Below are 288,358 nucleotides of genomic sequence, written 5' to 3' on the forward strand. Positions count from 1 at the left end.
CAAACCCTGCCTGCAAAGAGCTCGGGAAACGTGGTTTTTAGCCTTTCAGCCTCTACACAGTAGAAGGAAAGTGGAGTAGATGCTGGGTGCCAATTTCTCACACCCATATGGTCTCCCCCTTCCTACCCAAATGCAATGCCTGCCACTTAGCAAAGCAGTTTTGAAACTGAGAAATGCAACTGATGAAGTGGAGTTTTTAGGTGACACAGTCAGATGCAGCTACCCTCTGAGTGATGAAGGGCTGCATTAGCAGCTTCCTGTGGGAGAGGCTTCTTGGGCCTATGTGATGCTTCTGTCCTCAAAGAGAAAAGAACTGAGGACTTAGATTATGCCCTGGGAGGTCCTCAGAAGAACACAGTGTGATTTCAGCTCCCATGATTTTGTGATAATCTTGCCAAATGTTTAATCAAGCTTGCAAGCCTCTGTGGACGGTGGGCTTTTAAGAAGCCTGAGATTGTGGGTCTTAGCCAGCCTCTCACTAACCACTGGCTCTGGCTTTGAGAGAGTGGAGGATGCCCCAGGGCCTTTCCTGAGCATCACATCTTATTTACACTAGAAGTTTATTTGCAGAGTTGACTCAACATGAAACTTAGATTAGCCAAGCACCATGTGGGTCCTAATTGATTCTTAAGAAGTTTGAGTGGAGAAATTTGAGAGCTTTCTGTGCCAGCTGAGGACATGACCCTTCTCCTTGAATCCTCACAGAAAGACTGGCTTGACTAGTGGCTTTAAACATGGATGTTTATTAATTTATTCTTATTCAACAAATATTTCAGGTATGTGGTCATCACCAATCTGATGTCCTCATGTTTCTTGAATAAGAGTGAATGCCAGAAGGTCTCTAAGCCACAGATTCCTTGTCTGTAATGTGGGGTTTAAAAATAGCCACATCGCAGGGAATTGGAAGAGTGCATGAGAGCATGCATTAAAGCACTCAGCCCGTTCCCTGGCATGTATTTAGCACTCCGTAAATGGAAGCCTTCACTGCCTAGCCACATGATTCTCCTACTGATGGAATCTGTGGTGGGCAGATCTGTGTGGCCACCCCGTATGCTGCCTCAATCTGTGCCTGCACCTTTCTGTCCATTTCTTTTGAGGAACTGAGGCAATTTAACAATTTAATCAGTAATGATGAATGTCCATACCACTGGGAGGAGATTGAATCGTTTAGTGTAATTTGTTTTAGAAGGCAGGAAATACTTTCACATGAAATAGTTAAGGTAAAGAAACTAGTATTTTCAGGAACTCTTTTAGTTGTATGGGAGATTTATGATACTAATAAGGAAGACCCTCTCTGTGATAATAGCTGCTCCTGCCTTTTTTCTTTCTTGCCTTCAGTCTAAGACGATGCCTTAGAGACAGCAGGGCAGAGTCGGCATGGCCCAGTGGAACGTGCCTGGATGAAGAGTTAGAAAATCTGGTTTCTATATTTGCCTCCAACATTTATTAACTCTGTGACCTTCACACAATTACTGAATGTCTGTAAATTCAGTTTCTTCATCTGTAAGACAGAGAGAAAAATACCCATTTTGCCTGTTTCCAAGAATCCTGCTGAGTGTCAGTAGCACCTCACGTCCCTGCTCTGGAATTACCCTGCTCTGAGACTTTATCTTGGCCTGTTTCCCCAAGAACAGCCCCCCTTCTTCAGACCCAACTTAACCCATGTTCCAATTCCACAGGGCCTTGCTATGGAATAGAGTGAAACATAAAATATGTGTGAATTTTCCTGGCTTGCTACAGGATCCCTCCCAATTAAACAGATCTAAACCTACTCAGAAAATTGAATAATAGTAAAACTTCAGGAAAATTTGAGCTAAAGGGGGTTAGGGGTGTTTATTAGTTTTCTAGAGCTGCTATTACAAAGTACCACAAACCAAGTGGCTTAAAACAACAGAAATTTGTTGTCTTACAGATCTGGAGGCCAGAAGTCTGAAATCAAGATGTAGGTGAGCCATGCTCTCTCTGAAAGCTCTAGGGAACTGTCTTTCCTTGCCCCTTCCTGGCTGTTGGTGGCTCCTGACAATCCTTTGCTTATAGCCACACCACTCCATTCCATGCAGGTGTCTTCATATGGGCTTCTGCTCAGTGCCTCTGTGAGTCCTCTCTTCTGTCTCATAAGAACAGCAGTCTTTGGATTTAGGGCTCACCCTAACCCGGTATGACCTCATTTTAACTACATCTGTAAGATCCGGTTTCCAAATAAGGTCCTATTCTGGGTAGACATGTATTTTGGAAAGACACTATTCATACCACCACAGGGACTCTTTAAATTGTGGACTATGTGGGCAAATCTATGCTTTTTTCGTAAAATAAACCTTAGGTCCAGTACATGTCACCATTTTCCCACCCCCTTCTTACTTCCTAATTCAATCCTTTTCAATATTCTTTGTTCCTGTAGTGGCTGTCTACCCTGACCATAACTCTGGGTGTGCCCTCGGACTCATTCTGTGCCCTCATGGCTACCTCTAACCCCTCATTTCAACCAGTTCTTCTCTCTCCTAAGTCCCAGTTAAAGCTCTCCCCACGTCTTAGGCTGCCACAGCAAGTGCCAGCTCCTGCACGTCTGCCTTAGACACTGCATGAGCCTCAAAGCTAGGCTTCATGGTGCTGGTCTTGCTCCCCTGTTCTTATCTTCACATGGCTCCAGATCTGGTCAACTCACATCCTCACTAACTACCCCTCAGGGACTCCATCTGACCCCTCAGCTGCCTTCCACCTCATCCCCTCTCTCACATCCTCACACATATGCTTCACTCCAGCCACACTAACTCTTGTGGGTCCCTAGCTCACCATGTTCTTCCTCACCTCCACTCTGGCACGACATGCTCCATCAAGCCTGTCTGTCTCACACCTGATCACCCTTGCAGAATTATCTCAAGTTCACTTTTATTTTTGAAGCCATGTCTGCTGACTCCCAAGCTGGGTTAGACATTCTCTTCTTCTGTACACATCTTATCCTCCTCATCTGTAAGCACGGGTAATGTAATCCTTGATTTCCTTGTCTGTCTCTCACACTAGGTTCCTCCATGGTATGCACCTTTCTTCTCCATGTTCCAGATATCTACATCCTAGATATCAACACAATACCAGCAAATAGTAGGTGTATTGTTTGTTGAATGAGTGAAATGAGGTTTTCCCAACAGAGTTTAAGATTAGTAATTGGCCAAATTAAGGTCAATGTATGGTGCATTTATATGCAATATGTGACTCGTTGAGATTTTTAATTTCTACACTATAATATTGAACATGTGATTCTTCAGGGCATACTAAAATTATAACATCCTTTTGTTTGACAATGATTATATATGTAGTTATGGAAGTATAAGCATTACTCAAAATATTTTTTATTTTTATGGCTGTATTTTTCTAACAGAAAAACCTTTTTGGCTGGTTCAGTTTCCCAAGGAAAGGAATGGAATCAGAGCTCAGATCATTTTAACAATGGAAGAATCTAGAAAGCACCTCCAGCTGAGCAGAGGGATTGCTAAGAAACAAGTTGGTGTACTTCTCAGGAATTGCCTCAAAATTCTAGATTTGATTTTTGCTGCACTGCACCCTTGAAGTTCCAGACATATTTGCAATCTGGGTCACTTTATTTTCGTTTTATTGAGGTGTAATTGAAATAACATGATGTTAGTTTCAGGTGTACAACATAATGGTTCAATGTTTGTACATATGTATTTCAAAATGATCCCCACAACAGGTCCAGTTGACCTCCATCACCATAATAGTTATAATTTTTTTTCTTCTGAGGACAACTTTCAAATCTACTCTTCTAGCTACTTTTAAATATGCAATACAGTATTTAACTACAGTTATCGCACTGTACCTTACATATCCATGATTTGTTCATTGAAACCACCAATCTGTTCTCTATGTCCATGAACTTGATTTTTAGGTTTTGTGTTTTTTTTTAACTTTTTTAGATTCCACGTCAGTGACATCACACAGTATTTATCTTCTGTCTGACTTATTTTGCTTAGCATCATGCCCTCGAGATCTATCCGTGTTGTTGCAGATGTCTCACTTTCTTTATGGGAGTGTGAACGAACTTGGGAGGGGTGCAGTGTGCAGCATGGTGCAGCAGCTCTGTGCCAAGGTTTCCCATGTGGAATCGCTATGTGCATTCGCTGCACGGGTGCTTCCATTCACAGACTCTACAATGGCACTTACACAATGCCTGTCCCTTTCCTTGTGGTCAGTCCAGGACTTTGCTTACCTGTAGATTCAGGCACAGGATATTTATTTAGTGTTGAAAGTGATGATTCCAATGTCAATCTTATGTTGAAGATGCCAGTGATTCCCTGGTGTTTTTTTTTAAATTTAATTTAATTTTTTTTGGTCATTTAACATATATTATCGTATCAGCCCCAAATCTCTGACTTTACAGCCCTTAAAAAGAAAAATATAATGGCCCTGGATGGGTGGCTCAGTTGGGTAGAGTGTGGTCTCATACACTAAAAGGCTGTGGGTTTGATTCCCAGTCAGGGCCCATACCTAGGTCACGAGTTTGATGCCTGGTTCAGGCGCATATGGGAGGAAACCAGTCAATGTTTCTCTCTCACATAGATGTTTATCTCTCACTCTCTCCCTTCTTTTCTCCCTAAAATCAATAAAAATGTATCTTTGAGTGAGGATAAAAAAGAAGATGGATGTAATACTACATGGATGACATGGAACAATGTCTCATATACAGTATTAAGTGAAAAAAGCAAGTTTCAGAATAGTACACATAATATGTACATACAGTATAAGATCATTTGAATTTTTGAAATACTGGTGAAATTTTTTTCTGGGACCAACAGCATCAGCACTACTCAGGAACTTGTTAGAAATGAAAATTTTTAGGTCTCACCCTGACCTGCCGAACCAGAAACTCTGGGCGTGGGGCCGCAGCATGCCCCGCAGGTGGTTCTGAAGCACTCACTCTCGGGTTGGAGAACCTCTGCGTTGGTTCATGCTGCCCTGGGGTAGTTTGCCACAGCATGTAGTGTCCTAGGGTATAGTAAGGTTTGTCACACCTTTAGAATTTGCATATTGCCCTAGTAAATGAATTATTTATGTTTTGTACAGGATTCTGATTACATAGTTTCTGATTTGTTGCATTCATCTATGTCTTTTCTTTACAAAATCAGTAAAATGAAAAGCCAAAAAATTACATGTACAAAATAATTCTGGTGACTATATAAAAAAATAATCTCTGGAGGACTATAACTTTAGTTAGCTCTTTTCAGACTTCGATCCAGACTTTAACACAGATTACTTGGGGTCCTTGTTAAAATGCAAGACTAGGTTGAGACCTGAGGTTCTGCATTTGTAATCAGCTCCAGGCCAAGGCTTCTGGGCCGTGAATAACGAACCACTACAGTGTTATCCATGGCTATTTCTGGAAGGCAAAATGATGGGGAAGTTTCACTTTGTATATTTCACCTTTATGCATTATTTGAATTTTTTAATGAAAGGTGTAGTCAGAGTGAAGAGTAAAGAATTTAAAAATCTTTCAGCAGAATTTGCCTTACTTTCATATCTCTCTGCAATGTAGGCTTAGCCTTTAATTTTTTTCTAAGAGTGTATCAAAAAGAAACCAATTTTTTGGCCTTATGCATTCCCATGTCATCCATATTATTGTGGATATGAATGTTAAAAAGCAGTAGTAGCGTTTGGTGTAGAGGACAGTTGGAAGGGATTCATATGAGCTAGAACTTTTTCAGTAGCAAGCATCAGAAAGCTAAATGAAACAGGCTTGAGGGGCTAAATGAAGTGTTTAAAAAAATCTAAGGGAAATGCTATTTCAACCATGGATGAATCTAAGTCTTCTAATGACATTCTTAGGAACTGGTTTCTAAGCTTTGCTTTCCTCTGCAATGGCTTTATTGCCAGGCAGTCCTCTTCCCCTAGAATAGCCACCAGCTATTCCAGAGAGAAGCACTAGCCTCTCTTCCATCGGATTGGCCACCACAGCAAGACGAGATTGCCTTGCCATAGAAAAGTCCTGGCAATGACTCCTGTTGGCATGAACCCATCTCTCAATCTATTAGTCATGTCCATTGGCTGGACTTGGCCACATATGCACTTCTGAAGAAGTCTGGGGATGGTATCAACCCCAATAAAATGAGCTGAGAGCAAGGGTTGACTCCTCACAAGGAAACCAGATGGTTGATAAAAGAACAAGGTAGACTAGATGCATAAGGCCTGTCCAGAAGGTATCAAGCCAACTACTATGAAAAATAGAGACATTTATTGAAGAAGATACAAGATACAAGAAACATTGTACATAGGACAATGATGCCTCAGTCCCTTTTCAAGTAGGCACCTTGGGACCTCATACAGTTCTCCCAATCACCATCAGCTGCCCCATCATATTTTCCTGAATTTCATTGATGGTCTGTAATCTCTTCCCAATGGTCTGTCAGTCATCTGGGTGATTTGATGTTTTGCAAAAACACTCTGCACTACATGTGATGTGTGAGCAGGTGTGTTGTTGTGATGAAGTTGCCAATCACCAGATGCCCATAGCTGTGCCCTTCTGAATCATCCAAATAGTTTTCAAGGAGGAATGTTCAAACTTAACGCAAAATTCGATGCAGATTTGTTGCTGTACTCACTCAGTCATTTTAAATGCAATGGCTACACAGTCCATGTGCTCACTCAATGGTGTCTATTGCCTCCACTGACTAGTACAGGGAAGTCATCACTGTTCACACATGAGCGTTCCAGTCCACTCTCCTTGGCTGCCAGGTTACATCAATGTGGCACAAACCATTCTTGTTATATTAACAATGGCTGGACTTTTTCTGGACAGACCTCATAAAAGTGAGAAATGGTGTACAGATGTTCCAGCTCAATCTTTTTTATTTTACTTATTTGGAAACAGGTTAAGTCATTTATCCAAGGTCTCAATAATAAACAGCAGAGCCAGGGTTTCCCAATTTCTGCTCTATTTCTTTATTCTCTCTACTGTGTTATCTCTACCTTCTTGGAAACCAGCAATGAATCAAACATGAAGCCTATATAACATGCTTATCATGGAAATGTCTTCTTAAACACTTTATTTCATGATATTAAACTTAAAGAAATTATCATTGTACATTTATCATCTTTGACACTCCTACCTTGACTGCCCAGAGTAAGAAAACCACATTCCTTCTGTGATAGTAATCCTTGCTACTCCTTTCCTTTTGGGGGAGACAAGTTGAAGCTTAACTAAGTGTAGCTGCTGCTCTACTTGGAAGAAGTTCAAGCCCTAACCAGGTGATCCCAATAGTGAGGTGGATGCCTGATGAACAGAGTGGCTCACAGAAGCCTCAGATCTTTTGTGGCGTATTTTATCCCAAGACCTTGATTAAAAGCCTAGACTAGGTCCTCCCTTTGGGCGGGCTTGTTGCCCTCCCAATTTTCCCAGGCTCAGCAATATCTCTGCGGACAGGTAGAGGCATGCATCAGAAATCTGGAGGCTCGCCCAAAAAGTATGTTTGCTGTTGTTGAAGGGGCAATGTAGTAATTACTTGTGAGTAATGCAGTGGCAAACCTTCTATGGGAAATTAAAGCTGGAAGAGGGCTTTCCTCTCCTCGAAGGCAGGGTATTGGATGAACTAACTCTTGCCTTGGGAACTCTTTCTTTTCTTTCCCTCCAAACTCAATCCCGTTCTCCCCAGGCCCCCTTTCGTAAGCGCCCTACTCTGGCACTCAGCAAGCCATGGGAATGAGAAAGCATTGGCTGGGAGTAAACAATCTGCTTGCTTGTAGCAATTGAAAGCTTTCTTTTGGTGTTCTGGTTCCGGGGGAGGGAGCTGAAGATTAAATGCTGGAGTCTGCCCCAGTCGGAGAGCAGCAGCCTGGCTTCTGGTGGCTGTAGCAGCAGGTAGGAAAAGAATGATTGTTCTTCCTTTGGTTTTTCATTAAATACAATTTGAAGTCAAATTTCATGTGGATGTAAGTATATTGGACACAGTGGAATCACCAAATGATTTAAATAGTATGATTTCTGTCTATAAACCACCCAGACAAATGAGAGAATTGGTTCCATGTTGCAGAACCTGTCCCATGATTTCTTTCGGGGGGAGGGGTGTGCCTTATTGTCCTGTGTAACAGCCATTGCTCTCAGAGCCAGGAGGAAACTCGTGTCTTGATGAATTAGACAGCGTCTGTGTTCTGTGGATTTTCACTTGTAGTGTGTATGTTTACACATGTGTATGCCTCACACTCCAGACTCACAATCACGTTTGTTAAGAACACAGAAACATAGATGATGATCTGCCCAGAAGACAGGCCCCCTTGAGGCACTGTTTTATTTGATATTTCAAGAGCCCATCAGTTGACTTCTTGTACCACAGGGGACGTGACTTGGGGTGGTGAACACACAATACAATATCCAGATGATGTATTATAGAATTGTACACCTGAAACCTATATCATTTTATTAACCAATGTCATTCCAATAAATTCACCACAGGCTTTCTAAAGGTAAGTTACTAGAAGTCTGACAAATATTGAGTAGATATCTGTTAAATTAGCATTGGTTACATGTGCAGTGTCTGGGTTGCAAAGGGCACTTTTATGTATTTGGGGGTCATGTACTTCTTTATAAGAGATATAACTTAGTGAGAAGACACAAGAAATCATAAAATGAATAGGATGAGCTGTTAGAATTTGTTATAGCCAGATCCCAAATGTTATAAAAGTAAAATATGATGCATACAGGATAGAAGGAAGTAATAAAGGGAATATGGAAAAGGACAAAATGAAGTTTTATGAAAATTTTTAGGTCTACTTTTTAAGGCAAACTAAGTTTGTGAACCAAGGAATCAATTCTCAGAAAAAATATTTGTGAATTGTGTCACTATAAAATTACTTTTTTACAATGACTATATAGTAAGGTTCTATTGTTTGCCATTGTATATCTTTGTGTATTGTGTGTGTGTGTATGAAAGAGAGACAGACAGACAGACAGACAGATCCCTTCTGTGTTCCAGGTGCTGCACTGGGCCCTGGACTGTTTATCACACTGAATTTCTTCTTCAGTAACACTTGCCTACCTCTTATTAGTGTTAAATAGTACCTCCCAAGCTTCCTTAAAATCCAGTTCTCTGAGTTCAAAGAATAGCCTGGTCAGTTTGGGTCCTGTTTGTGGGTCCCAAGTCCCCTGGGCAGTGAGGGCTTGGTCCTGGACTGGAAGCTTGGCTGGGAGCCACCCAGGCTCTCAGGCAGGTGCAATGCCTTCTCTGCTGGCTGTCTCCCTGAAACCCTGTGGGAGTGACAGGCAGTGGGACCCTCTCCTCTTTGGAAGACTCTTCTGTGGGTGTCTTCTAGGGAACTTCTGCAATTTTTTAAAGATTGTATTTATTTATTTTTAGAGAGGGGAAGAGAAGGAGAAAGAGGGCGAAACACAATGAAACAAATGATCAGTTGCCTCTTGCACATCCTCAACGGGGGGACCTGACCTATAACCCAGGCACGTGCCCTGACTGGGAATCAGACCAGTGACCTTTTGGTTTACAGGCTGGCGCTCAATCCACTGAGCCACACTAGCCAGGGCTTCTTCTTTGTTTTGTATCAGGTGTGAGTGGGCTGTCAGCAAACATGATCAAACCTCCTTACAGGCTAGTCCTGGGCCCCCTCCTGCCTTTAGAGGCTGGCTTTTCAGCTGATTTGAGGCAGACCAGATGCAAGGTTAATAGAAACATCACCTCATTACCAGCACACACTCTCCCTTTTCACTTTTCCCCTACAACTACTTCTTCTTCTGGTTTCTATAAATAACACCATTCTCCACTCTGCAAAAATGTCTGAGTTTGTCATGATGGTCCCCTAGTTCTGCATGTCTCCCAGATGGGTAAAACAACAAAGTGGAAGATGAAATACACAACAACACTTTTACAGATATAAGAATAGCCCTGCCCTGGCTGGCATAGCTCGGGATTGAACGCAGTCTGTGAACCAAAGTGTCGCAGGTTCAATTCCCAGTCAGGACACATGCCTGGGTTGCAGGCCACGGCCCCCAGCAACCACACGTTGATGTTTCTCTCTCTCTCTCTTTCTCCCTCCCTTCCCTCTCTAAAAATAAAAAATAAAATCTTTTTAAAAAGTTATAAAAAAATAGAAAGGAAAAAAAAAAAAAGAATAGCCCCTAGCATTTGTGACAGCTGGCTATGTGCCAGGCTCTGTGCTACAAGCTTCCATAAATGATCTTGTTTACTGCTTAAAGATGCCTATGAGGTAGGAACTACTAGTACTCTCATTATACAGACAAAGAAACTGAGCCTTAGCCATTTACCTGCTGCTGGCGATTCACATCTAAGTGCCTGACTACAGAGCATTCAACCACAGCCTGTGATGAGAGTGGCAATCAAGTTTAGCTTGAACACTGGCTAGAAGAGTGTATGGACCTATGAGGTAGGTGTTCAGAGGAATGCCCTTCTGGCTTTCTTAGCTTTCTGTGCTGCTTCTGGAAATGTCTGCCAGAGACCACCAGGGAGACCAAAGGGCTGGCCCTGCTGCCTGTGGATTCTCTCTACAAGTGGCCTGTCATACCTCCCTTTGAGGTCTGGCAGCCGAAGTTTATACTGGTCTTTGTTTACAAATAAGAGTCCTGCATCCTGTTCTTTCCTTGCTGTTTGGGGCTGGCTTTAACTCTAAAAAAGCTTATTATCTACTTCCACTGTGCTGGTGTTTTAGAGACAGACTCTAGCCTTCAGAGGAGTCAGGGAGCATCCATAACCTGTTCTTTGCTTTTCCTTAACTTTCAGCTAATCTCAGAGCTGAGATTGGAAACAGAGGAGTTCCCCTTTAGAGATGGTCTCTATTTTATCAATCACCACTCCTAGTACCTGTATGAAACTACTGTGAGGAAGAGTTTAGAAAGTTTCCAGGCTGTTTACCCTTGGGCTCCATATTTGATAATTTATGTCATAGGCTCATTCCTGAGGGGTACTCTCACATCTTGAACTCCTTCCTGTTTTCAACCTAAGGCAAACTCTTCTGTAATGTAGATCTTGTCTCACAAGACTAAGGAAGAACTCAGATCAGCCCCCATATCAAGACCATTGGATGGTCCTTGGTTAGCTTGAACAATGCATTAAGCCCATCCCCTTAGATTTATAGACTTAGGATATATTTTTATTGTGTGACTTGGCAACAAATTAGTGAAGTATCACCTTCTTTGAAATTTGGCCTTAACTTGCTTATTTCCAGTTTTAAAAGCTTTCTCTTGTTTTGCATTTTATTTAGAGAGAATAAAAGAGTTGGAGGTTTGAGGCAACTAAGTGGAAGGGGACTAATATTATTTGAGCAGCTGCTGTGTGCTGGGTATTCTACTAGCCTCTTTACACAGATGCCACATTTAATCCTGACAGAACCTGGCAAGGTAGAAAGGCCCATTTACAGCTGAAGAAGCTGAGGTTCAGAAGAAGTTCAACTACAAAGTGTGGTGAAGGTGGAATACAAACATGGGACAGAATTCAAAGCATAGGTTGCCTCCCTTACTCTACGCTGTCCTCACTACGTCACCTTGGTTATAAATCTCTTCCCAGTAGACAGAATGTCTTCAGTGGTTCCTTTCACTTATTCAATGGATGAGGAAACCTATTCAATGGATGAGGAAACCAAGACTCACAGGGTGCTGCTTGGATTAATGAAATCAGGTCTTACAAAGTCTTGATAGTTTGCTACTCAACTCAAAGACAGCTGACTTCCTGGAGAAGTGATGAAAAAATTTAACCCCCAAAATCCTAATTCCTAATCAAGAGTAATCTATTTGTATCATTTCTGATTTTTCAAACCCTGATCTTACAATACGTGTTTATTTGCATATGCCCTACTTAATGTTTCTCATATAATTTTATTTTAGTTTAGTTTTTGAATATTGGTACATTTCAGTATACATTTATTTTTTTATTGAGTAAACCATAATACAAAATTACAGCAATCAAGTGTCCTTTTACCCACAATGTCACGAAAGCAAACTCTAAACTACAGTTTTTAGAGTATTCAGTTTACCCCAAGTCCAAGCTGCATCTTCCTAGGCCACTGTTCCCATCACAGTAGTCATTTTAAGCCAATCTTCCTTTTACACATGGGTAGTTTCTGTAGAAAACACTTTTCTCAGGAAGAAAATGCATTAAGCATGCATAAGGAAAATATATATATATATATGCGCAATGTAATTTTATTTTATAGACACAGGTCTGTGTCAATAAAATGGCATACTGACCAATTATGCTGATACAGTCTTTGGTCCTGTTACTCAGGCCAATTCCTTATTACTGAGAATTTGAAATAGTTCAAAGGATACAGCTTTATTTTTCTTTTTGGTTTTTATTTTTGAGGGAATAGTCTCCAAAAAGGAAATCCCTGAATCAAATAGTATAACAAATTTTAGAGCTCTTATAACAAATTTTCAGATTGCTTTCCTCAGAAACCTCACATTGTCACCAGCAACAAATATAAGGACTTGTCTCGTATAATTCAGGAAGGCCTGCTCTTTATCAAGCTGAATTCATTTAGAGTTCCCTCCAAAATTTGGGGGTTACACATCTTAGTGTGCTCTCTTCCATATTCTATCACTGTTGGTCTGTGTGTCCAGTAGAATACCAGAAAAGTGATGGTCCTTGTATGTTGCTTCTGATAATTAGCTTATAAAAGATGTGCTGGCTTCCATTTTGTTCACTTTCTCCCTTTCCTGGGTCCCCTGCTCTGGGTGAAGCCTGCTGCCACGCTGTGGCACCGAGAGACCGATAGTGAAGGACATGGTGGTAACAGTGTCCCAACTGCAGTGGAATCTCAAGTCACACCTCTGTCCCATCTGCTCAACTCTTGTTCCCTATTAGGTCATGGATAGATATCAGTTATCTGCCGCTGCAGAGCAAACCACTCCAAAACTAGTGGCTGAAAATGACAATGACTTATTATTTATCACAGTTATATGTGCTGTGTAGTTCTTAACACTGGTTTTTCCTGAGCCAACTTGTGTGACTGCAGTCAGCTGCAGATTTAAGAGGGTGACACTCTCATGTCTGGGACCTCAGTGGGAATGGATGGAACAGCTGGAATGGCTAGGACTTGCCCTATGGGCTTTATCACAGCATGGTATTCTCAGAGTACCAGGGACAGAAGCTGTAAGGCCTCTCCAGGTCTAGGCTTGAAAGTTGCAAAACACTACTTCTGCCATTCTATTGAACAAAGCATGTTAAAAGGCTAGCCCTATTCAAAGGGTGATAGAAATAAGCTCTACCTTATAAAAAGAGGATTTTTAAATAGTGTGTGGTCATTTTTAATCTATCAAGTCTACCTTCTGGCCATAATTATTTAAATTTCTTCCATATGTACAACATACTCCTTCCTCCCAAGACCTCTGAAGTCTCATCCAGTGACCAAATCAGGCTGGAAATCTGTGATCTTGTGATCTGAATCTGGTTCAGACATATATTGGGTTTCTACAGTATAGCTCCTCTTCATCCAGAGTTCTGGTTTGCCTTTCCACCTAGAAAGTCCTGGGTTTTATTTAGTTCCTTGAAATCCTGCTTGTAAACTGAATCCCATACCCAACATACAAGCTTGAAATAGCAATATGGTAACCCCAGTACATATCTCCAGTCAAAAATTGAGAAATGAGAGGTAATAGCAGTAATTCTGAAATACTGTCTGGTTCCTGTACTCAGGCAAACAAAGTTCCTTTATCAGGGTCTTGTACTGCTCTTGATTCAACCCTCTTGGTTCTTGGTTCCATCTTTTGAGATGTCTTTTCTTTTTTAAAATAAATGGCCTATGTTCACAGCTAAGTAGCTTTATCAGAAAATTGGGGGCCTGAAGGTCTTCTATCATTTTAAACTGTTACTTCAATCTGATAAAACTCCTTTAAAAATTATGTGGGGTTTCTGTCTGTCTCATTATTCTTCACTGCATTAGACAAAATCTATACCCACAATTCTTTTTTTGGACTGGCCTCTCTCTACACTAGTGCCTTCTAATAGAAATACAAGACAAGGCACAAATGTGAATCACATATGTATTTTTCTTAAATTTTAAGAGCCACAATTTAAATAATAGTAAAAAGAAACAGGTGAAAGTAATTTTAGTAATATATTTTGTTTAACTCAATATATCCAAATTTTATCATTTCAACGTGTAATCAATATAAACTTATTAATAAGTTATTTTCATTTTTTTCATACTAGGTGTTTGAAACCTAGTGTATATCTCCATTCAGACTAGTCACTTTTCAAGTCCCCAAGAGCTACGTGTCGAGTGTATTGGGCAGCCCAGCTCATTACTGAGAACTATTTTCATTAGGCTTCCGTGAATCTTAGAAGCCCTTTTGTCCAGTTGAAAGGGTCTACTCAGCACTTCCTAAAGCCTTTTGGAAGTCTTGATACAGCATCTTACACCCACATCCTTGATTAATCTGCACCCTGAGACCATTTTTACCTTAAGAATCCTTTGCCAGTTGGAGAGAATGGATGTGAGGAGCAGTTTTACTTTACCACCCAACAAATCCTGAGCCCTCCTCATTTCCTCTAAGTTCTACTTGCAGAGTCAACGGTTCCTGCTTTAACTCATCTGTCTCTCTTCTTGCACCTTATTATACAAAGCTAGAAAAAAAAATTCATTGGAGCTTTCAGCATTCTGCCCAGAAATCTTTAGCAAGACCCACAAATTGATTAGATATATTATTTACCTGACAAGTTACTACAGACGACAGTTTTGCTTATTGTTTCGGCAATACATTGCCTTTCCTCTGGCCTCCAAGAACAACTTCCTTACTGCCCTTCCAGCCTGTGCCCGCCATCTGGGCCCAAAGGCAATGCCACATGTGTTAAGTTTTTGTTATGGCAGCACCTTCTCACCAGTTTCTTTTAGCTTCTCATTAGAGACTAACAAATACCCTCATACTTCATGACATAAAACAATTTATTATTTCTCATGATTCTGTGAGTTGACAGGCTAATCACTGGTTAATCGCTGGTATTGCATGGGCTCATCCATGCTGCTTCCTCTCTTTCCATGGGCTCTTTCATCTTTAAGGGGTCTAGACTTTCTTGCATGGTGGTGGTAGCAATCTAAGGACACAAGCTTTATCATGCAAGCACTTTGAAGCCTCTGCTAATCTCACATTTGCTGATCTTGTTGGTCAAAGTAAGAAACATGGCCAAGCCTAGAGTCAGTGTGGGAGGAAACCACACAAGGGCATGGACCCTAGGAGATATATTTGGTTAAAGAATAACTAGAGTAAATCTATCACAATATCTCCTATAAGTGTCTTATGTATCACATAAGCTGATTTATACATAAACCACTTTCTAGTAACACTGCTCCACATCTGCTCTAAGTCCCACCAGCAGTTACTGGAATTCAGTTCTAGAGTTGATTTTACTTTACCTTTAGAAAGATCTATCCATGCTTTCTCTAGTCATGGTCTAACAGGGAACAAAGAGTTGAGCAGATGGAACAGGTTATATTACATGTCAGAAACTGTAAAAAAAGCTGCAGCTATGTCATCTCATTTAATCTTCAACCCAGTCAGAGAAACTAGCTAATGGCCCAAGGTCACACAGCAAATAAGAGGTGGAGCCAGGGTTTGAGCTCAGGTAGTGCTCATAATCATTGTCCCATGGCTTTCTACACACAGGGAAGGCCGGAAAGACAATGAAGGTGGGGCAGCATTCCAGAGTCTGTGTATGCTCTTTTTAGGTGCTTGGTCCTTGGGGTTTCTGTATAAATTGTTCTTCTAGAACCCTTTGTCTGGTGACCAGCTTTGCCAATCAGGGTAGATGTGTGGGGAGGCATTTAATTTCCAGTTATTCTCACTTGATTCTCATACATGAACTGAGCTTGTTAATTGAAAATATTCTGATATGTTGTGGGAATAATGGCTTGGTGGCCCTGAATGCTGGCCAGAGAGCACGCTGTGCCTCAGAAGACCTTGGCAGGGCTCCGGCCACACTGGTGGTGCATGCACAGGTCCCATCAGAAAACAGTCACTCTGGTTCTGCTGCTGCTACATGGAGATTTATGATATGTGAAGGTGCCAGCTTTGCAGGGTGAGAAGAAGGAGCTCATATTCACAACTCTGTCTTTTAAAATCTGTACTCTAAAAGGTTTTGGCTGGCACACATTTTGGGAAGTGATGTGGAAATGTTAAAGATATAACCTAAGATGGAAGTAGTATAAGGTAGTGTGCATAGAAAGAGAAAAGTTTTGACTGGAGAAAGATACATGCTACTCAGTTGGTTTCAGATTAGTTTTTGTTTGTGTGAACATGGAAACACCTAGGTAATTAATGTGGTTTCAGTTAACAGAGGAAGATTTCTGAGGTTGAAGAAATATGGAGGCCATAGAAGGTGCTGCCTATACATAGATGGGTGTGAGTCCCATAGCTTCAGTAGCATGACTGGAAGCCCGCCCAGTGCGCAGTGAGGTGAAATGTTGCTGGGTTAATTCCTACTGCAGGTGTCAGTCGTTGCAGGGTGTTAGCCTAAGTTAGGAGGCCATTTTGATCTTTGAGGTTGCAGGTGTTTTTTACATAAATCTTTATGGAAATCTTGCCAGCTTATCGGGGTGGTTTGTTATTAAGGAAGCTGGTACTCCAGAGAGTTTCCTCCTTCATGGTATAAATTATTTCCCCGGCTCAGAAACTCTAACAATTTGGGCTTAGAATCATGCTATGTACTCAAAAGAAATTGGAAACAAATTCAGAATCTCTCTATGCCTTGTTCCCTCCTGCCTTGCCTCCTTATTTGGGGTGTTTACATCATTTTACATAAGCAGCCTTTTGGACATCTCCAGCCGGAAATATTCTAGAGCATTTGCTGTGATTTATCGTGTGTAATTTCAATACTCGCACTTGATAGGAGCCGTTTATTCCCACATCCCACATTGTTGGTTCTGTGATGGTGCACATAGGACCAGGATGCTTTCTGTGCTATCTTTCTATACCTCAGATTCCCAGTGTACCTAAGAAACCTTTCATTTTTTTTGACTTGTAGATAATTATGTCCATATTTGTAAAGGGGAAAGTCATGCAGCCTGAGAAAGTGATACTTATCACGAGCAAAATACTGTTTTTAATTCAATGACCTCCTTTCCAGTCAAGTTTTTATTACTGAAATAGGAGAGGTTCTGTTTGTTCATTCCTCGGCTGTGGTGAGTGAGGTGCCTCCGTTGCAAACTCGTTCCTGATGTACCACCAAATGGAATGTGGCTGTTTTGAAGCAGCGTGTGGTTGACGGTACCTGTCTGATCCTGTGGGCCCAGCCAGAGGCGTGTTACCAGATATCAGTCTCTGACTTGGCACACCAGGAAAAGAGGAGCCAGGGAGAACAGTAGACAGCGTTAATAGGAAAAAAGGGCAGTTTCCAGCCGGGTCAGGGTAAGGTTTTCCTGAGCTGGAATGTTGGCTGCCGGAAAGTGAACCCGAGAACTGACACTCACTCACACTTCCTTCTCAGCGTGACTCTCAAAAGCACTTTTTGTTTTTCTAAAAGATTAAGATGCTGAAGAGCACAGAATAGGCTAAAATTACCCATATTTGTTTTAGAATGTTTCTATTTAAACTTAAACAGCAGCAGCCTGTTCTTTTAATTGAACTGTTTCAAGTCATAGCTGAGAAGCCAAACAGCCAATGGCAGGGTGCCGCACCCCTGTTTCTCTTCTGGTCCTGGGACTTGAACCTGGCTCCTGGGAGCAGGTCTCAGGCTGAGCTCTGTCTCAAGGCAAACTCTGCTATCTATCATTCCTTCAGTAGCTGACAGAGCCTCTGGGTTTCAAATCTCTAACAGAGACACAGAGACCCCTGCACAGAGGCAGGGTCGGAGGGCGCTTTATTGGGTATATCTTGAGAGAGCTCAGAAAGGCTTTTTGTGCATAACTTGCCATACCATTAAGGAGTTATTTCTTTGTGCTAATAAATATGTTTATGTTTTTGAAAAAATTGCTTATTGTTTGCACCATAAGACAAAGAGCTTATTTTTCCAGTTTTTACATGAATTGCCTACATGAAGTGTTTTCTTTCTCATAACAAATGGGGCACCTCTGAGAGAAGGGAAAAGGGCTCACAGGTCAAGGGTAAGGACACAGAGGTTATCAAGAATACAGGGTATCAGGCCTGGGTGTGGGTAGAGGAAGGACTCCTGGCGATCAATGTGTGGATTCTGAGTGCCATTGACCCCCAAATCTACACACAGCCACAGCCTGTCTCCAGAGTCCCAAAATTAATATTTGCAATGTCCCTTTGCATGATATTTCCATCTAAAGTCCAATAAGCACTTTGTTTGTTTGTTTGCTTATTTATTTATCCTCACCCAAAGACATGCTTAGAGGGGAAGAGAAGGACAGACAGAGGGAGAGAAACATTAATGTGAGAGAGAAACATTAGTCGGTTGCCTCTCCTAGGAGCTCCCACCGGAGAACTGAACCTGCAACCCAGGCATATGTCCTGACTAGAAATCCAACCCACGACCTTTCAGTTTAGGGGGTGACACTCCAACCAACTGAGCCACACTGACCTGGGCAACATCTTTTCCTCTTTTCTGTCCATACTCACACCTTGTCTTCTGCCCCAGTCTTACTGAACTTCCCTCCCACTTCCCCGACCCTGTCACCAGTCCTGAAAATTTCCGCTCACCCATTTCTCTGCGCCATGTCTCTGCTGTGCCTGACTTCTTCCCAACTCTCAGTGTCTTCACACAGACTTCAGCTACAGTTGTTTTATTGGTCTGTCTCCATACTTTATTTCCCCTTACTTTATTTCTTCCTTCACACTACTACCAAAATTAGTTTTCTAAATGCGAATTTGGTCCTTATTCTCCCCTAAAAACCTTTCCTTTAACTACCAGCCATGGCTACAGAGTAAAATCTGAACTCCACAGCAGAGTACGCAGAGCCCATCTCAGTGTCAGTCAGACCATCCTGCCATCCCACCTTCTGGCCATACTTTCCTCTCATTACATGACCTTTTTCTATCCACCCTGCCCTCACCATTCCATCAAACCTAGCGTGAATATCACCTCCTCTGCTAAGCTCTCTCCAGCTCCCCCATGCCGCCCCCGAGCGCTGCAGACAGAGCTGCTCCTGTAGCACTGAAGTTTAGCGCCCAGGAAATGCCCACACACAGGAAGTGCTCCATTAATGTTTATTGTCGAATGAGGGGGATGCTGGTGAAAAAAGAAATGACAGAAGGTGTGGGAGAGAGAGAGAACACTGAATACCAAATTAAAACAGCAAATGAAAGATCTTGTTTACAATCATCAGATTGGAAAAAATGAAAGACTCACAATGCCCAGTATTGAGAGTCAGGGCACAAGATGGGTAGTTTCATTTAATGCTGGAAGGATGGAGTATTGCCAGAGAACTGATGGAGGCAAATTTTGACAGGATGCATGAAAACCTTTAAAAAGATGATGGGATTTTATATATCTTTTTTTTTAAAAGATTTTATTTTTATTTATTTTTAAAGAGGGAAGGGAGGGAGAAAGAGAGAGAGAGAGAAACATCAATGTGTGGTTGCTGGGGGTCATGGCCTGCAATCCAGGCATGTACCCTGACTGGGAATCGAACCTGCGACACTTTGGTTCACAGGCCACGCTCAATCCACTGAGCTATGCCAGCCAGGGCTGGGATTTTATATATCTTTGTATTAACCTTGGTTATCTTGTCTTGCTAAAAAAAATAAATAATGGGATTTGACCCAGAAATTCCATTTTGAAGAATTCATCTTAAGGGAATGATCTCACAAGATTCAGTGATGGTTATATAAAGATCTGTGTTTCTATCAGCAATAACCTAGTGATATCTGAAATCTCTATCTATGGGCAATGGTTTATTAAGTAAACCATAGCACATTTTATCCTGGAATATTAAACAACCATTAAAAATGATAATCTGTTTCCAGGATTTTTTCAAGTTAAGTTTTTTGTTTCTTATTTTGTTTACAGTGTAGTTTTGCTATCTTTGGAGCCCATAGAAGAGGAAAATAGTTTTACTTACTAAAATAAATGATTATCTGATCTATACTTAAACATGAAAGTATAATCTGTGATCTATTATAGAATGAAAAAGTCAGTTCTAAAAATACATACATACTATAATCTCACTTCAAAATGTTAGCACAGAAAAAGTGAGGAATGTGTACTACTGTGTCAATTGTGGTTATTCCCAGTTCGTGATATTCTTTACTATATCCTGCATTTTCTGAATTTTTTGAACCCATCAGGAATTAGTTGTGTAATGAGACACACATGCACACAAAGGCTATTTCATTAGGGGAAAGAGCAGAGTGAGCAGAAAACAGTGGGCCAGCCAGCTCACCCTGACTCCCAGTTCCCAGCTTCATAGTAGCCTCGGGGCAGCCTGGCCAGTGGACATTTAAGGCAACAGAGAGGCAAAGGTGTCCTGTTACCTTTTCTGTTAATACCCAAGGCAGCCAAGAATCCCTTTGAGGATATCTGGAAAATACTGGGGGCTTAAATCAGCTAGTGGCCCTGAATAATTCATGGCCATAGACCTTTTCAAAATTCTGCTATAGGGGAAAATCATTTTTAAATGCCTCCCTATGAGGAATCCCAGTCTGGCTGAGCTAAAACCTAGCAGGGAAGTTGGCAGTAGCTCCAAAAGCTGACAGCCTTGGCCCTCTTCCCCCCTCCTTTCCCCACCATCACATTTTAGTTCATAGAGTGCCTGCTGATTTCCAGTTCAATTAGAAGTACTCCAGAGTGAGTGTTTGTTGAAAACACCACCCAGGGGAAGCTGAAAAGGGTAGGCTGGGCATTGCTGTGGTGACAATGCTGAATGCAGTATCCAGGGGGTCTAGTAGCAACATTTGCTTCTGGATTATTTCCTAAACCCTCATGATGACTTGGCCAGTCCCCTGGGCTGAGCAGGAAGTCAGGAGACACTACTCAATTGGTACTGGAGGGCAGGGTTACTCTGCCCTCCACGCTGCTGCTTTGTGTAGCTTGAAACAGCCTGAGCCCTTGGCCAAGCCATGAAGACCCCCTCGTTTTAACCCTACCTAGTGACCACTCAGGCTCCTCCATCTTGGACCCTGGAGCCAGCTGCTCCCTTCTTCAGCCCCTCTGCCCTTCCTGTAGTGTTTCGGAGGCCAGGGAGGTGGATGGCAGAGCACCCAGCCTGCTCTCTGCTCACAGCTGCATCTCCTGTGTCGTCTGACCCAAGTCAGCCCTGCCTGGTGCTCCCCACAGAGGCATCAACCCCCTCTGTCTCTTGAGTGCTCTCTCTCCATGGCCGCCCAAACTCATCAATCTGGGAGCCCCCTGTGGCCGGCACTGGCAGCAGTTTAGCCCGAGTCTGTTCCCAGAGCAAATTGTCTGGGAGCTCTGCCAGTTTCTGAAGAAAATCTGCTTTCTGAACAGAAGAAGATTCTTTTATACAATACTTTCTGCTAATCACGTTATTCATATAGAAAGCTCTGGTGTTTCCTTCCTTTCCCACAGGTCCCATCCTCAAGCCCCTGCTTGTCTGGGAGCTTTGAGGAGACAAGAGCAAAGGAGTGAACAGGTGGAGTACGATTGTCCAAAATGTCATGGAAAAAGTAAAATAAATGTCCTAAAAAACATTTCAGTTTTTCAAAAGGCTAAGGTATTTCACTAAACATATTTTCTCAGAGCAGAAGGAAAAAATAATCTAGACTTGACTGGATGGTTTATTGAAGCTCATTACAAGCACTCCCCCCACCCCTCACAAAACAAATAGTAGGATGAGTTATGTCTTAAAAAGCAAACTATAATTAACGTCTCTTGCCCACAAAGTTGATTTCTCTGTGATGTTTCTAAGCTGGTTTGATTTTCTCTGCCTCAACTTGTCCTTTCACTTTCGGCCTTTCTCTGTCCTCCCGCTCCCCCTCTTCGCCCCTCGGTCTTTTCTTCTTTTTTTTCTTCCCAGTGTTTCCCATCCCAGAAGTGAATCAAGGCCAACAGTTCAAATATGACTATGGAAAAATGAGGCTTGTTTGTTTAAAAAAAATCATATTAAAAAGTCAAGCTTAGATGTGAGACATCCTTCAAAGGAATGGCCCCTCTTGATTATGTTCCTTTTTCAGCAGATTTGACTCCAAATGACAAATTCTAAATTTAAAAAAATCTCTCTAGAAGGACCAAGATTTGCCACCAACAATACACATTTGTGTATATGTTTTAAATAAGCCCTGAGGACATTCCCAATGGGGACGGTCCAAAAGCATCTTGAGGAAACAGTGATGTTGGCATCAGGCACGGCACACAGAGGGGCCACTTTGGAAGCGAATGCTTCAGGTGGTTACGTCCATTCAGAGAAGGAGGATGTCCTTCATTTTCAATCAGTCGTGCTGCTGTGTCGGGAGGCTGTGGTGACGTGTGATGAGCGTTAGCGTTTATTGAATGTGTTCTATGTTGTTCTGGGCTCCGTGCTGAGCACTCATTGTGCGTTATCTCTAATTCTCCAACAACGCAGTGAGAAAGCTGCAGCTTTGAAAGGCAAGTGACTGACCAATGTCACATAGCTAAGGAGTAGCAGACTCAGGATTTGGACTTGTTTTGCTCACCCCAGGATGCTTCCAGGCCTTTCCTTCAGGGAGCATACCTCCCTGGCTGACAACAGAAGAATCCATCTTTACCGCCTTCTTTATTTTCCCCTTTTCCACAGCCCTTTGTGGTGACAGGATCCTCTCTGACCTTTCTGTGTTCACACCCTGCTCTACTATGCCTCTTCCCCTCTCTGCTCTGCATCCTCCTGAGGTCATGACTGCATCTCCTCTTTCTTTAGTCTCCTGCATGTCCCGCCACCCAGAGTGAGCCTGGAGGGTTGGCGACAAAGACTTAACTTAGCTGCTGTTTTTAACTGCAACTTTGTCTCCAGTACCTCTTAGTAGCCCCACTATTTTCCAACCTACTCTCAGGTGGCCACCTCTATGTATGCATATTAAATGAGAAACTGATGTTCCTCAAACAGAATGGAGGCAGAGACGGTTCTTAGAATCACTAACAATGTCTGGTCTTAACTACAGTTTTTCACTTATAACCTGGTAGTATTTCTAGCACCTGATTTTTGAAAAAAAGAAGGATGCAACTGACTCAGACAAGTATCATCCAGGCCAGTAGCCTTCAACTAATATGAAGAGGAAGGAAATTCTGAGCATGAATAACAGCTTTGATCATGAAAATTTTTCAGGGTTAGGTGATGTATTAGGGCAATCACTTTCAAGCTGTGAGGGTATCTGTTGTTACAGGGAAACGTGAACACCTTTTATAGGTTATAGAAGCCCCCACTCGACAAGCCATCAGTGTTTATGTTGGGGTAATGTAAGAGATTAAGGAACCCCATTATGACATCATTTTATAGATGGGAAAACTGAAACAGATGTTTAGTTTCTTGGGAGGGATAAGATTGGTTAAAAGGTAGGATTAATATAGTAGTTCTTACAATTAAATGAATCCAATATACATATTTTATTTTTCTTTCTTCTAACTCTCCTAATAGTACTTTATGCTGTATATAAATGTAGGAATTGTATGAGCTTTTCCAACACTTTTCTCTTCTTCAGTATGAGACTAGAGTAAAAAACATTGAATTTTGGGTTTTGCTTCTATGATAAACTCAGCCACTGAAATCTAGCCATGTTATCCTTCAAGTTCCTCATTTTTAAGGAGTTGGCATGGGGCTGGGGGTGATGGATGGATAATAATTAAACATACTTAGGTGTTGTAGCAATTTAATTAACATTTATAAAGCACTTGAGAGCCTGAGATGAATGGTGATCAGCTACAGAACAATTTTTATACAGTCCCGCCCACATTCCCGCTCCAGATTTTTGGGCCAAAGTGAAAGGGGTTAACCTAGAGTCTGGGAAGCTCTGCCACCAGAATTATGATGAAGAGTGTAGACATTAAGCTTGTCACCCCTCGTGCAGAGTGATGGTTTATTTTGGGTTGCTGAAATGCTGCTGCAAATCACTGTGTCCCCAGGAGACAATGTCTTATCATCCATCAAGCCTGCCATGGGGGAATTTTCTACCTCAGCAAATCCTTGTCCTCAAAGCTGGCCCACACAAGGAAGTCACAACCAGCTTCTGATGGTTAAAAAGCACTAAACCTTCAGGATACAGCACAAACTGGTGGGTTCTAGTAGCCACAGAGGAGAGAAATTGGGAGAAAGAATAGCCTTTATGTCTCCCCTTTTTGTCCCTCATTTCTGGAACCTACCCAGCTCCAGTCATGTGACCAGAATAGACGAAAAGCAAAGACTGGGCTCAGGGATGAGGCAGCTATAGCTGGTGTTGAGAGACCACCTCTCCTTGTGGCCACAGTGTCTTCTGGGATTGACCACAGTGCTGTTGACCACTGAGGCACCACAAGGACCTGCTGCTCCTCAGGACTGGGAGCTGTTGTGTATAGGGAAGGTGGCCATTCACAGGCTGATGGGGAGGCCCTCTACCTGCACCCTCTCAAAGTCAGGAGTGTCCAGTCCAGTTTGGCTTCAGCAAACACCGTGGATGGGTGGGGGAAACTCTATGCAGGAGTTTCCCAAAGTGTCTCTGCAGGACCATCTGTATCAGAACCACCTGAAGGATGTCCTGAATCTGGGGACCTGGGATTGTGCATTTTAACAAGCATCCTGAGTTTCTTTAAATTGGCACAATTCCCTGACCCCCACTCCTTATTAAGACCAGTCTTGACTGAAAGTTTGATCCCAATGACCAAAACAGGTAAGATATTCTCATTTTCTGAGATGAGAGGAGCCATCCCCATCAGCTGGCCCATTAGGTAGCTGCCATGTCTTTTGAGAAAATATATAAATTATTGATCACAGAATATGGAGGAACTGATCAGGCCATTCCTCTCAGCCCAAACCCTCAATTCCGCTGAATAATCAGCACCTACTATCTGCTTTGGTTCTACAACGTAAAGTCTGGATGTTAGAGACTCTGGCAAAAGTCCTTACATTCGGAGGGAAACTGGTCCTCATTTAATCAGTGTTCTTAGCTACTTCATGAATTTGTAGTTTTAAACGAAGGATGATTTATCTATCATTAAGAGCTTCACTAATGATCCAGAGTCAGATCTAGGTACCAGTCAGCTAAAATAGTTTGGTCTTTTACCTGGGTTCGGCCTATGTGAAGCTCTATGTTGCTACCCTTTAGTTCATCTCCTTCCATTCTCCTTTATTCACATCTGGGCCCTGGCATCTTCCCAGCTGAGACTGGCCTCTTCTCTGTAATCCTGTTAGGAGGCAAAAGGTATTTAAGCTTTCTAAGCTACCATGTCAGGGGGGAGCTTAGGCTGATGGAGCACTAACCAACTATGCAATATCAGGGAAGTTATACAGCCTCTTTAGCCGCAATGGCTTTATTTGTGTATGTAAGTCTTAGCTTGCCATGATTAAGTTAGATGATGCTACTGTGTTCTACCTTGTACCTGGTGTATAGTATGTGCTCAATACATGAAATCATGTCACTATTGTCATCTCTGGGCTCTTGGATCACCTCCTGCACATGTCTCTCCCTGCTCTTCTCACCCCGGATGCAGCCAGTACTGACAAGCAGAAGGTAGATGGGTACAGGTGGGAATATTTCTCAAAGTTCTCCCCTATTCTAGCACATTTTTCAAAAGTGATCCCTCTCAACAATTTTTCAGATAATATGTTAATAAGAATAGTTATAAAACTATGATGACAAGAGGAGGAAGGAAGCAATCTGACACACAATATAGGTAGAAAAGGTATAACTTTTTAGAAAACTTGCTTTCTCTCTCATCAACCAATAGCAGAATATTCACACATGTCCTGAGTCCCCAGCCCTCTGCTACAACCACAGTTGTTTGCCTACCCCCACGCAAGAGCCTTCTTATGCCTCTTTTTCTAGATTGTGCTACAATTAGAAATAGAGCCACACTGCACACTTCCTCTCATTCTCTTCATGTGGTCCAGTGGTCTAGTTCTGATGATGAAACTCTGCCCTTTGGTCCCAAATTCCAAGGTATTCCATCGCACCCCTGTTCCATCACCCGGATCTTAGTTCTGTCTTTGTCCCTGTTTCTGAGTGTTGGTTTCAGGGCATGCCTCAGCCCCCTTCTACCAGCAGACCTGCCTCTCTCTAGGTAGGTTCTTTGCCCAGAAGCAGGACCTCTGTTCTCCACCTTTCAACGCACCACAGCCTGAACTACAACATATCTGCTGCCCAAATTCCCCATGGCTGGACTCCACCTACCTGTTGGGCACCCACTTATAGAACAACAGGTGTCCCCATTTGGTGGGATCCTGTAGGGAGCTATTCATATTCCCTGGTCAGTTTCTTGGTCTGGCAGAACCTTCATTGTCACCTGGGCCTACCTCCCACCACTGTCCTGCCCCTTGGCAATATATTTACTCCTCCTTACTGCATGGCCTTCATAGTGTCCAGCTTCAGTCAGGACGCCAACTGCTTGAAGTAGGGACTCTGCATTTTAACAAGCTCCCCAATGACACAGAGAGATTGTCTGCAGGACACAGGGCAACAGAGTTGCTACTGATGTTTCCAAGGAGACCCATCCACTGGCTACTTGAATAGCTATATTAAGGAAAACTTTTCAGGAGGCTGAATTTTTATTACTAAATAGCATAACATCTCTTTACTTAGACTCTATCCAATAAAGTCTGGGTCTGAACAAAGCCAGTTGCTAATGCAATAGACTGTGAGAAGCTTTAGACAAGCAGAGCTTTAAGCATTAGGAGGCTGAGATGCTGCAAAGCAGTTACTATTATAAGGCAAAGGGATGCAGGTGGGAAGGGGGCACTTTCTAACCCTCTGGGAGGTTACTGTTCTAATCACCACTCCTAAACAGCTGGGCAGGTTGGCTGCTGTGCATCTTCATCTCCTGTGCAGGGCTGTGCTGGCGAGAGGGGAGTATGGGGGAACCTGGAAGATTTTCTCCCTGCCAAAATTTGCCACTAGTCAGCCTTGTGCCTTGAATTCTCTCCACAAAGCACTAACCTCATCTATCCCAAGACACTCTCTTAAAAGGCAAAATGTGTTCCACTTGAGGTAGTAATAGATTCTCCATGTACCGAGACTGTTTTTTAGGTCCATCCAGGCAATTAGACTTAAGTCAGGTCCATTTGCAATGGGGACCAGTAGGAAAAAGGAGTGCAGGTGTGCGTTAATATAAGCACCCACTGGGGAATACAGCTTTGGAGCAGAAGACACGAGAGACCCACAGGGAGCCGGAGCAGAGCAGTCACAAACAGAATGGCACCTCCGGACGCCTTCAGACAGGAGCAGAGTGAGGGTGTGCATGCGTGTGTATGTGTGTCTTTTAAAGTGGGATAAACAAGCTGAAATACTAGTGTGCATTTGTCTATAGTCACAGATGAGAAAGTGCCTCTCTAAATATAGGAACAATGGACTGATTCTTTATCTCAGATAAACACGAAAAGCTGTAGGCTTAGAACTCTGTGTATTTATTTTTGATGGCACTTAGAATAAAATATTCCAAATTTAACCTTTAAAGAGGAACAAAATAACCCATTATGCAAATGGTGTTATGGGATGGAGAATGCCTGGGTAAAGGAAGATAAATGGATTTATAATTGCATTTTAATTTTCTCCACTGAAAACAATTCTTTGTTTATTTTAATCCGATGCCAATCTCTGAGTCAAGAGATGGTGATTTCAATCTAGAACTTGGTCAAGATAGCTAATCAATTGCCTTAACTATAAATGATCTTGTAATTTTCTCTTCAGATCGTAATGTCATTTACAGTCCTCTTTGTTGTTACAGATAGATGGTGTGTTATAAAAGGCCGAATGATGAGCTTTGTTATATGCTATAATTATTAATTTTGTTATGAAAAATGCCTAAAATTTGGAACCGAGAAATGACAGGCAATTAAGGAAACAATCTGTAATTGATATACTCCTCCTTCTAAATTACATTTTCCAATGGTTTATTTAGGCAAGTTGGCCAATCCAGTATGACTGTTTCTATACATTATCAGGCCATATCTGTCCCCTGAGGAGTTTGCTGGCAGTCAGAACAGGCGCAGTAATGAGTTTTCCAATCCAGACCAGCTGGATTCAAAGCTGCAAGTACTTTACTCTGTGCAAAGAATGCGCCACTTGTCACAAAGCTATGAAAATTTGTAATGAAGCATTAATAAAGAGAGCTGTTTATCCCTCGTGTAGTTATTATAGAGGCCAGTAAGGATGTAGAAATATAGCTGCTTGAGAGAGATTAAGTTGTGTTTTTCTCTGTTTTAGTTTCAACTGTTATGGAAATGTAGAATCTCAGATTTTGTTGAGTTACCCAGTGCTGATCCTGAACAAAGCTGACCCAGTTACAGAGCCTACTGTTACACCATGGTCACCGAGGCAGAAGCAAACACACTTCATCTTTTGGAAAGCAGTGGCCAGCAATGTAATCCTGCTACAAGATTAATGTGAATCTGTTACTGGCCATGAGTAATGGCCATGTTTGCAATTGAAGACCATCCTCCAAATGCAAGCTTGTTTCCAGAACATTCTGATGTGATAGCTCACAGATAATACTGCCCCGTAGAGGGCTGAATAGGGGTGATAAGTAGCTCTCCAGTCTTTTCTCCCAAATTCCTGTCTACCACTATCAAGCCCTATTGTTCTTCCAAGCATTTCAAGGCAATGAAATTCCTGAATAAATGTGTCTAAGCTAAGGAGCTCCTCCTGGGCAAGTATAACATAAAACAATTAAGGACATTTCATCTGTTTAAGAGAAAAGGTCACTTCAGCATGTTCTAACTAACAACTTATAAAATAGGGTTTTCAAAGAAAAAGGAATTTGAGGGTTCACAGAGTCATGGCTTCTGTGGGGCTCTCCCCTGTGGAGTTAGATGAAGCATTGTGTCAAAGCTTTATTTGAAAACTAAGCTTTCTTTAATGCTATGCCTAGTAGTGCACCATAAAGATACACTGTAGTAAGAATGGCTTATCTCTTCTCATGGCACAACAAAGGGATATTATTTAAAACCAAGAGGAGGAGAGAAAGGTAGGCTTGATGTAGACTACCATCCATGGCCCCCATCAGTAAGAGGGTCATCCTTTTAGGACAGCAAAGAAGAACACCAGAGTCCAGCTAGTCCACTGTGCTGTTAAGTATCTGAAAAAGCTTGGGCAAGAAGTCTACATTCTCTGAGGCTCATTTCCAGCTCTGTATAATGGAGACAAGTATACCAATACTCTCTGTGGCTATTTCCCAGGGGTGTTGTAAGGATTCAATGAGAAAAAGTATATAAAACCACTTTACAAACTGTACTAAACAGCATTTGTAATAGTCTATCTTCTTTTTATTGTTAATCTTTTCTCTGATATACTGTAAGAAGAAGGTAATTCTCTGATGACCCTCCCCATTTCTGATATCAAGTGCATTGCATCTTAGTTTGGGAAATCTTAACCATTAGGAACCAAAATGGCACAGGCCTATTCTAAGTATTAACCGACTTCCTGGCTGAGATGCTGCTAAGAGATCTTATTGCTGGCATAGCATGGTTTTTTCTTGAGTGGCTATGGCTATTAGGTTAGAGCTCTCCCATCACAGAAAATACCCGCATCTAAGAAAACAGAAAACTCAAGGCAGCGAACTCATGCTGACACTTCATTCACACACACGTGCATACAATCGTTCATAAATTAACTGGGTTTGGTAAATTCCTGTGTGCCAGCACTCAGCACAAGAAAATGCATTCAAGAGTCCTGTTCTCAAACTGCTTATTGTTCCAGTAACAATAAACTAAAATATTTGACACGTGGTACCATAGGTATTTCTTTTTTGACACAATGCTTGGAATATGGTACATTTTAACAAATATTTGCAATTTGTTGCAAATAAGAAATAAACAAAATGTAGGCCACCAGTTTTCCTAGAAGAAAAGACAAACTCACAGGGTTCTGATTTTGAGAGTCAAGGAGAAGCTTGAGTATTAAGTCAAATATATCAGAGATTTCTGTTCTTCTTTAAATCTAGAACAAACCCAACTTTTAAATTACTTTTGATGTTTTTTTAAATAAAAATGTTCTAAAATTGAAAAATAAGTTACTTTCTAATGCAACTGAAAGGTCATGGTGACCCTTACACTGTAAGAAAATAGTATTTGCACTCATTGATGACACCTCCTGGGCAGCGAGGAAGACCTTCTGTGGGCGAGAAAGATTGCAGAGAAAGGAAGGAAAGGGAGGTGGGCACTGAGGCAGAAGCTTCCGGGAGCACAAAACTGGGGGAGATATATCACTGGTGAGTCTTGTGCTTGATGAGCTCTGGGGCTCTGCCACGGGTACATTATTAACCACCGAGAAACAGGCGATGTGGTTCACCTTGGCAATGCATTTTAAGAGATATTGACTGTGCTCATTAGCAAAGGTGTTTTTGTAAACAGATGTGCCCACTCTGTCCTAAGGAATGTTCAAAACTTCTGCTCTGTGGAAGACAGCATTAAGAAAATGGGAAGGCAAACCACAGAATGGGGAAAACATAGTCACAATACATATATCTGCCAAAGGGTTTGCCTCCACATACATAAAGAACTTTTATAACTAAATAATAAAAAGAAAAACAACCTAATGAGCAAATGCTTTGATAAAGAAGATGTATGAATGACTGATAAACACATAAAAAAATGTTCAACCTCCTTAGTCATCAGGGAAATACAAATGACATGCCACAACGAAACAGCACTACTTACCCCCTGGAATGGCTCAAGCTAGGAAAGAGGGGAAGCAGCTAGTGCTCTCATGCACTGCTGATGGGGACGTACAATGGCGTAGCCCCTTTGGAAGAGAGTTAGGCAGTTCCTTAAATAAAACTTAGTCAAATCGTACTCTGTCACCCAACAAGTCCACTCTTAGGTATTTTACTCCATGTAAATGAAAACCTATTTCTACACAGATACTTATGAATATCCGCAGCTCTATTCTCATAGCCCCAAACTGGAAACAACCCAAATGTCTGTCAGGAGGTAAATAGATACACAAAGTGTGATATAGTCATACAATGGAATTAAACCCAACTTTTTAAATGAGTAAATTATTCATATGTGCAACAGTGTGGATAAATTGCAAAAACACTATGCTGATCAAAAAAAGATAGACAGCCCTGGCTAGTGTAGCTCAGTGGATTGAGCACTGGCTACGAACCAAAGTGTCGCAGGTTCAATTCCCAGTAGGGCACATGCCTGGGCTGCAGGCCATGACCTCCAGCAACTGCACATTGATGTTTCTCTCTCTCTCTCTCTCTCTCCCTCCCTTCCCTCTCTAAAAATAAATAAATAAAATCTTTTAAAAAAATGGGACAATTCTAATTGAACAATAAAAAATAAATAAAATTAAAAATTAAAAAAAAGATAGACACAAAAGAATACACATTTTATGGTGCCAAAAAAGACAGATCTAATCAATAGTGACAGAAAGCAGATCAGTGGTTGTCGAAGGCTCGGAGTGAGGAGATGGTGCTACAGAGGGACTTGCGGGAACTTGTTGAGGTGATGGAGATGCTCTGTATCTCGACTGTGGAGATGGTTACAGAGATGTATACACTTGACAAAACTACACTAACACAGGTGCACTTTTTCTGTGTAAGTTATGGTTCCATAAGGTTGATTTTAAAAACTGACTTAAAGAATGGCGTATATAAAGTGTACTAAAGTAAAACTATGATAAGATGTATTTCTATTACATGCAGTTTGTGGTCAAGCCAATATTTTTAACATAGTGGAATGTAAACAGCTGAAATGAGATCGGAGTACATAAATTAAGATGTTATCTATACATTCTTTTAAAAGCCATACTGTGGATGTCTCAGAGAAGATGAAACACAGTATACTGGAATCTTCAATAAACATTTACATACTTATGTCTTTTATCTTCCAATAGAGAATCTATAGCATTAACAATTAGAACTGGTGTCATTTTTTATTAAATTTGTGGAAGAGAAGAATTGCTTTGCTGATAGAGGTGGACAGATTAAGAAACTAAATGTGAAAACACTGGCTAAGAAGTAGGTCTTAACCTCAAGAAGAAAGAGGAGGAGGAGAGAAAGGAGGAGGAGAAGAAGAAAGAAAAAAAGGAGGCAGAAGGAGGAGGAGGAGAAAGTAGAGGTGGGGGAAGCCTTGCAGGGGCCGTCTGTTGTGAAATTATAAATATTTGCTAAAGAGATGCTGGATATGAGGGACTGGTCTCTCAGGAATGCCAAGACTCAATGAATTTCTCTGAGTACCTTGTAGACACAAATACCAGTCTTGGTCCCACCTATTCCTTTTCTTTTCCCAGCAGTACATCGTGGGTCCATTCTCATTTCTGCTCTGTAGAAGGCACTGGGACTCCTCCATTCAGACATTAGCTAGTCCAAACTAGAGGCCCGTGGATCATCCACCTGCCGCCCTGGGGCCCTGGTGTTGTCACTGGCATGTGGGAAGCTTAATATATATTGTGAAATGATCGGGTCTATTTTAACCCTAAAATTTTTTTTTCTATTTTTCTTTAACTCATCAAGATAAATTTGTGAAGAGCAGAAATGATATTTATATGCCATAATCTTTATCTTCATACAGATGATATTTTTGGTTGCCTCTGGTTGAAGCCTACTTATTTACGTAGACTTTTCTCTGAGCAACGCAGAGAACTCACTTAACACGCAATTGAAAATGTGGAGTATACAATGACTACTTTTCAGTGTAGCAATCATTTTAACTGTACCAGAACTAAAGGCCATTTGAATGACTCATTTGTGGAAATATAAAGTGAAAAGATGACATTCTTAATTTAGCTGTTCCTTCCCTAGGTTTGTTTTTAACAGAATTTTAAAAGTGGCTTAAATATACTTTACACCAATTTATCCAAGACCACCCATCCAATCAAAAGTGGATACTTATATAAAATGTCTTATTTCTAAACTCCAGAAAATAATCTGGTCTTAACCCCCAAATTTTTAGGTTATGAGTGACATGCCAACAGTATCATTTTTAGTTGCATATTATGCATGTGGTTATTTTTATATGAAGACATAAATTCAGAGAGCAGAGAAAGGACTGAAATAACAAAATGACAGGTAACTTACCAGTAAACTTAGCCTTTGCAAATAGACTTTATAGCTTCAATCAGCTTTGTTGCTTGGATTTCTGTCCATCACACTGCTGTCATGAAAGCCTGCAGCACCAAGGAGTAATAAGCATGCCTGTTTTCCCTTCTACCTTTTTAGAAAGGCCTCTAGGAAATGAAGCATGAATTTAAAATCCAGCCACATGTATCTGCACCTCAGCATTATCATCATCAAGACATGGGTCTGACAAATTTGCACAGGTGTGCCCGTTTGGGAATTAGGAGAGGGAATGTTGCACTTCCCCGTGGATTGAAACGACTGTCAATGCTGGAAATTTCTCCCACAACTAGAGAAAGTTAGATTTGGCCTGGAGGATTCAGACTCAAAAGATAGCCTGCTTTGGGCAAAGTTAAAAATATAATAGAAATTGAAAATGCAACACATAAAATTTTATGTACTCAGCAGCCTGTCTACTCAAATTAGAACAATATGGGGAGATTAGCATGGCACCTGTGCAAGGACTGCATGCAAATTCTTGTGTGCTTCTCATTTCACAAAAATGGATGTTATCAACATGATCTGGGTAGATAAAGACTATGCAGAATATAATACAATGTAAACAATAATTATCTTGGGGAATGTGACTGCAATTTTTAAACCTGTATTTTTTAATTTTCAACAGTAGGGGTATAAAAATTCATAATCAGAAAAAAATAAAATAAGCATTTAAGCATAAAATGATATGTTTTCATTTATCATTTCAAAATGGAAAATGGAAAAGAATGTAAAATGAATGATGGTTCATTCAAGCTATTTGACAACCTAAAGACAAAAGCAGAATTGACATAGTGATTAAAAAAATGTATTTACTTTAAACCCTAAAATATTAGGGAAATGATTTATAAGCTATTCTGAGCAGTAAAAGGCTTTATAAATATAAAATGTTATCCAGGAACCTAGCCAACAAAACAAACAAACAAGCAAAATATAACCAAAGACACTGAAATTGAGAACAGGCTGACAGTGACCAGAGGGGAGAGAGAAGGGAATTTCAGGGGAAAAGGGTGAAGGGTTTGCAGAAACAAGCATAAAGGACACATGGACAACAACGGAGAGGAGGGGATGGAAACAGGGGAAGGTGGTAGGGAAGGCTGGGGTGTTGGGCTGGGGTGGGGAAAAAGGCAGAAAACTGTACTTGAACAACGATAAAAAAATAAAAAATAAATGTTATGCTGACTCGCAGCACATAAAATAAGGCAGGAGAGGAACTGCTCTGGTTGGGCAGGGTAGGAGCAAGGGGCCAGCTGTGGCCCTGGAAGGCACCTACACTGAACATGGGGCACTCCAGCCTACAGCTTGGAGACCATTTTCTGGGGCTATGGATTGTGGACTAGGTGATTAACTCTCAAAGAGAGCAACTTACACAGCTGATGCCTCCTCATCCTAGAATACCACAGTATTCTAGGCACAGTTGGTCCTCAATAAATGTTTATTGCATGGCTCCTGGCCAGCTTATTTTCATTGGCCATCTGATTTTTGTGGTGCAGATTAGAATGATGATGACTTCAAGGTCCTTCCAAAATGGTTTGTTTGGGGACTCGGTTAGCACCTGGTAACTTCTCTGTGGATCAAGGAGGTATGGAGAGCCTTAAGTCTTGCTTAAGCATTGAATCACAGAACACGTGCACACCTGTAATTTAGGCTTCACGTAAATGTAAAAGCAGACTCAGCTAAAGTTTCCTGTGTTCAGTGTTTGCATTCTGGAAGTGTGTTATGTAACAGTGTTGTTGACTGGATTGTGCACAATAAAATGCGTGTGATGGGAAGCAGATGGATATTACAAATCAGATGGAAATGTACTTTGCAGATTCTTTTGTGCTGGCAGGGTCAGAGATCAGTCTCCAGAAAGATGTGGAGTCAGGGAGAGGGCCCAGCTACTTAGACCATGCATGTTTCTGTCCGTTTATTTTATTTTTGTATTTTTAAGTATATTTTATTGATTATGCTATTACAGTTTTTTCAATTTCCCTCCTTTTATCCCCCTCTGCCCTGCACCCCCAACCCTCCAGCATTCCCCCCATAGGAAATACAGAATTCAAAGAACTTACATGTTTTTGTCATTTTATAGTTGCCTATTTTTGTACATATATTCCCAGTTATCTACTAAAATGTACAAATCAATGAATGTGATTTGCATAATAGTGTAGTGGTTAAGATCCGACTCCAAATTCAGACATCTTGAGTTCAAATCTTGCCTTCCCCTCTAACCTGGCATGTCACTTTGGGCAAGTGAATTTACTTTTCTGTGCCTCAGTTCCTTCTGTTATAAATTGGAAATGAAAATATGCTTCTTGGGGAACCCAAATTAAGGCTCATGAATAAAACACCTTTGCAAACAAACAAACAAAGCATTACTCCCTACCCTCTTCATCTGGCTACTCTCCCTCTGTGCATGTTTGGATCTATCACAGCGCTTAGTTTACCACTGGCTCACCGCTCAGCCTTGTCTTTGAATTGTAAGGTCTTTGAGAGCATGTCTTCAGCCTTGGTATCTCCAGGACTTCAACAGATACTTGATAACTGGATTTCCTATGGGCTCTGCCATCCTCCAGGGAGAATGCCTCAGCTCACAATGTTTTACAAAATGCCCAGCAAGAGGTACCAGGAAGATGAGTCTGGGGAATGATGTTCCGGTTCCAGAAGAGAAGCAACTCTGATAACTTTTCCACAGTAAAAATGTGCCCCCTGTTCATGGGTAAAGCACATGCATTAGTGTGCTTCAACTTCTCTGTCTCTAGAGTGAGGATTAGATAACACTCACCAGGATTTAGTTTTGGAAAAGTGCTTTGAAACTTGAGCGAGACACTATGTAATTAAAATAGTAGCCACTGTTCCATCATTTAAATAATCTCATTGGCAAAGAGTATGCATTAATCATCACATCAGAATATTTTTATATCCACTGAACATCTTTTATCTGAGAACATCATCATGGTTTATAAACATTAACCCAATGAAGTCCTCCTGACAACACCCAGCCTGGTCCTTTACATGAATTAATGAACCAGGGCCTGAGATGGCTAAACAGCTTGTTCTAAAATAGCCAGACCTGGGGGCAAGAAACAGGTTACCACTAGGCGAGTGGGTAATCAACAGATAGCCTGTGTAAATATTTGGGCAGATGAGACAGATAGATCAGATAGGCAGACTCCAAAGGAGAGTAGCGCTCTCTTCTTTCCCTGCTCCTCGTGGAAGCAGTCTGAGGTTCACAGTGGGGTCTCTAATACAACCTCCACTGAGAAAACAGGTTTCATGAATTATGAAAACCCTACAAAATATTTAACAGTTGCTTTGTACTCAGCAGCTAGCCTCTGTTGCATTCCAAAGAAGCCCATTCAAGTGGCCCTATATATTTTATGTTCCTGACGATAAAAATAATTGTATCTTTCAGCCAGATAAAGACAGAAGGCACAGCACCTTTATGGAAGACAGATGGGTGAGGCATACATTAAAATGGCTTTCATTACAGTAAAATACGATCCCTCTGTCTCCGCATCTGTTCTGCAAACATAGCTGGAACCTTTCATCAAGACTCGGGGGCAGACCCACTTGGTTGGCCATTGCCAGTTTCTCTTGCTTATTCCCTGGTATTAATGAGTCACTTCCCACTTTGACTAGTGGGTCACAGACAAGAGGTATGAGTGACTTTGTGGCTCAAAGACACAAGTGTTGTCTCTCCCTGGCTGGTACCCAGAAAGCATCAAAGTTGTAACAACACAATGTGATGCACAAAGTACTAGGAGCACTAGGAAGTGGGAGACCCTCAGCCCTGGTAGTACCTGCTATAAGATAGCCCAGGTCCTAAGCTATAAGATAGGGATCTTATAATTTTCCATCTGTACCACAAACCACCTGTATTTCAGAAGATTTCTCAGGAGTCACTAAAAGGTCCCAAAAGGCAGGACACTCAGGGCCTCAACTGAGGTGCCTCACTTTTTTTTGTCTTTATATATAGGCTGGGGCAAAGGTAGGTTTATAGTTGTGAGTATGGGGAACACAGAGTTCATTCTTGTATTACTGTTTATTAATTATTGTATTACTTTTCCACACAAACAACTGTAAACCCACTTTTGCCCACCCTGTATTGTGTGAGTGTAAGATTGCATTTGGAAAAAGGCTTCTTATTGTTCCAAAAAAGGTGTATGAAGAAATTACTGCTCCTGGTACCTGCCTTGCCTAACTTTGAAAACAGAAAGGATATCATTTGATTGTCCTGATGTCCTATGATTCTCTTATATCAGAGCAGACTGGAACTGAATCACACACCAGTGCAGAGAGACCTTCCACAAAACTAGTCAGTCAGCAGAGAGCAACCGAGAAGCTGTGTAGAATAAGCCCTCCCATCACCACCAGGCCCCGTTCGCCATCAAGGGCTCAGCAGAGCTTTGCCAGCAAATGGAGCATTGTTCTCGAGCTCTTCCATTACCTTCTTTGCGAAGGCTCTCCCAGTCCACAAGTCCAAGTGCCTCCTCTCAAATCCAGACACTCACTGTGACAATAGATCACAGTCATTCTTCCTGAGGCGCACAGAATTAATAGTCTGCCTTGCAGGACATGCTGGCAGAACAGCCCATGGACCTAGAAATGGGGTGTATTGTGTTTCTATTTCATGCCTTTGCTCTAAATGAGAAAGAAAACTAACATTTTATAGTGTCTGAAAGCACATATCAATTATAATGCTAGACATCTTGGGCTTCTATGCTAGCTACTATAATTCTTCTTAGTTTTTTGGCCCTGGGCAAGTTACCTAATTTCCCTATGTTAGTTTACACAAAGGGATAACAATTTATGACAATTAAATGAGTTAACATATGTGAATGCATATAAAGAACCTGCCATTAAAGAATCAACACCAAAGTATTTGCTAAGTAAAAAATATCAATGCATGCCAACATACATATACAACATATATGTGTGTCAGTATATATATAATATATGCAGTTATAACTTTTATTTTTATACATAAAGTTTATATATGAAATGTATTTATACACATACAGATATAGACATATTTGTATGTCAGTATATATAATATATATAAAATATATAATCTATAAACACACACATGCACATAGAACCTACTGATGTCTGGTATTGGGCCATGCATTTTATCAATATCGTTTGTGTTTATATATTTATTATATAATTGCTAGCAACCATCTCACCTTATGGATGAGAAAAAAGGACTGAACTTTCTCCCCAAGTAAATAGTAGGTATAAAAGTGGAGGTTTTGTTTCCTGGTCCCAACCTCTCACCATGGATCACTGTGCATTGAGAGACGCTCACTTAAACATCTCACCTGGCAAAGGCTCCTGGCAGCCACGTCATGTAATGGAGAACCCACACAACAATTTCTGCTCTTTCCTATAGGTGAAATACACATTTCCTGTGATTGGGGCAAATGCCAGACCACAAGGATCTAAGAGACTCAGCTGCTTATTTCCGGCTTTGTGACAGGACGCCCAAATGGCCACCTGGTTACAGGCAATAGTGCCTGCAAGGAGGTGCTGCATTCACCTCCTAGCAGCTCTTCAGAGCCGACTGTTATATGCTCAGGAATTTTGTGAGGCAGCTGTTAAATACAGCTACTATGAAACATTAAATTATATAAACTTACAGTTAAATAAATGATATTCTAAACAAATATAAAAATATTAAACTCATCACTTCTTAATTATTTTACTAGGTTTTACTATAATCTATACTCTTGAGGTTACATACATTTATTGTATCTGGATCAGGGGCATACTATATGCCCCTGCACCGTGTATCTCTTCCCAACTCCATCCTTAGTGGTATCATATTGGAAGCTTCATATAGCCAAGGTGGGAGTATTTACACCACAGATACAGGCAAACATTGCAAGTCAGGGTTTGACTTATTGTTTCGTTGATTATGTAGACTTAATAATGGAACCATGATAATAATGTGGATTAAATTTAAAAGTGTGTTACACATACCTCAAGATATTTATTAATTTTTCTAACCCTGTAGTGTTGAGGCCTGGAGAACACCTTAACAAAGAGATCAAAGTTAATATCACCAGTAATATGATATTGAACCTCGTTTACCCTTTGATGTTGTCAGTTTGACCCAGGCTACTTTTCCAGGCACAGTGGCCACCACTTGCATTTCCTCCCGCTTTGCCATGGCTAGTCTGTTGGATACATATTTGCCAGGACCTACTTTGTGACCTTCTTGTCTCTTATGCCTGGCCATCACTGTACTCCTATCTCCAGATGGACTAACCTCTCCATTCTGTTCTCAGATAAATCTTGCTTCTTTACCAGATGCCATGTCAGTTCTTTCTCCCTCCTACATGAAGTGCTCCATGAAGATATCTGCACTCTTCATTCTTGCTACATTGCTATTGTTATTTATTCCATATTACTTCCTATACAAATTACTCCCCACTGTACCACTCATGCGGAGATTCCATGATACAATAGACTGTTGGTTTTTTTGTGTTCATTTATGTTTATGTGTTATTTTCCAACATGACTTTAACCCCCTAACAGCAGAGACTGTTTCCTATACTTCTAGAAATCTTTTCAGAACTTTAGTATATTCAGTAAATATTTGTTGACTTTAAAAAACAAATATTGAAGTTCTAGGTTTTCTTACTTTCTTCAACATTAACCTTTAATCTTTAAGCAAATTGCTTGTCTCTGGGAACTGTTTACTACTGAGTCTTCCATATAGAAGCACTGACATAATTATAGTCCATATTTGCACAGAACCTGTTATCCATTGGTTTCAATGCTGAAAACACAATCAACTTCTGATGGCAGTAAGAAGACAGAGCTCAGCACTAGGTTGTATAAAATCCACTCAACCTCATGTAAATCTTTATCAACCCAGCACCTTGCACACTGCCTGGCTCATAGTCCTAAGTAAATATCAAAAATATTTCTCAGCCTTTTGAGGGTTAAAGCACAGCCATTAGGTCACTCTGAAGAACATTTCCCTAGGACAGTTTGGAAACTGGTGTATCCTACCAACAGTAAGTGTTCCTGCGCCCTTTGTGTCTGCAAAATGCTTGGGTACACCTTTTGCAGCTCTCTCTCTCGTTTACCTCAGTATAACCCAATAATGGAGTTATACATTTAGAGGAATTGCAATGTCAGGTGAACAAAGACAAGAGCCACTTAGATTTTGACACAGAAGCAGCCCAAGTGCCCATCAGTAGATAAGTGGATAAAACAACAATGGGACATGCACACAAGGGAATACTACTCGGCCATAAAAAGAAGAAAAATTTACACTTTGTAACAGCATGGAAGGACCTGGAGAATACTATGTTAAGTAAAATAGGCCAGTCAGAGAAAGACAAATACCATATGATTTCACTTACATGTGGAATCTAATGAACAAACTGAACTAATAAGCAAAATACAGACAGACTCATAGATGGAGGGCAGGATGACAGCTGTTGGAGTGGGGAGGTTAGAGAGTGGAGGAATTGAGCAAAAAGGAAAAAGGACTCATGGACATGGACAACAGTGTGGTGATTGCAGGGGGTAAGAGGTGTAATGGGGTTAAATGGAAATGGAAAAAATACAATAAAATTGAAACAAATAAACAAACAAAGCCAGAAGTTCTTTCTGGGCAAGGGCAGGTTAATGATGGAGAACTGCTCTACTTAGGCCAGTTACTCAGCAGTGTTTACAGGATTTCTTTCTTTTTTTTTTTTTAAGATTTTATTTATTTATTTTTTAGGGAGAGAGAGAGAGACAGACAGACAGACACACACACACACATCAATGTGTGGTTGCTGGGGGTTATGGCCTGCAACCCAGGAATGTACCCTGGCTGGGAATCGAACCTGGGACACTTTGGTTCCCAGCCCGCGCTCAATCCACTGAGCTACGCCAGCCAGGGCTAGGATTTATTTCTTAGGGTAGTTTGATTTACATAAAAGTTGCCTTAAAAAAAGAAGCTGGATAAAAACAGTTTCCATGCTACGTTTGTATGAGTTGTCCTGAATGGCATAAATGATTTTTCTAGAGGCTCCTGGCTCAGAGTGACTGAGTAAGACACTGGTATTATATGGCTGCCTCTCTATTCTGTACGATGCCTGACTTACTCCTGAGTCTCACCAAATGTTGATGATCTTCAACCCGCTCACCAAATGGGAGACCTTGACATAATCCTTGTCAGATATTTCTACCCAGTTTGTCATACCTACTAATTCCATTTTTTTTAAAAAGGAACCTCCCCTTGAACTCTATCAATAAACGTTATGGTCTCAGAATGGCATTACTAGGTCCCCAGGTCCAGGTTTCCTGCTCTTTCCTAGGGAGTCATCTACCTCCTCTCCTCAATGTTCAGAGAGCAGCTCTGGGTCCTCACTGGGGTCGTGTCCCATGAGTCCGTGTCACCACACACGGGCACAACTCCCTCGATGCCGATCCGTTTATCTCTGTGTCGTGAGACCAGCGGGAGTAGAGTGTTATGAGGAACAACAGGATTACTATTTCCGGGTGGGCAGGGAGAAAACCTAATTGGCAGCAGTGGTTTGACTGGTGTAGTACTTGAATGAGGCAATTCTGCCAACCCCTTGCACAACCAAGGAGGCGAGTTAGTGGAGGGTGGGGGCACACAAAGAATGCACCCCATTCCTGTCTGCCTGCAGGGACTTGTTCACACAGTGCACATGGCTGTAGATCAGTTCATTCCAACGGCTGCTAACTAGTTTTTTTTTCCCCGAACTACATGCTTAAACTAACTTCCTTTATGTAGGCAGCCATTACCCATTCAGTCTTGCTGCTGAAGAAAGGAAGGATTATCTCACCCTACCCATGGCTGTATATGATTTAGTCACCAGGATTCAAATCTGAGTCACAGCAGTACCGGCTGGTTGGAGAGTGAGTTCTTGGATTGTGCTGGTTGGATTTTTATTGGAAAAGTACCTAGAGCCTGGCTACAGGGAATTTCTTCCCTGGAGAACAATCTGAGATGCTTGCTTTTTTAAAACCTTCTTTCTACCTTTCCTATTTCAAATCCCTGTCAGGTCTACGTAAATATCCCTGTCTCTCCTCTGCCCAGAGAGCAGCCACTTTATTGATCTTTTCCTTCTGTAAGATTCTGCTTAAAGGTTTTATCAGTGTCACTATCCTACCCCTAAAACTGAAGGTTAAAATGCTCAACTTTCCAGAATGGGTGAACACTTGCTTTTTCATGAGAAAAATTAGTATCTGCCACTACAGGATGTAGGTCAGGGAGCAACTGGACAAAGGTCTGCACTTCAGCTGAGTGGCAAGGTCATTTGCGTGACCCAAAAGCTTATGTTTTCCTGCTTGTTTTACAAAAAACTGATGAGCCGGATACAGGAACAAGAGCCCAGATAAGACGAGAAGCATGTGCCAGGTACTCTCCAGTGAAGGGCACAGCCCTGGAGCAGTCATCCAGCAGGGTGTAATACAGCTGACCCAGGACAGTCCCGAGAGGAAATAAAGGTCCCACTTCCGGGGAAGGGAAGAGCAGCGAGCTGTTCATCCACAGGCAGTGGAAACCCAGCCATCCCCACCAGACATGATCTATGAAGTTAGATATTCTGGAAAGTTTTTTCCCCAAGGCTCAGGGGGCTGAAAGGACATTTTAAGCCTGTTCAGTCATCTTTTGATTGAGGCTGGGAACCTGGATACCTTTGTGGCTCATGAGGCCTGAAAAGGTTTGGTATCTGCTACCCACCTTTCTAACTCCACTTAAAAAAAAAAAAAACAAAACCAAGGTACAATTTATATATATATATATATATATATATATATGTCATTGCTTTAAAGTATGTAGCACAGTGGTTTTTAGTATATTTGCAGATACCTTCAGCCACCACGGTAGCTGATTTTAGAACACTTTCATCACTTCAAAAAGAACCCCGTACTGGTTGCTGGCTATCACAACCCTCCTCCAGCTCAGCCTCAGCTCCAGGCAACCACTAATCTACCAATGGATTTGCTTATTCTGGGCATTCCATATAAGTGGAATTATATAATTTGTGGTTATATGATTACAACTGTCTTTCGTAACTAACTTCTTTCATTTAGCATAATGTTTTCAAGGGTCGTCGACACTGTAGCACGTGTCAGTAGTTCAGTCCTTCTTAGGCTAAATGACATTCCACTGTGTGGACACGATGCCTTTTGTTTATCCATTCATCCGGTGATGGACATTTTAGCTGTTTTCAATGTTTGTCTATTGTGAATAATGTTGCTGTAAACATTATTGTTGCTGTACATGTCTTTATGTGAGTATAACTTTTCATTTCTCTTGGAGTGAAATTGCTGGTAACTCTGTGTTTTACTTTTCAAGGAAGCATCCAAGTGTTTTCCAAAGCGGTGGCATCATTTAAAAATACTACCAGCAAGGCATAGGGTTTCTAATTTCTCCACATCCCTCTCAACACTTATTACCTGTCCTTTTAAATTTTAGCCATTCAAGTCGATGTGAAGTGGTATCACATTGTGGTTTTGATTGGCTTTCCTTTGTCAAGTATCTTTTCCTGTGTTTATTGCCCATTAGTATATCATCTCAGAAGAAATGTTTATTTATATCCTTGGTCATATTTTTTATGCTTTTGGAAAATATTTTATTTTCCAAATAACTAAACTAAATAAATAAATAAAAATTTATTTAGTTTCTAGTTTTGATCACTCATAAACCAGACTGGCAGTTCTGGGAGAATATTTTGCCTATTCTCCCTAAAACTTTGCCATGGTGGAGTGATATAGGTAATGGTGTTTCTTATCTATTGGGGCGAGTTTTTTTCAATATAGGCCTTTTTTTTAGAGCAGTTTTAAGTTCACGGAGTGTTCCTATGTGCACCTCTTGCCCCTACACGTGCACATCCTCTCTTGTTCACAACACCCCTCACCAGGGTGCACATTTGTCATAACTGATGAACCTACATTGACACATCATCATCACCCTCAGTCCCTAGTTTATACTAGGGTTCACTCCTGGTGCTACGTGTTCTGTTGGTTTGGATAAATATATCGTGAGGTGTATCCACCATTAGAGTATGAAACAGAATAATTTCACTGCCCTAAAAATACCCTGTGCTTCACCCATTCATTCATCCCTCCCCCAAACCCTGGCAACTACTGGTCTTTTTACTGTCTCAATAGTTTTGCCTTTTCCAGAATGTCATGTAATTGGAATCATATAGTATGTAGACTTTTAAGATTGGCTTCTTTTCCTTAGTAATATGCATTTAGGCGTCCTCCGTGTCTTTTTATGGCTTGACAGCTAATTTCATGCTAACTCATACTCTGTTGTGTGGCTGTACCTCAGTTCATTCACCTGCTCACTTACTGCAGGGCACCTTGTTTGCCTCCAAGTTGGGGCTGTTATAAATAAAGCTGCTGCAAACATTCATGAGCAGGTTTTCATATGAACATAAGTTTTCAACTTATTTGAATATATATGAAGAAGTGTGATTGCTGTATCATGTGGTAAGAGTATGCTTAGTTTTGTAAGAAATTACCAAATTGTTTTCCAAAGTGTCTGCCCCATTGTACAGTCCCACCAGCAACCCGTTGCTCCACAGCCTTGCAGCATTCGGTGTGTCCGTGTTCTGGATCCTGGCCATTCCAACAGATGTGCAGTAGTGTCCCACTGTTGTTTTAATTTGCAATTCTCCAGTGGCTGATAGGGTAAAGCATGTTTTCATATGCTTATTTGCCATCTGTACACCTTCTTTGTTGAGGTGTCCATTCAGGTCTTTGGCCCAGTTTTTAATGGAGTTGTTCATTTTTTTACTGTTGAGTTTTAAGAGTTCTTTGTGTATTTTAGATAACAATCCTTTACCAGCTATATTTTTTGCAAATATTTTCTTTCAAGCTGTGGCTTGTTTTCTCATTTTCTTGACAGTGTCTTTCACAGAGCAGAAGTTTCTAATTTTAATCAAGTTCAGTTTATCAATTATTTTTTCCCATAGATCATGGCTTTGTGTTGTGTCTAAAAAGTCACTGTGATACCCAAGGTCATTTTCAATGTCATCTTCCAGGAGTTTCATAGGTTTATGATACAATTTTAATTAATTTTTGTGAAGGGTAATAGGTCTTTGTCTACATTTATTTTTTAGTATTGACTGTGCCCATCTTTAAACTAGGTTGAGTGTCTTTTTATTGTTGCATTATAAGAGTACTTTGTGTATTCTAAATATAAGTCATCTGACCTATGATTTGAAAACATTTTCTCCTATTCTGTGAGCTGTCTTTTTACTTTTTTTGGTGATATATTTTGAAGCACAAGTGTTTTAACTTTAGTGAAGTCCAATTTGACTATTTTTTTTTCTTTTGTCACTTATGAATCTGGTGTCATATCTAAGAAACCACTGCCTATTCCGAGGTCAAGAAGATTTACTCCCATGTTTTCTTTAGTAGTTTCACAGTTTTAGCTCATTCATTTAGTTTGATGATGTATTTTGAGTTAATTTTTGTATATGGTATGAGGTAGGGTTCTAACTCTGCCTCATACCATGAGGTAGGGTCATTCTTTTGCATGTGGATATCTGCTTGTCTGGCACAACTTACTGAAAAGACTATTTTTCGACATAAACGGTCTTTTCTTTTGTCAAATATCAATTAACCATAAAGGTATGAGGGTTTATTTTTGGACTCTAAATTTCATTCCATTGATCTGTATGTGTATCTTCATACTAGTACCACACTTTTGATTACTATAGCTTTGTAATAAATTTTTAATTTGGGAAAACATGTCTTTCAACTTTATATTTTTTCTATTGTTTTGGCTACTTTGAGTTTCTTGAAATTTTGTATAAACCTTAGGATCTGCTTATCAATTTCTGCAAAGAAATCATCTGAGATATTAGTAGGGACTGTGATGAATCTCTAGGTTGATTTGGATCCTAACAATACTAAATCTTCCAGTTTGTTAACATGAGATACTATTTCATTTACTTAGGCCTTCTTTAATTTCTTTCAATAGTTTTTGTAGTTGTCAATGTACAAGACTTAAACTTCTTTTGTTAAATTTATTCCTAAGTATTTTATTATTTTTGATGATGTTATATAAATGGTTTTCTTCATTTCACTTTCAGATTGTTCATTGCTAGTGTGTAGAAATACAATCAACCTTTATACATTGCTTTTATATCCTGAAACCTGACCAAACTCACTTATTAATTCTAGTAGGTTTCTCTCTCTTCTCTTTTTCTTTTCTTTTGTTTTTTGGTGGATCTAGTTCCACTTTGAACTTTTCTCTCCCTTGTTCTCTGAATTCCACCCTCTAACTTGCCAAGTTCCCTCTTGTCGCAGGACCTTGGCACGTGCTGTTCCCTCAGCCTCACTTTTCTCCTGCATTTTCCTTGAGCTGCTCCCAGCTCAGGCTATGTTCAGTCCTTTTTGCAAGCCACCATAACATTGTGTTTTTCTCAGCATTTATCCCAGCTTATGTTCTCATTTGTGTTACATCTTGACTATGTCATTCTTCCCCAGCAGACTATAAACCCCTGTTTGATCTTTCTTTTGAGTATAATTCTCATCACTATGCCTGGCACACAGTGAATGGCTTAACAAGTACTTGTTGAATGAAAGACTGACTAAATGGTTAGCATTGGAGAAATATGGCCATCACTAAGAACCTGGGCAGGGGGTGGGTATGGTGGAGGAATGAAATGAAGATGGGGTGTATACCATCTGTATAACTGATCTGGCCTCCTTCTGGGGAATTAAATTCTGAAATGGAATGTGGTTGTCTTGGGAGAGCAGAAGCATTGAGTCTGTAAACAGTAACGTTTTTTTTTTCCTTCTTCCCATTAAATGTCCTTACTTGGTGGTGGGACACCCAGAAAGGAAGGCCTACCCGTCTGAGTCATTTATAGATGAATAACCACAGTCTGACTTCTGTTTTTGCTTCTTACCTTTCCTGAGGTACAGCTGACTTGTGTGCTGGGAGGAGGAGAGGAGTTGAAAAGATTCATCTATTTTTTTTTCCAAATTAATTCACTCTAACAAAAATAGGGAAATCCCCAACCAGCTGTTCCAGTGACTAGCAAGAAAACTATTTCCTTGGAACACTGCAACAGAAAACAAACTTCATGGGCTGGCCCTCCTGAAAGAGTTCTCTGGAGCCTTTCAATTATTGCCCACTCTTGAATACTTCATATATCTGTGGTAATAGAACAGGTTTTGCTTTTTTATTTTTTTCCTTAATTGGAATTCTCTTAAAAGTCTGGGTTCAACTCTGGTGCTTCAGGTGGAAGTATTAAGGTTAAGAGTGGTAGAGAACATTTTCCAGGGGTCCGGAAAATGCAGCAAAGATGAGATGGGCCTGCAACTTTGTTGGTGTGTACGCAACTTCTTGTTCTGTAATTGGCATCCATGTTTCATGTGTCAGGCCAGACAGAAGCTAAATGTTTGCATGTGGTGAAAGAAGGTTGGGAAGTAGAGTTTTCACTTTCAGCTATATTTTAGATGATCCTGGCACATCTGAAATGGGATTTTAAGATATTTTTAGATATAGTGAAACTTTACATTATGACACTACAAGATTGTCACAGTAGGGAGCTCTCTGGTTCATCTGTGAGTCTGTGAGGCTCATTTAGCACAATGCTTGGCCCAAAATGTAGGTTCAATGAAAATTGGACAGAGCATCTTAAAGAAGATGATGCAAGCCAAACTAATTTTGCAAATTAGATTTTGCAGTCTGGTGAACTAAACTGATTTCCTACTCTTTTTGTTTCATCCTGATGCTGATCCCTCCATTCTGTCTCCTATGCCAGAGTGCAAATAGGTGAAGTATTTAATTTTTAGTTATTTAGGATAGGTAATTAATTATGATTAACTTCTATGAGTAAAAAATCATTGTTTTACTGTCCATAAAGTTCACAAAAATGTATTCAAAAGTGAAAAATATATCTTACTAGATGTGGTTTTTAAATATCTTATCAGAAGATATTTTATAATACTAGGCATTTTATTTGAAACAAGAATGGGAGAGGAACTTTATAAAAACACAACGCTCAAACACTTTGCTGTATTAGACAGATATGTTAAGGTAAACACCATGCAAAAGCTACCCTCTCTTATGTTCCCAAATGCCTCCTATTTCAAAATGTCTCTCTAATAAAAGAACAAAATCACAACTTGGAGCCCTTTCTTCTGAACACTTGCAATCTGTCAGTGATGTAGAAGTGAGGTATCTTAGACCAGAGGTTTCCAAGTGTCCATGGGCAAGTTTCCAGTTGCTGCCTAATGAAATTCCCTGGGACAAAGTGGTGGCAGTCCTCCAAGTCAGGATGACTTTACTTGAGTTTATAATTTGCAAACTGTTATATCTCTAAATTGGTTGAGATCGTTGGACTTCGATATTTTTACTTAGATTTTCTCTACTCTTAAAGCTTTGCCTATCATTTATATGCTGTTTTGATGCCATAAATATTCATGGAGCACTGACTAAGATGCTCTTCTAGGTTCAGGGAAAAGAGCAGTATTCACTGTTTTTTGTTCGTTTGTTTCATTCAAGGCACATCACCCCTGTTCTCATGGAACTTATATTTTTTCATAATTTATTATAATCTCAATCTACTTAAGAGTTTGAGATCTAGAGATTGAGTTTGATTATTTTTCTTTAACATTTACCATTTGAATGACCTTGAACAAATCACTTAACCACCCTAAGACTCCTTTTCTTCATAGTAGAATGAAATAAAAATAGTATGTATCTCCTAGACTCATTCTGAGGATTAAATTGGGATTGGAGTGGAAAGTAGAAGGCAGAGGGAAGTTGAGAGAAAATACCCACTGGCTTTTCAAGAGTCTTGGCTATGTATGGATTTTAGCAGAGGTCGAAGGAGGTCCTTTGTTAGGACATAGAAATGTGTGCGTGGTTTTAACCTTTGAGGAAAGAAGCAGAAGAAAGAAAACACACTGGAAACATGAACAAGAGGAGAAGGATGATTTCAAGGACATAGGACAGATGAGCCTTGGTCAAGTAAGAGGATCGTGACTCCAGATGTCTTGGGGAAAAGTTCTGAGTGAGGAGACTGTACACATGTTTATGCACCAGGCCCTGGAGAAGCATCATTGAAGCTGTTAACAGATTTCCATCTTAAGAGGTCATAGGGACTTGGAAGGGTAATATGTGATACCTCTGATACATCTCCTTGCTGGATTATGACATCTGAGGCTTTTATCATGAAAGTAATTTAAATACTTATAGAAACACTATATCAGTGTTGCTCAAAGAATTTTTTCCAAAACCACACACATCAAAATCACCTGGGTAGTTGTTAAAACTGCATACTCCTGGGTCCTATACCAGCTGCCTCACAGTACAATCTCTGAAAGTTGGACTTGGAAAACATCATTTTTTTTATTTCGGTAAAATACAAATAACAAAAAATTTACCATTTTGACCATTTTGAAGTGTAAATGCAGTAACGTTTAGTACATTCACAATGTTGTGCAACTGTACCCGCTATCTAGTTCTGAGACATTTTCATCCCTCCTGAGGAAATCCTGCATCCATTAAGCAGTCACTCCACATTCCTCCCTCTGTCCAGCCCCTGACAACCACTAATCTGCTTTCTGTTTCTATGGATTTGCTTATTCTGGATAAATCCTATAAGTAGAATTATATAATATGTGACCTCTGGTGTCTGGCTTCTTTCACTTAGCATAATGTTCTCAAATTGTAGCACATATCAGTACTTAAATTCTTTTTGTGGTTGAATAATGTTCTGTTGTACGATACACCACATTTGTTTATCCAGGCATCAGTTGATAGCCATTTGGGTTGCTTCCTCCATTGGCACAGTGTCTGTATAAACATTTGGGTACATATGTATTTGAGCACTTGTTTATAATTCTTTTGGGTATAGAATTGCTGCATCATGTGGTGATTCTGTGTTAACTTTTTAAGGAACATGCAAACTCTTATGCACAGTGGCTGAACTATTCTACATTCCTAGTAGCAACATATGCATGTTCTAATTTCTCCACATCCTCATCAATACATATTTTGTTCTGTATTATTATTATTATTATTATCATTTTCATTAACAACTATTATAGCCATACTAGTAGGCATGAAGTGGTGTTTCATCGTGGTTTTAATTTGCATTTCCCTGACTAATGTAATTGAGCGTCTTTCATGTACTTGCTGGCCATTCATATATGTTCTTTGGAAAAGTCTATTTGGGTCCTGTGCTCATTTTCTAATTGGGTTGTTTGACTTACTGTTGTTGAGTTGTAGACATTCTTTATATTTTCTATACACTCAACCCTTGTCAGAAATGTGACTTGCAAATAGTCTCCCATTCTGTGAGTTGTCTTTTTACTCCCCAGATAGCATTTTTTAATGAACAATAATTTATAATTATGATGAAGTCCAATTTATCTATTTCTTTCTTTTGTTGTTTGTCAGAAAGAATCCAAGTTGAATATGACTTTTATCATTACTGTTAAATATAAGGCAATACAACCTTGTATGGGGAATATTACCAGGGTACTATGTGTTGAGCATAGTATATTCCTAATGGTTGGATTTTCTTTAGCTGGATACATCTAAAATTAGCAAAGAAATTATATCTGTTTTATTAACCTGTGCCTTTTTCAATTAAAAGATAATTAAATATCTTTTGCATAAATACTGTTTCACCTTTAAGTTTGATTATAAATAACTTCCATGCATTATTTAGAAGGGTTAGAGCCAAAACAATAACAAACAGCTAACTGTCTAGTCATCATTAACTGTTTTGGTTCTATTGTTCTAAACATTTGCTTTTGTATGATCAGTTTGTATTTCACTTTTGTTTTATTCGCCAAAAATTTATTGAGCATTTACCATATCTCAAAGATAGAAAGATGAAAAGCTATCTTCTCTGTGGATCTCATAGTCTTGCAGGAGATAAAAACATGGGACCTGAAAAAGATCATAGCACAGGGGAGGCTTCTGTAACAGAGTAAGACCAAAGTGCTGTGAGCTTACAAAAGAAAGAGTCACTAACTCTAACCTGTAGGCAATGGGGTCTCAAAAGAGGTCTTGTGAGCGAGGCAATTCCATAAGCTAATTTAAATTTTTAGAAACATAATTTGGCACCACTTTGAAAGTGGACTGGAATGGAATGAACAAAAACAGTAATATCAACAACAATGGGTGTTTGGGCAATGAATCCTCCTCATATCCTTTTAGGCAGGCCTTAGAAATGCTCCACAAAGTTTAAATTGAAGTGAGGTGGGTTTTCTTAAACTTTGATTATAGAAAGCATCAAGCATATAAAAACTCTTTGTCTATAAACAAACTCCACATACCCATCAGCACAGATTCAGGTACTGTCAACACATAGCCTATCTATTCTGCCCAATTCTCCCTTTCCGGATATTTTGAACCAAATCTCACACTATATTATTTCATCCATAAATATTTTATCATGTAACTCCACCAGATAAGACCTTTATCCTACCAAAATAAAGTTAATTTCTTGGTATAAGGTTTTAAACTCTAGAATTTACATAAACATCTCCATATAACATTCTATCTTATTTTCTACAGACAATTATTTTTTTAATATGTTTGGTAGGGGATGGAAGGAGGTAATCAACTTTCCTAAAAACGAAAATGATGCTTCTTAAAGTATACCTGAAATATATAGCTCCAAGAGCCATATGTGTTATTAGGTCTTTTATTATGTGTATTTAGTAGGAGAATTTCTACTTTGTTATAAATATATAGTTTAAAAATAATATGTATTAATTGAACTGTTGAGGAAACTTACCCTTGAGATTTTTTACCCAAAAATAATTCCTTACATTTGTGTAATGCCTTGAATTTTCCAAAGTGCTTTTATGCCCATTATCTAGTAAACTCTTAGATGCCTGCTTTGCAAAGTTGTCTATTATCTAATGTTTATAATTGTTATCAATTTAACTTTGTTGTAGCTTTTAGACTTCATTGGAAATAATAAACAATGTATGCAAAACCCTTTACTTGTGAGCCAAGAAAGACTTTGTAGTCAAGCCTGCACAGGCAATGGAAGGAAATAATTATGAGTAATATCTTGTCAGTTATAATTTACTTAATTTTCTGTAGTATGAAAATATTTGGTATTTATGCACACATGCAATGACTTTATATTCTTGGTCATAATTCAGCATTTTTTTATGGGCTCAAAACCCACACATAAATTTCTGGTAACTTCTTGGGAAGGCTTATAGTAAGGTTAAGAAACATGGAATTAGGACAGGGTTTAGGGCTGAAATATGCTGATAGATCACCCTTAACTGGTGCTCCATTCTTTTTAATCATTTTTCAGTTTTCATTAACATTCCCAGACATATCAGATGTAGAAAGATTATCTCCCAAACATTCTGTAGCAGAAGACCTCGTGACTGTTCATCAAAGATATTGATACAAGTGTCATCTAATATATATGTGTGATCCTTAGCCATAACATACAGAAAATTCAAATGCTCTTTAAATACTCTCCCTATATAGAATTTATCTGAATGCAAAGGATATTTGAGACACCTTTAGCTTCCCACATGCTTTTTTCAAATAGGTGGTGAAAAACTGCCCATGATTAGAAAGGAGTGGGAGATGGAGAGTGTGGGCCCCAAAGCAGGACAAGCCTGGTATACAAGGGCTGGATTCAGGCAACTCTATGACCCAGGTTCCTCTGCTGATGTGCTGGCGTCTGTTAGATAGGAAAGGGTTTCCCCAGCCAGTGTTCAAACCACTGGCTGCTTGAAATTAGCCCTGGTGGTAGTATTTATACCACAGGAATTGGTGAACTCTGTAAATTAGGGTTCCCTCCCCATTTCTCAGAGCTGTCTTGCCAGCACACCACTGCCTATCAGGTAGGCTTAAGGATTAAGGGAGTTAGTTTGTGTCAAGCACTTTGCCTAGTGTTTCCCATACAGATAGCATTCAATAAGTGCTAACTGCTACTATGAATACTACCGCCACCATCCTATTAAAAACAAATGCAACCAACTCTCAGTCGTTGACTTGTCAAACTGGTAAATCATCGATGATTTACCACTAGCAGCACACCAGGGAATATGCTCAGACACAGAAAAAAAAGTAGTGAAAACTTAATCAACTCATTGTGGTGATCATTAACACTTCATCCTTTATCTTCACAAAACATTTGATGAGAGAAAGAAAAGGATGGAGGTTGTGGAGAAAAATGAAAACAGCAAATTATATCTAAATTAAAAATATTCACCCTACTTTTGTCTTGAGATAGTTCGTTGACATTTTATTATAAATACCAGATGACAAAATAATGAACAATACTAATAATTGGTTTAAAAACAATCTGACAATTCTGGATTTCTGTAACAAATAGCAGAATCCCTGACCTAAATTGCCTTCACTCAAAAGGCAAATTATTGGTTCTGGAAATAAAAATCCAGGGATACGTCTTTTTTTGAACACTAATTGCTACAGGCTCACTTAGTCCTGAGTGTTCAGTTTCTCTGCCTTCCACTGTGTTAGTCTGTTCCCAGATTCCACTTGGCAGCCCCAGCAGCTCCAAACTCCACCTGGGAGGCAGAGAAGTCTTTTCAAAATCATGTCTACCATGAAAGAGAAAATGGCTTCTCTTAGCATTCCCACAAAACTCCTGAAGTTCACTCTGATTGAATTGTTGCATGCCTAAGTCTAGTTTCAGAGCACTAACAGACTAATGGGGTGAAGATAATTCACCCTCCAAAATATCGGGGTGCTATGAGATGGAAGTTAGGCAACCAAAATAATTGTCTACTATAAATCATCTTCATCATAATTTAATAGATATTGATAACAACTCCTGTGCATATACACAGCATATAAGCCCACAGCTTGACAATAACTTTCTAAGGTGGGTTTCAGCCCTGAGCACTTCTGTTGCTTTTAATGACCTTATGCATGAAGAAGCATAAGTCAAGATGGTATCTTTACAGGGAACTGATTTTGAGAAACCCAGGTAAAAGACAGTTCAAAAGCAAATGCTGGAAACAACATTTATAATACCATTGGCCAGGCAGATTTTAAATGGACAGTTTGACTAATAGGTGAATATTCCTGGAATTGGAATGCCATCCTTGCTCAGCTGGAACCAGAGTGCAATGACCTTAAGGGTTTGGGAAGCAGTGAAAATTGAGTGAGATAAAGCCTTTTGTGTGTTCTGTAATGGAAACAAACCTGTTGGCAGGTAGAAATTCCACCAAGTGTTTGGATGTCAATTTGTTTTAGAATTTCATTCCAGAAAAGTAGGTCATAACTCTAATGTTATGGGGGAGTTTAAATATTTACACCAGGAAAAAAAAAGCATAAAACCATCTTCCCTTAGTGTGTATCTCCCACTGACAGGTTACATAATTCTATCTTGGGTAACGGATGGTGCTCAGTGCTTTGTGGTCTCTGTCGAGAAGGTGATGCTTCTGTTGCTCTTGGCTGCAAGTTTGCTCCGCCTGTGCCCGGTGTCATCTTGACTCCTAACCCTCTCTTGAAGCCACAGGCTGTAACGCATGAATCACAGAGGTTAAACTGCAGCCCTTTCTGGTTTATATCATATCCCATTCTGTAATAGTCTTGGAGTGGCTTTCCATGATTCATATCCTAGCCCGGTGTGGCCTGACCCTACTCTTCTTCTGGCGATGCATGCAGAGAGCCTGATAGTGCCTGTTAGTGTGAAGCTATTTAATAAGTGAACCAGTTTCCTATCCCCTGAATTCTTTCTTTCTAGGGCTTTCTATCCTAATGTGATTTGTTTTTAACCATTGTGATGTTCACCTTTATCTTTACCATTAAATGACATGCTAGTGAAGGTGCCAAGGACATGCCACATATAAGAAGAGTATTTTATCAAAAAGAGGTGTATCTGTGAGAATTTTAGGGGGTGGGCATATTCCACAAAGACTTCAGGGTTGGATGGATGTTGACAATCTGTGTGGCCCTGAAAAAAATATTGTGTGTCTTTTTTAATTGAAAGTCACGCAATCCAGAGTTTGTAAACAATAGCATAAAACATACACAGAAATGTTAATAGGGTGTTGCCACAAAACCATCTTTCACTATTAAACAGTGTGCCTAACATGAAACAGTGGGGTAATTATCAATTTCTTTTCTCTTATGAAGGAATAACACCCAAAGACTTCTGGGTCTTAGAAGGAAAGCAATTTCCATCATTTGCGAAAGTATCATTAAGGCTGTGCAACAGTGGCACCAAAGAACAAGTGCCACTTAAAAATGTAGAAAAAAATAAAAAGAAACATTGCCAGAAAATAAATGAGAGTGTTCGTGATTGCTGAGCTCTACAAGTAATGTAAACACATCTGGCATCTGTCCCCATTTTTTTCCTTTTAAATGAAAGATTAGTAATTCATTCTTAATCACCCACAAGCTCTTAGGTGCCCCGTGGCTGGTAGCCATCAGGATTAATTGCGGGTGCCTCTGCGGGTCTGCAACACTGGGTAAACGTGATCATGATGGATTCCTAACACAACCTGGCAGGCTCGGGGTAATTAGCTCTGCATCATCTCACCTTGTTCTGCACTGCTACGTCCTCAGTGGATTTCTAAAGCCACAGTTAGCCATTCTTGAGAGAAAATTGAAGAAGCTCTGTGAAATAGAATAAGTTGGACTGAATTCTTAATTTTTGGAAGGGGAAGTGTAGGGGAAGATAGGGGAGACAGGAGTTAAAGCCTAAAGCACTCCTGTAACACTGTTTCCTGAGTCCAAAAAAGTGAATTTGCTGGTGGTATGTTTACCCTTGGATTTATGAAGTGTGACTCTTTCTGGTGTTCAAAAGGCCAGACTCATCAATGTCACCTTGATGTGCAATAAAATCTTGCCCTTCAAAGAGTGGTCCAAGGACCAGCAACATCAGCATCATCTGGGAGCCAACAAGACATGTGAAATCTGGCCACACCAGACCTGAATCAGAACTGCAGTTTATCAAGAACACCAGGTGATTTGTATTGACATTATCATTTGAGAACCACTGATGTAGTACATGCCTGTGATGCTTAATCCATTTAGTGAGCTTATTATTCTGTCCAGGAGGCATTTATATCCCAGGTATGATTGCCAAGCAACCCTGAAGGTAGCAGGTGCAATGTCGTTCCCTGACAGAGCATGCTCTGAAGGCAGGCACCGTGCCCCCCTGGTCTTTGGACTCTTGGCACCCAGTTCAGTGTATGACATATTGAGGTGGGTGGATGGATGGGTGGATAAATAGGGAGATGGAGAGTGAGGAGTATGGTATCCCTCCTGTCCCCTCCCCTCCAAAAAACCTTAGAAGAAGTCAACATAGAAAATCAACTCAAAGCAAAATTTGGTTTTAGTTATTACTGAGTCAGGAAAGCCTTGCTTAATATTATGGTCATAGCACAGTATCACATGTCAGCCCAATTTCAAAACTGTTGGAAATTAGAGCCACATGATATAAATAGTGGGTGGCTCCTGTTTCTCTGACACATGATGTAAATGGCATTTGTGCCTATAAGTCGGCCCTACCCTCAGGTGGGTGTTCTCTCTGAGCTGCATCACCAGTGCCAACCTCATCAGAGAGCAGCTTAGGAGGAGACACTCCATGACTCCCAACTCAGATGGATTTCTGAGATGATATTTCAGGATGTGGAGGTAGAAGCAAAGTGGTGAAGTAAGGAGATACAGCACTGGATGTGAAAACAGAAAACCTGGATTTGAATTTCTACTCTCCCACTTACTACTGGTGTGACCTTGGACATGATACAATGCCTGGCAGGGAGGGATTGTTCATCAAATGCTAACTTCCTTTGCCTCTCTGAGCTTACATGTTGTGATTTTACATGAGAAGTGGACTGTCATGATGCAGATGTAAACCTCCTGTAGTCACTCTGCCAAACTGAACTGCCCACTCCCTTCCAAAGGGTGGCCACTACTGAACCCCATTCATGTGCCAATATGGGGTCCGATAGTGCCAGACTTCTGATTTTTTTTCAAAATAAGCCAAAATTTAAATATTTATGGGAATTTCTAATTCCAAAATAATGACAACTCATTTGATTTACTTATAATTTTTAAAGCACTTCATTGAGGTATGACTGACATATAAAAACTACACAAATTGAATATATGCAATTTGTGAGTTTGGAGATAAGTATATATTCATGAAACCCTTACAAAATTATGCCATGAAGATATCCATCACCTCCAAAAGTTTCCTCCCACCCTCCATATTTCTTTTTCTTACTTTGTTTCTGTGAGGTAACACTTAACATATACATGTCAAACAATATCCACCTGGAAACTGTAAGCCCCTGGATTAGGTTAGGGAGGTGTTTAAATTGCCTGAAAGTTCTCAGATACAAAGGCTGGCTGTGCCTGCCATCAACAAGGGGCACAATGTGTCTTTCCCGTAAACCAGACCTAGATTCTCAGTGGCTCCTGCAGGAAGTCATAAGCAGCTGGAAGGGATCCAGAGATGACAGTTCTGCTGGGCAATTACCGTAGGTAATGTCAGTCCAAATAGAGGAGGCTGCCAACATCTTTGACCTGGCTCAGTGAATTGGCAAGTAGATCAGAGAAAGTTCTTAATGTATTGTGAATAAGCTCTTCTTGTTTCTGAAAAGATCTCTGGGTCTAAATTATAAAAACCTCTCAGGTTTACCTTCTCCTGGAGGTCTACTGCAGTTAAAAGTCTGTACAGTATTTTTAAAAGGAAGCAAATGTCAAAAACAGACAAATCCCAGCCAAGTGATGGGAAATATCATTCAAAATAATAGCCTTAATAGCATTTGCACAGTGGTCGTTAAAAGATATGCTATTCTATAAACGCCCTTAACTCTGCAGCATGGAGACTTGGTTTTTATCAGATATGTTCTCCGATCAGGTTACGTCAAGATACAAACATGGGATTATATGCTATCTGATAACATGGGAAAGAAATCCAGAACCTTTTATAGTTAAAGTGTTTTATGAAGGAAGTGGATAGTCATCTTTATTATTTAGCATCTACACATATTAGAGTTGATTAAAAAATGAAGGTTGACACAGTTGCTATCCTAGAAATTGTGAACTTAATTTCAAAGGACAAAGGGTCATAAATCCAAAATCGTAAGAAAGACACACCACCGAGTAGAGTGATAATGGAATGGCCACTTTGGGGTCACCAAGCACGCCTGCCTCTGCTCCTCATCTTGAAGTGGACAGGGGCTCTCTGAGACTATCGGGGTTCAAGTCAGACTAGGTGGCCACCTTATGCACCATAATCTATGACTCCTTGGTGGGCCAGGTCAACACTAGATTGATCCCACAGGACTGACTGAGGAAACCTCAGGAACTGACCTCCCACATACCTAGGAGATACTAAAAGTTACTCTACAGAAAATGCACCTGAATGAGAACTCCTGTGTATCCTGCAGACCTACACCAAATGCATGCTGGAATGAGGCAGGAGATGCCTTCCTTTAGGTAGGTAGCCTCCAAACCAATCACTAGTTAGGATCTGACCTAGCCTATTCCTAAACCAACCCCTCAAAGGCCTCAGAACCTATGGAATCCCAGATGATTTGGTTCCTTACTTGGGCCAGGTTGGGTTGATTTTTAGTTTATTATTAGCGATTTGCTCTTTGAAATGATGGGTCCGGAAATCGGGTTCCTTTCTTCTTCTTTTTGTTACATCCATCCATCTATTCTTCTATCCATTCATTCATCTATCCGTTATACTTTTAGTGAATGGCTGCAATGTACCAGGCACTGTGATAGGTGACAAGGATAGGGAAAAGTAACCCAGACACACAATTCTTGTCCTGGTAGAGCTTGTTGTCTGGTAGAGGAGGTTTATATTAAATACTCCCACAAATGATGAATAATTATAATCAGTATAAATGCTATGCATTGAACACTTCTTTTACACATTTTTCACATCCTCTCAGCCCCACCTCTTATCCAACCACTGCTGTGGTAACAAGTACAAGACAGCCTTTAAGCAGCTTCACAGAGGTGTAATTTGATGGTGCCTGTTCTCAGCCCATGGATACTTCTTGCTTCTTGCCCCAGGGCTTCTCTGATGCTAAGGTGTGGAAACTGGCTCAGAACTCACAATTATCCAGCCTGGAGGGGGGTGATAAGTTAACACCCATGGAGCCACCTTTAATTACTGGGAGACTAAGGTAAATAAATTAATTCCTCCCGTTTTAATCCCATGGATAGGCAGTTCTAAGATGTTTTTCATGGAGCTTCTCAAAATGTATCAGAAGCATCAAGCATCAGTCGCCCGCCGCAGTGGCCAAGTCTGTAATATTATATCCTTGTACTGGCTTTTCTCCTCTGTTTCATTCTTCTAGTCCCTCACTTCTGTTTTCTGTTTCTGAGTTTATTTGAGGAAATAAACTATCTTCATGTAAACTTTTCTACAGCATTGCTTTCAAGGTTAAGATGTGCTATGAAGAAGTACAGTATGGGGCAAAAATGGGTTTACAGTTGTTCATGTGGTAAATAATACAATAATTAATAATAATACAAAAATAAACTCTGTTTCACGTATTCACACTTGTAAACCTACTTTTGCCTCACCTGTATAAAGACTTCATGTGTTCCTGTGTGTGTAGTAAAAGAACCCAACTTAATCTGGATTATAAAGGAATGTAATAATCCTTTACCTGCTCTACTACACATTTTTAGTGGCCAAATAGTCATCTTCCTCTTTTTTCACTCCTAATAAAACTCTGATTTTATTCAGGTCACTGCCCCTCAGGGAAAAGGAAGGATATATTCTACTTGGTCTAAACCAAATAATCCTATTTACATTACTAATCATTGGTCTAGAGATGAACATATGACCCAGCTTGGGCCTGTGAAACATAAGCAGGGGTCTGCTGAGAGCGCTGAGAATTTTTTCTCATATTCCAAAAGCAAGAAGTAGACTTTCCCTGTATCTGGATGTGACACCTAGACCTGTGTCAATTGTCTTGTGGAAATGAGGGTATCTAGCCTAAGGACAAGGGCTAAGCATGCCAGAAAGCTCAGAAAACCTTGGGTTTTTAACGACCTTGCTGGAACACTGGCCTAGCTAACAATTTCCTTACTTTAGCTATTGTTTAGCTACTTTAAGATGAATTCTCCATTAGTAAGAGAAGGTCATCTACCCTAAGGGGTAGATATCTGATGCTACAGCCAAAAGTATCAGAACCAAAACACCTGCCTAATGGTAGAATGAGTAAGATTTTCTCTGGGGATAAGTAGCAACTAGTTCAAAGAGATACAATCTCTGTTCCTGGTGGTTCTTTCTAACGCTGCTTTGGCCCTGAAGGACTGACTGACTGACAATGCCCAACTAAAAGAAGAAAAGGAGTGAGGTTTTTCAAGAGGAACAGGAGCTGGCTCTGACCCTAGACAGTGGGAAAAGAGAGGAAGGACTGTAAGAATCTCTAGGAAGATGAAGTCAAGCTTCCACCTGAACATCAAAATAGCATCCTAAAAGCCCATCAACAATGAGCTTATCTAGTGCCCAGATGTAGGTTTAAGACCATTCTTCAATAAGGAGATCCTTGCAGTAATGGATGATTTTAGGACTGGGGCAAAAAATATATGTTTAGCCTGGAGCCTCTCATAGAGCCAAAAGTAAGGAAGTGCTGAAATAAACCAAACCAAACCAAAACCTTGCAGTGATGAGGGATGTCAAAGGAAGTAGCTGAAAGCTGGAACAATTTGAACATCAAAATAAATAAAGTACTATTTAGATTATAACACAAAATATAAATACCCATGAGTCCATACTGATATAAATAAATGAATGAATGGATAAGTAACTAGGGGAGGAGAAACAAATTCCTGTACTGAAAAATTCCATGTGTTCTGTATATCAGCCTCAAGGAGATGAATCATAACTCTCCATTCCTTAAATGGGTGCTGTGAGTAGTGACTCTTACAAAGAGTACAGTATGGAAAGAGGGGGCAAGAGTAACTTCACAGGGGAGTTGCAAACACCTCAACCAAGCGATCAGGATCAACATCAACAGTGACCAATCATGTTGATACTTTCCATATGTATCCTTGATGTGATATGATGAAAATGGCACCACATCTGTGGTATTCTTGTCAAAAACCAACAACCACAGCCAGCTCATGAGAAAAACATCAGACAAGACCCAATAAAGGAGCAAAATGACTGTCAATGTCATTAAAAATAAGGAAAGTCTGAGGAACTGCCACAGCCAAGAGGAGCCTAAAGAGGCATGATATGAAATGTGATATGCTGTCCTGGGTGGGGTGCTGGGACAGGAAAATAACATTAGGTAAGAAACTAAGGAAATATGAATAAAACATGGTCTTTAGTTAATAATAATACATCAGTATTGGCTCATTAGTTATGATAAATATATCATACTCATGTCGGATGTTAATAATAGGGGAAACTGAGCATAGAATAGATGGGAAGTCTCTGAACTATTTTCACAATTTTTTTGTAAATCTAAAACTGTTCTAAAAAATAAAATTTATTTTAAAAGCACCCAGGTTTGCACTGGGAAACACTAACACTAATACATACTGTGGACTCTTCTCTCTAGTGCAAGTTTTCTCAGGTAGCTTTCTTGGTTAAAGGGGCAATGATGTGAACACTTGGGTTTTGTTTTAACGAAGGGCCACTGAATGGCTGTCAAGGGCAAGGGCATGCTACTCTGACTGCCCGCTTGCATGCATGGTCTTCAGATAAATGTTGGGGAGTGTTTAACTTTCAACAAAGAGTACTGCTGATTATGTGATTATGTCTCTCTATATAGTGTGATAAATTTAACATTTTCAAGGGGTGGCAATTAATGTACATCATAAATGTGCAACATTTCATAGCAAATGTAAACCAATGTTTGTTCTAACCATTATTCATTCAACAAGTAAATAGTGATTGCCTCTTATGTGCCAGGCAATATTTATGTATTATTATAAATTTGTATTTTTAGATTTACATATATAAATAAATATACTTGTAAATATGCATTTATTACATTATATATAACAAATGTATAAATAAATATAAATGCATAAACATTTAAAATAAATAATCTGTATTTTCTTATTTTATATATCTCATATATAATATATATATTCTGTGTGTGTGTGTTTGTATATATACTATGTCTTTGATTTTTACAACTGGGTCATGTAGAAATTGCCTTTGGAACTGATTAATTCTGAGTACTTGTAAATTTGTAGTTTTAATGAGATACTGATGTGGTCTGCTCCTGGTTCCAAAGGCAGCCAATAAATAGTAACAATATTTTAAAGAAAAGACCATAGTATTAGACTTGCTGTTAATTGCATGTTGGGTTCATTTTGCCTTCTGTGTAAGGTCTGAAATTCTGTGGATGATTTGTTCAAAGGTTGAAACAAGAGATATGCAAAGCCACTTCATAATCACCCCTGCCTTCTGATGTAGTCATTTGTAAGTACCTCAGCTACTCATAAGCTCCTTCAAAGCCAAGACAAAACATTATCCACCTTTGATCTCCCACATAAATACCAAAGGGACATGCATATAGTAGCTGTTATATACATTTTGTTGAATGAATTGAAAAAGTTTACCTCTGCTGTGATAGGAAATTACAGCAAACTCAGAATATACCATCTTGACCTCCACTTTCTTCCTACTGACAAACATCAAGGATAAAATTTAGAAAAGCCTTTGTTTGCTCAGCTTAACAGATTGATGTATTTTAATGCACTATACATTGTCTTGTAATGCATTTTTATTCACTTTTCATATCAGCCACCGAGTAACTAGAAGGTATTTATTTTTCTTAAGATGTGCCAAAACATTTCACAGCACCAACTTATTTTGCAGAATTTGCATTGTGAGTAGGTGAATGCCTTAATGATCAGTCAAACATTAAGTGCTGAAATTTGTTCTGTGGTGACATTTGCTTAATTGCTTTACCAGACAGAGGCTCAATCAATCTTGCCATTCTCAGCAACTTTTTTTATGCTATTATGCATTTAGATCAAGTCCTTCATGGACAGGGAGGTGAGGAGGAACATTAGACATGGTTTCTGTTCCGAAGGAGATTTAGTCCCTAATTATGTCCCAGTTTCCCAAATCATAATCCATCCTACTTGTTAAGAGGTTTAATACGCATCTTCTATGTAACATAGGAATGCCGTATTTGTCACTGGAGATTGAGGCAATCACCTATTTTCATCCTGAGCTTTCTCCTTCTCTACCCTCTGCACTGTACTCACAGCTTCAACTGAAACTGCTGCACAAGTCACTCCTCAGATTCAGATGTAGACCTCTGACCTTTATTCTAAACCCCAGACACATGAATTTCAAGACTCTCACATTTTGGTTTTTGAGGTACCTTATTATTTTCTCCACACACTTAACACAGTGCTTTGCATGCTATAAAGAAGGTAACAAGCCCTGGCTGATGTGGGTTAGTTGGCTGGAGTGTTGGGTCATGGGGTACACCCCTAGTCAGGGCACAAGCCTGAACTGCAGGTTCAAGCCTAGTCAGGGCGCAGGTGTGAGGCAACTGATCGATGTTTCTCACATCAATGTTTCTCTTCCCCTCTCTCCTTCCCTCCCTTTCTCTCTAAAATTGATAACCATGTCTTTGGTTGAGGATTTAAAAAAAGAAAGAAACTAACAAACAAATGAGCAAATGAATAACTGCATGTGTAATATGGAAAACCAAAGCTGACTCTTTTAAGAGTTAAAAATCTTAGTCATTTTAAATAGGAAACTTTTGATTAAGAAGTACTAATTTGTTGTTACAGAACAGTCATGGGGATGTCAAGTATGGCATAGGGAATATAGTCAATAATATTCTAATAGCTTTGTATGGTGTCACATGGGTACAAGATTTAATAGGATGATCACTTAGTAAGTTATGTAATATCTAATCACTGGGGTATACACCTGAAACTGGTATAATAATGTATGTCAGCTGTAACTGAAAGATAAAAATGAGTAAATAAATAAATAAATAGGAACTCTTTAACAATGTTATAATTGCTGCCTTTGAAAACAAAATAGACTCAACATAATTTAACCACTTAAAAAAAATTATTTTTAACCCTTACCTGAGGACATGTTCACTGATTTTTGGAGAGAAAGGGAAACATTGATTGGCTGCCTCTCGTACCTGCCCTAACTGGGGATCAAACCCACAGTTTGGGTATGTGCCCTGACTGGGAATGCAACCAAGAATCTTTCTGGTGCACGGAATAACACACTAACCAACTGAGACACCTGCCAGGGCTAACCTTTTTTCAACTGAGAGATCACCATTGTGAGTATCAGTTTCTATAACATAGAGTAACACCATAGGCCTCAAGTGTTATTAATCATTTGAGAAAATTTGCCCCTCCTCTAAATGAGTTCCTTTGTCTGTTTTCCATCTTCATCGCTATCAGGATGTCAGCTGTCATTCTTGCTGCTGCCCGTATCTGCGACTCCAGCATCAGTCCCCAACCCCTCGATCCTGTACTGCATCTCTCCTTTAAAAATATCATGATTTTAAATGCTAGGAGTTAGGCAAACCAATAGCTAAACTTTTAGACATTTCTTTTTAAAAATAAATAAGCTTAAAGCAAAACCCTGGGAAGTTATTTTATGAGAAGTGCGTGGATTTGCCTGTCAGTTTTGTCCACACTGAGGCACTTTTTATCTGAATGTTTTAGAGTAGCGGTGTTCTGCACAAGTGAGTTTGCTAGCTTAGAGAAGGCCGTACATGAACATGGCATAGAAAACTGCACTTCATTTAGTTTGTTGCCTACTCTCTGATCCCAGAGAATATCCCACTTAGAAAACAAATGAGATCTGTAAATTCACTAAGAAAATATTAGTTATCCCCCATCTCTTTCTGTTTAAAGGCTGTAATTCTGCCCTCTTCTGCAAGACTTCATCATCCTTGACAGTGTTTCTGAAAGTGTGGTCTTTGGACCTCCCGTGCCAGGCACACTTGGACAAAATGTCATCGTGCAGAATCTTGGGCTCTAGTCCTGACAATTCATTCAGAATCATGTGGTAGTGGGTGCCAAGTATTTGCTTAAAAGAAAAATCCTCCCTAGGTGATTGGTTCTCAGGCACACTAAACTTTAGGTCCCTAGGCCATTTACGTCTCCTCTGGCCCACTTCACAGTTCTCCCCCAGCAACCTTCCTCCTGCCTCTGTGCATTCCTGTTCCATGCATTTTGCTTACCCACTTTACCTTGAATTTTCTGCTCTTCAGAACCTCTGCTGTCATATTCTTCAACTACCTTCCACTGAACATTTTCTGTCTCCTGGACTGATCTTCCTCTAACCAAGAATGAATAACGTAATCATTTTCTTTTGCACATGTAATTCCTGCCATCTGCTTGACCACTTTCCTGAGTCTGCGTGTGTAAGTGGGTTACACAAAGGGTTGAAAACTACCTTTTGTGGAAGATTTTATGAAGTGAGTTTAAGCACATTTATGTTTATAGGTAGAAAGTACTAGATGACTTATAAAGCCACTTCCAGGGTTGTCTAAAGTCTTCATATTGTAAATAGTAATCTATTATTTCTCTGTTCTCTCTCCATTATGACATTTCTGTTAGTGTTCTATCTATTGTAGAACTAGGACAAGACTGTGTTTTATTGCCATTTTACAGTTCCCATTATAGCAGACACTGGCAACCTGTGTTACATTTATTAACATGGAACAAACACATGATCTATATTTTGCATCATTGTTATCTCTATCCCAATCTAAGTGTAAGAAAACAGAGACTTGCCTATTATAATGAAATGAACATAATCCAACACAAAATATTCTATGATAAGAGGCACTTAAAAAGCTTTCCTATTAGTGCCCTATATATTTATGTAGCAAACTACACCTTGAATGGAATGGTGATAGTCAGAAATGTAGTGATGTTTGTGTAGGCGGTGTGTTAGAAGCAGTATGGGAGAGAGTTTCCAACCCTGATGGGTTTGGTATACTGGCCAAGTGGTAAGGTGATCACTGAAGAATCCCACTGCTTTGCACTGATCCCTCTTCTCTTTAGGGCCCCTTTGGGGGTCCTTCCTATATTTAGGCCCCACCCTGACTTGTATGCCCATAAATTTCTCCACACTCCAAAATCACTCTTGGTTCCTCCTTAATAAAAGCTCTAAATTCATCTTCTCAGTAGGAGAGAAAAAGTAATATGATGTTTGTACTTTGAAAGTTTATTGAGTGAAAGTAATCTTGGATTGTTGACAACTTTGAAGACCATATTCTTAAGCACCATTCCCCACCACCAGAAGACTGGGTTAGCAACTTTCCATACTACTTGGGAAGGTCACAGTTTGGGGGAAGACTGAACTACATTCTGAGTATAGAATATATTTTTTAAAGATTTTATTTATTTATTTTTAGAGAGGGAAGGTAGAGAGAAAGAGAGAGAAAAACATCAATGTGCGGTTGCTGGGGGCCATGGCCTGCAACCTAGGCATGTGCCCTGACTGGGAATCGAACCTGCAATGCCTGGTTTGCAGCCCGCGCTCAATCCACTGAGCTACACCAGCCAGGGCCTGAGTACAGAATATTTGTCCTCTAAATCTAGATAACTTTTCAGATGCTATTCTTTTGCAAGAACCATACACACCAGCTGCCTTCCAAGAGTGGGTCAGGAGGGTTCAGGTGAATCTTCCCATGCATGACTACAGAGGGGAGAAATTACTGTGGCCATGATTCTTTTGTGTCAATGTCAACATTAATTTCTTAGGCTATCAATATGGTCTTTCTTGTGGCCTCTAACCCTAACCCTGTTACAAGGTAGGCATGTTTAATCATTGAGGGCTACTATGTAAAATTGAGTGAAAGCAAATAATTCAATTTGAAGGTCCCTTCAATATTGGAAGGAACATCCTTTGTGTTAGCCTGCTGTGGCCCAGCACTGAGAATGTGTTGTAAACCACCAGTGCTTAGAGAACAGGGGAAAAAAAAACCTATCTTTTGTAGGCAACAGAGTCTGAAGCTGTGAATCGTGCATTTAAGTAACAGAGCTATATGCAAATAACAGTAGATTTGTAAACAAAGATTATATTGAATTTGACAACAGGCTTGGGTAGCTTCTTAATGACTTCAACCTAATATTGCCTTGCTTCAGAAAAATAGACTTGAACCGAAGAGCAGTCACTTCCCAGAAGGTGAGGTCTCCGTGTTAATGGATATGCCAAATGTGTTCAGTTAAAATAAGGCCAAAGGCTTCTAAATGATGCCAATGATCCTTTTGGGGTATTTTAATTGAGCTTTTCACTATCATGATTCATTGGAAAGAAAAAGGAAGAAACTAGCCTTATCCCAATTGAAAAAATTAGTAATATGTTTAGTTCATATTTTCTAGGAAATCTGATCCTGGAGAAAGATCCTGCTGTTAAACCATTTTATGAAACTATGTTTTCAGCATTTCCAACTTGCTTTAGTTTTTTATTCTGTACAATTCGGCCAAAATCAAAGCTTCCCACTTTGATCTGTTTTATTGGCCCTCCAGGGCCTACGTCTGGCACCAATTCCTCCTTCAATTTCAAGATGAGAAACAGCAGTGGAGAAGCACAAACCACTGTAAAGTACACATCCATCACTCACTTTCACATCTATGACCCTGCTCCATCTCCACAAGCGTGGGTTCTACAATCTAAAAATGAATGCCTTGCTTTCTCGATCAGGGATTGCCTGGATCTGGGACTAAGGGAAATAGTTCAGGAGATTAGATGTAGATCACTCCCAGGTGGACAAATGCATCTCTGTCCTGGTGCGATGCATGGTGGCATTCATCAGGTAGTGGAAGATAGCAGGGGCATTGTTCAGGCCACCTGGCACTCTGGGACATTCAAGCTGGTCCAGGTATGTGCACTCTCTAAGCACCGATGCTTTATGACATGTGAAAATGCTGGTGCCAGAGTAGTTCATAATAAGTAGGAGTGCAAGCCAATCATACATGGTGACTAAGTTAGCCCCCTGGAGTGTTAGCCTAGATAAAACTTCTCCATTTTACTTCTTATAAAAGGACATCCAAATCATCCTCTCCCTCCACCCCCTGCAACCCAAATGTAATTTCTGTGCAGTGGCTAAATCATAATAGGTTGGGAAAACATACTACCGAGAAGATTTAAATCAGTACAGGGTTTTCTTCAGCATAAGATTTTATAACCTGAATTGACTTAAACATGTTGGATTAACTAAGCAATGCAGTTTGAGTTAGTAAGTATGAATTGTTCTAATTACTATTGCTGCATAAAAAAACCATGCCAAAACTTAGGGGCATAGAACAACCACTTATTGGATTCTGTGGGTCAGGAATTCAGACAGAACACGGTACAGATAGCTTGCCTCTGTCCACATTGTCTGGAACTTCAGCCAGGGGGACTCAAGAGCTGAGGGCAACTTGATGACTTGGAGCTGAAATGATTGTGAGGCTTCTTCCTGACACATCTGGTAGTTGACATTGACTATAGGCTAGGAGCTTAGTAGGGCTGCTGACTAAAGTGCCAACAAGTAGCCCCTCCAGCATGACAGCCTCAGAATAGCCAGACTTCTCATACGGTGGCTAGCTTCCACAACAACCAGGAAGATGCTGCGTGGCCTTTCTGTTCCTGCCTTGTACAGTATCATTTCCACAGGAATAGAATTGTTGCTTATAGCCCAAGACTCAATGGGAGAAGTCAATGACCCCACCTCTCAATGTGTCAAAGAATTTCTATATATTCTTCATATATGTTTAGCAATCACTTCATTTGTATAAAATTGTAACTATCAAGAACTCGGGCACTGTATAAAAGATTATAGTGGTGGCAGTAAACTTTGATCATCACAGTGACAATAGGTCAGGAAGATGAAGAAAGTACATGAGGAGGTCTGTGATAATACTGATGACATTTGAAAATTCTTGGCATGGTCAAGCTTGGAAAAGTCCAGGTTTGTTCACCAATATTCAGGTTATATAATTGTACACTTAGAAATATTTAAAAAACAACTCTATTTTCAGAATTCCTACAAGATAAATAACTTGCAGCTGCAAGTTGTAAACTTTCTAGACTCTAACAGCCTTTGGTTCTTGAAAACAATTATTTTATACCACTTACTCACTATTACTTTATACTCTGATTCCTCTACAAGCCTCCTTCAAGTTTGACACTCTATTTTGTTGAGCCTCTCTGCCCTGTGCTCATATTCATCATCACTTTGAAACATTTAAATTCCTAAGCCTGGATAGTCTTCTCATTAGAGAAATGTATTCATGTTGGTGTCTTTGATCTTTGAAGAACTACACGATTTCAATTTTTCTCAGCTCCTCAGTTTCTGCTCTACAATAGTGACTTTGGGAAGGAACGTGTATAACCTTGTTGTAGATCAAAATTTCTATGGTTTTTAAGTGATCAGGTGATGAAATGAAAAAGCAATTGTCCCCTTTAAGAAGAGAGGACATAAAATGTTAGAATGACCTGCCAGGATCCGAGGAGACTAATCAGCTTGCATTTTGAGCATGGAGTTCTGGGGTTCAAGAGAGCTGACCAAGAGAAGCTTTGACAGAGAGATTAAGGACAGCAGTTGCTCAGAATAATAGGTGGTTTAAAGGATATAACCGACAACCTCCCTCTGAAGAGCAAAACAACAGCCTTAGAAAAAAGGGTCAAGGGCCCTATTGGAAAAGCCCTAGGGCAACAACCTTCCAAGCAGAAGGGAAAGCAAATATTGACCTAAGCAGTTCACCTATGAGTTACAGAGGAACTTCACTTACACGTAGAGTTTCTATTTGCTAAAATCAGGTACCATGTCACTTATAGAAACATATTAAGTAATGCATGTGATATCTTCCAAATTAAAAACATAGGGGGAAAATTGTAGGCATGTCCCCTATGTGTGTATTTGTGGAGAATTAAAAACACAGAGAAGTTGTCTTTCCTGGGAGGAACCACTACAGACCTGTAGTTGTCACTGAGTTCCAACAGCGTACTGCACAGCTTGGGTTCATTTCTACTTGTAAAGTCAATAAAAGTCTTGAGTGAAAGCTTCCATGGAAGAGCTTTTATAATTCAAAAGTCATCATTCCTTCAAAGCCAGGACCTCTGTTTGGCTGTTCAGATGGCACTGCCTTGGGCCTCCTCCCTTTGTTCTGCTCTGCACACAGGAGAGGGGGTGGAGCCAAGGAAGATGAAAGTTCTTGACACTAATGCCTGGCAGGACAAGTCTGGTAACTCTCAGAACAATGCAAATTAAGTGGCCAAATTACACATTTTTCCCTAACTGAAATAACTTCTTCACCAGAAGTAGTTCTACTTGGTGTAAACTTGCCAAATATGGTTGTAACCCATTGGGGAGCTGCTATAGTTGGACTCTATTAGGCATCCATATGCGTCTGGAACCATATCAGATTAGCCTGCTGGGCCCAAGAATGGATGGCATGAGGCAAGATATACTCTTGTAGGCTTTCTGCTCCAAGGTAGTTGGGGGTTTATTTTAATATTTTGAAAGAAACAGCCCTTCTTGTTTTCAGTCTTCAGAAATGGACAGAGTTGGAGGTTTCTTTTTTTGTTGTTGTTTTTGGTGGTGGATGTGGGGGTGGTAGTGGTAAAGACTGTCCATATTTTGTTTGAATGTCACCAACAGCCAGAGAATGGCATGGCAGGAAGGGACCCTGAGGACCTAGCCCAACCCCTGTGTCAACAATGAAGGGAGGGGAGTCTTGGGGAGCCCTGACAGATCTGGAAGTAGCAAGGCCAGTATTAAAATTGTCCATTTCCTGATGGAAAAGCTGGTAAAACCATAAAAATAAGGTCTTTAGGGGCGCCTATTCCAGCATAATTCTTCAACTATGTCTTTTAGGACACACGGCTTTCCAATAGTATGTCCAGACTATTTTTCTCTTTGAATCTCATCTTATTTCCACATATGCTCTCATTTGTTGAGATACAGAAGGAATTCATAGAGAAAATCATTAAGCAACAGCACTTGAAGAATAGACTCAAGAATTCAGAAATTTCATTTCACACTTCAAACCAGCAGTCCTTGAACTCTTCTAGGAGGAGCTACATGGGGACTCTTGGAACTCTCCCATTCCAAGTCTGTCTCCTCCAACCTCTGTACCCCATACCGCCTCTCAAACCAAGCATGGGGCAGCTAGTTCTCCACTTAGGCCTCTCAGGGAAGAGGTCTGCCAGAGATGGAGAGGCTGTGCCAAGCCTGTTACAACTCCTGGCAAATTGCCTAAGCCCAGAAAAGAAAGGAAACATGAAGAAAAGCAGAGGTGTATACCAAAATAGTTCCAGATGGATCCAAAGAGGTAAATATAAAAGGTGTAACCACAAATGTACTGGAAGAAAATATGAATAGGGTTTTTTTTTTTGTTAAAATTCTTGAAAGGTAAAAAATAATGACACCAGCAAAAAATAAAACAATGAAAAGTCATAAAAGAAAAGTTCAGTAAATTCAACTACTCAAAAATAAAAAATTTCTACCTAAATTAAATATACCTAAACAATGCCAAAAAGCAAACTAGGAAAAATGTCTGCTAGACATTATATAGTAAAAGGACTAATTTCTATACAATATAAAGAACTCCTGTGAATCAAAAGGAAACAATAATCCAATAAAAAATTAACAAATAGAACAAATAAATGGGAATTAAAGGTGTTTTAACTGTATTATATTTCACTTAAAATAAGAAAATGCATATTAAAATGGGATAGAGATTTTCAGTTATTGGATGGGTTAACTGAAGATTAAAAATTTTGACTAAGATGTAAGGAAGGCAGTACTCTCATCCATGTGTAGTGGGTGTGCAAACTGGTACAACCTCTATGGATGGTAATTTACCAATATCAAAATTAAAAATATACAACGCAACTCTGAAATTCTACTTCTAGTTATCTTATCAGATAGATATATTTGCACATAATCAAGAGGCTTATGTCCAAGACCATTATAAAACTGTGTGTTTCAAAAAAGAGGAAACCACCTTAATTTCCATTAAAAAGAATCTGGCTGAATAAATTATATATATTCATTTGCACTGGATTACATATACAGTCATTGGACAGCTCCATGTTTACTAATATGAAACAACTGTTGCTGAGGTGTGCTAAGTGAGAAAAGCAGCAGCAAACCCTTTGTAGGGTATGCTACTGTTTGTGGAAACACAGGGACAGGCTCTTTATGCACACCCGCTGCGTATGCTTTGAACACCTAGAAGAGGTGCAGCTAAACAGCTTCCATTGACTCTAAGAGCAAGCAGTCACTGGTAGATTTGAGTGGGCATGAATTACTCTAGTTTCCATGTCCTTTTGTGACTTTTGAATTTTGTACAATGCGAATGGACCGTCTAATGACAAGTTATTTGATTTTTGTTAAAAGAAAGGAGAAAACAAAAAGAAGAGAAAATGACCAAGAGAAAAAGTATGAGGAAGAATGATCTAGAGAAGTACATGAATTTGACTTCTAAACTGGAAATTGAAAATTCATTTCAAAAATCGAATTTAGTCAACAAACATGCAAAGATTTTCATTTTAGCATTGTGTTTGCTGTTGAGGTGTATCCAAACATTCCAGGCTGATGAAGCCGTTCTGACTTTAGTATTTATTTATTTTTTCATATTTTTTAAATTTTATTTTAATTGTTGTTGCAGTACAATTTTCTATCTTTTAGTCCATGGCCATACCACCCTGAATGCACCCAATCTCGTCTGACTTTAGTATTTACATGGAACGACTTCAGTCCTCCTCCCCACGTAGAGAAGGAAGCTCAGCATTCCTCACTCCCAGCATTCTTGGACGGGTAACATCTACTATAGACCTCTTACTCTGTTGCCTGATGGCACCAAACCCCATGTTTTACTTACATAGTTCATCCTTCAGTTTTGTGTCTAGTCACGTCACAGCATGGCACGATAAATGGCTGAATATGAGATATGGCCTGGTTTTAAATTCCCCTTGGGAATTTCTTAGAAACTTATTTTCTTCTAACATGCAGATGCCTGCCTTATCTCGGGCCCTCTCGAAAGAAGATCCTCCCCAGCACCCCTTCTTTTCTGACTGTCCCCACCACCTCAGACTGGCTGCTCCTTTAGTGTGGAAGGCAATCCATTTTTATCACTTCTGCCTTGTGGAATTCTGCCAGCAGCTTTAAAAAATCTTTTTCCCCAAGCACACTATACTGGTAATGGGAAAAAAAGTTAAAATGTTCAATTATAGGGTACTGGTTAAGAAAATTATATGCCAATATAATGGAGAATTATACAGTCATTACAAGTTATCTGAAGTTGAATATTTACTGGAGTAGAAAAACTTTTATAACAGTTCGTAAACTAGTTTACAAATAAGCACATATATGTATGTGTACTGACAATATGTATACACATGTATGTATGTACCTATACATATATATATGTATACATAGTATATATGGAATACATATGGCGTTTATGTATATATAAATGTATGTTGATGTATATGCATATATATTAATATTTATTGTACAATCCCATTTAAAAAACTGTATATAATATACATGTTTATATTGGCTGAAAGTATTTACATCAAAAAATTTTTTTAACTGTATAACTCTCTGATTGGTAGAAATGTGGAGCATTTACCTATGTTTTAAATACATTATAATTATAATTGAATATGTTACAATTTATATTTTGAATATTTTAGAATCCACTACTTTTGGGGAAAACAAAAGAGTAGAAGAAAAGGCCCAGGGACCGGGGGGACGGGGTGGCACTGCCAACACCTCCCTCGGGCCTGACCAGGGCGGCCTCCTGCTCTACATAATAGGCTGATTCAGTTACCATCGGCTGCCCCGTCCCCAGATTCTTACTCAATAAAAATGCCCTCTCCTCTCAGGTTCTCTTCCTCAACACTGTTTCACCATAGAATCTCTCTCTGTGCTCTGTTAAGATAAACTTTGAAGAGAAGAAAAGTGAAAACTCAAATATTTTATGTAATGTTTTCTACAACTTTTCCATCTTATGGTGTGACACAAGTAGGCCCCTCTTCTCTTCCAAGGACCCTGAACAGATAGGGTAACATCTCACCTGTTAAACCAGCAAGAGGAGATTAGAACTAAAAAGAGAAAAAAAGACTTCTTGGGGGATCATGAGCAGTGGTGATGAAGTATTAACAACTAGAAAGCCCTGGGAATCTACTAATGAATTGCAGGACTCATCCTAAAGGGATGCCAGGCGTGAAAAACCATAGTAGTCTTACTGGCGCCTGCAAGCTAAGTATCAGCCTTGCCTGTGGCCTGCACACAGAACGGGCTGGGCAGAGATATCTAAAGCCAAAGTGTTGCAGCCCTGGCTGGTGTGGCTCAGTAGACTGAGCACCGGCCTGCTAACTGAAAGGTTGCTGGTTCTATTCCCAGGAAGGGCACAGGCCTGGGTTATAGGCCAAGGTTCCAGTTGGGGGTGTCTGAGAGGCAACTAATTAATGTTTCTCCCTCTCTCTTCCTCCCTCCTTTCCCCTCTCTCTAAAAAATAATTAAATAAAATATTTTAAAGAATAAAATAAAGTCAAAGTATTGAAAATCTATTCCTAAGCCAGCTCTCTTTATGCCTGGCACTTTTGTCTGAAAACATGTCATGTTACAAGGGAAGTTAGAGATAATTTAATATGACTCCCTCTGGACTAAATACATACATTTGGGATGGCTGGATGAACAAATGAATGACTCTTCCAATATGAGCATGAAACTCATTTCAAAACTGACACATGTTGCTTGTACCGCTGATAGGCTGGATGTGCCACACATTTCCTCAGAACAGACCATAAGGAATTGATGGTGCACAGTAAATACTCATGCTTTATAGGGTATACGTGACTACTTTACAGGTAGATTTGGCTATACTTCAAATTTTTGAGAACAATTCTGTTAAAATAGAAATCTTTGTAAAGTAGGTAAATTTTCTGAAAAAAAAAATAGAATAATTAACCTCAACTTACTTGCTACATCATCCAAAATTCAGAAGAGTCACTGAAACACCCGTCCACGCACACACGCAGCCTGCCAAACCCCACCCCACCACGTGCGTTTTGCGTCGTGATCACCGATGCGCTTGTAGAATCAAAGCACGACTCTGCATGTGTGGTCCATGATATTTTCCCCTCTAGGCTGAGAACAGTATTTTTTAAAGTAGCCCCCTGTGTGTAAATTGCTTTATCTTTCAAAAGGGAGGCTGAGAGGACATAAATCATCTGTTTTGATTAAATTAGTTGGAGTGGAACATTTGTCCGCGCCTCCCAACCCCCACCCGGTGCAGGATGACCTGTGAATGCGCAGCAGGGATTACAAGTTCAAATGCCCAGAGGGGCCAGGTAGAAGGGGTACGTGAGCAAAGCGGGTTAGGTGAGAGAGGCGCTTGGTGTAGGTGGTGGAGACTGGAGAGCTAATGCTCCATCCAAGTGGGGAGGTTTTACTCAGCTCCATTATAGCACAGAAATGTAGGCTAGGTTTTAACAGAAAATATACAGTAAATCATATCTTTAATGTAAAATCTTTGAAGTTATTCTCGTTGGCAACTAATTCGAATTTGTTTTAAAACATTGAATGTGATTGTAGAATAAAAAAGCTCTATAAACTAGTACATAAACTTTCTCAGCAATATGCAAAGAAAGACCATCTATCTTTTTATATAAATCATATATATCTTTTAATCTTTACCTTAATCCCTTCTTTCCTAAAGTTGTCTCCAGTTCTCTGTGTGGTCTGTACTGCATAGTTCATGCTTAACTTGATCCATTTTTCATTGTTTCTAATTATTTCATATGTGCCAGTCTTATATTTAGACTTAATTGTAAACACTTCTAGCACAAGAACCACATCTATTACTTCTTTTATGCCAACCTCAAAATGCAGTGTTTGAAGTTGATTTTTTTTTCAGTAATAAAGGGAAACGAGAATGGCCTTTGCTGACACACAAATACATAGTGATACTAGAAATGAGTTCAGTGTCTTGAAGTTCCTGAGTTTCTGGCCCAGACAAGCTCACAAGTTCAAGTCTGTGGGCACCTTGCCCTGTTGAGCTGAGAAGCACTTGCTTGCCATAAAAACTTAAGAAGAAAGCACTTGGCAAAACAGCTATGAGTTCATCATGATTTTTTCTGGAATAATATTGTAGGATGCATTTAGCCAATGAAGGTGATGTGGTTCTTTACTAGTCTTGACTTTGAGAATTTTTCTAAGCCAACTTGTGTCTGTAGGAAACCCTCCACTGATTTAATTATTAAGAGGTCAAGCTCAGATTTTTGCATTTATAAGTCAGAAGTCTCTGGGGCATATTGGAGAGATTTGGAGGAGCAGAAGTATGAGCTGTAATCAGTTTGAATCCAGAAATGGGTGTGGAGGGAAGAGAAATGGAGCAAGTGTTGAAGCTCCAGAAATAACTGGCCACTGTCTTTGTGCCTATGTGGAGATGAGAATGGGGGTGCTGAGAAGTGGCACACACTGGAAATGATCTCTACACCACCAAGCACAGGCTGTGAAGGGAGAACAGCTGGGCATGAGTGCCAGGCTGCCAATGAATGTGTCTGGGCAAGAACCTAGCATTTGGTGTAAACTGGCCAGCACCAGTTGAAGATAAAGTATGAAAACATTAGTTCTACGGATCCCTAAGTCCACTCAGCCAGATGTGATGGGGAACCTGAAGACAGAGGTGAAGGGACTAGCTCTGATATGAACTGACTCCCTAACCAAAAGGAAAAAAAAACATTGTATTCACTTCCTTACTTGGAAATACTGATAAAATACGGAAAGCGGTTTTATTGAAAAAGCACTGTCTCCATTCTCCTTATCCTCACAAACATCCCATCAGACACTTCTTTACTGTGCTCATAATTTCCCCCACATTATTTGGTAATCCAAAAAAAGAAATAAATCATCAAATAAACAAACTACTTCATTGCATTAGGAGGCAGACATTGGAATGCAAAAAAAATTTTTAATGCTTTGGTTACTCAAAATAGTGCCTTAACTTAGTCAAATAATTCTTGAGTCAAAGTAAACATTAATTAACATTGTTTAGAGTATTTAGTTGTAACTCTGATGTTGCTACTTTCTATAGAATTTATTGCTAAATTGTGAAATTTCCTTTTTCACTAATCCCTATGCTTATCCGATTGCATTTTCTTCATCTACAAATTTAAATTACTAATAAAAGTGATGTAAGTAATACAACTCATACACTGTTGAGATAAAAGTGTTTACTCTGTCCAAGAGTTAATATTAATTATGATAGAGTAATTTCTATTTCCTTTCTTGATTGCCTCTTATCTTTCTCTTAACAGTGTTCCCACCAATTTTTTTTCTCATGAAGCTTCTTCTGGTTGGAAACTTACTAAATTTCATCAGGTAAGAAGTGCTAAATTTGAACCTATAAACCTTTTCCAAAAGAGCACAAGTTTAGAAAATCCAAAGATGGTGTCAGTTTGGGGCAAATATTTAGAGTGTAAACTGGGAAAGGTCCAACAGAATCTCCAATTATTTTGGAGAAGTTGCTCTGAAAGTGTGGTCCACAGGCCAACAGCATCAGCACCACCTAGGAACTTGTTAGAAATGCAAATTCTTGGGCCCTCTGTTGTGCTTTACTAAACCTTCTAGATGATTCTGATGTATGCTCTAATTTGAGAAACACTATTTTAAATAGCCTTCATGGACCAAAGGGACAGAAAATGTCTCACAGGGATTGATGAAATCTGATGGATTATTTGATGTTTCTTCTTCCTTTCTCTTCTCCCTTGCCCTTTTTCTCCTTCCTACAAGTTTATCCATTCCTGTTACCATGCTAAAGTTTGCCTCAGAAAATCTTACTTCATTACAAACATACTGTCTTTATGACAATTTAAATGCTACTTAATACGGGACTCATCAAAACTGGGTGTTCAGTAGAAGGTGTCAATTAACTAACTAATTTAAATATCTTTTTAGCTTTGAGAAGGAAGTCTTCCATAGGTACAGGGGGTACACCTATAAAAGAGTGCCCAATTTCTAAAATGGTTGCCTTTTAAACCTAATATCTGTAGATTGTTTTCTTCACAAGTGAACGTAATATTTTTATGTAGTCTGGAAGCATTGAACTGTCCCTCTGAAGTCATTTGCAAAAAAAATTGTGTTGTCCAAAAGGAGCTCTTGTATTCCTGTAGTGTTTAACTATGTTTGAGGTCTCTACAGTATCTAGTATTTCCAATTCTGGAAGCCAGCCTACCTGCCATTTCACCTCCAACCTTACTATGATTTAATGTAACCCTGAGAATACCTGTGAAGTATCTGCTAAACCTATAAAAGGGATATATATAAGGATGCTGTCATTCTAAAATAATGGCTAAATGCTGCCTACAAAATGCCTTTGCTTAAGATGCCTTTCATTTGCTAAGATATACATGATTTCTTTTCTTTTTAGATTTTATTTGTTTTATATTTAGAGAGGGTAAGGGAGGGAGAAAGAAAGAGAGGAACATCAATGTGTGGTTGCCTCTTGTGCACCCCCTACTGGGTACCTGAGTTGGCCAGAAACCCAGGCATGTGCCCCAACTGGGAATCAAACTAGCGACCCTTTGGTTCATAGGCCTGTGCTCAATCCACTGAGCTACACCAGCAGGGGTTTATTTTCTGCATAGCATGCATATTTGTCAAGCAAGTAAGTATCAGGGTCTCTAAAACTCAGTCTCATTTTGAAAATGGAGATAATAGAATCTACTTGTTAGTATTGTAAGAAATAATAGAGAATATCCAGGAGCACTTAACACAGTGCCTATCTCAATAAATATTCACCATGATTAATGATAATTTTATTAGTATAATTGTGAATTCAAAAATACCACATTAGACCTCATCCCATTAAAAACAAGCACATAGAGAAGAGATCAAGTCTCTTGCCCTTGCATTGCCCACCACTATTACATTGTATTTTCCATGAAGACTTGTCGTTGTTGTTAGTTCCCTGCTCTCTGCTCTCCTGGTTCCTTGGCCACTCCCACACTCCAGAACAGGGTCAGGCAGAAAAAGGGACATGATGAAGTATGTAAATCCATCATCTATAGCCCATCTCTAGTGCTAGGAGGGCATAGAATAGTTCTGTTAATCGTTCCTCTAATACCCACAAGCCTTAGGAGCAAAATCCAAAAGGCCAGCTCTGTGACCCAAGTACAGGCATCTGCAGGACCTGAAAAGGACCTTGACAGGTGATTTACCTCTTTAACCTCTATTCAGTCTACCAAAAAAAAAAGCATGTATTCAATTTTTAAAGATTTCAGAAGAAGGGAATTTCCATACCTTCTTATATTAACACTAATACAAATAGATAAAAGTTATATATCATTATGAAATCTCATTTTGGCATGAAGTTTAAATACTTCTGCAAGAGACTAAGCTGGAAAGGTCCAGTTCCATCTATGACAAATTACCCCATAGACGGCTTTGGCGGACTAAGGGATGGAGGGATGGGAAAGGAGATTCTTGGAATAGAGGTATGAAAAACATTAGGATTAAATACATGTCCAATAAACAAGAGGTTTCTGAGTTTGAATTAGTGACATGGAAAAATGAGAACCATCTGGAATCTGTACTTATTTTGCTGGTCAGAAACACAGTTCTTGAGGGCCTTTGTTGGATTGTTTACTTTGTAAAAACTTAATAAAAACAAATGCCTAAGGTGGCTGAGAGAAAACTTCTTCGAATTCATAACACCATGGCCTCTGAGGGAACCATTTCAAAGTGTTTTACTCTCTCTCCACTGAGCTTAATGCCATCTCCTCAAACAAGGCTTTTTGTTTTATTTCAGTACACCCTTGTAGAGACACAAACTTATATGCCCATTTGAAATTTAATAGTAAAATTTGGGGGAGAGAGAGAGGAAACTGATTTCTTCATTTTTTAAGTTTTTTATATGGTTCTTCTATAGCCAACCCCACCCCACCTCACCCCACCCCCCCAAAAAAAAAATCAGCTAAGAGGAGGGGATCTACCAAGATGCAACTGGGATACAACTGGGTACAACTTACTTACTTTTATAATGGATACAACTGGGATACTCAGATGAGGTTGTTTCCCTTTTTCGTTTCTGAGGAAGATTCAGTTGTCCTTTGTAGTTCAAAGGATAGGCTTCTAGCCAAGAGGGACTGCTGAGTACGGAGAGGGGTTATGCCTTACTAAACCCCACCGTGTTCTCGGTCGGCGCTTTCACACGCCCTGTCTGGGGCCCATAACCAGTCACTCGCTAGAAAGAAAACCGACGTTAGAGGCCAATGAGGTGACCCAGTGTTGAAAATCTGATGGGACCTCAGAATTATTTCATGCTGATGTTCTGCTGCATGCCCTTTATCATCCCTACGCCTGTGTGAGAGGCCAGGGTGGAGGAGGGAGGGAGGCTGGGAAGGAAGGAATGGTGCAAAGGGACAGAGGAAATGTCTTGAGGTGAAATAGATATTCCAGGAGCACTCTCCCCCATCGTCAATTTGCTATTCATCTTAAGTACTTTATAAGAAAGTAAGTATTGTGAGAAGCCAGACCTCAGGGAAGCCACAGAATAAAACTGTACATTATGCACAAACTGCATTAGTGAAATTCTGGTGGCATGCTGAATTCCCATCATGCTACTGCTGAGCCAGCCTCACACTGGCCTTTTGTATTCAAGTTTTGATAAAGAAGAAAGCCCCGTGTCTTGTATTTTTTATGCTCAAGTTATTCAGTTCAGGAGTGTGGACCCCCATACCTTACAGGAGGCAAAGTGGAGGGCAGATGATGACTTGCCAAGACTGTCATTCTCATAAATTCTCATAAACCAAAGAATCGCCATTGATGGCTCAAACCACAAACCTGGCTGTCTCTCTAACCGAGTAACCTGACCCTAAAATGACAACTAGTTATAATAGTTTGGAAGACAAGGTTGCTTTCTGTGAGGCATTCCCAGAGTCCCATAATAATTACTTATTATTAAATTCATCATCCTCTTCAACCTATGTTTTTATTTTCTAATGGAAACACATCTTTGAGTAACAGTTTCCATAGAATTACTAGCCATGGTATGACTTCATGCTTTCTTTTGTTTGTGCAAAAGCTACTTCTGACTAATCTTTGAGGATGTTCACCTTGCCCTGTCATCTCTGGTTCATAAATGTCAGTCCTCTCTGCCGTCAGCCTTCCTCTGTTCAGACTGAAGGTGCTATGGGCCTCCCCTTATCGCTCAGTTTCTCTATCTTCTGGATACTCCCTGGAGTTTATTGGCCTAAAGTATTCTAAACATAGAACAGGATACACACAAAAATTAAGTATAAATATTCATTGTTTTGTTATTTAGGTTCCTGTTAAAGGTGAGATCATATGGTATTTGTCTTTCACTGCCTGGTTTGTTTCGCTAAGCATAATGTTTTCCAGCTCCATCCACGCTGTTGCAAAGGGTAGGAGCTCCTTCTTTTTTTCTGCTGCATAGAATTCCATTGTGTAAATGTACCATAGTTTTTTGATCCATTCATTTACTCACAGGAACAAACTTAAAGGGCACATGGTCATAAACTAAGGGGAGGGTGGTAATGGGAGAGAAGTGGGGAGGGTGGGAGGGGGGAAAGGATTGGGATTGAAAAGGAGAAAACTGTATTTGAACAATGATTAAAATATAATAAAAAAAGAAAAAAATATAAATATTCACGGAGCCTTTAAAACTACTGTAGAGAAAGATCTCTTTTTTGAGATCTACATGCATTTTGCATTATGAAAATAAAGTATGAACCTGCTGCTTTTATATGAGATAAATTTGGCCTCTTTCTTCATGCTGTAAAGCCCATGGAAATGTCTCTATTTTGCCTCAAGAGAGGATGCCTCATCAGTCACTCCAAACAGCTACAGGAATGTTTTTATTCATTCTTTTTTTATTGCTGAGAATGACTTAAATTTTAACATTCATTTAATGTTAAGATCCAGAGACAGTCTAAAGTAAAAATTTAGAGGAAAATAATTAAGGCCAATAAGTGATTCTATCTTATCTATGGACATGATTGAAATGATTTTTTAAATGACAGGCTGTAACTATGAAGACAGCTTCCTCTGCCCTCCTTGCACATCAAGCCTTTTGGTCTTACCTCAGCTGGTGGGCCGGGGAGCTTGCACCTGGCCTTGGCTCCTTCCTGCAGATGCTCCCTTGCTGAGGGAAGTGGAATTGCCCTTTGGGGGCCTCCCTAGGTGGGAGCTATGCTAAAGTGTCCTTCATGGACTTTCTGGGTGCCTATCAAACCGTTTCAATTCGCACGAGATTTTATAGAACGTTATGCGTTAAAATGTTTTCTTTGTGAAACCCTCAGAGATTTGCTTTTCCTCTTCATCACAATGGCAGGAATACAGAACTTTCTAGTGATTTTTAATGGGATTCAGCTGCCCAAACTGCAGCGCCTTCAGCTGTACTTTGGAATTCCCTATGTCTGCCTTGTTTTTCATTTGCAGAAGCCTGAAACTAACTAACTTACTCTCTCTCTCTCTCCCCCTCTCTCTCTTTCACCCTCCCCAACCCTCCTCCTCTGTCACATCAGCAAGAACTCATGAACATGAGCTGCATGTTTATGAACATGAACCTATCAGTAGATGTTACCAAATAGAGCAGATACCACCTTATTTCAGACACTTTCTGTTGTGGTCACACATTCTCGAGGAAGTAGATGTACATTGGAGACCCCTGTCATCACGTCAGCTGGCAGCAGATAGTGGGCCATGTGCCAGAGCAGGGTAGCTTCGGCCCGGTTGTCAGTGGTGGGGAGAGGAGGAGCCAACAGACAAAAGGGAGTCAGAACAAGCCAAGAATCAGAGCAGGACTGGCCACTGAGACCAGGCAAGTGGTCCACAAGGAGAATATCTAAGACCAGGCAGGACCCACAGTCTGCAGGAACCAGAGGGACTATGTATGAGGAAGCACCAAGCAAGCTTGTGTGCCAACATCAAAGAAGCCACTCTAATTACTTCCTGCCTCTGGATTTGTCCGCGTTCCTGTAGTGCAGAGTAAGCCCAGTGTGGGCAGGAACAGGGAACAGGGAACTGAGACAGAGAGCACAGGCCCAAGGGATCTGATGTGCCTCTTAGCGAGATCATAGCGACACAGGAAAAAGGTTTTTAAAACCACACATGAACATTAAATGTAATATAGTTTTCCTAGTCAATTCACTCTGACGGAAAAATCCTATAGCCTCAACGATGTTTGTCTCATCTCTTCTCCAAAGCAGAATGCATTTTAAGTTTTGTTATCCTGTAAAATTTAATGCATGACCTCCTATGATAGAGCTTCTTTTTGGGTCTCCATAGGTGAGTAACCACCCCTATACTCATGTCCTCCACTTTTTTTTTCTCTCAGCGTGTTGTCCCCTGGGTCAGTGCTCAGCGTTTCCATTTCCCATCACCTGCAAAAGCTTCCCTGTCTTCATAGCCCTTATGAGTCCAGATCTGTGTCTTCTGGGAACAGGATGCTGTCAATATCAAAATAGTTATTCTGATCATCCTGTATGGCATGTTATGTAAATGTGTGGAAAACAGGTACCTCTTGCTGACATGCATGTTGGGCAAATCTCTCCCTCTCCTTCAGCTTCTCCTGCCTACTCCAATGAGCTGTTGAATAAGAATCAGATGAAATAATGGGAGGGAGAGAATTATAAATTAAAGCAGTATACAAATGGAAGGCATTGTTATAATAAAATACAGATCCTTGGCTCATGTTGAGGTGGGGCTGAAATTCCTTCATTCACTCTTTCAGCTTGTTTGTGTAAGGTCTGGTGAAATATTCATCATTATTGCTAAGTGGCATAGGTCTCAGCATACCTTTTGTCTCTTCTGTGGTTTTCAGAGGATGATCACATCTGCCCCAAACTGATGCTTCTTAGAAGGGATAGGGTGGAAAGACAAGTATCCAAAAAGGAAGGACTCAGGGGCTCTGATTAAATGGGACATCTTAGGTAGGTTCATTTTAGTTACCTCAAGTCAGAAAAGAACAACAAAAACAAGAATATTACAAAACCCATAGTACAAACACCCATGTTCCAACTCTTGCCGCCACCAATTAAATCTAAACATGTATTTTTGCCTAACAGGTATGTGCCAAGCCCTATGCTAAGTACACAACAATGAGTAATTTATAGACTCTTCCTTAAGAAACTCACATACAGATAAATACACATGTTAAAAAATGTGTTCAATGTAATCATCACTATAGGGGATGTATATTCAAAGTGCCATGGGAGTACAGAAGATGGAATAAATTAACTAACTCTGTATGGAGAGTGGAAGAGGGGGTAATGTGTGAATCGGGCCCTCAACAGCATCAATATGAGTTGGTTGGAGGGTGAGTATAGTGTTCGTGCAAGAGCTATAGTGTCAGCCCAACTGGTTCAAATCCTGATCCTGCTACTTCCCAACTGTGTAACTTGTCTAGTTATTTATTTTTTGATGCCTCAGTTTCCTCATCTCCACAATAGAGATGACACTAATACAGTCTACCTCAAGGGCTATCATGAACAAATTCTGTCACGTGGTTCTCAGCACTCAATGAGTAGTCGTCACCATTATTGTTGTTGTTCTTCACTAAGTCAACAAGCAAGAAAGAGATTCCTGGAATTCTTAGAGACCTGCTCTCTAAATTTAAGAGACTTATAAGATCAAAGCTAAAATTCTTGTGCCAGGTACTAGACACTTTATATATGTATGTAACTTAATTATCATAACAATTCTGAAAATCCAAAACTTTACATTGAGATGTCAAGGATGCCACAAAGAATGTGAAGTAAGTGAAAAAAAGTGGCGGAGATGTGGGTGAAAGAATTTCTCATGGAAGAGCATGTACAACCTGAAAGAAAGAGGCAAAAGTCAAAGCAGTTTCAAAGTGATGGACTTAAGCTAGATGAGGCCCCAGACATGTTTTTTGTTTGTTTGTTTTCATTTTTGTTTTTTGTTTCTTTAGCTTTCAGTTTTGTTTCTTTGCAAACTCCTTGGTATGTCCTTTCCAACTGGCTCCTGTTCCCACCACCACTTGTCTCCTACCCAGCCCTGAAAACACTTGAGTCTCGAAGTTTGTAACGTATGGAGGATCTAGAACCTGAGTCTGGCAGCTGCTCACATTTGTTAAGTGAAGTTTTTATGTCAGGCAACGTGCTAATTACTTTCAGACACATCATCCACATGACATCTTGAATAAGGTATTATTATCCCCAATTTATGAATGAGAAAACTGAGTCTGAGAAAGGCTAAGCCTTTAAAGAAGGACAGGAGCAGAGGCACCAAAGCCAGGATGACTGTGACATGTCCCGACACGTGTCTGACCAGAAGGGAGGACCCATCACGGGAGTAGTAGGAGTTCAGGTGGAAGAGCTTAGAGGACCTTGAAGGCCAGGCTTAGGAACTTGAACAAGGCTACAGGAAGCTAATAAATGATAGGTTTCCTTCTCTTCTTTACAGCTTCATGGAAATTCAGCCACAGCAAGCTGTATAGACTGCCACAAAGTTTACTCTAAGGAGTGAGAGGTGCTGAAGGTAGGGCTGAAAATGATCCCTTCTCTTCAGAGAATGCCCAGCCATAGGCAAGGACAGCCCTTCATCTCTTGTGACAATACAAGGGAGAGGTGACCATCCAATAAATATTCTCAGCTGAATTTTCTTCATATATATGGTATCATTGTCAAGAAAATGGTCACCTAGTTTCTCTCCCTGGATTCCAGTCCTTGAGATAAATGACATTTCAGTCTTTCACTACAGAGTGCCCTCAAAGTAAAAAACAAATTCCTCAATCTTTGATCTTAAGCACTTCTTCATGATTTTGTCCCTGTTTACCTCTCGAACCTCATCTCTCTGCACTCCCATGATGCACCTCAGACATTCTGATATGATTGCTCTTCTCAGAAGCCACCAAATTTTCTCCAAAATATTTCATCAGACCACACACACCCTGTAACCTCCATAATGCTTGTATTTGCTTCTGAGTGAAAGGTATAACCTTTCACTGAGGATGCTATTTTGTCTACATGAGACCACAAGCTCCAGGAGAGTAGAGACAATTGTTCTCCACCAAGTCCTTGCATCTAACACATCCCAGCACCTGCTCAATAACAATTTTTCAAATTAATGTATAAATGATTAAATGAGAAAATACATTCTGATTGCCTGGTCTTTACTCTTTGTTGGACCCTGATCTTCAATTTGCCAGTGGGTTTTCCCCAATGCCCACCTGACTCTGGACTCCTACCCCCAACTCAGTCATTGATTTTCATCCATGTCCTTCTCCAGATCTAACATGTTCCCCACCCCCACTCACAATCTGACACATGCACATGGCCACAACCACCAAAAACAACAACAAAACGTGTCTTCTCTCTCCTTTCTTGTCAGCATTTACAAAAACCATTGTTCCTTGCCAGAGTTCCATTGCTATGACCCATGGAATGTTCCTGGGTCTTACGACTTCCATTTCCCTCCCAAATCCAACAGGTGGATTTGAATGGACTTGACTAGAAAAAGAGACAGGGCGGGGAGCCCTACCGACATCTTAAGTTTATAGCATGTTGTTGATGATTCCTGGAATAAGGGCAAGTGTGTGTGTACATGTAGTTTGTGTGTGTGTGTGTTTGTGGTTTATCAGCCGACAGATTCAGGTGGTCTGGCTAACTCGCATGGAACGAACAGCCTGGGAAGAATGTGGATATCTGCCTGCTCAGCAGAAAGGGGTGGGCCCTGGGTGGGCCAGCCCAGCTGCAGGGGCTCAGGAGGAGTTCTGCTTAGCAGAACAAACTTGGAAGTCTAGTACTAGCATAACAATTATGTTTCCAGTCTAATTGGTACCACCTATGAGCACTCCCTCTGTTCCCATCACTGTGCTAAGCACTTTACATAGGTTATTTCAATTATTCCTTACATGACCCTCTAAGATGAGAGTTCATATTACTCCTGTTTTAGGAAACTGAGACACAGAGAAGCTAAGTAGCTTGCACAAGATCACACAGCGGGGGAGCCAGGATTTGAACCCCTGCATTCAGACATTAGAACCTCATTCAATTTGGTATGGTTCAAAGTAGGTAACCAAAGTAGATAACTGAGAATCACACACAACCCACATTTGTTTTTACAATGTAAGTCTGACAACTAGGGAAAATGGAAGAATCATTAGACCTTAAAGAGTATGTAATGGGTAAAGAGGAAAGATAGTTAAAAGTGTCTTCCAACATGTTGCATTTCTCAGCATGTGTATAAATTTGTGAATGTATCCCATCACTACTGACAGGGAGATCAAGGGCCTCCAGGGCCACACACGGTGCTGCGTGTGGGAGTGCTCCCTGGAACTGTGCGGCATCCAGCAGCGCCCAGTGTTACATGATGGCCCAAAAGGCAAGCTTTTTATACACATAAATTAACATAGGTGCCAAACGGATACCTGTTACTGGGGTTCAAACTAGTGTGGCCTTTTAAAACTAAATGAAAGAAAATGTGCCCATGATAAACTGGCCGTCACGGTGCCCTGGAAAGTGCCGTCGTTCCCAGGGTGGCTGCAGAGTCTCTGTGTAGCCTCTACGCCCTGCACCTTCCCCATTCAGCTCTCCCAGCATCACTGAACTTGCCACCAGTCCTTGTGCACACGTTCTCCTATGCTTCCCAGACTGCATAAGTGCCTCTCTCTCTTCCCCAACTCTTTCTTTTTCTCTTGCTATTTCCTCTTTTAAGACCTCAACATTCATCCATCCTCATTCATACATTCAACAAAACTTTCTGGAGCACCAGAGTGCTTTCTGGAGCATGCAGAGTGACACAGACAAGCTGGGCATTCCCCACTTCAAGTGGCTCACAGTCTAGAGTGGGAATTAGGCAAATAAAGTGATTCCTCTTCAGGAAGTTTTACAGTCATTCTCTTTTTATTTTCCCCAGATAGAGGAGTTCTCATGTTTTGGAAGCATTTATAGTGCATGTCCTTATCAAAACAAATACATTGTAGAGAAACATAGGAAATATTTTGAATGCTGTAAATTAGTAAGTTTATATGTCTCTATCTCTTCTGGGTTCATTTTGTGAGGAGGCAATAAAGTGCTAAGTCTAAGCTCAGTTGATTTTTTCTAAATACTTGCCCTCAATATTTCCAGATTCTGGACATTACATTCTACTGTGTTTCCAGGATTCAGAGAGTATATGCAGTGCTTGTGAAAAGCTCAGTTGAGCAAAAAGGAACTTGTATTTCATTCTAGCCTGGAAGTGATTTTTTTTTTTCATTAAGTGTGTGAGGCTTGAACAAGACAGCTATGCATAGTGCAAAAACAGTTTTATCCCAGAGACATCAAGTAGCAAATTATCTCTTGGGAATCACAGAAGGTGAAAGACTTTTGAAAAAAAATCCTCTGTAAAAAAGAGAAAAATTTTCTGGTATAAATATCAAGTCCCAGCTGGCCATTCGTGTTCCATCTGAGGCATGGAGGCCTTGCTTAGACTGTATGCTCCCTTACTGCAGGAGCTGGGTCTGTTTATTTGTCTCGCCCAAGCACCCTGCAAAGAGCTCAATGAGTATTTGTGAATAGGATATGCTGCTGATCAGAGTGGAAGTCTGCATCACCCCCTGATGTATCGCTCTCTGATGGCTTGTCATACTCCCTAATGTTCTGGAGAGTGGAGCTCATTTCTGTTTTGTTTTGCTTCTTTGTTTGGGTGGGGAGCAGAAGGGAATTGATTTGCTTCGTTTTTGAGATACGTCTTAAGCCAGTAGAGACCATGATGAAATCAATGACTTTGTTTATCAGGAGAGCTTAGGTACTGACCCACTGATCATCCCACTTGATGAATACAGCTATTAGAATCTAATTAGATGATCCTATCATCCCTGTGATCAGCACTTAAGAAAATAATTGTATTCCCAGCTTTAGTATACTTGTTACTTTGAAGTTTTGCTACATTTTCACCTCAAGAATTGTAACCAGCCCGTTCTGAGGCTCGAGACCTCGGATCTCTCCCGGAGGCTGTCCTGAGGCCTTGGGAAGCTGCAGGCCTTCCCACCACCCCACACTGCCACCGCAGCCTGCTCCGGTCTGGGTCACCTGTGAGATCAACTGACAAACAGGAAGTGGCTTATGAAGCCATGCCTGGTCTGAAAAACACAATACATGTGTCATGGAATGTAATATTTAATGTCACGACCTTCTTCCTGCTCAACCTGGTATTAGCATTCGGTTTGACTTGGTGGTGAGAAATATAAAAAAGTATGAGAAATTTTCCTTCCAGAGCACCTCTTAAGGAATCCTGGTTGCTTTACAGGAAATTTGCATTCCTAGCATGTACGAAATGCCCCTCCCTTTGTTACATTAGCAAGAAGGTTTAAAGCAAAATAAATGCATTTATCTTGACCATATTTAAAAATTACAATAAAAAAGGAATAAAAAGGACAAGTTGATGAAATAGGATTGTTTAAAAATTTTATTCTACACATATTTTTTACTTTCTCCCTTTCCTGTAATAATTTCCCCTCAACATAATGGGTCTCATACATTTTCAGATAATTTCATTTTTATTATGTATTGAATTATGTAGTGTCAGTAAATTGATTAGAAATCCTCATTCTAAACTCTTAAAATGTGGTTATAAAGATTCAGAAAGAAACCAAGGGCTTAAGGAAAAGTCAGTGGCTACAGCTGCAGGGTCTTGATTACATTCATTTATGTTCTGAAGTTCTTCGCCAAACCAAAAGGTTCGAAGCTGTGTTGCCTCACGCAGGTCCCACTGCCTGCCTTCAGGTATTCGTTTGGAAGAAGAGCTGTGGTGCCGCGGCGTTGAGTTCCCTGGCCCACCCCAGTACCAAACCCTCCGTGTTTTACTGTCCTGTTACCCACAGTGACAAAGGGGCCCTTTCTGATCTGAAACAGACTTCTGGGTTTTAAAGGTAGGCATTATTGGTAAAGAAATTGGAAAAGAAATTTCTAAAAATCCTGACCAAAGGAAATGTTTATTAATTTGAGAGAGAGAGACCGAAAAAAAACATTGATTTGAGAGAGAAACATTGAACTGTTGCCTCCCATATATGCCCCAACCGGGGATCAAACCTACCACCTAGGTAGGTGGCCTGACCAGGAAATGAACCCACAGGCTGCTGGTGTATGAGATGAGGCTCGAACCAACTGAGCCACCTAGCCAAGGCAAGAAAAGCATATTTTTAAAAAAATGTATGTTGTTGAACTATGCCAGATGGCCAAAAAAAAGTAATTTTAAAATTCCTGCTGTGCATTGTTGTTGTTCTTTTCCTGTCTTTTGGTCGATTACAGTGAATAAAAGTGGTTCTTATTTCTGAAGAGCTAGAGAAATGTACTATCCATTCTGAGAGTCATAGTTAGGCACCTGCTATGAACGACTTCTTCCTAAAAGCGGAAAATTCCCATAGATATGGGTCAATATTGCACTGACTTTTGTGCTCATTTTGTTTTTCCTGGTCCAGTACCCTCTTGAAAAACAAGTGACAGTACAATATGCACCCTGAGAAACGAAGTGAATTGACACGGGGCACACAAAGAAGTCGGGTGTGTGTGGCCTCTTCCCTCCAGGATTATGTACAATTGGTCTTTACACCTGCTCCTCCCTCCTGTTGAGGCTAGATGGTACCTCATGCATTTATTCACTCATTAACTTAATTTATACATTCATTCATAGCATTTATTAAGAACCAACTGTTTGCCAGAAGATAAAAGAAAAAGAAAATACTGAAGAACCTTGGTATTACTTGGGGAGACATACATAAAACAATTTAACTAAGATTTATTTAAAGTGTGTAAAATTTAGTTGAAATAATACTATCAGATCTTTTCATAGCATTTACTATGTGCCTGAAACTGTTCTACATGTTTTACATATATTAACATATATATTAATCCTCACAACAATTTTACCAAAAAGCCATTATTATGATCCCATTAACATGTGGTAAAGCTGAGGCGAGAAGTTAACTAAGTAGCAGCTAGGAAGCAGCAGAACCAGGATTTGAATCCAGGCAGTCTGGTTCCAGAGTCCAGACTCTTTGGCCATTGCATACCATGTACATGTATTTTATGTGGAATTTAAATACTGCAGCCTGAAGTCACTCAGGGAAGCTGTTGGTAGAAGACACAGTTCTTGAGCAGAACCTTAAATGATGGTCTAATGTTTAGACTGTGAAAATGGTGCAATTGGACTTTCTGGGAAGCAAGAATAGCATAAAGAAAAGAGGGATTTGGAAATGAATATATGATGTGATAGGAGGAATGACTGCCTTGTAAAATGGTGTGAGAAAATTTTTATAGAGGGTCTGGAGTACCAGGTTTAAAAGTGCAAACAGAAATCCGTGAGCAAGTGTGTAAACAAAGAATTGACTCATTCATGCATTCCCATCCTGATAGCACTGGAAGGAACCTTAGAAAGCATCAACTCCAACTTGTTTTATAATTGTGGAATCTAAAGGTCCAGAGGGTTGAAACTCCCTGAGTCACTTACCTGGTGGCAGAGCTAGAACAGAACACAACTATCTACCCTGATGCTATTTCCAATGTTTCCAGACACTCTGGAAGATTCACCTGGCAGAGGCATTTGGTTCAGCTTGGAAGGCAGAGACAGAGGCAGGATGACCTATGAGGCTTAACTCTAAAATCCAGATGCAGCACTGGAGGTCTGGGCTCAGTGGGAATGGTAGAATTTCCAAGGAAGGACTGAGAGAGCTTGCCTGGATAACAATAACAAAGGAAAGGAAGGAGCCAAGGTGCCTCCAAGTTGACATAGCTTTGATAGAAATAGGGAAATTGGACAAAGGTCCCTCTTGGGCGTAGAGATCATTAGTTCAGGCTTAGTACCTATGAGAGATGGGGGGGGCTTATTTTACTCAGTCCATGTGGTACGTAATGTAACATGATGTTCAGATTCCAAGGCCCTTTGTAGTTTTTCCATGAAGCAGTTGCCACCATCATGAGTGTGTGAACAAGTCCTTGCCAAGACTGAGAGATGAACTTCAACTCAGATTTGCTTTGATAGCCATTGCTTCCTCCACCCTGCTCTTGTTTGGCTGTTCCTTCTACTGCCAATCAGCCTCATGTGTGCCCTCCTCCTTCAGAGACTGAACCGAATGGTGGCAAAGGGTGTAACCTCTGAATGCAAATGGCCTGAGTTTGAAGCCTGCTCTACAACTCTTGTGAGATTTGAACAAATCACTTAACTTCTTTGTGCTTCAGTTTTCTCACCCATAAAAAGACACTGTGCTCAGTCCTTACTTTCTAGCAATGAGTATTAAACGAATTAATACATGGTAAGCACTTAGCATAATACTTACACTCAGCAAACAGAGTAAATGGTAGCTCTGATTGTTGCTATCCCATGATTCCACTCTGCTTCGTTATGATTACAGGGTTTTTTTCTCTATGGCAGCCTGGAGAGGTGGAGTTCTTCCTGCCCGGGCACCCTGTTCCCTGTGGCTGCTGTTGTAACTTGAGTGTATTTTGTTGCCATGGGAAGCCCCCTCTGCTTCTCAGCAAAGGTCATCCTGAGCCCCCCTGGGCTCCTCACATCTGAATCCCTGCCCAGTAAACCATCAATCACCTTCACACATACACGCACACACAACCCTGGTTTGTTCCCAGGGTGGAAAATGACTCCTTTCCCCATTTTCATGTAATCTGCATAACAACATAAAACTGCTCCAAGGCCATCCAACTTTCATTACCCAAGAACTCTCAGAGTAAGCAGATTACCCTGTTCTGGAGTCTGTCTAGAGAAATTCAAAAAGTAAGTTTTCTTCTGCTTCTGAAGCAGGGCTGATAAGGGATTAAAAATAAATACTTGAGAGGCAGCTGGACTTAGATTCAAATCCAGTCTTCACATTTACCAGCTACATGACATTGGATCATAGAGAACCTCTGAGTCTTGGTTTCCTCACTTGTATAGAGGAAGATTAATACCTGTCAGGCCTGTTGTGAAGATTAAAGGTCATAAACCTTTGGGAAGCATAGTGCCTGGCACAGTGCTCAATAAATTCTGACTGTTACTGTCACTGACATGACTTCATCATCCTCCAAGTTATAACAGGTATATGTATTTCTGTATTACTAAAGAAATGACTACAAAGCCAGCCCCAATTATGAGTATACCTAAGGTTTGAAATGTAAACGTTTTTAAACAAAGTGATATCTTGGTTTTGGCTTTAATAAATCAACCTAGTTGTTGCTGGTGATGACAGGTGATGGTCAACATTAGAAGCTATCAGAGTGAAGTGGTAGCCAAACCATAATCTCCTTGCTTTGATTTGATTTTGAGTGTTGGCTCCTTAGGCTGCAGATGCCAATGGCAGGGCCACCAGCTGAAAATATCAGTCATTTCTTTAAGGCCTGAGGATATCAGTGCCACAGGTTGCTGAGTTATTGCCAAAAGAGCTCTTTGAAGAGACTTACCACTATTCCAAGGTCCCAAGTTGATACGCTAATGTGATGCTACTGTCTGCCTTATATTTCCATATTCTTGATAAAGATATCATCAGCTACTTAGCAGTTTTGGGCTTCTTTGATAGCTCCCTGAGGTATGGGAATAAGCTGGGCATGAAAATGTACAGCTGTTGGTTTTATCTGAAGCTAATTCTTAAAAGTAGAATGAGTTGGCTTCTCTGGAAATACAGTTGAGGTGGCAGTTATACCCTCAAATCCCTAAGGAGTCCTATGTACAATATATGGCATCAGATTCATGCCTGTCCCTGTCCATGAAGGTAACCTTGAGGGTCCTTCCAGCTGAGTTTAGCTACAGTGACGTTTTCACTCCCCCTCTGTGCATGCAACAGAACAAGGTGAGGCTCAGGTTTGCATCAAGATGGACATTAATCCCCAGGTCCCCAGCAGGGGAAAGGTTGGAGAACCAGGTGCAGAACCCGGATGGGGAGCAAAGGAAACCCACAGCCCAGCTCTCAAGCCACATAAAGAGCTCGGCTCAAGCACTGCCATCTCTGGGGACTACGTGCCATGGCTGGCACCATTACCACTGAACAGTAGATGCTGCTGCCACCAAAATGAGCCCTGAACTGGCTTTTCCATGTCACTCATTCCAATACTAAAGCTCCCAATGGGACCACCACTTTGGCCTCCTGCCAAACACACAAGTGGTGATGTCTATAAACACGGGGGAGTGGGAGTGTTCAGACAATAGGCAGCCCAAAACTGACATAGGCTCCCTTTCCCTTCCATCCTCCACTTGCTCCCATTCTACCTTAAATTTAGACCAAGCTTTTGTTTTGTTTTCCAAAAATTCCTTTTAATTCTTATAATATTATTATTCCCATTTCACAAATGGGGAAACCAAATGTCTTAGTCAGTTTGGGCTGTAACAAAATACCATAGACCAGGTGGCTTAAGCACCAGGCAAAGTGTTCTGAAGGCTAGGTGTGAAGTCCAAGGTCAAGGTGCCAGGAGATTTAGTGTTTAGTGTGGGCCTGCTTCCTGGTTTGCAGATGGCTACCTTCTTGCTGTATCCTCATGAGAGAGAATTCTGGTGTCTTCATCTTCCAATAAGGGTGCTAGTCCTCAGTACCTCATCTAACCCTAATTACCTTCCTGAGGCCCTGCCTCCAAAAACCATCACTGTGGGGAAGGCCTTAAAATATTTTTTCAGTTTTTGTTTGGGTTTTTTTTTTAGTTTTTTAGATTTTGGAGGGGAAACAAACATTCAATTCATAACACCAAGTCTTAGAGAGGTTAAATGATTCTACAAGGTAGTAGAAAGCATTTTAATACTTCTAGATTTTTGCTTCATGTATGCATTTTAAAACACTATTAATTAATTGTTGGTTTAAAACATTGTTTTGTTTTGGTAATGGAATCTCCTATTTGTCTAGTGAAACCTCACAAGGAACTTCAAAATCTAGGGCAGATAAAAGCAGAGCTGCTCTGGCTGAAGAGTAAGGGAGAACAGAGCCCCATCTGCTCGGCCCCACACTCCTCGTTTCAAACACGCAAAACCCCACCGAGATTTGAAAACTGCTTTTGCTTCCCTCAGCAAGAGGGGTCTGCCATTCCAGGTCCATTTTCTATCACTACGCTCTAGCCCTGGGCTCAGGGACAGGAAGTAGCTCTGATTTTAAATTAAAAAATTAACTATTCATACCCAAGTTTGTTCGTGGCCATGCTTCCATAAAATGCTAGTTCCTCAGGATATCAGTAAATGATAAATGAGAAAAGTAAAGAAGGTTTTGTTAATGTTGAATTTTTCACCTCAGCTAAAAATGCAGAAAACAATAGGTTCATAAAAATGAAGGACTCTCAGAGAGCACTGTGACACCCCAAAGAAGAGGGATGGTAGAGTTTTCCAAATATTTGACCAGAGACCTATATTTCAAGTAGCATTTCAAGGGCCCACTAACCATTTGGCTAGTCTTGGTAGCAGGATGAGTTGGTTTTTACCCAGCCATTTTTCTTACAAGAATTCTTATTAAACTTATAGAACCCAGGAGAAATGCTGAATGCTGAAGGATCTGGTTTATGCAGCAGCATTTCTCTGTAAGGTAAAGGTACATATAGACCGTGTGGCTCAGAAATACTGAGCAAAATCCCAGGCTGGATACTCGAAAGATGATAACATTAATTACAACTCTCTAATTCAAAAAGGTCTATAAAGTTCAATTATGAAAGTCAGTGAGGTAAAGGGAAATTTGCTTTCACACTCACTCTTTTTAAATGCTAGTGCTTATATATTTATCCCTGCAGGGAAGTTGAGTTGTCTCCAAAGCAGGATCCAAATGCAGGAAGGAACCAAAATTCTGGAGAAGAAATGATTAAGCCAGGTGGAAGGCATCAAGCTGCCCAGGGCAATCTATTTCAGGTGGACAGCCATAACTTACCACTTGACTCTGTCCAAGTCGAAAGTGTAGCCTGATTTATAAATGTCTCACAATCCTCAACTGCCTTTTGCCTCAAATCAAAGCTGCTCAGCCTGGAATCCAATCCCATCCTCAGCTGCATCTTTATCTCACTAATGCATTTCTCACCTTAGATCAATTGCTTACCGATGTGAGCCTCGGGGTTTTATTTTTGGTATAAAATTGGAGTAATCCTTACTGCTCTGTCAATTCTGAGGGTTGTGGTGAGAATTAATCTTTGTGGTCGGGACCATGCGCAGCCCACACTGCACCTCTGTGCTCACTAGAAGAAGGCAGTCACTTCCGTAAGCATGCCGCCTGCTGGCTCAGGCTCGGCTAGTGGCATGGGCTGGATTTCAGCCCCAGACATTTCAGAAGCCTGGTGTCACCTGACCAGATGCACATTTGGTATCAGTACAAAAAACTAGCTGAACTGAAAAGTGGTTTCATAAGGCAGCATGTTGTGGAGCATTCTGGGACAGCACCGCGTATATCTGGGTTCTGATGCTGCTTCTGCCACAACAGCTGCATGACCTGGCCAAACTCAGTGACCTCTCTGAACTCCAGCATGCTCATGTGAAAGAGGGGAATGACAGCAACTAAAATTTGAAGATTAAGTGAGATAATACCTGAAAAGTACCCAGAATAAATTAAGAGCTAATATAAATGTTAGCTGTTATTATTATTATATTTAATGCATGGAAAATGAATTTTTTACATTAGTGCCATTTTTATTCTAACATAGATCCTATGTTCCAGTCAAGTTAATCTTGACACAACAACGCATGTCTGTGACTTTCCCTGTGCTACTTCTCACTAGGAAGCAGCGTGCTCTTTGCCAGTCATACCTCTCACTTTACCATTCCCCTGGTGCTTTTTCCGATCACATATATTATACCATAATATTACTGGAAACTAGTTAATACCTTATGATAAAAATGCTAAATTAAAAAAAAACAAGGTACATATATTGAATATTCATGACCTCAGCTTTGTAAATAAATAATTTTTTATTCTTTTTTATTGTTGTTCAATTACAGTTGTCTGTTTTTCCCCCATTACTCTCCCTTGCCCTACCCACCCCCACCTCCCACATTCAATCCACCCCCCCAGTTGCCTTTACAAATAATTTGTAAAGTACATATGTTCAGTCAGTCCAGGCTTTGCACAGGCTTGATATGTGTGAATTTCAGTTATCATGGGTTATTTAAACAACAGAAGTCACTCGACAACAACGGTTCAAATTTCAATTACCCTAATATTAACTATGAGTAATTGCATCAAGTAAAACTTTATTGCTAGCAATTCAGTCCACAAATCACTATGTAAATGACAGATGCATATCACAATCAGTAGCCAATCACATTACTTCTTTCCAAGTCTGTCTGTCATTGGTCACTGAACTCAGTAACAGATGTTATTCACAAATGGCAAACACACTCACGTGGCATTTTTAAAAACTTGAAAGAGGAAATTGGTTGATGATAATTAAAGTGCAGCAAAGAAGTGGTAATGGTTGAAGTAAGACTTGAATTGATATAAATGAAATTGTAGAAGAAATAGTTTAGCATGGGATATTGACATTGTTGCCCTTTGAGGGACTCCAGATATGAAACTAGAGGAATCTGGGAAAGGTGAAACTGACATACATGAGGAAAGTGGTTATGATGAAAAGTATAGAAATGTCCCAGAGGAAGTGATTCTAGCAAAACAAACAAACAAACAAACAAACAAACCCTTTACATTAAATGTAAAATGACCTCTCAGAGATATTTCACATCATTGAAAGTACAAAGAATAAAATGTCAGAAGCTGATTTAAACTTAGAAAGGAGTGTGATAGTTTGCCAAGGTCTAGAAGAAAATGATTGCTCTATATTATAATGTACACAAGGAAAAATAGACAAACATCATTCAAAATACTTTTAAGTTTTTACAAAGAAATGAAACACTTTAATTCTTAGTGTTCCCAATATTTTAAATTACAGAGTGCTAAATATTAATTTTATTATTCCTTGTTTCCCTACATATTTATAACCAACAGTAAGGGAGTTTTTAATGTTTTGACAAAAAACTTTAAAGGTCACAGAACAATTGAATTTTCCCCATCAATTAGTCAAATAGCTTGGTGCAGTTCCAACATGCATGGTCACCTTTACAGTGACCTTGCAAAGGTCCCTATATGCAAAGTGACAACCGCCGGTCCCTATATCACCCTAGAAAAAAACGATTAGATGAAAATACACCAAAAAGTTAACATGGGTATTAGAATTACAGCTGATTTTAATATTCTCCTCTGAAATTTTCAATATTTTCAGATTGTTCTGCAGCTAGTACACATTACATTTATAATCAGAGAGGAAATTATTTACCAAAACAAACCCTGGTTTAAAATTCAGTCCCGTGGGGAGTGTGAGACCTCTGGGATGGGCCCTCTTTGTTCTTGGCTCAGAGCCCCGCCACCAAAATAGAATTAAGGTGCCTCATTGCTGGTATATAATTCTGTAAAGCCCTCTGGGTTATTGGCTGTGATTTTTTTTAACAATCCCAACTCGATAGAAATTTCTTATATGCAGAGATATAGTGTATTTAATGTGTTATGCCTCCCAACCCCCTGGAGTACCTCTTATCACATTAGATGATATTTGAACACATTTGAAGAAACTTCAAATAAAATTATTTAGGTGCTCTACTCATTTCATTAAAAATTCAATTTCTTCCAACAACACATTGTTAAGAATGTACAGCCCCCTCAGTCATGATGGTTACATTTTTGGTTTCCATAGTAACTATAATTCAACCTTAGAGTCTCAACACATCTCTTTGGATTACAACAAATGAGGTTAATTTTTAAAATCTAGCATATAAAAGCAAAGTTGTTATTGTTATAGAAACTACAATTTCTATTTTTTAAATGTTTGTGAAAAATTAACAAGATCTCACAAACAATATTTTAAAAATATGTTAAATATTTCTGAAGTGCAATAAAAGACAAAACCTGTGCCTTCCTTGTCACAGCACTGGGCATTTTCACAGGTTCACTCTCCACGTCAGCTTAGGCTGTTATGCGGGAGCTGAGGGGTGCAGGCAGAGATGGCAGGTGTATATTCTCATTTTTGTCATTTAGTTTAGCACCCACTGCATTTGGCAGTTTTTACCTAAACCACTCTCTTGTTTTTCATGATATACTGATAAGTTACATTTCACTGCATTGTGATCAGCTTATGGGGACACAGCTGAGGCCTGTGTCACCACAGCTCAGCCTCCAGAGGGAGGTGACCCCAGCAGAGGACAGCAGGCACAGGGGCTCCCTCAGGCTGCTGGCTAACAGCTCTGGATTTTCCCTTTTGACAGAGAGAAGGTTTTTGTAGTATAGCCATTAAGTCAGCCAAAGAAAAACTCTGTCTTCCTTCTGAGACTTTATCATTTGTCTTTCCTGGAAGAATGTGAACAAGTGAAAGTAGAGACACATAAATTATAATTTCAAAATATACCTGGAATGTTTAGCCCCCACCGTTACCCCTGGCCTTTTTAATAAAAATCGCCCTCCTTGCAGGCTTACTAAATTGTACCTATCAAAACTGGGAATTGAATGACTGTGTACAGAACTGTGTCAGTGAGTACCTACTGACAGTTGGCTGCTGCCCATGAACTCAGGTGCCTCTCGGGGGTCTGTCTGCAGGTCCCTGTCCTCAGCCAGGGGAGGCTGCAAGCAGCACACAGACGTCCCAGACAGGGTGAACTCCTGCTTTCTAACCGCAAATCCGGTGGTTCTGATTCTATCTGCCCTGCTGGGACTTGTGGGCTCCATTCCCAACAAGAATAATCGAGGTGAAACCTGGCTCCCACTTCTGGGTACCAGAATGCTTGTTTGATATTTTAAGTACAAAACTAAGGACAGCAATTTGAAATGTTTCATGTACATTTGTAAAGCCTACCCCTCCGCCTCTATGAAATTTGCATTCCTTCTTCCAGAGAACCAAATCCCCATTCTTTCTGAACCAAAGATTGAGCCAAATGGCCTGGCATACGCAAATATGCTTTGGGGGAGAGAAAAATAGGGTACGTGAAATAGAAACACCAGAGTGAATTGGTGATGAGACCTAGGTGAACTCAGGGCGTTTTTTGGACCTCTTCCAGGGACTTACTAAAAACAGGAAATGAGTCCATGTTTTAACCCTCCTCCTCAACAGGAATCCAACTTCCCATAACACTTGAAACTGGGAAATAGGACAGGAAGGGTCTCTGCTATATACACGTGGCAGGACTTTGGTCAGAGCTGTAAGCCAAAGCAAAATTGACTGCTTTGAATTTTCATTCCTTCCTTTAGAGAAAGTGCTGTCAGGGAAACTGAGCTGAATGACACGCCATTGGGTTCAGTCTGAGTAATGCAGCCTCAACAGAAGAGGAAGGGAGTGGGACTGTGTGGGGGACCATCAGAGGGAGTTTGGGGATATTCTTGCAGCCTTGGTATGTCCATCCGCATTTTCTCTGCAGAGTCCACATGGACCAATGAACCGGGATCCTTGGAATAGGCAGACTGGGTAGATACTTATAAACTACGACTTGAGAGTTTCAAAAAGACCTGTCTTGCCAAAGCTACATCAGTTTCCTCACTCTGAGTGCCTGAGGCTCTACCTTTCAAGTTCTAGTGTTAGGCTCAGGCGCTCTCCTTTAGCACTCAAATTTCTTCTTTGGAAATGTCATGTATATTATTAGATCCCATTTCTTCAAATTAATTTATAGAATACTTTAACTTCCCCTTACGAGAAACTAGGGAATAGAATACTCTAGAAAAATGGAACATGAGACTGCTAAATTTTGATATTAGAAAGGACGAGAACAAAACCTGTTTCCAGGGTGAACAGAAAAATGAAAAGACTTTCTTTCACCAGTGTCAAGATTCACCCTGGAGTAAACTGTCAGAAGAAAAAGAGTGTTCAGAGAGGAGGCCGTGGGGTGTGCCCTGACAGCGTCCAATCCAGCTGCATCTGCCAAATCAGAGCCGACAGGAGGAAGGGTCTCCGTTCTGTAGAGAAGACAATTAATCAGGGTGAGTTGGGGATAATACTGTAGATCGGTTACATGCTATAAAACAGAGAGCACTAACTTTTCCATTGGGTTTAGACTCCGGTTCACAAAATCTTTTCAATAAACCACTTACTTTCCTTGTGGTCTAAAGCAATCATGGGTCTTCACCATTCTGACTTTTTTTAATACTAAGACATTGTCAATAATTAATTAATGGCACTTGAATGTGAATGAAATATAATTTCCACAAACTTGAATTTATAATTCCCCTATTTTAGAGTTTGAACAATTCTATATGTATTTTGGTTTATACTTGTGAAAAATGTTTTACTTCTGGTGTTGAAATCAGAACCACCCACTGTTTTCTGTAGCTATGAAATATTATCTCTTGTTGCTTGCAGAACTAATGTTCTTACTGATGCTCCTCTCTCGCCCTTTTGATTAAAAGACAACGATGGCAAAAGACAAGGCTTGTAACTGAGAGCTGCCCATTATTTTTATGCCTTCTTTTGTCACAGTAATTTTCAACCCAGACTTCACATTTCACATCAGACTGAACTATGCAAATTGTGGACTTCTCAGGGAGAGAGCCTGTGTGTGTGTGTGTGTGTGTGTGTGTGTGTGTGTGAGTGAGAGAGAGAGAGAGAGAAATTCTACAGAGAATCTGATGCATAGCCAGAATCAAAAACTCTCACTTTTTTAACTTCAGGGAATATTTACAAATAGTTTAAGTCTGGGGTTGGGAGGTGATTTCACCCACTTAAACTGACACTTCCTATGTGTAAGATCCTGCCAATTTAGCAGACCAAAATATTTTAGGCACACTCCTCTCTGCCTGAAGTGAGGAGGAGATGTGGATTCCTCGATACTGACTTTTTTAAATGCATTACTTCATACAAGGGTGGAATTGTTTTGCATCCTGAGGGTGGTGTCCTGAGCTGTGGCTGAACCCAAGGCTCATGGTTAAGCAGTGACGCTTTTGTGGTCTGTGAACACCACTTGCCATGTGGGCACATTGGAGGATGGGAGAGTCACCCTGAGCAGAGCCCCGCTGCCCTGGTTCAAAAGTTCACGGGCCCAGAAAGGGTGATGGTAGAGTAGAGGCCAGACTGAAATGGTTTCTTTCACACAAGAGAATGCAGAGAAGCAATGAGACTCCCAGTTCTAGTCAGACTGCACCCTGTGTGTATTCATGGGGGTCCTCAGACTTCTCGCTCTGTTGTTGCAGGTTTGTGTGCTACACAGGTACTTTCCACCTCAGGAAAAACCACACAGCCTTTGACTGACATGTAAATATTCCTTTTCAGAATATGCATTTAATATGGCCAATGAGCCTAATTGCATTCTGTAAAAGGGGGCATTGGTTCGTGAAGTAACGTAACTTATAGTGTGCATTCAGGACTTTTTCTGACAACAGATATTGCCTACTGTGTGCCATGTGCTAGGTGATGCTGGAGCACAGAGAGAAATCAGACATGCGTCATACCTTAAAGTGCTGACCTTATGTTTTTAAAGACAGGGCAGAACATGCATAGTACATGCCACACAGCACAAATAAAGTACTTTGCTGTTTCCAAATGAGGAGATTGACTCTAGCTCAAGGCAATTGGAAGAGGCTCTCTGGAGGAGATGCGTGTGTCCTGGACCAGGAGGGGTTGGTAGGACTTAGATCATATCAAGCTCGGGGAAAGGGCCAGGTGGGGTGGATTTCCAGGCAAAGGGAATAGGGGAGAGCGGAAGCATAAGAAAAAAGACCTAGGGTGTAGACAGCAAATAAGCTAGGATGTGGAATATGTAAAAAGGAATGGCACCCTCTGACACCTTCCTGAGGGCCATCTTGGCTAAGTTACTGAACCTCCCCTTGCCTCAGTTTCTTCATCTGTGAAATGAGGATAATAGTGCCTGCTTCCCAAGGCTGTGTGAGAAGCAAATGATGCAAGTATTTTAATATATGTAAAATACTTAGAACACTCCTTGGTACATAACGAATGTTCTATAAGTGTTAGATCTGAGTTATTAGTAATGAAAGGAGTAAAAGAAGAGACTTAAAGACTTGAACTCTAAGATCCTTCTGATGCTAAGGACCCAGCATGCAAGGCTGTCGTGAGTTGTGTGTGGTCTCTGAGGGAGGCCGCCAGCTTCCCAAAGCCCCTGCACCATTGAACCTGGGGACAGTTGTGCAGAACAGTGTGGGAGAAGACAGAGGCCTGGAAACAAATGTGGCTCTGCAAACAGACAGCTGCTGCTCCTAACTGGTGCTGTTAATAGTGATGCAGAGTTTGAAGAAGAGGAAAGAAGCCCGTATGTCACCACCTTCCCTCCCAGTCGAAAACTTCCTATTCTGAATTTCCTACCACTCTTCTGTGTCTTCCTCGGCAAATAAAGGATTTTAAAGAGAGTGAAAAAATACGTAGCTTTGCTGTAAAGAGGAGAGAAAGTAAAAAGAAAAACAAACCAAAACAAACAGAAATCAATGTTATAATCTGTAACCCAAGAAAGTGAGCCCAAGAGCCCCGCCTTCGTCTGTCCCTCCGTGCTGACCCCCGAAGCACATGGAGTCTGACTGAGAACCAGTGAGGAAGGTTGTCTGGGTGTGACGCGGAAGTCAGCATCACCGGCTTGTTGTCATATCTCATCATCTTACTTTTTTTGTTATTGTGGGAAAATTGGTGTACAAGGTCATATATATTTTGGGTGGGCATCATTGTAATTCACTCTTTGTATATTCTACACAGTGACTGCCACTGTAAGCCTAGTCACAATGCATCACCATGCAATTCATCCCCTTCGCCCATTTTCCCCTTCGCATGCAGGCTGGCGCAGGCTTCCTCTGGCTCTCTGTTCTTCAAGGTTGCTAGCCAGGTTCTGAAAGATAAACAACCTTTCACATAAAATACCCTTGGTTAAATCTGAAAGCAATGCCCTTGAAAACCTCTTCCTTCTCTGTGCACGCTTCTCTTTGGAGTCTAGTTTCATCCCTGAGTGACTCCTGGGTCCTCAGGCTTGGGAGTGGGAGTCAGGAGTCGTGGTGACCAATTTGGCTCTGCGGGCTAGCCTAATCTCCAGCCATCACCCAGATTCCCGACTACTTTCACTTAAAAAAAAAAAAGTTGTCAGAAAACTTCAAATCTGAAACCCTTGCACTTCATAAATTCAAAATGATATTGTTACTATTCTGTTTTGTAAAAACTATAGCCCCCTCACTTTTTCTCCAGGACAGGTATAATAAATGAGATAGTTTGGTTGTAATTTTCTCCCTTTCTTACCAATTCAGAGCTCTCCTTTGAATTTTCAAAGGGGATGAGTTACTTGGACACAGAGTTATTATAGTGGATAGCAAAATAAAATATCTGAAGCTCAGGGGCTTGATTTTTTGCTTCACTCAGTAACATACAGGGTCAGGCAAAAGTACATTTATGGTTGTTTGTATGGAAAACAAAATAATTAATAAAAAATGATATAAGAAAAAACTCTGTGTTTCATGTACTCACAACTGTAAACCTCCTTTTCCCCACCCTGAATTTTGGAAGCACACCAGTAATTGGGATATTTACTTATCAGTAGGGATCTGGACTTTACTTGTTGATATCTGAAATCCATTTGGCTCTTGCAGAGCACTATAACCAAGGTGAGAAAGGCTAGAAACAGTTGTAGAATTACAATTACCAAAGGGAGAAGAGTTCACTGTGGATATTTAACCACATTGGCATTTGGCTACCAAACTGGGTCTTTCTTCACAGTTCCTGACACATCCATTTGTAAAGGAGGTTAACAATAGCATCATGCCTACAGTCCCACCCCTGGTTACAGCTAACTAATAATTTCCATGATAAGCTTTATTTTTATATAATTAAGAATTTAAGATAGCAATTCTGTCTATAATGTCTAAGCCCCCGAATTTATATTTGGCTTTCTCAAAGAAAGTCGTACCCATTTAACTTTATCTGACAATACGAGAGAAACATGTCTTTAGGAGTACAGATTTTAATTAGCTAGGCCCTTTGTCTTTCTCTGAACCATCAAACCCTGGCCATTGTCAAAGGCAGGGAGCCAAATGAAGTCGAACTGTGGTCAGATACAGGAAGGTGATACCAGGGCTTGCAGCAAGCAGCAGTGCCAATAGCTTGCATTAGTAATATGCACATTATTTTGACCAATTAACACTTGTCATTGAAATAAAAATTGAGTGATTTAAAGAAATATATCTGGGCAACAATTTTTAGAACTTAGAAGGAAAGTGTATTTTTCACCAGTAACTTTTAGAATCAATCTGATGCTTAGATGTTGACCTTCAAGCTACCTCTCCTGGCCCTGGGGCTTTTGCTGGCATTTCCTGGGTAGACCCTCTTACTAGCCTCCCCTGTGCCCGGGGTCGAGCTGAGCTCCAGCTTGTGGAGCCTTTGTCTAGGGTTGGGTGGATGGCAATCAAACCATACTGCAGGGGGGAAACCACTGCCTTATGGCTCAGCTGAGCTTGTTTTTTAGCATCTTTCAGGAACAAAGATTCTCGTGTCTTAAGTCTGGGAAATCTGCCTTCCACCACCTCTTTGGTGAGAAGAGACCTATGTTGGAAATACGTTCTCATCAACACATGTTAACCTATTTCCCTTTACTTACTTAATGGTAGCCTTACATTTAGTGGTGAAACTCCCAGGCTCAGCCACTAAAAGACCCACACATGCATTTGTTTGGAGTTTTACAAATTTCTGGAAATTTAGTGGAAAGTTCAAGAATGGCCTCCAAGCTTGGATTGCTGCTTCATAAAAAAAATACTTAAAAAATTTCTGTATGTGTACAACAGCACACGTAAAACCAGAAAGTAGAGAGTCTGGCCCCTGAGGATGTTGTGAAGCCATTTTCTACTAAAGGCAAAGGGTAAGGTCCTGTGTCCACCAATATACAGAGAAATGCCCCCAAATGCCTGGGTTTAATGCCACTGGGCAATTTTAATAATCTTCAACATAGCTTTGCCATTTAATTTATTTACCACTTTCTTGACAGTTGATAGCTTCTGATTTGAAGCTTTAATTTTCTTTGTCCTGCCTCCCCAATTAGAGAGTAAACACCCTGTAAACAACTCATCTCAGCCTTCCTGCCAAGCTTCATAACACCAAAAGCAACTTCCTGAATGAAGAATATGCTATCCCACTACTCAAAAATGTCTTCCTCTACGTCCATTTAGCTCCATTTGTGCATGTTCTTTTACATGGAAATTCCCTGGGGGGAGACTGGTTTCGGCCAATCACTCCTAATGTGAATTACTTTGGTTAGATAAGGGATGCTCCCAGAAAGAGAATGAACTGAGGGAGATGGAAGTAACATTTGAACCTGTGGAACACTGAGAGAGGGTGGCCAGCAGAAGGAAGGCTTGGAAAGGGAATTCTCACTGACTCTGTGACTAGGTTTCTGGCTTTTGTGACGTGTTCTAAGCATGAATGGATGATTGGGAGCAAGGGTGGGCAAACTATAGCCCGTCATCTGTTTTTGTTTGGTTCTCAGGCAAAGGGTAGTTTTTACATTTAAATGGTTGAAAAAAAGGCCAAAGAAAAATATGAATTTGGATTTTTAATTGAATTTATTAGGGTGACATATTAATAAAATTATATAGGTTTCAGGTGTATAGCTCTATAATACATCACCTGTATATTGAAAAATACTATTTTCTGACACATGGAAATTATATAAAATTGAACTTGCAGTGTCTATAAAAAGCCTTGTTGACACACAGCCATGCCGGTTCACTTACGGAGCAGCAGCAGCTGCTTGTTCGCTGAGATGGCAGAGGGCATCAGCTTCAGTGGGGGCCATGTGGCTTGCAGAGCCAAATATTTATTTCCTGCCCCTTTACAAGCAAAGTCTGTAGACCCCTGATTTAGAGTAAAGGGTTTTTTGTTTGTTTGTTTCTTTTTAGCTTTAGTAATTTTGGACTAACAGCTTTTTACTATTCATAAAATTAGCAAACACTATTTCTTGGTTTTAGAAAAATATTAGCACATACGGTTAGTTACAGAGGTGCTTGTCTCAAAATTGTTAAAACACATGCACGTGTGCACACACGCCATGAGGTGTTAATTGGATTCTGTAGAACCATGTATTGGCATAGAAGTATGTCTTCAGTATGAGCTTTTTATACAGCATAAACCCACAAAAATGTCCCAATCAAAAATATCTTCAAAGATTCATAAAAACAATTAGACATGTTTATCTGAGTGGTGGAATTCCAAGTAATTTTTTTCTTATTTTTGCTTCTATTTCCTAAATGGTTTTCAGTGAATAAATACTACTTTTATTTTATATATATATGTATGTATATATATTTATATGTATATATACATGCATATATTATATTTATATATCTATATATATATTTATATAGAGATATATATAAAATGAAAAACTGTTGTTCCTCTGATACTAGACATGGATAGGGAAATAGAACGAAAGTATAATACATTAGTTATATTTTCATCCTCCTCTAGGGGAAGAAAAGAGAGATTCCCCTGGGAGACAGTGGAACAAAGGCCTCAACCGGAAACTGCTTATTGGGGTTGGAAACCAAGCCCACCAGACACTGGTTATATCACCTGGAGTGAATTTCTTACTCTCTCTGAGCCTCTGTTTTCCACGTTCTCGAGTGAGGAAAAGAACACCCTCTTAGGACTGTTTCAAGCATTAAATAAGGTAATGCATATAAAACAACTAACAACTCATGTGGTGACAGGCATATAAGCATTAAAAAACTACCAGTTTCCAACATATTTTATGAAGAGTACTTGCTACAAAGATGTTCTGCCTTCTGTAGCAATTTCCCTTGTGGAAAAATAGTCTGTAAATGGGAATGGGTGGGGAGAGGAGCAGAGGAAAGGAGTGAGTGAACAGCAGGGCAGTAAGGGGTGAGAATGCCAACACCCCGAAGGCCAGGGAAATGGAGCGGTTTGTTCATTGGTTTTGTTCTTTGATCGGGAAACTTCCATTACTACCGAAGTGGCTGGGGGCAGCTAGGTGGCTGGGGACAGGGCAGTGGGGTGGGCTGGGCAGAATGTCTGTATATGTGTGATGGCGTAGATCTTAGAAGGAAATTGTTTCAACAGGTCATAATTGAGTTCAACAGTTTTGAGTGCCTGTTGTATGAAAAGTGCTGGGCATCCCAAGTTGCACGAGATACAGTGAGCTCCAGAGTGAGTTATATCCCCCCACGGAGGGGGGGGGGGCGGGTTAGAGCGATGACTTTGGGGAGAGGCACTGTGTGTCTGTCACAGTTTCCAGCTTGGGTAATCAGCTTTCACAGAATGCTTGCACACTAAGGGGTGGCAAGAAGGAAGATTATTACTAAAATACTGTTAAAATAATCATGTTTTGAGGAAGTGGCTAGATACAATTGGGCCAGGATAAAAAGAGTCATTAAAAATTCTAAAGATAAGTTAGGGGACTAGGAACTAAGAGCTTAAGAAGAGGGGAAGAAAAGATTCGATGGCTCTTTGTATGTCTTTCAACAAACACCAAGGAGTAGCCCTTGGGTAGGATAATGCTACGTACAAACTACAGTGTGCCGTAATCTCTTTTAACTTGTCCTCCAGGCTTTCCAGGGCACACTGCTCTGAAAGTTTGTTTTTCACCTGTACGCTATCCTAGGTCATCTCCATGTTCATACAGTTCCAACCTCCTAGATGTGCTTACTGTTAACACTGGCTGGTGAATACGGTTCAGTACTTGAGATTATGACCTTGAAGTGTCAGTGGCCTGTGTGAGCTGCCGTCTCAAGCTAGATGAGGGGTAAAATAAAACAGAAACCAACCCAAAACACAACCATTTCCTCATGAAGTTCATTATGTCTCCACCCTGGCCCTACCTTGCCACCCATCTAATACATTACACAGTCATTGCTTTTTCTATGCTGTTTATTTCTATGCTGGTTTCTTTACATCAATTTGCATGTGTTATTTATCTTGATTGTAGAATAGATTTGCATAGGCAGGCCTTTGCTACATCAAATAAGAGATGTAAGTCATTTCCTCTTAATGTGTTCATGTCTGAAGTGTTTAGTCTGTATAATAACATTGCTCATGTCTCAACCCAAAACATGTATGTTCTATTTGAATACATGTTCCCTTTCTGAATCTCCAGGATGCAGAAAGAGCATATATAATGTCATAAAAGGCAATACAGCCCTGGCTGGTGTGGCTCTGTGGATTAGCATCGGCCTATGAACTGAAAGTTTGCTGGTTCATTTCCCAGGCACAGCACATGCCTGGGTTGCGGGCCAGGCCCACAGCTGGGAGTGTGGCACAGTCGATGTTTCTCTCCCTCTCTTTCTCCTTCCTTCCCCTCTCTCTAAAATAAGTAAATAAATAATATCTTTTTTAAAAAAGCACTCCAGTGAGGTGCCATACTTCCACTGGTAGGAAAGGCACCCTGTTACCCAAGACTACAGAATTCACTTTCTATGGGATCTGAGACAGGGCTCTTTCTATAGCTGGGCCCCTCTGCGATTGGAGGTGGTACGTGGACCTGGCACTGATCGGTAATGTGATGCGGTTTATTTATAATTTTGGAGACCTATTAAAAAGGGAAGGCACCTAAAATCACAAAAGAATTTATTCATCTATAAAGGGAATTAGAGTGGGTGGGTCAGGAGGAGCTAGAACCTCTCAATCTCAGAACTTGTGTTCTTCCCTTTGCTGAAGCTGGGTACTCTAGGATGATTATTAATGAGCCAGTTCTATGCTGTTGTCAGCAGAGGGTCAGATAAATTGATCTTAATTGAAAATTGGCACTATAGCCAGAAGTGAGATGGGCCAGTTGCCACAGGCTAGGGAAAGTGTGTCCCCTCCAGGGTAGCAGCATAAGGACCATCCTCTGCCACAGTCTTGATTTATAGTGAGGTGCCTGGAAGTCCTCTGCAGAGGAGTCAGAAATGTGGCATCAGGTTTTCAAGTACCTGGAAAAACCTCCTTGGGTTCCTGGCTTGCACAAAGAAGATCCTCCCATTCCACACACACACTCACACTCACACGTGCACATGCAGACTCTCACCCAATCAGTAATGCACACTTATAAATATTCACAAATGCACATATACACATTCACAGCCTTATACACATAAAAGACACACATGTGCACACATATAAACACACATGCCCACAAAAACACTTGCACACACCAGCTGGGTACTGTGCAGACCCTTTCCAAAGAACCATCTCTAGCCCCTGGCCCTCTTCTACTGACTTTGCCCCAATGATATGCTGGTTTGGAGCTAATATCTATGTGACCCTGGCTCTCCTGGGCTCGGTCCATGAATTATTCCTGTGCCAACAGCTCTAGGATTCAGTCTCTGAAAGGAGTGATGAAAACCAGGAAGGCTGCCACTAGAGGAGTTGGGGAGGACAAAGGCAAGGAATAACTTCCCTTTCTTCATTTATAAAATTGTTGGACCAAATCATCTCTTGTCTCTTCAGGCTCAAAACAAATGATGAAACTATCAATATCTTGTAGGCACCTTGTGATGGGAGGTGTACTATGCATTTGATTTAAAATGGGGAGGGGGGCCAACTGGGGCGTGGTCGTAACAATCAAAGAAGGAATTGGAGCGATCACGGAAGCGCTGATTCTAATCCTGACAGAGTTCCTCTTTCACTTTCTCTTTAAACCTACTTATTTTTATTTGTTCTACTCTTTTTTATTACCTGATAACACATGGCTATCATAGTATTGTGAAAAACATAGGTTAAGCCAGCGTCCCCCCACCCCCCTGCACACGGCCTGACCATCAGGGACAACCTCTGTTAGCAGGGCATGTATGCTCTTCCAGACTGTAGATGGTCTGGTGGAGTTTTTTCCCAACAGATTTACTATGTGGATTGTCTTACAACTTGCCATGTTCCCCTGTTCATCATATGTCTTCGTGGTCTCCTTATTAAGTGATTTTATAAGAAACAAGTCAGTGACCTTCAAGGGAGGCCTTTTCCCATTTCTGCCAAGTGCCACGCTGTGCTTGTGGTTCCATCGGATTCCTGGTCACGGCTCCTGCCTTTTCCCCTCTTACAGTTATAGCACTCACCCGGCAGTGTCTCTGGGCTCCCGCCTGTCTGCTGTGGCCACGTGAAGGAAGCAGAGTCGTCTTACTGTAATTATTTGAGGTTCTGGGCATTTTTCTGTGTATCACATCCAGTAACACGAAACAGAGGAAAACCATTATGCCCCAAACCCAGCTATTTACTCTCTCCTACACAGTGTTTTCTGGGAAAGGGAGACTGCGGTAACCTGGGGAAGGGGCTGGTCACGATCCTTAGATAGGTCCAAGAGCTCGATGTCCACAGAGCTCGCCAGGCTCCCAGCGAGGCCAACCCAGGAACGTGGGAATGTTTGCCTAGTGACTAAAACAGCACAGATGTGTTCATATTTTTTTCTCATATCCTGGTTCCATCACTTACTATCTCTGGAACTTTGGTTCAGACACTTATTATCTGTACACCTTATTCTACTGATGTAGAAAACTGATGTAGTAAAAATTATAGCTATTTTATGAGACATTTGTTAAGTCCAAGTGAGAGAACACATGAAAAGTCCTTGACACAGTGCCTGCCATGTAGTAATTCCTGAAGAAATATAAACCTCTGGGTGAGCTTTTGCCTCTTCTTCCTTCTCCAAGAATTCTTCTTGGTGGTTCCACCCCCTTGTGTTTACCCAGAGAGCCACCCTTTTCCGGCTCTGGCAAGCTTGCAATAGATGGGGGCCTGCCTGCTGCCCCCAGCCTGTCTCTTTCTGAACAGGCACTCCCTGGGATTTGCCCTCACTCCCCTTTTCTATGAACCTCAGAGCTAGTTGTTACAGAGCTTTCTCCTTACCCCAGGCTCAACTGATGCTTACCTTCAGTCATTCATGTATTCATCATTCATTCTTTCACTACAGATGCATGCCAGTGCCTGCTATGTGCCAAGCACTGTGATAGGTGATGGGATAGAAAGAGACAGTTCCGTCTCTGAAAGAGCCCAGCCTGTTGGGGGTCAGAGATTGGTGACCTGGCTATTACAACTCAGGGTGACAAAGATGTGCGCTGGTGAGACGGGACGTCCAGGATGCCTCAAGGAGGGACATGCACACCAGCCTGGCAGTGGTTTCTCTATTTTCTAGATTTCTCTAACTCTCTCTTTCAAAATTCCTATTGATTTTTTTAATGTCATCAATTACATTTTTAATTTCTAAGCCACCTTTATTCTGATTCTTCTTCTTTTTTTTTATAGTGGTTCTTAAAAAGTATATAGAAATCAGCCAGGAAGGTACTACCTTTGGACCAGGAGAGATTGTAACAACCTGAGTAGGAAACCTACACATGAACATCCCAGCCTCTCAGGGGCAGATTCACTGTAAGATCTAGGGATGACTGGCCGAGCTAATAAACAGTCGTTCATCCTCTCACTCGTGACATCAGTATTATTATTGTCTACTGTTACAGGTTATGGTTTGGGGTGGTGAGGGGCATGGTCTGAACTTTCAGGGTTTCACTGATGCATGGAAGAAACCAGCACATGAACGATGAATGACAACACCAAGGAGTAAGCTCCACCAGCATCGATGTATGGAGTGATCAGGAAACCACTGAGGGAGAAACCTCAAAGAAGAAGGGAAAAATGGCACCATAGAAAAGGTTATTTTATGACTGAGTCTTTAAGGATAAGAGGTAATTTCCCAGGCAGAGATGGGGCCAAGGAAGTGGCAAAGGGAATAGCATTCCTGGCAGAGAGAAAGGCATGTATTAAATCAAAGAGGTATTAAAAGGCTTACGGCGTGTTTGAGACTGGTGAGAAGTTCCGTGACTGGAACTTAGAGCTGGCTGAGCAGGGAGGCTGGGGAGAGGCTGCTGGCAGGAGGCGGGGCTCCGGAGAGGCGGATTAGTCTGGATGGTGCAGGGCCTCACCTGTCATGTTGAGGATTAAGACTTTGTGTTTGTGATTCTTAAACACTTAACATGGACCCTTTTGAAAATATGATGAACATGATGGCCCTTCTCACCCCTTCACATGTGAAGTTTTAGGGCTTAAAGGATCTGAAGCCCATTCCTCTTCCTCGAGCAAGGCAGTGGAGAACCCCCTGAGAGTTTTAAGCAGGAATGTCACGTTCAGATGGAAAGCTGAGTTCTGGCTCATCCATGTCCTGATGTATGTGGCTATAGCGTCACCTCTGGTGCCACCTTCACATCCCCACAGCCCATCCCAGATTTCAGTGGCAGTGGAGGTGGACAGTGCTGTGCACGCCCTGACACATCTCACGTTGGCGGTCACATGCTCCATGGCCTGCACACAGGCTCTGTCCCAGGGCGGCCCCCCACCTAGGGGACCAGGGGAGAGGGTGTCAGTGCACAAATGCCCCAGCCTCCCCTTCTCCGGGTCACTCTTTCTCTAACCACTGTCTGTCTTCTAGAAAATTTCAGAATCTCTCTGAAGATAGCTGATATAAGCTGATAGCCCCCATCTCATTCTCTTTTTATATACCATTATTTTTTTTAATCTTTAATCTGAAGTGGCTGTCAAGAGGAAAAAGAGGTAAGTGCTTGTACTAGTTGTCAATTACTAGCAGCACACCTGCTTAAATTTTTTGTACTGAGAGTAAAAAGTTTAAAATATAAATTTTCAAAACAAATTTTAAGTTATTACACCAATTGTGGTGATCACATTTTTTACTTTTTTAAAATTTAATCTTCATTGTATTTTTTTTACTATTCCCTTTACTTCCCTTATACCCCCTCCCTCCAGCAATCACCACACTGTTGTCCATGTGCACGAGTCATTTTTCTTTTTTGCTCAATCCTTCCACCTCCTAACCTCCCTCTGCATTAGCTATCATCTGCTCTCTGTGAGTATGCCTGTTTTGCCTGTTAGTTAAGTTTGTTCATTAGGTTCCACATATGAGTAAAATCATATAGTATTTGTCTGTCTTATTGTTTTCCTCTGTTTTTGTTTTATCCTTTTCTTCTTCTTCTTCTTCTTCAAGCAAGCCCTTTAACATTTGTTGCAATATTGGTTTGGTGTTAAACTCCTTTAGCTTTTTCTCATCTGGGGAAGCTCCTTATTTCTCCTTTGATTTTATTTTTTATTTTTTTAAATTTTATTTTAATTGTTGTTGCATGGTGAACACTTTTAAGGTACATAAATGTTGAATCACTTGTTGTACACCCGAAACCAATATAATATTGTTTAACTATAACTAAAAATAATAAAATAAAATATTGTAAATTTTAAAACAAACACTAAATTGGGGTTAAATATTGAAAGAAATTAGAAACAGAATGGCTAAAGTCCCTAAAGCTAGGATTAAAGATTAAAGAATTTAAAAATCACTTTTAATTAATCAGGTGTAATGCCATGTGCCCAGTGCTCCACTATAACATTATGTCCAAAGGTCAAAATATTCGGGGTATGTGCTGTGATCCTAATTTATGTAAAAAAGGGAAACAAGTATCGAGTCCTACTTTTGAAAAAGTGTAACTCCTTCTGGTCCCAGGTTTGAAAATGGTTAAATGTTCTGCAGGACTAGGAGACCAAAGGCCTCCAAGTTAACTCAGGTGTTTATTTTTCAAGTGGTTAATTCTTTTTTTAAGTTAAATGTATTGGGGTGACCTTGGTTAATAAGATTATATAGGTTTGATGTGTGCTTCCATGATACATAATGCATTGTGTTCCCACCACCCAAGGTCAAATCATCTTCCATCAGCATGTATTTGGCTCCCTTTGTCCTTTAATTAAGTGTTTAATTCACTGAAAAGAAAATTAGGAAAACAATGCATGGCTATGACTTCAGCTTTTCTGTCAACCTACGGTTGTGACATTATATAGATAGAGCCAGGGTTTCAAAATCCATGGACCTGCTTAAATACAGGCATACAACAGAAATTAAATTTAGGGCTCGAAAGTAGGAGAATGTGCCAAGACAAATAAAATTATTGAGAAGAAATCTAGTATTCTTTCTATTGCTTTTTGACTCTGTGATACAAGAAACCCACTTTTTGTGGTCTCTGCACATCTCCAGAGAGTATCACAGCCAGGAATATCTTGGGGGAGGGGGAAAATGGAGAAGGAGGTCAGGGAGGGGCAAAAAGGAAAAAGCAAATGGAACATTTAAAGAAATTTTTTAATTTAATATTTTTAAAAAGCATTGTTGGATCTTATTTTGTTTTCATAGTCGTTGTTCTGTTTTTCTTTTGTTTTGTCTTATTTTATGAGACTTTCTCATACACATTTATATAATGACTTTGTAAAAAGAACTCCAGCACCAGAGAGAAAGGCTGCATAAACAAACATCTAATCAGTTTGTGGCAGGGACCCAGTTCCTTTGTTTGTGGCTTTTGAGCACATTGGAATCCGGAGGGCGGTGCTGTAAAAGATTGATTCTTGGGTCTCCCTCCTATAGATTCTGTCTTAGTCTTGAGCGTAACTTGGAAATCAGGGCACAGGTGGCAAACACTAGGCCCATGGACTGAATCCGGCCCTCCACCTTCTTTTATCCAGCCCAGCACCTTGTTTCTACCCGGCGGCAGCACCAAGCTCCTTGTCCCTAGTTACGGAGTAGTTACATTTATACAATCCTAAAATTACATTCAGTCATTTGAAGGCAACCTCAAGGCTGATGTGGCCCCTGGAGAAAATGAGTTTGACACCCTTGGCATAGGACATATAGTCAATAATATTGTAATGACCTTAGATAGTTATTACAATGTTATTGACTGTATATGTGTGAGTACTAGACTTATGTCGATGACCACTTAGTAAGTTATATAATGTCTGTTCACTGGGTTGTACATCTGAAATTAATATAATATTCTATGTCAACTGTAATTGAAAAAATTATTTAAGGTAAAAAAATGTCATCTTTGTGTGTGTTAAATAACTCAGGGAGCACATCAGATTGTAAGTAGTCATGGGAAACAAGGGAAAGATGGGTAGGCCAAGTACAAGGAGACTGGAATTCTTGTCTAAACTTGCCAGGTAATGAACTATGTGACCTTGGGCACATTACTTAAATTCTCTGAGGCCTCAGTTTTCTTTTGTAAAATGGGTAATAATAGAAATGCCTACTTTGTAGGTCATGATGAAGATGAAATGAGATAGCAGGCACTAAACCTGTGATAACCTGTGTAACCTCTGAAGGTTTTGACTTGCTCATCAAGGAATTAGAGAGTTGTCTAGAATGGAGAGCCCCAACCTCCAGGGCCACAGCTCAGTACCGGTCCTGACCTGTTAGCAATGGGGCTGCAGAGCAGGACATGAGCTTGAGTATAATGTGCTGAAATCATCCCCCAACCCCAGCCCATGGAAAATTTGTCTTCCACAAAACTAGTCCCTGGTGCCAAAATGGTTGGGGACTGCTGGTCTGCAAGATCTCTAAGAAGCCTTCAAACTCTAACTTGTGAGGTTAGAGAACTGTACTTTTTAGAAGATTTCTTAGAATTTCTCTGAATATCAAATAAGGTTTTATTGTACCAGGCAACCAGGACAATAACTAAAAAACTCAGAGGAGGTGACTGTCAAATAATTCAGTCAAGTGTGATATGCACCATAATAGAGACATACACAAAGTGCTATGAAAGTGCAAAAGTGGACGTAGTAGAGATAGTGATAATGTGGGTCTTGAGAGGGAGGAGAGAACAAGGCACTCAGGCAGAGGGAAGCCCATATGTAAACACTTGGAGGTAGGAAGGAAGAGGAAAGAAGACTGTATGTCCGGTGTGGCTGAGGCATATCGGGTTGGAGGGAATATAGTTGACATAAAATCTGGGCCGAGACAGTTGAGGGAGGACCATTTTGGCTATAATGAGAATTTTATGATATAATCTTTGAACAAGGGAGTAATATAATCAGATTTGGATTTTAAAATGAACTCTGACAGCAGAGAGGAAGATGATCTGGAGGAAGGGAGGTGAGGTGAGAGGTTATGACAATAATCCAGGCAGTGGTGACAAAGGAACACAAAAGGGCGTATTAGAAAGACTGATAGGCCTTAATGACTGTTTGTGTGTGCAGGCATGGGCAAGGAATGAGGAGAGGAGGAATTCAAAGACGTGCGTGACCCAGATAGAACATGCAGGAGGAGCAGGTTGGTGTAAGAAGTGTTCATACACTAGGGGTTTAGATGCAACATCCAGGAAGAGAGTGCAGATTCATAGATGTGTGAACCTCTGAGGCCAGAAGGAGAGGGATTACAGAACGTGTGTCAGGGATGAAGGGATGGGTGGGTCACAGCTTGTCTCCAAAAACACGAGCAATGTTAGAGGTTTCCATGGCAGCATGTCTCCAAATGTGAGCCAAGGACAGCCTTACCTGTACCAGAGCCCCTGGTGCTGGCTTCTGTCCAAGACCCTCGGAGACAGAATCTGAAAGTGTGAGAGATGAGCAAGACCCTCTGCCCTAAGAAAAAGAGCCCTTTGAAAAACTGGTGAAAGCTACAGACGCATTTCCGTCTGATAGACCTACACTGCGGTTTTAGCTTTTCTAGTAGCCATATTTAAAAAATAAATAAAAAGAGGCTAATGGGATTGATTTTAACAATATATTTTACTTAATCTAATACATACAAAATACTACCATTTCAACATTAATCAATATAATAATTATAAATGTAGCATTTTTCACTCTTTTAATCACTCTAAGTCTTCAAGTTCCAGGAAAAATTTTACACTTACAACTACATATATAGTGTGTTACACTGTGTGGCCATAGATGCTTCTCACTCCCCTGCCCTGAAAAACGTGCATCCACATAAAATTTCCTGAGAATTTCTGGGGATGGTCATAGCTCCTGAAGCATATAGACTTGGTTAAAAACTCTTTGGGTTTTTGAGACTGATTCTGAAAATAGATGGCTTTCTTCAATATTATTAGGTTTAATTTTAAAAATTCTAGTCGCATAGGATATGAAGTAATATACATCGCAGAGTGATAGGAATTTATTTTTGCAAATAGAAGAAAGAATTAAATAATTTTGTTTTATAATTCTACAGTAAACTCTACCCTAAGAGATGGATTTTTATGTTCTCTGTCAGTTGCAGACTTGGTTTATTAACTCTGTGGGTATTGTTTCTAGGCCAGACAGAAGCAAGGGGTTCTATACAGTATTTTCCAGGTGGATAATTCTAAACACAGTTATTAATTTAGTGAACTTTTTTCTTTTTAAAAATATATTATTTATTTATTTATGAGTTTTTAAAATTGGTTTTGGTGGCTTCCTTTTCCCTCATCATGGTTACATACCTATTTCAAACACATGGCCTGAGGCACTAGTCCCTTTTCAAAGGCCTATGTGTTGTTGCTTTAAAGCATCACCCTTATAAAGGGTACTTCTCTCTGAATCTCAGACAGGATTATTTTTAGAGGCAGAATCAAGTTGTATTTGAAAGAATGACCCTTCCTGTAATTGGCCGTGGGGATGATTTGGTTGTGGTCTCATGTAATTACAGACCTGTGCCAATGGTCTAAGGGCCAGCAGCGTATTCCAAGGCCTTTAAATCAAGGGTAGTCAGTTAATTGTTCACAGGTGTTTTCCTGTGTTTACGAATACATGCAGTCTATGAATTATACAAAAATTGGCAAGAAGGAAGGGCCATGCTGCTGAGGAGTTTCTTAGATTTATCAGTTAATTAATCAGGTAGGGTAGGGATTTTGCTACTCTCTTAAGGGAACTTAGCATTGGGAGTATGAGGAGTGACCTGTACCTTTGAAGGAGAATTTAAGAGAAAATAGAAGGAAACAGAAAAACTTGAATAAGCTGCTGCTGCTAATAGCTCAGTGTAGCGGCCCAGCCTCTTCTAACTGCTTTGAAGAGTTAAGGCATCTGTGCCTCTGCAAAAAAGTGGTGCTAGATTCTAAAATAAAGTAGGCTACATTGGGGTATTAATTTTAACTTCTAAAACTGTAGATAAAGTACAAGCCACATGATTGGTTGTTCGGATTAGTAACTATAGTTATGTTGGGGCAATGGCCTTGGAAATTATGAAAATGCTGATGAGAAGATTCCTGTATGGGATTTATTTAAAAATGCATCCTAAACAAATTAACATGACATTACTCTGTGGCATAACATAAAATCCAAAAGAATGTCCCAGTAATTGCCCCCATATAACGTCTATGGCAATTATTCATGGGAATAAAAGCATGGGGGACTGGTTAAATGAAAGTCACCCATAGCAAGTCAGACCACATCATTCTGCCCAAGAAGCTAGGTGGAAAATTGTTTTGCAATTCAGTGCAACAAGCACAGGTGAAAGCCTACAGAAGGACAGGCATTAATGTTAAAAAGATGAAAATGACATAGTTCCTGCCCTCGAGGAGTTTAAATTTGAGAGAAAATAAAAACAAATAGACAATATCAATCAAATGTACTAAATCTTGGTCCAGCCAGTGCATCTGGGAACATACGATGGAGGGTGTAGCAACTGAGCCCAGTTATGAAAGATTAGTAAGAGTTCATGAAGGCAAGAAAGCTTGGTGTTCAGGGAAAATATTACCAGAAGACAGAGAACTAAATGGAGAGTGGATGGGTAGGAGTCTGGAAACAGAGAAGACGAGCTCCAGGGATACTTTTTCAAAGATGGGGGAGTCTTAATCTTGCTTATAATTTGAAGGGAAGGATCCAATAGAGATTAGAAATAAAAGCAGGTCTTAGAAGACCTCGGGAAGCATAGGTATGAGGGACAGAGTTTGATATGTCGTCCTGAAGAGAGGGATGCCTCAACCTCTGAGCCTGGAGGGAAGGACAACAGGGTAAGGGTGCATGGAGAAAAGTCTGTGAGCGGGTAGGAATTTGAGATATTTGTGCTTTACCAGTTCCCATTTTCTGATGAAATAGGAGTCAAGTTATTAGCTTAAAAGCGATGGTTCTAACCCTTGGCTTTACACTGGAATCACCTGGAGAGCTTTACAAAAATACTTGGATCCACTTACCAGAGAATCTAATATAATTGGTCTGGGATGCAGCCTAGGCACTGGAATTTTTTAAAGGTCCTGAGGTGATTCTAGTGGGTTGCCAAGGTTGAGAACTACCAGCTTAAACTAGAGTAAGGGGGCTGAAAAAAGTAGTGAAGAGGTTTGAAATAGCTGCTGAGGAGAGTGGAAAAGACAGCTAAGGATGAGCAAAATAGTGTGAGGCAGTCTTAAAGACCAGGTGAGCCTTAACATCCTAAATTTATGACAGCCCGGGTCTGAAAGGGCTGATCCCCCCTACGAACCCCCCTCAGCGTTCTACCAGTGAAGGAGGCTGGCTGTGGGACTGGTCCTGAGGTGGGGGTTACACAGGATCAGAGGAACTGAGGTGTGGCTTCATTTCCATGCAGCCTAGGCTGCGTTTGGAAGGAAGTGAGGCAGGGAGCAGCCCAGTCCAATTCCACCATAATCCTCTATATGGGCCAAAAAAACCCAAACAAATAAACAAACCACAGCAAGAAGCAAGGGGGCCACATACTCTGACACTTAGGAAACTAATTGCTGAATAGCCTAGAGTTGACTGTACGTGCCTGCTATAAATACGTATGGCATTACATGTCAAGAACTCATTTTGTGCCTACCCCTTTTTGAAAATCACCTTTCATGCCCATGAAATAAAAAGCCAGGACAAGGTTTATGATGGGCATGGCTTTCCCATGTGTCATAGGAAGCTTTTCCCAAATCATGGGAGTGCTGTGGGCTAGCCCCCTTATTTTCCATGGGGTGGGAGGCTTTGCTCTTGCTAGGGTAGTGACTTGTTATTGAACCAGCTACATGTTCAGAGTGAGTCATTGTTCTGGCAGCATTCCCCGCTCTCCACACACATTTTTACCTGCCTTTGGAATGTGGGGACACTGGCCTTGTCTTTGATCACCTGGCAGAAAAGTGGCTTCCTCAGAGGTTTTACTACCAAACTGCTAGGGGGAAAGTGAGGAACCAGAGAAGGGAAGGAAAGATGGCCGGTGGGGAGAGCAGCGGCAGGGGGTATAGAGAGAAGAAAGAGAATGGTGACCAAGAGGAACCAAAAACCTTTCTCCCACCTGCAATATTCCCCAGTATGGGAATCCTGATTGGGTAAAGCTAAATATGGTAGAACAGTGTTTCAGCAAGAACACCCACATGAACACACACTTATTAATAAAAAATGTTTAATATAATGTGTTGTATGTTTGATACCTTGGGCAAGGTACCTAACCTCTATGTCTTTAAAAACCTCATAGACTTGTGATAGGAACTAAATGAGTTAATACAGTTGGAACACTTCTAGCACATTATAAGAGCAATAAATGTTAATTGTTATTATTATTTTTATAGAATTATTTTTATTGACATTAGGCAGCTCTGAACTTGAGGAACTTAAACTACCTTTTCTAACTTACTTTTCTTCTTTAACCTGCTTTACTCTCTGTAAAAAGAGGATAAAATCATCTGGTCAGTATGTACATAAATTTAAGGGAATTAGAACACTCATGCCCTTTAAGCTAAATAAAACATGCAAAGTACAAATGCATTACAATGATGATCCATTCATTCATGAGTATTTTTGAATGTGTATCATATGCCTGCACTGAGCCAGTATGTACTGTCCTCACAGAACTTATATTCTGTGGGAGTGAGGCATTTATGTAGCACATTAATAGATTATTATACTATAATAAATATTAAAAATCACAATTGTGGCAAGGATTTTGAAAAGGAAGAACCAGTTGTTATGTTTGAGAATAACAATGGGAACTACATTAGTTTGAGTAAAAAACTTTTCTGAGAATTGATGTTCTGTTAAGACCTCCTTGAGGGTGAAAAGATAATCAATGTCTGGGGAAGGGGCAGGTAGAGGGGAAAAGGGGGAAATCTCCCAGGTGGTTTTACATGCCAAAAAGAAGAAGACAGAGTTTAGGGAGCTAAGGAAAAAGCAGCAGATGTTGACCCATGTTAAGGGATTTTGGACAACAGCATGACTTGCTCATATTCACTTCTTTGAAAGGTCACTGTAAGCAGAATAGAATGAAGAGAGTCAAATGTGGAAGAAGAGAGACCAGGTGAGAAGTTATTAGTGAGTGGTCTGGCAAAGAAATGAAGGTGACTTGGGAAGACAGGGGTAAATGAGGATGGGAAGCAAAATAGGCAGAGCAAAATTTATTGTGGAAGTGAAATTCACAGGACTTGGTGATGAGTTGAATGTGAAGGGGGAAGGCTGAGAGTTGTCTGGAACGATTTCCAAATTTCTAGCCTGAGATGCCAGGAAGATGGTGTAGCCACTGATAACAATGTAGTCTGTAAGAGGAACAGGTTTGTTAGGGAAGATGATGACTTCTCATTTGTTTTCCAAATCATTTAATTGAAATGTAAATTATTTCAATCCATTGCAGTCAGTAATTATTATAATACAATTATAAGTGTATACTTTTTGAAGAACTGACAAAAGTTTCATCAGATGCAGATAAATACATTTACATCATCCAGGAAGTCCAGATGATCCTTGGACTCCCTATGTTTATACAATTTTAAATAATTGGTTGAGGCCAAAACAAATATAATAAATCATCCACTGGTTTAGTACCCCCTGGACTGCTATTTTGGTATCATTTAAATGTAATGTTATAGCTCTGTGCACAAGACAGAAATTTCTCATGACAGAAATTCTGTACTAAAACTTTCTGGTCTTGATTCTGTAAAACAAGAATTTTGTTGTTTTTATTTTACAACACAAATATTTCACAGTATCTATATGAAGGCTGAGCAATATGAAGGAGCACGCACTCTTAGTAAATGCACAGGAGGCCAGGGATCCACGAGTGTCCAACTGCTAAGTAGCCCTCCATGAGCATTTACTCTGCGCAACTGTTTATTAAATAGCACAGCTGGGCTTTGAGGTATGAAGGAGGAGGAAAAGAAGAAGAGAATAACGAAGACAAGAAGGGCAAAGAAGAGGGCAAGGGTAAGGGAGAGAGGAAGGAAGAAGAGAAGGGGGAAGGAGGGAGAAGGGAAAGGAGAAAAAAAGATAATCTTGACTTTCACTTCTCCTGAATTTGAGGCCAGTACATAAAGAAAAAAATACCACTTGAGAGAACTGTCATAAACATGACAAGAAAGATTTCTTCTCAAATACTCCATTAAACAATCCTCCCTCCCATCATCACCTCACAGAACTTTCCCTAACTACTGTTAAAGTGCCAGAGACAGATGGGAGATCAGAGAATATTCCAGACTCAGAGCATAAAGGTTTATAGCTAATGGACAATTTATGACTGGAACCTAGGACACAGGTCAGTCCAGATGTTTGGGGAACTTCGTACTTTGCAACAGCTGGTCCACTGCACCTACCAAAATTACGTCAGCTACTTTGTATACTTTTTGAAATATCTGAAATAATCTCGGCAGCTGGATTTCCATGTGTTTCCTTTAGGGATATAACATTACTCCATGAAAAAAAAGTTAGGAGGTGAAAAGAAAGAAGAACTTGAGAAAAAGAGACCAGGCCTTTTCTTATGACAACGCTATTCAAGTTGACACCAGAGGGATTTCCCCTGTAGTCGAGAGTATCGCCACATCCTTTTCACTTTCACAGGTGACCAGTAAATAGCTGTGTGAGGAGGCAGGTTAATTCACCTTGATGGGCCCCGGGTCCCTCAGTTGTAAAGTGAAGTGACTGAACTAAATGGTCTCCCCGAGACTTCCAGGTCTGTCACTCATTCTACTTGGACTCACCTCCCTGGGAACTCCGCGTTCAGACCCCATGGGAATTGGCTTGACCTGCTCTGTGGAGGTCATCCAAACCTGATTTCCACCCAGCTTGTTCTGTGAATTCTACTTTTAAGTTGGCCTGGGAACGGCTTCTCTAAAATTTACAACTAGATGAAATAAACCTAACAAGGGCAGCTAATTAGCATGAATAGAGTTTGCCAGCAATAACTTATGAAGGAAGTTCTGTAAGAATAAAGGAAAATGATTCTCCCCAGACACATGGTTGTGGATAGGGTGCCAGGGTGTAGGGCAGAGGGCTGATTACCAGGTCTTTTTCCCTGAGAAAGGTATGATTCCTAAGTGGGAGTGAATGAGTCCTTCTGTTTAGGACAAAGTTAGACTCCACTGGTCAGATATTTTCCTGGATCCATTAAAGCAGGGCTTCTGGAACCAGCAGCTTGAGTCATCATCTCTTCCTTCCTCGGGACATCACCCTTCCCAGGGGGCCTTGCCCACTCCACTAGCCTTTCTCTGGCTGAATTTCTCCGCTTTGCTGAGCAGTGGCTGTTCAGCCCCAGCAGGATCAGGCAAGACAGGGTAATGCAAAAGTCCAGGCCACTGCCCACCCCCATGGGCCTCAGCTATTTTCCAAGGGCTCCCCTTGAACAGGAGTGACCACAGCTGCTACGGGCCAAGGTCCCCCAGCCATCTTACAGGCATATTGTTGGCTGCAAGCTGGCACCAGCCTCAAAGAACTGGGCAGTGCACTCAAAATTGTCCTCAAGCTCTGACTTCTCTAGAGGCAGTTTACAAGTAGGAAGTAGTAAATTCAGGGAGAAGCTGACTTGCCCGAGTTTGCTGATAGAATCAACTTTGTTTGCTGCAATAGGGCTTTCACATCACCACATTCCAGGGCTGAAGTATAATTACTTTAAACACAGAGTGGCATTTAACCACGCCGCTGTTTATGTGCCCAAATCAGCACTCAGAGGAAACTGCCTTTTAAACCTTAACTTTTTGATGTTGCCTCAACATTGCATGTGACTTTGGCAGGGAAAATAAGCCTGGTTATTTGTGTTTGCTGTATGACTCAAAGGCTCTGAAGTGGTGTGTTGGATCCGGTAGCCTGCCCTCAGCAGAGCCGTCTTGTGCTCGCTGGTCCCGCCTGCTAACCAGCTTCACATGGGGGTGAAGCTCTTCCGCCTTGCTTCCCTGCTTGTTTTTCTCTGATAGTAATGAACTGGCACAGTGTGACCCACCAAGGCCAGGCTATTGCCCAATAACACTTCCTTGGCTTCACAGCACATTTGGATGTGATGTTTCATCCAAAGGACAGGCACTCAGGTGATCATGTTAACTAGGCCTGAATGCCCTGTTGCTCCACCCTGTAGGTGGTTTGAGCTGGGTGGGTCTTCATGACAGCTTAAGAGAAAGGACTAAATCTACTGGATTACTTATAGATTCTTGGATCTCTAAATGAAAGAAGATTTCCACACCAAAACAGTGACGCTTCAAAAGATAAAAAAACACACAACAAGAGCCTTCCTTGCAACCCAGTCTAAGTAGGTCAGTGTGATTAACCCGCACTTGAGGATTGGGAAACACAGATTCTGCCATGTTCAGCCAGGTCAGAAAGGCAATGGAGATTCTAAGACTGGAAAGCCTCCCACCTGGACCCGGCCTGTGTGGTCACAGAGGTGAACAGAAATAGGGTGACCATATCATTTATCATGCTAATCAGGACTGTTGTTTTTAGAATGAAAAGGGAGTTATTAAAATTTAAACAAGAGTAATAGGCACAACATCGAACTTTCTGGCAAACCAGGAAGTCATTCTCCTGCAGCTTCATCAGTGGCAGCACATCTGCGTGAACCGCGAAGCCAATGAAGCATAAGCTTCACGTCCCTGCTGCGCGGGTCCCTGCAAGTGCTGGGAGTGGCTGGCACTTAGCGTTGTAGGTGTGGAGCAAAAGACAGATTGCAATCAGGAAGCTCTGGGGTTTTTTTGTAAGAATCACTGGTAACTCCCCTTAAGACATTTTAGGTAAAGTCCCAAACGTGCAAGGCTTCGGTTACCTGTTGATTTCTCTCCTAAATATTCATTTTTGTATTTAATTTTCCATACATAGTTTGTATCACTTTTTCTTAAAGAGCATTCCTCTCCTCACCCACTAACCCTCACCCAAGTTAAGCCTCGGATGCCACAGCTTGTTCTGAGGGCACCTGCTTAGCTGCGCAGCCTGGGGAGAGAGGCAAGGGTCAACGTGATTCCAATGGGGTGCAAATCAGGCCACTCTTAGCCTCACCACATTTCTATCAAGGAAATTAGGATAAAATGGTCACAAAGGACAGCTCTAGAGAAGAAAGTCAATCTCCCAGCTAGAGCTGAGGGTCATAGGTGAGAGAAAAAGGGCAGCAGTAGTCCTGACCCTCAACCTTGGTTACAGGAAGAAAAACAGCAGAAGATGGTCCATTGTATGTTTATAAGCTTCAGTCCTCTTATAGTTTCCACTGGTAGAGTTATTTCCTGCCCTGGAGCTTCACTCTGAGTCAGTCCGTGATCCAGCTTCTGCTGTTGCTGCCCATCCTCCAACTCACACACACTTTGCTCATGTTCCAGGGTGTTTGCTCCTAATCACAGTGCCCTAAGGATTCATGCACACCACGCTCTGGGAGTCCTTCAATCTAATTCTTTCTCTGCACTGACTCATTTTTTTGTGGTTTTGTCATTTGATTCTTGGTTTTCTTGGATGTACAATGAAAATATAAATAGTACCTACACCTAAACCCCCGTCCCCCAGGAAATCAAATTTTAAAATCAGCTGACCTCTATGCACCTGTGAAAGCAACACCTTAGGTATGTGGAATGTGAGGAAAGAATAGGTGCTTGTTAAAACAAAACAGCACCAAAATGGTCTTGGTGGAATTCCTGATCATACTCCAAGAAATGAAATGAGAGGCTCTTGTTTTATCACCAGCTGGATACACTGCAGAATCTCTGCCTCAAGGAGTAGTACATTTTGAACCTGTCTGCTGTCATGGTTCCTGACTGTCAATCAAGAAAATGCCCTTTGAAATGGGCTCCTGAATTCCACAGGCCCAACACTCATTCATTAGACTGCGAAAACTAGAGCCCCGGCTGGTTACTTGGAAAGCTCTATTTCTGCAAACCACGCAGCCGTCTTTCAGCTCTGTCACCTTTCATATTTGTGCAAAAGTCACACATGTTTCCTCCTGCTTCTGGGCATGCTGCTTCTCTGATTAGAATGCTCCTTTACATCTTCTCCACCCCAACTACTCCTTGTCATCATCCTTCAAAGTTTCCCCAGGTCTCGGTTTCCTGAAAGACTTCCTGACCATTGACTGCTGTCCTTGCCCATCACTATAGCACCGCGCTCCTTACCACATCATAGTATTCTGCACTGTACTGTCAAGTTTTATCAACTTATCCATCTCCCTCACTGAACTATAAGCAATCCGAATGTAAGGGCTGTGTTTATTATGGCTATAGTACACATTCAACAAATGCTGAGTAAGTGAACAAATGAATGAAAACAAGAAGGCATTGGAGAGCGCTTCTGAGGCAAGAAATGTGGGTTAGTTTTACTGTGAAGATTATTTTGGTGTTTGTCAGCATAAAAACTGCAGCCCTCATTGGGAACACCATACAGGCAATACTGATCACAGATTCAAATAAGAGAAATTTCAGGGCCTGGAACCCTTGATAGGCAAAAGGGTAAATTGGACTTTCCAGTTTCTCAGCCCTCCCTTTCAGCCTCTTTCATTCCTGACTTTTCCTATTGCTGCCTTCCTGAAAGCAAGATGAATCCGTAAGGTGAGTGTGTATGGACATGTTATCCCATGTGGGATATAAATCCCCTGAATAGGGGGTCCTCTGGGAGGCTCTGCTCAGCCAATGGGTGCAAGTATCACCCATTGCTGCTTCAGTCCAGCCCCAGGAGCCCAGAGGGATGTTTTTCACTCCTCCTTCTAAACTGTAGCACTGAGATAGCTAAATCTTTTATGCTCAGTAAGTTAGTAAAATGATTTTTTAAGTCTAAATTAGAGCTGAGGGAACATGGAAACATTTCTCTGGAAGGCTAACTTGCCTTCTTAAAACTCACTAAAATAATTGCTCACCCCAGTCTTGCACAAATTAAAAAGTGTATAATTAAACACATTGGAAAATTTTCAAGTTTTCCAGGTAGCAAGAAAATTGTAATTTAAAAATTACACTGTCTCTAGAAACCATGCTTGAATACTATGAAGACAGTTAACATACTCTCTCCTGTTACACTAAAAGAGGCCAACATTGTCATAACTTTTAACAACATTTATGCCCATCCTGTCTCCAGCATAGTATGCTCTAGAAGGGAGTGAAACTGGACAGTAACTCTTGGTATCTTACTTCCAATGTTCTGCATATTTAGAATGGGATGAATTTGTGTCTGTTGGGTGTGAGGGTGATTACATATATATTAGTATACCTTATATCAGAAACTCAGAAGAACTTTGATCATTTCTACTGTTGCATTTTTAGGCAATAAATGACTGAATCTGAAAAGGAAACCCAGAAATTCTGATTCCTAAGCCTATATTTGTCCCATAGCCCTTCTGGGACTCTCCTTACTTTTTTTTTTTCTTCATGATGGCAAAAATAGACATACTTCTACCCACGACAGAGAGCAGTACCTGGATAGCTATTTCCTGGACCCTCACTAGAACATAGTTTCTTTAAGGGCATGATGAGGTGCCACTCAAACCTTTTTGCTCCCCAGCATATACCCCAATGCATCCATCATTCTCCAATGCAACTTGTCCATTCCTAGTTCCAGGTCTGTGTAGAATGCTTCCCTCTCTTGTCTGCTTACCCAAGCCATACCTTCTATCAGGGTCACCAAGGCCTCACTTCATTTGAGGAGGCTTCCCCCATTCTCAACAACAGCCTGTAACCACATCCTTCTCTAAGTTCCCCTAGTACTGATGGTTCTTAAGGGAATCATTGTCCTTAGAATTTAACTCATTCCTCCTTTCCTCTTTACTGAATTATGAGCTCCTGAAGAACAAGGTTTGCATCTTATTTTGGAGGGGTTGTCACATTCCAGGTTCATGTTAGGCATTAAATAGGCAACTGATAAATGTTCATTCAAGCTGCCAAAAACGTCATCTAATTCTCCGTGATTACTCCAAGGTTTGATGAAGAGAAAGATAGCATGATGAAAAGCATGCGAATTTCAAGTCAGACAGAATTTTCTAATCTCCCTTGGTTCTGCTTTTGTTTTTGGTCTCCCTGTATTTAGGAATAAACAGGCCTAATTTGCCTAGCTGTCAGGATTAGAAACAATAAATGCGAAATACCAAGCACAGTGCCTTCTCTATAGCAGGCTCTCAATAAGTGGGCATTGTTATTGGTTATGTACCAAGGCCTGAGAAATGATTATTCTATTTTGTATTAGATTGTCAAACAGATTAAAGGGTTTTGAGATTTCTCTTATTGAAGGAAAATAAAACTATTATTTGATCAGATAACTCTAGAGGGAAAATGGGAAGGGTTGCAGCATGTTATAGGCTTGCTTGTGTGACTTTGTCTTTGCTTATCATCAGCAGGATCAGGACTGGGGTTTCCTGCACAGTAAATATAGCAGCAGCCACATCTTCATAATGAAAACTTTTAGAGCATATTCTTCTGCAAATCATTCATTCCATTCTGCAGGGTTTGTGAGTGTTCTCTACTCTGCTGGCCTGAGGTCAGATGAAGAAGATCAATAATTCTGAGACATACCAAAGAGAGATTTTTAAAGGAATTTGGTACATAATGATTTACCTTGAGTCAAAGGACTAGTTTTAGTCACTTAAAATATGCACATTTTGTCTACCATGTGATAATGTTCTTGAGCCATAACCTCTTCTGTCTTTTCCTCAGTGGAACGAATGCCAAAACCTTTGCATTAAATGTAAACCAAACCAAGTTGCTAGTTAGTTAGCTCTAACCAAAACACAAACAATCCTTTTATTTTCAGCTACTCCAGTGATTTCCAGCAAATGAAGAGTCTGAAATGTTCCGTCTGCCTGCAGGACCTATAGCCAGGATTCAGGTGAGTGCCCTATACAAGAAGAGAGTTCTCTTCAAGTCTTATAATAATGTAGGAACAATTTGTTTTATAAAGCATTGAGGAGGAGGCCCATATGGCTCAAGGACAGAAATCTACAAAGAACCAACTAGTTACCTATTCTTGAGTGGGTCATATGCACTTGAACCCTTGCAGCTTCCCCATTTGTAAAAATGAGGGTGACAATTTTTACATTATCATGAGGTCTATTTAAATGCATAATGTAGTGACTGAGGGTACTGGGTTTGGAGTCAGGAAGACACTGTCTATGTACCACTTGATAGACATCGAAATTGTTTCCAATCTTTGCTATTATAAGTAATGCTGCTATAAAAATGCACATACATCTTTGTGTGGATATATTTCCATTTCCACATGGGTAGATTCCTAAGAGCAAAATTGCTGGGTGGACGGTAGATTTAACTTCTTAAGCAACTGCCCAATTATTTTTCAAAGCGAAAAATATTTTACATTCCCACTGGCAATGCTAGAGGGTTCCAGTTTCTCCACGTCTTTGCCAATGCTCACCATTGTCTTTTTAATTATACCCATTCAATCATTCTACATTGACCAGAGTCCACTTACCAACCTGAAATAGTTCCTTTGAGGTCTGCACAAGCAGAAAAGGAATGCTTAGCTGCTATTTCTTGTTTTGGTTTATTAGAATAAGTAAAAATAAATAATAATTACCTAGTACTTAATGTAGGCAGGGGTAAAGGCTTGGTCTTTTCCCTCCAGCTAACTGGCCAGGTGTTCTCCTGCACAACTCCTCCTCCACTCCAGCAAATTAAAGTGGGTCCCTTTAGGAAAAGTCTCTCATCACCCATGAGGTTATTTCAAAGAAAACAAATAAAGTCAAGGAAGTTGTCTATTTTTTATTGTCTTCTCAAAACAATGAGATTGAGGGATAGGTAATTCAGATAGAGGAGAAGAGAAAAAAAGTGAAAAACAGCTTTTGTCAACCCTTCACATCCTTGGTATGAGATAAGCACTTTCATGTTTTTCATATCATAAAATTCTCACAATCCTTAAGAAAGTTTTAAAGTCATCATTTCATAGGTGAAGAAGTAAGGCTCAGAGAGGTTAGGGAAATTGCATGATGTCATGTAGACAGTAAATGAAGCTGAGATTCAAGCCCAATTCATCTAGTTCTAAGCCAATCTTTTTAAAAATTTATTTTACTGAGAGGGGAAGGGGGGATGGAAGGAGAGACAGACAGAGAGACAGACAGACATCAACTTGTTGTTCTACTTATTTATGCATTCATTAGTTGATTCTTGTACCCTGACTGGGATCGAACCTGCACCCTTGGTGTATTGGGAGATGCTTTAACCAACTGAGCTACCCAGCCAGGGCCTAAGCCAATTTTATTTCACTATTCCAACTGAGAAGAAATAAACAAAGGAGGAAAATTCTAATGAATGGGGAGGGTGCAGAGTGTTAATGTAAATGTTAACTAATGAGAAAAAAATAATAAGATTTTATAATGGTCAATTATTATACCAAAATCATACTGCCAACATTTATCTGTGGTCAGGCCTTCTATTATTCCCACACTTTGGTGCCATATGCATATACAAAATTCAAACCCTGGACTAAGAATCAGACTGGCAGCATTAGAAGGAATGATGAGTCATATTCCCGCTTGTTGAGATGGCATTTTGATTTTCTCTCATCTGAGAAAAAATTGTTCCTTCTGAGCACTTGCCCAGAGAGTGCAGAGAAAATCCAGACTTTTTTTTTTACCACCCAGGGTGAGCAACTGAGAAGTTCCAAAATTAATCTGGTACATTTTTTGAGTAATCATTCTGCTTCCCTTGGGTAAGTGGCATCTTTACTGATGTCATCCCACACACCACCTCCTAGTGTCCCTGCATGGCGATGGTAATAGCAATGTATAGACAGAGCACAGCGTCTATAAAGAGTTAAAGGACATTTGAAGAAACTGTCTCAAAAAAACAAACAAACGAACAAACAAAAAAAACGCTTTTGCAGATCCCAGAGTAGAGGCCTCTGTAATCTCTGTCTTTAGGAATATTTGATCTGTGTGTCTCTTACTCCATTCCCCCCCCCAAATGTTTATATGGTTATCATGAAAGAAAAAATGATAACTCGTGTTTAGGATATCTGGTTTCAAGGGAAATGACAATATTTCCCTTTAGTTGTTTTTATATCTTAAAGCATTAAGTTAGAGGTTGTGGTTAAGAGAGATGGGGGATTGGTGATGAGAATATGATTAATATACTGAGAAATCATTTTTTCTCTAACAACAGCCAACACAAATTCTGATAATTGGGGATTTTTGGATTTTTATCAATTAAATCTTCAAATTTTAGGGCTTTAAATTAAATCCTGTCTCTGGCAGTAACTTGTTACTCAACTTATATTATGTACTTAATACCACTTATTTTTGAATGGGAATAAAAATACCAGTTTTAAATCACAGATCTAAGAGTGATAGAAAATGGCAAAAGTGATTACAAGGTATTTGCCAGAACAATTCTTACTGGTATACCTACTAAAATCAGAAGAAATAGCATGCATCAATACACTTCCCAAACTGTCCCAACAGATATTAATATGTGATGTATGATGGGGGAAAAAAACCCAACTTCATAACTTTGGAAAACAGTGAAATTTGTGCAACACCAAAGAGCCTTCAATACTATTAAATGTGTATTATGAGCTTCCAAGAGGGGAATGCCATATGGGATATTTCCCAAGTTAATTGAAAAGAAAAACTTTTGATCACAGGAATGTTTTGTAACACGTTATGGGGAAAGATGCTCAGAAAATTTGCAGTTGCTTTGGGGGGATGGTTTCTCATCTATACAAAGTTCACGTACCCAGGCAGCTCTTTCCATCTCACCCACATTCTGTCTTTCTCATATCTCCAGTAAGGACCCAGACTGGTAAGCCCATACAACACAGAAGCATATTGAAAGAGGAATGATACCTATGACCCATTCTAAGTCTGAGTCACCTTCTCAAAGTCTAAAGGGCCAGCATGATTGAGGGGCCCACTGGTTAATGGTAGTTCCATGTGAAAGGGGAATTCTTTATTAAAAAAAAACTAAACTAACTTTAAAAAAGAACAAAAACTAACTTGTATAATAACTAAATATAATCTGTGGAGTGTGTTTGGACCTGGATTCCAAATAGACCATTTCAGAGTGAGTGGAGAGTTTGAAGGCTAAGGGGTAATTTTTCATTGGGTTAGGTGTAACACTGATATCTGGTTGTATCACAAAATGCCTGTTTTCATTTAAGGATGCACATCAAGTGTTTAGTGTAAAACATCATGATGCTTAGGATCTGCTTCAAATACTTCAAAAAATAGATGCAGCAAATATGGCAAAATATTAATAACTGTTCAATCTAAGTAATGGGATATATGGGCATTTTTCAATAATATTTTCCCATAGGTTTGAGTATTTTTATGCTGAAAAGTTTTTTTAAATGCATTCATCAGTCCTAAATCTACCAAATCAAACTCTCTGGAGATTGGGTTTGGGAATCTGCTATTGTTTCCCTCTTCCTCTCCCTTTGCTCTCTCTTTCTCTTTTTTAAAAAATCATACTACTGGAGTATTTTAGCTGGAAAAACTGAAATACTAGCTTTCTCTTGTCTGTTATAGCCTTTACACCTTGCCCAGTCTTCATAGCCTGGTATTTGGTTTTTTAGAAAGGCTTGACAAAGCAGTGATGTAGGTGTGAGAGGTAGTTTTAATATAGCAAAAAGTCTATTGTCCAGATATACAGGATGAGGCTGCAGAGGCAAACTAAAAGCTCAACCATCTCATTAAACTGATAAGTTCATCATGATTTGTTTTTACTGATGAGTTTTGATATTTACTGTTATAATACAAACACAGTTGCACATCTTTGAAGTAAAAACAGAAAAGTGAATAATTAGTTGCCATTAGAAGATAACTAACTATAAAATTATAATTAAAAAGCAATACTATATTTCACAAACATTTTAAAGGAAACAATATAAATAATAATATTAATCAATTTCTAATATGTGTACCAAAAACCAAATTACTTCAAATGGCATTATGCATGCTTAGCATAATAAAATTATGCATTATTCTTCACATACTAAATGATTGCCAACCTTCAAGATCTTTTTTAAAAATGTTATTGTAACATTTTTACGATAACATTTTTACATGGAAGGTTCACCGAACATGCCTGAGCATCAGGCCTGTAGTTCACATGGTCTGCATAAAGTGGGTCACCAGCATTAGCCATGTCTTAAGCCATAATATATGTCAAATATGGGCTTGTGAGTTATTCTGGTTTTCCTAAAATACATTGAACAGAACACATACCTCTTTTTTAAAAATGCTTATCTGATTCCATCTAAAATCATGTGGTACCACAAACAGTATTCTTAATACATCTTGAAAGACAACCACCTAATTTAAGAGCAGCAAGAATATATCAAATCCTTTGCTAGTAGAAAAGAAAGGAGAAAATTATTCCTAAAGGGAAAGAAGTATGCTATAATTATATTTGGATGACCTTTACCTAGCATGGTGCCTAAAACACAATAGGCATGCAGTCGACTTCTATTTTGATAAATGGATAAATGCTTATCTCAGGATTATCTCTATCCCTTATTCTCAAAATCAAGTATTTGTTGATGTAAAGGCTTTAATCAGAGTTCTTAGGCCATGAAAATTAAGTTGTTGAGCCTGATCCCTCTGTAGGAAATGTAAAACTCATGAACTCAAATACTCTTGGGAAACCCAAACACATTTTTTCATTTACCAATGCCTGTAATAGAGGCAAGAATAAACTGAGGTAAATTTATTTAGATACATGGGTATTAGCTCTGACATTTCTTAAAACATTGAAAAAGTAAATGGAAATTCTCTCTCATGAATTTGAAGACAGCTTAGTGTGACTGAAAGAAAGCAAACAGAAAGCCTGGACTCGACTCTGGCTCTGCCACTAGCTGTGACTTGCTCCGTGTGACCTGGTAGTCATTGAATTCTCTGAGCTTCCGTTTCCTCACTAAAAATGAAATGGTGAGATTAAATTGTCTATAAGTTTCCTTCCAGCTCTAAAATTCTGAGTCTAGTTTCCAGTGATTATTCTTCTGAGGCTCCTGAGCAGTGTTTGGGGTTTAGGTCAGGTCTTTTCCAGGATTGAGCTGGTGTCTGGCACGGCCCTGTGCATGGAACCAGTGCCATTCCGAACTGCATGGGCCCAGGGACTGGCGAACAAAATCTTTGGCATATAAGTGAAAGCTCTTGGTTATTCAATTTTTAAACAAACTTATTTTAAATGCTCACACTTTCTTTAATATTTTGGTGACTTTTTTCACAAGGCATCGTATTTTATTGTCAAAACATTTGGGTTGTATAAACACAGGGTTGCAGTTGTTCGTATGAAAAATAATACAATAATTAATAAATAATAACACAAGAATAAACTCTGTTGTACTCACAACTGTAAACCAACTTTTGCCCCATGCTGCATTCTCTGAAGATAGCTTTTGAGTCCTGGCTGTAGAACTTAGACAGAGATAGATGTGTTAACTAATCTTATTGTGGTAAACATTTTTTGTTTATCATTTTAAAAAAAATTAGCCCTGGCTGGTGTAGCTCAGTGGATTGAGCATGGGCCTGCGAACCAAAGGGTTGCCAGTTCAATTCCCAGTCAAGGCACATGCCTGGGTTGCGGGCCAGGTCCCCAACTGGGGACATGTGAGGGGCAACCACACATTGATATTTCTCTCCCTCTCTTTCTCCTTCCTTTTCCTTTCCTTCTCTATAAATAAATAAATATCTTTACAAAAAATTTGTTATTTTTTCCATTATAATTTCCCTTATACCCCCTGGTCCTTGCATTCACCACACTATTGTCCATGTTCATGAGTCCTTTTTCCTCAATCCCTCCACCCCCTAACTTCCCCTGACCCTTAGCTGTCATCCTGCTATCAATGAGCCTGTCTCTATTTTGCTTGTTAGTTCAGTTTGTTCATTAGATTCATATATGAATGAAATCATATGGTAAACGTCTTTCTCTTGACTGGCTTATTTCACTTAGCATAATGTTCTCCAGGTTCATCCACACTGTTGCAGAGGGTGCAATTTTTTCTTTTTTTTTATGACTGAGTAGTATTCCATTGTGTAAATATCCCATGGTTGTTTTATCCACTCATCTACTGATGGACATTTGGGCTGCTTCCATATCTTGGTGATCGTAAAAAACATTTACTATATGTATCAAATCAATACACAGTACACCTTAACCTTATACGATGTTATCTGTCAATTATATCCCAATAAAGTTGGGCATAAAGAAAGATCTTAGGACAAGAAACTTTTCTGTATTACTCAGTCACCTCATCTTTTCTAAGTAACTACAAATAAATAAATAAATAAATAAATAATGCTGCTGGCTTCACAGGTGTGTGGGAGGCACAAAAATTTAATGAAAAAATACTTGCAAGGCACTTAGGAGAGTGCCTCAAACATAGTTAACTACTTAATAAAGCAGCTACATATAATCAAATATATTATCTAGGAAAACATTCTTTTCCTAGTATAAAACACAATAAAAAAGTTCATTTGGTATATACACCGACCTCTTCACTCTGACCTATTTACGTTCCCATTTGCAGAATTAGGTGAGGACATCAGGCGGCGGTCATTACCTGACTGCTTCTGTTCACTTCTTCCCCAGAGTTCTATTCAGCTCCAACAGTAACTAAATTGCTTTAATTCATCAAACTTGCCTAGGGTTGACTGTTCTTCTGTCTGGCTATGTGCTGTTGGCCTATTCTAGGCAGCTATGAAGAAGTAGCCATGTGAAATGCTGACTTGTGTTGAAGATATTTCGGGAAGTCCCTGTACTGTTTTTGTGAAGCAAAAGAGATAATGCTGTGGTTTAAAAACTGCAAAAAAATGTGGTTCAAATACAAATGTCCAATTTTAAGATAAAATCTGGAGGGAAAAGGCCAGAATGTGGGACTTGACCCCTGGAAGGCCTCTTATTGTTACAAGACACAGTGCTCATTTCCCATGGGTCATGGAGCACAGTATGAATTGTCCCATACCACTTTATATACCGTCTTCCTCATTATCCGCAGGCATTGGTTCTAGGACACCCTGCGGATGCTACATACTATGTCTGTGCAAGTCCCTTACTGAAGTTTTAGGGGAATCGTAAGCTAAGCACAGACTTTTCAAATGTCAGAGGGTTGGCACCATTAACCCCGAAGTTGTTCAAGGGTCAACTGTAGCTTTTATGTTCTGATTCTGCACCAGAGAAGGATGGCCTGAGGGGAAAAGGAGAGCCCCTTCCCCAAGAGGGCTGAGAAAGACACGACTGAGGCAACTGTAAGCAAGAAAAGGCCAGATTCAGTCTGAGCTATGTTCTCACATTCATATGCATGTTCAATAAATATAATTGTATTCACATTAAAAAATTTGTTTTCTTTAAGATGATTAGCAGGAAATTTTATTTATATGACTATTTCTTCTATTTAAGGGCAAGGATAACCTTTTAAATAACAGCCATTAAACCAGGATCCTTTAAAAACTGTTTTACTCTATAATTAATGTGTCCCCATTTAGTATGTAAATGAATTATGTTAAATATATGTGTCATTCCTTAATTTTAGAAACATGCTTTTGCAGATTTTTTTTTGGAAGTGTAACACGTAAGAGTGATACCGCTGGCTAGAAATAGTTGCGGGGGGGGAAAAAAACTGACATAAAGCAAATGGTATGTTATCAGCACAGAATAGCACAATTAGTAGAAACATTCTGCTCTACCACACACACTTGCAATGCTGTGTCTAAAAAAACTAACTTCCCAAAAGAGAAATGGAGGAACATGGAAAACAATTTTTTTCTTGTTAATTAGCATAACAAGTCACAAAAGCTAAAGGGGGTTTATTTTGAAGTAGGAATTACCAATAGTGGGGGCAATCTCAGGTGAGAATAAAGATTAAATTCACAAGGCAAGTTGATATCCCTATATCTTCATGACTGTAATCCACAAATCCAGCTAAAAGTTTTTTTAAATCATTCCAATTTAATTCATCTCTCCCCAAATCTCCTAAAATATGTTAATGGCTGGCTTTCCTTGAAACTCAAGGACACTTATTTAAGAGTTCTCTAAATTGGAAAAGTAATAGGGAACTCTTTGATTTAAGAAATACAAAGCTTGCCAGATTCTTTCTTGGGTGAGGGGCTGAGTGAGACAGCGTGGTGCCCAATCTCCAGTGTCAGTGGGAACAGTAATGAGTGAGGTCCCTGCCACCCCACTCAGCCTGGGAGCCTCCAGCTGTGGGTGGTTCTGCATTGTTCGAATTCCTCGTGGAGGCTCTCATGGCTGGCAGCCACTGCTCTGGGAGCCAAAACTGACATAAGAGGAGGCTCTTGTCACATGCTGGATTTTACAACTTGGCTCTAGCAATGATAAACAAAAACATAGAGACTAAAGGCTAAGGTGGTTCCAGGACTGCCAGTCAGTTCTCCATAAATAACCTGAACTGTCTGACTTTCTCCTTTATGCTATGTGTGTGGCTCAGATGAAATAACTGGACACTTGAAGGGAAAAAGCTGATTTGCTGACAGATGCAGAGGGATGTAACAACTTACCTGAGAATGTTGGTCATTCTTCCTTGAGTGTGATCAACTTAAAACACAGGCCAGCTTAAGCTGTTAGAGTGGAGTGGGTGTCATCAAGCACGGCCCTATTGATACCTTCTTGACAAATAACCTCATGTAATTCTTTATCATTATTTTTAAACACATCTATCCACTGGAAATGGCTGAGAATTTTGCCTCCAGCCCATCCTGTCCCATATACAAACACGGGTTTGAATCAGTTTGAATGGGCACATATTGTGGATACTTCTCAAAGTACTCTTCTGATACCAGACCCTGCTGCATGAAAACCAGACACTCTGCTAAAAAAGTAGACATATTAATGTCAGATTAAAAGAAACTTTATTACATTTTGGTGTTTCCATTATTTTTATGTGGCTTTTCTATTTTGTTATCTCTGCTGTGCTTTCTCTGTAAGAATAAGAATTATGACAGAACCTACCTCACAGGAGGGCTACTATGGTTGAATAAGATACTACACTGAAAACACATGGTGCAATGGCTAAAACAGTTAATGATCAATAAACAATCAACTGTCATTACTTTAAGCTAAGTACTCTGTATTCCTTGAAACCACTCTTCTGAAGTCATCTGTCATCCATAGAACAAAATAGTGCCTATCCATGTCACCTTGTACTTACCTACCAAATGTCACTTTCCAAAGCCTGGAACGGGTCAGGGCAGTGGGATGACAGAGAGGTTTATTAGGCAGCATCTGAAAGGCAAAGCTATGAAATGGGAAGTAAAATTGGGATTGGGTTTACATATCCTATTTGGTCCATATTCCATTTCCTCAATGCTGCCCTTCCACATATTTATAGAAATGTTAAGACTGTGATTCATTTATACACAGATTGAAATGGCAGTTTCTGAGACTAGATGCAATAATGTTATTCACTAAGACTGGTAGGCACCATTGCTTTATATTTAGTTGAATAGCTTATTGACCAAATTAATAATCACAGTTTTAGTTACTCCATTCATATCACAGAAAATTAAAAATAAGCAACTCTTCCCTAATTGGAGTTGGATGTACTGACATCAATGTCCTATTGTGATCAAAAGAGTACTAATCACATCTTAACACATTCTGCCCCATTTTTATTCATTGGGAGGACATGGTAGAGTCACAGTACCATTTTTGGGCTTTGAATTAAACATTTCAAAAGTACATTTAATCTGGCCTCTTCATTTATATCTTACTTTAGCATAAGCATTAATAGAGCAACTACCCATATGGTCATAACTGGGTTTCAGAATCATTTGGAGAGTTTGTTTCTGTTATTTCAATTTGAGATTCCCCTCTTTATCACCAGTTCTTAAATGGTTCTGATCCATTTACATATTTGGAAGCACTATCTAAAACAAATCAGCTCATAAGTCTAAGTGGAAATCAGGCAATATTTGAAAAAGGTGCTGAATGATGTATGTTTATAGCTGTTCTTCCTGGGTTTTGCTTTCTTGAGAACTTGTATATATTTAAATACATACATATATATTCTTTATCTTACGTGCTAGTGATATAAAGAATAATGGAAGTATAAAGATAAAGAAATGGCTTTAGTCAATATGAATGGGATCAATATGATTTATGCAAATAATTTTTGGTAGTCCTAACAATCCTTTCAAAATTTATTTCTGTATGTTTGGCAGTAGCTTAAAACACACATGTTTAATGTATTAAATATATTTCTACTACACTACTTAAAGTAAAATTTAGCAAATTTTTTAAGAACATAACTCTTCTTTAAGACTAATCTTAGTTTGATAAGTGATTCTTCACTGACTTAGTGGGAAGCTTTAGCATTTATAACTTTTTTCTTTGACTTCACTATCATTTAATTTGTACTGAAATAAATGTTGCCATACCTTTGTTGACAAAGAGGGCGTGTTCTACACATTAGCAATTTTACAGCCAGAGACAGGACTTATACTAATGCAAAAAGTGCTTTTGTCAGATAAAGGAACTATTCTATTTATTCCCACCCCCACCCCCATACAGGAAGACATAAATAGTGCATCAAGCATCTTGGGGCCAAAAAGAGGCCCACATAAACTTAAGGGAAGAGTAGATGGAGAAAGTGAGCCCAGTTGCCTCACTTCACAGGTCCCATAGATCCTTCACCTTCAGCAACTCCTGTCAACAGACCTTCAGCAGGTTCAGCCAGGATCCCCAGGTGAGATTCTTCCTTCAGCCCAACTCATAGGGCACCTCAATGTGCCAGTCAATTTCTCCCTTTAGATCAGTGGTTCTCAACTAGTGCCAATAACTCTTTGTTATGAGATGCCCCGCACACTAGGATTTTTAGCAGCATCCCAAGACTCTATCCACTAGACATCAGTAGCATTGTGCGGCTCCCACTCCTTCCCCAGCCAGTTGTGACAACCAAGCATGTCTCCAGACAGGGCCAGATGTTCCTTTGGGGACAAAATCACCTCCCTTTGAGAACCACTAGGTTAGAAGCAGCAAAATATGTGTTTGAAAAGTACCTTGTCTCACAAATATCTTCCCCCTTAAAAATGCTGAAGTTCCTTTAATAAGGCTGTGTGTCTTTCTTTCTACAATCATAGATTACAAGGTTTAAGTATAGGTACCAGTTTGAGGTAACTTTGCTGGGAATACATTTCAGCTAAAGTAAACTAGTCAGTCAATAATGGCAAAGGGCTGGTTTTCAGAACCACCCCAGATCTGCTCAGATGAAAACGCGTAAGAGCTAAAGCCCAGCTGAAGTAGCTACTTTTCAGAAAGAGAACTAAGGACAAATTTACAAACCTTAATTACTTTGTCTGAAATTATTTATCTGTCTGCCAAACACGTACCTGATACCTTCTCGGTGCTGGTGCTAGAGGGTAGTGTGAAATGTACCGTGACTTCAATATTCTGTAGCTAGAAAGAAGAGTCTAGGAGATTGCTACATATTGGATATTTAAGAGGGAAACTAGCTCATTAGAATTTAAGCCCCGGGATGGGGGATTAGGTCTTGTTTACCTCTGTGTCCCCAACACCTGGGACACAATAGGTACTTAATAACCATTTGCTAAATGAATAAATGAACAATGGAACAGCCAGTGAGGCTTGGGATATAGAGCTTTGGGAGGAGGAAGGTGACTGAGAAGAATCAGGAGAGAATGGTCTGAGAGGAAGATACATAGAAGTTTAGAGATGGAGAAGACTAGAGCCCTAGTGAGGAGACTGGAAGAAAGACAGTGTAGGGAGAAAGAGTGTGAAGCTGAAGTCAGATTTCCTGATCCACACACCACCACTTACATTCTTGAAGATCTTGAGCATCCGTAAACCAGGAATAATGCCAGTGCCTCCCTCAAAACACTGGTGTGAGGATTCAAGGGGTAATACTGATAAACTTTAGATCAGCACCCATGAAAGAAGCTAGGTTTCAGAGTGGCAGGGCTGGAGCTGATGAGGGTCTTGAAGAGTGCCATAGAAATCTGAACAGTCTTTGCAGTGAAGGGGGAAAGGGAGCCAACCAGGCACGAACCTTGGTTGAAGGAGCAACTGTGAGTGAGTACTCCCATTGCTGCAACTGTTGCCTTGGAGATGTGACTAATCAACTGGTTTATTTTGATTTTCTTTAGTCGTTATTAGTGACTTTAAAGCAAAATGCAATAAAATGTCCACTGCTTTGACCTGAATTTTGAGATTGTTAAGAAATTATTAGAAGAATATATTCAAAATGGCGAACCCAGGTATTAAATGCAAAAGGAAATAAGTGAAGCCGAAAACAGCTAATAAACTGAAAGAACTGAAGGGGTTTGGTGACTGGAAGTCTCAAGGTCAAAAAGCAGCTCTGGAGGGAAGGGAGAAGGGCTGGATGGGGTAGACAGAGCAGTTCCAGTCCAAGTGTTCTGAGGTAGGGCAGCTCCGGAGGACCAAAGGTTCAGCTCAGCGTCATCAACGTGGGGACTGGGGGCCTGGGCAAATGGAAGCACGGCTACTTATTTTCCTCTCGATCAATTCAAACCACTCTGTTCCCAAGGGTATTTCATCAAAATGTTTTGTTGCAAGGAATTCTATAGTTGATAATTGTTCTAGTAAAATCCCTCTAACAATCTTCTTAGTATCTCAAAAGGCTATAGGGTGGGTAGTTAAAGGAGGGGGAAGGCTGAAAAAAATAAATAAAATATACATTAAAGAATTCCAAAAGATACAGACTATTGACAATTCTATCACATATTTATACTTTAAGTATAAATATTATATGAACTGGCTGATATATGGTGCCCCATTCAAATGAACCAAAAGTCTTCTTAAGGGATAGACCCTTTCTTGTCATCACCTGGGATATCTCTCCAAGAAACACCTCAAACAAATGTTCATCTTTTCCCATTGTCACCTCCGTCCCTTCTCTCTTTTCCCCACCCCACCCTCAATGCACCTGTGCACATACACTTCTCATCCCTACATATAATTTATGGGATTAATTCATTTAAAAACTATGTACCAGACACTGTCCTAGATGCTGGGAAACACAGTTAGAGAGATTGGTTCCGTGTTCACATGAAGCTAAACTCTAAAGAGAAAGACAGGGAATGTTTGAGATTTGCTTCCTAGCATGAGTTATCAGTTTGGCTCAGATAAACTCTTACAAAAATTCAAAAAATAAAAAAAATTAAAATAAACAAAGGGAGAGACAGTTGACAAACAGGTGAACACATTCAAAACAATTGCAGAGAGTGAAAAGTGCTATAAAAATAAGTAATGTGATAACATAGTTTATATTGATTTATGTACTATATTAAGCATATATCTACATAAAATTATCATATAGGTATATATCTCTATTATCCTTTAAGGAATTAGGGTATAAGTGACAAAAATTATCATCCAATCCAATATAGAACTATTGACTGAACAGAAAATAATGGATTTGCTGATTCTGTATTTCTGCTTAAGAGATTACACAGGATGTTAGGCTCAATCATATAAGAATCACAAATCACAACATTTGTTAAAAGCAAGCAGGGTTAAGGCGGCCTTACCTCCCACCAGCCCCCTGTATATCTTCAAAGCTAGATGTAGAGGGCGCCCACCCAGCACTTCTCCAGGCCTGTCAAAACTAAGCATCTGGGGCTGAGGTCCTTTGACGACAATCTCTGCAGCCCTTGGTTTCTAACTCAGGCTCCATGGTCTACTTACCAGGGTTCTTTCTTCAAAGAAGTAGAGGGTAAGAATTCTGTTTAGGCTAATCGAATAATATATTAGGCTAATGAATGATACATTAGGCTACCCTTGAAAAAGAAAAATGTAACCACTGCCTTGCCTGTAGAAGAATTTCTTAAGATTTTCTGGGATTTGGTGCCACATCAAGTCAAAAGGAGCAAATGTAGATTTTGTAGATCTCACCTAGCATCAGGTGAGAGCAAAGCAGGGATCTCATGTGGGTGTTCATATTTTTCCCTTTATCCAAGCAGTTAATATATCCAGCACGACAGGACCTGGTGTTATAACTAAAATCCCAACCACCAGAGAGGGGTGGAGGGTCCCTTTGAGACCCCACCAAAAGAGTCCTATAGCTTCTGTGAACTTCCTGTGAAATTCCAGAACTAGCACATCTTATTTGCACTTTTATTCATCATTGTTTCTTAAGCAACTAAGAAGTTTAAGTGCATGTTTGTTATGCTTACTATTTACTCAAGGTAACCAAATTAAAACAGAATGAACAGTTTTCATAAACTCTCTTTATAAATGAAACTTTTGTTGTTATTCTCAAGAAAGCCATTAACTGCCAGTCTGTGAGCTTGTATTCCAGAGGATGGACATTCACATCTTTCCCTGTTCTAGTTCAGGATATCGCAGGTACAGATGGATAAGATGTCATACAATACTGAAGAGAATTTCAGTGACATCCATGTTACCATTTGTTTGGAAGTGACTCCTTCTAGAACGTTAGCATCAGATAAAGACAATCAGAGTGTTCCTAAAGCATACTCAGACTAACCAGTTTATCACCAGATTCCTACTTCCTTTCCTTTCCTGTCTATCTCTGCAAGGAATCTGAGCTGGAAAAACTGCTCTGGGACCTTGTGGCCCACTGTATAAACACACAAAGGGCAAATGTTCTGAAGTTTTATACTCTCGGCCTTCTACCACTTGCCTCGTCCCTTTTACTAGCCATTTTCTGGTAGGAGGACCCTTCTACCTGTCCTCCATCTTCTTTCCTATAATGTGAAGCCTCATGCAAAAGGCAGCCGAGTTATTTTCACACTAAATTCCTCACTACATTTTAGTTAACAGCAGTATCCCTCAACCTGGCACTTACCTTTGAGACCACTCTTTTTAGCCCCGAGACCTCAGTGTGCTTCTCCATGCTGGATTATCCCACCTTGCGCAGCTAACTCCTCAGGAGGGCCATTTGGAATTGTCTCTCCTTTTCACAAGTGAAGGGCCAGGCCTGGCCCACCCAGCCCTGTCAAAACCTTTTGTCTGGAGTGTTCAAGTACTCAAGCCCTTGGGGAACTGGAATGTGATGACTGTGGAGACACTAAAATGAGAGATTGGACGTAAAGTAGCTCTTCAAAGATGTCTGGTAAACTTTTACACGCTGTATTAAAGCCAGACCTTGTCCCGGAAAATCAACTTATCCTATTTTCAAATGTTTTCTCAAAATTTGATGGCAAGAGAGCAGAGTTTCATATTTTTTAACTTTGTGTCCCTAATTTGGGGAAAGATAAATGTTCTGGAGTTAGATTGCTACATAGTATTAAACCTGTGCTGTGCTGGCTCTACAAAATAATTATTTGTATTCCTGGTTAGGGGCTTGTGGTGCACCACACCATAATAAGACAGCTGGATTAAAGGACTGATAATCAAATCTCCTGACTTTTCTGAAGCATTTAAAATCCCTTTTTGTGTTTTATTTTGCAGAACACAGTACTATACCAACTGAGAACAATAAAATGTGCACTTTAAATGTTAGGCAATGAAAAACCAGGACTTCCTCACTGCACTATTAAGTTTCCGCATGCAATTATTTTGTCTTTCAAAGTACTATACATTAGCTACATGGACATTTAAGACCTTAGAATAGGACTTATTTGATTGCTTTAAAATGCATTTTGTTTTGCTTTTTAAATGAATTTCAGTAATTACCAAAAAGAAAATGAACCTAATTTCTTTATTATGTTCTTCAGCCAAAATGATGCACAGTGTTTATTTTTGGGAAAGTATTCTTTAAAAACCAGTATGTCAAATAACTAACTTCTCTAATGAGAACTTGTATTTCAGCATTAACACATAATCCAAATAACCTTGAATTACATGTAAAAGATGAAAAGGAATTTAAGTTTTTCTTCTAATACACTGAAGTAATTTTAATTCTCAATATACTTGGAAAAATACTTGTAAAGGAATGTGAATCATAGCAGTTCACATCTCTTCATTTCCTATATAATTGTGTTCCTTACACCAAAATGCTTACATACCGCCCACCAAAGGTTAAGCCTCTTGAATTACAAAATGAGTTTATGGCCATTGTACTTTAAAATTGCCTCCATGCACTTGCTCATTCTGTGCCTTCTACCTGAAATACCTTAACCCATAGTTCCCACCTGTGTCTCCACTTAGAATAATCTGGGGGTTTTGAAAATATACCCAAACCCAAGCCACATCCCAGACCAATTAACTCACATGCCTAGGATACAGACATCAAGTTTTCGAAAGTCCCCAGGTGATTCCAATGTAGAGATGAGCTTGAGAACCACCATCTCAACCAACTTTTCCCCGGCACTCTTCTGTTCACCCTTCCCATCTAGCTGACGGGGTGTGCTATACCCTCCCTGACATTCCTGAACCTTCCCACTACTTCTCCTGCATATCTCTACCATACCCAGCATTAAAGGATATTGTAACTGTTTACTTCCAAGCCTGGTCCCTCAAACTACTGTAAGATTCAGGCATATTCTTGTCTTTGAATCCCAGAGTCCAATGCTATACCTAGTGTATGGGTGTATTCAATACATTCATGGAATGAATAACTTCTTCCTAAGAAAACCCAAAGCAAAATTATTGTTATGATAATATTTATATGCTGTGAGAAAAGTAATAGTTTAAGATGTGTTTAGGATGATGTTTCACTGATGGGCATTGTCTCATATTTAGGAAAACATCTCATACCAATGAAAATAAAACACTATCTCAACATCGAAAAAATCAAAATATAACTTTGATTGCCTACAAAATTACATTCTTTCCCTAATAAGCACAGAAAAACATTTCCTATGATAAATATCCAAAATAGCCCATTCTTTCTCAGCTCCACTTCCATCTTAAATAGATTATGTCTTTTCTTTTCTCTCTCTGCCATTGAGTGACAGCTGCCACGGGCACAGTCACAGGTCAAGGATGCAATCAAGGGTTTTCTTTCAGCACCAGCTACCAAATCCTGGCCCTGCTGCCTGAGGGAGGACCTGTGAAAGTGCTAGTGTGTGTTGTTTTCCAAAGCAGTCCTTTCAGAGTTTCATGATACTTCAGGGGTTCATAAAACTGATTTTTAAGAGTTTTAAAGCACTTAATTTACTAAATATTATGTAAGAACCTATGTTTATTGTGACATTCACACTGTTCTACAATTAATTGGGTAATGTCTTTCTCAGGTCCTCCTCTGCTTTCTTGCCTCCATATGATCATTATGATTCAAAAATATTCACATAATAAATTTTGCTACAATCTAATTCTAGACAATAAACCCAATCTTAAACATATGTTTAAAAAAGCTGTCTAAAAATGTTTTGCTACTTGAGTTACCCAATTACTTTATATTGCAGTAATGTTTCACAATCTAACAAAATGTTGTTCTTTATTCACTAGATTGTTATGTACAGAACCTGAAATCAGATTTAGGAACTGTTTTCCAAAGTAATATGTTAGTCATTTTTCTAATTTATATTTATATATGAAATGCTCGATTATCTCATTAGACAACAAATTAATTTAAGACTTTCCCAAATAGTGTTCAATATATGCTCATTTTGAATTCATATAACAGATAAAAATGAGAAAAAGTTCAATCCTCTACTTTTAAATGCCTGCATTGTAATAAACTGTTAACCAATTTTAATTTATTCTATTAACTATGACTAATTTAAAAAGCAGTCATTGAAACATAGTTCTTGTCCTTTACATAATGGAGCTATGATTCTAAATCCTAAGTGCAATATCCTTAGAAACTGCTCTACTTTATCAGAAACAAGCTCTGAATGTATTGTCAATTGTGAAAAGACAAAAGATCACCGTTCATGAGACTTGGTTCTAATGTCAGTTTCCAAAATGTAGAAGCTGCGAATGAGACTATTCCAAGTGAGCTTCAGTTGTAATAAACACAAAACTGAATTTCTTTTGCCACGCAAACAGGGCACACAGACTGGCATGCTTTAAACCAGAGATTTTCCACTGGTGTGTCACAAGAGGCATACTGGTGCACTGCATGAGTTGTATAAAATATGCAATGGACTAGTCAGGGGCACTGACTTTATTTCCTTTAGATTGCAGAGTGAAAAAATAATAGCCAACACACCAACAGCCATCCGGTACCAATGAATCAAAATTATACTCATGGGGGGGGGGTCAGGGCAGCAAAACAATGACTTTATTTAGTGTGTTGCAGAATTTTAGTAAGTTTACATGTGCCATGAGGTGAAAAAGGCTGAAAAACAGCTGCTTTAAACCAGTAACGGCCAGCCTTACATATTTATGTTTGGGTCAAAAGAGGGGGGGCAGTTTAAAATTGGTTTTCTATCAGCATGTTTGATTTTTAGGTGGTGTCCTTTCTCAGGTCCTCCTCTGCCGCCTTATTTCTCACCCAACTGTCATACCCTGAACGTACAACCCATCACTCCTTTCGCGAGGGGCCCTGTGGGGCTTTACTGCCTCCCACCCTTCTGGCCAGGCACTACAGGCTCAGGAGTCAGCCTAACACCTAGAAGGGAAAAGCCCAGGAGGTTGGAGCGCCACGGCGCTCGGTGCGTCGCGGGCCAGGGGGCCAGGAAGAACGTCGGTCTCTTTCCCATGGTCTCCAGTTCCTAGGTGCCGGTCACATTGGCCGCAGCCTCACGGGAGAGGCACAGCTCGCCACTTTCCCAGACCCAACAGCTACCGAAGGCAAAAAATCCTCGATTCCAGTGCCTTAAGAACATCTTCCATTGGGTCTTTCCATTATGTGTCTCCCTCTCTCCAGACACCATCTGGAGCGGACAAATATAATTTCGGGGGGGGGGGGGGGGCGGGTCACAGCACTAAACTACAGCAGACTGGGGCTGTGTCTACCTGAAGAACTGGAAAGGCAGAGCTAGCGGGGGAGGCTTGGCTTCCTCGGCGCCCCCCCCCCGCCGTCCATCCAGAATACAACTCTCGAGGGCGCGACATCCCGAGTAATGGGTGGGCAGGTGGGTGCGGGACAGGAGGACAGGCGGGAAGCTAGGAGTCACGAAGCCTCCTCCGCTGGAAACGCCTTCTCTCAGAGTGGCCTCCCCTTCCCCGTTCCGAATTAGTAAAACGGTACTCCGGCCAAAGAACCACCCCCAGTCAGCCCGAAGGGAGCGTTCGCGGGGAACAGGGGCCGGGAATCGCAGAGGGCCACTGGACCGTGAGGGAGAGACGCCGGCAAGGTCCCCTCCCGCCTCTCTCTTCTTCGCGCGAGGAAAGGCCCAGATCACAGGGGTCCAAACACAGCGTCTTTCTGCAGCTCGCCTCCCTCCCTAGGATCCCAGAGGGGTGGTTTCTTTCGCTTTTTCCCCCCCGACCCCACCTCGTGGCGCCCCTTCGCGGAACGCTTGGTTGGGTCCGAGGCGGGGCCGGCAGGAGCCGCACGTGCGGTCGCGATCTCCGAGCTCCGCTCCCCCGGCTCTGTAACCTCCCCCTCCACTGCCGGACGGGGAAGAAGGCGGAGCCTCAGGGGGCTGGGCGGGAGGCGTGGGCGGGGGGCGGGGCCGACGCGGAGCGCTCCCCTGGCAGTTCAGGCCGAAGAGCTGAGAGGAGCCGGGCGGTCGTGGCGCGAGCAGGAAGGGTCGGAGTGCAGATGTGAGTCCAACGCCTGCTGCTCCAGACTTTACTTCGAGGTACGAGGAGGAACCCAGAGTCTTGGGGCCTTCCAGCCCGCCCCCTAGCCCGGCTACTGCGCCCCGGCCGCCCGCTGTGCCCCCTGCCGGCTGGGCGGCGACGGTGGCGGCTGGACCGGGCTTTGAGGGGGTTTTAGGAAAGTCGTGAGCTCCAGCGAAAGCTGTATCCCCTTCTCCGCCTCTTTCTTCGCCTTCTCCTCGCTCCCTCGGCCCTGGGCATCGGGCACCGGGCTGGTAGGCTGCCTCCCGTGAGTCGAAGCTCGCCCACGCTGGGGCGGGAGGACGGGGCCCCGGGGCCTCGGGGCAACCCAGCTGGGCAGGACCGGAGACGGGGAGCTTCGGGGCTGTATGGGGGTCGAGGGCGGGAGGCCGCCCGGGCTGCTGGCAGAGCCCCCGAGCTCGGCGCGTGGCGCTAGGCTCTCTGGTGGTCCCTGGCGCCCAGTTCTGGGGGCGCCTGACCGTCGCGCCCCGCTGCTGTGCCTGGGCGCCAGGGCCAGCCCCTAAGCCCTGCATTCCTGGGTGCGGTGCCTGCCGCCTGTTGTGTGCGCCTTGGGCTGTGGGGAAGGGACCCGAGCGCCGCGTCTGCCCCTTCGTCCCTGGAAGTGCCTAGTCTGGGGAGCTGGAGATTGAGTTTGAGCTCCGCGGCGCCAGAAGGGGGCCTCGGTGGAATGCTGAGTTGGGGTCGCAGACTGGAGAATTTGGGTTCCTGGAGGAGCTTGCAGCGCGCAGGCCCGGCCCCAGGCAGAGGAGACCACCAGCCTCTGCTCCAGGATAGCCAGGAACTGTCAGGTGTGGACAGCTTGGGGCCACCAGTGTGAGGTCCACAGGGGTCGTAGCAGCACCTCGAGGCCCGGGACGGCATAACCCGGGCAAATGGTGAGGGCGTCTTAAAGGCATGAATAAATGGGAAGCTGTCAAAATAAGCATATTTTAAAGTTTGAGGGGAAGCTGGCAGATTTTTCAGGCTGTGCAGTTAGATGTCCAGAGAAACGTTAGCTTCTTAAGCCCTTTTTGTTTTTATTTTTTTGGCACAAATCTGTTTGACCAGTATTTTCCCCAGGAGCTGTGTATTGCCCACAGCAGGGAAAGAAAACTTAAGCAATGTTCTCGGGTTGCTTTTGACTTCAAGCCTGTGCTCTCCAGTTTTTTAATTTTTGAATGTGCAGAAAAAATATGTCTTGCTGGAGTTTCAGTGTATAATTCTGTCTCTTTTTCTCTGGGACCCGGCGATGTTTGTTTATTGGTTTTATAAGCATCTATTTAAATTTAGTTTTTGCAGGAAATACTCCCCGTTGCCACAGGGTGTAGTTTACGGATTAGAAAATACTGCTGGAGAAAGCTGCTAGTGGCTTCATTTTCCAAGAATGTAAGTCATTTCCTTTCTGTGATTTCAGGGAGTTGATATTTCACAGCATCAAAACTTTGTGGGGAAAATTTTCCGTAATACATCTGTCATTAAAAAGGCTTTTGACTTTTTCTTCTTTAGAGCAGCGCATAAATTTAGGTTCAGCAATGTTAAAGGATAAGAAGTTTCTCAGAATCTATAGTGTTTTTAGCCCATTGTAGAGAGTAATTTTAACAACCACCAAGACCTACAAACAGCCTGCAGGATGGAGAGTGGGGGAGGGGAGGCGAGAAGCCAGAGGCAGGAAAACAGATGCGTTTGCTGCTGTTCTTTGTAGTATAAAACTTCTATCACTTAATCATTTTCCTTGGATGTGGCTTTGAGAAATAAAAGTATTATGTTAAAAATGAAAATACTCCACAATATGAGACAACTGACATTTGAGATTTCTTTTAGTATGTTTGTAAACATACTGGGTTTATATTTCATAATAAAATGGGCCTTTGGGGTTATTAGATGAGAAGGGTCCTCCAGGAGATACCTACTATCAAGTTATCTGCAGGGTATCTTCTCCAGAAAGCAGACTGACTGTAATATGAACTAACTTTCCCCTCTTGGAATTGCTTATAAGAATTCCTGAGATCAGGCACTTATGGGCCACAGTTATCAGCAGCTCTTGCAGTGCTGAAAACATTTTAAGAGACAGGAAATCTTTCTCTTTTTTCACCCCCACCTTTTAGGGGAGCAACAGGGTAAACTACTAGCTTCAAATACATAATTCGAACTGGAAGATTTAAGATGCTCCTCCTAGCTTTACAGGAAAACAGTACAGGCCATGATAAGATTACGTTTGAAAGCAGAATATTGGTGTTAGGTAATAATTCTTAGCTACAGGTTCTTCAAAAGCTGCATTGGGGGGTGGCTGTAGAGCTTTTCTAGTTTCTGTACTTTGTTTCCTGTTTCAACTTCACTTATAAAGTTTTTGGCTTTCTGAACCAATGACATAATAGACTGTGTAGCCTTTTGTGGCAGATGCTTGAAATGGAAGTTTCAAACAGAATTGCTTTTGACTGAGCTGTCAAGTTCAGAGTTTAGTGTAATTGAGTCCTGTCTCACAACTAACTTTTTTGATAAGGGATTCTTTGTAGTTTTCAACTTCTATGTTGCCCATTCTGATTCCTAAGGCTATGGGTTTACAAAAAAGCATAAAACCTGCAAACAATTATTTTATTACATGAAAGCCAGTACCAAGAAAAGATTAATTCAGTCCAGATGTAAAAATGTATGTGAATTTTAGATTTGGATGATCTCAACAAGTTTTCCCTTTTGTTGATGAGGCTGCCTGGATTGCAGATGGCATGCGCAAATTATCCTTTCGGTGGTGTTCTGAGTTCAGAGCTGAATTTAACGGGCCTTTTTCTAAAGTAATTTTAATATTGTTTCAGGCCTTCTAAAGAACAGAAAGTTTTCTGCATTTATGCAGAGATGTGTTTTTCCTACTACTCATTAAGACAGACCTCATAAATGACCTGGTTTGGTAGGTGAAGCCTATTTCGTAAGTGGGGAAACGAGGTGTTCAGATATGTGTATCCTTATGGGCAAAGCATTGAAGCTTTGGCTTTCAATTATGCCAATTTCAACTCTCTTCTTTTAAAGAAAAAATAGTTTTAAGTGTGTTTACAGTCTTTAGTAGAATCCTGTTGGAACACAATTTGTGTTTTGTGATAGAGCATTTGGTAATTGTACGATGATCCTCTGACCTCCTCTTCCCTGTACCAAAAAAAACAAAAAAAAAACACACAACTTATAAATAAGAAAACTCCAGTGTTTTTTCTTAAGATTTTATTTATTATTTATTTTGAGAGAGAGAGAGAGAGAGAGAGAGAGAGAGAGAGAGAGAGAGAGAGAGAGAGAGAGAGAGAGGGAGAGAGAGAGGGAGACACATCAATGCATGGTTGCTGGGGGCCATGGCCTGCAACCTAGGCATGTGCCCTGACTGGGAATCGAACCTGCGGTGCCTGGTTCGCAGCCGGAGTTCAATCCACTGAGCTACGCCAGCCAGGGCTGTTTTTTTCTTGATAATTTTTTAAGTTGAATTTATTGGGGTAACATTGGTTAATGAAATCACATAGGTTGCAGGTGTGTAATTCTTTCATACATCATCTGTATATTGTGTATTCACCAAAAGTTCAGTATTTTTTCAACCTCCTCCCAACACCAAAGTTATAAAGGGTGTGTGTTGCACACTTAAAATGATATATATTTTAGGAAGTTTTTATATCATTACATAATTATACATTTTGGGAGTTTGGTTACATTATGATTGTGTGTAAAGCAATCGAATGTCGGGGGGGGATAGGAAGCCTTTAGTGAAAGAATTTTATGAGTGGTGAAATTTCAGTTAAAATGTATCTTTCCTAAAACTCAAACAGGAAAAATGGTATTGTTGGCCTCTGTAGTTAAACTTTGATTTAGGGGTTAGTTTTGAGAGGGCTTTTGAATTGCACATTATCCTGAGGAAGAGGCTTTGGGGACCAGTAAAAATAAGTAGAAATAAGTTAAAGGGGTAATTTGAGAGGAAGGAGGAAGTAGAATACTGGGCATTGAATTGCAAGGAAAATCTAAACTTAGAAGGATGACTATTTAAAACAAGGCTAAAGTAGGGAGAACTTTCTATTTAAAAGTGGGAATTAAAGAATAAGATCTTTTTAGCTGAGAAAAAAGGATTCGAGTTAAGGTGCCCTATAAGGTCTGTATACAACATGAAATAGTGCTAAGTAATGTTTATCATGGGTATCTTGCCTGCATTTGTGTTGAAATAGTGTTCAGGGACTGGATGCTTATGATTGTGCCCCCTCCCCCCACCCCACTTACCATTTCAAAGACTGGAAACATTTTTTTTTGTCTTAGCTCTAATGATTCTACAAATATTTAAGGAGTCTCCTAGCATTTAGGGGAACTGCAGCTGCCCACCCAAATGCACTGGGACCAGAGGACCTCTACAGAAGTAGTTGCTGGAGTTATCACAGTTTTGAGTGAAAACAAGCAAGCTGTACTTCCAGTTATGCTACATGCATTAGTGGTATAATTACTTCTAATGCAAGTTTGTGTACAATCACTTTTTTATGTATTACATGTTGTAAGCGTGCAGTATACCACATTGATCAAGGAGGGATTTTTGAACACTGGAAAGGGGTAAGAAATCACAGATCTCACAGACAGCCGGTTGTATTACCAGAGGAGGAGAAAAAGGTGATGCTGAAACACATGCACAGATGACCCAAACATGCAGGCCAGAGGAGAAGGCAGGGTCTGCTGGTGCTTCCCTGAAGTTGTCTATAGTACAGCGTTTTCTTGAATGCCTTTCCCTACCTGTGTGACCTTACCTAGTGGAGATTGATTTATAAAGCAGGAAACTAGTTGGAGATTTGGGCATTATCTAGGTGATTTCATTAATGTGATAATTGGGGTAATTCTCACCAAAAGTATCTATTTAGAACTTCAATATTCATTATCCTGGGGTATTTTGAGATGTTTCAAACATCTCAAACATCTTGTCTTGGTACGTATATATTATAGAACTTTGAGCAGCAGTGTTTTACTGGTATATGAAGACGGGGAAAGCAATATTTTATATTAACTAATAGCCACAGTTTCATGTGAAGGGGGAAATCATCATAAAAGTCAAATTAATGAGGGATCTCACTTGGCTTCTCAGGTGGTTCTCTGTCTAGCTAACATTAAATGAAATGTAATTATTTCTCTCCCGACATGTGACACCACTTGTGCCGTCCAGTTTTAGTAGACTGCTTTTCTGAGGGGGGAGTGGGGTCCCTATGGCTTAATTTCTTTGAGTGAACTTGTTGAATAATTACATGCAACCAGAAAAATGCACAGATCAGAAGTGTATAACAATAAGTGATCATACTCAGGGAACCAGCATCCAAACCAAGAAACAGAATGTTGCCAGCCCCCTAGGAGCCTCCCTTCATAGTCAGAATCCCTGCTGCATGGGCAACCACTATTCCTTTTTTGCCAGTGGTTGGTTTTAACCTGTCCTTAGACTGCATTTAAATAAAATCAAATATGGGCTATAAGTTCTGTTTTGTGTCTTCCTTGTCTAAACATATTGTCATGTCCAAATTGATGCAGGTAGCAGTAGTTCCTTTTTTTTATTTCTGTGAATGAATGTACCCAGTTTATTTATCCATTCTATTGATGGACATTTGGGTAGTTTGGGCCTGATAATAGTTGGATGTAACTTGGATGTGAACTTTTGATGGCTCAAGAAAAAAATAAGCACTTTGGGGTTTATTTGGAGTTTGAAGGAAGAATATAGTCTTAAGATTAAAAGAGCAAAAATACTGCGGAAATGTGTGAGAGAAAAATGCAATATCATGCAAACACTACAGGGTCAACTCAATCCACAGAATCCTAGTGTTTCAGAAACAGTTTGGAATATACCAGCCCGATGTGGCCAGATTTCAATCGAGAATTGGGAAGAAGGAAGGGATCTTCAGTGACAGCTAGCCCCATCACTTTTTAGAGGTAGAGGGATTGAGGTCCCTTGAGATTGAGTGACTCATACGGAGTCTTACAACAGGCGACAGTGCTGAGAGTAGAAGCTGCTTCTGACTCTTCAGTCTAGGCTAGTGCCATCTGTGGGCTGAAACCCAGCCCCCTGAGTCCATTGGCCTGGAGGATAGGGTACCCTTTTCTGACTCACACAAAGGTGTCCAGTGGACAGATAGACTCAGACCTGCCCAGAGAAAATGAAGGTATAGTCCAGTAAGGCACAGTTTTACTTTCTCAAGCCTGTCCTACCTCTGCCCTTATAGAGAGCCCTTGGGACTTCTCTTTTCCTCTTTTCTCCCTCTCTTGTAGGGCTCTCCAGTGTGACCTTGGTTTATGAGTGCCAAGTAGGTGATATCTTGAGGTCCCTCCTGATTTATTTTTTCATTGGTTGATAAATGATCTAGGATGTGGACATTAATTTCAAAGGCCTGCTTTCTAAGTAGTTTTAAAATAGTTCATTCTGAAGAAAATGTTGCAAAAAAGATATTTTGTTTGCCTCTTCCTGCCATTATACCTCCCCACACCTTTACAGCACACTTCCTCCCATATCTTCTCCCCAAGTTATTTTAATTCTTAAATATCCCTGGAAACATCCCGTGTCTACCTAAAACAACAGCAGAATCCTGATGCTGAATTCTGTGGCAGTCCCCAGGAAGCATTTATTGTAAAACATAGGATTATGTTTTCACTGAGAAAGCTAATAGATACAGCAATGTGCTTGCAAAGGTAAACTATTGATATGGATAGTGTCTTCCATATTTCCCTAACAAGAAAAAGCATTTTCACATGGTTCAAGAAAAGGCTCAGAATTTCAACCTAGGCTCATTAGAAAAGTTAGAAAAAAAAGGGTAAAATCACAGATGTTTTACGAATGGGTAGTAAATATATCCTGCTTGAATGAGATACTGCTTATAACAGCAAAAACTTACCATGTTTAATCTTAGGAAACAAAAAATGTGCTTACTATTGGGCCACAGTTCTGACAAGTTGCTCACTGAAATGACTACAGAAAAGAGTAATATGCTATGAAGACAACACAGAAGAGAGGCAGTGCAGTAGCATGGGAAGAATGAGATGTTTCAGATCGGTCGTCTGGGGTCCACATCCAGGCTCCACTCCAGTGTGGAGTGTCGAGGAAGTCACTTACCCTCTCTGAACCTTTTTCCCTTGTCTGTTAAATGGAAGTCCAACAGGGTGGTTTGGATAATTACATGAAATAGTACAGATAAAGCAACTAGCATGGGCTGACACATAGTGGAAAAGTAATGTTAGCTCTTATTAAGGCAGACAGAAATGATGTATAGAAGGACTTAAAGTTTTCTTGGACTTCCCTTAGGCTTTTGTTTATAAGCAGTTGTTCACAAGATTTTATTCTATAGGGTGGGTCAAAAGTACATTTACAGTTGTGAGCACACAAAACACAATTTATTCTTTTATTATTTATTTATTATTGCATTATTTTCCACACGAACAACTGTAGACCTACTCTTGCCCCACCATGTATTTTGTTTATTGATGGCATTAAGTATGCAACAAAACTTAGTATTTCTCAGTGTCAAATAATGAGCAGTCTGTATTGCAGCATCAAGAACAGCTGGCCTATTTCACTGATCACTAATTGATTATTTTTCCTAATTCTCTTCTAATTCCTAGCTATCTCAGTCCCCCAGCTTCTGCCTGCTGGATAGTTATTTCTCTCCAGAGGCTAAAAAGTAAATCTACATATTTAGAAATTCTCTTTATGATGATTAATGTTGTGCAAAGTACTTTTAAAATTAAAGAGTACCAGTGGCTCATGTCTTCTGCTCCTGTGCCCTGCAGAGTTCATGAGTCTTTTTAAAAACAGCCACTATTATTGGTATAAGACAATTGTTATTTATTTCTCCCAGCCCCAGCCCCTACCACTGGCACAGTTTATGTAATGTGGGTCAAGCCCCTTTATAATTTTCTGTTATGGGGCCTAGAGCTTAAGATTTTAAATCATTCCTTCAAAGGAAATTAATAGCCTGAAAGTTTCAAAGGAAGTGTTTAAGAAAAACAAACTTAAAAACACATTAGAAAGACACATTTACATCTAAACAGAATAATTATAAGCCTAGTCACAATAGGCACAGGATCCTCCAGCACAATCATGATGTAGCATTGTGATCTGTTCATTAAAAGGGGGACTTACCCCAGATAACCTGCTCCCTGTTGTGTGTTGTGTAATACCTTGAACTCTATAAACTTAATGCTTTTAAAATGCTTACTAAGTCCATCAAAAAACAGGTTTTACATCTTTATGAAGTATCTGTGTCTATGTCAAATACTTTGCCTAAGTCCTACCAAAGCGTTTTTTGTCTCGGTGGGAGAACAAAATGCATGTGTGTAGAAGGCATTAGGTGTTTCAGATAAGTACTAAATGGAGCCCTGGTTTTAGGGAGCAGAATCAGTGAGGGTGCTCCTAGCTTCCCTGGGGCTGCTGGATTTGTGTTGGGCCATGGGATCAGGCTGTGAACTTTCTATTTTTCAAGTACAAATGAGCTTTTTTAAGAACAACAGAAGTTCAGGATTTGCTAAACATCTCAGATATGAAAAATAAACCTATGAAATTGGGATTATTAAATGTTTAATTAAATTTATTTATTCAATGTAATATATACCTGTGTGTACTGTGCCATAATATACTATGTGCTAGGAAGTGTTATAGGCTCCAGAGATATGCCAGTGAACAAAACAGAGCTTTGCCTTCATGGAGCTTATAGTCTATCAGAAGGCAAACAGTAAACATAATAAACATTTTGTGGGAGTCCAGGAGGTAGGAAGTGGGAGCATTGGCAATTGGAAGTACAGCAGGTCTTTGACTAATGTCATTTTGTTCAATGTCATTTTGGTATAACGTTTATGAGATGCCATAGAAACTTAACTCATTTATATCACTTACCCTATGATAAAGTTGGTTTCATCATGTCTCCTGCTTAAAGTGACAGACAGAACCTATCGATGATGTTAAGTGAGGACTTACTATATAGTGTGGTCAACGACGGCCTCACTGAGATGACTTGAGGGAGGAAGGTAGCCACACAGAGCCACCTGGGAGAGTGTGTTCCAGCAGAGGGACTTCAAAGGCCTCAGGTGAAAGTGTGCCTGGTGTGTTCCAGGAAGAGTTAGAAAGCCCACGAAGTAGTAGTAGGTGAGGTCAGTGAGGCTTGGACAGCAGATCGTGTAGGGCCTGCGTGGTGGGCTATTTTAAGAACTTTGACAGTTACTCTGGGTGAAATGTGGACTCACTGGAGAGTTTTGACCAGAGGACTAAGGTGCTTTGACTTTCATTTTAATAGAATCACTGGCTGTGTTGAGATAGAAAAATGGAGCAGGGTGGTCCAAGGTGGAAGCAGGGATACAGCTGTTGCAGTGATGAAATTGAGAGATACTCATAGCCGTGGAAGAGGGGGTGAGAACTGACCAAAATTTACCTTGTAGGTTGAACCAATAGGATTTCCTGGCCAACTGTTTGAGGAGTATGAGAAAGAAGAGATCAGAGGAAGGGTAACATCAAGGCTTTCTGCCTAATTATGGAGTTGCCATAAACTGAGATTGGGATCTCACTGAGGAGCTGTTTTAACCACGTTATGTTTGCCTTCCAAGTGGAGAAGTTGAACAGATTGTTGGATATAGGAATCTGGAGTTTAAAGAATAGGTCTAGGCTGCAGATACAAATTTGGAAGTCACCAACAGAATTCGGGTGAGGTAACTCAGGGAATGTGTGTAGGCAGAGATAGTAGTAGTCCACACATCAAGCTTTGGGTCATATCAGTATTTGTAGTTTCTGCAGAAAAGATCTCATAAGATAATATCTTAAGCTAAAGAATTAGGCACAGTTTCTACCATAGTGGGCATAATTAGGTGTTATTTTTAGAAGATGATGTTAATTCTGTTGACCCAAACCATGGGAGGAAGGAACTAGGAGCTATTTTTCTGTGATGAGATACTTGGGCTGAGCGTGAGGTGCTTCAGGCTTTAGAGGTGAGATGATAAGGTGGAACCAGTAAAGGAAACTGAGAAGGAGCAGCCAGAAGGATAGGAGGGAAACGTCAAGAATTCCCTCGAAGTCAGAGTCTCAGTGAAGGGAGAGTGAATCAGTGGTTTCATGGGTTGCTTAGAGGTTGAATAGGATGAGGATCGAGAGATGCTCATTGGTTTTAGGACCAAAACCTGATTGGAATGGGCTCAAGACAGAATGAAAAGCTTATAAAAGATAATTTTGATTTTCAGTTCAGTTCTTATAAATATTCAATATTGGATGTGAGTACATTTTAATATGTCTGATAGAATGTGATGTGGGTCTTTGGCATGCTGGGGGCCATGAGGGTCTTCCACAGGCTCTGATAGGGATGAGGAGCCTTTGAGCTTCCCCTGAGTTATTACTGGTAAAGCTCTAGTATGTGGATTATAGTCTGTTTCTTTGAAGTAGAAAAAAGTTCTAATGTAGTTTATTTTTTTTACTGCATCCCTTTGGATAAGAACTTTATCTTGGAAGCACTGTCACTTTTTTAAGACTTTTCTTGTTTATTTTGTTTTCCAGTCCCACCCATTGATCTTTTATTTGAAAAGGATACAACAGAGCCCCAGTGAGACAAATGGTTTGAGTTGGCTTCTTTTTCCGCAGCCGTGATAGGTTTGAGCTAAGGGACCCTCGCACACATCGCAGTGCCCCACAGGCCTGGAAGCCTTCATTCACAGAGCAGATGGCTCAGGGTTGGGATTCTCAGAGCCCAGCTAATGAAGTCATAGAAACTGCTTGTTTAATACTTCTTTTTCACTTTGTTGATGGCTTCACTGTGAATATTATTTCAAAGTATGAGATTAAGCAATTTTCACAGCTCTGTACTTTATGTCATAATTATGGACCCAGAATTTTCTCTTGTGGGAATTACCTTTGAATTATAATGCTAACTTTCTGTAGTACTATCATCAAAACGAATCAACAAGTCTCTGATACTAATTACCTTTTCTTTCCATAAGCTGATTAAAATGCTAACACATAGGCCTTTAATACTTAAATATTGCTTTTGGATAGTTAAAAGCTTACAGTGATTGTAGAATTAAAACTTTGTTACATGAGTTTGAGTGTTGTTTGGTAATAGAGTACAGTAGTAGTTTTTAGAAAGTTGCTAATTCTGGGAAAATGCTGGAAAGAGCAAGGATTGTTATTTGCAGTGGAGCATGGCACGTGTTTTTTGAGAAGTGGAGCTCCAGTGATGTGTGTTTCCAGTGGGTTGTGGCATAATCGTGTCAGCATTCTCTTAGGTACTGCTCTGTCAACACTGTTTTATTAGTACCACTTTGAATGTTTTTTCAGCTGAAACTTATAAGTCACTCTACAGTTAGTTAACTGAATGTAATTGGCTTATAACAGAAATATGCAAGGCCAAGGTGAAATAATTTGGCAGGACTAAGCATTTTGCGTGGTAAATACTGGAGTGTGTGGAGGCGCAAAACTAAGCAAAATTTGAAATAAATGTTAAGTCTCTTAAGTCAGTGACTACAGGATGAACTCCAGATCTCTCAGTGTGGAATTCAGCACTCCAAACCAAGTTGCAAGCCTGTGGTCCACCAGCAAGGGTGCCTGCAGACGTGTTTTGGTTTTCAACACAGTGTTAAAAACATTTATTTGCCACCATTTAAAATTGACATTAAAAAGTTTTGACTTTACACCTTCTTTTGAAAAACTGGAAGGTGTGACAGCGATCTTTTGGAGCAACATATACCAGCTTCCTCCTTTATATGGAGCAGGTTCTGCCAGCGCCTGTGGTCCCCAGCAGAGATCCTCTTGCCCCCAACATTGAAACCAAGTGGCTGTTGGCATTTTTTACCCTGCAGCCTTCACTCCTTTGTTACCTCCCCCTGCAGGCTCACGTTTGCTCTCTTGCGTTGTAGCTACTTGACTTATTTTCCAGTGTCATTGCAAAGCTCCCGAGTCTAGCCCAGTTGCTTTCCCCATTGTCCCGTCAGGCACGTACACACTTAGTCTGGATCATGCTTCCTCTCCTTCCACGGAACTGAGCTGCATATGGCCTGTATCACTTCATTGGAATGTGGCACATGCTCTTTTATACACATCTTTTTGTGTATTTTTTCTAGCTTTCCAACTGTATTATACATTTCATGAGGGCAATGACTATATCTTATAATTTATGAGTGCCTAGCAAGTTTATTTTAAATTTACTAGATTGACTATTGTTTAGGTTTAGCTTCCACTAGATGGTAATCTGTGGTTATAATGATGCTATAGAAGATTTCAGAACTCAAAAGTCTTGTGTAAAATCCACTTCTGCAGTAGAGTTTCCTCCCTCCCTCCTTCCTTCCCTCATCCTTACCCAAGGATATGTTTATTGATTTTCAAGAGAAAGGAGGGGCAGGGAGAGAGAGAGAGGGAGAGAAGGAGAAAAAAAAACACATCAATGTGAGAGAGAAATGTTGATCAGCTGACTCCCATATGTACCCCGACTAGCAATCAGACTGGTAACCTAGGTAAATGCCCTGATTGGGAATTGAACTGCAACCTTTTGGTGTACACGATAATGCTCCAACCAACTGAGCCACCCAGCCAGGGCTCAGAGAGGGCTTTCTTAATTTACTGTATCCATTCCTTTGTAGCTTTGTAGTAACATTTATGTAATCTATTTGAGCAGTGATTTTCAACCTTTTTCATCTCACAGCACACATAAACTAATTAACAAAATTCTGCAGCACACCAAAAAGTGTATTTTTTGCTGATGTGATAAAAAAGAATAATTTTTTTTCAAAAGATTTTATTTATTTATTTTCAGAGAGGGAAGGGAGGGAGGGAGAGAGAGACAGACAGACAGACAGACAGACATCAATGTGCGGTTGCTGGGGGTCATGGCCTGCAACCCAGGCATGTACCCTGACTGGGAATCGAACCTGCGACACTTTGGTTCGCAGCCCGCGCTCAATCCACTGAGCTACGCCAGCCAGGGCCAGAAAGAATAATTTTGATTCATTCACACTGGATGGTTATTGTTGTGTTGACTATTGTCATTTTTTTCAATTTGACAATGTAAGGGAAAAGACATCAGTTCCCCTGACTAAATAGTCAGATATTTCATGTTTTAAAAATTCTCATTTTGCCCTGACTAATGCAGCTTAGTGGATTGAGCATCAGCCTGAGAACCAAAAGGTCACTAGTTTGATTCCCGGTCAGGGCACATGCGGGGGTTGCAAGCCAGGTCCCCAGTTGGGAGCCTGCAGGAGGCAACCAGTCGATGTTTTCCTTACACATTGATGTTGTCTCCCTCTCTTTCTCCCTCCCCCCTCTCTCTAAGAATAAATAAATAAAATCTTAAAAAAAATCATTGTAGCACAACAGTTGAAAATCACTATATTTGAGTATTCATTTACTAAACACCTCATTTATTGCCAATTCTCTGATTCTGTTATGTAGGTGGGTGAAATTTCCAAATAAATGAGTCACTACTACATACCATTTTATTATTTTAGATATGCTTCTTTCTAATGACTAATACTGTTTTAAATATCTTATGTTTTTTATCATTCATTTGACAAATAGTGTATACAGAAGACCCTGGAGAAAGTATGAACTTGATAGACATGATGGTACCTGCTTTCCTGAAGCTGTTACCATTCCACTGGAGAGGTGGATGATAATGGGGTATATAATTGTTCAATTTCAAGAAGTATTACTAAAAAGTAGGTGGTGTTCTGAGACCTTATAAAGGAGCACTCTGGTTGGGAGGGGGCGCTATAGTAGGGAGTATAACATAACTGAATTTCAAACTCCTTGACTTTCTTATAATTCCACAGCAATTTTTAAAATATTCTGAATGTAAAAATTGGCTGTAGTCAATGCATTAATGATAAAGAATTATAATTTATAGCTTTAGAGCAGGGGTGTCAAACTCATTTTCACCGGGGCCACATCAGCCTAGTGGTTGCCTTCAAAGGACCGAATGTAATTTTAGAACTGTATGAATGTAACTGCTCCTTAACAGTTAAGGGAGAGCTCAGCACTGCCGATGGGTAGAAACAAGGTGCGGGCCAGATAAAACAAGGTGGAGGTCCGGATTCCATTCGCAGGCCTAGTGTTTGCCACCTGTGCTCTAGAGTTTACTATCATTTGCTTGGTACCTGAGTTGCACTCTGTTTAAATAAGTAAACAAAGGGGAAATTGGGCTAGAAATTTCAGATATGGCTAACTTGCAAAACAACTTTTATTTTATGAAATTAATTTTTTCAAGGATGTTTTCAGTATGATTTCTCTTATGGCTCTCAAATAGGTTATAAAAAGTAAGTTGATTTATTTCTTGAAGAGGAACTAATGGATAGTACTGTTACTTTATACTTCCAAGCCCATGACTGAAAATGATTAGTTCACCAGTCTGATCTTGGAGTGATGTAAATATGGTGTCATAAGAAAACTTGACTCAGCAGTAAAGTTGGCGGCATGTGAGGGAGCCAAAAAACAGTAGAATTTTGTGTGGCTACATATATTTTATCACAACAATCAGAAATGCTCTAAGTATTTTTTCCAAAGAAAGTAGAACTCTGTACTTAATTAAACCCCTCTAAAGATAGTGGTGGAGTTAATTTTTTGCATAGTTTAGTGTCAAACTGAAACAAAGATCAGCTGTGGTGGTGCCATTTCTGAAATTTCTGTTGAGAAGTTCGTGCTACTTGTAATTATAAAAGGAAATTTAAAAAATTAACATATTAAGTAAGTTTTCAAATAAACTCAATATTTCAAAATGCAATCTTAAGGAAATAAAATCAGAGAACAGTTTTTAAGAAATGTCGAATGTCATGTAGAATTTAAAACAAATTCCAAAACAAGTCTTTTTAACCTCATATATTTATTCCACTGAGCCCATATTCATTTTAAATCTGCAAAAAGGTTGATTTAAATCTGCAAAAATGCTGAACTAATCATTTGTAATATACTAAATTGTTTTACTTTTACTGATGCCTAGAGAAATAGAAAGGGAAATTTTCATGAATTTCAGATGTTGAGTAAAACCTAGCAGGGAAAGCTAGTAGAAGTTATTTAATTTATAACATAAAATAATTGCCTTCAGGATTCTTGAATTAGACTTGTGTTTCTGACCAAGAAGTTTTCAGGAAATTTATAATCAGTTTATTATAGATTTAGGGTCTAAAATTAATGCATTTTAATGTATGAGGTCTGTGCGGAAAAAGTCTAGCCATTGTTAATATAATGAGAACAGTTTTTATGACATCAGTATAACCTGGTGGCCAAGGAGAGTGGGTTGGAATGTGTGTGAGTGAACAATGACCACTTCACTGTACTAGTTGGTGGGGTGGTAGATGCCATTGAATGGGCATGTGTAGCCATCACATTCAAAATGAGCAAGTAGAGCAATGAATCTGTGTCAAATTTTGCGTTAAGCTTGAACATTCATCTGCAGAAACTATTCAGATGATTCAGAAGGCTGCAGCTGGGGGCAACTGGTGATTGGCAGGTCCATCATGACAACATGCCTGCTCATGCATCACATCTCCTGCAGAATTTTTTTTGCGAAACTTCAGATCTCCCAGGTGACTCAGCCCCTCTACAGCCCAGATTCTGTGCCCTGCAACTTCTGGGTTTTCCCAAAACTAAAAGCACCTTTGAAAGGGAAGAGATTTCAGAAGGTCACTGAGATTCAGGAAAATATGACGGGGCAGTTGATGGCAATTGGGAGAACTGTGTGAGGTTCCAAGGTGCCTACTTTGGTGGGGACTGAGGTGTCCTTGCTCTATGTACAGTGTTTCTTGTATCTTCTGTTTTCTTCAGTAAATGTCTCTGTTTTTCATATTGCATGGCTGGTTACCTTCTAGATGGACTTTGTATAATCTATTTTCTACTTAGGAGGATTTGAAATATATTCTCAATTGCCAAGGGAATGGGCCAGGGTCTCAAATTTTGTTTGGGCTTGGGTAGGCTGGTTAGGAGTCAACTGAATTCCATTTTCTGGTGCTGGAATCTGACATGTTGTAGTGGCGACTCTTGTTTATATATCTTTTTCTGGTGTGAAGCTATATTGTATGTGTTAACAGAGATCAGTCACACCTTCCCAGGTAGGCAGTAAGCTGTTTGAGGACACACAAAATGTTACATTTCTTCCATAGCTCCTAGGAAACTGTTGGCTCTTGACCTAAGCCCTACAGTATTACAGCTTTATCTTTTCTGACCTGAGGTGGCAGAATCGTCATTTAGAGTTAAACCTAGAGCAAGTCAGAGAGGCACTTGACCCATAAAAAAGTAGCAGAAATGTGTTTATTAAAACTTATATACCTATCTCCCAAGTCTAACATATAAATAAAATACAGTTCTTCCCATAACAGTAATATGTATTCAGATTTGCTAGCATAAAAAAAATACATTTTGTTACTTAAATGTTCAAACAGTTATGAAAAATAACAAATTTTGTTCCTTAAACTTTCCAAAGACCCTAATTAAAGATTGGGTTTTAAATATTCACATAGAATGCAGAAATAGAAATTATCTGTGATTTCTTAAAGCAGGAAGGCAAGGGTCTCTTGAAATGCCTTAGTTTGTTGGGGTTTCTTTCCAGCCTGCATAAGAACAGTGTTTCTTGTTTTCTCGTGCCATGAGTTTTTGGTTAGTGTAATGAAGGTACATGTTTCCTCTGCTGTCCTGGGGTTGATGAAGTTATAAGCTTAATGTATTGCAAACACCTACTTAACCTTTGCCGCAGTTTTCTGTCCTTGGCGTGGCATCTGGTGTTGTCCACTCCTGTTGTGATCAGGTTGTCCATGAAGTGGTAATCTTAACATGACATGGACCACTGGCTATTTGAGTTGATAGGCTTGGCCCTGTGACCTAGGAATGAGATGATACGGGTTTATAGTGGTCTTGCCTTTATTTCAGATTGGGGTAGGGGAAGACCCACAAGTTGGGATTATTTCTATTTTTTTAATCTTTATTGTATTTTTTTCCGTTACCATTTAGTCCCCTTACACGCCCCTCCCCCCAGCAATCACTGCACTGTTGTCCATGTCCATGTGTCCTTTTTGCGGATTATTTCTAAATGAAACTTTTATATTACTGTGCCATCCATCTCATCTGCTATCGCCTTTACCTCCTTTAAGATAGGAGTTTTAACTTCCCCAGACTTCTCTTTCTCCAGCCTTCTTCTGTTTTCTGTTCTGCTTTGTCTGACCACCTGTGTGTTCTCCATTATTATTAAAAAAAATTCATATGGTATGTTCTATATTAGGATGAAAAGGCTAGTAGAAAAAAAATTACACTTACAAATAGAGATTCTACTCCTTCCTGGTATATTTTGCCCAGAAGTGTGTGTATGTGTATTTATGTTTTCCCCCAAGGATATTAATAGCTACTTTGTAAGTACCTTCATGAAATTATTTAAAACTTGCACAAGCCAGGGAGCAGCTTGACCCATAAAACAAACTAAAAACTATATTTATGAAAACCCATGTATATATCTTCCAAGTCTGACATATGAGTGAAATATATAACTTATAAAAGTAGTTAGATTTAATGTAGCCTTGACAAATAAATTTTGTTCAACTGGCTGGGAAGGAGCTGCAGGCAGTTACCGCCTGAATCGCCCTGAGGCTGGTGGTCTCAGAGGACAGCTTTCTGTCCTTTCTGGCAGGTGCCCGGGCCTAGGTGAGAGCAATGATGAATGGAGGAGTGGGGCAGAACACCCAGATGCCCGGGTGTGATGGCATGGGCTGGATGGAAAGGCCCTGGAGAGAGTACCGGAGAACAAGAGAAAGCTTTAAGGAATGATCCAATGGGAGGCACACAAAAACCCAGTAGTATCCATAGCTTGACTGGGCATGGCGGCCACCCTTACCAGGGTCAGAGCCAGCCATGCACACCTGGATCACTGCCCAGGGCTTCATGGTGGCAGCAGTCTCTTCACAGCCTGGCTGCATCCTCGACCCTGAGCCCTCCTGCAGCCTGGCCTTGAAACCTCCCTGGAGCTCATTCTCAGCCCCAGGAGCAACCACTTGCCCTACCACTGGACTTACTCCCTCATCTTCTCTCACAAGCCCCTGTGTCAGTGGGGAGGAAGTGGCCAATTGAGACATAGACACATTTTGTCAGGTTTGGTTCTGATTGGGTGTTGCATACTTCTATTTCTGCCTCACCTTTTCCACTTCCTACTAAATAAAATCTGATGCACTTTAAAAAAAATTCTGTTTAAATTTTCAAAAACCGTAAATAAAGATTGAATTTTGAAGATAACCAGTAGATTATAAAATAAAACATTTCCCTCAAAGAAACAAGTCAAGATGTCATTGATTAAGGTCCTTTGGTAATTTTTTAAAAATCATATGTTTTCAAATGTTTGGTAATGAGGATAATTTGGGTAATCATAGTAATTCCAAATGGTGTTCTTTCAATTCTCTGAGATGCTAAGATGTAAAATGAAATAGGTTTTCATAAATTTGTGTACATCTTAATTGGTGAGGTTTTCTGCCTAAATGTAGATAGCAGTAGAGCCATACTACATGATTAAGAATTTTAACCATCATTAAGAGTTTAATTTTATAAAAAATCACCATGCAGAAGTTGAATTATAGCTGATATTGGAGTGAGGTCATACATCTTAAAGCCTTTTTAGAAAATGAAAGATACTACTGTGATGAAATATTATTTGAAAGTGCTTTTGTAAATGTGATACCCTGTACGGACACACCTCGAGGTCTTATCACGTATTTGGATAGTCATTACTACTGACAGGAATCAGCAGGACAAAGAAGAGTGTAGAAACGATCATAGTGTACATGGGCCAGCCACAGCAAGGTCACTTAACCTAGGCTGCAGATCGTGCGAGGGAGACTCAGACTCTAAAATGAAACATAAATGTGTGTGTGTGCATGGACATATAAATGTTAAACAAGGATATAAAATATTTGTCAGATTATCTAAGAACCATGATTTGTATATATTATCTCTTTCTTAAAAAGTTGGTGAGCATTTATTACCCTCTATTGGATTTTCTTGCCTCATAATAGTTCATATGTGTGTAACATTTTGTAACTTTAAAGGGAATTTAAGAGACATTTTTATTTGATCCTCAAAGTAATAGTCTGTTTTATAGATAACAAGGTTAAATGACTTGTATGATTTGACACCTTCACCTGACACAGTTTGTGACAAAACCAGAGCATGATGCTCCTCTAACTCTGAGGACTGTGCTTTTTTTCCTTGCACCACAGCCACAGCCGCCCTGTTGGTAAAATATTTCTGTAGAGTATTTGCACAATACGGTACAACACTTTGAATTCTTTCTTTTATACCACCTTTTTAAGTCTATTTTAGTTTTTGACAGTTGCTAAATCAGCTTTTCAAACAGTCTACTTCCCATGATGATGCATTTGACTTGGCACAAAATTCTAGATCATTAGATTTTATCTGAAAGATATCTGTAAAATTTCACACTGTCAATCCTTTGTTCAGAGCAGCTGTTACCTTGAAAAAGTCTCTTAATTCATAGGCGTGGTTAGTGAAATTAAAATAAAGGTGTTTTGAATGTTTTCACATTATACATTTAAAGATGAAACATTAAATACAGTTAACTTGATTTCTCTTTAGAACTTTGTAATTTTTTAATTGGAATAAAGACGGCTATGAAGTTGTAATAAATTATGCTAGTGTTTTATGGAAGCATATCTACCAGAAGCTTTTATGTAGGAAGTTTTACTTACATATGGATCTTGCAAATGAAACCAAGTTTAGCATGAGAACATCTGCAATTCATTCTTTCATTCAACAATCATTAATGTGCCCAGCTGAACAAGGCATGGACCTGTCCCTCGAGGTCAGAACCTGGTTGACAAGGGGAGATAGACAGACAAATGAACAATTATACCATGGGACAGGTACAGTACTACTTATTTAAAACTCTGCTATTCAGTGTTTTGTTTTGTTTTTTAGTAAGAATTTTCTCCAGAATTCTTGCTGGGATGATACCTTTGATAAACATGAAAGGCCAACCTTTGTTTTTACTTATGTAGTATCCTTTAAAATTATAGTCTATTTCCAAATCACCATGAATTCTTACATTTTAATTCTTAGGTCTGGTTTAAACTTTCTGAAGCCATGAATTTAGTCAGTTTAGCTGATATTTATCACTTGTGTTTATACCCTGCACATGAAGCAAGGGGGCTTAGGGTAATGTATTAATATATAAGGTACTTTAATGATCATGTAGATTCATTAAAGCTTTTTTGTATCAGTTTTATATAAATTACATACAATATAAATAAAGTTCATAAATTTTAATTAGATAATTTGGTGACTTTTGACAAATGTACATAATCATGTAAGTAATGTTAGAATCAAGATACAGAACATGTCACATCAAAAATTTTTCGACAGCCCTGGCTGGTATGGCCAGTGGATTGAGTGCTGGCCTGTAAACCAAAGGGTCACAGGTTTGATTCCCAGTCAGGGCACATGCCTGGGTTGTAGGCCAGGCCTCCAGTTGGGAGCATGCAAGAGGCAACCACACATTGATGTTTCTCTCCCTCTCTTTCTCCCTCCCTTCCCCTCTCCCTAAAAATAAATATAACCTTTAAAAAAATTTTTTTTTAAATTTCTGCAGCCACTTTTTGGACAAACCTCTTCTCCACATTTGCTTTCTCCTTTCCCCCTTACAGCCCACTCAATCCCTGACCACCACTGATCCTCAGTTTTGCCTGTTACAGAATTTCATTTAAATAGAAGCATATGACATGTAGTCTTTGGTGCCTTGCTTTTGAATCTGGCTTTTTCGCTTAGCATGGTGCTTTTTTTTTTCTTTTTCTTTGTATTCATGCATTTTGTGGCATATATCAGTAGTTCCTTTATATTGATGGGTATTCTTCAGTTGTTACTATTACTTACTCATTTACCTATTATTAGTGGATATTTGGATTGTTTTGAGTTTGAAGATACTATGAATAAAATTACTATGAACATTTATGTTTTAAGTCTTTGGTAGACATACCTTTTCATTTATCCTGAGCAAATACATAAGGATGAGATATCTGAATTATATGATAAATGAATGAATGTTCAACTTCATAAGACCCTGTCAAATTGTTTTCCAAAGTGGCTATATCATAGAACTTTCCCACCAGCAGTGTTTAAGAGTTCTAGTTGCTCCAAACTCTCACCAAGACTTGTTATTACCAGTCTTTTTATTTTAACCACTCTAGTGGGTATGTAATGGTACCTCAGTGTAGTGTTTTGCATTTTCCTAATGTCTGATAATGTTGAGCATAATTTCAAATGATTATTTGCCATTTGTATATCTTCGATGAAGTGACTATTTGTTTAAATTTTTCATATTTTTAAGAGAGTTGTCTTCTGTTAGTTGGTCATAAGAGCTATCCGTGTATTCTGAGTTGGAGCCTTTAATCAGATCAATGTTTTTAAATTTTGTTCTCAGCCCGAGGATTGCAGTGTCATTTTTTCAAGTGAATTTCAAAGAGCAGAATTTTTAATTCTAAAGAAGTCCAAGGTTTTTTTTAATGTTTAATGTTTTCTGTGCCCCGAGAAACCCAATATCACAAAAGTCTTCTCTAGAGGTTTTCTATAACTTTTATAGTTTTAATTTTTACATTTAGATCTGTAACTCATTTCAAGTTAATTTTTATGTTAGGGTTGAGGTCAGTTTTTTCCATATGGATATCTAATTGTTCCAGCAGCTTTTGCTGCAGGTTTATTCCCTTTCTGTTTTACTTTGGCACTTTTGTCAAAATCAAATGGATATGTGTGGTTCTGTTTCTGGACTTTCTATTCCACTGGCCTATGTATCTGTCTTCAGTACAACATTTTACTATTATGAATTCTGTGTGTACTTTTTAGGGTAAGACTGAAAATCAGATAGTGAGTCCTCCAAGTTTGAACTTGAGTAGTGAGAGCAGACATCCTTGCCTTGTTACATTAGGGGGAAACCATTCAGTCTTTCAGCATTAAGTTTAAGGTTTTTCATAAACTGTCATGACTTCCTATACTTTTAGAGCAAATAATTTCCAAATTGTAGACAGATGACTTCAATTGGAAGATGTGTTTGAAATACTCTATAGAGGAAATTTCAGGAGTTTATCTCCTGATCACCTAGACGTGTCTTGAAGGTGAAAACCTAATAGATAACTTAAAACTTGCCAAATCTTTTCTGAAAAAACTTTGTTACCCAGCCTTCCTTTGAAAGTCCATGGCCAGACTCAATGCCATGTTTTCTTAATTTACTCTTCCAAATGTGAAAGTCATGAATGAGAATTGGCACTCCTCTCAATGAGTACTTTTTGAACACTCGAATAGTTTCACCTTTGGTTCCAAGATGATATGATTGCAAGGCAAATGTCAGCAGGATGTAGCCTTTTTTGTGGTGGGAGTCAGGGAGTAAGGTGGCAGTGCTGCACCATTGGCGTTGGGCAGTGGTTCTGCCACGAGGGATGGTCGACCTTGGAATTAGGCTGTTCATCTGATCTCTCCAGGAAAAAAGTCTTTAGGTCAGCCTCTAGACTAGGTGCCTTTCTAGCATGATGAGAGCCATCTAAAAAAGCAGCGCTGAGCAGAGGTAGGGTGGTTTCTGTTTTTTTGTTTGATTGGTTGGTTTGTTTTTAACTCTAACCTTCAAGGTTGAGCTGTGGTTTCATTTTTCATGGAGGATTAACCTTGTTAGCATAGGGTAAGGTGTGATTCTGATTTCCTTCCTCCACACCCTTTAAAAACTAGACTTCAAGTCTCTCTCAAAGCATTAGAAGATGATTACTGTAAGAAGGAATGCTCTCTTTTAGCAATATATTGTGTGGGGGCAGGGGATGATGTACATCAGAGAACCAGAAAACCCAATGAACAGGTAGGTCAAAAGGAGACAACTAGACTGGGCTGTTCGGTGACTCAGGATTGGATTTTGTTTATGTGACAACTTTGCCTCTAACTTAGAGACAACTTTTGCTGTGAATATTCACAGCAAAACCCCCAAAATGTGTAAATAAGGACTTTTATGGCAATATAAAGCCTTGTTAGAATGTCTGAAGGAATCTTTTACTTTGAAGTTTATAGATTGTGCTTTTGATCTTCTTTTACTGTAAAGAGTGCCTGCCCCATGAGTGTCACTTCACCCCATTCTGCACATTTGGCATACGCACAGTGTGTGTGTGTGTGTGTGTGTGTGTGTGTGTGAGAGAGAGAGAGAGAGAGAGAGATAGATAGAGAGAGAAGGTGTGTCCTGCCGCAAATGCTACTTTTTGGGGTGTGTCCAGCTAACAAAATAATTTCAGCCCATAATTTATGTGTGTGAGGGTAAAAATCAGATTCCTTACATCTCAAAGTCTTTTCCTGGTTTCATAAACTTTTTTCTAACATATAATTTTGCAACTACCAAAGTAGGAGGCAGGTTTTATTAGCATCTGGGTATGTTTACTTTAGTAAATCATTTTAGCATTTTTAAAAATTGATTTTACAGAAAGGAAGGGGGAGAGAGAAACATTGACTTATTGTTCTATTTATTTATACATCTCACTGATTGATTCTCATATGTGTTCAGACCAGGATCAAACCTGCAGCCCTGGTGTGTGTACAGGGATGATGCTTTAACCATCTGAGCCACCTGGCCAGAGCTAGCATGCTTCTTGACTTTCTATTTAAATACATAAAACATGAACTTCCTGAAAAGAGACTAGATTCAACAAAGTTGTTTCCTACCTGTGGGAATTTTTAAATAGAATTTAGAGAAGAAAAACTCAGGAAGAAATAGCACTTGGTACTGCCTAAAACTGACTGGTATCATCTTGCCAGGTCATTTGCTCAAAGGGTCCTTTTCTTCACCTATAAAATTAAGGGGTTGGACTAGATCATCTCTAAGATCTTATACAGTGGTCAAGTTTTCATTCGATATTACTTTATTACATTATTTTTCTATCTAGTAGTAGATAGGAAGCCAGAAATTAATATATACACATGCCATTGAATAGTAAAAGCTCTTATAAGAATTCATTAACAACACTAGAATATCTAAGGCTTGCTTGCTTAGTTTTTTTTTTCTAGTTTCAGGGCCATGGAAACAATTTTGTATAGGCAAAATTATATTTTATAAAGATTATTTTAATGTGTTGCAGTTGATTTCATATTTTTAAGTATCTTTTTAAAGTTTAATCACTACTCTGAAGTTAGTCAGCATTTTCAGCATCAATAACTATGATTTATTTTACTTTTTTCAAATTGTGAAATACACACATAGAAGAATGTTTATAATGTCTATATACATTTTAAATAATAATAGTAATAAAAGGACACTGTTGTATTCATTACCAAGCTTAAGAAAAAAAAATATTTCTTTAGCATATCTGATGCTCCTGCCCATTTCTTAAGATCCCAAACCCCCTGCTGGCACCTCCAGCACCACTACTACAGGTTTGAGGTTAATCATTCCTTTGCCTTTCTTTATAGTCTTTATATACAGGGTCTGGCAAAAGTAACACCTGAATTAACACCCCACCAACCTGAATGTGGTTGGTAGGGTAATAATATGGGAATAAAAATTTATGGTTTTAATTTGAACATTTCACCTAAAATGTCATATGGTGTGCTTGAGTGTGTTACAGAATTACATGCTTATGATTTTGTAATAAAAAAAGGGGCATGATTTGTGCTGGACTGTGTGTGTGTGTGTGTGTGTGTGTGTGTCCCTAGTTGACATATGGCTTATAGTTGCCTATTTCTGAACTCCTGTTCATATAAAAGAATCATACTGTACCTATATTCTTCTGCAACTTGCTTTCTTTGCTCAGCATTGTTATCGAGACTCATACTTGTTAATGTATAGCTTGTTAATGTACCATATTTTAATTATATATTCTACTGTCAGTGGACTTTCACATTTCCAGTCTTGTACATCACATCTCATCGTTGTTGTTAAGAACCATTTATAACATAGAAAAATCATTGTGCAATGTTACAAGAAAGCTAGCAACTTTCCAAATGTTTAAATCAATCTTTGTTAAAGGCATTATACTCTCCTTGGAAAAGCATGTTTCATGGAAACATAAGTAAATATTAGTATTTTAGATATTACCACTAGATAATGAGAATTTCACAGCAAACCCTTTATCTAGAAAACTGGAGTTTCTATGTTAGAAAGCTGAGTGCAAGTGCCATGAATGAAGGAGTCAAAGATTTCATTGTGGAAATTAGAAGCAGATGCTTCCAAGTTCAGCGATTTTCCCTGAGAACAGCACTTTTTGTTGGCTGTGTTGTGCTAGAAATTCATCTTGGTTGAAATAAATTTTGTGCCTGGTTTCTAAATCTAATATGACTTTTAAATACAGATACCTGTAAAAAATACTTTTTCTGGTTTATTTTTATTTAAAAACTATACTATGAATTATATTTATTTTTTATTTTTAAATAATTATTTTTTGTTTTTCAAGTACAGTTGCCATACATTATTATATTAGTTTCAGGAGTCCATCCCAGTGATTAGACATTACATAACTTACTAAGTGATCATCCTGATAAATCTCATACCCATCTGACACCATACATTGTTATTAGAATATTATTGACACTATTCCCTATGCAGTACTTTACATCCTCTTGACTATTTTGTCACAACCAATTTGGACTTCTTAATCCTTTCACATTTTTAACCCATTCTCTCCAGCCTCCTTCCCATTTCTTGTTTGGGACTCTGTGCTTCCTGGACTTGTATGTCTATTTCCATTACCAGGTTAGGAAAGCTTTCTGTCATTATTTTTTCACATAGGTTTTTAATTCCTTGCTCTCTCTCTTCTCCTTGCACCCCCATGATGCAAATATTGATACTCTTAAAGGTGTTCCTCGCTTTTTTCTTGATTCTTTTTTTTCTTTTTGCTCTTCTACTTGGATGTTTTCTGTTTCCTTATCTTCCAAATGTCTGATTTGATCCTCTCCTTCATCTTTTCCACTGTTGATTCTGTAAAGAGTCTTCATTTCTGACAGGTTCTTTTTTATGTTTCTCCTTTTGTTTTTGTTTCTTGTTTCTTTGTGGAAGTTTTCACTAAGTTCATCTACTTTCCCCATAAGTTTATGGAGCATCTTTATAGCCAGTGTTTTGAACTCTGCATCTAGTAGATTGTTTGTCTCCATTTTATTTAGCTCTTTTTCTGGAGTTTTCTTTCATTTGGGCATGTTTTTTTGTCTTCTCATTTGGTAGCCTTTCTGTGTTTGTTTCTATATAATAGGTAGAGCTCCTACATATCCCAGACTTGGTAGAATGGACTAATACAGTAGATGTTCTGTAGGTTTCAGTGGCACAGCATCCGCCATCACCCAAGCTGGGTGTTCAAAGTGTACCCCTGTGTGGCCTGTGCACATCCTCCTCTTGTAGTTGAGCCTTGTTTGCTATTGGCACATCAATGGAAAGGATTTACCCCCAGGCCTGTCAGCCGCAAGTACTGGCTATTACCACCAAGCACTGACCTCTGGCCACTGACTTTGAACCATCATGGAGGATCAGCTGTTCAGGGGCTTACCTTATAGAGCAGGGCTTACTTCAGTGGGGTTCTGGTGCTTGCTGAGTTCGCCCCTCAAGTGTGTCATTTGTGGAGGTGGTTGGGTGGTGGTGCTCTAATGTTGGTCTGTAGCTGTCCACTGGGTGCACTGGCTTTGGGGCCTCTCAGGTTGTGCAGGCTGAGGTCAGTCACTGTCCATGTTCTACCTAGAGTCACACAGTGTAAGCTACAAAGCAGTCTACAGATGGCTGCTACCTGTGCTGGCCTTGGAGGTACCCATGTGAGGCCAAGCTGTGAACCAAGGCCAGCTGTTGTTAAGTGCCAGGCGTGGGGCCACTAAGAGAGAGAGGTATGGGGCTTGCTCAGGCCAGAAGCTGCCTGTTGGAGAAATTGTGGGAAAAATATGAAGCAAGAGCCATTTGTATGGAACAGCCACTGGAAATAGCTTGGGTGGGTCTGAAAGTTGGGTGGGGTGGGGCCTCAGGGAATCATCAGGGTGGGGCAAATAGTGTGAGCCAAGTTGATGGAGTCTCAGATATGATGCCTGCCTGCCAGCTCTGTGACACTTGGAGGGGAGGGCTCATCAAAGGAACAATGGCCTCCACCAGCATTTCTGTTTGGAAGAAAGCTGCCCCCCAGCTCTCACCTTGATACCAGACACTTCAGTTCTTTTTTGTATGCTCCTGGTGCCTTTCAGGCTGCTGTTGCCCTAACTCTGCAGCTCAGAGGCAGGAATCCAAGTAAGTCTGTGTGAAGTGTCTTTAGGAGGAACTGCTAGGACTCCAGGAGCCCTCCATCTCCCTCAGCCTCAATCTCTGCTGGTTTTTACAGCCAGAAGTTATACTCTTCTCTTCCTGGCACTGGAATCCAGGCCTGGGGGTGCCTGGTATGGGACTGGAACCCCTGGCTCCTCACGAGGGATCTCTGCAGCTGAGATATCCCTCCAATTTTTATCCGTCTCATGTGAGTGTGGGAGCAGCCCATTGGGTGTATCCACCTACCTACCAGTCTGATATGGCTAGTTCTTTAATACCCTGGTTGTAGGACTTCCATTCAGCCAGATTTCAGATGGTTCTGCATGATGGTAGTTCTATAGTTGTAATTTTGATGTGTTTGTGGGAGGAGGAGAGTTTTGTGTTTACCTACCTGCCATCTTGACCGGAAGCAATTGTCCCACCTTTTCCCCTGTTGTTCTCCCCCGCCCTGCCCACCCCCTGCTCCCACGGTCAATTTTCACCTCATTGTCCATGCCCATGGGTCCTTATATACATGTTCCTTGACTTGGCCCTTCCCCTTCTTTCCCCCATTACCCCCTCCTTCCTCCCCTGTGGTCACTGTCAGCTTGTTCTTTATTTTCATACCTCTGGTTCTATTTTTTCATTTGTTTGTTGTGTTGATTAGGTGAGATTATATGCCTGGCTTATTTCGCTTACTGTAATACTGTCCAAGTTCCATCCATGTTGTAGCAAAAGGTAGGAGTTCTGTCTTTCTGCTGAACTGTATTCCATTCAGTAAATAAACCACTGTTTTTTGACCTACTCATTCACTGATGGCTCTTAGACTGTTTCCAGTACTTGGCTATTGTAAATAATGCTGCTGTGAACATTGGAGTGCATAGGTTCTTTGGAATTGGTGTTTCAGGGCTCTTAAGGTATAATCCCAACAGTGAGATCACTGGATCAAAAGGCAGTTCCATTTTTAGTTTTCTGAAGAAATTCCATACTGTTTTCCACAGTGGCTGCACCAGTCTGCTTTCCCACCACAGTGCACTAGGGTTCCCTTTTTTTTTTCCACAACCTCCCCAGTACTTGTTGTTTGTTGATTTGTTAATGATGGCCCTTCTGACCAGTGTGAAGCGGTATCTCCTTGTGGTTTTAATTTCCATCTATGATGGCTGGTGATGCTGAGCATCCTTTCATATGCCAATGAGCCCTCTATATGTCCTCCGGAAGCAATTTCTTTATATTTATGAGTTTTATCATTGCACGTGCTCTTCTTGTTGTCTACCTAGCATCTCCCCTCATCTCCCAACTTCCTAAAAGTACCCAAGCTTTTGTTTTGATGTCCATGTACTTCAGGGAAGTTAATCCCAAGTCCAGCTATGGCTCTAGAGGTGGCCCTGTGTGGCTGTAGTTGATCTAACTATTCCCTCCCCCAGCGATGGGCAGTGTGATCTAAGGCACCCAGTCAGGTTGATTATCAGTACTCTTGTTACCTACACACTGCGCTTGGTGTACCCACTCTGAGGAATGCCAGCCTTATTTTTTTTAAGATTTTATTTATTTTTAGAGAGAAGGAAGGAAGGGAGAAAGAGAAGGAGGCAAACAATGTGCTAGTGATACATTGATCGTTGCCTCTTGCAAGCCCCCAACTGGGGACCTGGTCTGCAACCCAGGCATGTGCCCTGACTGGGAATCAGACTGGCGACATTTGGGTTCGCAGGCAAGGACTCAATCCACTGAGCCACACTAGCCAATGTGGTATTAGTTTTGATGCACTGATTTATTAATCTGTTCTTGTTGTTAGACTACTTAGATTTTTTTTCCCCAGTTTTTACTCTGATAGATAGTGATTCAGTGAGTACTTTTGTTCAAAAGTGTGGTTGGCTTTGGTCAAATTATTTCCTCATATATTCCTTAGAAGTCAGATTATTTGATCCTATCCAGTAGGACCAAAAGGTATGAATGTCTTCATTATTCTTACTACAGTCCATGTCGTATTGGTTGCAGTGATTTGCAGTGCTAACTACAGCTTATGCATACATCGATTTCATTGATTTTTCTCCTCATCTCAATGTAAAGCTCCTTTATCTGTCTTTCTTGTATTTCCCCTTTGCCATAGCCAAGGACTAGCTGCATAATTTTATTTATTAAAGTATGATAAGCATTATTTGTCACCAACTCAAGTCCACTTGAATTATAAGGTTTTCTTCCCATCCGAGCCCTAAGCTGTAGCAAATCTCATTGGTTAAATGAAGAAATGAAATGATCTGTTAGCTACTAACTGGAGAAAAATGCCATTTCTCTTAGAACTCAAGATATGATTAATGACAGGATAGATGGATTATGACCACCACATATTACCAAAAAGCAATTCTTAACATTTGCTTTCCATGATGTGAAGTTAATGTTACTTGGTAGAACGTGAGAAACCTGTTAAATAATCTTAACAACAGTCTCATTTCAGAGGCGAGAAAAATGGACACAGAGATAAAGAGAGTTGCCCAGGGGCACCCAGGTGGTGGGTGTCGCAGCTGGGGCTCCAGTCCAGGCAGTCTGGTTCTGGAGTGCACGCTCCAAGGCTGTAGTCCATCTCTCCAAACTCAGCTTTCCGTGCGGTCAGTCACTGCATTGTAAGTGTAGTTATTATTTACAGGTTTACTCAGATACACATTCATACACTTTTTATACATGTAAAATATACACGTTTACATAGTTATCTGCTTATATTACATACAATAGCATGTTACAATAACTATTTCCAGTAACGTATGCATCCATTTACGATTGTGTAGTGTGGTAATGTTACAATCTATGCTGGGTTGCATCTGGTAATTAGCTTAATGATTTCCCCTTACCAAATTTATAAAAGAGACCCAAAATTAAAGCTATTTTTACTGAAATTGCTTTAGTTCAAGACTGTCCTTTAAACTGATCAGTGGCCAAATATATATCAAATGTACTTAGCAGTACTTTGTTTGCAAAAATGAGCATTTTGGGGGCAGCTATTGTAATTTATTACAAATGAACAACACAGTAAAAGCACATTCAGCACAACTCTGTAATAGCACATTGTGGTCTTTAATAAGACAGGACTGTTCACCATCAAATTAGTATTCAGGATGAGATTTTCTGTTATGAATAATAGCCCTGTACTTTGTTTGCGTTAAAGGAATTTATGCATTTTCCCACAAACCATTTGCTGTGTGTGGTGCTCTTAGAGAGTGGTGGTGTCTGAACAGCAACTTAACCACCTAAATTTTTCAGTTACTCAGATTTTTTTCCACCTTCTAAGTCTTTAGTAATGAAATATATTCATCACAGTGGATATTCTACGTTGTTTTAGAATAGAGAGAAATTTTAAACCTTAGAGCATTGCTTTTTTCCCCCCTAGTAAATAGTCTTCATAGCCAGTGATAGTAAACTGAATAAATGAATAAGTGTGTCAAGCAGTAAATCAGCTTTTTGTTTGAATAGGCTGTATTAGAGAGGACTTAGTTGCAAGTGGCAGAATTAGCTTAAGAGGGAAAAAATATATTGGCTCACTATATGGGAATTCCCAGGAATGGTTTCTGGCTTCAGACACAACTAGAAACAGCAGTTAAAATGATGTAATTGGGTTTCTTTCTGAGCTTCACTTTCCTCTGTGATGTCTTCCTTCTTCAGGCAAATTCTTACCATGTAACGATGATTGTCAGCAACTCCAGGTTCACATCATTCACTCAAATACCAATCCCAAAAGAGGAGCAGCCCTCTCCATTCCAACATTTGTGTGCCAAATTTCATGGAGGAATCCTGACTTTGCTTGGGTTATATGTCCGCCCTTTAGACCAAGCACTGTGACTTGAGAATAGGGTACCTGTTTGGCCAGCCCTGGGTCACATCTTTACCTTTCATCCCCTTTCCACCCGTCCAGAGTAGAGAACACACACTGTGACTGATAGCCGTCTGGAAACCTCAGGGATGGAGGGGAGAACTCTTCAATGGAAAGATGGTGCCAAGTAAATTAAAACAGGTGTCATCCACATTCCAGCACACGTTTGAACCTGTACACTCATATATACTTTCTATTTTTCATAAATTTCATAAATAAAATTTCAAAGGATTCACCACCTAACATAATGCAGCTATTCCATTTACAACACACAGTACATTTTACTTCCTGACCCCAAAGTAGACCTCCCAAAGTCTAGTCCAGTTGCTGCATCTGGCTCTCAGCTCTAGAACTCTAGGTTATATGTATTCTTGTTGATTATTTGTAGACGTGCCTTCTCATGACTGTTATTTTAATGACTCTTCCCTCAACAACCTGATAGCTAGTGTTTTATATCCATTATGTCATTTAATCTTTCCAATATTCCTAGGAGGCCAATATTATAGATTTTACAGATGAAGAATCAGGCTCGGAGATTAGGTTACTTGCCTAAGGATATATAGCAAATATTGTACAATCCATATTAGAACCCAGGTTTGACTAATTGGGGTGGTTCAGTCTGTCTTCTTGATTAATGTCCTATTCATATTATCCCTAAACACCTGAGGTTCAGTCAAAGGGGAGGTGATCTTTAGCTTTCGACAGTCCCTAGTTTACTTACTAGAGCAATGGCTGGAATGTAAGATGAGACAGTAACAGAGTCTGATGTTCTTTCCAGAAGGATTGGTTCCAAAAGGTTCATAGATGTCAACTACTTTATTTGGGAGCGCGGGGACAGTAACTGCAAAACAGGCCATGAAGTAGAAAGTGTTCAATTTACTTACTCTAAAGAAACATAATTCTGTGGTTCCAAAAAAAATAGCTCTTATGAACAAATGACCCTTAAGAAGAAAAAGAAATTCTTGTAACACAGAGCATACAGACAAAATGAAAATCAAGTATCAGTTTCCAGGTTAATTTTTTAATTTCCTGGTGCTAGAATCAAAATATAGGGCTCTCTAGGAACAAGTGCCTGGTAATAATAGATGAGTACTTATGTGAGAAGTTTGCAGTACACTACATTAAAAACTCAAGTTTCAAGAAGGCTAATGTTCTAAGCTTTTCTGAAGCCAGAGGCCATTAGACATTCAAGAGATTAAAAAATTTAACTTCAAGGTTCAAGCCAGATATCCAAGTTTGGAATTCAATTGATGACTTTTACTTGGGAAATTTGTGTTTAATAACAGTTGTACTGTTACAACTGTTATAAAAGTCTCACTTAACATCATCAATAGATTCTTGGAGACTGCAACTTTAAGCAAAACAATGTATAATGAAACTCATTTTTGCATTGGCTAATTGATATAAACAAGAGTTAAATTCCTGCAGCTTATTTCTGGTCATAAAAGCATCACCAAACTTATAAATAAAGATCCAAAACACTTCTAATGTTAAACATTGAAATAAATGTGAGTTTATAATACATTGAAGAAAGGTTAATAAAAACAAGTAAGATCATTATTTTCCAAGCCGCTTTTGGAGCCTGTCCCGGCAGCTCAGGGCACAAGGCAGGCACCAGCCATGCACAGGGTGCCCTTCCGTCACAGGGCCGCTCACACTCACTCAGACTGGGACAGTGTGGAATGCCAGCGCACCTCAAGTGCACGTCTTTGGGATGTGACAGTACTCAGAGAAAACCCCCGCAAAAAACCCTTGGGGAGAATGTCCAAATTTCACACAGACAGTGGCCCCCTGGGGAATCAATTTTTTTCCTCTTGTCAGTGTGGTAACAAGACAACATCAAATGAAACATTATTTTGAGGATCAGCTATACTTAAAAAAACAGCTGGATGGTAAAAAGTAGCCATAATGACTCTATAAAGAAACCTGCAGGGGTGTCCAACACTTGGCAACTCTGGGCCACACTGGAAGAAAAGCTGTCTTGGTTACACATTAAATACACAAACATGAAAACTGATGACCAAAAAAAGTATATAAGATTTTAAGTAAATTTAGGATTTTGTGTTGGGCCACATTCATAACCATCCTGGGCTGCAGGTCGGATACCCCTGCTGGAGAATTGGTTCACAACAGTGGGTGGTTTTGCCTCCAGGAAACATTGGGCAATGTCTGGGGTATTTCGGGTTGCCTTATAATAATCTTATCGAACACCTGTCTTTTCACCTTTTTAGGGCGACACTCTCAAAATTGAAACCTCCCCTTTGCCTCCACTGAAAGTGAGACTGTTATGTGGGTAGGAAATTGCTGGTGACTTCATTTTTTTAAAATAAACTTTTTATTGTAGAATACTTTCAGGTATACAGGAGTTGCAAAGGAAGTACAGAGAGTTCCCATGTACTCACATCCCCCTATTGTTAACTCTTAAACAACTGCGGTACATTTGTCACAATTAGTGAACAAATATTGCTGTATTACAGGTGGGGAAAAGTAGGCTTATGGTTGTTTGTATGGAAAATAATACACTAACTAATAAGTAATAATACAAGAATACACTGTGTTTCATGTACTCAAACTGTAAACCTACTTTTGCCATACCCTGTATATTGAACTAAAGTCCATGCTTTTATTTCAAGGTGACCCAGTTTTAAAGGTTATTTCCAATAATCCCTTTTTTTCTTTCTCCCACCAAATTATGCTTTAAATATTTTGTTTATTTGTTTTTAGAGAGATAGAGTGGGAGGGAGAAAAAGGGAGAGAAACATGAATGTGTGGTTGCCTCTCACGCGCCTCCAACTGGGGACCTGGCCCACAACCCAGGCATGTGCCCTGACTGGGAATTGAACCAGCGACCTTTCGGTCCACAGGCCAGCACTCAGTCCACTGAGCTGCACCAGCCAGGGCTATTTCCAATAATTTCTAAAAAATGGAAATCAGTATAGAATGCTCACACCAGGTAATAGTTCCTTGATCCTTAAAAGAAATGAAGTAATTTTGTAACCAGTGGTGCTTATTAGGAAATAAGGACTTAAAATAATATGGGTTTAAAATCCAATTGTGGGAATCTTACAGCTTAACTTTTTATGTGTAAGTTGGGTATTAATAAAAATGGCAAGGTGGAGTTTGATCAGTAGTACAGCTGTGTTGTTGTTGCCTAGAAAATAGGATATTAAGACATGGTTTGTTCTTTGTAGATAATCCAGCCTGAGATCGCTGGGCAGGAAACAGTCTGCCCTGGAATAGGAAGTGTGCCCCGCTGGGACTCAGTTGAAGCCTACTTCAGGACACAGAATAAGTAGCCAGGGGATACAAGGCTAATTTCTACAATTCAGATTGGTACCAATTTAGTCTAATTCTTTTTCCCAGGACTGTCCAATTTAAGATCAAATTGTACTGGAGCATATTTTAGAGACATAGAGTTATTTGCTATTTCAGCTAAACCTTTTAATTGGTTTTAATGCAGTCTTGAGTAAAGTAAAAATTGAATCCTATTTCTCTTTTAGGGCTTTTTTAGTTTCCTACATTCCTACATTTAGTTTCCTCCTTTCTAGAAAAAGCAACAACGAACCATTACTGCTTCTTAAAAACTCTGCTTTTATTAAATTTTCTTCAGTAATCCTCTTTTAGTTTTTTTTTTCACTGCATTACTTGAAACATGAAATAAATAAAAATTGTACTCAAATGAAATTTTAAAATTAATGAAGCTTTGGAAACATCCCAAACCTCAGAACATATTTTTCCCTAGGTTTTTTCTTTTAATTCTAGAAAGTAGGTCAGTAAAAATATCCCTCTTTAATTGGTTTAATTAGAAATAGAAAATTATAAGAGTAACTGAATTTGAAATGTAGATTTAAATAAGAAAAAACATACTGGGATTAATATCACTTAAATGTTTGAATTTAAATAAGATGCATTTGAGCATAGCTTATCATTTTTGTAAGAGTTTAATAGAGAGGAGGACTGAGTGTTGGAAAATATCGATGTATAGGGGAAATTTTGCCATGAAATACAATCCTTGACAAGGAAATCATTTTAGAACTGTGTTTCTTAAATGGTAGGCCTAAGGATTTTATTCTGCTGGACCTTAATTAGTATGTGGTGGGTGGAGGAATAGTCTCTGCACAAGAAAATTTTGAGAACTATTAAGTCGAACAAACTCAGAGCCTTTAACATTTTCTGAATTTCTATGAGAGGGCATATTTAGGGTACCCTGTGTCCCCAATTTATTTATCCCTAGATCACCTGGTAACATTTTTCAGGAAGATGTTCTGAGTATATACGTATAACCTATTTTAGGAATGTTGTTTACCTTCAAAAATACTGAGGACTTTTTTCCCCAGTTACAGTTATGATGTGATATCATTTACATATGTTGCTTCCCAGATTCTGTACCTTTGTTTTCCCAATGTGTACTGTGGAGGTGTTACATCCTCACCAGTGCTCAGCACCTTCCTTCCATTAACTCAAGTGTGAATTCCAAGTGTGACTGCATATCACAAATAGCTGAGGAGCTTTTTTAAAAGATTGAGGTTCCCAGGCCCTGACCCTGGAGATTGTGATTGAGTAGACGTGTCACTGTGTTCAGTATCTTGTGTTTATTACAGACGCCCAAGGGATTCTGGTGCAGTCAACACTGGTCCTGCAGTTGGTGCTTTGAACTGTTGCACTGAAATTGTGCATGTTTTAGGCAGGGGCTTACACTGGGGCATGGTGAGTTCATAGTCATAGAACACACGGGTCAACCCTCTGTCCTGGAGAGAACTGCAACGTTGACCTGCGGTGACCCTTTAGGGTGAAGTGGTGACTGTGACCTAATCTGAAACAATTGTTATTATCTTTTAAGAAAAGCAGTGTACTCCTAAGGGAGTTTTTGGTCACCTTCCTGAGGAGGAAATACTGTATATAAGATTACCATTTGTTTTTACTTAGTTTGAGTAGCTCCCTTGTGGATAGTATATTATTTACATTCAATATTTTAGAAAGAAATAGTAGCTTATATTTACTCATGATGTCATCTAAGAGTATATTCTCTCCCACCCTCCTGCTGTTGACAGATGGACATTTAACCTTAAGAAACAAATAGGCCAAAATTCTATCTTATTTATGTGAACACCGATAAGAGCTTTTCTGTTAAAACTACAGGGTTACAACTCTCTGTTTGGTAAAATAGTTCCATATTCCTGGAAATTCTCCTTTGGGTCCCACTAATATAGGAACAGTATAAATATAACAATATAAAGGAACAATATAAATATTGTTAATGGTTCAAGAGACAAAGAGTCTTAATATATCATGGTTGAATAACGTAGTAGCAGTAAGATATGAAATAGTAGACGTACTTCTCAAAAGTAACAAATATCCACCGTTGTTTTAAAATTACTAAGCAAGGCCTTGCCAATGCAATGAGACATGCAGTGAGACATGAAACAAATAAAAGGTGTAATTATTAAAAGTTGGAGACAGACTTTTCATTTCTTGCAAACAAAATAAAATTAATATGTTTAAAAAACTGATTAGATATCAGAGGTATCCAAAATCCACATTTCTTTTGTATACAAACATGGTTTTGTATATACAGTCTTTTGTTATTCCTATGTATTTTATTGGTTGGTGAAATAACATAGAAAAATTGTTTGCACTGTTGGATTAGAGAATCAGGAGAGAGATCAGTTCCAAAAAACTGAGGAAGAAAAGGGTTGTAAGGAGGGTGTAACAACCATGGTAAATGTCCTAGAGACATTCGTTGAAGTGACTCCTGTGGACACTGCTCTCGGTCTGGCGGTCACTGGCGTCCTTTGAGCCTCGTGGGTGACGTGAAGGAAGTGAAAGCCAGACCAAAGTGGTTGAAGAAGGAATGTAATGATAGAGCCAAGACATGTATTTGAGTTTGTAATGGAAGAGGGAAGAGTTGGAGAACTTTGTTGTTGTTGCTATTTTGTCATTTTGCTTATTTTCAGAGCCGTTTGTTCTCTCTCGTGTGAGGCTGGCTCTGCTCCTGTGAGCCCTGCAGTGCATGGTACCACCTCGAGTGTGAGGGGCACTCATCTTTATGTTTAATTCACGACGGTGAATGAAAGTTTTTAAAATGGTTGTTAGTGAGCAAAGCACAGAATAAATTTCGGAGAGTTCTCATTTCTTCTGCTAGGCAGCCCTGGCTCTGAGACGTGCTGTCTCTGTGCCAACGAGAGCAGTTGTGTGCTCATCCCCCTGTCTCTCCTCACCAGTCTCGCCTCCTTCATTCATGGCCTCTTTGGGGCTTTTTTTTTTTTTTTTACAGCTATGAAACCTACATAGTGGAACAGCATGATGCTTCTCCTGTAGAGCGTGTGATGAGGAGCAGAGTTTGGCTTTGGAGTTCTCGGAACCAGAGGAATTGCCGAGGACTCAGAGCCCAGTCCTGACCACTAGAGAGCCCACACACAATGAACAAACTGAACTTTCATAACAACAGAGTCATGCAAGACCGCCGGAGTGTGTGTATTTTCCTTCCCAATGATGAGTCTCTGAACATCATCATAAATGTGAGTAGATCCCACTTAAGAAATATTGAAATAATTGTGTTCCCACCAGTGACCACGTTCAAGTTGTGACTTGATCCATTAAGGGTGAAATTATTACAGAATGAGACCATTAATAATGTTGCAGGCTGGGGTGTTAAAGTAGTCTGCACAAGTATGAACTTTGAGTTACGGCTTAAGTGCTGCTGCCTTCAACATTCTCTTGCCTGGGGTAAAAGTAGAGATTTTTGGTTACTATAGAGAAATAAAGACTTTGCTGTTTTTAAATTTTTTATTGAAATATAATTTTTATGGATATATAATATGAATTTGCTTTTTAAATACTTTTGTACTTACCCCCATGTGAAATGGTAATAATTACTAGCTTTTAGTGTGTTTTGATCATTGGTTTAATAGTAGCCCAAGTTTAGCCAATTTTAAGAATAGGCTGTGTTTTGAACATTAATCCATTACTTATGCTTCATGAGTCAACATTAATTCTCTTTAGCTCACCTGAGCATTAAGGAATATGACAGTTTTTTCACTTTTAAAACTGAGTTATAATTTATATGCAGCAAAGTATTATATAAGAATCTTAAGCGTGCAGCTCAGCAAATATTTACAAATACATACATCCATGTAATCATCATCCAACTGGAGGTACAGTACATTCCTAGCACCCCAGAGCAATCTTTTGTTTCTCTTCCTAGTTAATAATCTCCACCCAAAGGGTAGCAACTATTCCTACCTCTGTCGCCAGAGAGTAGTTTTGCTTGTTTCTGCACTTCACACCTCTGGAATTATGTGTTATTTTTGTGTTCAGAAAAATAGCTGATGTCCGTAGAGTTGTAGTGTAACAAATAAACTGTAACAAAAACTATTTCATTCATGGCCTATTTTTTTCTTCATTTCTAAATTGGTTTTTAAGCAAATAAATTTACTTCCTGAAAGTGTATTGATAGAATGTTGTCTTTCTGCATGTGGGGTAAATTTAGTGTTTTGGTCATTCCAAATTCTCTATGAGTTTCACTAATAGGGGGTGCTTTAAATGATTTAATCATCAGATAAATATCAAATGTGGAAATTTGGAAATTTTTATAAATAAAATCATGCTAAATATAAGAGCCAAAATTTATGAGTGACATAAATTGTGACCAAGAGCTTTTACCTCTTAACTGAGACTAGAGGGAACAGTTTTTTGTTTGTTTGTTTTGGGTGTTTTGTTTTGTTTTGTTTTTATCCCCTGGACCATATTTTAAATATCTGTACCCAAAAACCATTGATATTTAGGATCAAATGCTGTTTTTGCTAAAAACTTCCATGTAGAGTATATTTTTAGATAGTGTCTTAATTCTTATTCCATACCTCATACTCTATAGCACTTTTTAAAGTTCCCATTTCTCCCGAAGATTAAAGAATGAAACATTTCACAACAGCTAAAATGTAGCCTCAAAAGGTTTATAGTATGCCAAAACAAAAAACTCAAGCTTGTTTTCACAGCAGGTAAGACTTCAGAGCCACAGCCTTAGTTAATTGCAGTTTTTAAACAAGAACACTGTACTTACCTGGTAGTTGTTAAAGAGCTTTATCAGTAGGCTGCAAATACTTGATTTTAACTTACAGAATAATAATAATAATTACATGGGATGTATGAAGGAAATGTGCAGCATTATTTGAATACGAGTTACACAAGACAGCATAGTTTATTTTTATGTACAGTTTGTGGTTTAAGAATTGTTATGTTAAATACTTTTCATCACATTTTATCCCAAGTGCTTTGTATATGACATTTTTAAATACAGTCAAAACTAAGGATTAAAGTTGCCCTGAACTGTATGACATTCTAAGTCTCAAATTTGTAGTATATAGTTTAATTGTATATAACATGTGATACTTCTTCCTTTTTCATTCTGTTTATGTAAGCTTATTTGTAAAGTGGAATTATGGTAATATAGAACTCAAAACCCAAGGTATTTTTAATAAACAAAAAAGATAATGATTTCCTACTGGCGAGTGTAATTTCTCAGTGTTGTTGATGAGTTTGCATTACCACACTTTCCCTAAATTCTTGTATGGCACATTTATTAAATGATCTCATTCTGTAGGTCAGAGAGTAGTCTGTAGTGGTGGAACAGAACAAAAGGAGCCCACAGGGAAATCAGACTCCTAGCTTTCATTCATCAAATATTTACTGAGTGCCTACTATATATCTTGAATATAAAATAAGACACCATTCCAGCTACACTGAGTTCCTGATGCTTCTAGGAAGCTGAATTTGTGCTACTCTGGCCTTACCTAAAGACCTTTTGCACTTTCTAGTAGATAAGGTGCTTCAGATTAGTTGCCATTTAATAATGAATGTAGAGAAGAATAGTAAACCTATTTTTCTTAATTCCACTTGTCACTCACCATTCTGAATTTTTGATTGTTAACTATCAAGGAATCTCAGCATGTTTTTATTTTCTGAATCTGAGTTACATACTAAGGAATGATAAAAAGTTATTAATTCAGAATTAACTGATTTAGATTTTATAATTATTAAAACTGTAAATTGGCATCACTGTCATTGAAGACAGCATTTGCAAATGATAGTACAAATGAGAGGTGAAACGCCACATATTAGAGGTGTGTTGCATTAGAGAGGTGTTGCACATATTTTAATATACACATATAAAAATGTTATAGTACACAAATGAGCAAAATTGTGAGTTACCACCTTTGGCACTTTAAGCTTTCTGGGTTTTATTTTTTACTTCTACAAAATGAAGAAATTAACTGCTTTGGTCTCTTAAAGTCAATAACAACTCTAAGTTCTAGTGATTCTGAATTCAACAAAGGTAGGCTCAGCATGCTTACAATCCCCCAAAACACTTCATTAAACACTTGATAAGTCTTAAAACTGTCTTTTAAGGACTATTTTATCATTTAACATGTGACTTTTCAGAATAATGTATTCCCAGAGTTTTAAATTAATGTGGTTTTATGATATTTGAATTATGTAAGAATTCAGAAATGGAACCTGGTTTAGGTACCTAAAAGGTACAAGACAAAATCATTAGTTAAGAATATTAAAAGCTAGGAGTTCATGTATCATACAGTATATGAGTATTTTGCTTAGACCATCAAGAGGAAAACATTCCTTATAAAGATACTGCCAAATTTAAACTTTTGATAACCTGAGTAGGCTGTTTTGAGTTTTCTTCTGAAATATTTATCATGCACTTTGGGTTAAGACTAAGGCCTTGCCTGTGTATCATGAGATTTTTGAGCCTTCTACAAGCTTGCCTTGGTACTTTGTTTCCATGTTGTGGAAATCTGTACTGGGATCGTCACTGTTGAAACACAGCCTCAGATCAGCTCTGCTGTCCTTGCTGCAAACCAACTGTCGTTTTGCTGGTGTCAGCCTGTCCTTTCAAGGCCTCCATTTAGGATGCATTCAGTTGCCCATTGTGGTTCATTGTGTGGGCTTGGTTGAATTATTATCTCAAGTTGTGTTTTTTTCCCTCCTCCAGGTTAAAATTCTGTGTCACCAGTTGCTGGTCCAGGTGTGTGACCTGCTCAGGCTAAAGGACTGCCACTTCTTTGGACTCAGTGTGATACAGAGTAAGTCTTATTCTCATCTCTGCTGGACCTAGCCAACTGTCGTCCTAAGGAAATGACATTTTATAGCTGTAACTGAAATCATTATTTTTATTCTAGTATTCATTTTTTAAACTTAACTCTTGTGTATTTTTTTTACAAGATTTAGAATCTTAGATCATGTATTTATTATCATTTGAACTTAAAAATTGTTTCCTCTTTAGGAGTCTGGATTTTATGTGTTTGTTCTTTTACGTTTTAATGAACCAAGCTTCAATTTTGTTTTCTTGAACAGAGGGAGCAGCTGGAGCTAGTAGGAAATTACCTTCAATGTTTTGTAATTCAATTTGTTTTATAATTTTTGGCATGAAATGTAGACGTAATTGAACTGACTATATTCAGTTGACTATATAACAGTGATCTATTAATTTACTCTTATTTTCTGTTTTTCCCTTCTTACCCGTCTCTTTTTTCCAGTCAGAATACATGACTTTGAGATGTGAGGTTAGTTTCCTCTGTATACTTTATATGGGGAAGATTTTTAAGTAAAGGACTCATCTCCCCTAACACTTCAGTTAGAGTTAAGTTCCCAGGGTTTACCTGGGATGGCTATTCCTTATAAGCTTTCTTCTTTCAATTTGTATTTAAAAATTTTTCTAATTTAATCTATATGCCAAAAACCTTTCATATCTTTGTTCAGTTTTTCAAGAAGAATTTTTTATGAAACGTTTTTATGTTTTATACTTGGATATGAGTTATTTTCTACTATTGGAATTGGTTTAAATTTAAAGGCTTATGATATCTTGACTCTGGTTAGTACCATAAAATGCTTAGATCTGTCAGGTGGGAAAGCGTATCACAATCAGCCAGTAAAAAAGGCCCTTCTCCCCCCAAATGTGAGCTGTTTCCAGTAGTATTTTCACATGAGACCAGACCAGGGAACACACACCAGGAATCAGTGAATCAACCGTTTGCTCTTAAGTTGCCTCCTTTGGGAAGGCAATAAAAACACAAATGCTTACTTAGCTCATCTTTGTATTAGCACATACCTCAGTTGGTCTTTCAAGAAAGAGTCTGGGAAGAAATAAGTTGCCCTGTAGATCCTGAGTAACTTCACTTTTACTTTATACTCGAAATTCATTCTTACTACAACTACAGCCAGACTGTTTATCTTTGTTGTTCAACAAGTCAGTCTAATAAAACTAGTTTACAGCTTCCTTAAGTTTCTATTTTTTTTTTAATTTTTAAGATTTTTTATTTATTTTTAGACAGAGGGGAAGGGAAGAAGGGAGGGAAAAAGAGAGGGAGAGAAACATCAATGTGTGGTCACCTCTCACATGATCCCCTCTGGGGACCCGGCCCGCAACCCAGGCTCATGCCCTGACTGAAAATCGAACCTGTGATCCTTTGGTTCACAGGCCGGCACTCAGTCCACTGAACCACACTAGCCAGGGCCTTAAATTTAAAAAGTAAGGGTTTTTAAGATGTTCTTTTTAAAAGAGAGTTTGTAATATGGTGAAAGAACATTGGAATAGAAATCCAATGACCTGGGTCTGATTCTGACTCTACAACTAGCTAGCTGTGTGGCTTTAGATATGTCACTTGACTTCCTCAGTTTCAGTTTTCTCACATGTCAAATGGAAATTACTGTGCAACCCTCTTTGCAAGATTGATGTGTGCTTGAGAATTTGTAAAGAAGAACGCTCCAGTCAAACTGTCAGATGGTAGAGACTGTGGTACTTTAAAAATATGTATGTTCTGTTATGGTGAACAGTCTCAGTTCTCTTCATGATGTTGCTTCTTCACACGGGAACTCAAGCCAAAAACACATCAGATTCAAGGGGAAGGTTGTCTGGTCTTGTCCATTTCATGTTTAATCAGTAGCACATGAGAGATGGGAGGTGGTGTAAATTGGTCTGATAAGTGGGTTGAAGAAGCCTTTTTTTGTTCCTCCTCTGAGACTTTTTCTCATCCCTTTCATTCAAATTGGTTGACTTAACATTGCCATTTATAGACAGAGAGTGGCTTTACCTTTCCTCTTTTATGGCATTCTCCAGTCGAACCCCAGCATTCAGTCAGCAGTGACAGCGTGGTCAAATATGTTGTCATTGGGGTGGTCAAACAGACTTTCCTTCCAGAATGAGTACATTTTTATGTATCACTGTCCATGGACCTGCCCCCTTAGTGAGGTTAGAGGAAAAGAAATAAACTTTAAAAAAAATAAAGATTAAAAACTTTATATAAGATAGGAATGCTGAAGGCTTTTCTTGGGAAATAAATCTTAAAAGATTCTTTTTGGGAAGTCTGAAAATTTTTTTAAAGTTTTTTACTAGCTTGTTTTCACACGTGGAAATCATTTTTACATGGGTTTTTAAGCAGTCTTATTTTCTGTTCATCTTGAACTATTTTGGCATCCATTCTTGTTTTGCATAAGATTCTTCTCCTCTTCCCACAAGATCAATCCCAAAGGCAGTATGAGTAATGGCTTATCATTTTTTCATGTATTTTACATGAACACTTATGGACTCTTCTTCACAAAGCATGGGTCAGGCTCCTCACTTGAAAACGTGCTATTATCATCAGTGTTTTCTAATTTCTTAAATAGCAGTTGACATGGTGTTTCTGCATTGTTTCATTATTTTGTACTTGTGAGAACAGTTTTCTGTGAGCCAAACAAAAGCACGTGTTGATAAAAAGCCCAAGTAACTCCCACAGTGTTGGAAGTTAGACCATAAGCTGTAATGACCCTAGAAACTAAGTAAAAGTAAGAGTAGGAAATTAATATTTCTTCTATTACATGTTTTAATAGTATGTGTTCTGTATTACAAAAGCAAAATAATTCATGAAGAACCTTGTTAATGTCTGGGCCACAGAGCTTATGTCCTAGCATCTTGGTGCATTTTCTCGGTAGTATGTGAATTCAGAGTACATTCACAAATCTTGAGACTTTTTGAAAATCTGTTTCTATACATATTCTTTTTTTAAAAAATATAACCTTTTTTATCATCTTGTCTCCTTTTTTGAATTAATGTGCAGATAATGAACATGTGTATATGGAATTGTCACAAAAGCTTTATAAATATTGTCCAAAAGAATGGAAGAAAGAGGCCAGCAAGGTACGACAATACGAAGTCACTTGGGTGAGATTACATTTATGAGCAAAATTATCTTGATTTTTTAAAGGTTCATTTTAGCTATTATACATTAAAAATACCAGAAACATTTTATACAGCAGAGAAAATGGAAAAGGGAAATGAGTTTTCTAAGTTTTAAAATGTTACTTTAATGAAATATTAATAGCTTATAGCATATAACTAGATTTTGTATATCTGCTGACATAATGTTGGATAACTTTTCAGTAATCATGGGGTAATGCTTTGAAATTGAAAAGCATGAAAGAAGTGCATGTTCCTCTTCCATGGCTATGCTAGTTGTCAAGACTAACATTCTTAGTATTATTAGCAATTTTTGAATCTGCTTTTACTACCCTTACATTTGATACTTTGTTATTTTATTGTTCTGGTTGCCTTTCTTTAGTAAACATCAATTCTGTCTACATGGGGGAGCACTAGTGTTTTCAGGGTCACCCTAGTACATCAAGAATAAATCCCCAGTGTCTAATCCTAGACCCTCCAATTTGTATTTAAGAATTCGTGGAATAAAGTGGAAGCCTACTTCAAAGCTAACTACAAAGTAAGGAGCATGAATGTCTAAATAAACAAACAGCATATTAGAATTTGGTATGTGGAATGTCAGAGGAACAAGAGAACATTTGTAATGAGGAGCAAATGGTCACCACAGGGGACAGAGCTGAGAAAGGAGCTGGAAGGCAGCTAGAAATTTCCACTGGCATTTATTTTTATCTTCCCTTATGTTGTCATTGGCATTATAGTGAATGAGTATCAAATACAGTAAAGATGCTTTTTAACTTCCTGGTTGTGCATGAACCTGGCATCCGTACGGAACAACTGTCTTTCCACTGCAAGGCCACACTCATGAGAAGTAAATAAAACCTTTCAGTGTTTAAAAAGTATCTTGTAAAGAATGGTATTTTACTACTTTTGAAATTTATTGTTGGCATAACTAACACGAGCTCAATTTTTCTGTGTCCTTGTTTTAGGGTATAGACCAGTTTGGGCCCCCTATGATCATCCACTTCCGTGTGCAGTACTACGTGGAAAATGGCAGGCTGATCAGGTACGTGGACAGGGAGGGATTCCAAACCTTCGTTTCCCGTAGCACTCATCTTCCAACATTAAATAAACCAAGTAAAGTGCTTATAAAACTGAGTAAAGTACTCATGCTTGTTCATCTCTGCCTGCTAGACTATAAATTCTATGAGAGCAGGAATTTTTGATTTTTTTTAAATCTTTTTACATATACATATCCTCAGGTCCTACAACAGAGGTACAGTGTGCATTCAGTAAATACTTGTTGAGTGAATGACCATGGTAGGCTGTCGATGAAAATGTTAGCAATGTCACTGGCTCGTATTTTCTGTGTTCCACATTTTCCATAACACATCATTCACCAAAAAGATACTTCATTCAAGAAGGAACTAGCACTTTTGTGTAGTGTGGAGAAATTGATGACAGAACTAAACTCTTCTTCTGGTGGCGGCGGGGGAGTGGGACAGCAGGAAGGACCGTCTCCCGTACAAATGCTTGGATGTTACTCAGCCTGGTCTTCTTTTCACTTTGGGGGTCTTGCTTCTGTTCTTGGCAGTAACTTTAAAGGTAAGATTACACCCAGTGGAGTCATCCTGGGAGAATCTTTGATGCAGTTTAGTGAGAGAGGGCAGTTGATTCTCTTTTTGGAGGTGGCTGCGTGAACAACACTTTGCTCACGATACAAACTCAGAATTCACTATTTCAAATGCAGGTTTATCAGTTGAAACTTTCAGAGGTGATTTTGTTGGCTGATAGAAAATACTAAAAATGTGAACTTGGTATTTTACTTATTTATAATTAAACTTCGACAAACCCCATGTACCCATGTAAGAGACAAAGATACATTTAGCTAGTATCTTCACTCTTAAAATGTATATCATTGCTGCTTGTACATTAAAATATAAAATATAATAACCCATACAGAATTTTTTAAAGAGTTGAGAAACTTCCTAGCTATTCCCAGTTTATATAAAATTTTTATTTAGCTTACCTACTAAGTATGGAATGCACTAGAAAGAAAGAAAATATGTTATTTAGCCACTAATTAACCCCCTAGGGCTAATGAATGTTTAATTTATGCCAATACTTCTGCCCTTTTCCCCTGGGATGAACTAGTCCAAACACTGAGTGGTCTGCATTATAAAAAGAATTGCTCCAAAAAGTGCCTTGTCCCAAGGGGAAAAAAGATTACATAAATGCTTTATTTTTATTCTTTTTGTTTGTTTTTATTGTGCTTCTGTTAAATGCTTTATTTTTAAACTCTTTATACTTAAACATGGTCTTGGTTAAAATAAACCCATATGTTATTATCATCGGCTAATGAGCTGTGAATGTCAGGTAAACATTCAACCTAAATAATAGGGAGGCAAATAAGTGCATTAAATAGACACGTGCATTTCTTTTTTCATTTTTACTTTGATCACAAAGGCGTCCTGTATGCCTCTGACATCTTTTGAAGCTTGACCATGTTTTTCCCAGTCAGCACTTCTTACTCAGCGTGTTTAGTGGGGACTATACTTATTTCTGACCTCAACGGATGGTAATGAGCACACTAGTAGTTTTTCCGTTTTTGAGGAGTAGCATGATTGTCATAACATGTGCCTATTAAAACACACCCGTAAAGTAACATACACTTAATAAAAAAAAGATTTAAGGTAAGCATTTTTCAGTTTGTTCATTCTGAGAGAGGAAAAAAAAACACACCATTTATAGTTAATTTTTTTCTGGACAGTCATATAAACAAACATTTTTAAAAGGACTTTGAGAGTATTTGTAATGTACTCAGCTGAAAAACAAAAAAGAGTAGCAAAACATTAAAGCCAAGATTGTCCCCTCAGATTTGTCTTTATGTTATGTGTATAGCATTAGTGTAACAAAATTATTTTAATACAACAAATGCTTAGGTTTCTGTTGTCATACTTGTTTCATGAAATGTTTACCATATTAGAGTGGAATGATTCAGACCTTTTTTCTAGTCTCTGAATGAATCATATGTTACAGATCTTAAGAAATGTTACTTTTTTCAGTGCGGGTAGTCTGACTTAGAATGCAGGGAGGCAGCGGCCAGGTGTTCCCTACAGCCGCCCCTTTTTTCAGTGAGTGGGGAGGGAGGGCAGAGGAGGGAGCAGAAACAGAAGAGCCCTTGTCAGCAGACGGGCAGCAGGATTTGGGTTCTGTTTACATGCCATTGGATTGTACCATCAAAATGTGCGTTCTGTTTTCTTTTATTTTCCTAGTGACAGAGCAGCAAGATACTATTATTACTGGCACCTGAGAAAACAAGTTCTTCATTCTCAGTGTGTGCTCCGAGAGGAGGCCTATTTCCTGCTGGCAGCCTTTGCCCTGCAGGCTGATCTTGGGAACTTCAAAAGGAATAAACACTATGGAAAATACTTTGAGCCGGAGGCTTACTTCCCATCTTGGGTAGGCACTGTTTTCAAATTCTAGTGTTTTCTCTAGCACGTTCCTAGTTGATTACGCCGCTACTCTTATTGGCTCAAATGATGGGAACCCAGATGTTTTATGGCCAGTGAAACCCCTTGTGATGCCCAAATATAAATTTAACACTTGAGAGCGTGGTACCCGTGATCTCTTGATGTACTCTCAGCTGATAGTTAATGCAGAAGGTGATTGCTGTCCATTCTAAAGATGGTGGAACTTGGAATTTGCCAGCTTTCTTTTGACATTTACATGGCCTTGATCTTCTTCCTTACTCTTCATTTTAGCAGCATTTTTCTCCTCCCCAATAAACCCCATTGTAATTTGAAAATACCGTAAGTTGAGACACATTCTACATACCTAACCTACCAAACATCATGGCTTAGCTTTGCCTCCCTTAAACATGCTCAGAACACTTACACTCGCCTACAGTTAGGCAAAATCATCCAACACAAAACCTGTTTTATAGTAAAGTGTTGAATATCTCATGTAATTTATTGAGTACTATACTGAAAATGAAAGTCAGAATGGTTGTCTGGGTACCCAGTGTGGACAAACCCAGCGGAAAGCTTGAAAACAGCCTGAAGCATGTTTGAAGCATTGAACTAAAACAAAAACTGCTGGTAAATCAGTTATTTAACTTCATGGTCCCATTGCTCACTGCCACTGCCCAGCATCAGGAGAGAGGACCAATCATTCAAAATTTGATGTATTGCTTTCACACCATCGTAAGTCAAACCATCGTACGTCAAATCATCGTAAGTCAGGGCCCCTCTGTGTAAGTAAACTGCTTGTTCTGACCACCGCCTCCTTCACTTCTACAAGGACATTTAGGGTTATTACAGCATGAACTGTCTCAGCCATCCTTTCTTTACCTGCCCCTTCTGTACCTGTTCCCATCCTTCTTCCAGGTCTCTGCTCTAACTTCTCTCTCTTCTGTACCTGTAGCCTCTGCTCAGACTAACTCTCCTTCACTCAGAACACACACGACATGTTTGGTTCACACTGCCCTGTCCTCAGGCAAGAAAGAAGGGAAAGAAATACTGCCTCTCTGGCTTTCCCTTCTCAGTAAAGCTTCTGTGAAAAGTAATGTATATTTGATTTTCTAGCTTCTTTACTTTCCACATGTACTACTCGACCCACTTCCATCTGCCTTTCCCCACCGCCCCACTCGTAGTGCTGTCCCTGAGGTCACCGGTGAACACTTTTCACTTCTTTTCCTGAATTTCTCAGCTGCATCTGACACTTAACCCCTCCCAACGTTGGGAGAGTTCATCCAGTGGAATGTTTTTAATAACCACCTCTCCTCTGTGTCCATGAGACAGCTGTTTACCCAAAGGTTTCTCAAATTCAACATGTGCCAAGTGAGATTCATCTTCCCACCACCTAAATTCTGTGTATCCCTACCTCTGAATTCCTAACTGCAGCTAGTGGCACTGCCACCCACCGGTCACCCGGAAACCAGAGTCATTCAGAACTCTCCCTTATCTCATCTTTCTCCCCATCTCATCCAGTCAACCAGCACATCGTCTCATACATATACACTTGATAACCCGTCACCCAGCTTACAAAGAAAAGTTCTCTTGTATTTTTGTCAACTTCCTAAATGTCTGTTGCATCCTTTCCCCGTTGTTGTTCCTCCCATCTCCCAGGTTCTGGCTCTCATCAGCACTGATTCTGCTTCTGACTCAAACCTTCAAAGGCTTCTCCGCCACCTGCAGAGTGAAGCCCAGGCTCCCAAGCATGACTGAGGAGCTTTGCAGGATGTGGTCTCTGCCAGCCTTTCCAGATCCCATTCTGTTGTTCTGCTCCTTGAATTTTGTGCTGTAGCATCATCCAGTAATTCCTGTGTCTCCACACCTGTGGTGGTTCACAGTCTGACTTTTCTTCCTCCGATTCTCTTAGCCTGTGAAGCCCCTCTCCCTGTTTCCCCCAACTACTCCTGTTCATCTTCCACGACTCAGTTCAGGTGTAGTTTTCTGTGATAGACTGTCCAGGTGCCCAGCACCCCTCCTCTCGGCTCAGCAGAACCCTGGGTTTTACATCTTATTTTGCCCACCCTCTTCCATACCCACAGCACACTTGGTGTTTCTTGGTATGTTCCAAAGGACAGGCATAAACCTAAGCTTTTCTCTTTCTTCAGCACTTAACAGTATGGTGCTCGATGTATGTTTTTATTGACTAATTGACATTTGACAGTGCTTCAGTTATTGGAAGAGAAACTGCAAAAGGTATCAAGCTGGACCAAAATTAGCCTGTTTTTACATTCCCTAGTTATCATCAGGTACTCACTGAACCTTGGTCACTTCAATCAGGGCTTCCCAATCAGTGTGCCATGGCACCTGGGGCACCCAGGTACCAGTGTCCTCAACCCTGTGGATCTGCAAAGCTGCTCCTTCACTGCCCTACCAAATACTATTTTCTCTGTGTCCTTTGACCTGAGAAAGGTTGACAAGCACAGATAGAGATGATCTCCATGTAACAGGCATCTAGAAAGAAAAATCTGTAATTTGAATTCTCAGCAGAACTTGATAATTGGCTGGTAATTTATCATATTTAATTCAATAGAAACAAATTGTCAGTATTTATAAAAAACATTTTAAAACTAAAAATTCTCTAATTTTGTATTCTGATGACTTTAAACACCACTCTTAACTTATTTTGTGTAATTCTTTCCTCATTGTATAATCCTTATGAAATCAGGTAGGCCCTTTAACTAATCAACACCTTTTTCTTAGCCATCAGCTGCTAGTTACTATGTATTTTTGACATCTAAAAGCTCTTGCTACTGGCTGATGAAAATACAGGCACAATGAATTGCAATGAACGTATGAAAGAAATTGTTTTTTCGTAAGTATTCAAATAGACTGTTCATATCAGGCTGTTATGCAAAAACCACACATTTCAGAGAATTTCTCACGGTCTCCTGCTTTCTTTGGATTAACATTTAGAACCTCCCACTCTGTGGCTGTAATTTTAGAAGAGTTAAGTAGGATCCAGAACCTGAAGATGTGCTGACAGGAGATGTATTTCATGGTACCAGTAATTTGCGAGTATAAGCGATGATGTGTACAAAAATTTTGCAAGGTTGCATGGTTTTGTTTTTGGCTTTTTGTGGGGGGCTGTTCTTGGTGAGTTTAAAGCCAAGGGAACATATTTTTGCCATTTCTTGTGATTTCTTAGATATGCAGTACTACAGCTAAACTGACTTTGTAGTGTTTGGTATTAGCTGATTCAGCCTAGTAACATAACCAATGGTGAAAACAGAGTAAAAGTAGGAATTTTCTAATAGGCATTAGCTAGTTTATATGGCTTATTTTACATCCTTGTCCTTTCATCATTTGTGGATGAGGGTACTTACATCCCTCTAACAAATGCTGCATTGCACACCCATTGTATTCCAACAGGTTGTTTCCAAGAGAGGGAAGGACTACATCCTGAAGCACATTCCAAACATGCACAAAGATCAGTTTGCACTGACAGCTTCCGAGGCTCATCTTAAATATATCAAAGAGGCCGTCCGACTGGATGATGTCGCCGTTCACTACTACAGACTATATAAGGTACAAAGCTGTAGTGCATCTGCAGCTTCTGAGAAGAACTTCCTTCTCCTTCCCAAGAAGCTTTTTTTTTAATTTCTCACTTCACATTTTAATGAGCTTTTACCAGAGCTTTATGGAGCCCAGTGTTTGTCATCGTAGGTCAGTCTTGGGGTTGGTGATGCTTTTCCTGGGGCCTGGGATGGAGGCTTCCATGGTTCAATGCTGAGATAACACTGGCTGCAAATTGTGAATCTGGCTTTTCAGTGATAGGAAATAGTTCTTTTTCTCCTTTCCAAATCTGCATTTCTGCCTAGGGGAGTAACTCTGGCAACTTGTTTAATCAGTAGTTTTTAATGCTCCTCAAAGTGAAGTCATGCCTGCATCGTATCCATTACCGACAAGAGCATCACCATGTCAGCTGGTGTTTACTGAGCCCTGTGTTTGTGGAGCACACTGTATGTTTATCCTTTTTTAAAAAAATCCTCACAGCTCTGTAAGATAGGAACTATAATCTTCAATTTTACAGACGAGGAAACAGGCAAAAGACCACAACCCGAGTAAGTGGCAGAGCCAGGATTCAACCAGGGTCTATCTGCAAACAGCCTGTGTGCTTCCCTCAGCCTCTGATGTTTGCTACCCTCTTTTGTGTCCTGTGTATCCCTAGCCTCATTTCTTCAGAGGTCAGAGGTCACACACCCAAATAACAATTGGGGCCAATCACTCACACTACTGTTGATCATCGTCTGTCTTCTCTTCCCTTATGCCTCCTCCTCCCCACTCCTCTCCTATTTCATTAAGTGTCACATCTTTGGTAAGAACTCCGAAATCCCCACTTAGGAATACAGAGGTATATTCTCAAACCAAATGGGATGAAGTGGTTCAGAGTGTGGTCTGTTGCACCTAACTTCTGGGATTGACTCCCAGCTTCACCTTTTATCATGTGACCTTAGGCAAGTTATTTAACCTCTCTGCTTCAGTTTCCCCATAGTTAAATGGGGATGGTAACACCTCTGAGGTTTACTGAAGACCTAAAGGATAATGGATGAAAAGTGCTTCAAGCACTTGTTACCATTGTCATTGTTATGCTTATTATCGCCACTATACCCCTCTTAGTAAGATTAGCATAACTGAAGTTTTGGAGACTGGGATGTAGTTTGGAAATACTGCTGGTGATGATCCTTCCTAGTTCCGAAAACTTAATAAGGGACCAAAGGATGGTATTTTTTTCCTCTTTCATGCCCAAGGGGTGTGTTGTTAATGTCCTGTCATCCTTGACAGGCATAATTGAATTCCATAAAATCTTGGCTGAATTCCTAAAGGACTGAGTTGGTATTTTTTTCTTTAAGATATTTTATTTGTGACACTTAATTTATAGGAAAAATGCAAATAAATAACACTTTTAACAGTTTAGAATTTTAAAATGTATTGGAAGTATCAGTGATGCATTGAAAAGAGTGTGGCTTTGGAATCAAATATCAGTTAGAAACTCTGTATTACCACTGATTATCACTGGGGCCCCAACCAGATATAATCCTGGGCCATCTATTAAGTGGGAATGACTCCAAAGCTGAGAAAATTCTACGAGATAATGAATCTGAAATAACCAGGTGGTGTGCCTGGTACAGTAGTGATTCTTATTTGATAAGAAAGTTTAGTATTTAAAAAATTCGTATTAAGAATCATTTGGTGAAGTAGATACCTCACTTCATCTTTTGTATAAAAATTAATCTGTCAAATTTACTGAAAGTGTAATACCTCTATTTGCTAGAGAAAATTACTCTTGTCTTCTTAAAAGGAGATAATTAATAACAATGGAACTGAGTGAAATGGGGAAATAGATATTGCTGCCTCGTGAGCAGAGTTTTCATTCTTCGGAGAAGTCAAGCAGCAGCTATGAAAACTGCTTCATTTAAGGCCTGGTTATAGGGTTGAAATAAGGCAGATGAAGGACAGGAAACTTTCTGAGAAAAAGAATTCCGTGCTCCTCTTCGAGTATTGCACACTTGTACACACACAACCAGCGTTTTTATGAGCACAGTCTCATTTCAAGAAGCAACAGAACAGCCTTGAAAGGGTGATTGGCCTAAACTCATAGCGATGGATTGGTTTCTTTTACTGTATGAGCCTTTGTTGGTGTAAAAATATATTGTTGGGGAAAAAACAGCCCAAAAAGCAAAAACAGGCCATGTCTTTTCTTTTCTATGCCTGGTGAGGATACATTTCCCAAAAATATTTTTTTAACTATGTTCATGGGAAAACTGGACTAAAGATAATACATATCTGTACATATTCATTTATTGCTTGTACTGAGAAATCTCATAGCAAAAATAGTTACTTAGTAATTTTATGTATCTTTTATTTTAAACTTTATATTTTATATCCACTTATTACAGATAAGCACTTAAAAGACATGGCCAAATTTCTGAGTGCATTCTTAATTGCAGAATTTTTTTCCTAGATAGTTGTACATTATATTTTATAGTTTATAGTTTAGCTGATTGAATATATACCATTTTGGCAAGTAATAATTGAACATTTTAAAAATAAGTACTTTTTAAAAAACATGGAATATAAAGCTTTTACAGCTTTTATTACCTGTCCTCATGAGAGACCCTTAAATATTTAGGCTTGCCTCTAATTTTAGCTTCTGAGCTGGAAATGTACCCAGGTTGAAACATATGAAGTTTAGTGCATCTCACAATTTAACTGTGACATGTTTAAAATTCTAACATTTAAGAAAAGGTTAAGTATAAGGTGGAAGGTAAAAAAAATGATGCAAAAGCTGCAAAAATAGGCTTATTTACTGGAGTTCTTGAAAACATAAGTATTTAGAATATTGTCAGATATGAAAACACATTTAACAGTGAAAAACACTAATGCTTTTAAATCTCAAGGATTTAAAAATACAGAGTATACCATTATTGATTTACCATGTGCTTATGAATTTCTTAAAGCTTATAGAAAACTAGGGATGCAAAGGACGAGCAGAGTTATTTCAGGTCAAACACTTTCCAGTTCTGAAATTTCTTTCTTTTCTTTGGTGCTGAATTGTTTATTGTTGAAGAAAAATATACTTTTTTATAAAATTCCTACAGGATAAAAGGGAAATTGAAGCTTCTTTGACCCTTGGATTGACCATGCGGGGAATACAGATTTTCCAGGTTAGTAAATGAGAGAAGTAAGTGTCAAATAGTATCTACTCTTTCTTTTTCTTTATTATTTTTAAATTTTTTAAATACATTTTATTGATTATGCTATTACAGTTGTCCCATTTTTCCCTCTTTATTCTTCTCTGCCCTGCATCCCCCTCTCTCACCCATACTCCCTCCCTCCTTAGTTCATGTCCATGGGTCATACATGTAAGTTCTTTGGCTTCTCCATTTCCCATACTGTTCTTAACTTCCCCCTGTCTATTTTGTACCTACCAATTATGCTTCTTATTCCCTGTACCTTTTCCCCCATCTACTCTGTCTTAATTGACACTGTGCCTGTGTGGTCCTGTGATGGGCTCACCGGTCCATTTGTGGCCATGGATTGTTCGTTAACTTCTGTTTGTCTACTACAGATGTGGACAATGTGGGATAGACAAAGTGATGCACTCTAAACTTTGTTAGTAGTAACTCCTCTAGAACACAAAACAAAAAACCAAAGGTTGGCCCATGTTTGTAACTGATAGATGTCTATTTTGTGTGTGACTTAAAATCTACTCTTTTATCCTGGGGCATTTATAACTGTGTAAAGATGACACGAATACAGTACCTGACCAGATAGATGTTTTAACTTCCGTTACACTTTTCTGATAAAGCTTATCCCTGGAATAAGTAGGTGGGATGGTGCCGTCCCACAGCCATCAACAAGGGGGATAAAATAACTTCTATCTGTGAGCCTAGGAGAATATAAGGATATCTTATATTTAGTGTAGGCAAAATATCCAGCTATGAAGGCCTGAGTACCTTATCTCATCTCTTGAATGCCCGAGTCTTTTGGACTTTTATTTAAAGTTAGGAATAGGCCAAAAGAGGAAAGTTTGCCTTAAAAGGGCCAGTTAATGCAGACACTCACGAACCAGAAGCTACAGAATTACATCACTAATCTTTTAATTACTGTCTGCAGATCTCCAAAGAGAGGTGAAGACCTCTTTCAGATTTTAATTAATGTATTTTAGTTTTTCTGGAAGATAAATGGGAGCCATTTTAGTGTCTGTCAGTTTCATCAGTAACTCTATATGCATTATAATTCTTTCTACAGAATTTAGATGAAGAGAAACAGTTACTTTATGATTTCCCCTGGACAAATGTTGGAAAGTTGGTGTTTGTGGTAAGTTTAAAATTACTGACTAAAATAAATTAGTCACTTGTTTGTTTTTATGGATTTTTGTTGTTACTTGTTTTTTAAAACAATATTATCCCAGACACAAAAGTTAATGTTTTTTAAAAGTTCACAATGAAGATAGCTTTTTTATATTCTTATACATGTACTATATAATCCTTGTCACTCATCAGTGGTGAACCTAAAATTAAACCATCTTATAGCAAAATAAATCACTAATTTTATTTTGTGTGCCTGGTCTTCACCACACTGCCCTAAGTTATTCTACTTGCAGCAGAAATATAGTGAGAAAAGTACAAGATTGGGTCATTAAATAGAATTACTTTAAAAACATACAGCTGAAGGATTAGAAAACAGAAAACTGTAATCCTAGGGTGAGTTACTCTTCGTGTGGAGGCTGGCCAGTTCTTTTGGAAGTTACTTCTTTTGAACAAAGGATAAAGAGTGATATAAAAAGATGTTTCTATTAATACCTGATTCATTCAAATTCATTATTATAAAGAAACATCTAGAGTTCTTAACAGGAAAAATACTTTTATTTTTAGAATATTGAGACTAGTATACTTGTTTGTTGGCTAGAGCAAATTCATGATTTTTCCAGCTGTTTCTTTACTTTGTCAGCTATATACATTTTTTAGTAGGGTTCAAAGAATTACAGTTAATAGTGCGTGTATCTAGTAGTCATTAAAATACATAATTTGTTCAAAAATTATTGAAAAAATACACAAAGAAAGGAGGAAGATACACATGGGCTTCTGTCCCGTGTGGAAGATGGCCTATATAAACAAAGGACTAAACTGCCGGATAGAATTTGGGTACTGATTGCACACTGCTCTGTTAGTCAAGAGACCTGCTCCTGACTTTACATTACTTTAATTACTTGGGCACAGTTCAATCTGGTTTCACTTTACTCATACATTAAATGGGGTCTGACCTGCCTCCTCCTCAGGGGGTCTCTTTTGTTCCAGCTCTTTGTGAAAGGATCTGAGCTGTTTGAAAATGAGCAAATTATTACCATATTTGCCCCTTTCATATCTCAAATTAAGTAGTAATAAAATGCATTTATAAAATTGAGTGTTTTACAGGTCCTAGACAAGGGGTTCCTGAATCTAATTCTGCATCAGACTCATCTGAGGAGCTTTTTGAAGACAGATTTTTGTGCCTTATTCTCCTACCCTAGGATATTTTTGCTTCAGTGGCTGTGGGTGGGAAGAGTGGAAATCTAATTTGACAGACTTCCCAGATGAGTCTTCTTGCAGCCAGCCCAGCCCTGATGTTGAGCAAATTACTTAACCTCTCTGTGCCTTAGATTCTTCATTTAGAAAGGGGGATATTTAGCTCTCCTCCATAGACTTATTGTGAAGATAAATGAGATAATATCTGCTTAGTGCTCATTAAGTATCAGTTATTACCATTCTAGCATTGGGATCCACTGGTGGTTTTTTAAAAGTCCAGAGGTTAAAAATTCCACCCCTGTCTGAGTTACAGAAACCCGTATTGCTTTGTACTGACTCCAAGTTAGAACATGCCTCCCCCTTTGCTGTACTTCTCCCCTCTGGCTGAGAAGAATCTTCGAGTCTGGAATATTCCTTTTTGTCATTCTGCTGCACTATTCATTGATGGAAAAGTGAAAGTAATTCATAATATTCCATAACTAAGGAGCTCTGCCAAACTCTCACCGTCAACCTCAACTTTATGTTAATGATCCTAGACCTAAAGGGTGAGATTCTTTATATCTCTCTTGATAGATACTTACTCTGCCTATATCTCTTCTTTCGCTTTCCTGTCCCATCCCTCCCACTGTCTCTCTAGTTTCCAACCCCTTTCATCCAGCTAGAGAAGTTTTACATATTTTTCTAAACCCTAAAGAGGTACCCTGTATTTTCACTATCATAATTCTATTTATTTCCTTCCCAGATTTTATCATAAACTATAATTATTTTATGTGTTAATTTACCATCTGTCCCACTCAAATGTGTCTCCAAGGGGGTAGGGGCCTTGTCTGTCCTGTTCACTGTTATTTTCTCAGTGTCTAGCGCAGTGTTTGGTGCGTGGCAAGTGTTTAACAAGTATCTGAATGTCTTGCACTTCCAGAATTTGCTGCAATTGCATTTGATGGTACTGTCAGGATGGACCCTTCTCTTCTCTGTCATGTACGATAAGTGGCCTGACCAGCCAGAGAAACCCAGTCAGTGATTTCCAGAAGACCCTTGCTAGACCCTTCCCAGAGGGTTTTTGGTAATCCTCTGTCTCTGGTGTATTTGATAGGGAACATAGTAATTTATATCTCAGCAAATTTTGAATGGAGCTTTATATGGTTAAGTCCTCGCTTAAAGTCATCAGTAGGTCCAGTGACTTTAAGCAAAAGGACGGATTGTGAAACCTGTTTTACATAGGCTAATTGCCATAAATAAGAGTTAAGTTTCTACAGCAGCTCATCAATGTTATAACAAAGCAACATTATTTGAGGACCCGCTGCACTTCTATTTGAGTCTGTAGTTTTCCTTACTAAATAGAAAATGAGGGAGACCTTGGCAAATCAAAGGCTTTTCTTCCCGATTCTGATTTATGCTTTTCCTCCACAGGGAAAGAAATTTGAGATCTTGCCAGATGGCTTGCCCTCAGCCAGGAAGCTCATATACTACACGGGGTGCCCCATGCGCTCCAGACACCTCCTGCAGCTGCTGAGCAACAGCCACCGCCTCTACATGAATCTACAGCCTGTCCTGCGCCACATCCGGAAGCTGGAGGAAAATGAAGGTATCCCAGGGTCTCAAATGGGGAAGCAAATGACGCCTTTGCCACTCACGACCCCTGACTCTATAGCTGCCATCAGCTGGGGCTTTGGACTCCTGAGGAGTGGGATTTGGGGACTGGGCCTCTCCAGGTTTAATGCAGCATTCCTATTCCCATCGCAGTTCTATTTCAGAAGGCAAGGGATAGCCACCAACCATACCTATCCCAAATAGCTGAGGTTATCCCGTTCAGTTAGCTAACCCTTGAGCACAATCTCTTTAAATTATCCCACGCTTAGCTTGAAAATCCTTGCAAAAAGCCATCATGTTAAGGTTCATGTCAAGTTTATCTGCATCTCAGAGCTCTGCGTGTACCCTGATCCACCATGGTTCTGTTATCTTTGGGCAATCTGAAATTCCTTCCAATAAGGTGCACCACAGAAATGTCTCGTCTCTCTTATTGACTGCAAGGGAGGCCCCCAAGGCTGCCTTAGCAAGAATGACAAAGGAGAGAGAAATTCTTATTTGAGGATTTTATCAGCCAGTCCTCTGGGGGCTTTGCCAAGATAGAGACAGAATCAAGCGGTCTACTGGGGGCCCCAGAATCCTGGGCCCTGAAAAGGGAACACATGGAGAAGAGGGAGGCAGGGATGGGCGCTCTAATAGTAGGCTTCAGCTTTACAATATTAAGCTCATGGTCCGCCCTTTACCTTGAGTCATGGCACCCTGGAGTTTGTCCATTTAACACTCCAACTTCTGATCCCCCAAAATACTACTTTGTATATTTGGTTTTGGGTTCTTTTTTTAATATCTTCAATTTGTTTTGCAAGTTCATGTTGTGCTAATTCTGGGTAATTCAATTGGATTAGTAGATTTTAGGCATTTGTATGACCATTAGGATACAGATTCATATCTTAGGTCCATGTCTGAAGCAGATTTTGACCTCTCAGTCCCCACCTTTCCTACAGAAACAAGGCAAATTCTCGTAACAAGCAAAAACCCTTACAGAGTTTTGCACATCTGATTGATATGTCTCAAAAGCTGTCTCTGTCTAAATGAGACCCAGTTTGGAGATGTCATTGTAGTTTGAGTAGTGATTAGAGCATGAGTCAGTTCCCACTGTCTGCCACCAAACTGTGTCTGTAGAGAGGATGGGTGAAATTGTCGGGTGTTTTGGCTTCCTTGCTGCCAGACTGCCAGTTCTTCCCTGTGATGACTCATTGTTATAACAAATACGTCTCTCCAATGCTGACATGAATATTAAAGGAATTCAGATGGGACAGAGTGCCAGGGAGGCTTGGGAGAATAGGTAGGTGTCTTATTTAGGTGCAGAGCCCATCATTTGCCAAGTCAGCCTCATTCCTAATTGGTGCCTTGAGAAGTTCATTTATTCGGTCAGCTCTCTGCCAGTAGCATTTTAGTAAATTCTTGTTTAGGTGACTTGAGGGGGCGCTTTTTAGAGCCTGTGAGAAGTGACGAGCCATACAGTCTGAGGTAAACTACCAAGCATAGTACCAAGTGCATATATGGGGGTGTACATGTATAGGACAATGAAGGAATGGGTGAAAAAGTTATAAATTGGATTTTTTATTTGGGTAAGTACAGATAAATTTGGAGGGAACATCTTTTTTTTTTTCTTCTTCCAAAGAAACCATACTTAACTTCTTCTACTTAGAAACCCCTCCAGGTCTGAAGAAAACCTGAAATTAAGTTTCGCTGGACCAGCCTTGGTCTAATCCTGTTATCTCACCCACACTGTGGGCTCCGTCATTTTTGTTCTGTTTTGTTTTTTGTTTTTTGTTTTTAAGAAAGCCCTTTCTCAGCATTCGCTCAGCAAAACATCACAAAAAGAATCTTGTTTTTCTTAATTAAATTTAATTTAGAGTTAGCTTGTCTGAAATACTTTTTTAGCATTTTATAGTAGAAAATGATCACAGGAATTCTTCCACAGTGTTTAGAAGAGAAGAAATGCCTTTGTCTTTAAAAAAATTTTAACCCAACTTCATTCAGTAGCTAGAGCTTATTCTTAGGTCATCTACCCAGAAGTCATGCCAACTATGTTACATACTAAAATAACGTATGGAAAACTCTGGGGTCTCCGGGCTTTTACCTCAGAGGGAATAAAGGAACACTGACATGTTGACCAGCTGTATTGTTGGCACTGGTGACTGGTAGGCTGCATTTTGCATTTATTATACTAAATTTCTGAATTATTTCAGCATTTCCCTCAGTTTGTAACTGAATGGTGTGAAACTTCTTAAATGTTTGCAGAGGGTCAGTCAGAAGTGTCCAACCTTTTGGCATCTCTGGCCCACACTGGGAAAAGAAGAGTTGTCTTGGGCCCACACAATTAATTACACAAACACTAATGAAAACTGATGAACAAAAAAAAAGGTTTTAAGTAAATTTACGATTTTGCGTAGGGCCGCATTCATAGCCATCCTGGGTCGCATGCATTGGACACCCGCGAGTGATGTAGTTCTCACTCAGAAGGAAACAGAGCCAGCCACTGAGGGCTTGTCTGCCAGTGGGTGTGCTAGCGAATGCAGAAGAACCAGGACTGGCTCCAAACCTACCGGAAAGTTAGGACTAAAAGGACTGTAAAGAGGTAGAAAAGCTTTTACTACACCTACAGTTCCCAATTGTCTTAGAATTCCAACACCCTATAGAAACTTTCTTTTCTTTCTTTCTTTTTTTTTTTTACTTTTTTCCCCCTTCACTTGCTACCCTTCCAAGGGTCATATGGCTATCTATTATTTGAAACTACAGGAAGTAGAAACTGTAGAATTTTGTAAACACTTTTAGCTCTCATCTTCATCTCAACCCCACTTGCCTTCAGAGAATGGGAATCATTAGAATCCAGTCTGGCCCTAAAAAATGGGATGGATGCTCTTTTGTCTCAGTGATGTGTGTGTTGGGCTGTGATGTCCAGTTCCAGTCTGCTTTTTCGGTGGCCACACACACATGCCTTTGTGCTTTAGCCTGACTCCTTAGAATGGATGTGAATGGGCCAGAGCCCAGAAGTGTACCCCTAGCCTGCTCCGAGCATTTTTTCTATTATGCACCCTGAAAAACATAGCCTGTCTTTCTTCTGATGCTCATTCCCTCTCTGGGGAGCCTGTGGCAATTATGCTTCAGAGCTGGATTCAGACATCAACAGTGGACGTGTTTTTTACTTAACCAAGAAACAAGACAATTAAATTCATTATCACCCCCTAAGAATCTAGTTAGTCTACTAGTTAGCAGTTTCTGAGATAATGTCAACTTAACGTTCTCCAAATACCCTTTCCATTTTTCATCATTGTTCTAATCCGTTATTTTTTATCAGTATTAAAAATATAAGGAAGTTAAACTGTTTTGTTGTTGTTTCAGTTTCTGACGTGAAGCACACAATGGTATTTTTGTGTCAGTTGTAACTTTGTGTGTTAGTGTAATAATGGCTAGTTTGGCACTTGCTAAAAGGGACTTCCCTGTATAGTGTTTGCATTAAAGAGCAGCACTGGCCTGTTAAAGAACGTCTTTACCGGTCAGAGGCCACGTGGCAAACCAGTGGTGATTACTATGTTTTCTAAATAGATGACTGAGCCTCACTAACTCAGCCTAATGGAGAAAAGCAGTCTTCATTAATGAACATCTAAATTTTAGAATTCTTTGAAAGAAATTCTCAAAAGACTAGTTTTACTCTACATTGTGTTCGACAGTTAGAACTAAACAAACGATGGGCCCAACTGAACAAATGAAAAAATAAAATGCATGGCAGTTAGCATAATTATATTTATTAAAGTCTCCTGTAGCAGTGCTTCTAAAATTATCTGTGGGGAAAGACAACATTTTTAAAATTTCTAATCTCCTGTGGACCAATACTTTTGCAAAATACAAAATCACATTGGCTGTCATGACAATGTCACATTGCTCTAAAACTTTCTAAATGCTTATTCTCACTTGCTGAACTTATGTCACTGTGGACCAATAACAGATTGCTGACAAGAGGTGGTCGGTCAAGTAGCACTCTTCAACAGTGTTTGAAGCTTTAAAACTCTTTAAGTAGTTTAAGTAGTCCCCTCAAATGTGTTGTCCTGGTTTTTATTCGTTTTGCAGTGTTCTTAAGTGGAGAGCCTATCAGAATTAGGACCACTTTCCAGGCACTAGATTCTGAGTGTGAAATTGTGCTTGTTCTTGGCCTGACGACTCACTAAGGCTCACCAACCGCTCCTTCTGTCTTGGTTGAGTATAATGACGAGCTGTGTTCCTTACCACACAGAGAAGAAGCAGTACCGGGAATCTTACATCAGCGACAACCTGGACCTTGACATGGACCAGCTGGAAAAGCGCTCCCGGGCCAGCGGGAGCAGTGCAGGCAGCATGAAGCATAAGCGCCTGTCTCGTCACTCCACCGCCAGCCACAGCAGTTCCCACACGTCGGGCATCGAGGCCGACACCAAGCCCCGGGACGTGGGGCCGGAAGACAGCTACTCTGGCAGTGCCATCCACCGCAAGCTGAAGACCTGCAGCTCGATGACCAGCCACGGCAGCTCCCACACCTCAGGGGTAGAGAGCGGTGGCAAGGACCGGCTGGAGGAGGACTCGCAGGACGATGGTAACCTTTCCCTCAGGCCCTCCAAGCCAACAGTGCTGACTTGTCCTCACTGGCTCTCTTTTTCTCGCATAGTGTTTTTTCAAGTATTAGTTCTATAGAATCGAAATCTGGAGAACAACTAAGAAGTATTAGTTCTATAGAATTGATATCTGGAGAACAACTAAGTAGTCATCATAGAGAGTCTTCTTGCCATCTCCCCCAACCGCTTGGTTGAGGTGTTTGTGTTTTACTATGAACAAAACATCCTTGTAGTCATGATCCTTTGCCACCACAGAGCTGAATGGTTGTGGATTCTAAGTTTCAGCTGTTTATATGAAGTGAGTAGAAGTTAGTCCTGTAGCCCCCTGGGTCTTCATTTCTGATTTCCAGATGAAATAAGCATTGGGTCAGACACAGACTAGATTTAACAATAGTGGCATAAATGTTCTGAATTTGTACCAGAAAAAAAGAAAGAAATATATTTGAGCCCAGGCCACTTGCTTAATTAGGATTTCTTAAATACTGCTCGTGTCACCGGAATGCTGGGGAGTATAAAGGGTACATAGCACCTGGCTGCCCGACTCTGTGCTAAGGAAGTCAGGGGAGACCTACAGCCTGTATCAGCCACACTTAGCATTTATGTACACCTTTTTTAAAATTCTTTTTCTTTCCTAACTAATTGTTGTAGCATTCAGGTTCAGGGAAAAGATACTGACTCCGTTAAGGAAAACTACAGAATGTGTATTTGGTTACTATAGGATTCATGTGGATCTCCAATTGAGTCACTGAATGCCTTGAGAGCAGGCAGCTGTGGGCAGTGGGGAGCTTCATGAACTGCTCGTTCTCTCTGTGTCAGCGATCTGCTTTGGCACTAGGCAAGTGGCCCATCGGTCTCAGTTTGCCCTGTCATTGCAGCATGGCAGTACAGCTTTTCTTCTCTCTTAAACAGGAAACAGTAACTGAGTCAGATCATGTTGTTTAGAAGACTTATAGATAACACAGCAATCCCATGAGAAAGAGAACAAGTGGCATTTAATTGAGAATTGTTCCCTAGAGTGGACTGTTGTAGAGTCTCATTAGCCAATTTATTTTAAAATATGAATGATTACATGGTCTCCCTCAGAATGTGGCTATGAATTATGATGGCCATTTCCCTTCATGTCATGAATGTCCTTTCCTTTTCCTGTGTCAGAAATAGAGATGTTGGTGGATGACCCCAGGGACCTGGAGCAGATGAACGACGAGTCTCTGGAAGTCAGCCCGGACATGTGCATCTACATCACGGAGGACATGCTCCTGTCGCGGAAGCTGAATGGACACTCTGGTGAGCTCGCGGGCAGTTCTCCTTAACTAGTGGTTGTTCTGGACTGAGAAGCAGGTGCCTCCGAGAATAGAAGGGGTGGGGCTGGATCAGAGACAGGACTGGAATTGGAGCCTTTCCAAGTCAGTGTTATCAGCTGTAGGATCGAGTGCCTTCTGTGGAGGGACGGGAAAAGGGAGAGAAGCTCCCAGGATTGGAAAGTGGCTTTTTCTACCCCTTGCTCTGGACAAAGTTAGGGTTTTCTCTCTTTCTCTTTTGCTTTTAAATGATATTCAGAAAATCATAATACATCTGGAAGGGTCCTCTGAGACCCTTTAGGCCAGCCTCCTCCTTTTTCTAGTTGAGAAAACCTATACTAGTACGGGGATCTGGAGGGGAAAGTATCAGAAAAGATGGACATAAAAAGACACTTTTAAATTTTGCATTTGATCAATTCTTCTAGAAAACATGCATTCACCATACCCCTGTTATAGGGTTCTATAATATTACATAATATATATTTCTATCAAATGAAAGATGTTATCTTTAAAAAATAGGAGCAAGATGGGTTTCATTTTTAAACCTCAGTTACTTCTGTGTCTGCCACATGTCATAAATTAGTCTCTATTCTTCAGAGGAATATGCCTTAGGAACCAGTACTGTTGAAGTGGCCTCGGTACTCGCCATTAGGCCTCTCTGAGCTCTGATGGAGTAAGAGACCCTGTTAGGACCGGAGCGGCTGCTGTTGCCCTGTCAGACCCACAGTTCTGGTGGTGAGCCTCTCCGTGCGCACAGGCAGGCAGAGGTGAATAAGGCCAACACCCAGTCCCCACCCTCCTGGCACTTACTCTGCAAGAGCACCAGGAACCTTTTATTACAGAATTCCATCTGTTAGCCTAGCAGAACCTTGACTTTCGGATGCACCACCAGAAACAGACCTGCCAATGGTTGCAGAGAATCACTCTGCCTGACCAACAGAGATTCAGCAGACTGGTTGCTCTGCACACACTTGAGGAGTTCTTACACCCAGTTTCCCCCCCTTTTTTTTGCCCATTTGCCCACTGCTTTATTGTATTGAATTTTTCCTTACAAATGTATTTAAATATATATTAAATATAAATTTATAATTATATGCACATTATAGGTGCACAGACAGCATGCCATTGCTCGCGTGTGTGTGTGTGTGTGTGTGTGTGCGCACGCGCGCGCCTGAAACAATGTCCGCTAAAGTGCCTTTGGGAAGGGGGTGTAAGGGAAGCGTTTAACACAAGAAGTTATTTCTACAGGTTACTAGCAGTGGCTGAATAAATATCTCATGACAGTTTGTTGGGAGGGTTTGTTTGTTTGTGTGTTTGTTTTTTTAATAAAATGGTAAGGTACTTAAGCCATTTGGCCTTAAGGACCTGCAACTTGACATACTCACTTTCTTCAATTATTTGCGAGATCTTCCCTTGTTGGCAGTTACACCTTCTGAAGCCTTTTGTGGGTGCTTCACTCACATGCCACAGTCTCATGAGACAGTGTCAGCCCTGGATTTGTTTCAAAATATTAACAGGTTGCCCCTGCGCACCAGGGTGATTGGGACCCTGTTGATCTCAAGAGATCTAGAATTGACTCTTCACTGTGGCCTCCCATTTTGGTCTCTGACCAGTGAGTAGGACTGACTGCAGAAGAGATGGGCCAGCGTCCCCATTGGCCCGGAAGAGCTCCCATGAACCACCCTTGTTCCACATGCAGGCTCTGCACCTTGTGCTTTTCATGTATGTGCGCTTTAATCATCATCAACTCATGGATCAGTGCTGTCACCAGCTCCCTTGTGTAAGAGGAGGAGACTGAGATAGAGGGTGGCTAAATAACTGGCCGGCACACTCAGCTAATTACTTGTCTGGGCTGAGTTCCAGTCCAGATCTGTGTGATTCCAGAGGCCAGAGCCCTCGCACTCACCCACTGCACATGCAGGTGGGACTGCAGCTGGAGGGCCGTGTCACTGTGCCGGTGGGGCTAAATTCAAAGTCACCGTTATGTGGGAAGTGGGAAAGCTTTAGGAGCTATCATAGAGAGACTGCTTTACACCTACAGCCTTTGTTTGTACTACTAACCTTGTCATAAATAGATTAATTAGAAGTTTATGTTAGAAAATTGAGGCTCTAAACTCCTTTCTCCACTCAGATCCCACATTCATCTCACCCCCACCCCACGTACTGTAAGATATAAGATAAAATGTGTTCTGTTCTAGTTGTCTGCCACCAGAGTCATAGTGAGATTTTCCAATAATGGTTAATATTTGATCTTTCTTTTTAGTAGTGGTAGACATGTGGCAAGAGGTAGGAGCAATATGAAGTCTTCATTTTTTTTTTTCTGTTTTGTTTAGGGTTGATTGTGAAAGAAATTGGTTCTTCCACCTCTAGCTCCTCAGAAACAGTCGTAAAACTTCGTGGCCAGAGTACCGATTCTCTTCCCCAGGTATGAAAGAAATTGAAAATTTTAAATAGGGGCCTAACATGTATATTTATATAAAGAGGTGAAATTAAAAATCCTGAAGAAATTATTCTTACCAGATACCTACATTATAGTTTTATTCTGAACTCACTTCCATTTTCTTTGCTAGTTCCATTTATCTTTGAGTTGATTTTGTACTTAAATTATGTACTTAATTTTATACTTTATGTAGATGAGGAGCCTCTAACATTCAGACTTCAGGTTGACTGTGTGTGTGTGTGTGTGTGTGTGTGTGTGTGTGTGTTGATAAACCACAACAACTCGTCTGCTGTGCTGCGGCAGAAACGTTTCCACACACTGATTCTTCCATTCAGAGTAAACTTTCAAAGTATACTAAGGGAAAGTATTTGATAACCTGTGTTCACTGGTTAGGCTCTTAAAATGTCAAAGATACAGATAAATTAACATACTCTAATACTCATGGTTGCAGCATTTGGATATAATGTACAACTTATTTTTTTTTAAAGATTTTTATTTATTCACTTTTAGAGAGGGAAGGGAGGGGAGAAACATCAATATGTGGTTGCTGGGGGTTATGGCCTGCAACCCAAGCATGTACCCTGGCTGGGAATTGAACCTGCGACACTTTGGTTCGCAGCCCACACTCAATCCACTGAGCTACGCCAGCCGGGGCTTAATGTACAACTTATATTCGCCTCTATTTTCTGAGTACTCTCTCCTATGTCCTTTTTCTTGGATACACTCTCTCTCTCTCTCTTTCTCTTTTGTGTGTTTCTTTTATTTCTTTTTTTGTCTTCTTGCATTCTGGCAGTCTTTGCCTCTTACATTTTTCTCTCATTTTTCCCATTTGCACTTTTTCCTCTTCTACTTAACTAGTAATGTGAAATGACATTTTACTAAATATTTTCTGAAAACTCCAGTGAGTGTTTTTTATTTTTAAGATTTTATTTATTTTTAGAGAGGGGAATTGAAGAAGAAAGGAAGAGAAACATCAATGTGTGGTTGCCTTTCACACGCCCCCTACTGGGGGCTTGACCTGGCCCGTAACCCAGGCACATGCCCTGACTGGGAATCGAACCGGTGACCCCTTGGTTTGCAGGCCAGCATTCAATCCATTGAGACACATCAGCCAGGGAAGTGAGTGGTTTTTAAAGCTGTGTGTATAGCATGATGATTAAGTGAACAAGCTCCAGGGTCACACTGGCTGGCTTTGCCCCACTGCTGGGCCACTAAGCATGAGTTCTTGTTGTACACAGTTGTGTGTGGGGCACAGCTGAGGATCACAGTCCTCACCTACAAAGTGGGGAAAGCACCTGGGCGCCTGCCCTGAGGATTTGTGGTGATGACCTAATGAATTCTCTGTGAAAACACATCAGTGCCCAGGAAGACGACATCAGTACGAGGGATTGTCATCTTCAGGGAGTGCTCAGATGTGACACTGCCTAGTAGAATATTGCTGGGCTCAGACCCTGTTCTCTCCTCCTAGTGCTTTGCCTCTTAATGTGACATTCAGCAGCAAAAGTTAGAGATAGAATGCCTCATTTCCATAAATAACCCATTTAGTATATTCTATTACTATAATTACCTGAGCCGTTTTCAACCTGTTTATATATGTTCAGCCAGTACCACCTCTTGAGATAATGAGTTCCAAAGGTCTGCTACCTGCGGCGGGAAGCATTTGGCAGAACATGGCCTCGAGCGATGTTCAGGAGCTGCTTTTAATCCTGGCACTTGCCTCCAACCCTCTCTGTACCAGCAACATCTCAGGTCATCTTTCTACCCAAGAATTCTGGCTTTTTAAAAAATAGTTCTTCACTCTGTGTTTCTTGAGTAATAATTGGTTTGTGTTCCCATTTCTTGCTAACATAATAACAGAACTCAGCATAAAGTGTTGGCCACCCTGAATTGCCATATCGTAGTGGGGAAAAAACAAGGAAACAGTATCTTTACATATACAGTCTTACTTTAAGACAGTTGCTTGATTTCTGAGATGCTGGAGATAGTTGGATTCCTGTCGCATTTGCTTCTCTGTGCCTTGGATCAGTCACCTGTAAAATGGGGAAATAATAGCACCCACCTCATAGGGCTAATAGGAAGATTAAATGTGTTGATAATACCTGTAGTGTGTGCGTATCAGGGCCAGCCACATAATAAAGTCTCAGTAAATATTAGCTGCTATTATCGTTATTGGGAGCTCAGGTACCTCAGATTGGAAACCTCCCTGACATATAGGATTCCTTAACCCTTTATAAATGTTGCAGCCCTCTGTTTACAGGGCAAATATTGCTAACCTTTCTCTTTAGCCTATATTCTTGAAGTTTTTTCAACCTTCCTTTGTTTTGCAGACTATATGTCGAAAACCAAAGACTTCCACCGATCGACATAGCTTGAGCCTTGATGACATCAGACTTTACCAGAAAGACTTCTTGCGTATTGCTGGTCTGTGTCAGGACACTGCTCAGAGCTACACTTTTGGATGTGGCCATGAACTGGATGAGGAAGGCCTCTATTGTAACAGCTGCTTGGCTCAGCAGTGTGTCAACATCCAGGATGCTTTTCCAGTCAAAAGAACCAGCAAATACTTTTCTCTGGATCTCACTCACGACGAAGTTCCAGAGTTTGTTGTATAAAGTGTGTCTGTGTGCAGCTATACGGCAGCCTGCTGTTTGCCAGAGGCTGTGAAAGCCATGAGCTCTTTCTCATTTCTTGTGCCATATCGTCTTCACCCAGAACACAGCTCTTTTTGAAATTTGCGATGGAAATAAAAGCCTGAGACAACTGCACTTTAAGTATTACACAGAGAGAAAAGAGAATGTACAGCAAGACAAGTGCCTGGAAGTTCACGATCCTTTGGAAGGAATTGTGCTTTACTGCTTACTAAGCCTTTAGAATATTGAACCGTGGTGTGTTTGCTCACTGTTCTGTTTTTTAGTTCAGTCACATATAACATCACGTTTTGTTATCATGTGAACAATGTTGTTGGATTTTTTTGCCTGTCAATTTTTTTTTTTATCACTCCCTCATGAAATGTTCATGTTTTGAGGGAGGAGAGAGAAAAGAATCTCTCTTCTTTTCCTGGAGAGACCATCTCCTAGTCCCTAGCCATTGCCACCTCACTGGGGCTGTCCCAAAGAGAACACTGACGAAGCAGTCAGAATCCCATGCTTCCAGCAAGCCAAAGAGATGGATGTAACAGAAGTGCAGCCCGGGGTCAGACAGCCGTGAACCACGCAATAAGCAGAAGAGTGTGCATGCTGCGATGCCGGTGACTCCTCCACGCCCAGTGCCCTGGCCGCCTCCTGCTCTCCCAGAGAGCTCTGGGACTCAGGTTCCTCATCCAAGTAACAGATCAATTGTATTCATGTCATAATGCATTCTGTGGAGTTTCCAACACTGGTTTTTGTTAAAACTATGAAAATGTATGAAAATGTCTTAGAAAATGTTTATGCTTCATTTTTTTTAAATCAAGAACAAATTAGGGTAATGCTAGTTTCTACTTAACCAAAAATACCCTAACTATACGCATATGTTATTATACATATATAAATACATGAGGTTGTGTGTGTTTATATGTGTTTAAACCTTACGTGACTGTCTTGTATACGTGGTCTTTCTTGTTTAATATGGAGGATGTGTCATTGAACGATTGATACCTACAGACAATCAGTTGACATGTGTAGTTAAAAATGACTATTTTCTCATGTGTCTTTTGCTGTGATTCTCAACCCTGGTTGCATCATAGAATTATTTTGGGAGGTCTTAAAAAAAAAGTCTGGGTTCCACCTCCAATGAGTTAAATGAGTCTCTCGTAGTGGGACCTAAATGGAATTGCTCTTCTTTTGAGATACTCCAAATGGAGCCCATGTGCAGCAGAGTTGAAAACCACTGATCAGGAGGCCTCCTTTTCATTCATTTTTAAGTAAAAGCATATAGAAAATGTTAGTGTTTGAGAAAGGGCCATTTTTAAGATAGTTACTGCCACTACTGTTAGGATGTATAATGAAACCAAATCAGGAGAGTGAACTCATTGACCTTCAGATGTACAATAGCGATGTTACTCACACTTCAAGAGAGTACTTTAGCACAATGTCTTTCTATGGGATGTTTTTAATGATTTCATATTTAAAACATTTGTTTACCATATTTTGATATACCATTTTTTTCTACCTACCAGGTTTTATTAAAAAGAACTATATATTATTTTCTAAAGAAACAGTCATATTTTTATACAAAATTAAGTTTTCAGGTAACAAAGAAATAGATTTAGGGTACAGCAGTGTTACCCATGGATGGGAATCAGTATTATAAACACGCGGAAAAGGTGAACAAGCTCCACCCACGCTGTCCCCCGCGTGTCCCCACACAGACGTGGCCGGGCAGCATGCACGCAACCAGCCTGGTCAGATCAGTCCAACTTGACGCTTTAAAAGGAAAAGAGTTCTATAGAATTCTGTCGTCTTGTAACTGTTTTACTCATATTAAATGTTTTGAAAGAACCAAAGTTTTCAGATATCAGAATGTATAAAAGTATCTCAGTCTCTGTATAAAATGATGAAGTATGAGAAGATCATCTGGTGACTATTTTACTTAAAAGTCATTAAATAATCTACCATTTCTTATAGATGCTTAAAGGACAAGTCCTGGTGAATTTTGACTATAAAGAGTCCAAATCATAATATGCTACATTTCCTTAGCTCTTAGTGTTTCTTGCAAACATCAAGAAAAAAAAACAAATTTATTAACTAGGTAGTGCTTTTTACTTTATTTTCTCCCTACTTTAACCAGAATCAAGTCTTCAGGGTTTTGCCAGCACTGTTGGTTTTGCACACCTTCTTTCTAATTGGATTGATGAATAGTCTTGTAGGTTTTCAAAAATGAAACATGCTAAGGACGTTTTTGCTTTTTGATCCACTGTTTGCAGCAGAATTATATATATGTATATGAAAATCCATTTTGAATACCTACATTTTTGTATTTGAAATTTGTTTAAAAAAATAAAAAGAAAAGTCTAAAGCTGTTATTTATTCTGCATTTGTTAATGTCCATTGCTAGTTAGTATACCAGTTGGGTATATATTGCTTCCACTTCTACATTTGTATTTGCAGCAGTGAGCTTTATATCTACATAAACTCTAAGTAATCCTTTCTGTGAAAGGATCGTCATATCGGGATGATACCAAAAGCGTGTAAAAAAAACCTTCATTATTTTGTAATTATTCTTATAGGCATTTCATGGCAAGATTAACAGTCAATAAAGTTACTTTTTATTTGCCTTTGAGTGCTTTTTTGTTATTAGGGTTCTCAATTAAACAAAAGGTGTTAAAGAGTGAATGTTTTCTTTGTGTTCTTCTTTCCTGTAATAAAACACATTAAAGGACAACCTGAAGTTCCCGGGTGACAGAACACCCTGCTGTGTGCCAGACCTGCTCCACGTGTGTTAGAAGTCCACTTGTCAACTCACCTCTTCCTCACATTTCCAGAAGACAGGCACCAGTACTGTGCCTGAGTTAGAGATGAAGGAGCCGAGGCCCCAAGAGGCTAAGCCCACTCGGAGAGGTTGTTGACAATCGGCCACTATTCAGTTCCATATTGTGGGGCTGAAAGGACTCTACTTATTTAAATATTTTTTACTTTTTAAAATTAAATAACTCCTGTACTATAAATCTGCCCTTAACACAGTCATCATTGGACTGTTGGTTTTAATTTTAAAAAAACTAAGTGGCTGCATTTGAAAGTGTGCGTTCACAGACTGAAGGTGGGGGGGTGGGGCACAGGGTGTGGTGTGGACAGAGCCCAGGCTTCGGGGCCACACCCAGGATCCTGAAATGCCCGGGCTCTCCTGAAAGAAAATCCATCACCTTCTCTTTGCTCCTGTTTTCTTGGCTATAAAAACGGGAATAATAATTCAAAGCACTGTTGGAGATTACATAAAACAATAGGTATAACGCCCCAGGTGACTATAGTGAAAGAGGAAAGTTTTTAAATCTGACAAACATTGAATGTTTATAGAACTGAGCCATTTGGTCGTTTGGACACAAAATTCAAAACACAAGCTTTCTAGTGGGGTGTTGCTCATGAATTTTGCAGAGTATTTGATAAATTGTAAGTAAATTAGAGGCAAGGGAAAAAACGTCTGTTTTCCTGCTGTGTGTCTGATGTTACATACATCATGTGTGACCCTCACAACCCTTCAAGGAGTTGTCACCCTCATTTAGTAGCTGAGGGAACTTCAACTTGCCCAAGATCCTACAGCTAGTAAATGATAGAGGGGAGTTTTAAATGCAAACTGGTCTGCAAAAGTTTTGCTTTTTCTATTTCATATACTGTGTTACCCACTGTCCTTAGCGAAAGCTCAGAATCTAATAGGGGAGACTTAAAATTTTGATAGTGTGATAAGTTTATTTGTTCATGCACTGTTTTCTTTGAGCACCCACTGCCAGACATACGTGAGACACGTGTTGCTTTGGCACAGGCAGTGAAGGCCTAGGGTTTGGGAACAGGAGCTGGGGAGATCGGAGAAGCGTTTATTTGGAAGAAGAGCTTTGAATGGGGCCTTCTGGCAGGATGGGGTGAGGTATGAGCTGTCCAGGCAAAGGCTTAGAAGCTGCAAACAACTGCTCACTAAGGAACCTGCAAGGGCCCACAAGGGACCTTTGACGCAATGAGCCTCTCTCCAGCCTCATCATGAAAGGTCTTAGATGCCCAGATGAGGACACAGATTTTTGTGGACAGCAAGGACCCATTGAGGAGGAAAGATTTGTTTGAGGTTTGGGAGAAATCGTGGGAGCAATGCTAGTTGAAGGTGGGGAGAGGGGCAGCTAAACTAGAGAGATGAACTGAAGACGAGGCAGCTGGGAGGAAAGGGAAAAATTCAGAAGCTTACGCAGGGAACAGAGTAATAGGACTGCAACACACACACAGGGTTGTCACCTATGCTAAATATGGAGACAGGCAGTTTTGCCACACTTGGAAATGTCCTTGGGCAGACTAAAGAGTTAATTACTGCTTTATATTACAAATTGAAAGTCTACCCTGCATGAATACTTGGAATATTGGCACGATGGCCGCCAGCACTCTAGTCTGGCAGTGGTTCTCACCCCCATTATACGTTAGAACAACCTGGAGAACGAGAAACAGCAGAGCCTGGGCCCCAGAACAGAGCTTCTGACTCATTTGTTCTGAGGTGGGCATGGTACTTACTATAAAAGCTTTGCAAGTGATACTAGCATGCATCAGGGTTGCAAGCCTTGGTCTGTAGGGAAGCCCAAGCCATACAGAACAATCTGGTTTCCTGCTCCTGAACTAGCATGATCCACGCTTGGGATGGGTTGCAACTCCAGAGTGTCCAGGTGTACTGCATGTTGTGAGAGGAACATTTTTTTTCCTGCCGATATAGCTGTCAGTGAGTGGATCAGAGTTCAAGTGAGGCACTGAACTCGCTGTTTCAGAAAGTCTGAATACACCCGCATTCTAGAGCCTTGGGTGTTACAAGCATATGTCTGTTTGGCTAAGTAAAAGGGTGGGGGTTGGGTGAGCCTGCCACTGTTTTATTTGCCTCACCATTACTCTGATGCTTCATACAAGTTGATCCACACACAGGGGTATAATGAAAATAAGCTAAACTCCACCCCACCCTTTGATTTTTAAGACATGTATTCTGAGTTAATGGAGGAGGCTGACCTCTAAAAAGTTCTGCTCAGAAGCTGTGAGCCACTGTAGGTGATGGATTTATATACTCTCAAGAGATTAATCAGAGAGCTACAGACATGACACAGCTGTAATTAACCAACTCATTGCTTCGCATGAGAGTTTACCCATCTAGTGTGAATAACTGAAGAGTCAGTCAAGGTCTCCTCAGTTTATTGCTGTCATTACGGCAAGAGATGGATTTCATAACAATAGACAGTTCCCAGTTTAGGAAGGAATTTTGTTCCTTCTAAATTTGTTTGATACTTAGAACACACAGCCCCAGCTTCCCTAAGTAGCTCATGAATGACTTTATCCCAGAAATGTTATCAGAGGCAGTTCTTTTTTCTGTGCGCTAGTAACCATCTGTCACAGAGACCTGGGGTACAGATAAGGTAGATGGAGGGACCTCACAATCAGATAGAGAGGGCAGCACCCCCAGTAGACCAGTACTGCAGTCTGTAGGGTTTACTTCTCAGAGTTCACCCATGCCAAACCGTAAATGAAAGTGGGAGCGCGGTGAAGCTTCAAACCAGCCATCCCAAACTGAAAACACCGTAAGCCAGTTCCTACCACCTTGAGGGGCTGTGAAGGGTGTTTCCAGTGTCTTCTCACCCAGACTGCAGGCCGCAGTCCCGCTGCTCGGCCCTGCTCTGCCACCACGAAAGGGTGATCAGGAACGGAGCCAGCAGTTCAGACCAGGTCGCAGCCCCCGTACAGTCACATACATGGCTGTGTTCCAATAAAACTGCACATTTACCGAACAGGAGGCTGGATTTAGCCCACAGGTTGTGGTTTGCCAATTCTTGCTTTAGAGCAATGTAACAAACCAGGGGCAGACCAGTCTATAAAAGGGAACTTAGTACATGAAATAGGTGACATTTCAAAGCACAGGGGAAAGATGGATTATTCAATAGTTAGTGCCAGAAAAATGAGCTGTACTTTTGAAAAATAAAATTACATCTCAACTTTGTACCATTCACAAATGCAAGTTAAAGAGCTAAACATTAAAAATTAAAACTCTAAAAGTATTGTAGGTCGATAAAAATATGTGTATAAACTTGGGGTGGGGAAACTTTCCTAAAATAAACAATACAAGCCACGAAAAATGTAGTCGATAAATTTGAGTACACATTTTTTTAACTACCCTGTGCAGTATCTAAAAATAGATGTCCCTAAAGATAGGCAAGGTTTAGGGAGAAAATATATGCAACTTTTTAAACAAACAAACAATTGCCATCATGGTATATAAAAAGATTCTGCCAATCACAATACAGTAAAAATATGTGGAAAATGGGCCCAGGCAATTCACAGAAGAAATCTTTTAAATAGCTAATGAATACATGAAAGGCTGTTCAACCTCACTTCAAAAAACATACCAATATTTTTTGCCTATCAGCAAATTGACCAATGAATGAGCAGAAGTTAAAGCATTTGATGATATCCAGTGTTTGTGAGAGCATAAAGAAATAGAGTCTTTGGTAACTTTTATTGGAGCGTAAATGAATTAGTACAGCATTTGGTCAGACAATTTTGAATAAAGTTAATTTGCACCTGAGCAATTTATTTCTAGATATTTATCCTGCAGAAATAAAAAAGACTGAACAGAATTAATTTGAAAACAGAAAAACATGTACTATGATCTGTGTTAAATAGATACTGTCACAATCTTACTGTGGTAGAGCATGAAGCAGTTAAAAATAAGTGGTTTAAAAATACAGACATTAAAAGATCTTTATCACATGCTGTTAATATAAAAACAGGCACAGTACAACACACTATTATAGTTATGAAAAAAGATAAAGCATGTAATTATATGTGTGTCTTTTAATGCAGGTAAGTGCATGAAAAATGCCTTGAAGGACATCTCATAAAGTATGGGTAACTCTGAAGATGGGAGTGATCAAAGGTGGGAGGAAGGGGCGCTTAGCTTTGTTTGTTTTAACTCCATATTCTTTCTCAGAGAAAAACAAACTGACAATGCAGAGAGTAAAAATACTTTAGAGAAAACGACCTAGTAATATTCTCAGAGAGATAAAAACACTGCACTCAGAAAATTGGAAAACACTGCTATAAGAATATAGACATAGAGGATTGTAAGAGCTCTTCAAAATATGAAACCAAAATGAATGTTCCAATGGAACATGGAACATTCATTTGAAGATAAAGCAAATCTCTCAGAAAGCAGTACAAAAACATCCAACGGTAGATGTTAACATGCATGTACACTTACTAACAGACAGCTAATGTGCGTGCATACATGAAATGAGGAAATCTTACAAGAAAAAAATTCAGAACTTAAAGACATGCATTTCCAAACTGAAAAAAAAATGGAATGCCTAGAAAATGAATAATAAAACTAACCCAGAGACTTCATCATAAAATTTTAAATACTAAGGATAAAGAAAAAAATCCTAAAAGCTTTCATGTGTTCCTGTGATCCCTGACTGGGTTTTGTGTGTGTGTGTGTGTGCGTGTTTTAAGACTACTTTTTGAGAGCAGGGTTAAGTTCACAGCAAAATTGATGGGAAAGTACAAAGATTTCCTGTGTACAGAGATTTCTTGTATGCCCTTTGCCCCCACACAGCATAGGTTTTTTAGATAAAAGAAGAGAGGGAGGGAGGAGGGAAGGGAAAGAAAGTAAGAGAGAAGGAAAGAAAGAAAGTTATATACAAAGAATCAGGACACAGAACAAAATCAGTGTGTTCACTGTAATACAGGAAACTGTAAGAAAATGAATAGTGATTTAAAAATTCTGAAGGAAATTATTTTCAACCTAGATTGTATAATGAAGTAATCAGGGTATAAAGGTACAATAAAGACATTGAGGTTTCTATTCATTTAATTTTTTATTATATTTTATTGATTATGCTATTACAGTTGTACTGATTTTTCCCCCGTTGCCCCCCTCCACTCAGCACCCTGAGCCCACTCTCTCAGGCAATCCCCCCACTGTTGTTCATGTCCATGGGTCGTGTGTATGTGTTCTTTGGCTTCTCCATCTCCTATGCTGCACACCCCCACGGCTATTCTGTAACTACCTGTTTGCACTTCTGAATCCCCTCACCTCTTCACCCATCCCCCACACCCTTCCTCCCATCTGGCAACTATCAAAATGCTCTCTGTATCAATGATTCTGTCTCTGTTCTTCTTGTTTGCTTAGTTTGGTTTTTTAGATTCAATTCTTGATAGATTTGTGTTTATTGACATTTTATTCTTCATTGTTTTGATCTTCTTTTTCTTAAATAAGTCTCTTTAACATTTCATATAATAATGGCTTGGTGATGATGAACTCCTTTAGTTTTTTCTTGTCTAGGAAGCTCTTTATCTGCCCTCCGATTCTAAATGGTATCTTTGCTGGGTGGAACAGTCTTGGCTGTAGGTCCTTGCTTTTCATGACTTTGAATGTTCCTAGCCTGCAGAGTTTCTTTTCAGAAATCAGCCCGAAGTTTTATGAGAACTCCCCTGTAGGTAACTAATTGTTTTTTGCTCACTGCTTTTAAGATTCTCTCTTTATCTCTAACTTTTAGCATTTTACTTATGATGTGTCTAGGAATGAGCCTCTTTGCATCTTTCTTGTTTAGGACTCTCTGTGCTTCCTGGACTTGCATGTCTATTTTCTTCACCAAATTAGAGAAGTTTTCTTTCATTATTTTCTCAGATAGATTTCCGATTTCTTACTCTTTCTCTTTTCCTTCTGGCACCCCTACGATGAGAATGTTGGACCTCTTGAAGTTGTCCCAGAGGCTACTTATGCTATCCTCATTTTTTTATTCTTTTTTCTTCTTGTTGTTCTAATTGGTTGTTTTTCACTTCCTTATATTCCAAATCATTGATTTGATTCTCAGTTTCATCCACTCTACTGTTGTTTCCCCATAAATTGTTCTTTATTTCAACTAGTGAATCCTTCATTTCTAACTGGATCTTTTTTATGCTGTTGAGGCCCTCACTAAGTTCCTTGAGCATCCTTATAACCAGTGTTTTGAACTCTGTAGCTGATAGATTTCTTATCTCCATTTTGTTTAGCTCTTTTTCTGGAGTTTTGATCTACTGTTTTCATTTAGGCCATGTTTCTTTGTCTCCTCATTTTGGCAGCCCCCCTGTGTTTGTTTCTATGTATTAGGTAGAGCTGCTATGACTCCCTATCTTGGTAGCATGGCCTAATGTAGTAGGTGTCCTGTAGGGTTCAGTGGCACAGCCCCCCCCATCACCCAAACTGGGTACATGAGGTGTGCCCTTTTTTGGGCTGAGTACACCCTCCTCTTGTCATTGAGCTTTGGTTGCTGTTGGCAGGTCAATGGAAGGGATTTACCCAGGCTAGTCAGCTGCAAGGACTGGTTATGACCACTGACCACCAACCTCCACCATCCATGGAGGATCAGCTGTGCAGGGGCAGGATGGCAGTGCTCCGATGTGGTTTGTAGCTGTGCACTGGGTGCACTGCCCCTGGGGCTTCCCAGGTAGTACAGGACAAGGTCAGCCCCCACTTGTGTTCTGCCAGGGGCCACCCTGCCTGAGCTATAAAGCAGTCTGAGATGGCTGCTACTTGTGCTGGGCTTGGAGATTCCCAGGTGAAGCCAAGCTGTGAATCTAAGCTGCCAGTGCTGGGCCTGGGGGCTCACTGAGCCCAGCTGTTCCTTGTTTGATAGGATTTAGTAAGTTGTGCAGCATGAGCCAAGACCAGCCATCATATAGAAAAGCAGCTCGGGTGGACCTGTAAGTTGGGTGGGGCAGAGTCTCTGGGGTTCTCCAAGGCAGATAAAATGGTGTTAGCCAGGTTGGTGGAGTCTCAGATATGGCACCAGCTTGCTGACTCTGTGGGGGGAGGGTTTAGAAAAGGGACAATGGCCTAAACTCACCTTGGTGCCAGACACCTCAGTTTCTCCCTGATGCCACTGATGCCTTTCAAGCTGCTACGCCAGTGCTGGAGCTCAGAGGGAGTGAACCTCAGTAGGTAGGTTCATGTGTGGGTTCTTTAAGAGGAACTGCTTGGGGTTCCAGCAATTTCTTCCACCAACTCATTTCCTGCTGGTTCTGGCAGCCAGAAGTTGTGGGGACTTATCTTCCTGGCACTGGAATCCTGGGATGGGGGGCCTGGTGTGGGACTGGCACTTCTCTCTCCCGAGATATCCATCCTAAATTTTTATCCACCACATGTGGGTAAGGGACCAGCCCATTCCATGTCTGTGCCCCTCCTACCAGTTCGAATGGATGCGGTTTCTTTAATTCTATAGTTGTCAGACTTCCATTCAATTTGATTTCTGATGGTTCTGGGTGATGGTTCTTCTATATTTTAGTTGAAATTTTGATGTGGTTATGCAAAGAGGCGAGCTATGTCTGCCTACCCTGCCCTCTTGACCAGAGTCTCCCAAGACTTTGCAGTTTTTTAAAATTTATCTCTAAAAGCTTCTTCCCCAGAAAGCTACTGAAGTAATGCTCCCACAAAACAGAGGGTAAGTTTAAGAGGAGGGTAGATATGAGACCCAGGAAACAGGAGCCCCAATGCAGGAAGACACAACTGGAAGACACAGGTTTAAAGCTGAACAGCCAGTCCATGTAAGAGCAGGGAAATGGAGGGTCCCAAGAGGAGTGTCTTTGCGGTGGGATTGGGGGTGGGAGTATAGAACTGATAAATCACTCAATGCATTTGACCAAGCAGAACACAGTATTGAGAGAGCTCTTGCAGTCCTGTGAAGGACATGAGAAATGATGATATATACATAGAATAACTGAGCTAAAGCAGGAAATTATTAACACTGAGAACAAAAAAATTGAAGAAAAACAATCATAGCATCTACAATTGGCTCAGCAATTAACACATACAATCATAGTATAAAAGTTATTATAATATTGATTTAATAAAATATATGCCATAACTATTGGGAGAAGAGGGAAATTCTGGGTAGGGTGGTGAGAGAGAGTCAATGAGTGTACAAGTACTAGCTTTTCATCTTCAGTAGGAAGTTGACAGATAATATCCCCAATTGAAAAAGCAGTACACACATATTATATAAGACTGTGACTTAGAAATACAGAGGTAAATATTTTTCTTCTAAAACTACCTCAAGAATTGAAAGTGTTAGCACCTGGGGAGGGAAGGAAGAAGAAATTGCTTTTTTTTTTTTTTTTTGGTTAGAGGCTTTGCAGTACATTTGACTTCCACAGTTACATAGATGCATTACTTTAACAATGATTTTAAGTTTATTTTTAGGATGATAAAAATGATTTCAGTTACTAGCATAGAACCCTGAATTCCCAGAGGCTGTAACGAGAGAAGGGCCAGCAAATGGAAGCAAGGTGTTTTGAGCAGCGGGCTGTTAAATGTGTCTCCAGTGAACAGGGCACGTGGGCGCCAAGCCCAGGAGGTGGAATGGAAGAGTGAAGCTGTTGTTCCTTTGGATGTGGGCTCTTCCTGACAATGCAGGCAGGCTATTCTGGGAGGTGTTGAGATATTAATGAAAAGGGCTTTGGGAAGCCACAAGGGAGTTGTTTGTAGTGCAAGCGCCAGAAGGTAGGGAGGATCTTCCTTCCTCCCTGCACACTGGGAAGCGTGGAGTTGATGCCCAGTGAAAGTGATCTGGCTCCCGTTTCCTTGGTGAGAACAGCCAGCAGATGAGTGTCTGGTAACCCAAAGCCTTTATTGAGTCGGCCCAAGTTGATTGTTCCACCTGGCATGAGGCTGGGGCTGACTTAGGTTTCAGCCACAGGCCTCTAGGGACTGATGGACAAACTGTGGAGCAGGAGACTGAACCTGGCATTGGAGTCAGGGTTAGAGACACAGAGGACGTCAGGATGGAAGGATAGCTAACTAGGAGATTGTTGATCAGTCTATCCCTAGTTCAAGGGTTCACAAACCCAAATGATTATCAGAAGTTCCACCCTGGCTGGTGTAGCTCCATGGATTGAGTGTGGGCTGTGAACCAAATGTTGCTCATTCAATTCCCAGTCAGGCCTCATGCCTGGTTTGCAGGCCAGGTCCCCAGTAGAGAAGCAACCACACACTGATATTTCTCTCCTTCTCTTTCTCCTTCCCTTCCCCATTCCCTAAAAATAAAAATAAATAAAATCTTTAAATTAAAAAATAAGTTCCAAAGAAGCTTTTTTTAAAAGATAGCTTTATTTCTGGGCCTTACAACATGTTTACTGATCAGAACCTCTGGGGTAAGGCCCAGGACTTCTGATGAAGCCATCCATTCTTCTACCCACTCCCGAAAGCTCCATGGGCCAGCCTCAGGCCACTCCTGCCTTTGGCCCTAAGGCAGTCAGTCTTCTCTCTGTGTGAACTGTTTTTCTTCTTCCTACTTTATAAACAGTTCAGATGCAGAGGCAACTTTCCAAAGCCCAGGGGTAAATGTCTGCTTTTTGCCAGTGGTTTTACAGCATCTGTCTGTAATGAGTTTGTGCTCTGGGCCAAGCAGGGGCTCTCTAGGAGGAGTAGAAGCAAAGCTCTTCTACAGATTGTTGCCATTTTTATTCTCATAGTCCATCTTCAGTGAGAACCTCTGCAAGGAGACGAGGAGGTTCAAAGACAAATATTTACTCATCTTCGACAGACCCACCATCTGAGATGTGGGCAGGGGGCCATCCAGGGCTGGCCAGGCTGCTGTGCTTTTGCTCAGCAGCAAGAGATGGCACCCCCAAATGACAATGGCTGTGTGGGCTGCGTTCGGTTGTGGAAGACCTGAGCTCTGCTTTGAGGACACATTTCTTCTTCTCACTCAGCACTGGGATAGTATGAAAGGAATTCTAGAGAGCCAAGGGAATTCTGGACAATGAACAGAAGCTCTTTCCCCAAAAGAGTGGGCATGAAGTAGGAGCTGGAATTCTAAAAAATCTGAGCTTCCAGACACTGTATTTAGATTATTAGGACCTCCGTAGACAATCTTCCCATTGAGGTATGGTATTTGTAAACACAAAGATTTCCCCACCAAGGCCATGCTAATCCAAAATCTAAAATAGATTTTCTATGATGAAGATAAATGGTAAACTTAGAAATTGAAGAATAACAGAATGTTAGCTCTAAAAATTGCACATGAGAGCAGAAACTATTTCTTGCTCACAACTGTGTCCTGAGGAACTAGCATAGAAAAGGTACTCAATAAATGTTGAGTTAAGCAATGAGTGAAAGCTCTGTAGCCACGAGCCAAGGTGCCAGGTAGGCCTGGTAAAAAACACACGAAGGTCTTCTCTACCTGGAATACTCCTCCTCTGGTCTTTCTTTTCACCACACTCCATGGCCCCACCTCAGAAAGTTCTTCCCTGCATACTCTATCTGCAGTCAACTTTTGCATTGCAGCTCTCCCATGTAACCCTATTTGTTTCTTTAACAGCACTGGTCACAATCTCCAACTCTCTGATTCACCGTTTCATTTATATGTTATTCTTTGATTATCTGCCTCCTACACCATAAAGTCAGCACCGTGAGGCCAGTGACCTCATGAATCTTGCTTAACCCTCCCACAGCACCTAGATCAAGTTCATGGTCAGCAGGAACTCAATGAATTTGAGTTGAATGAATCAAGTGAGAGAGAGTTTTTCTCAATTCTAAAGCATACTTTTCATTGATTCTGGAATTGGGCTGCACCTTACAAGTCGATGTGCATATCCGACGTCACACTTTGCTTCTCTCCTCCCTGAAAAGCTGTTAGTACACCGGGCTGCTCATGTTGTAGATGGTTCTTAGCACCAGCAAGGAGGACAAACAAGGATTATCTTGAGCAGAGAGTTGAGCTGCCTCTAAATCTAGGATGCTTTTTCTGAGCAATGAGGAGGAGGGAGAAATTATTTCCCCCTCAAAGGGGGAAATAAGGAAACCAGTGCCCAGAACTGGAGTGTGAAAAGCATCGGGTGCTTCCTTCTGTGGTCTTCCTCCTGCCCTGGGCACTCAGAACTCTCCTCCATCTCAGCCTCTTCATCCCACGTTTATGCACATGGCCAGGAGTAGCCGGATCACCTCCAGTATGCTAGAGATCATCATACCTGTCACCTCAGGTGTGCCAGAGATCATACTTCTGATGGTCTGCAGCCCTGAGGACTCTGCCTGCTGGAGTCCTGGCCCTGCGCAAAGCCGAAGCCTCTGCTCTGGGACTGCCCTGGGCTTGAACAGCTGCTAACGCATTGTCTGTTGGAGTGTGGCCCTGCGCCACCTGCATCAGACCACTTAGGAGTCTGCAGAAAATGCAGATTATTCAGTTCAATTCCTCCACCCCAGAATTGGCCTCCACAAGCAGGGCTCAGAGTCTCCCCACACCCCTAATTCTGAGGTGAGTAGTTCTCAAATTTAACAAATGGAAAAGAGGGAATGATTCACTTGGGGACTAACCCAGCTCCTGACAACTCTATTGCAAATGGGAAAGGAATCCCACAGGCCACTGCTGGATCAGCCTGGCCAAGTGTGGGTGAGCTCTCAGGCACGAGGGGCGGGGCCTGGGGGGAACAAGGACAGAGCTCTGCTTTGGGGTGTCCACTGTCTGTTCTTAGCTGCAGACTGACCCCTGGTGGGCAGTGAGTGGTTTGGTTGGAATAACCCAGAGCCTCTGGCTTTTCAGTATTTGGGGGGAAAGTTAGACCCTTATAAACTTCACCTGTGCTTTGCAGCCGCTCAATTGCCAAGACTGGGATGATTTGAGGAGGGGGTGATATACAGGTTATGGGTTTTCTGAATTCCTTGTTTTGTCTCCACTACTTACTCATCTTGTTGGCACACCTACCCCTGAATGTCTGCAGGCAGCACTTTTCCTGCATTTCTGCATCTCATCCGAGGGGGCCAAGGGAGAGAACAAGGAGAAGTTGAGTGTTTGCAAAAGTGGTGGCCAAGGTGAACACACTGGCGACCAGGCACAGGGAGGCTGCGGCTTCTGCTCTCCGTGCTGATGGACGCCTTTCCTCATTAGTCTAGATCCAGCCCTGCCTCCCACCTGGCTGGTACACCTGGGGGTGGAAGGAGCCGGCTCCCCTGCTGCTGCAGCCCTTTTTCTCTGCCCCTCTGGGTCTGGGTCTCCGCAGACAGATGCTGAAGCTGCCCAGCTTCCTATAGCTCACTCTCCCAGGATGCAAGTGGTCATAGAAACATAATTTAAAGACATCTCACAGTAACATATCATCCTACTTTTTTTTCCTTTTTAATTCTTGGGAATTTGTAACCAACTGAAACAGATCACCTGACTTTACTGAGGAATAATAATATACTTCTGCATTTCCAGGACTGAAATACACGTATACCTCAGAGATACAGAGGGTTCCTTTCCAGACCACCACAGTAAAGCGAATATCACAATAGACTGAGTTGTAGCTCTTTGCTGGTGGAGTGTTTTGACTTCAATTTGTAAAACCCCAACATCTGTTTAAAAAAAAAGCCCACAACATCTGTGAGACACAGATGCAATAAAGTGAAGTGCAACAAAGTGAAGTATGCCTGCATAGCACCCAAATCAGGAAGTTATTTTCTTTTGTCTGGTGACCACAAAGAAAGATTAACTAGTGTCACAGGGTGACAAACAGAGAAGGGAGAGCTTGACAGGAGAGACAGGGGGCTGGAAGGGAAATGCCGCCTGAGAATTGGGAGCCTGAGCTGCTGTGGGGCTGATGGTGTGCAGTCCATTTACTCAGTCATGTAACGCATTTCCGGGAGGCCTCCCTGAGGCAGGTGTTGTGCTGGGTGCCGGGTGAGACACAGAAAAGCAAGACCTGTGGCTCCTGCCCTCAGGTAATTGTCAGTCTTGTGGGAAGCAGTGGAAAAGACCCTGAAACCAAAAATTATCAAACTATTTGGGCTATAAATGCATCTGGAATGTTTAGCTTTTTGATTTGCTGGATGATCATTATCATCACTTTCATTCATAGAGTATGTAGAGTCATATATAAATCTCACAATAATTTCACAATCAGGAAGGTCCTGTTATTTCCCCATTTTGTTAAATAAGAAAATTGAGTCCCTAGGGAGATCAGGGTGTGCCAAGGTCAAATTGCTGGTAAACAATGTAGCTCGTACTTCAAGGGGATCAGCCTAGAATCCAGAGTCCATGCTGCTCCCCACCAGGTGACCCTGCCTCCATGGTCTTCCACCTCTAATCTTGTTTTTGCTGGCCTCTTGTTCAGAGTCAGCTTCTCACCCTCTCACTTACGAATTATCTCTGCCCACCTCCCCATCCTGACATCCTCCCCTCCTGTCTCAGAGGATAAGGCACGCATCCCTTGTCAAAGCTCACTCAGCACTCCACATTTCTCCAGCCCTCAGGAATACATCCACTCACCACCCTTCTCCTGGACCTTTCAGCCCTCAGCTGCTACTCCTTCTTTCTCCTCAGCCCATAAAGGCTCTCCTTTGCTAAACAAACCCACAAACAAATAAAACGCAGTGAAACAAAAGCTTCCTCTACCCTCCATCCAGGTTAGCCCTGTCCAGTCCCCACATCACAGGCCGCCACCGCATCACCCACCTCCCTCCTCCCCTTCTCATCCAGGGCCATCCAGAAGGTAATCCACCCTGAGAGGCAGCACTTTTTCAACTTCTCTTCACTCTCTGGCCACTGTCATCAACTTCTGCAAAATAGTGTGGGGAGTTGGCAGTCCCCATCCCTCCAGTCTCTTTGCCGCATCTGAAACCACTGACTCCTTCCCCTTGAGAGTCTCTCATCACTTAAAGTCTCTGGCAGTGCCCTCTCCTGCTCCTGTTTCTGTCATTCCTTCTCTGTCTCTTTTATGCGTTTCTATTTCCAACACCTTCTTCTGACACTTATCCCTGAAGTGTCGTTGTTCCCAGCAATCCCTCCTGGACCCACCGCTTTTCTTCCTCTTCCCTCTGTTGCAAGACAGTGTCATCCACTCTCCCAGTTGTAACCTTGCCTGTCGGTGGCTGTCTCCCACATAAATACTGCTGGCCTAGACCCTCCCCTAGCTTCAGCTGTGTGTGTCTACCTGCTGGTCCTCTCCACCTGGATGTCCTCTGAGCACTTCAGATTCAATGTCCAATGTTTTATCACCTTCCTTACTGAGCCAGCTCCTCCTTCTGAATCCACCGTCTCCTACTCACACAAGCTAGAAACTTAGGAGTCACCCTTGACCCCTTGAATTCAATTGATAAGTTCTCTTCAGTGAGCCTCGTACTTACTCCTCTCTGTACCATTGTTGCTGTCCTGGTCAGGCCATCATCATTTCTTGCCTGAATTACTGTAACCACCTCCCAGCTAATTTCCCTACATACAGGAATATGCTTCCTAAATCTGCCCCTCACTTTAGGGGTTCTATTTAAAATCTGAACTGTCTTCATCAAACTCTTCTGTGGTTGTCCATTATTTGGACAGGGGCCCCAGCTTTCTAACACGGCACACGAGGGCCCTGGGTCTGGCAGCTGCCTATTGCAAGAGCTGTTTTCTCAAGGACTTGCTGCATTTCACTCTCACGCACAATGGAACTGCCTCTGGTGTTGCCTGCATTGTGCTCTGCCTCACTTCCACCCCTCAGGCAGTGCTGTCCAAGGAGAATGCCTTTTCTCAATGCACACTGGCCAAGTTAACCCCTAGTCAGTCTCTGGGAATCATCTCTAAACTTCCTTCCTCACCCCCTCGGGTTTATATTGCAATAGTTTGCCTGTCTGTCTGTTCCACATTTCCTCAAGACTTAATAGGAGAGGCGATGATGGCAAATTTAAGTGCATGGCTTCTTTTCTTTTTTAAAGATTTTTATCTCTTTATTTTTAGAGAGGGGAAGGAAGGGAAAGAGGGAAACAACAATGTGTGGTTGCCTCTTGAGCACCCCCTATTGGGGACCTGGCCCACAACCCAGGCATGTGTCCTGGCTGGGAATTGAATCTTGACGCTCTGGATTGCGGGTTGGTGTTCAACCCACTGAGCCACACCAGTCAGGGCAAGTGCAGGACTTCTGATCACCTTTGGCAATCAAGATATTCTCTTGTTTATAAAGTGACATGTATGAGCTACGGAGGAGGTATTACAAATGCATTAGGTTCCATAATGTGCCTTTCATAAGCAGTTCAGCTTGTATATGAGAGGAAGGACACAGGGAGGAGACGATCGCCCCATATGCAGAGGGGCTGATGGGACCCTGGCCCTGAGAACAGGCAGGGCACCTGCAGCCTGGGCACAGGTGTGTCTGAAGGGGGATTGAAACCCACCGCCACATTCCTCTGTGGGCATAACAGCAACAATGATAATGTGTGAGTTGAACACACAGCAGCAGAGAACATGAGGAAATAGAAAAAATGTGCCCTTACCATATGGGAAAAGAGTTATGGAATTACTCCCACATCTTTCTGGGAGGAATTTGGGGGTTTTCATGTTTACTCAAGGTTCAAATGAACCCAGGATTGGGAACAGAGACTGCTTGCCTAGTCCAGTTTGAAGTTACAAACTCTGACAAGAATATGACCACAGGGGGAGGCACCAAGGCCAAGTACAAACACCAAGTAGGCAAGTGTTACAACTTGTAACCCATTCTCCAGATTCTCCCAATAGTCTCCCCTCCTCCCATTATCTCCTGAACGTCAACAGAATCTCCTTTCATGATCTTTGTTTTTCCTTACCAATTTAAGAGTGAGAAAGACAACTCTTAAAACGTAAAGGCTTTTTCACCTGACGTGAAACATGTCTGGTTTCAGGCTGCCACTGCCTTGCTAGAGTTTCTCTTCTAAAATAAGAGGGTCGTGTGCCATCTTGTGGTTAATGGCCGCCACTGCAACAGTTATGCAAGCCCACTGTCCTGCCCCGTCCAGCCACCAGGGTCACTCAGTGCAAAGCCCTAGAAAGGGTTCTGGTTCAGGGGCAGTTGCAATCAGACAATGCCATGGAAAGGCACAAGGGCCTAAACTAGTATTTAATAGCATTGGGTTACGGTCCAAAGGGATCTTTTTCTGGTCTCTCACCAGTATGATTTCATCTCTAGGTGCCCTTTTCCCCTAGTTAATGAGTTGATTTGTAGTGGCTTAAAAACAAAAGACCTTGCACAGTGGCAAGAACACCAGAATGAAAGCTGAGACACCTGGTGCCTAATCACCCTTCTGTCTCAGACAGGTGAGCTAGCAACAGAATACAGCAGAAGGGGCATTGGCTTGGAGCCAGGAGGTTCCTATCCGAGTGACACCACAAGGCAGCGTGCTACCTTAGGGAAACTGAGTGTCTTCCTTGCGCCAGGTGCTGTCCAAGGTACTTTTCATGTTTCTTCAGCTCCTTCCTCATAGCCAACTTACTGGACAGTGGTTCTATAATTGAGGAAACCAAGGCTCAGCACCGGTGAGTGAACTGCCCACAGTCACAGACCCAGTGAGTGATGATGAGTCAGGATCAGATCTGACATCCGACTTTAAAGCATACAGTCTTTCTTTGTTAAAACCCATGTATTTTATAATGTTTTATCACGTGAATGTGTATGTGTGTAGGGGGGTGCACACGCAGGCCGGATGGCTTGAATTTCTTGTGTCCCTTGATGGTTGAGCAAGCTGTTTGCACCCGAGCACTCAGCAAAGCTACAGGTGCTGTGTCGTTGCTTTGTAATTCCCTGTGTGCTCCCAACTTGTCCCTCATCTGATTTTGTTTATAAAGGCATTTAAAAAGATTAAAGTACCTAAGCTTCAAAAAGCATGCTCTTTGATTTCTGAAGATAAAAGGTAACCTAGAGAGAGAACCTTGTATGAGGGACATGAAGTCCTTTCCAGGGAGGACAAGGTGCCCTACCTGCAGGTGATGAAGTGCCTTCCTAAGGGCTGTCACTGCAGGGTCTCACCTGATGCGCCACCTTGTGAGATGTTGATTGTAATTGTCGCTGTTTGACCCCTAAGAGAACTCAGGTACAGAGAGGTTAAGAAACTTGTTCGAGATCCTACAGCTATGATTTGAACACAGGCCTTTTTAAAAATAACTTTACTGAAGTATAATTGACATACAATAGACCACACAAAGTAAAATTTGATACATTTTGACATGTGTAAAATGATGACACCATCACTACAATCAAGATAATGAATGAGTGTGGCTCTCTCTGGAGCACACCTGCACTTCCCCCCACCCCCTCCTTTTCCCCAGGTGTGTTTTCCTTGCCTCCCTCTTTCTCCTAAGATCCAAGGGCCGTCCTTTTGCCTCTGTAGCTTGTTTCCTGAGCTCATTTCTTCTATAGCTCACTTCTTCTACCTCTGTGACTTCCTAAATAAACTTTCTCTTATAGTCTGAATCTTGACTCTGAATTCTTTCTTAGCCAGAACTCAAAAACTGAAGTTGCTGGAATAAGGTCTAGCCTGGCTCCACTGGTCTTGCCACCAAGAGAATCACATTCTTGTTTGCTGAGCTTGGTGGCCTCTGTTTTACATTATAAAGTGGGACAATAAAAGTCCCTTTCTGAGAGGGTTGTTTTTGCCATGGTTCAGTAGAGTGTACAGTGCCTGGCACATAGTAGGTGCTCAGTAAGTGACTAATATAAGAGTTTGGTGACTCTGCAGTGAGTGGCAGCAGTGTGGCCATGATGGGGTGGGCTTTGAGGGCTGCTCAGGTAGGTGGCTTGGCATTTCCTCTCTGGCTGGTGGGGAAGGCAGAATTGAGGCCCCTTGTCTATAGCAGAGCTGGGAGCCTCCTCATTTGCATCCCATCAGAGCCAGGGGATAGGTAACTATTACCTGGAAAAAATATGATGAGCATATCCATTATCCCCATAAATTTCCTCAGTCCCCTTGGGGACCCTTCTGCCTTCCCCATCCCCAGCTTTCTCTCCACCCCCACACTACCCATACAAACACTGACCTGCTTTCTGTGACTATAACTTCAACTTTATACAATTTTAAGTTAACTTTTTAAGGTTATTGTATTGTTCAATTACAGTTTTCTGCATTCACCCCTCACTACTGTCCCCCCTACCCCAGCCATCCCCACCTCTGTCCCCTGCTTCCACCCCTCCTTGGTTTCATCCTGTGTCCTTTATAGTTTCCCTATAATTTTACACAATTTTGTACAAATGAAAACATACAGTGTGCAATCCTTTTGGTCTGGCTTTGTCCATTCAGCATATTTATCTTCAGATTCATTCATGTTGCTATATCAGTTCATTCTCTTTTATTCTCGAGCAATATTCCTTCATATGGATATGCCACAGTTTATCCCCTGGTGATGGGCATTTGAGTTATTTCTATTTTGGAGCTATTGTGAATAAAGCTGCTGTGAACATTGATGTACAAGTCCTGTAATGGTCATAGGCTTTCATTTTTTTAGGTAAATGCCTAGAAATGGAATATCTGAGGTATAAGATAGGATATGTGTTTAACTTTTTTAGAAACAGCTAAACTCTTCTCCAAAGTGCTCGTGCATTTTACATATCAGCAGTGCATGAGCGTTCCAGTTGCTCCACATCCTTGCCAAGACTTGGTACGGTCAGTGTTTTCCATCTGTACGTTTGCATGGGTATGTAATACTCTCATTGTGGTTTCAAGGTGCGTGTTCCCTTAGTGACTATGATGTTAAGTGTATTTTGATGTACTTATTAACAATTCATGTATCTTCTTTAGTGAAGTGTTTGTTCAAATCTTTTCCACATTTTAAAAATCAGGTCGTTTGCTTATTATTAATTTGTGTCAGTTCTTTATATATTTTTGGATATGAATATTTATCAGTTATATGATTTTTCAAATATTTTCTCTTGTTCTATAGATTGTCTTTTCATTCTTTTAATGTGTTTTAAAGAGAAGTTTTAAATTTTGAGGAAGCCCAATTTATCAAAATTTTCTTTGTTCCTCTTCCTCTTTCTCTTCCTCTTCCTCTTCTTCTTTTCCTCTCCTCCTTCTTCTGTAGATCATGATTTTGGTGCCATAGTTGAGAAGTCTGCCTAATCCAAGGTCAGAAAGATTCTAGAGGTTTTATAGTTTGGGGTTTTACTTTTAGGTCTATAATCATTTTGCTTATATATATACATATACACACATATAAAACAAAAAATGATGTGATCTATGTATTGAAGTTTTTTTTTCATTAACCTGTTTTTCTCCTTGCTTTTTTTTTGCAAATGGATGTAGCATCATTTGTTGAAAAGACTGTTCTTTCTCCATTGAATTCCCTTTGCACATTTGTTGAACATCAATTGGCCAGACCTATGCAACTCTAACTCTATCATCTCTTCTCTGTTACGTGGATCTACTTGCTATCTTTACACCAATACTGTGCTGCCTGATTACTATAGCTTTTTTTAAAAAAAGATTTTATTTATTTCTAGAGAGAGGGGAAGGGAGGGAGAGAGCGAGAAGCATCAATGTGGGATTGCTTCATGAGCACCCCCTATCTGGGACCAGGCCCACAACCAAGGCATGTGCCCTGGCTGGGAATTGAACCCGAAACCCTTTCATTCACAGGCCGGCACTCAATGAACTCAGCCAAACCAACCAGGGCTGATTACTATAGCTTTATAACAAGTCTTAAAATCAGATCATTTAAGCCCTCCAGTTTTGTTCTCTTTCAAAGTTGTTTTGACTATTTTTGGTCCTTTGCATTTCCATACCAATTTTAGAAACTGATTTTTAATTTATAAAAAAAAAGACTTTGAGATTTTGTTTAGGATTTCATTGACTAGATGGAGACTGTAAGACTCACCTCATTTTTTTTTACCACTTATCAAAATCATAGTACTTTGTTTCCTAATGTTCATATTTTGAAAACCACTGTCTCATTTTTTCTAGGTTTCTGGTTGTTTCAGGCAGGACTTATAAACCCAGTCCCTGTTATTCCATCTTCTCTGGAAATGGTAGAACAACAAACTAAGAACTTTGACCCAAAATCCTATGTTCTTTCCAGAAGAACCCTGATGTAGCAGTCGAGGGTGAGTATAACCTTTAAAAATGTATATTAAAAAATTAAGTTTTACTTCTGTTTCTGCCTTCAATAAATGCTCAAAACCCCATTCCACCACTCCCTGATAAGACACATTGGTTTTTAAATCCCTAAGTTTTGATTCTGATATATAAAATGTATTATTTTTGTTCAAGTTTTTTATTATGGAAAGTTACAAAAAAAAACCCCTGATTTTGTGTAAAATTTGCTCATTTTGATAGTAAGTGATTTTTTAGCATAGAAGACATAGCCATTTAGTACAAAAAGAAAGTATAGTTTTTCTGATAAATCTCATCTCTTCCCCAAACAGAAAGTGGAATCCCGGACTGTGGAGAACTGGTGGTTGTAAGCAGAAACCCTAATATCTACTGTGTGTACTTACCTTGGCTTCATTAACGTTTTGGAAATGAACTTGTTGGGAAAGCTAATCTAATGTAATCTATTAAATAAGAAAAATAGAAGCTAGATCATTAAAGCGAGTGTGGCTGGCGCCAAGGCAAACATAATGAAGAAAACTTCGTGACTACTCCTCACTTCAAAGCAGCCATTTAATTAAGATTTCTTCCACCTGCAGAACTAATTTCTTAAGTTTATACAGCCAGAGTATTTCAATTTACACTTCCAGAAAGTAACCCTTTTGCATTGCAGGAAATTTATGTTCATTATCCGGGAAGGAAATGAGGCTTAAAGGCAAAGGGCGATAGCTCAGCATGGTGTGAACAGGACAGTTTCAATCTCTTGAACTAAATTTAGTCTTACCTACTTTTCACATCGGCAGTCAAAGAAATATTGCTGGCGATATCAGGCTGGCTCTAAATTTGTAACCCTCCTTGAAACTGTTGATGAAACTAGACACAAGTAATGTCTCCAGTGGCTGCCTTCCTTGAAGATGGGGTCCCATAAGCTTGATAACTACTCAGAATATTCCTTTAAGCTTCAACCTGGCAGCCAGTGATCACTAGAACATACAGTGCTGACCCAGCTGCTCGGCTCACTTAGAAATGACTTAATTACACAGTTGGGACAGCTGCTAGAGCCAGCTACAGACACGGCAGACGGAAAAGGGGGAAGCCCTGTTGAAGGAGAAGCGGGGCAGGATTAACGCTGGTCTAACTCATTAAGAGCTCCTGCTGCCGTCTTTTGCTGAGCCACGGAGCCTTCACTTTTTAGCAAATGATCATCATTACATTTATCAGTTCCCTTTATTTTGCAAAAATGATGACAGCCACTAGGAGTCATTAAAAGTCCTTGGAGCATGCAGCTTGTTTAAAGTGGGAAAAGCCTTCCCAAGGAGACCAGGGATGGTCCACAGGACTTTGGCCCTTCTCCCTGGTGGCGTAAAGTCTCCCCTTAGAAGCGGCTACATATGCCCAGGGCACCTCTCACACCCCCTCTCCTCCCCCTTCTCCTTTCTCATCTTTCTTCCCTCCATCTTCCTTCTCCCTTCCCTCATCACCCTCTGGCTGCAGAGTGAGCTGGATCAGGTGTCGGGGCAGAGTCAGATCTGAAGCTGCCGTCAGCACACTTGTGGATCAGCAATCTCTGTTCACCACTCAGGTAATCCTCACAAGAACCTTAAAGGAGGAACTTCTCTGCATTACACAGGCAGAGCCATTGAGGCTTAGAAAGGGTAAGTAGTTCATGTAAGGCCACTATACTAGTTATTAAGCAATTTCTTTCTGTTTCAAAACTGCTCTTCTATGCCCTGCTCCATGCCTCTGAAACTGGGGCTTGCAAACTGTTTCTGCTTTGTCAATGGCTCTTCGCTGGCATGCTAGACAGATAAGGCCGGGTCAGGTATCTTGTCCTGTTTGCTTCCTGACACTGTCACCATCACCCCTGTCACGTTGTTCCACCTCAGTAGCAGTCATTTCCCCCATTCCAAAACTGGCCCCTCTGACGTACAAGCACCAGTGGAGCAGCACCCCCTCCCCAGAGGTCTGGGTCCTAGTTGAAAAGGGCCCCACTCCAGTGTCCAGGTTCTGAGCTCGTCCTCTGGGCTTTGTTTCCACTAGCCCCGGGGCCAGTATCTGCTTCCCCAAGTTCCCACCTCTCTGGTGCCCCAGTGACCCTTTTTTACCTTTTGGATCCCTAATACACATACTGCAATTCCCTCTATTAAATTGTTTTCTGTTAAAATTACTGGTTTATTTTCTGACTCACATACACAGGAACAGTACGATTCAAAATGAGTCTGTCTGCCTCCAAGTCCAGACCTCTGGTTCCTACTCGGTGCGATTCCCCCACTTCGTTCACAACCTGCTGACAAAGACTCTCTGCTTGACCAAACTTTACTCAAGACTGAGCCTTCTCCTGGGTCCATCTGTGTGCTGCCTTGTAAAATCTAGTTTAAGTGAGAACCTCGCTAAGTCGGTTTAATCCTCACCCTCACCCTCAATATCTGATCAAGTCCCTCCTCCTCCCGTCCCCCAGGTGATGCTTGATCACCCTGGCCTGTCTTCAGCAAGAGTCCCCTGAGGTGGGTTTAGCCAGAACCCCTTGCCCCCAGCCCCTTACACCTGATGTTTCCTCTTAGTAAGTTTCCATCTGCTGACCCCCCACCCTGCTCCTTGGCTGTCCACCCCACTTGTCCACGCTGCGGCTGCTCTGTTCCCCACAGCCCAGTTCCCTCCAGCAGTTCCCATGCCTTTCCCATGGTTCTGAACCATCTGCCTTACCACCTTTTACACTGTCACTAGATAGTTTTTCTTGAACGCTGGCACTCAAACAATACTTTGAATCAACTATAACTGCGAACTCAAGTTCCAGTCTTTGGTGCTTTTCTTGGGGAGAGTCCTATACACTGTCATATTGATAACTGAAGTTTCCATTCACTGTTAAAGCATCAGTCATAACATAAGCAAATCTAACATCTTTGACTAAGTAAGATGGGGTTTTGCTGGGGTCCAGCCTTGGCGGGGTCTCAGGGTCCCGGAAGGATGCACAGCTAAGGTGAAGAGACTGAATCGAGACACTGGGTGGGGTGCCAGAGGATGGCCAGGCTTTTTGGGCCCAACTGACTCCCTGAAAAAAATCAATCTTTATTTTTATACAGGAGGTTATACAACATTCAATGCATAGTGTGATTATTAAAACAGAAACGGTTACCACAGAAATAATTTCTAAAACCACAGAAGATTTTAAAGATTAATCATATTAAACAAAGAAATAACCGAAAAGTACAGGAAGTCCCACAGATCAGCCATATTAAACAAAGGTTATTTTGACGAAGAGGATCATTAATCAGTTAGCCAATGAAGCTATGCAGGCACAAACTTTCAGGTGCCAATTAGTAACTAGGTATCTATTAAAATTCTAAAAACTGGTCTAAATTAAAAGGGTGCAAGAGGTGATTTATAGGTATATAAAAATCAACTATTATCCATTAAAATTCAATTTATCTCAATCAAATAATTAACTTTTGGCCTATATTTTTTGATTTATACATCTTGGGGAGGGGCCATGTTTTGTGTTCATTTCCATGTATTGAGATTATTATTCTCAACTAAAACTCCTTGTTCTATACACTCCTGTCCAGGGTATGGGAGGGGTAGTGGCTCTAATAAATCTTAAGCTCTCAGGTGGTGACTCCCTAAGAAACATTCCTAGCAACAGCTTCCTTCAACATTCTGGCAGTTGGTCTGCCCATAGTTTAATTTTGTCCTTAACTTCCCAGGTGAGGGAAACAGGCAACATTAGGGTTGCTAGGGGTCTCTATTCTGTAGTTAACAAGTCATTTCACACAGAATCAGAGGCATCGTGCAGATTTTTTATTATAACACACAGGTATCTAAAAATCCCACCACCTATTGCTAGCAGGGACAGGCATACAGGAAGAGATAGACAGGAGATCCAGCCACAGTCGCCTCTGCTGTGCAGATGCGTCTCACCCGACCCGACTGTGTCAAAAGTCAGCTGTTGGTCAGCTCCCAACAGGGCTTTGATGACTATATTCCTAAAAAGGTCACAGAATTGACATATTTGCAAGTCATCGTATTACGGGAAACTTAGTGGCGCTCTGAGTTTGGATGGAGAACATGTAATAAAAGCAGAACGTACAATATATTTTTGACCTTGTCTTGCTGATAATTTCATTATGCAGAGGAAGAGGAAGAAAGAAAAGGAACTTCTCCCCTAGTTTTAATTCTGACCTCCCAGGGAAAACTGGCTACTGAGGCAAAAGTGCGGAAACCAAAAGGGCCGGGCATATGGGAGTGTCCATCACACGGGGGATTCAAATGACAAAGAAAAACCGCTCTGCAGAGCCCCTGAGTGGGTCCTAAATGTGAGTGTGTGCGCAGCTCTCGGAAGTTCAGAGGAAATTATAGTCTAATCCTGTACACAGACATTCTGAAAAAGATACCCATATAAGGGACCACGGGATCTCAAAAATAAAATTCCGAGGATACACGGGCACGGCTCTTGAGGAGGAGTGAAAGGGACTGGCCTGTAGAAATGCCAGGGCGGCTGCACAGAGAGCAGTGTAAGGAGCTTCGTTTATCAGAGGGCGAGGCAAAGGATGGAAAAAGTGACAGCGTGTGACCTGCGGGTGCCTCTGTTTCAGGAACTGTCCAGAGATGAATAATTGAGGCTGCTGCCCTGTGGATACTTGTAGGGTCATCCCGAGGAGATGGACAGTACAACCCATGAACAACCAATAAGCCCGTAAGAATGTGAAGGATGACAGGTAAGCACAATGTCACGTGTGCATGTGTTGAACTAATTAAAACCGATGACAGTTTGTGCTCGCTTCGGCAGCACATATACTAAAACTGATGACAGTCTGCCATTGTTGGCCTACAAAAACAGCAATTGCATACGGCACAACCTGCTGTGCTGTGGGGAGGGCGAGATTTGACACGGGTAGTGAGAAGAGGCCTCTCAGAGAAGGTGGCTGGTGACCAGTGACCTGGACACAGCGAGGGAATGAGCTGTGTGAAAACGGTGAAAACGGTGGGAGGCATGTTCAGGTTTCAGGACTTGGAGGCGGGAATGCTGGGTGTGTGTCAGGAACGAGCAGAAGCCCAGTGTGGGTACAGCGGAGGTACAGGGGCAAAGAACAGTGAGAGGGGAGACGAGAGGGGCAGCCAGATGCAGATCACATGGATCCCCAGGTCATGTCACATAAGCACTTTGAGGTATGAGAACAGAGGTGATGAGATATGATTAATATTTTTTAACAGTCGATCTTGGGAACCCTATGGAGATTAGACTGTAGAGAGACAAGCATGAAAGTGAGGAGGCCATGGCAGGAAAGGGCTGCTGGTGATAGGGGAAGGTTGTTAGCGGTGAAGGAGGAGGGGAGGAGTGGCAGGCTTTGGGAGTTGTTTTGAAGATAAAAGTGCTAACATCTGCAGATTGAATTAGATGTAACAGTTGAGAATGAGAAGTAAAAGGTTACACAGTAAGAATTCGGGCCTCAGCTATTGGGTAAATGGTGGAGTCCCTTACTGAACCAAGCAAGAGAGAAAAGGTTAAAATTTACTTGGGTGGAAAAAAATATAGATTTTGGTTTTAGATATGTTCGATTTAACAGCCTTCCTGAAACTTCATTTTAAGATATTATATAGGCAGTTGGAAAAATGAACTCAGCATTTTAGGAAGAGGAGAAGAAAGGAGATATACATTTAGGAGTTATCAGCATGCATATTTATTCAACTCATGAGACGAGTAGAAATCCCCTAGAGAATGAGTGTAGATACATGAGGAAAAAGGCCTAAGCACAAAATTCCAGGCATCCCAGTATTTAGAGTCTGTGAGGGAGGGGATCCAGCAGGGAAAACCCATGGGAGCTGTCAGTGGAGGCAGAGAAGAAACATGTACCGTATTTTGCTGTGTATAATGTGTACTTTTTTGACCAAATTTTTTAAGGAAAAATAAGAGTGTGCATTATACATGGGTATAATGGCTACATACCATGGGTATAATAATGTGTCTGATAATCCCATGTATAATGCACACAAAAATGTGGGTGTCCATTGTCCACGATGAAATACAGAAAATTATGACTCTCAGTCCCAGATCTTGCCACAGCTCTGTTTGGAAGAGGCACCTTTCAGAAGGCATAGCAGGGGAAGCTAGAGGAGGATCCGCAGGAGAATCCTCAGGCAGCGTCAGTTCAAATAAACATGATGCTCAAGCCCAGAGAGTCACTCCCTCCTGCAAGAACAAACCCTGTGCTACCACCACCTCTTCCCCGCTCTCACTGACGCAGTCAGTTCTGCAAACCAAACATAAGCAAGTCTGCCAGCCCAGATATTTCAAGTGTAAGAAAACCTCTTTCCTTTTGAGTTGTGTGTATGTGTCATTGCATAATAATTTTTGTGCAGATCGCCTTCAAGATTCTAGTTCTTCCCTTGTGTGTGTAAGCGCCATAAATTCAGCAATGAGAAATGACAGACACCAGTATAATTCTGACAGCGAGGAGATGGTGTATCTCCAGGTGTCCTGAAGGAAAAAAAAAACTGGACTTTAAATAATTAAGCCAAAATGATTGTATTAATTAACTTATATTCTTAATAACTAATTTCATTTTTTTATATTTCCCCTGACTTTTGGGGGAAGAATAGTCTTGGTCTCAAAAGCAGACTTTAGTGACCTAAGGGTTTGAAAATCCACCAGAGATAATGAGGCAAAGATATTTTAAATGGAAGGAAACACGCCAGCAATTATTAGTTAATTGAACATTTTTACAATTTTGGCCTTTGGTCTGTGCTTTTCCTGCCGGACTCTAACGTGGGCAGGGAGAGGAGCAGCTTCGACCCCTTTTCCCTATGGCAGTAGTGACAAAGTAATTGTGTTTTGTACAGTAAAAATTAAAGGACAGTAAAAACCATCTAACAATGAAAAAACCTGTCATGTTTCAATTGAAGGATTTTCTTTTCTATTTTTAAAATTTAGATATAATTAGCACATAACATTGTATTTGTTTTAAGTGTACAGCATAATGATTTGGTATGTGTATACATCACAAAATGATTACCACACTAAGGACAGTTAACATTCATCACCATCCATAGTTATAAAATGAACTTTTCTTGTGATGAGAACATTCAAGATTTATTCTCTCAGCAACTTGAAAATATACACTACAGTAGCGTACAGTCACTGGGCTCTGCATCACATCCCCTGGACATATTTGTCCTGTAACTGGAAGGTCATAATTTGACCATCATCACCCCCTTTGCTCACCCCCCACCTACAGCAACCACCAGTCTGTTCACTGCCTGTGAGTTGGGATTGTGTTTTGTTTCATTTACATTCCACATATAAGTGAGATTATGTAATTTTTTTACATAATCTGTCCGACCACCCATGTCATTGCAAATGGCAGAATTTCCTTCCTTTTATGGTAGAGTTATATTTCATCAGGTATATACAAATATATATATTTATATCTCATATTTAAATCTATTTTTCTGCCAATAACAACTTACGTAGTTTTCACATCTTGGCTACTTTAAATAATGCTGCTGTGGACATGGTGATGCTGACATCTCTTTGACGTAATGATTTCATTTTCTTCAAGTATAGCCCCAGAAGTGGGATTGCTGGATCATATGATAGTTCTATTTTTAATTTTTGAGGGATTTTCATACTGTTTTTGAAAGTGGTTACACTGATTTTCATTCCTACCAGAAATGTACAAGGGTTTCCTTTTCTCCACATCCTCACCAACACTTATTCTGCATTGTCCTTTGGTGGTAGCCATTCTAACAGGCGTGAGGTGATTTAATTGTGGCTCTGATTGGCATTTTCCTGAGGATTAACGATGTTAAGCATCTTTTCATGTAATTTTTGGCTATTTGTATGTCTTCTTTGAGAAACATGTCTATTCAGATCCTCTGCTCATTTTTAAATCAGATTTTTTCTATTTAGTTTGAGTTATCATATATGTTTAGGATATTAACACCTTATTAGATATATTATTTGCAAATATTTTCTCCCATTTCCTAGGTTGCCTTCTCATTTTGTTGATAGTTTTCCCTTGCTGTACAGAAAGTTTTTAATTTGATGTAGTCCCATTTGTGTTATTTCTGCTTTTGTTGCCTTTCCTTTTGGTGCCAAATCCAAAAAGATTATTGCTGAGACTCATGTCGAGAAGTTTGCTCCCTGTGCTTTCTTCTGGGGGTTTTATGGTTTCAGGTCTTATGTTCAAGTGTTTAATCCATTTTGAGTTGATTTTTATTGATGGTGAAAGATACAAGGCCAGTTTGATTCTTTTGAATGTGGTTGTCTGGTTTTCCCAATACCATTTATTGAATAGATGGTTTTCTCATTGTATATTCTTCACTCCTTTGTCATAAACTGACCACATATGTGCATTTATTTCTAGGCTCTCTATGAGGTATTTTCTAAAATAAGTCCATGAGAAATTAAGAAATACATTTCTATTGGTTGTAGCTATACAATTCCCACAGAATGTGAACTGGGGGTGCAGGCAGAGCATATTATCTTGGTGCAGAAAATGTGGATACCTGCATCAGAACAATGGCAACCTAACTTCCTTGTTAAAACCCATGCAAAATATCTGAGACTGTTAAAAAATATGGGTGAAAATTGTGTGCAAAAATATTTTATAAAAATTGAATACAACATGGATGTGGAATTTTAACTGAAATATGCTCTACATATCTACATATTCATCTACATATTTGTTCTTTAATGAAGATATTTATGGATTCAGACCACATTGTAAAAGCTTCATAGAAATAATTCTAGGTGATGTTTCTGAGTAGGAAAGTAACCTTGTGTTCTGTAATCATGTATGCATTTTATAATCTTATATACATCTCAGTAATAAGTATTGATACGCATTTTAATCACATTTCAAATTAATCAAATTAAAGTAATAAAATTTCTCACGGGTTTAGTCTAAAGGTGAAATATCTGCCAGAAAATACCTTGGGCAGATTTGCATTGCCTAGTGGGTTATACTTCTCCATTTAACATTTCTGAAGAAATAAAGTCCTTTATTTAATTTCTTTAGTGCCGAAACAACTGATCATTAAAATAAAATAATCCTCATTAAAAGGAGGGACACAGGGTAATTTAGTACAAGTGCCAAAGTAAAATGACCTAGGGAGTGTTACCCTAAAAATTCAAATGTTACAAAGACTTCCTAGGGGTCATGTCAAGGGAAGGAGGAAGTCTTTACACAGCAAGGGAGATGAAAAAGAACAGGGAAGAAAACACTATAAGATTAAAGAAAGAGAGAGAGTTGATATCTCAAAAAAGATAATATCTAAACAACCATGCAAAATATGAAGCACTGTTCAGTTGCATTTGTCATAAGCAAAGTGCAGATTGAAACCATATTGTAATACCACTGTGCACCCACCAGTGTGGCTAAAACAAAAAAGATGGAAAGTATCTAGTGTTGGTGATAATGTGGATCAAATGGAATCTTTTACATTACTGATAGGTGTGTAAATTGGCACAACCACTTTGGAGACCTGTTCGGCATTATATACTAAAGTTAAACATCTGCATATTGATGTCCCCAAGCATAGCCTCCATTCCCCTGTTAGTAAGATAAGGGGAAGAAAATAAGAAAACAAACATCTTGAGCACCTTTTGGTGTTGAGGTCAAACTGCCTGGAAGAACCTCCCTTGACCAGAAGACTGTGACCTGCTATCAGAAATGGGCCTTCGATATCCTTGGGTGCACTGCCTTAATGGTATTAAGTGTTAGCCATTAGGACTCTGAGGAGAATTTTCACTTGATTTTCCTTTGGGAAATTCACTCTTATTTGTAAACACTCATCTTAGTAAAATGCCTTAATCTTCAGCTCTAGAGGACTGGCTTAAGCCAATCAGTACCATCCCTGTTCTCTGGCCGCAGCGATTAGCTCAGGGGTGAGTGTGTGACCCAGTTCTGACCAATGAGATGGAGTGAATATGAGCCAGGGCTTGTAGAGAAGGGATCAAAACATGGTGGCAACCCAGGTGTCGTGGTGTGAAGTTCTGAGGCTGGAAACTGCTGCAGCCACGACAGGAATGGGCCTGATGATAAAGGGAAAGCCAAACACACACAAAACATGTAACTTAATACAGTTGCTTCTATGGAAGGACACTGGGAGTCTGGATGAGGAGAAAGACTTACTTACCATGTTGTGTGGAAATGAACTGTTATTTTTTGTTTGTTTTTTAACTTTGTATGTAAGTCTTTTTCATTTTTTTAAAAAAGAAAGCTAAATTTTTAAGTGAATATGTCTTTTTTAAAAGGTTTTATTTATTTATTTTTAGAAAGAGGGGAAGGTAGAAACGGGGGAGAAACATTGATGTGCAAGAGATATATTGATCAGTTGCCCCTCACATGCCCCCAACTAGGGACCTGGCCCACAACACAGACATGTGCCCCGACAGGGAATCAAACCAGCAAGCTCTTGGTTCACAGGCTGGCACTCAATCCACTGAGCTACACCAACCAGGGCCTGAATATGTTTTAAATCTGTGGTTGCCAAATTTAGGACTAGTGAATTCAAATCACCTCTCGGAACTAGTTAAAATCCCAGGTTCTCCCATGATTCAGAAGGTCTGATTCAAGCAGGTCTGATTCAAGCAGGTCTGATTCAGCAGGTCTGGGAGACAGGACTCCAGAGCCCATACATTTTAAAATTGTCCAGCTGATGCTGACAGCCAACCAAGTTAGGACACATACACAGGAGGCTAACCTGGGAGAGCTTCTGAACATAGCGATGCATGAGTCTTGCCCCAGAAGATTTACATAAAATTCTCTGGGGAGGGTATCTTATAAAGGCTTTCTTGGCTAAAATTTTTTAAATTGAATAATGCCAACTGTTGGAGAAGACATAGAGCAACTGGAAGTCTTATACTTTGCTGGTAGGAATAAAAATTGATATACCCATCTTGTAAAATGTCTAGCAGTATCTACTAAAGCTAAACCGATGCCTTCATTATGACCCAGCACTTACACTCCTAGGTACATGCCCAAGAGGATTGGATAAATATGACACCACAGACAGGTACCAGATTATTTATTCATAGAAGCTTTATTCATAAGAGCCCGAAGCTAGAAATAATCCAAATGTCTGTCAACAATAGAATGAATAACTGTGATATATTTATACATTATAATACTACATAGCATATATTATATGTAACATTATATTATATGATGTATGCCATACCATATAATATGTATCATAAACATATACTATATAATATAATTATACAATATATGCTATATAACTATTACATGATATACTATATAATATTATATAATATAAAAGAATAAACAATTAAAACATACAACATTGACAAGTCACAGACATAATTCAGTTAAAGAAGCGGATTGTAAGAGTGCATGCTGTATGATCGAATTTAATGCGTCCCAGTGGGAGAAGTTAGCAGGGTGCACCTCCAGGGAGTCCCCGCGGGTGCTAGAAATGTTTCACATCTGGATGTGATGTCAAATACAGGTAGGTGCCCTTATAAAACTCATGAAGCTTTACACTTAAGATTAGCGCACTTCATTGAATATATGTCATTTTTAATAAAAAGTAAAAGTAAAAACAAGTAGGAGAAAATGTCTCTAACAGGATTGAAACCAGTGTTTTGCAGCCCCTGGCTTCAAACGGCATTTAACCACACTGTGCTTCCTCCTCCCAACGACCTTGTCTCTCTTTTCCCCAAACCCTTCTTGGCCCCACTGAAACCTGTCTTCCCAGGCATTAATCCCCTCTGGCCCGGGGGGGGGGGGGGGTTGTGGGAAGGAGTGAATTAAATGCTATAAGACTACTTCTCTAAACTTCCATTTTGAATTATAAGAATTTCTTATACAATGATAGCACTGGAAAAGATAACAAATCCAAAATTTATCTGGGTATTTTTGGTCCTGTTATATTTTCTAAACTGCAGTATGGATAAGTTGCTTTTTTAAATACTGTGCAGTGAAGAGGTTTCTTAGCAGCATAGGCAGAAAGTGTAATTTATCTCAAAATATCTATTTCAGCCTTCAAATTATGCTCACAGCTATCAGACTAGGAAGCCAATTACTTTAACAGTATTACGGTCCCAGCTCCAGCACATTCGTAACAAAGCGCTGCACCTCGGGAGAGAACCGGTGTGGAGCTGCCGGCGCCAGTCCGAGGCTGGCAGGGGTTTCTCAGATCTGCCCAATGCCAGTATCTGAAACGCAAACAAGAAACCACATTTCACCTTCATATTGAAGATGCCCATCCAGTTTCTGAAATGAACAGAAATCCTGTTCAAGATGGGAACTACAAACTTCTTCAGACTAGTTAAGGTTAGTTAAGGTTGGGTTTACCACTGACCCTAGAAAATGTCCTTTCCTTTATTTCAGCAATAATTAGTGCACACTACTCTGTGTAAAGCCCTGTGGTCAGAACACACAGCAAGTGAGGCCCAGTCTTTATCTTGCTGTGGTTTTCAGGGGCACACGAGATGTGCAAATGTAAACACACTGACACAGACCATGTCAAGGGTTAAATCAAAAACAAAAAGTTAGTTCCCACGAAGTCCCTTGAGGGTTCAGAGGTGGCTGAGATCACTCCAGGTTAGAGGGAAATAATCAGAAGTCCCTCTCGCAGGTCTCTGCCCCCATTCTACATTTAAATAAAGACAAGTTAGAGGACAAGGGTAATTAAAAAGAAATTCAAACCCTACTGGAACCTCTTGAAGAATGTCAAAGGGGGTACAAGAGACTGACTACGGTAAATCCTGTGTCCCCCTCCACTCACCCCTACTTCCCACACACACTTGGGCTCCCAGAGCCAAGCTAGGCAAAAGGATGGAGAGAGACTGTGGCAACCCTACGCTAATCACACTTGTCCTGTAAATGATGGCTTGTATCATCCCCTACCAGAAGCCTTTAATTTTGTTGCTCCTCCTTTCTCTCTGCTCAGAAAAACAATAAAAGTATTAATGTTGAGCACTTGAATGACACTAATGATGTGGTTAGTCCAAGTATTTTATCTTCATCTAACTGTTATAACTGCTCTGTGAGAAGGAGATGTAACTCATGTCCATTTTGTAGGTGGAGAAACCAAGGCACAGAGGAGTAAAGGGGCTTGCCAGAGTCACACAGCTGGCGCACAGTAGAGCCAGAACCTCAGTCTGGGTGCTGAGCCTGTGCTCCTTAACCTCTAGAGTATATTCATAACCCAAGGCACTGCTGCTGAGAAAGGCTTCCATGACAACAGGAGCCTACGTCTACAGTCCAAACTCTCACTTAGCCTCAAAGTGTTTCTTCACGTTAATATGTTGTCTTAAGCCAAAGCAACCTTGACTAAGAAGAGCAAAGCAGGGGGCATCATACTGCCTAATTTCAAAGTATACTCAAAGTTACAGTAATTAACTGTATCAGCAGGAAAGCAGATATTTAGACTAAGGGAACAGGATAGAGAGCCTAGAACTAAAATCATGCATATACAGTCAACTGGTCTTTGACAAGGCGCCAAGAAGATGCATTTGGGAAAGAACATTCTCTCCAATAAATGCTACTGGGAAAACTGGATTTCTGTATGTGGAAGAATGAAAATGAACCCTTATCTTACACCATATACAAAAATCAACTTAAAATAGATTAAAGACTTAAACATAAGCCCTGGCTGGCGTAGCTCAGTGGACTGAGCTCGGGCTGGGAACCAAAGTGTCCCAGGTTCGATTCCCAGCCAGGGTACATTCCTGGGTTGCAGGCCATAACCCCCAGCAACCGCACATTGATGTTTCTCTCTCTCTCTCTCTCTTCCTCCCTCCCTTCCCTCTCTAAAAATAAATAAATAAAATCTTTAAAAAAAAAGATACCATTTAAAAAAAAAAAAAAGACTTAAACATAAGACTTACACCCATATAACTACTAGGAGAAAACACAGAAAAAAGCTTCTTGACATTGGTCTGGATGTGACCACAAAAGCACAAGTGATTAAAGTAAAAATAGACAAATGGGGTTGCATCAAACCAAAAAGCTTCTTCACAGTAAAGGAAGCAATCAACATAGTAAAAATAAAACGCATAAACTAGGAGAAAATATTGCAAATCATATATTTGATGAGGAGTCAATATCCAAAATATGTAAGGAACTTAAATAACTCAAAATAAGGAAACAAATATTAAAAATGGTTAAAGGACATGAATAGATGTTTCTCCAAAGAGGACATACAAATAAACACCAGGTATATAAAAGGTACTGAACAAATCACCAAGAAAATGCAAATTAAAACTACAATGAGATAACACCTCATGCCTGTTAGGATGGCTACTACGAACAAGACAAAAGGTAAGTGTGGAGGATGTGAAGGAAAGAGAACCTTTGTACACTGTTGGTGGGAATGTAAATTGGTACAGCCTTTGTGAAAAGACAACATGGAGTTCCTCAGAAAATTAGCCCTGGCTGGTGTAGCTCAGTGGATTGAGTGCAGGCTGCGAACCAAAGCATCGAAAGTTCAATTCCCAGTCAGGGGAGATGCCTGGGTTGTGGGCCAGGTCCCCAGTGGGGGCCACATGAAAGGCAACCATACATTGATGTTTCTCTCTCTCTCTCTCTTTCTCCCTCCCTTCCCCTCTCTAAAAATAAATAAATAAAATCTTTTAAAAAATTAAAAATAGAACTACTATAAGGTCCAGCAATTCCACTTCATTGCAGCATTATTCATCATAGCCAAGATACGGGAACAATCTAAGTGTCCATTATCGAATGAATGGGTAAAGAAAATGTAACACACACACACAAACACACAGCGAATATTATTCAGCCTTTAAAAAGAAGGAAATCTTGTCATTTGTGACAACATGGATAAAGGTGGGGACATAATGCCAAGTGAAGCAAGCCAGACCCAGAAAGACACATACTGCATGTCACTTACGTCTAGCATCTTCAGAAGTTTCACTCTTAGCAGCAGAGAATAGAATGGTGGTTTGCAGGGGCAAAGGAGTGGAGAAAAGAAGCAACTGTTGGCCAAAGGGCACAAGTTGCAGATACGCAGGATGAGTAAGTTGTGGAGACCTAATGTACAGCAGGGTGAGGATAATAAATAACACTGTACTGTACACTGGAAATCTGCTATGAGAGCAGATGTTAATTGTTCTTACCCCCTCCCTTAGTAACTACGTGAGGTGATGAATATGTTAATTAGCTTGACTGGGATAATCATTTCACAATGTATGCGTATATCAAACATTGCATTGTATACCTTAAATATATACAACTTTTGTTTGCCCATTACCTATCAGTAAAGCTGGAGAAAAACATGGGTAAAATGAAAATGTCACCAATTTATGCCTGTGTCACCTCTGCATCTGTATTATAAGCCATTGAGGACAGACTGTGACTTCCAGGGCCTATTTGAATCCAATATTGTCAGGGTGCTTTGACCAGCCTGTGCGCTCAATAAACATCTGATTCTCTCTTCCTCTCTCTCACCCCCATTCCTCAGTGCCTAGCATAGTGCTATGTCTGTACTTGATCCTATGACAATATTACTTGAAGACAAGAAGGGCACATGTTTATTTCAGAATTTTAGGCATAAGCTCTACATACTACTTTTACCTCTCAGACTACACTTGGAATATTTTGTGCTGTAAAAAAAAATAATAAATAATGGCAGGGAGGCTTATTACAGGACGTTCAGGCAAATTATGGCAGACTAATAGCAATCTTGCCCCAAAGTAACATCTGAACTAATGCAATAGTATGATTACTCTGAGTGAATTTAAATCATTTTGTTCTTTCTCTCTCAGTGAAAGCAATGACTAACCTGTTTGTGTAAGAATGAAACTGGAAAAATAAGACTCGGCCACAGAATATGACGAATAGAGAGAGAGAGCAGCAATACCCCCAGAGGTCTGCCCTCAGGCCCCAGCTCATCCTTGCAGCTCTGTGCAGCCCCCCTCACCACAGGCCCTGTGTGCTCGGGGCTCTGCGTTCTGTCATGTGTAGCGGGAGCCGCTGGATTTCCTGCCCAGACTCTGCTGCCGTAAGTCACAGCTGCTCAGGGCTGTGTCCTGTGTGCGAGGAGTGAAATCGCCAACATCCAGAATCCTGCAGAAAACTTCTACGGCAGGCCTTTCCTTTGAATTTGAAAAGTGCCCTTGTAAGAAAGGGTACTTAAGTATTGGGGGTCCCAGGCTTGATAGGACGAAGTTGAAGTACAAAAAATTCAGGAAAAACCTAATTTCAGATGATTTTGAGATTACCTTTTAGTGAATAGGATGTGGAATTGCAACCTTGCAGAAATGAGGGTTCTGTTTTAGGGGGAGCATGTTCTGAAACTGACAAAGAAGACACCCTCTGCTAAAATATCCCTCATGTCATTGACTCAGGTGAAGCGTTTTGATGCAAGGCCGACTTCTTAGGGAGTGTGTGTCTCGCTTCCTCTAATGCCCGCTGCCTGGAGCCTACACCCAAGGCCCGGGCTGACTCCTCTGTGTTCTGCACCAACTAAGCACTAGATGCACCAAATACTAATAATAGAAAACATTGGTGAAGCACTTTCTAAAGCCAGGCACCACTGCAGCACTTTGTACTCACTCACTGAATTCTCACAACAGCCCTGTGACGTAGGGTTTGTGCCCCCACCGACCAGTGATGTTTGAACAAACTGAGGCACAGAGGTGACTTGCTCCAGCCTAGAGCAGGCAGATGGTAGACTTGGAATCTACACGTGGACAGATCCAGCCCTGGAGCCCACTCCGTAATCTCCACACTGTTGGATCGAGAGAGAATAGGAGAGGAGGCACGTGGAAGGAACGCCGTGGCACAGGGAATTGAAGATGGCCACAGGTGCTTTGCCACTCTTCCCTTCAAGAAATGGAGTCTATCTGGGCTGGCTCAGTGACTTGGTCTGACCTATGGAATATAGCAGAAGTGACATACAGGCCAAGTTTTAAGAGGCACCGTAGTGTCTGCCTTTCTCCTGTGGGAAGTCAGATGAGAGGAAGTGCTACAGAATAGAGAGTCTGTCCGCCTGGTGCTACCAGAGCCGAACACTAAACTCGGAGAATTGCAGTGTCGAAATATTGGCTATTTTATTATGAATGGTGCCACCCAGGTGAGTAGGGAACTCATACTCAAAAGCTCGAACTTCCTGATGTCATGTAGGTTACAGATTATATAGGGCAAATCACAAGACACTGTGTTAGGGGTTCAGGGTCCTGCTGGAAGCTGACTGGTCAGAGGTGAGGTAACGAGGATGAATCATGTCTTCAGGTCTAGAGGAGAGTTCTGAGGTCTGATCCTGCATCCCTCAGTCTGGTTTCATGGGAAAGTAGCCAGGGGGTCATTGTGCCTTAGGGCTCAGGAACTAAAACATAATTTAGGTCAGGGTGTTATCTTTAGACTACCATAGGTCCCAACCATGTGACAATAGACAGGTCCAGGTCAGGGCTGTTGTCTTTTGCTTCAAGGATTGCTGATTATGCAGGGGAAAGGCTAGGTCTTGATCTCTCTCTCTCTCTCTCTTTGTGTGTGTGTGTGTGTGTGTGTGGAGAGAGGTGGGGGAGAAGATTTCTAGGGCTAGAATTTAAAACTAAATAAAACTAAATCTAACTAAGGTTCTAAGTACCCTTGGTTTCAGAAGTGCAGAGTGTCCTGCCGGAGAGGAGAAGACTAAAGGAGGAGACATGTCCTGGAGGGAGAACACGTGGAGCGTGCAGCAGGTGCCCCACCTGACAGCACAAAGCCCCAGTCCTGTGAGAGGACCTTAGGGTTAAATTCCCAGACATCTTTTCCTCTCTACCTACATCCCCTGCTTAGCTGACCTCACTCAATCCCAAAGTGTTAAATACCATCTCTGTGTTGAAGACTTGCAAATTTATATCTCCAGGCTACAAGTCTCCCCTGAAGTCCAGGATTAGATAAAGAGCTTCTTACCATCTTGAGTATCTAAATAGGCATCTCTGACTTTAGATTTCTAGAACCAGGGTGTTCATGCCTCCCCCCCAAAATGTACTCTCCTCACAGTCCTGACATTTCAAGAAATGGTAACTCTCTTCTTTTAGTTGCTCAGGCCAAAAGCCAGGTCTTTCCTGACTCTTCTGTCCTCACACTCTACGTACAATCCACCAGCAAATCCTAAATCTTTTAACATTCCCTAATCCTGATTACATCTCACTACTCCCACTGTTTCCTCTCCAGGTTCCAGTCACTGTTCTATCATTCCTGGACATTAATTAGCAAGAGCCTCCTACCTAGCCTCTGTGTGTCCACCCTGGTGCCTCCTAGTCTTTCTCCACACAGTACCCAGAAAGGTTCTTACACAGTCGGATCATGTTTCTCCTCTGCTCACGGTTCCCCAGTGCCCCCCACAGTCTGTGAGGCCTGGCCACATCTTTGCTCCTTTGCCCTCAGCTCTCTGATTTCATCTGCTATCACTTTCTCTTTCCTTACTCTGATCATTCACACTGCTGTCTTTGCTATTCCTTAACTACTCCAAGCATAGTCCTTTTCGGGCACTTGCTAACCTCTCCTCCCAGAACACAGCCCCCCAGAGAGCACTGTGGCTCCCTTCCTCCTTAGGTTTCTTCTCAAGTACAATTCTGTGAAAAGGAACCTCCCTAATCACCTGAATTCATCTCCTGTGGCTCCTGACCACAAACTGGATGGTGTAAATTGACAGAAATTTATTCTCGAACAAATCTGGAGGCCACACATCTGAAATCAGTATGACTAGGCCACAATCAAGATGTCAGCAGGGCTGGGTGTGACCCAGACGTTCTAGGGGAGAGTCCGTTTCCTGCCCCTTACAGCTTCAGTAACTGCTGGCATTCCTTGACTTGGGGCCACATCACTCCAGTCCCTGCCTGTGTACTCACACTGCCTCCTCATTTTCCATATGCAACCATAGTCTTCCTCTCTCTTATAAAGACATTTATAATTGGATATAGGGCTTGCCTAGATAATCCAAGGTATTCTTTCTACTTCAGTAGCCCTAACTTCATCACATATGCAAAGACCCTCATTTCAAATAAAGTAAAATTAGCCAGCTTCAGGAATTAGGATGTGGATATCTTTGGGGGAGCATATTTACCTACCACAATTCACCCTCTGGCTCCCAAAGATCCATGTGTCTCCCACCTGCAAAATGCGCCCACCACATACCGACATGCAGAGAAGTCTCAACCAACAGGAGCATCAGTTCATGACCAAATCTCATCTAAATTTTATCAGCTCAAAAGTCCAATATTTCATCATCTAAATAATCTAAACCAGTGCTGGGGGAAACTCTGGGTCTGATCCTTCCTGGAATAAAACTTCTCTCCATGTGGACCTGTGAAACTAGAAAAGATAGTGCTTCCAAAATAGAGTGGTGGGACAGGCATTGGATACTGGCTACAGACATTGCTATTACAAAAGAGAGAAAATTGGCCCTGGCTGGCGTAGCTCAGTGGATTGAGCGCGGGCTGGGAACCAAAGTGTCCCAGGTTCGATTCCCAGTCAGGGTACATGCCTGGGTTGCAGGCCATAACCCCCAGCAACCGCACATTGATGTTTCTCTCTCTCTCTCTTTCTCCCTCCCTTCCCTCTCTAAAAAATAATAATAATAAATAAAATACAAAAGAGAGAAAATTGAAGGTAGAAGGGAGTCACAGGTTCTAAGCAATATTAAAATCCACTAAGGAACATTCTACTAGATTTCAATTCTGGGGATAATCTGTGGATCAAGATGGGCCCGTGGCTCCACCCCTGGGCCAAGGTTGCCATGCCACCCTACCTAAAACGGCATTCCCTGTCACTTTCTGACTTCCTTCCTTCCTTCCTTCCTTTTTTTTTTGTAACACTTAACAACCACCTGATATTCATTTATTTGTTTATTGTCAGTCTTCCTCCTCCCCTGACCACCACTCTCAGAACACAAGCTCACTGAAGGCAGGCACTTCCATTTGCTACTGTAGCTACAGCACATTCACGGAAGAGCAGGGTTTAGGCTGATGGTGGTGGGACTGAGGGGTATTCTGGGGAAAAAGGAAACCTTAGCACAGAGTTCAGCACATGAGTTTTACTGAGAAAACCTCTTGAGCTGGGTGAGTGTTTATGTTGTGAAGATTAAACAAGATTGCTCTCCTGATAGCATTGTAGCTCAGGGTGAGCATTTACCTCCCCCCCACCCCCGTCTTCTCTGGCATGTTCCTGCACCGGGCTAGCATGTCTTTAGAATTGGCTTAAAGCATTCAAGGTATTTTTTAACAGAGAAAGAGTTGGAAACTTCTCATTGGAAAGTAGACAAAATATTAGCCAAACCCATACCAGGCTGGGTTTTAATGGTGCCCAAAGAGATTTTTACAGCTTTGAAATCTTTTCAGTGCCCACCTGGTTACAAGTTCTCTCCACTCTTGGGTCTTCTTTCAGATCTAATAAGGTTATCAGAGGTCCCTGCTCACCCAAACAGGGTTCTAAAGTGGTCAAGCACATGCAGAGGTCACTTTTATCTGTGTGACTACAGGAAAATTACTTACTCCCTTGGGTTCTAACTTTCCTCATCTTTAAAACAAGAATGACTACAATGATATCTACTATATACGGTCATTGTAAGAATAAGGTACGATGTCCTGTCTGTAGCACCTAATGCCAGTTTTATATATATATTTATGTATGTATATTAGACAACAAATACTAATTATTTATGATGATGTATTTAAGACTGAAAATGCTTTCAGTTTCTGCATTCAGATCCTTGCACCCCATTACATTATTTTTAAATCAAACTTGGAAGCGAGAATCTCAGACATGTTGCCTTAAACATAAGGTATTTATTTATTAGCAAAGAATCTCCTATGGCTACTCCCACTCTAGTTATCCATGCCATTTATTCATGAATTCCACAAACATGTATTGAGTACTTTATTATACTTCAGTGTGCTGAACCCTGGGCGTTCGCAGAAGGTGCGCATATCTCAAGAAAGGTGAGGATAGACCAGGCCCCTGTGGTAATATTCAGGGTTGGGAGTGAGAATACGTGTCTGCACATAATGCTGCTTATTAAACAAGTGTAACATTAGAATTGGAGAACTAAACGCTTTAAGAAGACATAGCTTGCAGAGAGCCTCCAAGGCAAGGCAGGCATTCGATAGCTTTTTCTGGGAACACACTCCCAGGCCGTCTCACCATGAGTGGGTGAGGGACATGGCTGTGTCCCTGACACATTTTAAGTTTATTTTTGAAGGGTTTGTCACTGCAGTGTGAGAGGCTCACATAGCCATCTTCTCAGTGACTGCAGCCAGAAACGTGTATTTAAATTCTGGGTCCCTAAGCAATATTCTGGGAAGGGTCTCCTCTAGATCACAGCTTTTAAGAATGTTCTGGGCTTAAAGTTTCAGCTCAGGAGTTGAGGAGGTGTGCTGCAGAGTGTTTGTGGCCTAATTCAGTGACCGCAGACAGGCTACCCTAAGAGTTTCCAAACCATCTGCGCAGTTTAGCTAAATTCAGCAATGGAAACTTGAACAATAAAAAGAAGAAAATTTATTGGGTTAAAGATGGTGGGGGTGAGAAGATATGAAAATGGTACCACTTGCCTGGCCCCCACCGTTTATCCATTAAACACATAGTTTTGAGTGCCTTTTATGTGCCAGGCACTGTGCCAGCATATGAACCTGGCAGGGGTTAAGGCATTCCTCTCTTTGGGATGAAATGACTCCAAGACACAGTATTAATTAATAGCATCGATTAATTAATTATTATTAATTGCACCAACCACAGCTCATTCTCAGGAGTCCCCATCTTTATGGTCCCAGAGGGACCTGGGAGAGGGTTGGGCACCAGGGAAAGGCCAGCTGCAGCAGCCCCGGGTGCTGCTATAAAGGAACCACTGGTCTCTCTTCTTCGAGCCTTGGCAGAAGTGTGAGTGTTCATTCTCAGTGGCTCATTCCCCCTATGGCCCTATCCGAGACAAGACAGTCTGTTATTATTGGCTCATTTTCTCTACCTGACTTAGGAACACAAGTTGAATAAATCAGAGCATTCTTCTTGCTGGTTCTGGTTGATTAGGACAAAATTAACATTTGCCTCAGGACACATTTTAAGCTAACCCATTCTGTAAATCTAAAGCTTCTGCCTACAAGAGGGAGGAACTAATAATATTCAGCATTTGAAAATGCTAAATGTGCCAGCTGATGCAAGATCTACCTTTTCTTGTAAAAAACTAATTCAAATAATCACAAACAAAACTTTTAAAAATACCCTTATTATCTGTAAAGATGCTTTCGGGGGCAAGTAATGAAACCCCCAACTCAAACCGCGTTAAGACTACAGAAATGTGCCCGTGGCAGTGCAGAAAGTGGAGGCTCAGGCAGCCTGCAGGTGGGTCCAAGAGCAACAGTGTCTATGAGGAGCCAGGCTGTGTTTGTCCCCCCACCACACACACACACACACACACACACACACACACACACACACTTTGTGTTGGTATCGTCCTCAGCAGAGTAGCAAGGTGGCTGCTTCAGTTTCGGTACCAAACCTGGATACAATATTTATAGGAAGGAGAGAAAGGCAGACGCTTCCTACTGTTATAACAAGGGAAACGCCCCCAGGAGCCCCAACAGACTGCAGCCTCACCGGTTCCCTAACTCGACACTGGCATGGGTAATGGGACTACACTCGGCCATTCCGTGCCACCCCAGAACTGCAGAGGAAATCAACGTCACACAAGACACCTAGCTGGGAATGTGGGGGAAGGATGGGTCACTGAATAAAGTCGGGGTTCTTCTAGTGAAGAAGAGTGGGGATGGTTGTTGGGTAAATTATATTTACTTGCAGGAAACAAAAAACCCAGTTTACTGGCGGCTTAGGCCAAAAGTTATTTTTCTCTTATAAGATAAGATGTTACATTAGCTGGTTACTGGCGTTGATCCAACAGCTTGATGATGTCATGATTACCAACTTGGTGATGCTCTTGACCTTTCCCTCAGTTTGTCACTCCTTGGTCCTGAAATGACCACTCAACTTGCACACGTCATGTCTGGATTCAAAGCAGAAGGAAAGGGAAAGAGCACAGGGTGTATAAAGTACTGTGCACTGGAATCTGCGGGGCAGATGGAAAAGCAGATTCAACCACCCTGTCTTATAAGGGTCCACTGTTTACAGGGACAGATGAGACTCGCCCTAGGAACCACAGCACAATGTCAGGACCAAGAGAGGTTTTAAACAACTATGAATGATAGAATGTTCACAGCTGCCTGCCCCACCCCGCACGGGGTCTACCTGCCCTCCATCACAGGCCTGCTGGGTCACTGGCCTTGTTCCCGTCCCAGGCTAGCTTCCAGAATCTTGGCCTGCACCCCCGAAGTGAGCAGATCTGTGTCTACTTGTCCTTTAAATGGACACCGCTTTCCTGTTAGGGAGACAGATGAATGTATCAGAGGCTCTGGGATGACAATATGATCCTGGCAGGGGTCCAGGGAAGCCGAGAACAGAGAGCATCTAATGGGTCTGGCAGCAGAGCAGCTGAGGTGTGAGTGGATGGACAGCGGATAGGGCCCTCTTTCGCAGTGATGTTATCTGAGCTTGGGTAGGCTCTCAGCTCGAGTTTCAGATGGCCAGGCATCTATTGCTGCAGCCATCCAATGGATATACCACAACCTATGAGCATGAGTTAAGTTTGGAAGAAGTTTAAGAAAAGTAGCTATTTTTTAGCTAGTCATTGGGTGCTGCCTGTATCCCATAACTTTTACTTTCAGGAGGGGCAGGGAATATACATATATCTTTTACCTTTATACTGTTACCCTAACCTCTGACACATGTGGGTTTCTTCTTGACTTGATTAACACACTCCTGGACCTTAACAATGCATTGTAACGTTGCACTACCCAGCCTCCCCCATCCCCACCTTCTCCCCCACCTCCAGCTTCTCTTCGACCTCGCTCTCCTGTCATATGCAGATTGGATAGAAGGCCTGACTCCTAAGTGGCAACCCAGCTCTCGCTCCCTGGCACTCTCTGCAGTACTCAGCACCATAAATTGCAGTCCTCTCTCCCTGGGTTTCTGGACCTCACTCTCCTGACTTTTGTTCCTTGAGGGATTCTTCTCAGGTGCCTCTTGAAATGTTTGTTTTCCTCTGAGCCCTGTCCCAGGCCCTTGGCTCTATTTCTCATTCTCTACATCCTCTCTGGGTCCTTCACCTAAACTCATAAGTAAAACCTCTGCTTCGGTCTCCAGCCCTGACCTCTCTCCCAAATTCCTGTATCACATCTCCACTAGGATAGCTCACAGGCACACTGAACTCAGCACAGCCAAGACTGGAGACAACCTCTGTCCCCCAAACAGAATTTCTGTCTTCTTAAAGAACACCAGATCTATAATCCAAGTCACCCTAGAGTCCTTCTTGTGTATATGCATTTCATGAAACAGTTTATTAAGAAACCTTTAATAAGATATTGCCACCTGAATATGTGACACCCTTCACCCTTCCTTCACAGCTCTCTTCACAGCGTGTCATCGCTGGGTGTCCCTCCTGTGAAACACGCTCTCCTGCCTCTTCCCCTCTAAGCCAGTCTGAATTGGTTGCCCTGCCTCTGGGACCAAGTAGCACCAAGAGCGCTTAGCCCCTTCTGTTATTGAACTTGTGATTCCATATTTTAATTATGTGTTTCCTTCTTCATTACCTATACTAGACTGTGGTTTCCTCCAGGGCAAGGATTCTGCCTTAGCAATCTTTGGAATCTCTGGCAACTAGCACGCATAGGACCTGGCACATGTAATGATAAAAATCAATATTTATTGCATGAATTATTTAATAAATGGTGACATTTTATACTTTAAGAATTCACTAATATATTTTGATCTACATAGAAGATAAAAAAGCCACCTACAGTCCCACCACCCAACTGTCTTATACTCACATTTGGGTATATTTTCTTATCTTCACTTCCATAGATAAGATTTACTTTTACCTATGCATAATCACATTGTGCTTGTAATTTTGAATCCTGTTTTTCCACTAAGAATATCATAATTTTACATATTGTTTAATGTTTTTCTAACTTTATTGAAATATAATTGATATGTAACTTTGTATAAGTTTAAGGTGTACAACATGATGATCTGCTATCTGTATACACTGCAAAAATGATTACCATAATAAGGTTAATTACCATCTCCATCACAATGAACTCTCAGTGTGGTGAAAACATTTAAGATCTACTCTCTTAGTAATGTTGGTACATGACACAGGATTGTTAACTATAGTCACCATGCCATGCAAGGAGTCCCCAGAACTCATCTGTCTTCTCACTGGAAGTTCGTGCCCTTTGACTAACACCTCCCATTTCCCCAAGCCTCCAGCTCTTCTGCTGTCTGTTTCTATGAGTTGGGCTTTTTTAGATTCTGCATATAAATGAGGTCACACAGTACCTCATTTATATTTCTGTTTGAAATATAAATGTTTGACTTATTTTCTCTGTTTGACTTATTTTCACTTAGCATAATATCCTCAAAGTCCACCCATGTTGTTGCCAAAGGCAGAGTTTCCTCCTTCTTTATGGCTGATTGATATTGCATTGTATCGCGCATCTATCACATTGCCTTTTTCCATTCAACTGTCAACAGATACTTAGATTGTTTCCACACATTTTTATTGTAAATATAAAAAATGTGGAGGTGCAGGTATCTCTTTAAGATAGTGATTTCATTTCCTTTGGATAAGTACCCAGAAGTAGAATTGCTGGATCGTATGGCAGTTCTATTTTTAACTTTTGAGGAACCTCCACATTGTTTTCTGTAATGACTGGACTGATTGACATTCCCACCAACAGTGCACAAGGGTTCCCTTTTCTCTACATCCTCATCAGCACTTATGTATTGCCTTTGGATAATAATCATTCTAACAAGTGTAGGATGACATCTCATTGTGGTTTTGACTTTCATTTCCCTGATGATTAGTGATGCTGAGCACCTTTTCATGTACCTGTTGGCCATTTGTATATCTTCTTTGGAAAACTGTCTCTTCAGGTCCTCTGCTCATTTTTAAAATCAGATTATTTGTACCCCTGGCTGGCGTAGCTCAGTGGATTGAGCTCGGGCTGCGAAACAAAGTGTTGCAGGTTCGATTCCCAGCCAGGACACATGCCTGAGTTGCAGGCCATGGCCCCCAGCAACCGCACATTGATGTTTCTCTCTCTCTCTCTTTCTCCCTCCATTCCCTCTCTAAAAAAATAAATAAATAAAATATTTTTTAAAAATCAGATTATTTGTTTGTTTGTTTTGCAGTTAAGTTGTATGACTTTCTTGTATAGTTTAGATATTAGCTTAGATATCAGCTTAGAAATATTTAGAAATAGAAATGGTTTAGAAATATTTTCTCCCATTCTGTAGGTCGTCTTTTCACATGGTTGATTGCTTGTTTTGCTGTGCAAAAGCTTTTTAATTTGAGGTGGCCATCTCGTAGAATGTTGAAAATCATAATTTTTTCATATTGTTAAATATTCATGGTACCATAAAAATGTTTTTGTTTCTTATTACAAACAGATGCCTGCCTTGGAAGATAATTTTATAAGTACAGAAAGTATAAAGAATAAATAATGATCTATAATAACCCCATAGTTATTAATATTTCACATGTTTTACTATACTCTCTAAAAAAGAATTTTCCTGTGGCAAAATTTTATACTATTGCAGATTCCTTTGGTCATTATGAAATTGGACACATTTTCTTGTGTCATTTGAAATACTTCTCAAATATTTTTTAATGACTGCAAAAAATAGTCCATTCCATGGTTGCTCCATAATTTACTTAACTACTTCACTAATGTTAGTCTTAAAGGCTACTTAAAGAAATTGTTAGAAATTATTGTAAACATGACATTTTTATACATACATTTGTGTGTGCTTCATAATATAAACTCCTGGTGGTTAGCCCTGACCAGTGTGGCTCAGTTGGATGGGCATTGTTTTGCAAAGCAAAACATCGCAGGTTTGATTCCCAATCAGTGCCTGGATTGCCAGTTCGATCCCCTGGTAGGGGAGCCTACAAGAGGCAACCCATTGATGCTTCTCTCACTGTTCAATGTTTCTTTTCGTCTACTTCTTCCTCCCTTCCCCTATCTCTAAAAATAAATAAATAAAATCTTTTAAAAATCCTAGTAGTTGAATTAATTTGTCAAAAGATGAATATTTAAAAGCATTTAATATATATTGTCAAAATGCCTTTCAGAAAGGTTTCACCAGGTTTTGTCCCACCACCATACATGAGAAGGCATCTCTTGCTGCACTCTCCCCCAGCCTTGGGGCCTTATTGTCTATCAGATTGTCAAATCTTAAGAAAAAAAAAAGAACTCACATCTTTTTATTACTTTCATTGCTAATGAGGTTGAAGCCTTCAATATTTACAAATTGGCTTCTTTTATAAATTGCTTGCCTGTGCCTTTGGGACATTAATTTTCATAAAAGTATTGCTGTTTTTCTTATTGATTTAAATCAGTTGTTAGTATCAGAATAACTTCTACTGGTATTTTCACAAACATTTTATCTTAGCTTATTGTTTACTCTTTGACTTTATTAATAATTTATTTATATATAGATTTTGTTGTTTATGTAGTCAATTCAATATTTTCCTTCAAGATTTCCTCAATTGATTGTAACCTTAGAAAGAGCTCTTCTATCCATAAATTAGACAAATATTTAGCTTTTTTTCTTCTAATATTTTTATGTTTTGATAGATTGTTATGTTTATGGCTTTTATCCATTTGTATTTATTTTGGTATGTCATGTGAAATAAAGGTCTAACTTGATTTATTTGTCTTCAGAGTTAAGTAGTTGGGTAAACATCATTTATCCTAACATTATAATTTTCTGCATTGTATTGCATTTCAAGACAAGGTTGCTAAATGGGAGTCAGGTTAATGCTTTTGATTAAATAATAGGTCATAATGTAATTTGGAACATGAGTAAAGCGCATGGCATTCCAGGAAGCAGAGGCAGATTTCGGCTAAATATGACTTATGCCTTGGAAGCAGAAAAGTCCCATTTCTGGACATATACTCGGGCTCATGCAGGTGCAAAAGAAAAAGTGGGAATGTACTTATGGAACCTCTCAGCCCCAGGAGTATTCATGCACACAAAGGATTAATTTAGCAATGCCTAGGTAAGATGTTGCCACTTCCATTTCTGTGGAGGTCTATAAATACAATGAGATGGGAATGAGAGAGCAGATGGGGAAGATATTATTTTAATTTGCATTATTTCATACTCCAACCTCAATTCTGACCCTATGTTAAAAAGTGACTCATATCTCCATAAGTTCCTGAATATTTTAAAGACTATAGGCACAGTACATAAACTGAATGCAAATTTGCAAAAATTTAGGCTGCTATCACTAACATGTGTAATTCACATGTCTATTCCAAAGTCGGGGTAGTTTTCCAATAGGAAAGGAATCACTAATGAGACCGCACCCTCCAGCACAGATGTGGATCAAGAGTGTCAGTATATAGGGCCTTCACTTCACAGATCTGGGTTTTGTTTGGGAGCTAGAGTGCAGCACCTAGCACCAGTTGCCAAGGATCTCTGTTTGGTTTGGTAGGCCAAGGTCAGCTCATGTGCCCTTGCACAGTACTGGGAAATTTGCCTTGTGCCCTTTTCAATGATCATAATAGAGAGACTACTTCTTGTAATATTAGCATTATCATTTTGCAAAACTGAGTGCATCAGAAAGAAAAGAGAGAGAATATTTGCAGCTGCATACACGCACATGCTTGGCACAGCTTTATGATGAGCTCTTGGCTTAGAAATGAAACAATTTTGTAATTCATGCAATTTAAGAAGCAGACCAAAAAAAAAATCACTCAATAAGTATTTGCCACAGAAACATAACAAATCCTTAAGTTAGCCAGCCACAGCCTATATACAAACTATGCAGATTTTTCTCTTAAAAATGGTAGAATAGTCACACTGGAAGGGACTCAAACGATACTGTGGCACAATTCCCTTGTCTTACATTTTGAGGTTTTTAACCTCATTTTACAATGGTTTTTACCATCTCCTGTTTACTAACAACTATTTCTTAGCTTTCTTTCCCAGCCAGCTTATAAATTCCTTTGAGTGCAGAGATTGCATTGTCCTTGTTGCCTGGCTCATGAGCCTAAGTGCCTCGTGCTTGAAAGATGCTCAGTAAATATTGCAGCTGGTCCTGGGTCTTCAGTCACACCTTTTAGTACAATCCCAGGTAAGGAAATACCACAGGTGAATTCATTCCATGTTCTTTGAACAAGACAAGTTTAACCATGGTTAATATATGATGGTGGTGAAAATAACTGGGGTCTGGCAGGAAATGAATTAGCTACCTTATCATTCAAAGTAAGATCCAGTTTGTGGATCCTCCAGGCCTCTGGCTTTTCTCTCCTGTGTAAGGGAAAGTGAGGATAGAGGAATGCAGACTTTTCAGTCTGGGTGTTAATGCCAGTTTCTTATGTCAGTCTGGTCAAACACAGGGCTGACCATCTTCACAAATTCCTTGAAGCTCCCTGCAGCCTTTTCTGTCCAGGTAGTAAATGGCTGGGCCTGGGTTGGGGGACGGGTGGTTATTTCTTATATCATATTTGAAAGTCTCTTTTTAAAAAAAGATTTTATTTATTTAATTTTAGAGAGAGGAAGAGAAGGAGAAGGAGAAGGAAACCTGTGAGAACATCAATTGGTTGCCTCCCATGCGCCCCCGTACCAGGGACCTGGGCCACAGCCCAGGCTTTTGTCGTGATGGGGAATTAAACCGGCAACCCTTCAGTCTGCATGCCAGCACTCAATCCACTGAGCCACACCATCCAGGGCTGAAAGTCTTTACTCATGTTTTATTTCTAGCAATTAAAAATGGAAATTTGGTTCACTGGTAACATCAAGAACTATGAATTGTAAACTTTTTAATAGTTTGATCAAGTTATATTTAAAATATTCAGGGTTTTTTTTTACCTCCGAGTTTCCTCATGTCCATATACAGTTAATCACAGCTCTCACCCCCAGCCCTAGGCAACCACTGATCTGTTTCTATTTCTCTAAATTTGATTTTCTACATTTAAATATAATCAGACATATAACATACAGTTTTCTGCACCTGCCTTCCTTGACCTAGGATAATGTGTTTGGGGTTTATCCATGTTGTAGCATGAATCAGTAGTGCTTTCATTTTCATTGTTGAATATTATTCTACAATGAATACAATGAATTCTGTTTAGATTCACTGTATTTTATCTATTCACCAGTTGATGGGTATTTGAAAAGTTTCCAGTTTGGGCTATTATGAGTAATGCTCTTCTGAACATTCACATCTGCATCTTTATGGGGACATACATTTTTGTTTCTCTTGTAAAGATTCCCAGGAGGGGAATTGCTGGATCACATGGTAAGTTTATGTTTAAGAAACTGCCAAACTCTTCCAACGTGGCTGTATCACCTCACAGTCCTCCAGCAATGCACGCAGGCTCTAAATTCTCCCCTCCTTGCAAACGTGTGATACTGTCTGTCTGTTTTGAGTATAGTCATTCTGATGGGTGTGGGATGGTCTCTCATCAGCCTGACAGCCAACAATGTTAAACATCTTTTCATGTTGTCGTTTCCATTCATATATCTTCTTTGGTGAAATGTCTCCTCAAATCTTTTGCCCATTTAAAAGTATTGGGTTATCTTCTTACTAAATTTTAAGAGGTTTTTATATATTACTAAAATTAAAAAAGACCAGTCTTTTTCCCTGTTGTAGGGAAAAACCTCAGTTCAGTCTGTATCCTGTGTGTTTTTTTAAAGATTTTATTTATTTTTAGAGAGAGGGCAAGGGATGGAGAGAGGGAGAGAAACATCAATGTATGATTGCCCTTTGCATACCCCCTATGGGGACCTGGCCTACAACCTAGGCATGTGCCCTGACTGGGAATTGAACTGGCGACCCCTCGGTTCACAGGCCGGCGCTCAGTACACTGAGCCACACCAGCCAGGGCTCCTGTGTGTTTCTTTTACTACCCGCACAAAACACTTTACTTCTGATACTTCTGGTTATCAAGTGTATAGAGGTTCCTCCCCCTCCCCACCCCCCCACCCACGGCCAACAACAATAAGCAACACCAGCTGAGAGTCCTACAGTTCAACACCAGCTGGGAATCCAGTTCAACTCAACTCTGACACTATCTACCTAAGATAGTATCAGATTCCACAGGGTAAGGGCTCAGTCCCACAAGACCTTTCCCTACCTACTTCAGAGGCCAATTGCAAATAGCAGGTCCCAGGTTACCCACAACTTCCACAAATCAGAGGTTCCCACAGCCTCCTTCTCAGGTTAGACTAATTTGCTAGAGTGGAAAATAGAACTCAGGGGAACACTCACTTATGATTAACAGTTTATTAAAAGATATGACAAAAGATACAGATGAACAGCCAGATGAAGGGATATACAGGGTGAGGTCTGGATAGGTCCCCAGTGCAGGCATTTCTGCCCCCATGCATTTGGGGTATATTAACCTCCTGGTGTAGATGTGTTTGCCAAGCTGGAAGCCCTGTGAAACCCACACCTTTGGGATTTTGTGGAGGTTTCATCACATAGGAATGACAGATCATTAATTCCATTTTCAGCACTTCTCCCTTCTCAAGAGAATGAGGGTGAGGCTGAAAATTCCAAGCTTCTAATCATGGCTTTGACTCTAGGTGAGCAGCCCCATCCAGGAGCCATCCTGGAGCCACCCAGAGTCTTCTCATTAGAACAAAAGATGCTCCCAGGAAATTACAAGGGTTTCAGGAGCACCATGTCAGGATCTGGGGGCAGTGACCAACATTATTTTCTATTATCTCACAATTGTAAATAAAGGTTGTTTCATAAGTATTTTCTTCCAGTCTGTGGCTTATCTTTTCATTTTTTAAAGTATATTTTATTGATTATGCTATTACAGTTGTCCCAATTTTTACCCTTTGCCCCCCACCAAGTACCTCCTTCTTTCCAGCGATCCCCCCTTTAGCTCATGTCCATGGGTTACACATATAAGTTCTTGCACTTCTCCATTGCCTGTACTGTTCTTAACACCCCCCTGTCAATTTCGTACCTACCAATTATGCGTCTATCCCTATATCTTTCCCCCATTGTCCCCCTTCTCCTTCCCAGCTAATAACCCTCCAAATGATCTCTGTATCTATGATTCTATTCCTGTTCTAGTTGTTTCCTTTGTTTTTGTTTTTTAGATTCAGTTGTGATACTTGTGAATTTGTTGTCATCTTAATGTTCACAGTTTTGACCTTCTTTTTCTTAGATGAGTTCCTTCAACATTTCCTGTAATAAGGGCTTGGTGATGGTGCACTCCTTTAGCTTTACCTTGTCTGGGAAGCACTTTATCTGTCCTTCCATTCTAAATGCTAGCTTTGCTGGATAGAGTAATCTTGGATATAGGTCCTTATTTTTCATCACTTTGTATACTTCTTGCCAGTCCCTTCTTGCCTGCAAAGTTTCTTTTGAGAAATCAGCTGATAGTCTTAATGGAAGCTAATCTTTGTAGGCAACTCTCTACCTTTCTCTTGCTGCTTTTAAGATACTCTCTTTATCTTTAACCTTTGTCATTTTAATTATGATGTGTCTCAGTGTAGTCTCCTTTGGATCTAACTTGTTTGGAACTCTCTGTGCTTCCTGGACTTGTATATCTATTTCCTTCACCAAATTAGGGAAGTTCTCTTTCATTATTTTTTCAAATAAGTTTCAATTTCTTGTTCTTCCTCTTCTCCTTCTGGTACCCCTATGATTCAAATGTTGGCCCTTTTGGAGATATCCCAGAGTCTTCTTAAACTCTCCTCATTTTTTTGAATTCTTGTTTCTTCATTTTGTTTTGGTAGACTATTTCTTTCTTTCTTATGTTCCAAACTGTTGATTTGAATCCTGGCTTCCTTCCCTTCACTGTTGGTTTCCTATGGAGTTTTCTTTATTTCCCTTAGTATAGCCTTCATTTCTTCCCTTATGCTTTTGCTGTATTCAATGAGATCTTTGAGCATTCTGACCACCACTGTTTTGAACTCCAAGTCTGATACGTTGGCCATCTCCACATCACATAGTTCTTTTTCTGGGGTTCTGTTCTCTTCCTTCATTTGAGCCATATTTCTCTGTCTTCTCATTTTGACAGCCTCCCTGTATCTGTGTACTAGGTAGAGCCACTTTGATTTCCTGTCTTAGCACACCTGTTAAGTTGTATGGGGTGGAGACTTGGATATTCACCAGGGCAGGGCGACCTGCTTTGCCACTTTGTGGTTCCATGTGCGGGGGAGGGGTCAACAAGGGGACAATGTTGCTTCTGTCTGACTTCTCAGGGCTTGCCGGGCACTCGCTTCTTTTCCAGTCACTTCACCCACCTCCCGTAAGCAACTGGTGCCCCTTCAGCTGCTCTCCTGTTGTCGTTCCCAAAGTGGGTAGGTTTGTGTATGTTCAGGCTCATCTGAGAAACTGGCAGTTTCTTCTGCCACCCCAGTCCCCACTGGGTTTACAGCCAGAAGTTATACGGCTTTATTTTTCCTGACGCTGGAACCCTGGGCTGCACAGTCTGGCCTGGGGCTGGGATCACTCACTCACAAGGTGGCCCCTGATTTTTATCCACCACACGTGGATGTGGAACCGCCCGTCCTGCTGGCCGCTGCCGCACTGCGTCCTCTCTGCCCGGACTTCCCATATCCGCCCCTCCTACCCATCTGGATGAATATGGCCTCTTTAAATCCTTGGTTGTCAGACTTCCATACAGTTCTGCGCATTTTTTCTGGGTGATTTTCTGGCAGTTCTGGGTATTTTTCATTTTTCAGTTAGTTGTGTTCCTTCTTATAGCTGTGCAATGAAGCAAATCATGTCTACCTACATCTCCAGTTTGACCAGAAGATTATCTTTTCACTTTTTAAATGATGTCTTTGAGGCACAAAGTTTAACTTTGATAAGGTCCAATTTGGCACTTTTTTCTTTTTTATATAATTTTTATTGATTGCTTTGAGAGAGAGAGAGAGAGCGAGAGAGAGAGAGAGAGAGAGACATTGATTTGTTGCTCTATTTATTTATGCATTCATTGGTTGCTTCTTGTATGTGCCCTAACTGGGGACTGAACCTGCAGCCTTGGTATGTTGGGATGATGCTCTAACCAACTGAACTACTGGTCAGGGCCAGCAATTTTTTCTCTTAAGTATTATGCTTTTTATATCAACTGTTTTTATACTGTCAATATAAAAACTTTATATAGCTATATTTAACATTGTATGTGCATAATATGCTGTTTTATATAAATATAGCATTTAATATTGTATTAAATGTATGTTATGAAGAAAATTAGTACCAAACCTTTCCGTTATTCCTCCTGACCTATTGTGTATTTTGAATAGAAGCAACAGTAGTACCCTGTTATAAATTAGTGTTCAGGTTTTCCAAAGACACGATGAATGAAATCTACCACATGACACCCAGCACTGGAGACACCCAGCCTGACACTGGGCCACAGTACAAGTGTACGCATACTTCCTAAACCACACTTTATGTAATTGTCTTAGTTGAACAAACAAAACTACACAGGCACTCTTCTGTCTGCCTTGTTGACTTCCTTCCTGCGCTGTGCTTCCTGTGTGAGTTTTCGTCATTTTCCTTCATTTCACACCTGCAACCCCCCACCTCTGCCGGAGTTGTCACCAAGTGACTAGAAGACCCTCAAATCCCCCAACAACTGTTTTCCCAAAAGAGTTGTTGGATTTGGATTTGTTATTTCTTCATTGTGCTGACAGGAACTATGTGCCTGCCTTTTGTTGAGCAGTAAGTACCTGGTGGCAGCAAACTATCATTAATGCAATGTGTTAAGATTCTGAGGCAGCTTTTCATTAGTGTCTAAGATCTACTGAGCAGAGAAGTCAGGTTCTGAAAATAAAGAGAAGTTCAGGATGGGCAGTGCATGCAGAGTCCCTTTTCACGTGAGAAGAAGTTAAAAAAAAAAAGGAAAAGAAAAGAAAAAAAGAATTCTGAATCCCAAATTCAAAAAGCTTTTTAGTTGGCATCTGGAAGAATGTACTCCTCCTCCTGAATCAGCCATCAGTGGGCAGCAAGAGCTGACAAATGGAAGCTGCGGTTGTGTGCGAGAGCAATAGGGGAGGAGGGAGAGCCCGCATCTAGAGGGACTAACTGTTGGAGCAGAGCCAGCTGAGAGAGGAAGGTTGAAGGTGTGTGGAAAGAGCCCATAATTCATCATGCTAAGTGCCAGCCAAGTGTGGCGATTCGTGTGGGAGGATGGAGGCATTGACCTTGAACTGAGGAATACATCACCCTCTGAGATGGAAGGATAAAAGGGAGGAAAGGGTGTGGATACCCATAAACTTGGTTTTTTGGGTGGAGTGTAAAAACTGAAAGAGATTGTGCCTGATGGAATCAATTTTATTTGATGAAGTACACAATGAGGTCATCTGAAGAATTCAAGCAGGGGGCTTAGAATGGTGAAGCGTCGGGATTATCTGTGAGGGAGACTAGAGAAAACAAAAGATAAGTTAGAAGATCAATGAATGAGCACATCTAGGATGAGTCATAGGATGATAAGGCTAGGAGGTTTTCTCTAGCAACACTTGGTGGCCAGTATTTAAGAACAATGGGAAAATGTATGGGCACAGGTTTGAGGTTTCCTGGGGGAGGGGACTGACACAGGGGTACAGGGGAATATGCAGGTGGAAGGGATAGTTTGGATGAGTAACCACATCTTCCAGGATGAGTAGGAGAGAAAGGGAGGTGAGAAGGTGTTGATATCAGCAGTCTCCAAAGTTAGATAACTTATGTAGAATAACCTGTGGATCTCTTAAAAACTGCAAAGCCCAAGCCACATTTCAGGTGAATTAAATTACACTCCAAGGGCATGGGACACATGCACAGACATCCGTGCTTTTTGAAGATCTCCAGGTAGTTCTAACATGAAGATAATTTGGGGACTGTTGGGCACATACATTAGGACAATGGTCCTCAAAGTGTGGGCCTCAAGCCAGCAGCATTAGCAGCACCTGGGAACTTGTTAAAAATGCAAATTCTTGAACCCCAGTCCAGACCTGTTGAATCAGAAACTCTGGGGCTGGGATTCAGCAGTTTTGTAGCTTAAGTCCTCCAGGTGATTCTGATGCTTGTTAAACTTTGACAACCACTGAATGAGGAGAAAAAGGAATCTTTGTCCTGGTAATTCCTTGAAAAGCAGGGGCAGCGAGACAGCCGAAAGTACCCTTTGATGTCCAGCATATCCAGACAATAACTACCTCAACTTTGAGCCCTGCAAAGCCTTTAGTGAAAGAGCTAAATGCTAGCATGTTGGAGGGTCATATATGCTTAAATATCCCAGTTATGTCAGGATTGGGGCATGTTGAGAAAACATAGTCCAAATATAATGTTTGTGAAAAGTAGAAAATGGTTAACATCAAGTGGCCTAAACTTCGATGGAATTTACACAGAGTGGAAAAACTGCACCAGGAAACTGGGAGACTCCTAACCCCGACACCGGGCTCCTGTCTGGAGACAGTGGCAGCCTCCACTGGAGAGGGAGCAAGAGGACATAATAAAAAAGCTTTAATGTATGGTGGTGGGAAGGAGAAAATACTGAAGCATTTATTTTCTGGGGAATGGTGGCTTCAGAAGGCATGGTGGAAAGGGTAGAGGGTTTGGTGAGAGGGCTCGAGAGTGGGAGGACCTGAAGAAGGGTGCCTAAAGCTACAGAAGATGAGAGAATAATACAGGATCAATGTTTGGTACAGAAGGATGGGGGAGGAAGGTGGGTACCATTTGTCTTTAGGGCAGACAAGTGGTCATGAATTATTGGCAGGAGAGGCATTTGTAGAAATGACTAGCTTCCTCAACATGAGTTATTTGGTCACAGGCAGTCTTGTCACCATACCCCAGGGAGCTGAGTCACCTGGTGGTGAAAACCACAGGCCCTGGCGAGCCTGCTTCACGTCAGGCAGAGAGACCGCAGGCCTCAGGAAGCAGCCTCAGGGTGGATGGGTGGTGGGTGGGCCGTGGATGGGCCTGGTCTGTGATTAGCGCTTTCACCTGGGAGACCTTCCTCCTCCCCAGAACTGTGGCTCTTCGGCCCAGCAGGATGTGCCTGCCTGAAAATGGTTGCAGGGCTCAACTGTTATCATAAAGGAAAGCAGAATCAGAAGAGCTTTGAATGCTTTTAGATATTGCTTATCCTGAGGCAAGACGAGAAAGGGAGGAAGAAATTAATCAAGATGACAACAAAAGCAGAAGAAAACAGGTCCTTTTTGCTGGGCTGTGTAGTTTGGATTGCAATTTCCTTCTGACGCTAGGTCTCACTGAGGATTCTGGAATGAATTGCACCAGGTATGAATTAGGCGTTCTAACTGCTGCAAGATGCTGCTTAGTTTACAGAACAAAACAATTGTTTGGCCTGGTCCAAGGCTAAATTGTGAAACCGATGAAATTTGTTTCTGACTGTATGCCATTTGGGGCCTTTTCCTCCTCCAAAAATCCTCCTTGGGTTTTCCTTACTCGATCGTCTTGTGCTCACCCTTCTTCAGGAACGTCTCCAGGGGCTCAGGGCTGGCACAGCGTGAAAGCTTGTTCTCCTTCTACCTAAGGTTGTGATGTGCAGTCTTGACCGACCTCTACTCCCTGACAGTCTTAGCTCACTGCCACACTACCCTAAATGCTCTTGTCACACTTCTTGCAGATATCAAGGTCCACCATACTGGTCAGCCTTTTAATTCCTTGGATTTAGTAAGGGATAATATTCATGACATGTAACAACTGACAGAGCAAATGCACTGATCACTCCACAGATGAGGGACTTAAGAGTTGGAAAATTTTAGTTTAAGTACTAGCTAATAAGCTTAGTAATCAATGCACGTAAAAGCTTTTGTTCCAGGAACTGAAGGTATGACCCACCCTGACTGCAGAAGACCATAAGCAGCTCCACCTGTGTGCCTCAGGAGGCCTGCAAGCAACTCAAGACGATATCTGAGCCATTGTGCTCCAGGCTGAGATGACCACCACCCAGAACACAACTGCAGACCACCGCCTAGGGCACAACTTAAGACCACCTCCCAGGGCAAGAATGCTGAATCCAATTAACTTTTCCCCAAATTCCAAATCCCTTACATACACTTTGTTCTCCTTATAAAAAGAGCCATTTCAAAATGGAATTTAAGATGGTCTGTTAGGGTATGAGCCTGCCATCTCAGATCACTGGCCATCTGAATACAGCGCCCTTAACGATTCAGTCCCTGTCTCTGTTTATTGGGTTTGGTAGTGACAGGTAGCCCGAACTCCGGTGTCTTTTCCGGTTTCAAACAGACACCAGCTGTAAACACCTCAGGAAAGCAATGTGGTACCTACTGGCTCAGTAGCTGCATCCTGCCCACCCAGCCCCCAGTCTTCCAGGGGTCTTGTCTGCCCCCGCCTCAGCTCTCCACTTCTGTGCCTGTGTCCTTCTCTGCCTCAGCTGTCCACTTGTCATTACCTTTGACAACAGTCCCTTTTCCATTCAGTCATCATCTGCTGGCCTTCCAGCTTATTGCCCTATTTCAAAATTCTTTAATTCCAACTGATCTTTGGCACAACTATAAGCTGTTGATCCTACCACCCTTTCTCTATCTCTCCAAACCCCAAACCCCAAACCCCCATTCCTTTCTTATGGAGCTCAGATTCCATAGCTCATCATTATTGCTCCCTTACACTTTCATCTCACTTGCCTCTTTCTCACTCCACCACACTCACGTGGCAACCTGCATGCTCATTAAACCCAATGGACCACACACTACAGACTCATGTTTGTGTAACTTCTGTGTCTGATTGTTTAACCAAAACAACCCTTTCTTGATTCCATATCACCCTCAAGTCCTCTGCTCCCTTTACTAATAAAATCCCTTGAAAGAGTTATCTCTCCTCACTGTCTCCAATCTCTCTCCTCCCATGCTCTGTGAAACTCAGTCTTATCAGGATTTTATCTTTGCCACTCCAACAACTTTGCTTTCATCCAGACTACCAGAGATATTCATTGCTAAATCCAGTGGTCAGTTCTCAGCACTCATTTCATTTGATTGATAGGTAGCATTTTTTAGCTGATCATTCCCTTCTTCTTGAAGCACTATCTTCTCTTGACTTCCAGGATTCCACACTTTCCTGGTTTTTCTCCACTATAATTGGCTATTCCTCCTCAGAGTCCTTTGCTGGTTCTTTCTTACTGACTTACAGAGTGAGGAACTTCAGGACTCAGTCTTTGAACCTCTTCTCTATTTATACTCCCTTACTGAGCTCATTTGTTCTCATGGCTTTAAATACCATCTTTGCCTTGATGAGTCCCAGTTTATATTCCTAGCACAGACCTCTCACCTGAACTCACTCTCACATGCCAACTGCCTATTGAACATCTCCACTTGACTGATCATAGGCATCGCATATTTAACACGTTCAATATGGAACAACTTGCCTTTACATGGCTTCTCTTAAAGCTCTTCCAGCTCAGCAAATGCAGCTTTATTTCTCCTTTCAATTACTCAAGCTGAAAAGCAGAGCCATCCATATATCTTTGTTTTACTCTTATACCCTACATCTAATCCATCAGCAGACTTTTCCACTCAATTTTCAATATGTATCCAGAAGTAAACCACTTGTCATCACTCCTGTTTCTTCTCTACCATGGTCCAAGTGACCAGTGTTTCTGACCTGAATTGATGCAACAACTTTTTCATCGGTTCCTCTGCTTTCACCATTGCCCCTCCTGTAGTCAAGTCTCAATACAGCAGCCAAGGGGACCCTTTTCAAACATTAGATGACAAACCTTCTCCTCTAAAAATCCTCCAAAAAAGTACCTATTTCACTCAAAGCAAAAACTAAATCCTTAAAATGGCTGACAAGGCCCTCCAACCTGATCTATCTCTCCCCCCTCCAGCCCCCTGTTCTTCTCTGACCTGTGTCCTACCACTCCCTCCTTTGTTCATGGCGCACGATGCCATCTTGCTGGTCCTCGAATATGCCACCCATGCTCTGTCCTCAAGGCCTTTGCACTCACCACTTCCTCTGCCTATAGTGCTCTTCTCCAGACATCTGCTTGTACTTCCCCAACACCAAGTATTGTGTAGTTCCAACAGCTTTAATGTAGTATTTCCAGAGACCACTGTACTTGATATTTCCACTTACCTACTCATCCTCTGTTCTGGCACTTTCTATTTCTCTTTTCTTTTTTCTTTTTCTAACAATCACCACCTGACATAGGGTATTTGTTTGTTTCTTATTGCATGTGTTCCCCCATGGAATATAATCTTCAGGAGGACAGAACAGGAAAATGTTACCTGTTTAGATCACTGTGTTTTCCTTGGTACTTAGAATAGTGTCTGGCATATATTAAGTGCTCTATCAATATTTTCGGAATGAATGGGTGATCATGGATGAAAAGAACAGTAAGGGCCACTTTGATATGTAAAACCAAGACCATCAACATCAGAAACCACAATCCACAGGGAGGTGTTACAGCAAAAGGGACCACTAAATTCAGGTATTACCTGGTATTTTTCCCTCCTCATCTCATGACCTGTAAGATGGTGGATCTCAAACATTAACTTAAATTCAGATTTAACATAATCTGGAGAAGCTCTAATGTAATTGAATTACCTAATGGCTAATGCCAACATTGTATTACATTCAAAAGAAATCACAGACTAACATCCAAAAAGTAAAATTTTCTTCCAGTTTTATTGAGATATACTTGACATACAACATTGTATACGGTTAAGGTGTAGAACATAATAAAATATGTACTTATTTTAAAATGATTACCACAGGTTTATTTAACATTCATCACCTCATATAGTTACCTAGGTTTTTTTTTTCTTTTGATGAGACCTTTTAGGATCTACTTACTATCTTATCAACTTTCAAATATACGATGCAGTATTGTTCACTATAATTACCGTTCTATACATTACATCTCCAGAACTTAAATTTATTTTACAACTCAAAGTGTGTATCATTTGACCACCTTCCCTATTTCCCCCACCCCCTGTCTTGGAAACCACAAATCTTATCTCTTTTTCTATGAGTTTGATGAGCTGTTTTGTTTTAGATTCCATATATAAATGAGAGCATACAATATTTGTTTTCCTCTGTCTACTTACTTCACTTGGCATAATGCCCTAAGGTCTATCTATGTTGATACAAATGGCAGGCTTCCTTTTCTGTGGCTGAATAGTATTATATACATATGAATATATACTTATATATAGTTATAAATATGTGTTGTATTCTCTTTGCTCTATTGCTGGACACTTAGACACTTGTTTCCATGTCATAGCTACTAGAGATAGTGTTACAATGAACATGGGGTTACAGGTAGCTCTTCAGGACAGTGATTCTTGCCAGCATTGACCTCTTGTCTTTTTTGATACAACCGTTCTGATGAGTATGAGGTGATATCTTATTGTGATTTTGATTTGCATTTCCCTGATTGTTAGTGATGTTGAGCACCTCTTCATGTATCTATTGGCCTTTTAATATTTCCTTGGGAAAATGTCTATTCAGGTCCTTTCCCTATTTTTAATTGGATTATTTGAAATTTTTGCTATTGTATTATGGATTCTTCATCTATTTTGGATATTAACCCCTCATCAAATAATGATTTGCAAATACTTTTTTTTCCCATTCTGCCAACTGGCCTCTCATTTTGTTGGTTGTTTCTTTTGTTGTACATAAGCTTTTTATTTTGTTATCATCACACATATGAGGGGGACTCCAAAAAACAGAATTTGTTTATAAAAATTGTATATTTATTTTTGAAGTTGTTTAAACTTTAGTCACCTTCAAAGTATTTCCCATCTGATGCAATACACCTGTTGAGAGGTTTTTTCCCACTGCTCAAAACAGTTTTTCGACTGATCAATTTTGATGCCTTTTACTGCTTCTGCCATTTTTTTTGTTTCACCTCTTTCACATTGCCAAAACAGTTCTCTTTGAGGACTTTTGTCATCCAGGGAAACAAAAAAATAAGTCACTCAGGATGAGATTGGGTGAAAAGGGAGGGTAGAGTATGGGGGTCATACCATTTTTGCTCAAAACCTGTTGAACAGTCAGAACAGTGTGGGCAGGTGGGTTCATAAATCACTCATCATGAAATAAGCAAATGCGTTGAAAGAATCTTCAAAAAAATTCACTGAAGCCAAACACAGCCTCTCACAACAACACCAGCTGGTACACTGATACAGGTGGGTTCCTAGAATACTCCCCTAGTGGGGGAAGCCTATACCGCAAGGGGCCCACCCTCCAGAAGATAATTCAAGGGGGTTTTGGGGGTCTCCCTTTGTATTTATTTTTCATTTTGTTGCATGTGTTTTAGGTATTATAGCCAGAAATACATTACCAAGACTCATGTCAAGGAGCTTTTTCTCTGTTTTCTTCTATGAGTTTTATGGTTTTGGGTCTTACATTTAAGTCTTTAATCCATTTCAAGTTAATTTTTGTGAGTGGCATAATATAGGGATCTAGTTTCAGTCTTTTACATATGAATATCCAATTTTCCCAACACCATTTATTGAAGAAAATGCATTTTCTCCATTGAGTATTTTTGGCTCTTTGAGATATTATGATTATATACACATAGGCTTATTTATGGGTTCTCGATTTGGTTTTATTCGTTTATGTGTGTGTTTTCATGCTAATACCTTACTGTTTGATTACTATAGCTTTATCCTATAATTAAAAATCAGGAGGTATGATGCCTCCAGTTTGTTCTCTCTCAGAGTTGCTTTGGCTATTCGGGGTCTTTTGTGATCCCATATGGATTTTAGGATTATTTTTCTAAAAAGTAATTTCAATCTTTCTGAAGTCTTACAAAGAGATACCAACATGGGGCAAAGTTCCTAAAGATTCTCTTCACAGTTGAAAGTATTATTTTCAAAATGAAAAACATAATTCTTATACAAATACACAGTGAGAGTGTATCAAAGTCTTATTTTAACTCATTAAACTTATGTTGAAGCTAGGTCAAAGGATAAGAGAATGTTATATGTAGTCAGTGAAGGCAACAAGGAATGCAGGCATAAGATTATTAGTTAGATACAAAATTAATTTATTTACTATAGGAATGAGCTCCATTATCCTTGGAGTTCTCTTTCCTACTTTGAGGAATATTTTCCTTTACAAGACAAAAATTATTCTCTGTACATTTCTTAATCAGCTTAGGCTGCCATAAAATACCATAGACTGGGTGCCTTCAATAATAGATATTTATTCTCTCAGAGTTCTGGAGGCAGGAAGGTCAAGATCAGGGTGCTGGCATGGTCACTTTTGGCTAGATCTCTTTTCCTCAGTTGTAGATGGTCACCTTTTCCCTGTGTCCTCACATGACAGAGAGAGAGAGAGAGAGAGAACACTCAGTGATGTATGTCTCTTCTTAAAAGGGCACTAGTTCCATCATGAGGACTTCATGCTCATGACCTCATCTAACTATAATCACCTCCCAAATGTTTTACCTCCAAATATCATCATATTGGGGGTTAGGGCTTCAACATATGGATTTGGGGAGGATACAGAATTCAGTCCATAGCAATAGGCAAAACCAGTTGGATCTTATCAATTTTCTGAAAAGTTTAAAGGATATCCTTATGGAATTATAAAATGGTCTAGAAAATCATTGGTAGGTTAAAAAAACAAATTCAGACCCTTCTGAATTCAAATGACCCTTAGGAAGGCTTATTAGCCAGGGCCCTAGCATGACAAGGAAGCCATTTTGCCTTTAGGGGATTGGAAAATTAGTCTTAACATCACTCATTTACTTCTCCTTAGATGCACTCACAATTCAGGTTTATGAGGTCTGAGGTTCACACAATTTTGGAAGAGGGTGCTCTGTGTAAAGAAGAATATTAAATGAGTATGTAAATGCAGGGACTTAGAAGAGGTCAGTGCTAGTGAGAACTTCATGGAAAGTTAATCTCATACACCTTATTCTCTTCACAGCAGTTTTCATACCTACCGTCAAATATCTTGTCTCTTCTAAACATTCCATAAAAATCTTCATCTTTCCCTGATTCTTTTTCCCCATTTAAAACTCTTCTCCAGCTTTCTTTGGTCCATGAATTTCTTCTAAAGGCTTTCTCATATGAATAATTTTAAACCTCACCAGGTATCTTGTAGTTCTTGCTGTTCATTACCTCTATAACAAGAGGCAAAACAAAAACCCTTAGAACCTGGAGTAGGGTAAGACTATGAACGCAAATATACATTTACTCTTTAGGAAAAGTTCAAATGCTTTTTTACGCTAAAGTAGAGATGACTGATAAAGCTTAATGCATATATCACCTGGGAATTTTTTAAACAATGATCAGGAGTCCCTAAATCAGAGGAATAAAAACCACTATTTGTGGAATTTCAGGCTGAGGGGATGAGAAGAAGGTGTGGCATTTGAAGGACATAAAGAATGGCAATACTGATGTTTAGAAAAGCTACAGGGAACACACATTCTATGGAATATTACTCCCTTGTCACTGTATCCTGTTCATCGCATCATTCCTGTGTGCCATCTGCTGGGATGATGAATGAAATCACCATCACATCAAAACAGCCACAACTTCCCCTGACATTTTCTTCTCTCCTCCTCCCTCTCTTCTTTCTCCTCCCTCTCCTCCTCCCCCTCCTTCTTCTTTACATTGGCATCAGTAACCATATGGGTAGCAGGAGATATATTGTGTTTTCATAACTTATGGTCACTGGCTTGAAATCCATTCAACAAGAACATGAGAATACCCTTAAGACATCTTCATGATGCAATATGTATTGAGTTAGAAACATGCTCCTACTCTCTGGACAATTATTGGAGGACAAAACAAAAGAGTCTGACAAAAACATCTGCAGAATGTTGACTTCCTTCAGAAAGTGCAGTAAATAAAGAACACACTGAGGATTGTGGAGGAAGCAGAAGAAGGGCATTTCAGGGCTGGCAGGAGGAAGGAAAGCAGTAATTACCTCAGAAAAGTCTTGCTTTTGTGTTAACTAAAAGAATGCAAGTCTACCTATTTTTCTATATATAAAAAATCCCCCAGAGCATGCCCAGCACTCAGCATGCAGCTCCTGCACAGCAGTGTGTGGTGCCAGCACTGGGCTGGCCTCCATCCCTGGGCTGTCCTGGCTTCGGCTGGCCTGGACTCCCTGCTGAGGTCAGAGCCACCCCTGCTGAGGTCAGAGCCACCTAAACTAGGACTTCCCCCGTGAAAGACAACAGAACTTGTCAACCAGCTGGGAGACAAGAGTCAAGTGCTGGGAAAGCAGGCAGATGAAAGGCTGGCAAAGTGCTAATGTTAGTCCCTCCAGAGGGTAGCAAGTCAGAAGAAAGTGTTCCCTGCCTTGTAGAATAAATAGGTTTTGCGCTGCTGTGACCTGTGGATGCTACTGCCACTGGGTCCTGCGTGAGGAAAAGCACATGCCACTTATCACTGAGGCTGTTAAAGCCACTTTAATTTATGAGGAGAGTCTTTCTTCATGGGGAGGGGAGAGGAAAGCATAAGGGCTGTCCCCTAAGTGGATTCTGGGAACATAACTAGGGCTGTAATAAATGTGCAGTTATTGGGTACATGGCCTGAAGTGCTCATTAATAGAATGCAAATGTTCTGGAAATAGATTTTCTTTTCCATTCCCTTTAGGGCATTCAATTTATTTCTGCTGTGTCCAAAGAGACCCGTTTTCCTGCGTGCTCTGAGTTAGAACTCCTTATTACATGCCTGATTTAATGATACCCGAAATGCCCACCCAGTTCTTGTACAAACGAATAAGGATAAATTCTGTGCTAAAAAGAACTGGGGACTCCGATGATCATGATGGACTTCGTCAAAGTAGTAAAATGCAAATTAACAGGGGGTGATCTCTATAGAATTAGATTTTAGCCCCCAGAATTATTACCAAGGCTCAGCCTTTTTGATGCTCTCTCTGAGGAACTAGCAACAGAGGAGAAAGCTTTTAGGCTAACGTGATGTTTATAAATGGCCCTGGGCTCAGCTGAGGGGAAAAGTGAAGCCGAGATTCAGTAATTATCACATGAAGCAGGAGGGAAGACTCACTGAATCATATTAGATAAGAGACATACAGTATCAGAAAATATGAAGTGAAGAGACAGACTAGGCATCTGGGTTTTTTCATTGTTTCAACATTTAATCTACCTTCTTACCTCATTTCTTTCATTTTGAGGAGAAAAATTAATTTTACATTCAGACACCCAGCTCCCCTAGCTCTCTTTACCTGTAAAATTTTTGAGACCCAAGGCTATACAGGTGAATAGAACTATACTCTCTGTTCCCTCTTTCCTCCCCACAGCTCCAGAATATCACCCACCATGGGTTTGCAATGTGCTAACCCAGGCATTCTAATGTCTAACCTACTCCTCCTTCCCAGGGGCCATGTACCTCTAAATACACTTAGACAGATGCACCTAGGGAAAAACATTTTAAGGCAAACTCACAGGATCATCCACTCTGCTCCTTACCTACAACTTCCCAAAAAGGAAAGGCCCATATTCACAAGGATCCCAAACCATCGTCCTTTCAGAATTGGGAGTAAATACAAACATTTAGTGAAGCAGAAAATCTTAGCTAACATGCAGTATTTTTCTTTTTCCTCTCACTTTGTAAATATTAGTCTTGCTGCTAATTGCCAGATTTTTTGCTGACAGGTGCTTAAATGGAAGCACTGATGTCCAGCCTGGGAAATTTCAGGATGAGATGCTCTCAGCTTTGCCCTAATTAATTCATTGAGTGACCGTGAACTCTCCATACCTCTATTTCCTTTTATAAGAAATTGAACATTTTATGGGATTACTTTGAGAGTTAAATGAGATCATGTAAATGGAAGTGCTTTTAGAATTATAAAAAGTTACACAAATATGTTTTTATACTTCAGTATACCAACTATCTCCTCCCTCTTCCATAACTCTTGTAAGCATTCCCTAGTCCTCTACCTCAGTTTAGATAATCTGACTAAACT

The 288,358-nt window shown here is 40.4% G+C and overlaps 1 protein-coding gene, 1 long non-coding RNA gene and 1 other non-coding gene across 6 annotated transcripts; 1 reads left to right on the forward strand and 2 right to left on the reverse strand.

The window, feature by feature from the left end:
• Positions 1–7,827: 7,827 nt before the first annotated feature.
• On the forward strand, positions 7,828–221,252 carry FRMD6 (FERM domain containing 6). 4 transcript variants are annotated; one of them, XM_028505757.2, is made up of 16 exons: positions 7,828–7,861; positions 77,303–77,366; positions 129,545–129,619; positions 186,632–186,875; positions 190,364–190,454; positions 193,467–193,570; positions 194,551–194,627; positions 196,837–197,023; positions 200,446–200,601; positions 203,676–203,741; positions 204,829–204,897; positions 207,495–207,669; positions 211,906–212,241; positions 213,413–213,544; positions 215,892–215,983; positions 218,326–221,252. In XM_028505757.2, the coding sequence occupies exons 4-16, from the start codon at positions 186,777–186,779 to the stop codon at positions 218,608–218,610; spliced, it is 1,869 nt and encodes a 622-aa protein (XP_028361558.1). In that variant the 5' UTR covers positions 7,828–7,861; positions 77,303–77,366; positions 129,545–129,619; positions 186,632–186,776; the 3' UTR covers positions 218,611–221,252. The 4 variants fall into 4 exon arrangements, with proteins under 4 accessions (XP_028361558.1, XP_035865898.1, XP_028361559.1 ...); XM_036010005.1 differs by lacking the exons at positions 7,828–7,861; positions 77,303–77,366; positions 129,545–129,619 and adding an exon at positions 149,220–149,339; XM_028505758.2 differs by lacking the exons at positions 7,828–7,861; positions 77,303–77,366; positions 129,545–129,619 and adding an exon at positions 149,220–149,339 and having other exon boundaries at positions 193,467–193,546.
• LOC118496863 lies at positions 140,003–149,190 on the reverse strand. Its single transcript, XR_004899423.1, has 3 exons — positions 148,549–149,190; positions 143,268–144,769; positions 140,003–142,390 (listed from the first exon to the last, which is right to left on the reverse strand). It is a non-coding gene; the product is annotated as an uncharacterized LOC118496863 (long non-coding RNA).
• On the reverse strand, positions 146,580–146,708 carry LOC114493688. The gene has a single exon (XR_003684297.1). It is a non-coding gene; the product is annotated as a small nucleolar RNA SNORA30/SNORA37 family (small nucleolar RNA).
• Positions 221,253–288,358: the final 67,106 nt, after the last annotated feature.

This window comes from Phyllostomus discolor, chromosome 1, assembly GCF_004126475.2.
Source record: "Phyllostomus discolor isolate MPI-MPIP mPhyDis1 chromosome 1, mPhyDis1.pri.v3, whole genome shotgun sequence".
In the NCBI taxonomy this organism is placed as follows: Eukaryota; Metazoa; Chordata; class Mammalia; order Chiroptera; family Phyllostomidae; genus Phyllostomus; species Phyllostomus discolor.

Bases quoted from the DNA above. Each gene is read 5' to 3' on its own strand.
- FRMD6 (XM_028505757.2), top strand. From the start codon at position 186,777: ATGAACAAACTGAACTTTCATAACAACAGAGTCATGCAAGACCGCCGG. The intron at 186,876-190,363 runs GTGAGTAGATCC...TCCCTCCTCCAG, and splicing joins CTCTGAACATCATCATAAAT to GTTAAAATTCTGTGTCACCA. The intron at 204,898-207,494 runs GTAAGTTTAAAA...TTTCCTCCACAG, and splicing joins TTGGAAAGTTGGTGTTTGTG to GGAAAGAAATTTGAGATCTT.